Raw genomic sequence first — 259,930 nt, 5'->3', positions numbered from 1 at the left:
TTGAAGAACAGACACCGCCTGACTTCAGTCCATCCTCGAATGCCTCAGAGAGAGCAGGTGAGCACAGGTCAGAAACAGGCAGCATGTGTTAGGAATGGTAAGAACCAGCCTTTTGCATTGGAGAGAAAAAAATGATAAAGCAGCCGAAGAAATGAGGAGGGGGGGAAGACAAATAGTAGAAAGGTAACTGGAAAAGACAGACCCAATGGCGAGGAACTGCCTGTTGCTGATTTAGTTGTCGAGTTTCTATTAACCCCTCAGAAGAAGGTGCAATGACATAGAGGACAACAGAGTAGTTTCTCCATGGAGAAAGAGGGCCGAACTTGGCAGCTACGCCGCTTTCTACGACCCAGCTCTTAAAGCTGGACTCAGACGGGAGACTCATCTTCAGAGTACCAGGAGAGACCCAGGGGCTGTGGGAGGAAAACAACAGTCTGCACCAGATGTTGGGTTGTATCGTGTTGTTTCAGCCACCTTAGGGGACTTATTAATTAAAATGACGGCAATAATCTTCCTTCTCACTCCAGCAACTTGCACATAGGTAGGCACGAAAGCAAAGACCAACCGGGTCAATTGTTACAACATCTGCAGCTTGTCTCTTTGCCGCACCAGAAGGACCCGGGCGGTGGACGCGTGTGGCAGGAGATTCAGAGTCCTCTCCTCGTTGCTGCAGAAAGTCTCCGATCACCTCGAGGCAAAGGCTCATGCCTGCTGCTGCCCCCCAGGCAGAAACACGTTTCTTACTGTATTCTCCCTATTATTTGTCTTGAATTCCCCTTTTCTGGTGCAAAGAGCATGCAAATATTTTGCTTTTGCATTGTAGTGGCTTCATAATGTCTTTACAGGTGTATCCAGAATTTCTGGATGGATGCACAGCTAGTGCCATTAGCTGGCACAGTGTTTTCCTTTGCTTTCTGGTACAGTTGTATTTTTTCCTCATCCAACACTTCAAGCCTCCCAGTTGGAAATTTTATATCACTTCTTTTATAAGAGCGGAACAGTGCCTTTCTTGGCCTCCTCATTATCCAAGTAATTCAAGGACTTGAGCAAGAAAAACAAAACCACAATCAGGTGAACCTGGCTTGGGGGGGGGGGCACGATTACCCGAACCATCCTGTCCCAAGCACCGTGCAAAGCATCGTTTGCCTTCCCCGCACTGGAAAGCAGCTTTGCATTTTCTTCTTTTGCACCTGATGAATCCTCATCAAAAGAGAATAAAATCCACATTAGCACATTTTAAAGTACCTGCAAGCTTCCCACCAGCCTTCAGCTCACACAAAGTTCAATGTTTCACAATAATAAACTCTTCTGGTAGTCAAGCCAGGCGAAAACTTCCAGTATATTCCTAGGGTGTCTGCCACCTGGAAGGAGTCAGCACTTTCTGCCACATTTTCGCATCAAACAAATGAGGTCAAGGAGGATAATAGCTAACATTAGAGACTCGGCGAGCTAGATTCACACGGGGAAGATGATTGCCTTGTACGCATTAGCGGCCTGATCTCTTATAAAATAACATCACATTCTGCATGCTTTCCTGAGCCCCTTCCTCCAGGAGAGATTTCAGAGGGAAGGAAAAAGCTGGAAAAGGTGAGTCAAGTCATTTTGCGAAGTTTGCCTCTTTCAGTTTATTTGTGGCACACAGATAACAGCCTGACTGGTTTATGGGGCTTTTAAATTGTGTGCTCTTGAAGAGTTTCCATGGCATTTCTGAAGTGCAGCTGGTTAGGTGGAAAGCAGTGTTTGCTACCGTTCGGGGTTCTGCTCTCTCAGATATTTTGCAGCCAATGGAAACATGCAAAAAGCCTCAGACAAAAATGAAACAGGAAAAAGAAACAAACAAAAAGAAAAACAATGAATTCCTGAATTTCCAGAAGTAATATTGGCTCATAGAGAGGGAAGTGCAGACAACAGCTTATGCTGCTAAAAAAACAAGTTTGCACTGTTTAGAGTTCAGCGTTTTAGCCAACTGCTAAGAACTATAGAGTAAATCTCAGCATTTCCCAGGGCCCAGATTGCATATTGGACCATATACCCTGAAATGTTTTTATTTAATTTGAGTCCACATTATGCTGCCTACATATGGTGACACACACATTTCATTTTATGTAGCAGATGTTGCTTTGCTATTGAGAATGTAATATACTGAGTACATTATAGTATCATTTGGTTTAGGGTAAATGCAGTGTTTTTTTAAAAAAACTCTGATTAGCCTTAATTTTAAACCCGATTTCCTCAGGAAATGAAACCTATGAGACTGTACACTCTATGCATGCGTGTGCATGTTGTACATCCATTTGCTGGCCCATCACTTTCCCTTTCCATTTTACTTTGCAGGCCAGCCTGAATGCAGTATGCAGACCCAGTTAGGTTGCTCCCACACTGCACAGAGACTTCAGGTAGAAGATCAGGTTCATGATACAAACCTATAAGAGACCAAGACTCATTAGCTCCATGACTCAAAGAACGGTGCATTTTCCCAAGTTTAGTGTAATCCAACCTTCCTGGGCTTTGCAACATCTCAGGGCCTTTCCTGGGGTTTTTGCCCCCAGCAGCTGCCTGTGTCCTGCTGCTCTGCATGGAGACAAAGCCCATCTCGGTCTTCACCAGGGGCTGCTTCAGCAGTTTGAACAACTTCAGCTTCGATGCCCTCTCTGCTAGCTTGCCCCATGTTTCATCAGTGCAGACTGCATTCCTCTTCCAGTGGCAATCGTGTCCGATCGGACAATCTCATGTGTCTGACGGCACACGGGACAACGTGCGGCTACAGCACTGCCCTCCCTCCTGCTGACCACATCCAACACATCCTCCTTCCTTTTCAGGCAGTTCTTTGGGTTTGCTGAGATCTTTGAAGCTGCAGCAGGGCATGGTTGGGACGTATCACACTGGGACAGCCAGGGAACAATTTTTATGCAGCTGTTATTGCTAATAGCTTGCACTTCTTGGACTATTCTCAGCAAAACATCATCAGACGCTTGTCCAGCAGAATAAAGACACCCCGGTGACCTCCATCCGGCTGGCACAGACAGATGAGCGCTCGGTCCATCACAAAGAACCAAACACGGGATGCACCAGGATGGACGCAGGGCTGTCCGCTGCTGCTGACGCACACGCTCAGGGGGCTGGCGCGAGCGTCAAGGCACGCCGGTGCCTGCAGCGCTTCAGCAGCCGGCAGCCGAAATACAGGCGATGGAGGGAAGCGCCGGCTTTCCCATCATTAATGACCCAGCTGGGGACATTATAAATTCAGGCCAGGAAGCAGGACTGGAGGATGCACGGGGCCCATTCCTGTGGCATCTGGCCTCAAGCCTTGCCCGTTCCCCTTGGCTGCACCCGGCGTGGTGCAGCAGACGCCCCGCTCCCCTTGCTGCTCTGCATGCACAAGCTCTGCTCGTTACAGTACTGACTCTGCCAAGAATGGCCATAAACAGCACTTAGTGATGCATAATATATGAAAATGGCTCATGCTGAGCTTTTAGATACAGAAGAGCTTTTTTTTTTTTTTTTTTTTTTTTTGATAGTGTTACAACATTCTCCTGTAGCCATGGAAGCTTCATCGTAAATAATTAAAAGGAAGTTTAAAAGGCCCAATCTGTGCGAATTGAATATTTATGGCCACCAAACCCCTGTCCTTCAGATTTAGGGTCTGGCATAATTAAACCAGCTTATTAAACTATATACCACAGGTCAGCCTGGGGATCAAATCAGAATTGAAATCTCCTGCTAAATATTTAGCGTTTTTAAAGTTCCCAGTGGTAAATACAGAGAGCGCAACAAACTGCAATTTCCGCGACAGCCCGGAGGAGGAGAGCCGAGACACCCACCGCATGAGGTGGGACATGAGGCGTGCAGAGGGGCACCCACGGGTGCCGGGGCAAAAGCGCGAGCGGGGCAAGGCCTCGCGCGGGCTCCGGCGCGGCCGAGGAGCACGCTGCAGCCCTGGCCTTCTCCAAGCAAGGCGGGCGCCTTTCAAGAGCTCAAAGGCCCTTCAGATCTGCTTGCAGTCAGGGGTCTGAAATGCTCCTCTGATGTATTTGCATATTTAAAAATAAGAGGCGGGCGAGAAGATGAAAGGGAAGGTTTCCTTGCGCGGCGAGCCGTGACCTGCAGAGCCGACGTTGCTGGAGAACGCAGGAAGGTGGCACCTAGCAAAGTCTCATTCAAGTTACCAGGAAAGGCGAAAACTATTAATTTTTTATCCCTTTTCTCATTTGTTCTCGGCCTTTTCCTGCCCTTTTCTTTTTCTTGCTCGTTGGCCTCCCTCCCCCAGGAGAAACCTCCCATGTCTGCCAAAGCAAACAGCAGAGAAAGACGGATGCGCGGTGCTCGTGCCCTGGCGGGACGGTGCTGGGCCGTCCTGCATCCCAACCCGCTCCCTTCCCGGGCTGCGAATCTCGGTCGTATTAATCAAGCAAAACCCCACACGGCTGAGCAAGGCTTAAGGGCCGCCCGAAGCTTAACGGGGTCGGTAACGAGCGCTGCATCTGCATCGCCTTCCTTCCAAGCACGCTTTTCCCACCCGGCCCGCGGCCAGGGAGACCCAACGGGGCGAACGTGCTTTTATCGCCGCTCTGCCCTGGCTTTCCGCGTCCGGCGTTCGCCGCCGCCACGACGGGGGCCAGAGGGGCTTAGCGCAGAGTCGTGCGCCTGGCTCGAGCGCCCTGAAACGCCCTCGGGGCTGCCACGGATTATCCCGCGCGCCCGGCGCTCGCTCCTCGCGGACGCCCGCCGGGACCCACCTCGCTCCTCGCCGTAAGCGTTGATGTTTGTGAGTAGCTGGGAAGCGTCGGGTGGGACGGCCGTCGGGATCAGGGAAGGCCACAGACGGTGGAAGTCATTAATTAGTGATACCGGCGCCTGCAGGAAGGGGCGAGGCTGTGCCGAGGGCCGGGCAGGTCCTCGGGGGCTTCGACAAGCGGCCGCGCTGCCACGTACCCGGCGCTCGCCAGCTCCCGCTCCTGCTGATAACCGCAACAGAGCGATAAAAATCCAACCCGAGGAGGACGAATAACAGCCTTTATACCTTGTCCCTGCTAAACTTGGAAAACTGGGAGCGAGCGAGCTGCAGCGGGAGCCCCGAAGCGGCAGGGGCCGAGCCGGAGCGACCCCGGCCAGGCCCCCGCCAAAACCTCCCCGGGGGAAACCTGCTCCTCAGGGAGGAGCAAGGATCAAGAGCGCGAAGGAAGCTAAACTGCTGTTTTCAGTGGCTCAAAGGCTCTCCAGCAGCAGGGAGTTTTTTTTTTTTTTTTTAATTAAATGGTTGTATCCAATTGTATTTGCATCGTGTACCATTCTTATGCCAGGCAATCACTTCGAATCACTGTTCTTCAAATCCTCTGGGGCATTTGCAGCAAACAGAGGGCCCAGGTCAAATAAACCTCCTGGTTTGCTTGGGAATGTGTGTGTCAGTGCTACCACTGCGTTAATGAACCATGTAAATCACAGCCAGTTGTTAAATTACGGGGAGGAGGAGAGTGGGAGGGAAGGCAGAAGGGACTTTATGCCCTTTGTGTGGCGAGCTTTGCTGCTACGAGAAAATCTGTGTCAGTGTTGCAACATGCCAGCTTGGAGGACATAAGTTTCCCATCCAAATGCTGCTTCTTCAGAGACTCTTGCTGTTCCCCAGAGACAAGATTCTGCAGAAATTTGTGAAGTCCAGCTTCAGCGTGCTGTTAAAAGGCATTTACAGAAGCCTAATGTGAATGTAAATATTTTAGCTATTTAAGGAAGAAAAAAAAAGAGAGAGGCAGATTATTTTTCTTCTCCTTTTAGCTTTTGCTGCACTGCTGGGATCAGACTCTTCAGCCAGGAACTGACTCCGAAATGAACAGCAGTGTTTCGTTGTGTGCCAGCCACTCTTCAGTCTGCACGTGCAGAAAGCCCCTTCTCGAGAGGGGTCTCTCAACTCCACATCAACGTGTTTGTATTACTTCAGCATTAAGGAAAAAATAAGGGAGAACTAGGAAAAAAAAGACTGGCTGGAATCAGCCAGAAGAGTCTGGAATCAAATGTGGGGTTTTTTTGTTTTTTTTTTTTGTTTTTTTTTTTTTCTGGCTGTCTCCCTTTCATCATTCCCCACAAATCTTAGTTAAAAGCCTAAAATCCATAGCTAAAATCCTTTCCTCCCTGTACTCCCTTTTCCAAGCCTGCAAGTTGGGATGGCGTGAGAACTGCTACTGTAGCTGCTATTTAACTAGGTTCTCTTCACTAAATTCATCGTGATGTCCCTGCATACACCCCGGACTGGGCTCCTGTTGGCAATGGCATTTTGGTATCTGAGCTCTGTATTTTGACATCATGGGACAAAACAAGTGAAATAAAAAATAAATAGTTCATAATGATGATCCTCTATATTTATTTAAAAAAGCAAATGGGTTATTTCTGAAACTAGCTTTAAGTATTTTAAGCTTAAAATGCTTGTCCTGGGGAAAAAAAAAAAAAAAAAAAAAAACAAAGACCATTTGATTTTTTGCAATTATGCAGATTACTAGCAAAATGCTGTTACACACCACCAGCAGTGCCACTCATGCATCATCCAACATCCATGCTTTTCTGCGGGCAGAAAAGTGGATTTACCCTAAGGAACAGATATGAATACTGCAAGCAGGGAGTCAGTTTGGTTCCCGATCTGGGTTGGTTGAACACAGACATGCTTGAAACGCGCTGGAGAAACGGTGTCTAAAAGTTTGGGGCTGGGCCCGCCGCTGGCGAGAGAGACTTGGCCGTCGCGGTGAATCGTCTCAACGGAGGCGAAGTGAACCAGTCTGCATGTAACTTAGCCGGCCCGATCTGAAAATAAAAATTCTCCCTGCTAAAAAGGAGGAGGAAAATACACTAGGCATATCCAGCAATACTGGGACGGTATTTTCACATCTCTCTGTTCCCAGCGTTAGATCGTTTAGACCCTTTACCGCAGCTGTGGTGGAGACGCGTTTACTTACGCCGGTTTGCACTGGGGTTGCGTCTGGAATCAGCCATCCACAGGGCGAGGAGTGACAAATCTCACGCCCAGGTAACCTGCCACGTGAAAGCAATGAAGCTCACAGGGTGCTTAGGCTGATCTGACCGTCATTTCCTGCAGGGACGTATTTTGCAATTATTAGCACGGATGGAGAGACCCACACGCACGGCGGCGGCAGCCCGACCAGGCTCGGTCTGCTCGGCTCGAACAGCGGAGCCGGCCAGGGGACCCGGGCTCTCCTCAGGCTCGTGGGGGGGACATGGCCAAATGTCCCTGCTCCAGGGTCCCAAAAGGACCGAGGGGCAGTGCTGTGATGGCCTGGGCTCTGCCAGGAGTGAGGCACCAGCAATTCTCCAAATCCTCATCCTTTCGCTGCGACAGCGCCCAGGTGCAACGAGCTGGAGCCTTAGGAAGAAGAGAAAAACCCCGCAGCAGCTGCAAGAGAAAAGGAGCTCCACTCTTTAGTCCCTTGTCTGACTGCCAATGCTGCTCACATACTAGTCTTCTGCAGGAGCAAGTGACCCCCGGTCTGGTGCCCGATATAACCTGTTACTGCATGGGGGCAAGGCAGGTTACTCTAACTGGCCTCGTCAAGATCATCCCTGCTGCAAAGCCCCTATTTGTTCTGCTTAGCTCCGTTCTGACCCCCTTGCTAAGCGAACCCCATCCATTTCCATCCCTTTGAGGGCTTCAGCACTGCCGCAAGTTTTTCTTCCTATTGTGAGGCTGACATTTGCAAATATATGTATTTATACATAATTCCTTCTTTTGCTGATGTGTTTTTCAGCCAAGCTAGAATGAGAAAGATGTACTTTTTTTTTTCTTTTCTCTCTCTCTCTCTTTTTTTTTTAATAGCGAGGTGCTGTCAGTGCCTCAAGCTGCCCATTTTGCTTCTGCAGGAGTCAGGTATTTATGTGCTGAAATAATGAACCATCAGCTGGGTTGCTGCAGAGTGACAGGGACATTCTGCATTTTACAGCCGTTTGTGAAAACGGCCCCCAGTAGGTAAATACAGATTTTCCCAGGAGGAGAAGACCCTATTTGCAATTGATATTTTCAGGGAAACAATGAGCTCTGAGCTGGTACAAATTAGGGAAATGGCATAAGGTGAGATGTTGCTGTGCTGGAAATAACCCACAATCAGCACACTCGAGCCTTATCTAGACGTGGCTCTCTGGGACCAGGAGTTGGAGAAATGTAATAAAAATGTGAATTTCTATTTTCTCTGCACCCGCCTGCTGAGATTAGTGGCTTTGGAGCACCATTATTCAGCCCCCTCTCTGCGATTTGTTTTTTGCATTTTTTGCAGCTTTTGATGCCTAACAGCAAGCCAAAGCCCTGGCCGGCAGCACCCGCTGCCCTGGAGCGTGCCGGGGCAGGCGTACACGCAGCCTCTGCTCCCAGCCGCTAGCATGAACGCCAGGGGTGCAGGAGACCCAAAATTCCCATTTCTGAGTGATTCCAACACTCCACAGCAGAGCAATGAAAGGAAAGTTGCCCCGAACCCTCGGTTACCTGGAAATAGCTTGCTGAAGGGCAGCTACTGCGCTCCTGCCGCACGGGGCGGCTCAGCCCCGCTCGTCGGCGGGAGCGGCATCGGACGCTGGATTTATTCGTACCGAGGATAACGTCTTTGCCTGGTGAGCTCGCTCTAAAAGTGCAGAGCACAGCTGAAGAGCAGCGTAGCAGTTAATAAAACTAGCGGCAATAACCAGGAGACATTTTGAAACGTTTGATAAGAAACAAGTCCTTGCTTCCAGGCTGGCAAGTTTTCCCCTATTTTTTTCCTCATGTTTTGGAAGACTTTAGAGTCGTAAAGATTTTAAATACATTGAAATAACGCTGCTTCAGTCAGCAAACAGGATTAAAACCTAACTCCTGAAAACGAAAGGAAGTCAGATTACTTGTCAAAATTAAATTTGTCTTTGGATGCTGTTACTTACTACATTAAAAAGCTCTGGGGATTAGGAGATAAAAGAGCTAAAATCCAATCTGGAGACAGGCTCAAAGGAAAATGTCAGCCAGCCTGTAATCCTAGCTCTTTTCTTTAATAGGATCCTCCTGAAGTCAAGGGAAGAAGTGAGAATAATTATTTAATTCTATTTTGGACTCTGCCTTCTTTATCTGTCGGTGTGGCTCAGCATCGCTGTTTCGGTAGTAAATCAACTGGTGGCCCAGACTTTGCAGCTCCACAACACTTTGCTTTACTCTCTGTGCAAACTCAACGGCTCGTCTGCTGTTTTGGGGTCATTCACCGCAGCGTTTAATTGCAGCGAAACCACCCTGATGCTGCGGAGCAGGGAACGGTCCGTTAGGACCTGAGCGGCTCGCTGAGGGGACATTCTGCACCATAGCTGATGGCTGACAGTAGAAGTCCTCTCTCCCTCCCTCTCATGGTTATTTTTTAATGTTAATAAATAAAAAATACATATTCTGTTAAATGGCAAATGCCACGGCCACCTCTGTGGTGGTTTTGGCTGCTTTTTGTGCCACAGTGTGGGTGGATTTGCAGGTCACAGGAGCTCCCTGGCAGCTTGGCAAAAGGCTCTTACCTTTAACTCCAGGCTCTGGACTAACCTCCAACAGCAGCAAGCAGCTAGAAAAGCCCAGCTCCTTCCAGCTTCCAAAGACCGAGATGGACAGGGCCTTTTTCTAGCAGATTCTGACTCGTTTTTTGAAGCCCTGCCCCAAATCAGCATGCTGACAGCCTGGGCACCATCGCAATCAATACTGCAGGAGCATCTCCTGCTGCCGGCCCGCTCGGAGCCCTGTTGTACAGCCACCGAGCCCAAATTACAGCCTCTACCCCAAACATCCTAATGCCTAGAAGGCTGTAACCATGGTTGCACAGTTGTCTGCAGGCATGGTTATCCGCACAGACAAGCATGTATTGATTCAGAGGATGATTTAATTTCAGTGTGGTACAAAAAGAAGCCACGAGAAGCCCCATGCTGGCCACTGTGCTGACAGATTCGCGTCAAAGCTGTCTTTAAATCAAGCACCTGATCAAGTTCTTTCGCTATCGTTGTGGATGGGAATTAGCAATCAATGAACATTGATGTGCATTAAGGCTTAATGAAAAGGGGTCTGAGAAACCTCTCAGGAGCAGGACTGGCTGGCACATGCCATGGTTGTGAAACCCAGGAAGATCACATGAGCTGTACTTGCAGGGTCTTTTTTTGATGCCAGCCCTTATGGATATGGGAGTTCAGAGGTGGGCAATAAAACAGATGCTAGGTATGAGAGTGCTACTTTTAATAAGAAAAGGTGAGCAGGCATCTCTAGAGAGCTAGAAAGGTCATGCATTGGAGTGCAGTCGAATATATGTGTTAAACCACAGCTCAGGAATTTTTATCCGGAGACATTGCTCTATCCTAAAACACAATCCAAAAACAGCTGTGAAAAGAATGGATGGAACTTCAGAAAAAAGGGAAAACAAAGGCTTTAACCAATGCCAATGACTCTGGGGCTGGAAATGCACCTTCCCATGTAGAGAGAGCAACTGCACAGCTTGTAAATGATACAGGTGAGAAGTAAATACCAAACACGACAGAGATAACCGATTTTACAGCCCTTTATACACCCTTCTGCTTGGCTATTTTTACTGCCGGTTCAGATGTGTTGGTACTTTAGAGGGGAAGCACAAGGCAAGAAGCTCCCATGGTGTCTCCAGCATCTGCACTGACTCACCATTCCGGTGGCTTTGGTTAGAGCAAAGCTCAGCAGACAGGGAAGACATAATCATGGATGTCCCCATGTGGGTGGGGCTGGTACCCTCCCCACAGGGCTCCCATCCTCAAGGGCACGTAGGATACTCAGAGCAGCTCTTTTTATTTTTACCGATCTTTTTTTCCCTGATAGATGGCTAAAGCAGTACTCTCCTCATCAGCTGCCTGTAGACACTTTGTTACTTCCCAGCAGCTGGCAGTGACAGGTAAGTGCATGCATGGGAGTGGGAGGGACCAAATGTAGGTCTCCAGCAACCCTCTCCTCCTCACTGAACCTTGGGACCTCACATCACCTCTCTTCCAAAATTACAGACTTGTAATTCCCTTTGGGTCTTAAAAACTGGGCAGCAAGGTCACAGCTACTGGACGGGCCGGGCTCTGCAGAGGCTTCCTCCTGGGGATGAAGGGTGTCTGTGCAGCCCCTGCAAGAGCAGCACGTCCGAAGGGACTTCTCTCTTTGCAGTCAAGTGCAACATCTTCAGGTATTTGAGTGATAGGGTATGTTAATTTAAACAAATAGCAAGGAGAATGGGGGAAAAACCTGCAGCAAGGCCAGCCAAGTGAAGGCACTTGAGAGGCTTCTGGGGACTTGGCTTTAATAACACAGGCAAACAGTCTGGGTGACGTGGTCCTGCTGGGATGCCACCGTCATCTGTGCCCATGCCAGCCTTGCCAGCTCAGCAAAGAGGAGGAGGCCCTTCACACCTGACACATTGCCTTTTTTTTTTTTTTTTTTAATTAAACTAGTAGTAGGGAAATACAACGTTTTCTGCAGTAATTCATACCCAGAGCTCTCCTATTTTGTCATTTTAATTAAAGTCGGTCCCAGTTACAGTTTGGATGTTCGCAACCATCAGTGTTAAAGCAAACTCAGGCCTTTGGGACTGGGCCCCTCCTTCACTTTTTACAGGAAAAAAAAAAAACCACACAGAATCCAGACGTTTGAAAAGGACCTTATAACCTACAGAGGACACAGAGCTGGGAGGACCGAGCAGAGGCTCCCCGCCAGCAGCCAGACCCCAGCACCCTGCGGGGAACATCCCAGCTGCCCTCAGCAGCCCCTGCCTACATCCCCATAACTGGGATTTTCCCTAATGCCCAATCTGGATCTTCCTTCCTAGGAGGTTAAATAATTTGCCCGGAGCTGCTTTGATCGTTGTCAGCGTTTTAATCACGAGCTATAAGGCACTCAGCGTTTTTCTTACACCCGTGGCCCCAGGACTCTGTCGTTACCTGGGAATCACATGTTCGGCTTTGAAAAAAAGCCTCAGTTTTTCATCTTTCTGGTGTCAGAACAATGATGGGAAAACACAACCCAAGCATCAGCTACAGACTCAGGAACCCTTCCCCAAAACAAAACAAAACAAAACAAAACAAAAGGAGTGAACTTCTGTTAAAGCTGATCTTTACACACAGTTGTGAGTTTTCCCTGTGCCCGGATCGGTATTTTTGAGCAGCAGCACTGCTGTTTCCCATGGTCGCAGTGCTCCAAACTACCAGGCTGCCAGGGCACGGTTTTGCCACTGCCGTAACCCGAGTTTAGCTCGCGGCAGGTGCTGGAGACACAGGGCCCCGGCCAGCACTTCACCCCCGCAAATCCCGACGGATGCCGCCGGTGCTCCGGCGGGGGCAGGCAGCTCGAGCCCTCTCCTGCCCGGGGAGCCCCGAAGGAGCCCTGCAGATACCAGGGGAAGAACATTCGGCTGGTGCGAGGTAATTAAAGCAATAAAACACGACTAAACAAACACCAAATCTGAGGTTAGCGGCTTGTGCCAGTGCGGGCAGGAGGACGGGGAGGGAAACGAGCCTGCAAGGGGGGAGCAAGAGATGCTGCTGCCAGCTCCAGCTAGCAGAGCACAAGCAGATGGGAGAAACAGGAGGAAGTATTGCAGAATGAGTCAAGGCTGTGATTTTCCACTAGGGAAAGCTTGGGAGGAAGAAAAAAGATCTAGTCAACAAGTCGCTAAGATGACGGAGAGAGCCGTACTCGAACGGTGACCGCAAGCCTGCTACGAGCCCTACACAGAAAGCCCTCGACCTTGCCGCAGCTTTTTGCCGGATCTGCACAAGCAGGATTCCTGTTTCTGTTCCACATCCCTAACAAGGACGGGTTCCTCAGCACGAGGAGGCCAGTTGCTGGTCAGAGGTGGCTGCCCCACATCCCTGAATAGTTCAGGGTACCCTCCCTCTGCTTTTGCCACCTCCAGGAAAGGCTGGCCCATCTCCCCATAACTAGCCCCCAGGCACAGAGCTCACCTTGAGCACCATGCAGTAACACCCTGTGCACCAAGAGGCAGGATGAAGCCCAGATACTGAGACCTCAAAGAAATAGCACCAGTCTCTAAACTCCAAGTTTAGAAAGAAAAATATTCTGGTGACAACCTTTACTGCCAAAAGACTTGCTTTAATCCAGAGGTACAGAAGAACCTAAAACTTTCTGTTTCCAGCCACTCAGACTTACATAACCTTGCTAGTGATGCCCTGCTACTTCATTACCGGCCGTTAAAGGCATTCAGCACACCTGAACACTCAAGCATTGCCATTGCAAGGCTGCAGAAGCTTTCTGTAGTGGAAAGTGGTTTAACCCTGTCCAAGGCTGCCTCCACGCATGGAGATCTGTACAAGGATCTCACGGTGGGAGCGTTGGACTCATGTCCATGTGCACTTATGAACGAGGGCAGCTTGTTGAGCACACCTTCCCGGAGGTTAAGGATGAAGGGAGGCATCGTGCACACCAGCACAGCGTTATGTGAGTGCTGCAGAAACGCTTAGGAATAAATCAGATGCATCGGAGTCCCTGCAGAAAGCCAAATCAATCTCATTTGCACATCTCACCCACAACTCTCAAAGTGCCACTGCTGGGAGAAAGTTCCTCTGATTTTCGTCTTCTGCTGCGTGGAGAGGACAGGGGTGAACCAAAGCTGGCAGCTGAGAGCAGGGACCTGTGCACACCAGGCCCCTTTCCCTACACTGCTCTGTGCCACTCGCACACCCCAGGCTTGCAGCCGCCGGCTCCTTCGGCCATCGGGGCTGGCCGTGCTTGTCCAGGCGCCTCGCGGGGGCTCTGCCCTGGCTGCGCGATGCCCACGCTGCTCGAGCCAAGGGCTCACACTCTTCTGATGGTGAGGTCGATCGAGTGCTAGTAAAACACAGCGAAATTGGAGCGCTCTTGACAGGGATGTGGCAGGAATCAGCGGTCCTGGATAAACCAGCACCGGGGCATCGATCCCTGTAATGCTGCAGCCTTCACGGGTCTCAGAGCACAAAGGAGCCCTGTTTCTGCATATTTCAGTGTTTTTGTATCTTCTGCATTAGCAGCAAGTGACCCCACATCAGCTGCAGTGAAAACAAGTTCTGCAGAGACTCCGGGGATGCTGGGCTCGGGGTATTTTATTGCACAGGGGTCAGTTTTGCATTGCGAATGCCAGCAAGGAAACCTGCCTGTGCTGGGCACGCAGCTCTCGTCCTGGTGCTAAGACATGAGAGCTATAAGCTGGAGCCAACTGGAAACCTAAAATATTAACCGATCTGCCTATTTCTGCTGGCCACGTGGAGGTAATTGCCATGGAGTAAAACAGAAAAGATCCATTTATATCTCTTCAGCAGCTTTTTTTTCCCCCAAAGAAATTACCCTCTCTCCATCAAGTACAGACTGTATAATTTTTAGCCTCGCACGGTACATTTGACTCACTGTTTTTTCCCCTTCTCTCACGCCAAACTCAGCACACCTGCTGGCTATGCCTGCAACAGGAAGGGGGGAAACTGCTAAAGAACGGGAAGAAATGTAAGTCACAAGTTTTTAATCACACACACTGGAGAAGCTACCCGGAGCGATGCAGCTCGCTGGCGGAAACCCGCAGGTGCGAGCTCCTGCGCGCACGGAAGCGATCGTGGGTCAAAGCCGAGATACCCGCTGCCGAATGCACCTTTCTCCGAAGGCATTGCAAAAAAACAAAAAAAAAAAAAATCCAGAGTTTTAAGGTATTTGACCCCTCACATACCTCCCTTCCAGCGGGAAGCCAAAGCGCAGCGGGCTCCGAGCTGCTCCGCCTGCACGAGCGCCGGGCGCCAGCCGGCCTGGCCCCTGGGAGCGTTTCCATGCAACGAGCAAAAAAAGGTGATGTAGTATCACCTCCACGGCCTGGGCTCGCTGCCGCGGAGCGGGAGGCAGCCTCCAAAGCGCCGCCGATCGCCACGGGCCACGCGCACGTCCTCGTTCGCTCTTGGTGAGGGTCTGTTCCTCGGAAAGTCGGGTCGAAGCCGGTGAAGCTGCGCAAGGGAGAGGAGAAGCAGGCTGTGCGCTCTAAATCTGCATTAAATGTTGTTCACTGGAGAGATTTTAAACATTAACGATCATTTCGCACTCGCGTGTGACAAGAGGGAGCGATGCAGAATGTATCACCTGGCTTGTTTTATGCTTAGATACCTAGCACACCAGGCCTAAGAGGACCGCGCTGGAAAATACCACCCTGCACATGCTGTTAAAGCTGTTACGGGTTGTACCAAATTCTTCAATGGTTTTGCACAGTCTGTTAAACCAGTGTAACGAGCAGGAGGATCCTTTACACTAGTCACGACTGTGCAGTTTGAACACTGAACTGGACTGCTATTTATCAGAGCCGGCAGCTCAGGAAGCGAGTTGGAAACAGCAGATCACCTAGTACCTTGCCTCCAAAAATAAAATAAATAAAACCACAGGGAATAACCCAGTCTGTGGTCACCGCTTCTATCATATATCTGCTCTTAACATGCTTTTATCTTTAGCTTATGTTACAGCGGTGCTTCAGAGGTATCTACCCCCATTTCCAACTACATCAACCTCCTAGCAGAGATTCCTAGGTTTTTTTTACTTTCCACTTGCTGCTTTGAACGGTGAAATTTGCTTTCAGGAGGAGGGACGCTGTGAGCGGGAGAGGCGAGTGCCCCGTGCCGTTTACTCCCACCCGCTTGCTCTTCAGGTGGCGAGCGGCACAGCGCGTAGTCTTCTGTGACAAACGGGTTTTCCCCAAGAATCCCACAAAGGACTTGGAAAGGACGTATACGGCTTCATAAAGCACTTTGCTAATGACTTGCTTTGCTGCTGCTAAATCAACTGAGATCATTTAGCATTGTCCTCTTGTAACGCTCCACATTTGGTCTGCGAGGGGAAAAAAATAAATAAAAAAAATATCAAAAGTGCTGACGTTTGCAAAATGCAGCTCAATCTGTATTAGATGATGTTAATTAAAATGACTTGCTGAGTAATGAGCTAAAAAAAACTCAACCCAAACCAAACAAAAACACCAATTCATGGTCTTAATGCAATTAAATCGAGTTAGCCCTGCTCTGCGCTCGGGGCTGAGGGACGTGGGCAGCCCCCAGCACCCCGGCGGCGCAGCATCTCGGGCACCACATCCCCACCACTGGCTTCCTTCACCTGCCTTCAAGGTGCAGCTCATGGGGATCAGTCTGGGCAGCTAAGTCAAGGAATGTTTTAAGAACAAGAAAAAAAAAAAAAAAAAGGCAATGAGAGGAGGGAAGGGAAAAAAAGGAAAAGTGATACCAGGAAATGCGCAGTTCCACCCCCAGAACGGCACCTTTCAGGCTGTTAGATTAATAGCAAGGTGAACGTTTTAAAACTTCAGTGGAGGCACACCGTATCTGAAAACCCTGAATTACCGGATGAAATGTAATCGTGTCTCCAAAGTGGAAAATTTCAGCGGAACAAAGCTCAGAGATGCATTCTCCAAGTACTTTACTGCTTCTGCTCCAAAATTCATGTAAACACCTGCCTTCTTAATAACGGTACTTGACTGAACTGGGGCCTATTTCAGAAAATACAGTAGAAGGCTTCTGTTTTCTAAAGCTCTTATTAAGTGTCACACCAAAATAGGGAAAAACTCACCGGTAAAAGGAACCAGGCTGACAGCACTGGAGAAAAGTGGCCTTTATTCATCTTCTGAACAGGTACATTCAGGCGAGCAGCCATAAAAACCTCTCTGTTTTTCCCAGCCCAACCCTAGAGGACAATATGCAAAGATAAAGGGAATGCTTAGTCTTCCAGGCTTGCCAACAAATCTATACAGCATGTAATAAATAACAATAATGGTCCTTTTTCACTAATTTTCTCTTGAGGCTGTCATCCAAGCTATCAAACTGGGGTTGCAGCAGAGATTTTGAGGGGTGAGCTTGCAGATACAGATCAGCTGGGCTGGGAGGGGGGAGGGAACCATCAACAGTCATTGGTTTTAGCTAATCCTCTCCAGCTGGGGTCTGGCTTTGAAGCAACACTGCAAAACCTGAAGACTGCATATCTGAACTTCTTTACTAAACTGTTATGTGATTTGTCACATGTTGGGTCCAAAACACTCGCATGTCACTGTTTTAATGGAGTTCCTAAATGAAGGCAAGGAAGGGTTAAAATCAAGCAAGAAGATATAACATTTGTTCTTCTCTCTAGTTCTCACCAGCCCTTGCACATCTGGACACACCACAGAGCTCACACACCTCCCAAAATTTTAAATAAATAAGCAATTATGGCACAAGCATTATAGTTGCGCCCTGATGCCCTCCTCATTCTCTCTTTCCCCAGCTGTGTTTCTCATGCACGTGATGGAAGCTAAGGGAGAGCAGACCTGAATCAGCTGAACATGGAGAGGGAAGAGTATCTTGTTTCCTGTGCCCAGGGAGAGACTTCTCCCCTCTCCCACTTGCCTGCAGTATTCCGGTATTAGCAATGCAACATTGCTGTGATGACCATGAAGGAGGAGAAGCCCTGGACTGAGCCAATAAAAAAAATCCTTTCGCTTGCCCCTGCACACATAGCAAAAGAGGGGAGAAATTTCCTACTTAGCCAGGAGCAAAGGAGGCACTGGCAAGAGGGACCAGCACTAAGGACCTGCGATTTTGGCCGTCAGCCTCCAGGCTCTTCAACAGGACCAACTGGTATCAGCATGAGGAGCCTTCCCTTGGCAATGCAGACCCAAATAATTGATAAGGGCTGTCAGAAACAATTCGAATGATGGCAACTGCACCAAGAGGCCTTTCAAGGAGAGGCCCTTATCTGTCCCTGCAAAGTCCCTGGTGCATGGTCCTGTAAATCAGATGATTGGTTACACATGCACATCAGATTTAATTTTCTTAAATAATGTATTGTTTGACAGGATGAGAGCTGAGGAGGTTCTCTGGCTACCCAGGACTGGGCCAATGCTGGGGGCTGCAGGCACAGAACGAAGAATGCTCCAGCAGCCTGGGATGGATGCAACCCCCCCTCCACTGTAACATCTCTGCGCTGAGATGGGAGCGAGTTTGCTCTTCACACCTTGAGTGGGTTGAAACATCTCCCCCACACTTTCACAGCCAGGAAAAATTATCTCCAAAGGAAGACTCTAAGCAAACAAATGGGAATACAAACTATTCATCGCTGTCTGAAAATGACTCTATTTGAGTCTTGTGAAGTGCAGAAAGGGTAAAATACAGAAACGGTCATGTCTAAATACACCTGAGCTGCACCAAAATAGTTCTGCTTTGGGGATATGTGTGCATTTTTAATTATCCATGTTGAGAAAGTGTGTTTGGGTAACTAGAGGAAAGGAGGGAGAGTAAATACAAATCTCTTCTTTTCATAATGAATTTTTGCAGAAACCAAGCCAAGGTTTGTGTAAACCATCACTTCTATATCCAAACTTTGAAGGAATGTTCTACTGTGGAGGCATTTGCTGAAGGGAGATGGAAGTTTCTGACTCATAGGACAACCACAAGAAAAAAAAAATCAGTAGAAAAAATCAGTAGACAGACCCTACAGCTGTACTCTCCTCACTAGTTTTCAATTTTCTCCAAAGGCACCATCACCCTGTTCTCTATCCCTCAAAAGCACTGGGAACCAGCGTCAGGGAGCGTTAGGCATGTAACTACTGGAGTTCCCATTTCTGTTAACCAGCACTATCAGAGGGAAAAAAAAAGATAGTCCTTTGTTGCTTGTAGACTTGGCAGAGCTTCCTTTAGTGAAAAATAAATATAAAAAGTGCCTGTGTCATTAAAAAAAAGCAATAGAGATACAGACAGCAGAGGAGTCTGTTGCCTTCAGAAAACACTTATCAGCATCTTTGTCAGAAGAAAACCTCTTTTCTCTTCCTTGATAAACCACCAAAGATGATGGGATGCAGAAATAAATGAAAGGCCTTAATTAAATACAAACCAAGAGGGACTTGGGGCATTGTATTTTAATTCAGTCCTCTGACAGCACTTCATAAGCCTGAGGACAATGTCTTACAATTTGTGATGCAAACGAACTGCTACAAAGCAGCCTTCACCCCCCCCCCCCCCCAACAAAAAAGATGGGAGAATTGAAAGCTTTGGGGAAAACCTAAAAAAACCCTTCGAGGGGCCAAACAAAACTAGCCTTTTTTAAAAAGAAAGGTGCTGCAGCAAGCGATCTGCCTAGAGACCAAAGGCAAATGTGCAAGGCTTCAAAAGCTGTGAACTCAAGAGAAGACTCAGGCACCCTGGGAGAAAGGGCTCCTAAGGTCTGAAACTGGGCAACATGGTATAAAAATGGGAAGGGAAAGCACCAGGGAAACAGGCTTTTCATGCTCACTTCACAAGATAAAACTCTGCCTGTGGGTGGGTCTGAGAAAAAACAAGTTCCCATGGTTGAACTCTTGTTGGTGCTTGGCACCAAGATGCACCAGGTAACATCAAAGTAGTTCTCTGCACGGGGATCAGGAACTGGGAAAAGGACGGGAACATACGTTATTTCATCCAAGTAGGAGATAGTCACAAAGGAGCACAAATCCTAAGAAAATGATGGGAAATGCCTTCCCGGATAATTTCAGAGCCTTCATAAATCCCACCCAGAATACTGAGCCTACCCAGCCACCTGAAGAATAGGTCTGTTCCATGTAGCCGAGATCATAAAGGCCAGAAGAAAAGGATCAGACACTGTAATACTGAAATCATCTACTACAAACAGGCAGGGGCCAATTAAAACATTAGCATAGCACTATTCCTAAGGTGCTTCCCGAACTATCATTTCAACTCCAATCATCTCCATCACTGTATAGCACAGGAAAAGAACAGAAGAACATTCCCTCTGTGGGCTTTCTTTCTTTTTCTTTCTCCCTTAGTCCTTCCAGAGCAAATAGACAGCTGCATCCAAAGATTTACTGCGTTTAAGCCTCGCGTGAGGGTTTGGAGATGTAGCCCCTAAACGCTGATTTGTATTCAGCATGAGACATTAGCTAGGGGAGCAATCCAAACTCAGAGCTGAAATTCCTGATTTTACAGTAGAAGACTTAAAAGGCTAAAGATACAGTGTCATCAGAGAAAGTTTGAACTCATTCATGAGTTTTTTAGTTGGAGTCCCAAGCTCTCCTTTCAGGTTATGGGAAGATTTATGGGTTTAGAGAAGGGCTGTTCTCAAGACATTTTATCAGAAGCCCAAATCAGAAGAGAACAGCTCTATGGAGACAAATGGAGGTGGCCAGGGACTGGCAGGGACACTGACTTCTGTAGCTGAATGTATTACAATTCATGAGTCCCTGTTAGGGGCTGTGCAAGGCCCTGGAAGCTGGAGATGGGCTAGAGGTGCAGGAGGCTCCTCTGCAAAGCATTTTGGGTTCTTCTCTTTTGTCTCCAGTATTTTGAGCCTTAAAGAAGTAGCTAGAAGCATTTTCAACTGTTCTCCTTCAGCAGCATAGCTGAGAAGGAGAAGCTTTTTCCCCAGGTGAGAGCAGAATCCCCAGCACTCCCAGAAGCTCAGTCATTTCTGCAGGGTCTCCCAGAGCATGAAGCCATCAATGTCAAGATGCCTTCGCAGGATGAGGGTCCAATTCAGACTGATGCCGTAGCAGGGTTCGAGGTCCTTCTGACAAAAGGCTGGTGCAACATGCATCCTCGTGTACAGGCATCTCACATTTCTTCTTCAAATGCTGATGACCTCTCACTCTTGGCACCAGGGGCAGCCCTGGCAGGGCACCATGCAGAGACCAGCTCCTTGGACTCTGGGGTCTGGCTTTCTGGTCCTCTCTGGTGAACAAACTGATAGCTAAGTGCTCTACCATCAATATTAATCAGTTCATTAACAAAGGTGGGTAAAACCAGTCCCAAAGGATAGGGAGAGGGAAGGGGAAAAAAGAGGTGAAAGCAGCAAACCAATCTGACTTCTAGATTTTGAAGCTTTGACTATAAATTTCTTGCCTCCACCCCGGATCAGCCAGAGCAGAGAGAGACGAGATCTGTACAGTTAAACAAATCAATTGATGCATTTTCTCCATGACATTAAAGGGCTGAGTCCTGGGCTAAGTGTAAAAAGGCACAGCCAGAGGATTTTAATAAACCCTTTATTTTAATTCTAAAATACATCTCTTAATTATGATGAAGACTATAAATTCTTTCCCAATGAATGGAGTTCAGCGCACATGGGAAGGAACAGGGCATTCCTCCTCCTTTTTCTTTCCTTTCTTTTCCTCCCCTTAACACAATGGGATTCAAACATTGAATTATCAAATAATACTGGAAGTCATGTCATTTGTCACCCTACAATCCACCCTTTTAAAGGAGCAGGATTTAACCTATCTCTAACTAATTCTTTGCTGCCAGAATGGTTTAATGTTTTTAACTTCTCTCTGCAGGACCATGGGGCTTTGCCTTGAAATTGCTCCCTGTAATTTCAGTGGCTTCATCTTGCTAAATCCAGAAATCTCATCCCCAGGGCTCATCCCCAGTGAAAGATTCAGCCAGTTGGCCCCGAGGACACACAGGTAAAAGTGTCACTCATGCCACCTTCCTTCTGTGGGAAGGCACAACAAGCTGCTGTTGTACCAAGGGGTTTGCACTGGGGGAGCTGCAAGGAGCTGGGACAAACTGGATGAGCCTCTCATCCCTGCTGCCATCTGACAGTGACGGTGCTCGTGCATCCCATTGGCAACCATGGCTAGAAATGGCCCTGAAACCTGCTCAGCATTGGCTCGGCAGAAGATTGGTGGCAGCTCCTGCCCTTGCAGTGGGCCCTGGTTGTTCTGCAGGAATAGAAACATTGCCAAAGCAAAATATACTCCTGGGGGACTGAGCTCTGGGTCCTGCCATGTCCCACAGGAGATGGGAACTGCAGTCAAGCAGGAACAAAAGAATGGAAATACCCTAGGCTAGCTCACCACGGATGAGATCCACCAAAAGGAGGAGCAGATGGGAGCATGTGGCCACAGATGGAGCAGGGGCCGGTGGTGAGACGAGAGCAGCTGTGGGGCATGGAGGAGGCAAGGGCATGTCGTGCAGAGCCATTGCTGGGAAGGTGGCACCACCTGCCTTTGCGGGGACAGCTCTGTTGTGGTGGCATCTCCAGCACTGGGTTCCCAGGTGCACTGAGCATTAATCCCATGCAGCTGGGGGCAAGAAACCTCGAACCTTAAGCTGAGGGCAGAAAAGGATGGAGTTACAGGGCCAGAATTCAGGAGAAAAAATATTTATACAGCACTGTTCATGAAGCTTTACCTACTCGACTGGTAGCCTAATCCATCACAATTTTGTTATATATTGCAAGGGCTGTTTTAACACAGCACAGAGACAGTCAATAAGAACTGGAGAGAAACTCGGCGGTGAGGAAGATCGTTACCCAAGATACAGCTTTGTCGCAACTGAGGCAAACAGAAGGCTCTTTGTTAGCGTATTTACCTTGTTCCACCGTCTTCGCACTTGCTGCATAAACAGAACTGTTCATTTTCCTCCCCCAGCCAGCTCACCTCCTCCACCGGGATATCAGAGCAAACAGCTCAGGGCACCAGGCCATTACGGTATCCTTTTCCAATGAGACCATGAGTAATTTCAAGAGGAAAGACAAAACAAAACAAAAAAAAAACTCAGAATAATCACTGAAAGGTTGTGAACAGGCTGAAGGAAACACACAGGCAGAAAAACACAATCCTGAGAAAATAAGATGGCTAATAGCGCAAATTTCTTAATATTAGCCATATAATTTTGTTGCTATAGTAGGACTGGTGCCGTGCTGCTATTTCTGTAATCCACAGAGGTTAGACCTCTGTGTTAGAATAAATTCACATTCATTTTCCATCTTCATTTGAAAACAACTATTTTTTTAAATAATTAAAAAAAAAGAATCTTCAGAATTTTTTTAGTTTCTGAATACTGTCAGCACCTAAACCTTTTGGCTTGTCCTCACTTGAGCTCAAAGGAGACGTATACATAGGATAAGCTTCTAGGATATCCTGTGATCCTTATCATAGGATAAGTTTGCAAGGCACAAGAAGCAAATGGCTGTCAGCTTTGGTGAAAGCCTTAATTTACTGCGTGTCTCAGAATTAACCTTTTCAAATATTAGTAAACAATGCAAGTCTGAATATTTCTCAAAAGGAAACAAGACACAGGCAGCTGTAAAGTCTCCTACCTTGTTCCAGTTAGATTCCCAGGGGCCAAACATCCAGTTTGGCAAGCCAGCACAAACACACCCCCACACACAAACGCTCCTCAGTAGCAAGCAGTTTATTCGTAAATACTTATGGACAGACCGACCCGATGGTGATCTCGAGAAGGACCACTCCAGTGCTTGTCCCGATCGTCTGCATGGTGAGCGAGAGAGTCGGCAGGCACAATCTTCTGGGGCGTCCCCGAGGAGGCAACGTGGTCCTCTGTTGTGTAGCAGGCTCACTCTCCTTCAAAAAATTCCGGTATTTATGGTTATTCACGGTAGGCGGGAGTCCCGGCACGTGGGGCCAGCGAGTTCAGGGAGTCTAGCCCAACTCCGCCCCGGTTCCATAACCGGGCTATGATACTGCGCTCGCGAGCAGACTTATTTTGGGGGCCAAATTGACTTTGGGGGTCGCTATTTCATTACTCTTCAACTTTGGACCTTCATGTTGACTGCTTCCCGTGGTGATTCTGTGGCTGGAAGCCACCGAATCTCTAAGTAACCAACCGCTGCTCTTTCTCACAGATCTCCAGGACCTTGTTAGTTACTTATTTGTATTCCGCTTAACGCAGCGGTGTTGTTCTAGGCACCAAAAGGTTACAACATGGACCATTCCCACCAAGTATCACGTAGTACGGATACACACCTGGAAACCTTTTCTGAAGCTTTTCATCTGCCATAAACACTGAGAAAACAGAGGTACTTTGCGCAGGGACATTCAGCCAACATCACCTTAGGGTGGCATGTAAAAACGTGATCTCTTCATTGCCAGGTAGCCTATGGGCTTGTACTTCACTGTTTTCTGGCAACATACAAAAAACCTACTGGAATCAAGAGGAATACTCTGGTGGGAGAAAGAGTAATAGAAAATGCTGTTCGAGGGTCATAAATTTCCTAATTAAAATTCTCTTGGAAGACAGCAATTGATGAAGCACAACTTGTTGCTGGTAAGACACAATTGTTTCCCGTAATTAATATATGAGATACCTTTAAGAAAGGCAGAGGTCCCTCAGAGTGGAAGGTGCAATTATTGTTTCATTAAAGATTGATTACATGTGTGGCCAGCCGCTTGAGTAATGACTGCGCTGACATCTGAAATGGGATGATAAATGAGGTTCGGCGCACTGCTGCGCCTTCGTGCGCAGGTGGAGCCATGGATGCTAGTGAGAAACAGCAGCCTCTTTCCAGCCCAAAAGGTCACCTGAAATATTAAAGAGATGAAGATCAACTAACTAGGAATAAGGTCAAAAAGAGTGTTACAGGGACAAGACTGGAATTAATTGAGTGATAATTGTGCTATATTTCTACTGCACATTTTTTATTTTATTTTTCATTACAGAAGAAATCCAGTGAGAGAACCTCACCCAGAAGGAAATAGCAGCTTAGTTTTAACCAGCCACGGTGCAATTGTTTCTGTGTCTGGAGCAGAAAGGAAGGTGCCCATGCTACACTGCAGAAGCCATCAGAGAAAAGTTTGTTGCTGCCATAATGGTGTTATCTGCTCAGAGAAGAGTGACAAACGTAGATTGTCCCTCGCCCTGTGCCCGGCCCCAGCCTGCTCACACACACGGCTCAGTGAACAAAATGTGGCTTGCAAGGCAAATCCAGCCTCTGAGGTGGAAAGTGGTCACCCCAGGGGTTGTAGGTGAGGATTTAGCCCTTGATTTGCTTCCAAAAGCCACCAGCAGCTTTCCCATACCCTCTGACTTCCCTTAAAGAAAACATGGAAGGAAAGCTCTGAAAGCACCTTCGCCTGCAAAGTCTGCATGGCAGGAGTTACAGCAAAAAGGAACAAATATATTTTGAAAGTAAATTCCTTGATTATGTTCCTCATCAGTTTTGCCCTAGTCTACAGCACTAGAGACCCTCTTCTATCAAAGTCAGTTAAACGGTTGCTATTCTCCTAAAACCTAGCAGTAAAACAAAGGCTGCACATATCCATTAAACTTGTTTTTGCTAATGCAGTTCATTTATTGCCAGGTTTTGGATTTGATTCTGATCTCGTTAATGTGGGTTTTATCCTGGTATAATGGCAGAGACCTAGCAAACTCAATCCAGCTGATTTACTCCAGCATGATATAAACACTGAATTTGTTACAAAAGGGACGAGACAATTTCTTTCTGCAAATTTTCTTTTTGCATCAATAAACCTTTACAGATCAATGGCTTGCTAAACAGCCGCTTTATATTACATGCACACAGACATATATTTATCTATATGCAACTTTTGAAACAGTTTGATCCTAGTGTTAGGAAAACTTTCTCCATGAATATGCCCCCAGGATGTTTTCTGTGATCTGCACAGTGCTGCATCTCACTGTGCATGTTGTGCTTTCAGATATTACTTCTCTAAGTTTCGTTCCCAAATAAACAGCAGAGAAATCCTGAGCTGAGGATCTCCAAATCCAGCTGCATTTGGTGTTCAAACCCAAATCACTTAAGAAAAAACAGGGTTTTTCTTTTACGTGGAATTTGGCTGAGCATTTGCTTGTGACAAGAGGAATAATGTTGATAAGGCTGGGACTGAGTTTCTCCACTGTATTTTGTTGGTCACAAAGAGCTTTACTAGGTCTTCTGCTCCACTGTCAGTCATATCCATCTTTTTTAAAAAAACTTTCAGGAAAACATCTCCAGCTTCTTCCCCTTCTTATTTACTTTATATATGAAAAGCTTCAGTACACAGAGCAGTGAAAAGAAACTGAAATCTCTGTCCCACTTCTATTCCCTCCACTCTTCTAACAGTGTCCTATGCACCATAAATGCACATTCCCTCATGCGTGCATTTGGGTTTTATCACCTATATACCGGGGATGATGACTGTGATGGTAAAAAAGTCAAAGCCACAAGGCACGGTCAATGCAAAGTTTAATTTTTTATAAATACTCGTATTTCAAAGAGCTTCTGGAGAAGCTGCTCATGCAATGCAGGCTGGAAGCTGAAGATGACGTGTTGAACTTACCAGTAATTTAACAGTGCCTCTGCTTTCTTAAGATTTCCTTAAGAAATCTCATGGTAGTTTTCTTAAAAGGAGGTGCAGATAACAGGGTAGGGGTAGCATGTATAGAAAAGAGAAAAGGAGAAAACCATGTTTGCCTGTAGGCAAAACACTATGAAGTTAGAAAGATAGAGTAACATTTTGACAACCATCTTCCCATATTAAAAGCTTGTATCCCAGTGACTTTCAAATAAAGTGAAGCAGATGTCTTCAAAAGTATGATCCATGCACCCTAGTGGGCATCAGTACCTTGGTCCTGTGGGCTCTTCAGAGACTCTCCACCTCCAGCTGCTCTGTTTCTCCCTGGATTGCTCTAAAGAGCTGCAAACGCACCAAAACAAATGCATATGTGAAGACAGAAAGCAAAGACTTGTTAGGTTGGGAAGATGTGCTTGATGTGCCTTCGGGGTGACCCGGGGTTAGGTTATGGCTTTCATCTCCTCTTTAAAGCAGCTGCAAGCACAAAGCGCTAATGCTTCCTGGCAATAAGTGGGACTGTAATGAACCTGATTTAAAAAAGACAAAAGAAAAGAAAAGGTCACCACGCCCTTGTCTATTTAACATGGCCCTGCAGAAAGACTCAGTGACTAATTAAATCCGTGGGCTTTGCAGTTAGGAATACTAATCCTTACATCTGCACTGGCCTTAATTATCTACCTCTGTGTGCTTCTTCATGATAGGGAAAAAACAATCCATGTTCAATCTAATTGGCTTAATTTTTATAACTCTGTTCCCCCCTGAGATCCATTTCTGAAACAATTTGGATTGTTCTTTCAATATCCTTTTCTTACATCCTTATGATCATCTCATTCATTTTAATTTGGAAAGAGGCTCCGTGAAAGAAAGAAAAAAAAACAAGCTTCTTTTATATAGCACATGCTGAGAATTTCCTGATGGCAAAACTTCCGGGGCTCTTTCCACAGCAATCCTTTAGCACATCGCATTTTGCTCTGTGTTTGCACCGCAGCCGCGGAAAGTCCGAAGGCGTGCCAGCAAAATCTGACCTCCCGTGTTAAAGCCGAGCTCCTGCTCTCAGGGCACTGAAACGCTCCAGAAATGCTCAGACAAATGCGAGTTTGCCCAGGGTTTTAGTCTTTCACTCTCTGAGTTTGGAATTTCGTTACTAAGACAAAAATAAAAGTGAGAGCTTAGGGATTTCCAGTGTCGACAGAGGCTCTGCACTTGGTGATTTACACAGCCCCAGCCACGCTGTCTCTCCAGAAAGAAAAGTGTTTGAGACCCTATGCTTTCTGACCATCCACCTGGTGCGTGTTCCTGGCTTTCCACATGCTCAGAGCTGCAGACTATCAGGGCAGTAACTCTGTTAATGAGCACCCTTGGGGGCTAGGTCAGGTAACAGACCCATCACATAGAGTTTAGGGCATGTTTATTTACTTTTTTAAACCACATTAACATCAATACTTAACTGCATGCCATAAACTTAGGGAGAGGGACCTGCAAATTCCTAATGACCATTTTGATCTTGTTTTCACGACTAGCTGCATTAAAGCCATCAAAACCAGATCTTTATTTGAGCTATTACAGTCAAAAATAAGTGATGTCACTGTGGCTGCAAGCACTAACACTAACCCAACCTGAGACATGAGAGCGAGGGCACCCCACCAAAAGTGTTGTAGGGCCAGAGCTTACAGAAGGATTTTGGTGCCCAAATCCACTGTCCCCCTTTTTCCAAGCAACTGGTTTCAGGTGTGCTCTTAAACTGGGCTCTGTCCATTCAGCAGGAAAGCAAGCAGCTTCCAAAAGCAATTTATCCCACCTATCTTCAGAGACTGCAGCAAAAAGAAACAAGCAAACTCCAAAACCTGAAGCCTATGCCAGAAAGGGGATAATTCCCTTTAAAATTAATTCCACAAAGTTTCTATACTCCTGCTGCATAGGAGAACACATCTGGGAGTTAAATAGTACAGGCCTTCTGTTAAATAACAGCAGAGGAACAGACTAATTTACTGAACAAGGCCTGTGAGCTGAGAAAGGTTTCTAGGGAAGGATGGAAAAGCAATGGGGAGCTGATGAAGCTGCACAACAGGGAAGGCTGGAGGCAAGCTGATGTGGAGGAGAAACCAGGAGTGTTGGAGCAAAACAAGAGCAGAGCCCCGAATTCCTGCTTCCCTCTGTTGTGCCTCTTAGCTCTTGGGCACTGCAACGGCCAGATTTCCTGTCCCCCAGAAATACATGCTCTGGAAACATGTGTTTCCCACGGACTGAAGCAATGACAAGTTATGCATGCAAGAAGCCTTCAGAAACATATTGGTATATATGGGATATCAGTTCCTTTCCAGGCCTTTGTGGAGAACCTCCAGTGCTGGTGAAGCTGAGCCCTTTATTGCTCTCTTTTTCTGCTGCTTTCCCCTTTCCCCCACCTCTCCTACAACACAGAGCGCGCCCATCACAGAAATATATATAGCTGTTCTAAAAGCAATGAAATAAGTGAGTCAGTAGCATCTGAGTTTGGTAATGAGATAGCTCCTGGAAGCAACGAACTGCGAGAACCACATGCCGTAGCTAAGCTGGAGAATATTAGCCCTGTGCTGGCGGCCTTTCTCCTAAGGAAAATTTCATCCTGTTTTCACAAAGGGAAAAAAACAGCGCTGATCCTCACGGGGCCCAGTGGACATGGGAGTTAACCAGCAGGGAGGAACGGATAACGGCCGCACATCGCAGAGGGACAGCCGAGAGCCTTGCGGTCGGAAGGTCCTCACGCGCCCTTGGCGAGAGGCTCCCTGGGGCTGCTCGGACTCAGGTCATCAGCAACAGAAAACCACCTCCACCACCTGCACCAGCTCTGGCCCTGGAGCTTTAACAGGAAGGAAGTTGTCCCAGAAACCCTGAGGAGATGTTGGAAGAGTCATTTAGTGCCCACCTGGGATAGGTGCCTACAAGTGGAAAGGAAGGGGAAAGGGTAGGTAGTTAGAAATGATTTTTAGCATAGGTTTCTTGATCGTTAGCATACTAATGAAGTTTTTAATAATATGTTAACCTTTCCTCAATTCCTCCACCCTGGAAAATTACACCACTTCTTTGGTTTAGTTAAAAGGGCTGCCTTGGGGCTGTGCAGCTCTTGCAGCTGATCTGATCGCTCCTTCTAGCATAAGAAATAGGTTAGGCTCAAAAACGCTTTCACTTACTGAGGGCACCAGCACCTCCAACCTACTTGCCAGACACTTAAATCCTCCACAGTTCCGAGGACACCTCTCTTCTTAGGGGAAATATGCTTCTTAGATTTATTTTAATGTATTGCTAGTATTTATTTATTGTTTGGTGGGTTTTATTTTTCCATAAGCAAACATGACCAGATAAAAATTCAGTAGGGATAATAGATGCTTTATAGATGCCAAAAAGAAAATATCAGTAGACGCCACACACACAGTGAAGGTGTTAAAGAGCTTCTACTGCCTCTCCTGCTCCTCAGGAAGTACATTTCTTTCCCTCCCTCCTAAACTCTATCTAATGAATGAGGCTGTAGTTTTTCCATACTGTTTTTCACATAGAATATACCAGTTACCAACCAAAGATGTATATTAAGGCAAAGAAAGTCTCTTTTCAGTTTCTGAGAAAATATCTTTGGATAAAACTGTTTATTTTGCTCTTTAAAGCCTTTTATTTCACAAAGGTGGCTCCTGCAGCATTTTCTGAAATACAGTCCGTACCGACAGACAATATAGATGATTGCATATTATTTTTCCTCATTACTACTGTTACCACAAACTCAGAAACATCAGCTGCCTGCAAAACCATTCATAAAAGGCTCAGCTGAAACCTAAACAGTGGACATGACACAGGACTGACGAATTCAACACCAGTCCAGGGCTGGTGGGCCTTGTAGGTGCCCGTAATTTCATTTTTTCTGTGGTGATTTATGACACAAGGTAAAAAGCCTTGCATGGGTTATTCTTGAGCAGGTGCTGGGGTCTGCAAATACCTTTGCACTTTGAGGTGGAAATGAAAGGGAAAAACAACACAACACCATCACCACCAGCAAAAAATTATGAGACGCTGTGTAGCTTTGCAAAAAGAAGGCGTGTGGAAAGTACTCACCAAGTATTTTAGAGTTGTTGGTGACAACAAAAATACTAATGTTATTTTGATTGCCTGTCAACCAGAATTATTCATCCCAGCAGAGCAGAAATTTGCAAGGCTGCGTTTCTTTGGTATTTAGACATATGGGCAGAGGATCCATCGCAGTGATAAATGAACCTCTACAGATTTAGAAAACCATCTAAATACCTCAATCTGGCACTTGCCTTGGGACTTTTTCCTATTCTTGTGGGAGCAGGAAATATTCTGATCTCTGCACGCTGGGTTGCTGGAAAAATCGGCCTTGCAGCTGGTGGGCTTGGAACAGAGCTGTCTGAACATGTCAGGCAGGCTTCTCCCACTGCTGTGGCAGCCAAATGAGGTCACGGACCATTGAGACACACTGTTCTGGATCACAAGAAATAAATTACTGAACAAACTGAATACAAATTGAAGAACCCTCACGAGCAGAGGGTTCCCAAGAAGGACGAGCATCCTGAGGGATGTCCTGAGGGTCTCCCATCTCCCCACCCTTGGCCAATCTCCCTGGCATCAGCAGCTGGGCTGCAGGCAGCTGGGGCTCTGCTGGCTGGGGAAGGGGATGAGAGCATGTCCGGAGCTGCGGGGAGGACAGAACTGTTTGCACATACAGCAACAAGGCAGACGGGGTTGATCTGCACTTGCTGCCATGGGACACAGTCAACAGAGCGTCGACACTTTGCACCAGCTGAAGACAGGTCGAAGACTTCGGTTCTATTGAGTAAAGTCGACAAAGCATCTTTACGCAAGCCACTCTATAAATCATCTATACAGAACCTATAAATATTGCCTGTCAAAGGAAGCAATACTCAATGATTTATTTTTACATTCAAATGAAGAATTTTCTTCAAAGTAGCCCTTTTAGCAGAAAATGGCTTTTTAACAATGCAAACATCTGATGAAGTTTCTCCTTTTGAAAAGTTTCTCATTCAGAAAAGAATGGTTTCTGAAGATTTCTGGAGTTCTGAATGATGAAATTAAACTTGATTGTTCTACCTTAGAGGTTCTCCCTCTTCTCCACACACACACACACACACACACACACACACACACACACACACACACACACAGTAAATATTTTTAAGCCCGTTTTGTTTTACATCATGGATTACGTTAAGACTTCTGCCAAGCAGGACCTATTACAGGGCCTTCATAGCATTATATGATGTGCATATAAGCATTATAAGAAGTGTACAGACAGGTTTCCAAATATAGCGGATGAATTGCAAGAATTCGGCACAGAGAAGGAAAAGGCTGGGACCCGAGACCTGCATTTAGTCCCCTTACCTGCCCCCACCCCCGGCGCCCTCGGCCAGGTCATTTAAACCATGCTCTGCCCATCTGCCATGAGGGGAGGTCAGACTTTATATTCGTGCCTGGTGCAGATTTATTCCCTGCCTTGTGGCCTCTGTCAGTGCCTCCTTGTCCATGCAGGTGCCCTGATTTCAGCTGGAGCCTTTCAGACCTGCTGCAGTAAATGATAATAGTAACTCTATAATGAGCTTCCCACCTCTCCACACCTTAGTTTTATTTTCAGGCTTGATTACTGAACTCATCTCTCATCTAGATAATTTATGTTACTTTTGCCATAAACAAGTGGGCAGTTTAATATCTACAATTGGCCTCTGTGAGAAGGTTGTGTCTATACTTGTAGAGATGGCTTTGAGCTCTGGCTTTCTTTTATTTATTTATTTATTCATTCATTTATTTATTTATTAACCTCTGAATGATATTTTCCAAGCCCTTTCCCTGGTGGTGAGAGATAGTGTGTGTTTGTTATTGATACAATTTCCATTTAAATTGAAGAAGTTCCTCAGCGCAACATGTGTACCTGTTACACAAGATTCTTTCCTCCAGCAAAAGCCAGCAAATTATATGAAGAAGAAAATATACTATGAAGAGGAGGGAGAAGCGAGAAATTAGAAAGACCTAATATGAAATCCAACCGGATATATGTCTGCAATAAAAAAAGTCTAGATCTTAATAGGGCTATGGGTAAAGCTTGGATTACACATCCCGCGTTATGCACTATCTGCTGTTCAGCTGCTGCTTCTCTTGAAAGCTCCTTTCTCCTTGCCAATCCAACTAGCTCTCTAGAAAATTGTAAACAAAACAAAGTCTTCTGCGTTTAAAAAGTGAATAGAAATGCAGCCATGAGAAGGGTGGTTGGATCAGCCCCAGAAAAGCATTTGAAGTGGCTAATGATTCCATGGGACAGATGTCTCAGGTGGATTTCTGCCACATTTCATCTGCTCGCGATGGCTGGGGCAGGACGAGGTGGACACACACATTCCAGCCTCAGTCCCACCATCCCACTAAATAGCAAATACTCACACAAACCCCATGAAGCCCTGAAAAAGGCAGAAATCAGCCTGCAGCTGCTCCGGGAAACGCACTCAGGCGCTGGTGCCGGCAGGTCCAGCTGGCAGGGCTGCAAGGTGCCAGGAGGGACACCAGAAACATAAGTTGCTTTCTAGGCACCGAGGTGCTGAGCTGCATTCCTCAGCCTGGTTGTTTTAGTCCCTCCGAGCAGCCCAGCATCCCAACACTGGACTCTTTTCCGCCATTTGCAGGGTCACGGCTAAGTCTAAACCACAGGTGTGAAGAAATCAGCTCCATATTGTACGTTGGCGGTTGCTATGGGGGAAGAAGTGATTAATTTATCATCCAATCCAAGATCTGGAGAAAGAGAGAGAGAGACAGAAAGACAAGGAAGAAGAAAAAAACAGTGTAATCCTGCCTGAGCTGCACAAGAGCACTGTCTACAGTCCACAACTTCCACAAGAACCTGCACGTAAAACACAATCCACAGCACTTGCACCATTGTGTCCTGATGGGAAGAATATGACATTTGAGAAGGAAGAGGAGGGACATAATGGCATATTTCCTACTAGCTGGGGAAATTGCACGGTGATTTTAATTCCAAAGTTGCTGAACAAATTGCAGATAAAGTTCTACAGGAATAGGTAGTGTCTCGTAGATCGGCGCAACCTGGTTTTCTCCCCTTTCCCTTTAAGTCAAATGGTATTGATCTTCAACAGTGAGTAAAAACATCAAGGGGGAAAACACATTCTTCCTCATTCCTTTCTCCGTAAGCAGGAGAAAAGGAAAACCTTGCACTGTGGTACATGCAACCGCAAGAGGGATGGTATAGCCCAAAACTTCAGCTTGGACACACGTAACTAACAGCAGAATAGCAGAAATCAAACCCACAGCTCAGATTCAGGTAGCCCTGAACTCCAGTGCCAACGGGCTCAGTTTGCAGCCCCATAAAAGCAAACTGCTCTCTTCTAGGTTGTAAAGGCAGTATTTAGCACAAATATTTTTGGCCCAGAGCATCATTGACCTTATTAAGAATACTTGGTTATAAATAGCTGGCTTTCATCCAAGGATCTCAAATTCTTTTAGAAATTTAGAATTTAACTAGACTACACAACACTCAGCAATGGAGATCGCTATGTTTTGCCAGACTTGAAATGAGAAAATCAGCGGAAAAATATAGGGAGTATAGAGAAGTGTGTCATTCACCCCCCTCAGACATACTAAAAAATACATGAACAGTGCAAGGAAGAAAGGAAAGTCAATGCTAGCATGGGATGTAGTGGTACCCCCTCCTCCCAGGGGCAGATCTCACGACTGCTTGTTACTCTGTTCCCTCACCTGACCATGTTCCAGGATCTATATTTGAGCATCACTTTTCTTCTCCAGGCAGACTAGTGTCCATCAGTAGCAATTTAACATCAAGTGGGCAAGCTGCAAAGGACGGAGGCATCTGAAGGTATTCTCCCTAATAAAAAATGATGGATGTATTTTCCAGTGGCTGGAGTTGTTCGAGCTAAAAGATGCCATAAATTATACACAGATGTTTCTGTGTAGCATCTTAAAGGGCAGCCACAGGGAGCATCCGCAGGAGCATCTCCTGGCTGATACAACCCTGCCGCCCCCTCCCCTTACAGTGGGCTTCCTGGAGAAATACAGAGACAAACGGGCCCTGCCGCGTGAAATGAATGCGACAGCAGAAACACTGATAGGAAACAGGTTAACTTGGAGTATAAAATCCGTAAGAACCAGAGATGAAAGAGGCTATTTGGTACTGAACTGCTTTTCCAAAGACATATCTCAGCACCCATCTATTTTCTCGAGAGAGCTACATAAACCAACATTCACATTCGCCGATGATGATGAACTGATTAGCACCTGCCTTGTGCAGCAAAGGCACTTTCTGGGCCACAGTAAAACCAGTCATTCTACTTCACTGGGCAGTTACGCCTTTTCAGGAGAAGTAACTAAATGCAGACCAGAAAATGGCAGAAAAAAATGTATTTATATACAATAAATATTTAATTCTGCTTAGTGTTTCCTCCTGAAGAAACTTACAGCAAGGATTAATTTTACACATTTTGCCTGCTCAGCTAACGCCCTTCAGCAAGGTTAATCTTTGCCCAATGCAAGTTTGAAAATTAAATCCACAGTGGTGTATAAACTTCCTGTGTAGTTTGATTTAATTTCTTTCATTCACCACCAAAATGATATATGCGCTTTGAATTCACAAACGCTTCCTCTCAGAGCAGATAATTCATGAATAGGCGCTCCCCTCCTTCCTTCTCCCTGTTGTGTATCTTAATTAATGCTTCAAGTCTGGCAGCTTTTTGATTTCCATTTCAACAGGGTCTCTGATCAGTCTGCTTGAAAGGAAAAACCTCAAAAAACGGACATTTTTTTCTGGTTGCTGCCCCTACTTTTTTCTGAAACCCAGGCAGGGCCTGAATTTCTTGTTGCATCTTGGCCTCAAAAAGCCCAGCTGTCCCTCCTCAGGGGTAAAACACTGGGATGCATGGCTGAAAAGTCTCAGCTCCACCTCCAAGGTGTCTTTGGCAACCACGCGCACCTCACAATCATTTTGCTTTCCTGTGGTCTATGAAGAAGAACGGCACTTCCACCCTCCTTTTGCAGGTCTGAGATCATGGCTTGGACCGGCTAAAGGACGTGCCCAAGGTCACACTGGCAGTCAGCACCTGCCTCAGAGGGCTTGGGGAAAGGTCTCCTGGGGATGCAACCTGTCCACTGGCTCTACCCCTCCCTGTGCTGGAGAAACAGAGAAGAACAGGAAAATTGCAGAGCTACGGAGCAGCTGAGCAGTCTGGAAAATTTCTGCAATGAGGAACATCTCATTGTCAAATTAACATATTAATAATTAGGCAGAATGAGAACGTTAAGTCCCAACACAGGGACGTGCCGTGACGACGGCACATTTGCTCTCTGCATTCAGCTGCGTCGAGCAGCGATGCCAGGGGCGCCTCTGAGCGTGGCTGCCGGCGTTCTACAAGATGTAATTTTAGCGCTTCAGAGCTCTCTTAGTTATGCATCTCTTAAAAAACAAGCGTGCTGGCTTCTCTCTGAATAAGAAAAGCCACTTCTTCAGGGTTTTCATGTTTTTGATTTCTTTGGGGTATTTGTTTTCGCTCTGGGCTATTTAAGAAAAAACATCAGAAACAAGCATGAGTTGCTAAGTTTTGCTTGCACTGAAGGTAGAAACACACAGAGCCTGTCTGAACTATTGAGCCAGCACTTCTGGAGAAAACCACTTTGCTGCCATGATGCCCAAGGATGGTAAAATCTGCAGCTAAAAGTTACAAGGAATAAATGAAATGGCGACGGGTACCATAAATAAAATTACAACAAATTAATACTTCCCTTCCTGCTTCACATATGAAAAGCAAAACAAGTTTTCAGTGTTGCAACTTGGAGAAAATGAGTGAGAGCCCAGAATCCAGCAGGTCAGTCACATGTACTGAGAAGTTGCTGCCATCGAAGGTCTCCTCGATGGCCAAGGAGTCTCGGGGCAGCCCTCCTACAGCGGCACCAGAATCCCCCCAGGTGGAAGCCCCGAGTGAGGCCAGGGTGGGCCAAGGAAAAATTACCTGAAGGCTTTAGCAATCCAAAGGATTGCTGCATGGTGACTTTGTCAAGTCCACCAAGGACAACCCTGTTGGACCAGGGCTCAGTGCCTGTGACCTTGCAGCAGCAATACCAGTTAGCTGCTAACTGTGGAATAATGTTCTACTGCTCAGAAAAGAGTGATGGAAATCTGCCTAGATGGAAGCAGCACAGCTCCAGTTCATATCCTGATACCTGGTGCTAAGCAGTGAATTCCGGGCAGTTATTCAAGCTTTGCATTTTTCTGCTGTCACTCAAGTAATGAAGCCTCACTTTTGTAGACTGTAATGTCAAAGGTTCCTCCTGGCTGAGCTCAAAACTTGGATTAAATTAGGTACCTTGGAAAGCTCTAAGATGCTGTGATCTCATGTGCCATTGCATCACACAAGGAATGTGGCACTGGTTAAACAGCCGTGGGCAGATGTGGAGAGCATCAGCCCTGTTTGGATTTGAAAGTGATTTTGCCAAGCCTAGTAGGCAATTCATTCTTGCCTGAAGGAAAGATGAAAAGAAAATGGAAAGAAGGAATAAAAGAAGAAGAAGAAGAAGAAGAAAAAAAGGTCTCCTTGCAGTGACACAATGATTTATGGATAAGCATATGATAATATATTGCTTCCCACCTGCTGCCTTTGAGCTACGCAGTCTGGCAGAGCAGAGGGGAAAAATGGAGCAAAACGGGACAATGAAGCAGGAGACCTCAGCAGGCAGCAGGTTGGTGTCAGCTCTGTCTTACCCTGCTCCTGAAGCACCCAAATGTAGCCTGAGGCCACAGGAAATGGGTGATGGTGGCCATGCAAAACGCAGCTTTTCCCTAGAAAGCCCAGCCCTGACAAGAGCTTGGGGTGGGGAGGGGCAGTGACCCAGTGAAGGTGCCAGTAACTCCTAGTGCTGCAACAAGCTACAAAGGTGCTGAGTGTTTCCATCAAAGCTGCGGATAAAGGTCAAGGACATCATCTCTGATCTAACAGATATGTTTTCCGAAGCAGATTCCTCCTGGACCTTCCGAGCAGGAAAAGTATCTCTTCAATAGGTTGCAAGAACATCTGAATTAGCTTCATATGAGCCTTGTACTCCATAATCTTCAGCACTAGCACGGAAAACATCTCCATGTACATGCAAGTATCTGCAGTCCTGTCCTCATGCCTTTCAGCACCTTGCAGAAAAAGGATGTAGTACTGCAAATTAAGAGCAGTACTCTAAAAGTAATCAATACCTATTTGCTTATTCCAAGAGGGAATCAGTATTTGCTTATTCCAACAGTTACAAAAAGGAGGTCTGAAGGACTTTTGAGGCACCCCAAACCTCTGACTAAGTCTGTTCTGGTCAGATCAGCCATACTAAAATAAATAAATAAATAAATAAAAATCTGGACGTTGCATGTCTGGTGGAATCACTCACTGGTGGGAAGAGCAGAGTAGTGAATTGCAGTGGCTTGGTTCTTGCACAAGGTGTTAGAAGAAAGGGGTAAGTTTGTCTTACACTGTTATTTTTTGCTAGAGACTCTGCAGCTTAATTTACAGGTGGTTGTGAACTGCCAGGAGGCATCTCCAGCTCATTTGCTCTTTCTCGTGGCAAGTCATGGAGATTTTTTTTTCTTTTTCCAGGGGCTTTGAATCATATCATTTCAATTCATTTGACTGAGATATTATTAAAAAAAAAATCTGAAACAAAAAACAAAGACACCCTGGATCAAACTAGCCCTAGCTGATGAGAAAAGATGTTGGATGGAAAGCAGCTGAATATTGAAAATAACTCTCTTGCCTTTTACACGTGAAAGCCGTGCTCTACCCAGTGCTTTACATATTCTATTCATGCTAAAACACACTCCTCTCTCCTTCTAGTTATAGCCTCCCACTTTGCCTTGCTGTTTTCCTCTTTCTAGCAGAGCTTTAGCAGCACTAAGGAAGCCCAAGGCTTAGTATATATATATATATATATATATAAAAGACCCTATTCATGGTTTTTCTTCTGTTTTTTTTTTTTTTTTTTTTTTTTTTTTTTTTTTTTTTTTTTTTAATGCCCCAATTCACCTAGACCATTGGCAATAAATCCCCAAGATCTGGGCTCTAAAACGGGTTGTTTTAGCAGCTGCTCCCGCTCAGCTCACTGACACCCACCAAGAGGCTCCACGGCGTCAGACAGGGGCAGGGAGCTGACACACAAGCAAAAAATAATCAGCTAAAGAAGGAACGATTCCCGTTTTACGGACAGGTCGCAGAGCAAATTAACGTTTTCCCCTGGAAAGCAGCCTGGAAGCAAGCCCGTACGTCCTCGCCCCGGCCGCAGCCTCCCCGCGGCTCTCGCCCGCGGCTCGGCGGTGAAACCAGCCGCCCCAGCGCTGCCAGCTGCGGCCCCGCGCGGGTGCCTCGCTCCCGCCCCGCTGGTAAAAGCCCTTCTCGCTCACTTCTGGCCCGATTCCCAGCAGTTTGCCCGAATAAGAGCTTGGTCAAGCCTGAGCCGCAGCTTTGCCCTGCTCGGGCAGCCAGGCCGCGGCGGAGGAAAGCCTGGGGTTCAGGCGGCAGAGCCGTGGCAAGCTCAGCCCCAGCTAGGGATATGCTGTTAGCCCTACCCAGCCCTTGGGGCATGAAGGGGCACCCTCAAGCCCTGGCTACACTCGGGTTTAAACCCCCTGCCCGTACCAGAAAGCAGCTGCGAGCTAACTACCAAATCCATAAAGGTGGGGAACAGCAGCAAGAGGAGCTCCGTGAACCCACCCGGCTGAGAAGGGGCCACGGCACCTCCGGCAACTTATACTGCAATTTTAAGGATTTAGTGGCAGGATAACATTCACCTTCTTCCCAAAGATGAGAAAGAAAGCAAGAAGATGAAATCAACAGCATGCATGAGAGGAGAGGAGTGGATTTTTTTAAAGGTCTCCAAGAAATACAAGTTTTTACTTTCCTCTCAAACAAATTACCCTACAAATCCAGCTGTATGGGGACCAGTCTGCCTCAGACTAGCCCAAAAGTATATTTCTTGTCCCCAGCAGATAGAGAAGATAAATAGATGGTCTCCAGTACCTTACTGTAGCTGGCACACCAGGACCATGGCTCTGTGGGGTGACAGTCTTGAGGTTTGGGCTGGAAACCCCCCACAGGTGATTCCCATGTCTGCTCCTGACTGGTTTTGCTCTGCCCCCTCGTTACTCTGTTCAGCTGTGCAGGGCTGGAATTTTGATGGATCTGGCCTACCTTTTTCCCCACTAGTTTCCATCTTTGGCCTATACACCACCTTTATTTATTTGAGCATGTTTCAACAAGTCGTTGCTCCCTTTCTGCCTCCCTGCTCCAGGACACATTTGGATTATGCACACGCTGGCCCTGCAGCAGCAGCCGAGGCATCGTGCCCCCTCAGCAGCATTTGCTCTTCCCCATGGGATGTCACCTCTGCTGATGTGCAGCTCAGCTGCCACCCAGCATCTTGGGAGCAGATGGAGGAGCAACCCAGGGAAGGCTCAAGCAAAGAAGAAAGGTGAAGTGGGATCTCAAAGCCATTTTTCTTTTTTAAAGCCACAGGCCTTGAAGTCAGGCTTTAGGGAGCAACGGTGCAGCCCTTCACCTTTCCATTTGACTTGGACGTTTTTCAGTCTTTTCTATGAGCCCCAAGCCCCTCCTAGGATCTTGGAAGGCAAATGCAGCAAACTCAGAGGGCTTCTCAAGACTTAATTCTTTGGCCAATGTCCAGAGAAGCTGTGGGAGCTTCTTCCTTGGAGAAACTCAAAGCTGCTCCAGGTTGATCCTTGCCCCCAAGCTCTGCTCTGGGCTGGCTGGGACTGGGCATCTGGCACAGTGTCCCATCCAAGTGGTTGCCCTCTCCTGCTGTCCTGTAGTGGCACTGACACTGATGAAACAGAAGGGCAAGGAAAACCTTGGACTGTGTCACAAATCTGAAACGACTTGGGTGCCTGCATTGGGTTTTGATGATACTTTCTGTTTTCTGTTGTGGATCTTCCAATAATGATCCTCCATATTTCACCTGGTAGACAAAAATCACTATGTTGTCAGTCCAACACCAAACCGTGGACTGTGTGTTATATGAAGAGGTGAAAAATACACCATGCCTTTCATGTTCAGCAGCTCCAGGTATGTTTGAAACCTTGCGCAGGATCTCAGCTAGCAAAACACTTTTTCCTAATGGCATCGAAGCCCCTTTCTGCTCATCTCAGTAGTGATACCCTGAGGCATTTGTGAGAAGTGTTTACTGCAAATGGTAACGCTCTACTGGAAGTCACAACGCGCAAGCATGGAAGAGGTAAGCCTCACCTTGAAGCATCTTCAGGATCAACAGCAAATCTTTCTGCCTAGGTCTAAATAATTCAATCTATTTTTTCCCCTAATTTCTTCTCTTACTTGTGGTTCCTCTGCATTTCTGTGGCCTGTTTGAAGGAGGCTTTGGCTGCAACATCCCCAAATTTCTAAAACTACTCCCATAAGCTAATTATATGCATTGAATAAAAGACATCAGGTACTTACCTGAAGATTTCCCTTAGTTTGAGCTCTGCCACCACTGGCAGTCAAGAAGGAAAAGTGGTGGCTGATGAGAAGCTAGCTTGCCTTGGTGGCTGCAAAGCTGGGCAGCAGCTGCGTGCACTGAGATGGGATGCGAGCACACATGTGCATGTTGATAGAGCATGTACCTGCTGCATTGCAAATCAGGACACAGTTTTAATGTGCTTGCATCTTTCTTTTTTGAACCTGCAAACCAACAGCACCGACCAAATGATCTTTTTAAGAAGCCCGTGAGATCCACAGCAATGCAAACGCAGCAGCGATAGCTGGTGTTCGGCACGCAGATGCGTGCTGTTCGTCACAGCAATTTCCAGAGGAGCCGTCACCTTCTCCCACAGCCTGGGGGTGAAACATGAGGGGGGTGGGGAAAAGAGGGCGAGTAAGGCATCAGCCACTTCACTTTCCCATGCACAGCAGCATCCAGGGACCGCGATCTGAATATGGGGAGTGAGGAGCTCACAGAGGAGCAGGAGAAGCTGTTTTGCTCCTTTTCCCGAGTCCATGGCTGTGCGAGAACATCAGCTCAAGCAGGGCTGCGGTGGCAGGAAGACGCTCCTGGTGCTGCGATGGATGAGGATGGAGAGCAGGTGGCCACACCATCTCCTCGCCCAAGTCCTACCAGCAGCAACACCCATCTCCCATTCCTGTGCTGTTGAGTCCATCTGTGCTTCTCATTGAGGAAAGAAAGATCCCAGGCCTGGAACTCGGAGTTCTCTCTGATGTCCTATTATTGTACAGTATACGTTACTTTTGAGTGCTTTCGCCACTCCTCTGATGAACTCTTCGTGCTCCGTTGAGCAGAAGGGTCGTGGGGAAATCACGCTGCAATCAACTTCAAGAAGACATTCACATCATGTTGGTTTAGGTGGAAACAGTAAACTTGATTTATTGAAAAAAATCTATTACATTTATTCCTTTATTACACAGGTTTAAAATATTTAAAAATAGCTCTTATGGGCATTACACTTAAATTTTATGACATGTTTATTGGACTTTGAAGAAATGTACAATATGTCATTTGACAGTATATTTTAAAAAGGGCCTTACTGTACTAAATTTTTTTTCCATAGGTTTATTTTTCTTATCAACATTTGTTCAAGTCATATATATTAAGGGAGGAGGGAAATAAAATTACACAAAAAGAACGTCTGCAAATACAAGTAGTAATTTTATTGCAATATACCGTAGCTAAGTGGTCTGGGGAAATTGGAACAGTTTTGAACTTCAGTACAATTACAACACTGTGGAAGTCAACAGAGGATTTTTTTTTTCTTAAAGCAAAGAAATAAAAGGAAAAAAGAAAAAAAGCTCCCTTGATGAAAATTCACGGTAACAGAATCACATGACCCAGACGGACTCGCACGTGTGCACGTACATACATCGCGATATGGCTTTGCTGCGGCAGAGGAACGTGCAACCTTTCCTGCCCTTCCCACTATTCCTGCACGAGGCTCTTACCAAGGTGAACCAGAAGCTGAATCCTGATATATATATTACACATTTGTTTTCACTGCTTTGCTGCTGGACTCTGCAGTTTTTAGGGTAGCACCTTTATTTTTTTTCCCTAAGCAGGGGAGGGGGGGGGACCCCCCAGCACACAACGCGACAAGGGAGACAGACGTACGCGGCTCTCGGAGAGAGAAAAGCACCGCGCGGCCTCGCCGCTTCTGCCGCGCTCCTCGCCTACCGCTGCTCTCCGCTTGGGGAGGAGCGGGGGAAAAGACATCGGATATCGGCTTTTATTCACAGTAAACGCGATGTCGTTCCCGTTACGGTGACAGACACCCCGTCCTCGGGCTCAAGCTCGCTGTAATACTCCAGGCCAAATAAAAACCCTGCAATATCTTAATTTTCCAGCCAAGAGATCTAAACAAGGAAATGGCCGGGGAGGGGAGAGAAAAAAAAAAAAAAAAGAAAAGAAAAAGAAAGGGGGGGGGGGGGGGGACTGGCGTCAGCAGGCTGCAATCCAAAAACTGCACGTGAAAAGGCAGCCGTCGTGGGAAGACGCACAGAATTACAGGCTCCGGGCAGCCCGGCCGCGGGAGCCGCGCGCCCGGGCAGGTTCATCCTCACGTCAGTACACGGAACAAGTACATAAATTAGCACCACAAACATTCAGCGACTGAGTACAATCTGGTACGGTTACCACCATATAAAACGCATGAATATCCTTTCAAAAAAAAAAAAAAAAGAAAAGAAAAAAGCACATTTAATACTTCCTATGCAGGCTGTATAAGCTACCATAATACAATCAAGGAAAGCAGCTCTTCTACATAACAAATATGAAGGTGGCATGCATTTATAACCAAAACCGGAGCAGAGGCATGCAGTCCGCGTGGGAAGCGGCTAAAGCGCAGGACATTGGGAGACTGGTCAACGGCAGGGTATTGCCAGTGTTGTATTAAAGGTATTCAAATAGATAGCACCACAAAGAGAAATGTAAAAACAAAGAGCACCTTTTTTTTTTTCCTCCTTTTTTCTTTTTTACACTTACATTAAGAGAGGACAAATGGATTTCCCCTGCCAGCCCAATCTGCCACCAGGAATGGATATATTATTTTTTTTATTTTAGAACTTCTTAAGAATAAGAAGGCAAGAAAAATTAATTTAAACCACGTACGCTGAAGGCAAGCAAGGGTGTGTAAAGGCAGAGACACAAACTGGATCCTGGTTTTGAACGAGGGTTGGGTAGAAATCTCATTAAAAAAGTGATTTTTTTTTAAAAAAAATTATTATTATTGCTTTGGAGCGAATCACTCCAAAGACGCCTGTGGCTCCGGGGCTGGTGCACCACCCCGTCGGGCCCTTCCGCTGGAGGCTTTGGGTGGTGGCGGGGCGAGCACACGCGCTGGGGATGCGGGTGAGAATTGTCGTTTTTAATACGCACAGGGTCACATGCATGTTTTGAAGCCAGAAACACTTAAACATTTAAAATAATATACAATACAAATATTTACTTACAAACATACAAAAATATAAGCACCTTTAACGCACGGGAAGGAGATGCCCAGTGTGACTTTTTGCTATCAAATTCATCGGGTTAATTTTTGTAAAAGATGCAATTAGGCAATTAAATGGAGGCAATGAAAACTCTGGAAATGGCCATTACTTCTGCTTGCTAGACCCAATCCAAATCTCACGGAAGTCAACAAAACGACTGTGACGAGCTTCAGCAGGGTTTGGATTAGAGCCAGGGCTGTCGTGACTTCAACGTCAAGTTGAACGCAGGAGTTTCAAGTTTTTTCTGTTTTCCTTAGAAACAGACAGACAGACAGACAAAAATAACCTATAAACAAGCGCTTGGTGTCGTTTCACGGAAGAAAAAAGTCTTTGCTCTGTTTCCATTTCCGGATACCCAAGGGGAGGCGGCGGAGTCCGTTCGGCGGCTGCGAGCGGGAAGCGGTGGGAGGCAGGGTGCCGCGGCCGGGGGCGCCGGGAGCGGGGCGCGGGGCCGGGCCGCTCTGCCGCGCGTGCTGCGCTCAGGTCATGCGATTCTGCGTCCGGCGCGGGAACGCTTCTCTTGGTCGGCGGTTCGGTACGTGCGGGTGCAGTGGCGCGGGAGAACTCGGGCAAAACGAGGAACAAAACGAAACGAAAAAAAATAACTCATCACTGTCCAGTTTCAGAACGTGCATGTGACAAGGATTTTCTTCTTTTTTTTTTTTAATTATTTTTTAATTCATTGAATGGCGCAATGAGGTTACGAGGTTGCTCATTTGGAGACTAGTTTCAGGTGGCTCTTAGCCCAAGAAGCAAGCTGGTCCCACCTCGAATCCAAATTTCTGTGACGCTTCTCCAAAGTCATTGAACATGATGTCGACTATAGGTACTTGCTCTACTTTGGGTGTGTTGATTTCCAGGATAGTCTTCTGATAGCCTTTCCTTGCCTGATGGGGAGAAGAGGAACTCTGATGACGCCTTTGACACAGCAACAGCAAGTTACTGCTAACTGCTGCTCAACGAGGAATATGGAAGTGATCTCGCCTGGGCACCTTTTGAGCTGATCCACAGGGACCCAGCACCCAAACACAAAACATTCACCCTGCAGATTTAGCAGATATGCTCCCAAGGGTGCACCTGCACCATACCTATGGCACAAAGGCAAGCGGGCTGGATGGATTACTTGGGTTTTATGCACCCCACAAAGACACACGTGGCAAGGTTGGAGTCCCTGTGCTCTCGTACCAGTCATAGCTAGGAAAAATTGAGGACAGCATAAAGATGGGAAGGCTCAGCTAGGAGGAGAGCATGCTATGGGTGAACTTATGTTGAAGGAAGGTGTAAAATAGGGAACCTGATTTGGAGAAATAGAGACAAGTCAAATAAAATGTGGTCCAGAGAGATGAAGTGCCAAGCAATTCACCAGCAACTACAGTCACGATTAATGACTGCTGTGCAGTACGGTTGGTACCCACCCCTATAACTGCAGAGGGACCTCTTGGGACCTCTGAGCAAAACTGGGGAGAAGTTACGGCCTGAGCATGAGTTTTGGAGCAGAAAAAGCGGTTGCTATGCAGATCTAAAGACACAAAGTGTCTTTTCAGCACATCTCAGAGCTGGAACAGGAGACCAGTAAAATTGTGGCTGTGGTAGAGTTGTTTTGCCTCCCCGAGGACACGCATGGGTTGTTGAGCAAATGTGAATGATTTAATTTGAATATATTAGTTTGACTATTATCTGAGCGCTACTGAAAAAGGCCACATTTAAAGTTTGATGGAATTCACAAGGTAATGGTGTCTTTTTATTGTGCCTGGTAGCCATACAGTTACTCCTGAAATATAAATAATTATTAGAGGAGCAGAAGTGCACCCGAGGGCATAGAAAACTGCACAAACAAGTGAATTTATGGAGCAGCTTTTGGCTCTACCTTTCCCTCTGATTTGTGCGTCTCAGAAGAATAGGCTATATCACAGCTACAGAGAAAGGGCTGTAAGATCAGGAAAAACACATCCAAATAATGGCCCAAACATTAGTCCTGAAATTCCTCCAGCGAACACTGCGACAGCCTCAATCATGGCAGGAGCGCAGGTCAGACCAGGACCTCTGCAGCACCACCGCATCGCTCAGCCAGGCTCAATTTATCAAATGCTAGGGCCCAAAATCTTAAATACCCTGCGGTTCAGGAAGGAGGACCTGCCAAAGGAGCAGGAGCACTGCTTCCACCTTCTGTGAGCGCTGGGCTTGCAGGGATGGGGCTGCAGGCAGAGAGGTCTCACTCACGCCAGGTCCATCCCCAAAGGACCGAGGCTCCCGGCCCCTTCACCCTTTGCGTTTTTTTGTGTCCTTTTTCCAGCCTGCCTGGATATCTCTTGCCCTTCTCTATGGGGAAAGGACGGAGGCATGCTCAGTTTGGAAGGGATGCTGAGCGCAGCCCCAGCGCCAAAGCAGCACACCGGGGCCCTGAGCTCATTCAGGCTCCTGCCGCGCTCCCGCACCACTGGCAGTTCCCATCACAGTCCCCTGCTGCTTATTTTCTTGCTATCTTTTATTTGTGACATATTGAGACTGGTTAACAACAGGCTGCGTTACAGCTTCACGTAAGAAGCAACCCTGGCAAATCAACCTAAAGGAGCTGCAGTCCTGTTTCCATGCAAATATCCCTCGTTAGAGAGAACAAGGGAAGAGCAATGTAGGGCACCTCAGCAGAATCACTTAAACTGAAAGTGTTTTCATCAGACACTTCAGTCTTAAAATTTGTGACATGATCTTGCAGCATCCCTGAGACTTAACCAGGAAAAGGGAGGGGGAGGCTTTTTTTGCCTTTTTTTTTCCTGAGGACACATTGCATTATCAGGAGATATGAAGTCCTTGAGGATAAACTTCCCCATGTGGTTTCTGAGTGTTTACAGTAGGGAAATGAATGCTCTTTCCTTCTTGGCAATACCATTAAAAGAATAAGTGATTCTAATTTGATTTTCCTCATTGCTCCTACAGTAAAAAACATGCATCTGCCAGAGCAGAAGTGCTTTAATCTCAGATTATATGGAGTTTTTTTTTCTCCCTGTCAAGCATCTCTATTTTTCAATCCCGTGGGCTTCAATCATTGCAGCTGCAGAGGGTGAGAATTATGCACATTTTGTAGCACCAGGAAGCTGGGTCTCAAAACGCAACTGGCACTTGCTTTGCCAAATGTTCAGCTGCCGAGGGCAGATTTTTTCAGCACTCAGTCCCAATTCAAGCACCAGACAGAGGGAAACAGAAGCTGAGGTTGGACATTGAAAGCTCTGGCCGCTGTTTAGCAGCCAAAGCAAAAGCAAGCAGCAGCCTGGCCTACATGTGCACGGGGAGATGTGGGCTGGAACTTAAAATCTGGTTCTGAACCCAGGGAAAAAAAGTAACGGGGAACAGAGGTACAGAGCTAAAAGCTGCACGTGAACTCCGATGCAGGGCAGGCCGCGGTGGCAGCTGCTCATCTGCACACGGGGTCCGGCTTTGCTCTGGTTTGCTCCTCACCTGCGCGCTGCAACCTGGCAAAGCCAGCACGATCCCACCAGGTGCCTTCCCGGGGGCTGGCGCAGCATCACGCCGCAGAAAATCACAACCAGCCAAACGCCAAACCCTTAAAGCTTTGCCTCCGGCGTTTCCTGAAAGCGCTTACAAAATTACGGTCTAAGCCTGCAAACCTCCCCTAAGGCCAGGCTTCACTGCTCTCCTCTTCCCACGAGGGCGAATGGAGCAAGAGAAAGGATAAGGCAGAACATTCAGAAGCAGCCACTAACTTGAGACAGGGCCCTTCCTTCACAAGGAGCCAGCAAAAACCCAGGCAAAGTCATGTGTATCCCTGGCACAGCGCAAACCTAGCTCTAAACCTCTCCCGGTGGGGGCAACCCTGAAGGCCACCAAATCAGTGGGTGCAGAAACTTTGGCAGCAGGGCTCCCGGCACCGCAGCCCTCTGGCTTGGCCCCCCTGGCCGTGCCTGGCCCAGGGCAGCTCCTCGTGGTGGCCCGCGGCTCCGGGACACTCACCGCGCAGCCGTCGATGGCGGCTCGGATGTAGGGGTTGTTGTCGTAGGACATCTCCTCATCGTTGGAGCCCAGGAAGCGGATGGCCTTGTCGTAGCTGTCCGTGGTGGCGTCGTGCCAGGCTACGGACTGGAAGCAGTTGTAGGTGATGTTCTGGTGGGCCGACGCGCTCAGGAGCCTCAGGAAAGTCATCTGCACTACGCCGATGGGGTTCCCGTCCGAGTCCACGTAGGAGAGCTACAGGAAGGGGGAACACTAGGCAGTGAGGAGAAGTGCAGCCCATCTGGGGAGCTCAGGGGCCCATGGAAGCTCACCCATCCTCATCACCCTGGGCTGGTGCTGCCACTGCACCATGTTGCACAAGGCTACCTCAACCATTGTGCTGCCAGGGCAGGGCTATCGAGGGGCACTTCCTCTCCTTCGCTGGTTATAGTCTGTCTGCGAGTTAAAAAACAAGGCTAAAGCAGGGCAGGTAGAGAAAGGGAAGGGGGGATTTCAACCCTGGTGAAAGGGGAGGGGGTTGCAAAAGGGGGCAGTGCTGAGCTGGAGGTGCATGTCTTGGCTTTAATAAAGCAGATACTGAGCATACTTCTCCAGCTTCTGAACAGGGGAGAATTCACGTTAACAGTTCAGAGCTTTGTTTCTCTGCCTTGTTTGACATGACTGTCCGGCCTCTGCGGGTATCTTGTTCTGCGCACGCTGCGGTATTTTCCCATTCAGCTCTCCTGGGCACCAAGGCACTGCCTTTTAAGCAAACCTTGCAGCTAATCTGCAGAAATCCTGTTCCTGCTGATAAGGGCTCTGCTGCCATGGCTGGGAAAGCTGCGCTCAGCAAAAGGGAAGGGACGTTTGCTATCCTTGGAGCGTGTTAGGGGAAGTCCAGCCACACAGCCACCCTCAAGCGGGGATTTGTGCTGTTCTGCACATCAGACTCCCTCCTCTCCTGAGGAGGAGAGTGGTTTCTACAAATGTATTTCTGCAAAACACAATTTACTGAAATCTCCGGCAGCAACTTAGGAGTCAGGCCTCGTGACAAGGCTGAGAAAGATGGGACTTTACTTCCTACACCACCAAGGAAGTAAACGCGCAACGGGCCAGCTAGATTGCATGTGTAAACTAACTGTACGAGGTGGCATCTCCAGCCATGGCCAAGCTACGAGAGCTGCTGTTCACAACTGTGCTCTCTAGACAGTCGATTTCATTTGAAATGACCAGGAGAAAAATTCAGGCACACAAACAGCGTAGTGTTCTTCGAGGTACCAGAAAAACACGAAGTTGCACTGCGAGCTGCAAACACTAGAAGAGATTCATAACCAGACAATACAATCACAAGTAAAAAAGGTAGTAAAAATAAATAAATATACCAACCAGTTGTCAGGATACCATTGCACTGTCCTCCTGAGAGCTAAATATGACTGAACACGAGAAAGCCACACATGCCAGATGTAGAGAGAGACCAGAGAACCACCAGGACGTAGAAGGAGGGAACACAAAACGCCGCTACTTAGCACACGCTCAGTGACACACGGCCCTGCTGGTCAGCAGGACCCAATTCTCCAGGTATCATTTCAAAGCAGTGTTTGCTTTGGGAGGCTGACTGTTTTTTAAGGGCAGTAGTTGCTCTTTCTTCTGCAGATAGCATGAGGAACTTTCCCTTTGAAACCCCAGCCACTGGGAACCAGTTGTGTGCACAAGGTGTGCTGGTGGGAAAACAGTTTTACAAAAATCAGTCTTTTCCTTTTTTCTGTGTGATAGTATTTGCTTTTGACAGATGCCTTTTGGCAATGAATGAGAATAGGGCTGGATGGGTGGAAGGCCTTGTTAGGGATAACAGCAATTACGTGTGTACATGTGTAACACACAGAGGGAAAGCACGCTGATCCCAAAGAGCGCCGGGTCTGGGCTGTGGGGAGAGGCATCCGGGAGCTTCCCCACGGAGCAACAACAGCGAGATCGGATCCAACCGAAAACTCAACAAACTCGCTTATCCAGGCACATTTATCTCCAATTCATCAACCCCATAGCTCCAAACCAATGACTGCAGCAAAATGAAAGGCACTTTTATGGCTTATGTACTTAAAAAAAAAATAATAACTTAAAAAGGTCTTCTATGTGCTGGTGGCTTTTTTCTTTTTCAAACAGTAAATGCAGGACAGGTAAAAAGCAAGAAAATGGCAACACAGAGAGATGGAACAAAGGGCTCCAGGTAGGACTGAAATTCATATTTAAAAAATGAGCCCTAAAAACTAGGTTGGCAATTCAGCCTGTAAGGTAGCTGACAAACAGACTGAAAAAAGCAGAGAAGACGGAGATGAGGAGGTACTCATAATATTAATTGATGAAGTGCTCCGTAATTAAGCTATGAGCAATTGCCCTCCAAGTTGCTAAGAGGCTGAAGCCTTGGCATTATGGCCTTATTCAATGATGCAGAAACAGCTACAGAAGCCATTGCCTTCTTGTGGGCAGAATCAGAGCATGTGTTTAGCGGCAAAGAAATGCGGCTTAGGAAAAAAACATGGTGTTTTTTAAGGTGGAAGTTTCTGTGTAAGGCAAGAAACCTCTATGCCAGCGGTGGGATAAAGGATCACTACCCGGCCCAGCTCTCAGGGGGGAAACATCAGAACACCTCCATCTTCCATAGGACTCTAGGTTTTGCCCTCTGCATATTCCCTCCTCCTAAATCCTCCTGATTCGACTGAGCTCATTAGCTGCACCCTGCCAATTCTACAGGAACTGATACGCAAGCAGGACATTTCTGTTGCTTAAGGAGACCCAACTCTCATCAGTCATTAGCTCCTCTGAGATCCCTGACCAAAACTTGGCCTCTGCAGGACAGCAATCTATCCACAGCATGACTGTCCTGTTATAGGACCAAATACTAGGGATTTCTTCTTTTTTTTTTTTTCTTTTTAGTGTCTCAGTGTTTTGCTTTCTTGCTGACATCATGCCTTGTTTGACCCCAAGAAAGGTTTTGACCCCCCAAAATCCCTAATTGTGACTAAGTCAAGTTCAAGGCCATCTGGCTTGGAAAATATGTTTGGTTTGAAATCTTCCTTTAAATCAGTGACTTCACCTCTCCCAAGCTAAGGGTGTGGTGGGAGGGGTGTGCGGTTCTGCTGCTAGGACAACCTAACCCATACTGGAGAGGGAAATATTCACCACCTCAGCAGCGACTCTGGGATGGGCTGACCAAGGCGAACAACGAATACGGGCTGCGAATCCGCAGCGCCCTGCTCCAGCCAAAGTGTCACGTAAGAAGTCTCCCTGCTCCTCCCCGGATAAGGATACGCTGCCTGGGGAGCAGCAGCATGGAGACATCCTGTTTGCTCTTGTGGGCCCTGGTACCTGGACTCGCTTAGGAAGCGACAGCCCTGTTGCAGGAGCACAGGGCTACACCTGGCCCAGCTCACCCTGCTGCAAGAGCCTTGCTGGGGCAAAGGCTCCAGATCTGCAATTACACATGAGCATGTGTCAGGCGTTAAATGCAGACAAAAGTTCATCTGCTGCTCCTTTAAAGTCAGGCAGAGTGCTAGGCTGAGAAAGTGTCTGCACGGGTTTTTGTTTGGTTTTCAGGGTTCCACCTTAAACATTTTAACTGCGCCTTGTGATGGTTATTAGTCCAGCATGCAGAGTGCGACAGGTCTGGCCATACCAAAGCAGGTGACGTGCTCTGATTCAGACTAGAGGGCCAAGGTTAGCCACTTACCAAAGACCCCCGCTTGTATTGACTATACCATGTGGAAGGCTGTTCTTTGGGCCAACGAGCCATTTTACTCTGTAAAATATGACATGGGTTAAAGAAAAACAGAAAGCAGCGAGATGCATCTTACCAGTTTACCGCGCTTGAATTCACTGAACCAGGAGCCTGGGTTTTCCTTTGGCCAAGAAGTAATTCTAGCCTAGTTTGTGGACGGCAAGTTGGAAAGGAAAGAGAGAAAAAGAAAGAAAAAAATAGAATTAAAAAAAAAAGTTACATTCAGTTCTGCAAGCAGAGTCTGCATGTCTTATTGAAGTTTGTCCAAATTTCTAAAGAAACATGCTTTCTTAACTTTTATACACCAGCAATAAAACCACTCTGCTGAGCCCTCAGGTCTCAGCAGCCTCTAGATGAGAGCATGCATGGTGTGGCACTGCTTCAGGGCGTTCCACTGCTGCACAGCAATGTGGATGGCTTTGGCACCACCCTCCTTTGCTAAGAGCTAATGATCTATAATCCTAGATACGTTGGATGTAAAACTGTCAGCACAGTCTCTTGGCAGGAAAGAAAGAAAAAAGAAATAAGGAGATAGTAGTAGTAAATGATCCACGATTTTCATGGGAGGGCTGGCTTGGAAAAGCAATGCTGATAACAGAGAAGGCTGCTGTCACTCTAAGTCAAATCCAGATGTTGCAGGGCTGGGAAAGGTGAAGAGATTGAGATTAAGAGAAAGCCTCCGTCTGCCTTCTGCATTTGAGCAGCAGTAAGGTAGGACTAAACAGCGCAGGGACTGCAGCCTCCTCTGCAGGCGATGGACCTGCATACTTGATGGAGCTCGAGCTACCTGGAGCGATGCCGGGAGTGACCTTGACAAGAAACGAGCTGTCAGCGCATCCTTCATGGCAGACCTGTCTAAGCAGCTGAATCATTTTTTTCCAGTCAAAACACCAGGAAGGAGTGTGTTTACAGTCCTCTCCCTTGCTCTTCCCACAAGCTCTCTCACTTCTGTTGTAAATCTCTCCAAAAACAACGGCCGAATATAATATAGGTGTCTGGGGACTGTCCTTTCCTTCCCATGATGTGAACCATAAAGTGAGTCAGTGTGCTTCTGCAGTGCTAAGGATGGACTAAAACAGGATATGTCTTAAACTCTACTGTGGCTTATAATAAAGCCACTCAGCCAATACTTCATGCTAGTGTGGTAGCTGTTCTCACTCCTCTATGTGGAAAAGAGTGGGCTGAACTTTTTTCTCATTTATGACAGCATTGCAAGTGTGTAACACCATTTGCATCTGAGGAACATCACAGCCTGTGGCTGCAGGACTGACTCCATGGTGGACAAGATGGGACTAAACAGCCTCTTACAGAATAAGTACAACAAGAATTTGAGCAACTGTAAGATTATGGGCAGGTTTTGTTTTCTTAGTAGTCAATGTTTTGAGGAGAACCATGGCAATTAAATGCAAAGGAGAAGAAATCTGTCTCCTATTTAAACAGCCCTAACAAAAACTCAAGGAGGATTTATGTTGCCTGTTATTTGTCCTGTGCTGGCACATAGTTGTGGTGAATGAAATTCTCTCAGTAGCCAAATGCCTTGCTCTGGAACGAACAACTTTGCACCTTAACCCAGCTGCAACACAACTACGAAACGAAGAGAGCTCCGACAGGCCCCTTGGTACAAGTTTCCACTTGGCCAGTGCAAGACCTGGTCCCCAGGCATTGTGGAGACCAACTCCACAAAACACAGCAGATGGACGTAGGACAAAAAAATATCAGTATAGACGAGCTAAATGTATCACTATACGTGAACTTCATCAACCTTGTGCATCAGTGGCAAGACAGAGATGAGGCTAGTACCAATCATTTAGGAAACCAAATATCCATAAGAAACATCAGGAAAAATTACAGGAGATAAACATTATCCTTGCTGCCCAAAGACAAAGTAGAGTCGTCAGTGGCACTCATGCAGGCAAACAGCAGAGCAGCAGCCTGGCTACAGGAGGGGTAAAAACGGATGAGTTAAATGAACCTCCGGTGGACCCACAGTTCTGGTGCCAACACAAACTTCTGCCTTTGTAAAGCAATATAAAACATCAAGGTTTTAGCATTTATCGTGCCTGGGAAATCATCAAAGATTTGTTCTGAAACTCCGTTTAAAACCGACTTACTCAAAGAAATGCTCTTTGTATACATATTGCTTATTATTTTAGGAGTCAATTTTATATAACAAAGAAATATTGTGGTTCTTTAATCTTTACTTTGAATTGTTGATTTCATCTGAAATTGACTGTCTGAATATTCGTATTAGGAAACAATCTATTATCACCACAATATTAGGGGGAAAAGATTGTGTGGACTTACTCCTTCAGACTTCTTGTCAGGGAAGATGCAAGTCTCTCCACCAGCTGTGAAATTACAGTAAACTTTGAAAGAGTCCCTGGAACATCCTTGGTTAGGATCAACCCAGTATTCACCTGGATTGGTGAAAAAGGGAAGAGAAAATCAGCACTATGCAGGCAGAATGATGCAAAGGTCAACCACCATCTCACCAGGGACATTTCGTCCCAGTGATTAGCTAATACTACATGTATTCTTGGAGAAACGGTTCTGTTCTGTTTCTAGACAACACTGGCACCTCACAGAACAGCTATTTTGCATCATATGCCCCCATTCTTCTCTACTTACTGCTTCTTTGGTCAGCCACATTTCTCTTGGGGTGCTGAGGCTGAGGAGTGTCCAAATTACTACTTTTATGCTACATGCTTGTATTTACTGTACGGAGACACTACGAAAATCACTGTGCTTTCCCTGTACACCCTCCACCCGAGGACTCACCGTCTGGGAAATCAGGGTGACAGAGCTGCAGGTCCTTGCAGGTACGAGCTGGGTTATGTTGAGTGCCCAAGGGATGCTTCATTTGCTCAATTTCCAGTTTCAAGGAATTCAGTGAGCCAAAAATTTCCTCCATGCCATCTGCATAATCCATGTAGTTGTCAGCATTTCCATCATCCACCAGCTGGCTGGCATCAATGTTTCGCCTAGTCCTCTTGGATGCCTGGATGGGCAGGGGCTGGATGACTTCTCCAGGAGGACCCTGATTTATGAGGAAAGATACAACTTCTTATCACACTGGGAGTTGGGAAGAAACAGCCAAAGAGGCCATCAGCCAACAACGCTGAGAAACAGCATGACAAGATACATGCTAGACAAGTGAAACATCCCTGATGGTACTGATGAACACATCAGCCAAGCTTGAATGCTGGCTCCATGCTCCTTCATCTCCCCATTAGCAACTCTCCCTTCACATCCTGCCTTTCTCCCCAGCATTTCTAAGAGATGCTGCTCCATTGCTCGGATTCACTATCTGCTGCATCTTTATCTAGAAATCCTGTATTTCCTAACATTACAACACCCATTGACTCTGAATCTTATTTCATGGGTTCTACTTACAGGAGGTCCTGGGGGCCCAGGAAGACCCGATTCACCCTTTGGACCTGTTGGACCCTGGATGGCAAAACAGAGGGATAAACATGAGTCACTCAGGAAAAAAAGTTTGTCACTTATATTACATCCCAAACGCTATTCTTTTTAAGAGTCTCTTGCAGCAAAGATTTTCTTCTTGTCCCTTTAGGAACACAAGAGGAGTCTCTTCCCCTCCTCTAATAAAATATATTTCTTGATTATTCTCTTATGCTTGGATAAGAAAATGGTTAGTCAAATATTGGGGTTAAATAGTAAACTTTTGCTTAGGCTTCTCATGGAAAAGGAAGGATTTTTCAATGCACGAAAAAATTAACTCTGCAATTCAATTCAGCATTTTATAAATCAAATTAAAACCCTACAATGAATAAAACACTGGATTCTGCATGGCAACAGACTTCAGGAAGTTGCCCAAGAGGAATTTTTAGCTGCTTGAATAGGACAGCTGTAACACGAAGCTTGCTTTACTGTGGCACTTCTCACTGAATTCTTTGCTTTTTAGCTTGCCACCTCCCGCCTCACAGTCTATTTTTACTATCCTCTGCTTTACAGTAGTAGGCTTTCTTCTAAGGAGTATGCGCTGGATTCCTCCTTATGATCTTTGCTACACTGATGTTGAATAAAGTACAACGTGTGTAACAGAAACCTTTACCAATTACAATTTCTGAATTTAGACAGCCTGAAAAGGCCTCATCTGCTATAGTCGTCTTTAGCTAATTGCCTTAATGCCATCGATGTGGAGGAATAGCAGCAGGTTATGCACTTATTAAGAGATCTTCAGCCCCTTCATTTAACAACGTCTATACTTACTGATGATCCTTTAGCACCTTTGGGACCAGGTGGACCCTACGTAGAGAAGAATACAAAAGAGAGTTAGCATCTTTGTTATCAGATTTTACTGGGCTCAGCAGAGCAGTTCCCATGCCTGTTAGCGAGCACTTCCTCGTGCAAAGGAACGCCAGGGGGACTGTGCTGAGTAGCTGGGAACACTACAGTGCCTCCAGAAGGGCTTCTTTGTAGTTCCCCCAAAATTCAGAGAATTACTTGTCACGTACCGGTAATCCTGGTGGCCCTGGGGGTCCAATTGGTCCAGAAGGACCTGTGATACCCTGAAAAATAAAAGCAGAAAAACATTTATTTGAATGCAGTGATGCTGGCCTTTAACTACACATAATTGACTATTTCATTTGGAGGTCTCCATTCAAATTTGGAGTTGCAACTGGTTTTCAGATGTGCACATGGGTCCAGAGAAGAGTGAGACCAGGGAATCTCATATAGGCACCCAGTTATAAAAATCATCCCCCTAAATGAGTATTTAATGTTAGCATCCCTCCAAGTCTATTCAGCTCTTTTCACATGGCCCTTGGGCATCTACTTTTCCACCAAAATGGGGTCCGAGTGACTCACCTTCTGGAGTGTGAGTCCATATATGAGTATAATATTTCACACACAGAATAAAACACAGTAATGCAGGAGGTATTTCTCAAAAATCAGCGAGACTGTCCTGCTGAGACAGTGATAGACCATCTCTGCTATTATACACCTGCTCAAAGGCAACAAACCCTTATTCACAAGGGTGAATAACAAACATACCCTGTTCAAAGGCACATGTAATGAAGGTCGTATGGAACATTTACCTGCTCTCCTTTGGGGCCTGCTGAGCCCTGGGGTCCTGGGAGACCTCTGTCACCCTTTTCTCCCTGCTCACCTGGTGGTCCAATAAGACCAATTAAACCTGGATGACCCTAAGGGAAAACAGAAGATACTAATTATGATCTCCCTCCAGAGGTGACTAAAAAGCCTAAGCCTCCCATGAAAGTCATTTCTGGATACAAAAGCAAAAAACTAAGCAAGGTAACTATAGTTATCCCTGACACCTGAAAGACCCAGAGCAGTGAAGAGCACAAGATTTTTGCACCAGAAAACACTAAAAATACAGAAACAGAACTGCTGCACTAGAGTATCTGCTCATTTCATGTTAACAAATATTACAGAAACTTCTACAAGGTTGAGAATCATGCCCTCAAGCAAGCCAGGTGCCTGTGCTTTCCTACGTCCTCTGTTAGAGGGTCTCCTGTTCAGGCAGCCAGGATGATTACAACTGCCTGGGACTGCACGAGCCAGCGCAGGGAATGAGGTGATTCAGCTCCACTACGCTGCGTCACTCTCATCAGCACCAGGCGATGACAGGAACGGGGCAGAGCGCCAGCCGGGCAGCAATGCGTGCTCACCTAGCGCACGGTTCAGTTCACCTCTTGGGGCAGACTCCTGGCTGGCCCTCTGCACCTCTCCTCTGAAGAGATGCCCAATACTTCCACAGTCTTCGAGAGAACACACGTGACCTGTAACCCTCCTCAGCCCTGCGCTGCCAGCCGCAGGGCCCCTTTGCAATGACGTGTTTTCCCCACAGCCAGACACGGGGCACCAGGCTCTGCAGAGATTGCGTGCAGCGTTCTCACCTTTTCTCCTTTGGGACCAGAGTCTCCTTTAAGACCAGGCAAACCAGGTGGACCCTTTGGGAGACAGAAGGGGGTAGAATAAATAAATAAGAGAGAGAGAGAGAGAGAGAGAGAGAGAGAATATGAATTTATGTAAGATTTGTACATTTACATTTATTGTAAAAACTCATAGAATTTGACCAGTCTGGACGTACCATTGGGCCTGGAGGACCATCTGGGCCAGGGGAGCCTGGCAGACCTTGTTCACCCTGTAAAACAATGCAATCTGCTCAAACTAATCATCCATAACAGAAGTGCTCCCCAGCTGTGATTATTTCAATCATTCACCCATCCTTATCTGGTCACTCTGGCTGGAAAACACTTGCCTTCATTTCTCATGGAAGGTAAAAGCAAAAGGACTTATGTTCCTTTCATGCTCAAGTCTCTACTGGAAAAGGACTTAGGATCTCATGGAAATGTTATCCAGAGAGTAGATGAGCAGACCCAAAACTCAGATAAATCATGCTGGGAGGTGATTTCCATCATTATGCTAACTCCACTAATACAACTTACCTGCTGTCAGGCACTCAAACACAGAAACTATCGGCTTGCTTGTAAACAGGACATTACACTGGGACAAAGACATCTTCCAAGGCAGATGGGTTATGGTAAAGCCTGGAAAGCCATCCTGGTTCAGCAGCTTTCTCAGACTTTCCTCAGTTTGGCAATACTCACAACTGGACCAGGAATTCCTCGAAGGCCATCAGGGCCGGGTTTCCCTGGAGCACCTTGGGGACCAATTGGGCCTGTCTTCCCAGGAGGTCCTTCCAAACCAGCTTCACCCTAGATGCAAGAGACAATATGGTTTAATGTGCAGTGAGCCATCAAATGCTCCTCTCAGATACAGAGTAGGTGCTGGCAGAACTTCACAGAATGAATGCAGTCACCTGCATAACATTTAAAACTTTCTACTGTTGAATTTCCTTCTGCTTCCTATCCCTTATGTGCCGAGAATAAGCCTCTAAACAGCCTCACTTTTCAGCATTGCTCATTTCTGCCAGTTTGCAGCAGGAACTGTACTTCAGCTGCAGACCCTCTGGATCAGGAGGGTCTTTATTTGTGCCTGCTGGAGCATGCCATCTTACTTGCAACACATTAAAGTGCCAAACATGGTACTTGGTCATTTCAGAAAAAGAAAGGCATCCCCATAATCTTACCAAGCTCTAATTATATCCAAGGAGTTTGTTAAAAGACAAAACACACAGATCTGAAGCTGATGGCCCCAAATCAGGCAACATACAACAAAATCAAATCACTTCCTTTCAAAACACAATGCTACCAGTGTTTTGGCATGCAAAGGATATAGCAGAAGTCCAAATCCATTCAGCCCTTACCTTGGCGCCTTTCTCGCCCTGCCTTCCTTCAGGACCGGCTGGACCAGGGGGACCCTAGAGAAAGCACAAAACAGATACAAAACACAGTTTGATCACCACTGATATGAAACAGTCTAGCGGAATTATCAAAAATGATGCTACAGCCCCAGGGAAGATGACAACGTGGAGACAAATATCTCTGAAAAGCTTTATAAATTAGCTTCTTAATACATTAATCCCTGGGCTCTGCCAGGAAGGCAGGAAAATCAGGAGTACTTAATATTTATGTTTTCACTCAGGTGTTAAAAACAACAACAAAAAAAAAAAACCAAAGAATTTAGTCAACAAATTCCCATCAATTTCCAATGGCTGTGGATGGCATATCACTTGTTTTTTAAAAAACACAACTACTGCTTTTCATTTCCTTTAAACCTAAAAATAACATTACTTGCAAAAACCAATACAACTATACACAGAAAAAATATTTCTAAATTATCAGCTTACCCTTTTTCCTGGTGGTCCAGAGGGGCCTGGCTCTCCTGTGGGACCAGGGGAACCCTAGATGGAGAGTGGAGGAGCACAAGCTGTAAATGTACCATGAGACGCAGAAGGGAAGAGGGAGCACGTAAAACCTAAGCTGAGATCTAGAGTTTGTGCTGAGCTGAGGTGTAGGCGGTCAGTACAACTTCTGACACCTCCTCGGGGGTGCAGGTGGTATCTTGTTTTATCCCTTCCCACAATGTAATACCATAAGGAACAGTAAACTTCAAATTAAAGGCTAGATTTTGTTTTATCTTGACCTAATTTTTCCTTTCAGAAGGTACTACTGAGTAGCCAAGATAGATGGCTGCAACCACGCTTAGGCAGAGAGGAGGGAAGGAGAGGGTTTTAGAGATGTCAGGTGAAGTCAGTGCAGCAGAAGCTGCTGGGAATTAGATACTCTATGTCCTTCTGTGTTAAAGTCCTTGGACTTCAGCACAGAAACTACTGTACAACACAGATTCCGTCCATCGCTTTACTCACAGTCTGCCCGGGTTCACCATCATCACCTTTGTCACCAGGGGGACCATCTTGACCCTAAAAGGGGAGAAGAAAAACAAGTGGGCTTATTTAGGGTATGAATTCAGTTAAGTGGAGTGTCAGCAGTAGCAGGAGCGGTTCTACTTGTTTTCACATCACCAGGCACCATCCCTTCCCATCAGAAATGCCAGCAAACTTCCTGACTCAGGTGTCAAATACTGTGGATAATAAGAGACATTTATACTGCTACTGTCCCAAAGATTTTAGCATGGTCAGAAGTACAATCTTATGGTAGGACTTTCTACTCTTTCCCAAGAAAAGCAAGAGTAAATGCCAGAGGAGCTGCATTGACCAAAGAATAGGTGTACTTCACAAAATCAAGAGAAAAAACTTAAGTGCACTTCTGTGAGATAAACACTTACAGCTGGACCAGGTTCTCCAGGAGGACCAGGGTCACCAGGGAAACCAACTGGACCCTGAAAAGAGATAAAAAGATATCCTCAGATCAGAGATATTGCCTTTGGAGAACTGTAGAGCATCAGGTACCTGCTACCCCAGTAACAACATGAGGAGTCACCTTACAGCACAAAATCCTAAGTCTTCAACCTCAAACAGTCCCAGTTCACATCTCAGCTTTGCATCTTCAGTGTATTTCACCTGATCATAGTTACCAGCTCAGCTCCAGATCTGGACTATGGAAATCTCTGGTCTTAACACTGTGAATTTCATCTAGTTTTTCATAAATATATTGCACAAGTGACAGTGAAATCCTCACAGTTTGGTGTAGATTAGAAGGTTTTGCATTTGCTTGCTACATGATGTGTAACATTTTTCACAGGAAGATCCTCTCAACGCATTTAATGACTAAACCACTTTGCGGCTCTTCTCAGTACTGTCTATTGTGCACTTCAAATGATTTTGAGAACAGCGTTCAGACAATAGGTTCCAACCAACAGTGCAATATCCCAAAAACCCATCGTTAAGAGAGATGACTAACTCCTCTGCTGTTTTGTGCCACCTTTGCTTATCACATAATAAATTTCTTCAACCTGCAAGCATCAAAGGAGCAGGAAAGAAATACTGTACCACTGTCATCTGGTATAAATCAGCATAGCTCTACTGGCTTCAACAGAGCTATGCCAGTTTGCATCATCAGGGATCTGACCCTAAAGGTAAAGAATCCCAAATTCACAGAAATTTCCTCTACACCATTTCAGAAGCCTCACTGATGCAGAGGATCTTGTCAGTGAACAAGCTTAACATAAAGTAAACCTATCATGGGCCCACAGAGATGAGTTTCAAGATAGCATGTAAAAAAGACTAACAATTCAAGTTGAAATATGTTGTACAGGTAAGTCTTTTCCTCATTAGTGCTCTAAAGAAACAGATTAATATCACATATAATTAAGGGGCATAGTTTTCTGTCCGCTAAACTATTCCAGATTTCCACAAATGTCTTTGGAAAGCATCTTCGCACAAGGAAATCTCTGTTAGGCAAGACAAAGCAGCACTGCTTTCACAGGATGAGGTACTTACAGGGCTGCCCTTGGGACCATCATCACCGGGTGGACCTTTGGGGCCAGGTGGACCAGCAGCACCTGAGGGACCTGCTTCACCTTTTTCACCTCTTTCACCTTTAGGACCCTGTAAAGAAAACAGGTGTTTCCATTACCCAGGGAAATAATTTCCCAATCTCCAATTATCTTTTAATCAGTTCTGAAAAAGAACTTCCATTTATATCTTAAAACACGTGGACATGGTTTAGCAATGCCTTCCCACAAAGATTTAATCGCACTCATATTGTTAAATTGTGGGTAGTTTATATTCAGTGACTCTATGTTATAGTATAAATATCCTGTTACATGGCAGCGCCAGCCCCTTGGGTCCACCACCACCATCTCTGCCTGACTCCAGAACTAGGAGACAGCTGGTTCAGTCCCTGCAGTTTCATTCACATCCACACCTTTCTGAAACCCCTTTAACCTTAGGAAAATCACTGAAGAACCGCTCTTCTGTACCAGAAAACAGAGTATTTAAAGTCTACTAAAAGAACAAGGGTCAACCTGCAGCATACTTACCGGGAGGCCAACCTCCCCGGGAAGACCAGGCTCACCAGACTCCCCAGGTTCACCCTGCAGATGGGAAAAGAGGATGAATGCAGCTATGTTGCTATTGCTATAGTACTCCATGGTCACAGTGGAGAGTACTCCCAGCCAGTCCTCATCAGGAGTGTGGGAACAAAAGCTCATGAGAAGACAAACAACAAATCATAAGCCGTTATTAAAGGCTAAAATATTCCACGTAATTCCAGCTACAGCACTGGCACTCATGGCCTAGCACTGACTGACCCGCAGGCCAGTTTCTGAAGGGTGCTGAGTTTCTGCTAATGTGCTAAACACTATCTGTTCCCCCTGAGCTCAGTGGGAGTTGAGAGTCTCAGCAGCACACCAGGCTGACACCACTTCTCTAGGAGATTTCCTTTTGTGCGCTCTTCAGTAGACACTGCATTATTTTCTTTTCCATGTGGGTGCATTTCCATCTTGTTGGTTCATAATAACAAAATACTGCAACATATACATTCTTAAACAAATCTCTTAACTGAGAAGAAAACACTATTGCAAGAATCTCAGGAACAGAATTAAACGTGCTTCAAGCTGGGAGAAGCTGCCTTCTGTAAATACATCTATTTAATTATACACCCAGCGAACACACCAAATGACCATAGTCATGAATTATCCCATCACTGCCTCACTCTCCTGCCCTAACTCTCACCTTGTCACCCCTAAAATAATGCAGGCTTCAAGACAAATCCTCCCAGGGTTCTCTAATGAGACCACCAGCAACTGTGGTGATTAGCACAGTGTGCAATGGCATTTGGTAGGCACTTGTCCACCTCAGCCCTCTTAATGATTCATTCCACATGCGGGAAGTGGGGAGAAAGGAAGGCAATGCTCACATAGTGAGCCAGAGCTACACTGACAAGCAGACCTGGCTTATTTTCCCGGACAGGTTTTCTATTTCCTTTCACCATTTCACATGATCACTGATACACTGATATCTTAACGAAGAACAGCTTTTCATTTACAAACCCCCTGAATGACTTTGATAGCAAACTTTCTGCTGGCTTAAATCAGGGTTTCCCGGATGCTTTACCTTCTCTCCTACTGCACCAGGATTTCCTATTCCCCCAGGAGGACCCTGTGGACCGTCTGCTCCTGGTGGTCCAGAGGGACCTCTGGGTCCAGGTGGGCCTGGTGGACCCTGAAAGAAAAGGGAGACAAATTTAAGACATGTTTTTTGAAGCAATGTTTATATCAGTGATAAAAATGAAAGGAGAAAAACAGCTTACCATCTGCCCAACATCCCCTGTTTCTCCCTTCTCACCAGGTGGTCCAGGCAAACCCTGTGGAGATGTTAGAAGGAATAATTCTTAGCTCATGTGCAACTCTGGCTCTCATTACCCTAAGCACTCTCTCGATGCTGTAAATTACCTGCAAGCCCACTGGGCCGGGGGGACCAGGGAAACCTCTCGGTCCTTCATCACCTTTCTGACCAAAGAGGCCTTGCTGTCCTCTAGGACCTGGCTCTCCATCAGCACCCTACAAGAAAAGGGTCTAACATGGCTTAGCACAGGGATGTGCTACGTGCAAAGCCCCATCCCCACCCACCTTTAGCAGTCAGTGGCTGTGCCAGTCACAAATACCATCTCTTTACTGCATTTCCCAAGGACAGTTTTTAGTAAGTAGTAGTATCACTACTAACAGAGGACAATACTCACAGCTGGGCCTGGCTGACCAATTGGACCCTGTGGTCCTGTAGGACCTGGTGGACCCTGTCAAGAAACAGAAATGCTGCATCACATTTGGGAGCATAGTCCAAAAAAAAATAAATAAAATTCACCTATAAAATGAGAAGCCCTTCCAGCACAATCTCCATTAGACTGGCACAAACTCTCGAAACAGAGGAGTGGGAAGATTGCGTCAAGTCTCCCTGGACACACCAGCCTCCAGCATGACTGGTACCAACAGTATGATAGCACTGCACTGAAAGACAGGTCTAAAGAGTTTCCCTCCAAGACTTGTTTTGAAAAACACTTTCTGGGAAGATGAAAGTCAGAAATATTTCTGGAAAGGAAGAAACCTTCTGCATGTTTCTGTGTAACATAAGTCAGACATGTCAGTTACCTCCAATATCATCTCCTAGGAGGTAAGGCTCAAGGATCAAGTCAAAACCCATGCAGTTTGACTGCTTCCTTCAGTACATTTACAAGAGATTTTGATTTTAGTCATCAGTCATATATCTTTGCTGCAGTAAAGCAATATCATACCACTCAGTTCGCTCTAGGTACTAGACACTTATGTGTAACATCTTTTCTATTCCTCAGAATCTGCTTATGTTGCTTTAACATAAGCAACTAGAAAGAGACTACAGCACACAACGTTAACTGCAAGAGTTGCTAATATTTCACAGATATTGACATAGTAGAAAGATGACATGGAAACATTCTCCTGTGACCTGGAGAAGAAATGCACCTTAGTGCACTCACTCTTTTTTTCACATTGTGTTGGTGTTTGATGAAAAGGTGAGGGGAAAAGTAAGAGGAAGAAATTAAAAATATACAGTTTTTATTTCCAGCAAATAGCACAATGTAACCACATGTTCCTACAGGAAAGCAATTACCAAAGACATGTGTCCCACTTACCTGTTCCCCTTTGTCACCCTTGCTGCCCTTCTGGCCGGGTTCTCCAATCTCACCCTGTCAGGTGTAAAGGTGCAGTTAGTTCATACATCCAGGTGACCACTTACATGTAATGACAATCAAGTCTTGCACATCTGGGTCCTATTCCAAAGATGTTGACTCCCATAAACCTTCCCCCAATCAGTTTTGATAAAGGCCACAGATCTGGCCACTCCAGGAGTAACGAAACCCTTTTGCATCCTAAAACTTTTCTGAGCTGCTGCAAGATGCAGGAAGTATCATTTTGCTAACCTTGTTAGCAATGATGAGTGATACGTCCCAGTTAATGCTTTCTAGGAATCCTCCTGTCCAGAGAGAGTGAAAGAGTGAGGACATGTAATTAATTAGGAAAGGACAGGAACCTTAGGCCTTACACCTTGTGTAAGCCTATGGGAAGGCTAACTGGAATTCAATAAACAGTTTAGTTGACAATGCACATGCAGCACAGTCTGATTCTCTCTCAAATCTGACTCTGCAGATCTAATAGGATTGGAAGCACCGCAAAACATCCTTATATTATGATATACAGCACATTTGACATGATGAAATGCAAGCAGCAGGTCAGCGTGGTGGAGTGGAAGAAACTGTGCAGCATGACCCTAAGAGTAATCCTGCAGAGCAGAGAGACTTTTCTCACCTTGTCTCCATCTTCTCCAGGTGGCCCAACAGGACCTGCTGGCCCTGGGAGTCCAACTGGGCCCTGGATGCCATCCCGACCAGCCGGCCCTTGAGGGCCTTTCTCACCCTGGAGATGTAATGCGCAGACAGGTTACATAGCATTCTCCTCCACCTTCCAATCTGCTCATTAAAACCCATCAACATTCATCAACTAATGACCCCTGATGATATAGTCTTGTATAACAAAACTGTTTTTTAGCAGATATTATTTTATAGGGCTCTCTCTGTGTTCCCTGTCTCAAGCAAGACAAAATTTCTACCTCAGGAGACAAATAAAACACAAATAAATCTAAATGATGAATACCTACATCACAGCTGTAATTTTGCTGCTATAACAATATAATCATGCTCAGTCTGAGCTCTCTGTCATCTCTCTCATCTCTCTCTCACAATGAGGAACAAGACTCCAACTATTTTTTATTCCCACAAGCCAATTCTTACTGATGCCAGTCCTGACTGCATGAACGCTTTCAATGCCTCCTTCCTGCCTACTGCACAGCAGATGGAGATTTCCCAGGAGACCCTGACCCCCCTCCTGAGCCTTCTGGACAAAGGAAAACACATTAAGTGGATAAAACAATCTCTGCTACCTCCTGCTCAAACAATCTACTTGCATTCCTCAAACCTGGAGCCTTCAATCAAATTTGTTTGTTTATAGGAACTGAGCAGTGGATATTTTTCAGTTTCCTAGTACATAATTTAATTGCATCTAAATCCTGGTACTCTCCTCTGAATAATTAGATGCCACATAAATTGCCTATCCATCCATCCAATAACACATCATATAGACACTTGGCAGTACAGATGTTCATAGAGCTGATTCACCAGGAAATTCTTGCCTCTGGACTAGCTGCTAGTGTTTCTAATAATCCTGCAAACACAGAATACAGTAGTTGATAAACACCTTTAATAAAAACAATCAAAGTGTCCTAGTATTGTCTGAAATCACTGATGCCAGCGTTTGCCCATTTTGCTGGATCTAAAGCTGAGCCTGAGTTTGAACCAGGCAACCCGAAAGTCAGTGATATTTCTCTGCAAAACCATTTGGGTGTAAAAGAGGTGCACAGCCTTCCTCCTTGGGACTGCAACGGTGTTGTGCTCCTCAGTCACAAAAATAGTCTCTCCTATCTTCATGTGATGCCTCACACGTACGCCTCGGGACTGAAAGACTTGACAGCCTGCACAGGCTGGTGAACATGCAGGAGAAGGACCATATGGCAGGACTCAGCAACTACCTGCCCGAGTCCTGCTTAAAGCAGCCCCTCCTACGGGTGCTGGTGGGATAACTTGGTACACGTGTGCTGTAGAAGCACACAGCATCCCCAGCCAGAAACATAACCCGCCGTGTCACCTCACGTGGGCTCTTGGCCAGGGACAGAGCTGGGATATGAATTTTATTCCTCACCATCTTTTTCAGAGTGGCTGTTACTTCTGTTGCTTAGCTACAAGTCTAGGGTGGCTTATTCCATTGCATCCATTCTCCCTTCAAAAGTACTGCTCAGATTTGGGCCCAATGGAAATTACCGTGGCTGTTGCTTTACTCCGGTTCTCCTAAGCGCTGATGAGGTTCACTTCACTGCTCAGAGGCCTGTCCTGCGGCCATTTGTCACAACAAGGTCACATAGCCTGTCATGTCACCTCTTCAGAGTCTGTATACCTTCCTATTGCCTGAAGTCATTTTGATCCCTAGGATCATATCCATGCTTTTTGCATCATATCCATCCATTTTTGATAGCATGGATGTCACAAACAGGGTGGTTTAGCAGATAACATTACTTGCCTTGATGGACCCAAAATAAGATGACTCTTCCTTAATTGGATTCTTTTTCCCCCCTCTTTACATACCTACCCCCAGGGTCTGTCTCCACACTCATCTCCCAGCATACAGATACCTATTTGACTCACAGCTGCTAATCTTACACCAGTACTTACCGGGGCTCCCTTTTCACCTGCAGGTCCTGGAGGCCCTTGTGGGCCAGGTCGCCCTGGCAGGCCTATTGGGCCAGCTGAACCCGCGGGACCTCGCTCACCAGGAGAGCCCTATTTAGAGAAGGAAGGAAGCATTAATTGGCATGTAAGGCTTTATACAGCTACAGAAAGAAAGTAACCCAGCAGCAGGACACTGCAAGTGCATCAAGTGCAGACGTCAGTATGTGAGCATGTTTGATGGGGTGACTGCCATGTAATGACTCGGTACCATCAGCCCAAGGGGTCCTATAGATCCTTCTTAATTAAAATCCCTGAAGCAGCTGAGTTCTTCCTGGGATGGTGCAGGGAGCTCAGCTCCTGGGGGCATATTATTAGAGTCTGGAAAAAAACCATGAGCCATTTAACAGCTAATGCAGCAGGGAGGGTTCGATGATGAATATTTTCTTCTAGGAGGGCTGCACTGTGCAAGAATCTCAAGTGGGAACAACTTTCAGAAGGAAAGCTGGTGACTTAGAAGCAAAATGCTCAGCTTCCTCGTTCTTGATGTCCTGAATCATCCCGTTCCCTCAGCCTGTCACACATGTTCACGGCTGACACCACAAAATGATTGACGTGTGTCTTGTAAAATAAAGCAGTATCCAGCAAGCAGCAAGATAGTGCAAAGAGAATAACAGACAAAATACTGAGCTGTGACTAAAGCTCAGTTTTGGCTTGCCAAGCCTGTAAATGTCTTAGGTTGTGCTGAAAGGACAAGGATACTTACTGCTGGACCTGGAGGCCCTGGGGGACCTTCGTTGCCTTTCAGTCCTGGAGCACCCTGGAAGGAAGAAGACAGGAAAACAAAGTCATTTCTGGAGCCGTGTGCTGCATTGCCTGTTCATCCTTCCCACTGGAAAGATCAGAAGAGCCTTTACTTACAATTGGGCCAGGGAGGCCTCTCTCTCCAGGGAAGCCTCGCAAGCCCGGGGGACCATCCTTTCCCGGGAGACCAGCAGGCCCAGGATCACCCTGCAATTACAATGATAAATACCTAAAGATCTGCAAACTCCATAAAGACCCAGCTCCTCTCTCCGGACTCTACTCTGGATGAGATGTTGTTAAACAAGATTTCTTTCCTGAATCTTCCTGCTCCACCTTTGGGAGAGAGGCAGGCATCCAGACTTGCAAGGAAGGTGAATTCAACAGCCTGCTGGCTCCCCATCCCGCAAACCGAATGTGGACTCATCTTCATCTGTCACATGCTGCAGATTGGACTGCAATAGCAGTCACACCAGATGGGGAAACAGCCTACCTTGGTCCCTTCCTTTCCAGTGAGGCCAGGAAGACCTTGTTCACCAGGGGGACCTGGCGGGCCTGGATGTCCCCGCTCACCCATTGGGCCAGTCTCACCAGTCGGACCCTAAAGAAATAGATTAAGAGAAGGTGCAGGAGATCAGCAAACCAAGCAAGTAAGAAGCTGATGAAGTTTATCAGTTTCACCCTTTAAGCTGCAACTGGACAGAAGATGCTTCTTCCCTTAGCTGTCACACTCGGTGTCACTGGGAAGCCTGAGAGGGATGCTTTCTTTAACATATAAAGGGATGTTGGTTTGGAAGCAGGTAAAATGGCACTTAACCTAGAGGCTTTGGGAACGTCTGGAATTCAAGTGTTTGCAAAAATGACAGATATTACTATTACAGTTGTTATGCTCAGGGCTTTTTATATTGAAAGCTTCCTAAGCATAGAACAATCATGCTATTTCTTCCTGATATTGGGCATAAATAATGGATTAGGCTTGTAGTACATGGAAATTATTGACTGCCTCTGTGCTGTACATGGGCACTAATGGTGACAAGTGTCACATAACGCTCTAGACAGAAGGTTCCCAAGTGTCCCATTTTGGAGGGGGACAAAAGCCATATGCAGAAGACCATAACATCCCTGCACACTGATGTCCACTGGGACTGTGGTTATAATTCATGTCACACTGCAGGGTGCCACTTAGTGTAAGCAGAATGATAACATTGTGATCACTCAGCAACCACACATCACACTAACTATGCACAGCAGAGCCAAATAAAATTGCCACAAAACCTAATTTGCACTTGAGAACAGATAGAATCAGGGAATTGCCCCTAATCAGGGAATTTATAAACTGTGGAATTAGCGCTACCATTAAAGAGGACAAGTTAATTACTTTTTAATTAAAGAGTGTACCTCCCCAGCAGTTCAGAAAAGATGACTACCAAAACCCAGTTTTATTCAGTCTAAGACTCTACCTATAAAACTGATGCACGAGGCCTGCAAGCCTGTATTTAGGGGTACAGATACTACTTGTGCAGATACTATTTCCAGATTGCACAGAGTTCATTGTGACTTACAAAAAATAACATAAAAAAAAGCTCAGCTCTGACAGAGCAGAGAATCACTGCATTTCTTCGTAATAAAATGTAACAGCACTGGTGCATCATTCTTATTCTGTCCTGAAGGGCTACATAACCTGCTGGGGCATTCAAGATTGCATTTAACTCTGGTTCCTTATGGTCATTTAGTCAGGGTCTGCGCAGCATCTTCTGTAATGTTAGGTAGGATGGCAAAGGGCCAGAGATGGTCTCCCTCCCTGGTCTCACACCAATTTTACACCAACATTGGTCTGTGAACTTCACAGGCACCACCTTATTTACAGCAGCACTGGCGAGATTTGGCACTGCACCACTGGTCACCCCTCACATTGCAACGTGCCAAGCAGGATGGGGCTGGGGGCTTTTAGGCACTTTGTCCAAGCACCATCCTAAGGCCTGAACAAGCTGGACCTCTGCACAGAGACAGTGGGGCAAACTCTGATCTATCACACAGCAAAGGAGGCTCTGAGTTTTTAACTCTGTGGCCAGGAATTTCCAAAACAGCACGCTTTGATGCAACTTCACGTCCCCTGGAGCAGGAGCCTCTGCTCTGGGCAATCTGTCATCCCATAGCTCCCAGCTAAGCCAGTCCCCGGGGTCCCCAGCCCAGGGTGTCGTGCTGGCAAGGCTCAGACATGGAGCAGCCATTTCTTACCTGAGGGCCTACAACACCAGGAGGGCCTGGAGGGCCTGTCTTGCCTTGGAAACCCTGTTGGAAAAAGGAAAAAGACAAACAGATGACACTTCTCACAAGCAGTCAAATGAGGGTCACAGACTGCTCCTGGACTGCTCCTCCTCTGAGGAGAGTATTGACTATGAAAGGATGGACACCCAAAGGCAGAAGAAAGAAGAAATTAAACAGAAGATGGAAGATCTCTATCTGTGTATTTACAAGGGGGTGGAAGGGAAAAGCAATGATCAAAGTCTTCCAGCTCCAGTGAGGACTCTGGGAGCAGCACTCCCTGGGGCAGGGGGGCCTTCTGATGGGGACCAGATCCTCAGCTCAGCTATTCTGATGGAGCTACTGTGGCTGCCTGAAGGAACGGCCATATGTACAAAAGACTTGCTACACCTCTGAAACCTACAGAAGAAATGGCCATTAAAAAGTCAGAATGCGCACATTTCTAATGCTAAGCAATTCTTAACAACAACTTCCCCTCTCCTACTCCCAGTTCTGGTTTAATTGTTATTTTATGCTTCACTCCTCAGGAGCTCTGAGGCTGGGTGACCATCTTTCATTTTTCGCGTAGGCAGCACCAGACCCTAGTTCTGCATGCAACCATGTCAGCTTGGGGTTTTGAGTGAAGTTTTATTTCCTTCATCAACATCTGTTGATAAAATGTGTTTCTCTTTGGATCACCAAATGATGATGAATAATGAAGTCTGCAAATCTGAGACCCATGACAGCTTCTTAAAACAACCTTAAAGGGTGACAGTAATAAACTGTCACCACAGCAATTGTTTAGTTCTAAACTACCCTTTAAAAAGCACATAATTATCATTCTTACTATAACATGTTGACATGCTTGAGAAATGTCATTTAGAACTTAAAGGCTAATTTTCTCATTGCCACAAAAGATGATCAGCTAAATCCCAAGCCAATGGTACTGTGTCATGCTAAAAGCTAAAAAACTATTCAACATTGTTATAGCTGTCTGCAAATAAAATATCCCACAGTTGATGGGGAAATGGCAAAAAGTCTGTGTGAAATGAAAGTACAATTTAGACTCTATATTTAGAAAAATATTTCAACTACTTCTATGCTGGACTTAAACTCCTTTTTAATCCTGTCTGACTTTTCCTTTTATTTTTTTCCTTTCTTTTACACTCCAAGTTAATAAGTCTAATAAGGCCAAATATTTAGGCATTCTTCAGCATGCCCTATATTTGCTAATCCAAAAGCAAAATAAAGGGAACCACACAAGACACAGATTTCAAGTCTAGGTTTTTGTGCATGAAGGTACAGAGTGCACTAACAAGGTTACCAATGTGGAAATAATATTTAATTTGTTTTTGTGCTTATCTCCTCCCCTTTTGACATGGCGTAAGGAAAGAGGACAAAAAAAAGGAGGAGAGAAACGGGAAATTATCTTAAGCTATACAGCATTGGCCATCTGCTTTAAAAGTCATCCTGGGCATTAAAGTTGGTAGCCTCATGGGCAGACTAAACCAAAAGATTTCCAACAGCCACAAGCTGGAGCTACAGCACGGGCCAGCACGCCGGCACCCGGCCGCAAACCCAGGGCCGCTGCTCCCTCTGCGCGCACGTCCGCGCATGCTCCGGGCAGCCGGGCCAAAGGGATCTCTGCAAGCTTCTTCCAAAGCTTGGAAGAACAAAAGTTTGCTTTCTGGAAGTATTTGAATAGGTAAGTCATTACCAGAATGACTAAAGCAAGCCATTGGGGGATACTTTCAGACCCAAAATAATTGAAAGCGTGTTCATATACACGCTCACTTGGAGTCGGATCAGTCTCAAGTGAGTCCAGTCTCAAGCGCTGAAAGCAGCAGAAGCAAGTGAAGACTTTTCTTCTTTTTCTAATTTGAATTTAGCTGTCCCTAATGCTATAGATAACTCAATGAAGGAAGACTAAATGTCACAATCAGACTTTGGCAGGTGAATGCTCTTCTCTTCACCTTTAAGCTAATCCCGACCTGAGGATTCTTTGCTTGAAAATACCACAAGTATCACCAAAAAGTCAGTCTTATGGAGCGTAAATAAATATCTGGGGTTGCATTGAGCAGTATTTGCATTGCCTTGCTTAGCAAATGCCAGGCAAGTTAATTAAATTTTTCTGTGATAAGTTAAGGGGAAAAATGCATAATGTGCAAAGCCTTTTTAATGCTCATTTGCTAGGAAAGGCAGTGGGGAAAAATGCAAAGCTGAGCAGAGAAAGTTGTCGTGGTATTTTTCCCCTGTAAAATAAACACAGAACAAAGCCTATCTGCTAACATGCAGCATGCAGTGTTGGGGAGAGCAAAATATCAACAGCAGCAAATGAGTTGGATTGTAATCAGTTGAGGAAAAAACAAAAATCCACCAAAACACAACACAGAAGGATACTAATCACTGCATGCACATGAATACATGGCACAATGATTATTTTTGCTTAGGGTATCTTTTAAGAAAAAAAAAAAAAAAAAAAAAGACGACGATGCAGAAAACAGATCACCAGAGATGTACAACAGCTGTATTATCATACCTTTCACATGCCTCATCATTCTCCTTTGGTGAGAAACAATGATTACATCTGTGCAACAAAATCTTTTAAAATTGACAAAGCAGTATGCGCACAATACAGTAAGGTACCTAAAACAGCCAGGAGCTGCTCCTTGCATTGGAGACACGTTCAGCAAGTGATTATTGCTGGAGGGGAGCTCAGGCCAAACTTTGCGATGCCACCACGAGTAGCTTCAGCTAAAAGGCGGCAGCAGCAGGGATGCTGTTCCTACTGGTGTGTTAAGCAGTGGCTGATACTCAAGCAGTAACCAGTATGGACAGAAAAGCTAGAGCAAAACCATTGCATCATTGCTCTCAGCCAGGAATTGCTTTCATTTTGAAACAGGTACTGTTAAAACCAGGCTGTAACTCTCTCTTGCTTTGCAAGAGTACTTGGCATTGACCACGTGAAGAGTCAGAAAGAGGGGAAAAAAGCATTTATTTCTCCCCACTACAGCTTCCACAGAAAGTAAAGCTGGAGAAGGAAGCTGCCCCTGACCTAAGCAGCTGTGGCTGAAAGTGGAGAGCTTCGGCTATAAAGGAGGGAGCCCTTTTCAAGGAGAAATCTCTGCTGTCACAGACCTATAGTTAAGTTACATCACTGGAACAGAGAGATGTAAAACCCGCACATTTCCAATGGAAGGAACAAGCAAGAAAATACGGATTTAGCCATATCACACTGAAGAGCAGCTCAGAGCCCCCCCCCAGAGGGCTAAGGGGAGAGCGCTTCGGGGAGCCCATGGGGCTGCAGAGATCGACCGGGGCTGCATGGGAGTCGCCCCAGCTGCTCTCCACTTCCTAAAAGCACCTGCTGCACTAACTGCAGGCTCGTGCTGGTGTGTTGACATGGTCTCAACCCCAGCCAACTTCCTCTCACTTAGGGAGGACCGCAGTGGAGCTGGCTGACCGCAGCGCCGGCACAGCAGAAACCCAACCACCTTTGATACTGGTCACCAGTCTCACTACATCTCTGCTTTTTTTTTTCTCTGTGCATGGTACACTGTGACTTCACAGTCTACTAACAGGACAGAGGGAGAGAAGTTGGTTCACGGCCTTCACATAAACTATCATTAGACCGACTTGTCCTGCCCAAAAGAGGGTTGCTTCCCATAGACCATCCCATGCAGCTGAAGAGACATAGACCTTTGGAGAAAAACAACATGTGGCGACACCTCCTCAGCTGCACAGAAAGATTTAGAAAAACCAACTGGCAAGACAAGACTCAGGACTAATGATCTATCCAAGATTTTTGGCTACTTACAGTTTCTCCTCTCTGTCCGGGGTGACCAGGCAATCCATCCTTTCCAGGAGGACCCTAGAGAAGAAAAACAGGGTGAGAAGACCCATGAGCATGACTTAGCAGTTAACCTGTGATGAGGACTGAATCAAATCTGCTTGCATACTTGTATTAATTCCTATTCATTTTATAGCAAAATGGGGGTTCTCAAAACCCCCAAAGACACAGCCCTTTCCCACAAATCTCTCAAAGGAAGATTTATCTTACAGATCCAGAGATGCAGAGAGCTGTCCACCACAGGGAAAGAAATCACTCTGAAAAGATTTCTGAGGTCCCCCATCAGTGTATAGTAATTGCAGAGACAGAAGTGTTACTCTGGTGTGCGGTCCTCCCAGTACACAGAGGGGAAAAACAAAGATCCTGGTGATGCTGAATCATTACGAAATGAACGTTTATAATCAGCCACAATGTACTTGGCTGTTTAAAATCTTAGACTGTTGAGTTACGATGTCTCAGTATTGCCTTTTATTGGGTACGTCGCCACTTGTCAGAGAAGCAGCTAAGACCTAGTTGGCACAGGCAATCACAGCTGGATGGAAAATACTTAATGTATTTCTTTGCATGTTCTGGAAAGAGAGTTACTTACAGGGGGGCCTTTTGGTCCAGGAAATCCAGTTGGTCCTTGAGGCCCTGGTGGTCCCTGGGATACAAAACAAGCCAGAAGACACAGTTAAAAAGCCTACACACTTTACTATGAAATACCACTGCTGTTTGAACAGTAGATGAGCACTGAGATACAGAAAGCCAGTTTCCTCTCTGCCCCCCAAAATGTCACTGAAGTGCAAGCTACAGCTGCATAGGGCCATCCCTGGAAAAAAAGAATGCCTGAAGAAATAAGAACCATTGGGTACATTTACCTGAGTGCCTGTCTAGTTGGAAAAAGCTCTACAAATGTTAAGCAAGTTTTTGACCTCTTTTACCTTTCCCTCCAATGCTATGAAAAACAGGTCTTCTCCCATCACACCTGGGAGCTACCAGCCCCTGTCTCAAGCAGAAATAAAAGGAGAGTGCCTTGTGATTTCGGGACCACGGCTTCTGAGAGCAGCATGAGCAGGGGCACGATGTTGCTCTGTAAGCTCTGGCTCCCCGGCGTGCTTACGCCCCTCGGACGGTGGCTTCCGAAAGCACCGTCAGCGGCAGCTCCCCGTCCCCTAATGTCACAACCAGCAGAGCATAAAGCTGGAGGCCGATCTCATATTTCCTGCCTGGGCAATTTTGTAGAAAATCTTCAAGCAAAATAACAACAACAAAAACCTTGCAGAAACTGAGGCTAAAATCATGAAAATCCCAGTTATGTCCTAAGTAGCCTGGAGAAAGGAATAAGGGATCCTGGAGGTCCACCTGTCCCAGGAAACCAGGGCTCTGGCCAAACAGCCAGAGCACACGGGTGGCTCTTCCTCTGCCACCATGAGGTTTGCATGGGGCATCCTCCATCAAAGCCCTGTCTGACCCTGCCTAGGAAGAGGCCTGAGGGTTGCTGATGGCTTTTGATACCTCTATCCACAAGAGCAAATTTCACTTCGGTTTATAAACAGGTTTTTACTTTTTTCTGCCTGATGTGTGCATACCCCTCCCTATTTCGTGGAGGTATTTGGCAGGATGCTTGCTGCAAAACATCTCATTTCCCTCTCAGCACCATAAACCAGCCATGCACCATGTCCAATTAATGGACTTTTTAAAATTAATTTCTGTTGTAGCCCTACTGGATTGTCTTACCCTTTCGCCAGGCGGACCAGGGGGGCCGTCACCACCAGAGTTGCCCTTTTACAAATTAAAAAATTGGAAAAAAAAAAAGGCATTAAAAATACATATCACCAATTCAGCTGCTTTGCACAAAGACTTTAAATGCCACCAACCACAGCGCAACAACACACCCCACCGATTCCCCCTGCCCCTCTCTATTAATAATTCTGTATCAGGAGCAATATCCAGTGACAAACGAGCAGCTGCTCATTCCCCCCCAACACCGCTTAATAAAAATACAGGAAAGATAATGTCGGTGAGCTCAGGATATTTCCACCGGATAACGGTCTCCTTCTGTGAGATAAATACCTTGGCTTTGCTGCAGCATTTATCAAAAATTCATGCCGACACAAAGCCGAGACATTTATTTTTAAAGCGGGCAGTGCTGCTGCGACAATGTTTCATTACAAAAGCTTCGCTTCCATCAGGCTAAGCAATTGAGGTTCGCTTAATCGGTTTATCTAGTGGGTTCTGGTGGGACGGAGAGCTTCGCCACGCCTGACCCGCACGCTCCTGCTTGGCTTGGAGAACGCCGCCTATTGCGTTTCCCGGCGAATCCTCGGCGAACGCATTGCACGGAAAGCGGGTTTGGCTACGGGTGGGCGAGGAGCGAGGCCCCGCGGGGAACGGGGCTCCTCCGCAGATGGGTCCCTACCAGCCGCGGTGCTGCAAGCCCAGGTGCCCCAGCGGCTCGAGCTGCTCCCGGCGGGCCCGAGCCCGGGCAGGCGCTGCATCTCCTGCTGGACCACGGGCCAACACGCTCGTAGGACCCACGCGTGCAATTTCTGAGGCTTTTGGCTGGTTAACGAAGACTAGCAGGGTTCAGCTTTCAAAATGCAGTATTTTTCTCCAGAGGAGAAGGGAAATGGAGGGCAATAAACTGGATGATCTTGTACATCACTGCGTTTTAGGAGACAATTCCTCTTCTAACTGCTGCCAAAGGCTCTAAAACCTTACCTTCGGGCCAGGCTTCCCAGTGCTTCCCCTAGGGCCTCTTTCCCCACGTGGACCCTTAAAAAGACACAAAAGGAGACGTTTCAGCCCTTCTTACCAGCCACAGCACCCCATTGCTATTTTAAAACATCAATTAGGCAAAACGCTTGGGTGCCTGACGAGCATTCGATGCAAGTCGTCCCACCAGAAGGAGCGGCACGACCAGAGCCTTTGCCGCCGGGGAGCCCGACCAGCCCAAATCACCACATCCCCTGTGCTCCGCTTCAACTGCTGAAGACCAGCTAAAGGACCACATCTTACCCAGTCAGGGTGGGAATCAGATCGTTCTTCTTTCACCCGAGTAATGGCCTTAACAAGCTTTGAAAACACACTGGGAAAGAAGGGGGGGGGGAACGAGAAAAAATAAAAGAGCATCTTTACCGTTGGACCGCGCTGCCCCCTTGGACCCGGTTTGCCAGGTGTCCCCTGGAACGAGAAAGAAACACGGGTGAGTTTGGAGCAAGCAGCACCGCAGCCCGGCTGGAGCTCCTCCACAGGCTGGGCTCGTGGCAGGCGAGCTCGCAGCCGAGCCCACCGCACACCCGCCGGCCCCCCAAACCTCTTCGGTTCTCGTTTGCAACGAAAGGCCGTTCCTTTCGCTCTGGGCTCCCGATACCCGTATTTATTTTCAGTTACGGCGTGATGTCACACAAAACGTTAAAAAGCCAGCAAACACACCAAAGCCAGCCAAAAGCTCTTCCCCGCTGCCACCCCAAAATCCGCTCGCTCCCTTCTTCCGACTGATCGCCTTTGTCCCCCTCCTCGAGCGCCCGCCGTGCAGAAAGCCGGCGGGTCCCCGCGCGGGAAGCGGGGCAGGCCGGGTCGCACAGGCGCACGCACCGGGTCCCGGCGCACGACACCAGACCGGCGGTGCTAAACACTTAGGGAACGGCAGCAGGAGGGCTGGAGCCTTAACCCGAGCGATTATTTTACGCGACGCAAGCCCGTCAAGCAGCCCCACGCGTTTACGGATCTTTCGCCATCTTTGTGAACTTTGTGCGAAATAAGTAATTTAAGACGTTGTTGTGCAGCAGCGACAAACCAGCCGGCTGATGCGATCTGGCAGATGCGCTCGGCTCCCCGTAACGGGCGCCCGTGATTAATTCCGACAGAAAGACGACAAAGACGGCTGGCGCCCAAACCCAGCACTACGCTGAGCTCCATTAGCGTGTACCTAGAAGGGAAGTAACGGCCCAGATCTCGCTCCCTGAAAACACTATTTTAGCTAGTATCAAGTTATCAAATAAATAAGTAAATACCACCGGGTTTCACTTTCTCCCTTTGGACCAACAGTCCACTATTTTTACCAATCCCCTGCTAAAAAGAGAGAGTCGCTTTCCTTCTATGCAAGGAACAAGGAGGCTTAAAATACCGCTTGCCACTTTCTGCCCCAAATCCATCATCTCTAAATCTTGCCTTCTCACATTTGGCACTCATTAACCAGGCAAACATACAACAGGAGCTGGAAAACTTTAGAATCAACTTTATTCCAAGCTACTAAAATTAGCCTTGCTGAATGCTCCTTGTTCCATGTCTCCACTTAATAAACATTGCTGGCATACTTTTAAAAGTTAATTATAAAAATCATTATAAAATACTCCATCTGGTCTTCCTGAAACTATGCGAGGCTAAATGCAGATCAGGTGTAGTGGAGGGCAGCCTGCCTGCAGGTAGCCCCATACAATCCTTCCCTGCTTTTTCAATTCTATTTTTAAGCAAAGTTTTACTCTCCTTATTGCTATCATTAATCATGCATGCAGCATGGTATACAGTTGCTAAGAATTTATATAGTGCTGTAAACACACACACGCCTATATTTTTCAGGCTGGGATATGAAAGGAAAGGCATCTAAATTCAGATTGTTTTCTAGGCACCCAAATAAGTGGCCTGGATTTCAGTAGCTCCATGCACCCTCCGGGCTTTGTCAGACAAGGAGGGCAGGAAGATCTATTATTCTGCGCTAATGGGAGAGGCTTATTAGCTCTAAAAATAAAACCACTATATTCACAGCTCAAGTATTGATTTTCTGATCAGGTTTCGAAAACGTCCAAGAGAGCTCACCCACGACCATCCAAGAAAGAGCATCCAGACGCGCCAGCCCTGGCGGCCGGAGGCGAATCCCTAGGGATAACAGAGACCAGCCGGCCATGGGCTCACGTAGCGTGGGTCCAACCCAACTCCGAGCTCGCCTCCGTTTCTGCAGTTTAGGTCTCAGTCAGGATAACCCACGTAGGGAGGGCAGCTCATCACAGCACTTCAACTACGTGTTGATGTGCCACTGCCCTCCTTGAAAAGTGAGATTTTCTTCTTGAACGATGAAGAGGCTCCCGCTTCTTCAGCAGAGGAAGCTCAATGTCTTCCTCAACAGGGATAGACTTACATCACGTTTGCTGGGCTGATGTGCTGGTCGCACATCAGTTTTCAGTGCATTCAACCCGAACCACTGAGAAACGCTGCCTCTCTCTACAGCTCCTCGGAGCTCCCAGAACGGAGCTGCAGAAAATAACATGAAAACGAAACCTGCGGCCAGCAAACCGCTTGGTCAAACCCATCCCGGTATTTAAAACAAGCTGCAGGTTTCGTCAAAGACCCCAAAGGTCGTCTTTGCTTCCTTCTTCACTTTACCGGCCCCCGCATAGGGCCGGGCAGTCGGAAGCCGCCTGGCCCGGTCTGGCGGTCCCGGGCTCTGCAGGGCTCCGGCTGCACTGCCACCAGGACCGAGCCTCGAGAGAGCTGCCCACTCTGCTCTTGCTGCCTTCGTTTTCCACCTCATTTTGAAGAAAAAACGACTTGGGAAGCCTTTTTGTGTTGCTGGAGTAATGAGCTGGAAAGCTTATTTTTATGATTGTCATCAGCTAAGAAATTAGAAAAACCTGTGATTCATATGATGTTGGACGAAAAAATAAACTGTATTGGACATTGTAAAAGTAACACCTTGAAAAGGAAAAGACAAACAGAAATGATTTTCGGATGTTTTAGCTGCCAATTGGGTTACCCTGCATTGCACTAGAGAATCAAATCTTACAAATGTTCTTTCTTGACTATATGTAGACATGCTCATAAAATAGCAAATTTACTCCTCTCAGGAGAGGCAGGGCATAATTTGTCAAGTCTAACTCAACAAGGGCTAAAGTTAAATCTCAGCTGATAGTTTCCATTTCATTTGGGGTCGTGAGATCCTAGCTCTGTCTCTTGCTCTGTGTATAGCTGCTCTTGACTTATTTCGAATCAGATGCTTGGGAGAAAAAAAGGGCACGCCAGAAGAGCAAGTGACAATTTGCATTTTTGCTACTCCTAAAGGTTTTTCAAACAGGGCTGCTGCTAATAATAGTGGATTTGTCAACGAAAGTGCTTTCCCCCTCCCACACTCACGTGTGCACCAACACCGCTGGCACAAGCTGCGCAACTATGTGTAAAATGGCATAAACAGCCCAAATATTTGAGACGTAAAATTTCAAACCACCGTAAAATAAACAAATGTATTTGCAGCCGACAGGGCTACAAGTTGGCTGGCAAAGCTCCCTTCCCCTGCTCCTTGCACACGCGGTCTCCCTTGCTGCTCCTCATTTAGGGCGGGGGGGGGGGAAGCAAACTGATGCATTTTGCTCTGTTTTATCACTGCTTTGGTTCTTTTTAGCAGCAGTGTCTCAGCAAAGCTGTGCTCTGCCCATCACACGTGCAGCCACCTCAGGCTGGACTTGGTCAAGCTTCAACCAACCTTCAGGGCTTTTAACCTTAGAAACAAGCAGCTATTTGGCCAGAGTTGCAAGGGCACATCCGGCACGAAACGCGTCCTCCTCCCCTCGAAAGGGCTGGTGTTGCTGGGCTGAAAGGTGCATCGGGCACAACCGCCAGCAAACTTCACACTGCAGTTCACAAGAAGATGGAAGCGCCCCGGGGAAGAAAAGGCAGGGGCAGGGAAAGCCCTCAAAGATGCAAACCAAATTTCAGTGGCACAATATTAATGCAGTGCTGATTTATATTTTCTGTGCTCCCACCAAACACGTCTGTTAAAAGTCATTTGTATTTAAATGAGAATAAAAAGGAAACTAACTCTACCCACCCTCCTCACCCACACAACCTTTTTCTCCCTATGACAGGAGCTGGTGCAAAGAATGACTTTGTGTTTGCCCTCTGAACTGCCTAACTCAAGCTCTCCCGCCACAAAATAAAACCCACCAGCGCATGTAGACCACCCCTCAATACCTTCATCGTTACTCGGGAGTGAACACTGACCAAGTGGGTGAGGGGGAGAGGCAGAGACAAGCCTGGAGGGTGAAGCTCCCACACTTTAAGGATGTTTAACAGAGGTCAAGATTTAGAATAGCTCAGCTTATTAAAAGAGGAACATGTAAGAGCAGCTCAGGAGTTCCACCAGTCCAACAGACCAAGCTGTGGCCTCAGAAATTGCCCATATTCTCCACACTATTTTTATTTGCCTTTTTTCCAGAGCAGATTTTTGTATGCTTCCCATCTCTTTGGGGAAGAAACATCTTTCTCCTGGGACCACACCACCACCAACAGGTCACACCACCACCTGAGATCGACACCGGGCACGGGAAAGAGGGGCTGAGAGCATCAGCCTCAGGTTAGATTAAAGACGTTTCTTGCCGCTTCTGAACAGCTTTGCCCATCTCTAATAATTACTGTTAATTAAAAAGCTCTTCATGCCCTAAGCAATGTCTGACAGTGAGGGAAGGATTCAGATTCAGAGAAAACTCCTAAAATATCTTAAGGGAAAAATATCCAGAGCTTAATTGGAAAGCTGCTGTCTGTGGAGCTAACTGTGCTATTACTGAAATCCATCTCTCTCAACAGGTGAAGTCAGGAGCCTCTGACTACCTTGGGCTCTTGCTGAAAAGCCCATCGCAGAAACCACCCACAGGAACAGCCCAAGCATCGCCTGAGATGAAGCACTCGGGTTTGCTGCTCGCTGTCAGGAACCAGCCAGAGGAGATGGGACCTGCCAAAGGATGCTCTGGCCCCGCGTGGAGAAGCTGGACAAGCACATGCCAGGGAGGGCTCTGGGCATCCCGGCGCAGGGGAACGGACTGGCAGCCTCCATGGAAGCAACCACCTTGCTTTGGAGATGAAACTCAGCAAAACGGCTAGACCAAGCGGCTCCTTACCCGTGCACCCTTCTCTCCATTGGCTCCTGGAAATCCTGGGAACCCGATTGAACCCTTGGGGGAACAAAAAAAGAGAGAGAACAGTTCAACAAATGGGAATGGCCAGCTCTGTCCCTCCACATCAGGCGTTCACTGGCCTTGAATAACCTGCTGACGTCTACAACTCTGAACTTTTTTTTTCAAACATTCCTCTATTAAAAACAAAACCAAAGACAGTCCTGAAATGACCTCAGAGCCTAACTTTCATCCAAAAATAGCAAAAAATAAAAATAAAAATAAAAAAAAAGATAAAAAGGGATCCATGCCTCATTAGAGGCCATTGCACAAGTCCCAAGCTTGTAATTGTGTTAGATGCCTAAAGAACAGGAAAGCTTTTGTTTTCAGCTCCTAAGTCACTTTTTTGCTCATGAAAATTTAACTCCTGGCTTTTCCTTTCTGATTTAAGTTCCTAGAGAATAGCTACTGCTGCTTTTAAAATTTGAATTAGCAAAAGCAATGTAGAAAAAAAAAACAGATATAAAATGCAAATTAAAAACTAAAACATCAACACCACAACCAGGAAACAATCTCTCACAGTTAATTATGTCTCCAGTGTTAAACAAGCCTGTTTTTTCAAGCAATGAACATGAATAATGAAATATGATTTTTTAAAAAAAATGTTAACAAAAACATAAGTTCCCCAAGCCTCCAGGGCACGTAAAAGCCAGGCTGCAGCTTGAGCCTATGTAGTGGAATTCTCGGTTTTAATTTAAAAAGAACATTTGAAAATAGCCCAGATGAAGGTGGGCATGTAGATAAGATATAAAGAGTATTTGCAAATTTGAAAATGGCAGTTTTATTTTTATTTCAGGGAGCCCCAATTCATCAGCCATTCTCCTTAATTAATTAGTTGACAGTAGCTCAGCGCTTTGAAGATACAAAGCATAATCCAGGGAGAAGTATCACTATTAGCAGGACGCAAGCTCCCACGGAGTCTGTTTACACGTCCTGCCAAGGCTGTTCTGCAGAGCCCTCACGGGATCGAGCCTGCACACCTCACCTTCACCGTCCCCAGCCACGGGCTCCTCTTCCCGGCACGTTACAGGAGCTGATGTGGCTCAGAACCAGTCACTGAAGCAACGCGGCCCATTCCCACCAGCTAAGGACTGGGAGCTATTTTTACCCATTTATGGGGAGAGGAGGGACAGCGCTGCATGAAATGCTGAGAACACTGCATGCCCAATAGCTCCAAAAGGGAGGAGGGCAAAGGCTTTACTTTCCATTGCCTTGGATTTTATAAGCCATTCATGCCCGTGTAAAGTGACGTGGTGATGGTAGAGATCGCCACGCAGGAGCAGAAGAGTCAAGCCCCTGCTCATTTCCTCCTACAACATGTCCCTCCTGCTTTAGGCTTGAACAAACCTCAGGGCACTCCGGCCTGAAAGTAGTTGCCATTCCACGTTATTCCCATTAGCTGAGGTCTGAGCCCCCTGCACAACATTGCAAGCAGGGCTCGGACAGCACCCAACAGTCTTGTCCGCACACACCACACCTCTCCGGGGTGAATACGTTAGAGTTACCTTTGGGCCTTGTCTTCCAGGGTAACCTGGTAATCCTGGAACGCCAAGCTTTCCCTGTAACACAAATAAAAGCACGTTAGCAGAGGGAAAGGTGCCTTGTGAGCAGCTTCAAACTTGCACCAGGAAAAAGGGAAGATGCTAGGTGCAGAGAAGCTGAGACCAAAGCAGATATTATGTGGGTGAAACAAAGTTGATGGGGGCATTGCAATCATTCTTTTCTCTCCTGGAAGCTCTGCGGGCTTGACACAGAATGAGCATTGCTGGGGAGCATGGTTGGTTTTTTTGACATCATTTTTTTTTCTCCTCAACTTGATGCACGTAGAAATTAGACTGCAGTTTCTGATATTCATAATTTTTCCATTTCTTTTCCCCGGGTCTTTTTTTTTTTTTTTTTTTTTTTTCCAAAACCATACATGCAAGCAGATAACCTTGAAGAAACCACAGTTGAATACACAGTCCACTGCAGTACAACTGCCTCCTCTGGTCTTTTCTTTTGAACAGTTCACACTAGCCTTCATGCAAAGCACTCCTAGCCCCCCTTCATCCTTTCTGCCCTAAAACTGATCCCCGGCTTCTGCACATTGGACACTGCCCTGACCACACACCTGAGCCTGTCCAAGGAGAAACAGGTTTTGGTATAAAACAGAACTGGGCTACTCCATCCTAAAGACTCACCTTTTCTCCAGCAGGACCAAGAGGACCAGGATCTCCATTGGGACCAGAGCGACCTTTGGGGCCTTCAGGACCATCCTCGCCTCTTGGGCCAGGAGGACCAATTTCACCCTGTTAATGAAAAGACAGGCACTGATGAAGAAGGTCTATTTGGGATCTCACATCTTCCACTGTGCAAAAGAGCCAATAGACACAGAAATGCATGTTTGGCTCTATTCAGTTACTCCCTGGAGCTGTTAATACAAGTCTAAGAGAAAGTAGGTCTTTACCAAGGGGCTCAGATGAGACTGTCATTGAGTAAATTGCAGACCTTATTAGATCACCAAGCTTTCATTCACACAGCCTGGCTGTTATCTCCAAGAACAGCAAACAGTCTTCTCCTATACCCCAATTATCCCATCTACTCACAGCACATCTCCACCAAAACAGCCTTCATTAGTTCTAATTGCACTGCACCCCTTTACCCACTTGCTGCTTCCCAAATCATAGTTTTATGTGCAAGTAAGCCCTGAGAAGTGTTTAATTGAGGACTGAACTGGGCAACTTGAGACTAAAGATAGGGCTCAGGCTTTTGTGCTGAAAATCATTAAGAAACCTGAGAGCAGATAGGATTGAGCTATTAGCATGAATTGTTATGACACTGCAGACTTCAGAACACAAAACAATAGTTGTCACTTTGTCATGCAGGGTAAGAAGAGATGTTTCTATGCTGCGAACACAGGCAGCCTTCTCACTCACAGGATGCTGGATGGCCTCAGATTTATCTGCGAGGCTCTCAAGTACCCCTTGTCCTTTCATAGCTCAGTATATATATCATCATAAAATACAAAGAGCTTGTTGGTGGGAAGCAGGAGTTGAGAGCTTTGTTTGAAATAGCTTATGCATATCTGCATTTGGCAAGGACAAAGGCTGCCTCCCTGAGATGCTGCCCTTGGTCATAGCAGCCTGATTTCTTCCTTAGAAAGGAGTGGGAGATTTCCCAGGGTCACCCTAGGACAGCTCCAAGGTGGCATATAGAATATGAACAAGGGAACTGTTCAGTTACACATTTAAATATCAGGAGAAATGGAAGATTCGATTTATACTTTACAAGCCCTCACACAAGGCATTCATTTTTGCTTTAAACACTGGGATGAACAACTGTAAGGCTCTCTTGATCAGTGGGAACGATGGAGTGGGCTCCAGACTGAACGCTCAGGGGCGAGACACCAAGCCACAAGCAACGCAATCGTTCAGAAAGTGGGGATGAGAACAACCCCTTCTCCCCACGGGCTGGGCGCACAGGATGAACAGACATGCTGCAAAGTCACAGGTCTGCACCGAAGCATTACTTCGGTTTTCTGGCAGTCTGTTTCTTCCAACGACTTTAAAAGCTTTTGAGACCAGACAGAGTGCTCTGTTGATAAAACTATGAGTCTACTATAAAACTGCATCCCTGGCAGCTTTCTTAGCATTACTCGAGTTTCTATTAAAGTGTGTTCCTTGTAACTTTACACTTGGCATTGATGGTATGGAAGCACTTTAGGCTCTGCAAATAAAGAGACCTACTAGACCCCAGATGCAATATTATGGGGAAAAGAGATACTGGAAATAAATAAATGATACAGCTGGATCTTGCAGGATTCTCAGCAGTCAAAGCAGCAAAACAGGGTCCTCTATTACTACTCAGATTTATTTTACTTTCTAAGTGAGACTAAAAACTTTAGGGATAACTTTTGCTTCATGTGAACGTGAAAGTCCTACTCCTAGACATTGGACATGCCAGAGGGAGTCAGAGAAGAATCTAACTTGCTGTTCTCCCCAGGTGTTTTTCCCAAGGAAATACAAGAGCTTGAAAGGCAAAGCAAGAACCGTGCAGCTGCAGGATTTTGATTTTGCTCACCCCCAGGACTGGGTGAAGGAAAATCATTTGGATGGGTCTATGGGTTGGAAAAACGAGCATATGCCTCTCGTGTATCTTCTCCTCCTCACTAGGAGCTGCGTTACACCAAGAGGAACCTATACCTTGCGGCTCAGCAGCTGAAAGCCTTACAAATGCTTTTCCCTCCCTGCTAGGGTCAGCCTCCTGCTGGGTTATTGCAGACTTTTCTTTTTTGCCCCTCCTCTTCCCCAAGCACCATCCGGGCCACGCACAGTTCAGCCAGCCCCGAGGTCCAGCCACAGCCGCCCTGCCACACATGCCTTTCTGCAATGGTTCCCAACCATCTCCAGGTGGGTGCCTGCTCCTGTGCATCTGCCCCACTTTTGCCACACTTGCAGCCCTAGAATACAGCTGGAAGCAGCTGCACTTCTGTTGGACTCTTGTCCTCACCCTTTTCCTGACTGCTACTTTATAATCAGTATGAGATCACATCAGTCCTCAAACTCTTACCCGGTCTCCCTTGATGCCCATATCACCTTTGAAGCCAGGGAAACCATCTTCACCCTAAATAACAGACAGAAAAACAGACAAGTTGTATAGTTTTTTTTTTTTTTTTAAGGCTTCTCTGGCCTCACTGTATGGTCCCTACACAGGGAGGATAAGGTTAAGTCCACACACTGCCCATCATACCACCAGCTTCTGTAAGTCTTTGGCATACATGAGCAGGCATAAAGAAGTGTGCAAAAACTCAAAGGTGAGAATAATGTCATCATGCTGCACAGCCAGGTCCCCAGAGGGATCACAAGCATGTATTCCCTCACATCCCTCGCTGGCTGCAAGTCAAGATCACAAATATGGCTTGATGTGAATAACAACACCTTGTCAGGATTGGGAACCAATTATTTCTGAAGTACAACTGGCTTTATTTTCATGGAGAATGTTTTACACCATGCTTCTAGGCAACCTCTAGGACAGTGGCAATATTTCTTTCAGCCTGAAGGTTTAATTGCAGAACTCAAATCAATAATGTATTTCATCCTACAGTAAATCCCTCATAGGCAATGAAGACACAGAAACACCTTTTGAGTCTGGAAGGTCTCTGCCAGGATTCCCTAGCAAAAACTGCCAGCTTTGCTGCCAAACTGTTATGCAGCAAGAATGAAAGAACATGGATTTCTTTAGGACTGGAAAGGGGTGAGAATTTTCCCCATTTCCCACTCTTCCTCTAGAAAAAACCACCACATTTTTGATATATGCACATATAGAGTGTGTCGACTTTCTTACTGACTTAGATCTCACAAGCTGCTCTATTGACTGCACCGGGTAGCATATTCCATAGGCTGTACACAGGTCCAAACCTGCTTGCTCTTATCCAGCTGTAGCACACCACACCAACCCTTCATCTCTGTGGAATCATGCCCAGAACATCAAAGCTACAAATTCTGTCTGGAGGAAATTGCCACGAAGCCGGGCTCGAAGCTGGCCTCAGCAAACAGACCAAGACCCAAGCAGGCCACTGAAACTCGATTACTCCCAGGTCAGAGCTGAGATATGCTGGCAGAACATCATGGCTGGCATTCGTCCAGCGCCTGCTCCAAAACCAGAGGTGACCAGTCCCCAAGGCTCTCAGTCAAAGTGCTCATCTAAGAGATCACACCCCACGTACGAGAAAATTTCTCAGGTGGGCACCCTGCGAGACTGGTCTGCAAAAATGCTCAGAACCTGTAGAAAGCCAAGCCAAACATAGTGTTAACTCACCTTTTCACCTTTGGTACCTTTCAGTCCACGAACACCATCTGCTCCCTTGCAGGAGACAAAAAGAGACGTTACAAGGGTACATGCAAGCTTAATATTTGAGAATCATTAATAATAGTGATTTTTGCTTCCTACTATGTTGACAGCGACATCAGTACAAGTTATGTTCCTAAATGTATTGCTAATCAAATGTCAGCTGCTGATTACTGGCTTTTGGTTTGTCAGTGTCTGATACTCAAAAACTTCTACTGACTTGACTGGGCAGATGGGTGGTCTTTGTCCAAGCCCTGTATAATTCCTGGAATCAAATTTCCAGGCATAAAACTCATGACGAAAAGTGTGTCTTCTGCATGTACTTTCCAAAAACATTTCCACACAGGCCTTGCCTGCATGTTGAGCTCACTTGAGAATTAAGAGAAAACCAGTGCAAGAGTTGTACACAGACACTTGGAAGGTGAATTCATTTCAAAAACACAGAGCACAACCCCAGAGGTTCCCGTGCCAGTCTGCAGCAGTCAGCAGCACTGCTCTGACACCCACAAAGGTTAAGCTTGGCTCCTTTTACCACGGTTCTCGCCTCTGTACGTGCACTTTCGTTGTTGTTGTTTTTATGAGTTCTTCTCTCTGGGCAAATCTGGGAGCTCCTTAGGTCAATGACTAGACCTGGATTTCTCTTTTCCTGCCTGACGGGACAGAGCTGGACCACTTGCAGCAAAAGTAAATACATCGAAGGCTGCTTTTGTAGCATCCACGCAGCTTTCCTTCGCCCTGCAAGGCCGGGCAGCCCCACGCGGATCCAGCCCGCTCGCCCTGCTGCCACGGACGCCTGCCTGCAGAAGAAGTCCTCGCGGCAGCCTGCCCAGAGCCCTCTCATGGCAAAAGCCTGTTAATGACCCTCTTCTGCTGAAACAACTCAGCTGAATCCTGCAGGCTCAAAACCAGAGCAGGTCTTCAGAAAACCAGAATCCAAGGCAGCATTACGTGTAACCTGCGGTTGCCTCTGTCTCGAGCGACATGGCACGGTGATACTATTAAGCACGCTGCTGCTTAATCAGCTCCCAGAGGCTGAGATCATCAGTTGTAAACGGGCAAGGTAAAGAGGATGTAATTTTCCAGAAGATACTGCTACTCTCAGGATTCAAGAGACGCAGTCAAGTACTATCCAGCACTAACCTCCTCCCTGGAGTTGTCTTGTCGCCTTGTTCGTTATTATGCTGCGCTCAGCACCCAAGTCATTATGTCTAACAGAAAAGCTGCTGACGCCGAGAACCCCGGTACCCTGGTGAAGACTCAGGGCGAGAAGGGAGCCGAGGGACAGACAGGAGGAGAAAACTGCAGCCAAACTAAGGCTGAAGCTGGATCGGGAAGCTGTGCACAAGAGCAAAACTGTCACTTATTTATGCAGAAAATGGTAACTGCATTAATTCAGGTCACTCCCCATTTCTTGAACTACTGTTTCTCCAGCGGGGGGATGAAAAGGAATTTAGCACTTCCAATGCAAGGAGAAAGGAGGGGAAGCAACACAGAAAGACGGCCTAGAAGAACTGGGAGAGAGGAAACTGCTAAACAGGATCAAACTGGGCTCCATCTGGGCCAGCTCTTCTCTCTGAGACAAGGACCAGGGCTTCTCCAGGGCTCCTGGTGGAGAAGCTGCAGTCACTGCTTAAAGATCCACCTGCCCAGGGGAGCCCTGTCTCCTGAGCTACCACAGCTTACAAATGATGTGCTACACCAGGATTTCTACTCCCTGCTGAATTTTACCTGATCACAAACTAAACAAGGAGATGCTGAATAAAACTGTAAAGAGAAGAGAAGAGGGCTTTAAAAACCCAGCAAAGAGATAAACGTGCCTGGAGCAAGCTGAGCAGAGATTCACAGGCCTCGCGGAGGTGTTTGTGCAAACGTGAAGTCTGACCAAAACACGGGGTCTCGCGCAGGACAGGCCTGGCCCGACAGAGCTGGGCACATCGAGAGGCTGCAGACTGTCAGCGTGCAACTGAGTCAGCACTAGTGCACGGTGAGATCGAGACATCGAAGACCTGGTTGCTCGCTGCTGCTTGTGGAGGCTGCGGGCTCCAAACGCTATTGGGAATTAGGAAAATGCTGAACAGCCACGTTCTGCCAGAGGTATATGAATTGCCCTACAGATGGCAGGGGCTATACACAAAGGAGCGCGCTGAGTGTCGCTGCAGCTAGCCGTCAGCCTCAGGGCGGAATCGCTTCTGGAGGCAATGCAATAAGATTTTTCTTCTTCTTCTTCTTCTTCTTTTTTTTTTTAAGGAATAATATTTTGCTCTGAGTATTTTAACATTTTTTCCTCCCTTTGGCATGTAAATAAAAAGTATAATTATAAAGTACATCAAAATTTTTGCAGCAGGACAGAATTCTGGTAAGCGAGGCAAGATCTAAAAATTATTTATAGCTGCAAGTCTGAAGAGACGCATTTTTCTCAGAACTAGAGATTCATTCGCTTACTAGAACACTGCTTGTAGGAAACAAAACCTTTTCTGTAAGCACTATGGATTTGGTGCATGACACACTTTCTGTAGATCACTATAATGTGGAACAGTTCCACTTTAGTGGTAAACACAAGAGCAAATCATTCCCCAATGGACCACTGCATTTCAATCTCCATCATTGTAAGAAACGAGCTGAAAGCCTGCTTTGGCTAAATACATCTAGCTTAAAGTTTGAAGGCAGAACAGCAAATGGGTTTTTGCTTTTTAAAAAATATTCAAGGGATTTAACAGGGTTTAATTTCACCTGTAATCTGTGTTTGCATACACTAGCACAGGTCCCTGCAGATTCACTGCACCTTTGGGATGCAGGATGCAACTGCAGCTGAACTAATATACCCTGATGGAGCATAATAGCCGTAGCAGAGTGGAGAAAAAATACCCTTGCCTTCTTATCAGTGCGTAAGTACTGCAGACAGCAGCAGCAAGCCAGAGAAGAGGAATTCAATCTAGTGAGAAAACACATTGCTGAGACTCACAAGCTTCGCATAACAAGATTTTGGATCAGGAGGATGAAAAGCTTGCTTTGTTTTAGTAATAGGCTATTTTGTTTCATTAACAGGCTTGTTAAAGTCTTCACATTCTGGCTGAGATTTACGTTGGTTGTAAACTGAAAATGATTGGAATGGGATTGAGCCATACTCAGGAAGAATTAAAAGAGAAATCTCTCCAAAGTGCTGAATGAGGCTACAAGGTGTTACTGGAGAGCAGAGGACTTAAAATCTTCGTGGCCTGTGAGAAGACGTGAGACTGAGACTTCATCAAGCAGTAAAGATGATGGAGTAAAGTCATGGAGGTAGCTGTAAGCAATCTGTTAGGGCATTTATGTTCCTACTAGTAATACCTCTTTTTCAGGTAAATACATCTAGATTTACCAAGGACTGCTGCTGTTTCCTTCAGACATGACTCACATCTCCACAGGTTTCCCCATGACCCTTTTCTAAGTGGCAGGTAATGCACTCAGTGATGGGGACTTTGGATTATCCCCTGAAACCGCACTCTCCTGTCACCCTCTCATCATTTCCACAGCCACAGAACCAGAGCATGCAATACCCTTTTCACCAGGGCACGAAGGTGGGATCCTTCTTTAGATTTGCTTGGAAAGACCTACAGGATTCTGTTCATCTCCAGCACAAGCTGGAGAACTCAAGTCAGACAAGCAATGCACAGGACAGCATCTCTGCTTCCCCTTCTTACCTTGACTCCACGAGGTCCTGGGTAACCAATGGGGCCCTGAGGTCCTGGTGGACCCTGGGGTTAAAAAAAATACCAAAAAAGAGAAACACATTAAATCAATGAGAAGGTGCAGTAATAAGGAGAACATGTGGGGAACAAATATCTCAGTCATCTGCCTACCTCAAAACAGACAGAAATGGCAGAGGCCATCCGAAAATCGGTCAAAAAAAAAAATACAGAGAGCTACAGGAATGGCGCTTAGAGGAGCTGCACACATCTGAGCAAAACAAAGATCTACAGAACAGAAAAGGAGAAAGAGACAAGACAGCCAAACAGAGCGGCAACTTATTAGAAAGGAGACTTACACGTAAGACCAATGTATTAAAAACAAAATAAGAAAAAAAGGGTGGAAAGGGGAAAAAAGGGACGGAAAGGGGAAAAAAGGGCAAAGAAAAGGTATCTGAGAAAGGAAGAACACATCCATCTGCTCTCCCTCACTTCCCAAACAGTTCTGGTTTCACAGCAACACAGCAGCCCTCTTTGGGTGCAATACAAGGGCTTACGACGACGATCACGAACAGGAGTCGCAGCTTGAGGCAGGAACCTCTGGGTGATATCTCCTTTAGCCTCAGCTTTGGGGGGAGAGGAGAGGAGATGCTCATAAAGCTCCTTTCTGGCAGCCAAACGCTATGAATCATCACTGGCACCACTAGCAGTGTTGGACTTGGTGCCAGATACCTGCCCTGCAAAGTCTCCATAACTTCCCAGTCCCCTTGCTGTCACACTGGCTTAGGACTCTGCAAGATAGATCACCTTCTTCACTGAATTTTGGTTGGGTTTTATTTTGCTCAATTAGCAAACTAAGTAAACACTCTTCCGTTTCTTTCAGCCTGAGCTGGACAACATTTTCCAGCCTGACAGCCAGACGGAGCTGACGGATCTATACTTCTTGTGGTCCACTGGAGTCTCAGACCTCGTGCTAGTGTCAATTGGAACAAATTTAGCAGCACAAACACTGCTCTGAGATCATAATTGCTCAAGTAATAACTCATGAGGAAAGTTATGGACTGGATCTGGACTTTTACCCTGACACCTGCTGACTCCCTGACGTTTGCTAAATGTCTCCCAGCACAGGGAGCGCCTGCACAACTGCTTATTGGCTTTTAATATTCTACAGACGCGAACATTTGAATTCCTGGCCTTGCATGATGCCAGCCGGACAAATGGCCCCAATCAAGGCTGCAGCCATCATTTCCTGCACTGTACAGTACCCAAGCAAGGCTAGAGTGAACTTCAATCAAACCGGACTGCGCTCTAATAAAAGACTTTTGACAAATGTAATGTTTTTCAACCGAATGGGACACAGTGGGAATGCAGATGGTAAATCTCCCAGACAGACTGACGACCGTATAATTCAAGGACTCTAGCCTCGAGTAATATTCTCAAATATATTGTTAAAGAGGGACTTTGACTGGGGTGGGGAAGTAGAAGAAAGACCACAAATACAAAAAGAGTAATTTTCTACATTCCCTGGGGCCACAAAAGATATTTATTTGTGTCTAATTAAGAAAAGGCTTTGCTTCACAGTTTCGGTTTTCACATCAGTTGAGCTATTCAGTGCTGCTTGCCAGGAAAGTAGGGAAAAGTAATGTTTTGCTAGATTTCTGGGGCAACTGCAGTACTACTGGAAAAATTGTTAGTGCCCCTTCATTCCTCCTGTGACCAAAACACCAAAGAGCAAACTCTCTGGCAGAATCATTAGAAACATCTCAGAATGAAACTGTTAACAAAGATCTGATGGCTAAATAAGCTGCCAGTCTTACAATATCCACCCTTCCATGTAGCTTTTTCCGGATTCTCACAAGCACTGGAAGAACATCATGCTATTTCTACATACTTCTTTCCCACACCTCGCAGAACTAATTGAGGAAAGAACAGCAAAATCACCAAGGGAGAGACACAAGCAGATGACCTGGGCTCAGCTTTCAGAATTGTTGCAGTGGGCTTTGCTTCTTGCTGCCTCCCGTGAACCATATCTTCTGACTGCTCAGCCACCCTTGGGCTCCAGGAACATTTGTCTCCATCCAGTTAACTTGACCTTCTCAGCATGTGTCTGTGCTGTCAACCAGTCTTAGCTTTTGTAGCATTCCTGTGTCAGCTAGGAGCGTGAAACTACTCGACACAGCTCTGCCAGCAGATGTCCTTATGCTGGCAAACATCTTTTTGACAGTATTGTTTATTTTATTTTGGGAAGAACTATAAGCTTCAACAGAAAAATCTCTTTCACTAATACAAGCAGCAGCTCCAGCTGCTAATAGCAAACTCCCTTAACGTAGACACATTCTCTCTCCTCTTCAGAGCTGACTGCAGCACTTTCATGCCTCTGTGGCAATGAACATATACCTTCAATTTCAAGGCTAACGTAAAATTCTTATTTCTTATTTTGATACTTAACAGTAATAAGAAGCTTCTTGACACCTACCTGACTCCCCTTCTCTCCAGGAGGACCTTCCTTGCCAGGATGACCCTATTAATAAGAGACAACAGAAGAGGGAAATGGGTTTAGTGTGTGCCTGATGCTTCAGAAACCAGCAAGTTCAATCAGCCAGCTATGACTTGTTTGCAAGAGAGCAGTTACTCTACAGGAAGCATTTACTGATACAAATAGCCCCACTGAAGTCAGCTTGCAGGAGTAAGCTTTCACCCAAAGAAAGAGGACTATACTTTGGCCCTTGGTGGTATTCTACTTTATTATTCTGTGCTTTCTTTTTCTTCATCACCTTTCAACAAAGAAGCAGAAACCACTTTGCAAATATTAATTCATGAATTAGAACACCTCAGCGAGTTCAGCAGTGAGCAGCATATAAATTTTGCAGATGGAAATCCAAGATAAAAGTAACACCTTGTGTTAGAAAACTTGTGAAGGTCACAAGATGCCCAGATTGGTCAGAGCCCTTCATTAATTTACTAATTCCTAGAGTCAGTTGCGAGATCTCATGACAAAAGCTCCATTAACCCGCATCCGTGTTACACGCTGGCCGGCTGGGTGCCTGCCAGCATTCTTCCTGGGATTTGATGCTGAATAACCCAGCATCCAAGAGTTTCCAACACATTCTTATCCACAGCCTTTTGAAGCCTTTTGTTGGGATTTCAAACTGTAGAAAATAAATGTGCAAATTGCTTCAAATATAGCTGGAAGAATTAGTGAGAAACTGTGGAAATCTATGGAAGCAACCTTCCATGTTGATTTTCCTGCTACAGGAACCAAATGATGCTAAGATGAAACATGACTTTTTAGTTGTTAATATTCGTATGAAGGCATTAAACCCTCAGCTAAGTCACTCCCTGTGCACTCATGTCCTCCTTTTTTAAAGGAGATGAGAGCACATCCAGGTACTCTACAGCCACTGAGAACTTTGGTGCTCAAGAGTTTCTTTACATATGAACTCTCCTCAATACACAAATGACTTTCTAGCAACCAGACAAGCAAAATCGTAGATTATTTTCCATGATCAGTCTTTAAAAATGGAAGGTCAAACAAACCGGATTTTATACAGCAGGTTTGATTTAAAAGAAGGAAAATGACACCTGTCGTTTATACACTTTCAAAATGCACAAGAAAATGCAATCTGAATTCATCCTACAGTACCCGTGAATTTAAATGGCACCAACAGCCTTAGTGCATGAAACAGGCCACAGTTGTGTCTGTCTTCAGTTCCTGATACCCATCTGCACTCCAGGGGAGGTAAAATGCAAGTACAACAACATTTCGGAAGCACTCATCCACCACTCATTATATCATCGCCCTTTTCAAAATGCTCATCTCCATTATCATTACTGAGATCAAAAAATGATGAGTGACTTGGTCAGCTTGTGCAGTGCAGTGCTTCAGGCCTTTAGGGATTTTCTGATATCTTCCAAGGCTAATTTCTATAAAGAGACCATGGGCATGCTTTTGCCCTTAGAAAGAGCAACCCACATACTTGCAAATGGACAAACTATTATTTGCAAACCGTGTGGCTGTCCAGTGACAAAGAACCTGTGCCTGTGCACACCTATCTGTGCTCAGCTTGTAGGTCATACACAACCCTCAGTCTGCATAAAAACAGACTTGGCATCTTCTATAACTGATGTTCCCTGGAGGCTGCTGTAAGAATTTCACATTGAAAGCTACAGCCTTGAAGATGTGCTGGACTTTGCTTTAGCTGCTCTGTTGACTCAGCTAACAATTCTATGAATGTTCTAAAAGCCCTCTATAGGGATGATAATCCCAGGGTGGAAAACGTAATTTTTTTTGCCATGCTTTGCATTTACATTAGAGGAATGCAACTATTTTACATTTGTCGCTCTCAAAAGCAGGTGTCTCTGAGGTATGTAAAAATGAGATCAATTTTAAAGGCTAGAAATTTTCAAGACCAACTTCTAGGGCAAGGAGTAAATGATGTTTAAAGTAGGATTAAGAGGAAGCAGCAAGAATACAACATTAGCATGCAATTTCAACCTGTTCTTATCACTGTTCTGCAGCAGGGCCCAGAGGCCCTTAGTGAGATCAGGACCACACTGTGCTAAGGCTGAGGTATGCACACAGGCATAGACACAGACAGGAGAGACCGTCCTTACCTCGGTGAGCTTCTGACCTACATAAAAAAGAGAGAGAAACAGAGGGAGAGGAAAGAGAGGCCCAAAGAAATGATGAGAAGTACCTCATGTAACGCATAACAAAGCTTGGAATAGGGCCAAGGCTTCTCAAGTTCAAACCCTTCAGAACAGCTGAAATGTGGGCAGACTTTGCTGGTCTGACCTTGCTGGCTCGCACACTTAACCAGCCCACGGCATGCCCAAGGCAGACGGGCGCAGCAGCCGCACAGGATCAAGCCTGTAGCAGCTGTGCCAAGCAGAGACTCAGAAGCAGACTACTTACCGGAGGACCATCTGCACCAGGCATGCCAGGAAGACCAGGTTTGCCCAGCGGCCCCTAAAAACAAACAGAAAATCATCAACAGCAATGGTGCGAGCCCCCAGAGCACCAGAGGAAGGTGGCACTTCACACACAGTTCCTTCTTTTCTTACTCATGATGCTGCAGAGAGAGGTGTGTCTTTTGGAAAGTTGCAGTGATTTGTAGGGAAAGTGATTATTTCTGCGAGCAGAGTCGTTCTAGCAGCCTGGGAGACTTCAGGGTTAGTGCTAGGACCTCACAGAGACAGACGCAAAATAGCCATGAGAGCTCAGCAAGAAAAGCCTAGGCATGAAGCTGCAAAAGCAAACGTATCCCAAGGCTGGAAGCAAGCTGCTGCCCTGCTGCGCATTTGTAGAAGTCAAAGTTGGAGGATACCAAAGCATGGGCTCACTGGACCAAAAAAATGCCTGTTCTTTGATGACAAATGGCAGGAAGATTAACTGGCAAAGGAAACAAAATTAGCAGAGTGGAGCTGCCCCCATTGACTGCGCCTTGCTGCTTTAAGGCTGTTAAGTGATTACCCTTTTAATTAATCAAATCCCTGATTTCTCACACTGTCAAGGAGTGCTGCTACTGCTGCAAGTGTGTGACTCAGCATTAAAATCCGAGAGCCCTTTATCTGTTAGAATTGCTAATGCACTCTGTTTGCTCTTCCCTTGGATAGCTGCTGATCAATAATGTCATTATACTGCACGCTGCCAACACAAGCAGGGGAATTCTCCCCGTACACATGTTGGTACATATGATATATCCCTAGTCAACAAGAGCTGTACAAACACACTCAGAGAATTACTGCTCTGTCAGCTCAGTAGGCAAAAACGTTGCCCTTGTTTAAACCTGATGGTCACACTATGGCCTGGGTAGAACTGAGGACAGCAGTTATTCTGTATGAACAGCAATGGAAAAATCAGTGAAAGCTGGCACAGGCTGGGAGCTGGGAGAAGGCAGGGGGAGGAGGTCTTGGTTGAGTGCTCCAAATCCACAAGCTCTTCCCCATTACCATCTCATTCAGACTTATAGGCATTTAGCCCACAGAATGAGACAATTTTCAGACCTCTCCTAATGTTTTACCATGGGCTGCCTTCAAAATGTTTCTCTTAACATGGGAAATGAATGCAAATATTATGAATTAGAGGTAAACTCTGTTTTCTTGTCTATCTTCTGTCTGGATTGAGACACATTAGACTTTCATAGACACGGCTGCAAACAGATGTTGCATATGGGGCAAAGGAGCAGCTGAAGTAGCAAATGCATATTAATGGCAACAGTTGATTTAAGTCAGAGCTGCAGCATTTAAACGTACTTTCTCTCCTGGGGGACCGATCGGGCCTTGTGGACCTGGAAGACCCTGTGAACAGAAAAAAAACTAGGGTCATTAAGGAACAAGTTATTCATTCCAAATGCATTTTGGCAGTGCCTCAGCTGAGCATCGTTCTGTTGCTTGCAACGGCTTGAGATTTCCTCAGCTCCATTCATTCTCAAAATGCTTGAGAAAGACAGTAAAATTTCATTTTTGTATGGCATGTCTTATCCGGAGAGCTGCACTTCTTAGCAGTGTGCAGCCAGGTTCAACTCCAAGATGGAGAATGGAGACAGCCTGTGGAATGGAGACAGCCTGAGGAACAAGACTTGCTCAGAGTCCTACAGAAGGCTGACAATGACACACAGACAACTGTATTACCCATCTAGCTCCAAAGCAACTGGACTGTGGGATGCTAAATATTGGACACAAGCCACGAGATGGGGCTCAGAGCTCGGACTGGGATTTTACGCTGGATTATGGCAGCAAGAGCCAGGTGAGAACCAGGGGGACCTAAAACTGGGATTGATTTCATGTGTAAAGCATGTGAGATTTCGAGCCAGTTGCACATAATCAAGCCGGTTCCTGACAAATCTCCCTACTGCTGCTCCCTTCTCCACTGTGGCAACAAAGCTTGTTCAAAATCAGTATCAAATTCCTTTTTCCCATCAATCAAAGAAGAGTTCTCATCTTACCTGAGCACCTGGATTACCCTGTTGTCCTGGGGGACCCGGCTCACCTTGAGGACCCTGTCAGTAAACAAGAAAAGAGCTGAGAGCAGGAAAGCCTGGAGTGGAGATGGTGCTAAAGCCCTCCTTGGGCATTAGCATGCGCTAACGGCCAGACACCGGCTCGGAAAGGAGCCCTTCCCTCTCCACAACACCTCTCGCGGCACCGCGAAGCCATCTCCAATGCGCTGCCCATGGGCAGCGTCGCTGACCGAGTTCTCCTGGGAAGGGGAAACAGCTTTCTGACTTCTCTACGCAGTGGTATAGGGAGGGGTGAAGTTATTTCAGCTCACACTCACTTCTGCACATGGACATGCAGCCCAAAAGAGCTGAGCAGGGCTTTAACGCTACCTGGCTTTGCACTGGCTCTTCTGCAGGGAGTCCATTTCATCCTATTAGCACAAAGTATGAGGCATATAAAGATTTTTTTTTCTTTAGTTAAACTACTATATTTTGATATTCATTAAAACAACACACATCTTGATGAAAATGTTTGCTCTTCATGGGGAAATAATGTGCACTTCCATCAGAAATTATAATAAATTAACATCCGTTTCTAGTCGGAAGATATTCTCTATGGTTTTCACAGGCTCTGATATGAATCTAGACTTAAAAGCAATTAGCAAACCTAATTTAGAAGAGTACATTTTACACTTCACACACGCTCTCTATATATCTGGACCGTCTGTAAAATTAGCAGTGAAAACTTACCACATTCCCCTTGGGACCAGTTTGTCCATCCATACCAGCCACACCCTGAAAAAGGATTTAAAAAGTAGCATTACAAAAATATGCGACTATTTTGCACCACAAAAGCAGGGAAATTACAATAAAAATAATAAAACATCAGGAGGTGCTTTAGATGGGATGGAAACAGAACAATTTTCTCAAGGTGCTTGGTAAAGCAGCCAAATCCAAGAATCCAATGCAGGTTTATACTTTAAAAAGTCATTTCAGAGTTTTCCCCACTGGTTTAACCTGCCTGCAAAGAAGAATCAGCGCCAGATCGTGCAAATCCTGTCTAAGTACTGCAGCCTGATTGCTTCCGACAGCGAACAGGCTTAGCAGCAAATGAGAATGAACAACTGGACAAAAGATCTCACTCAGAAATTGAACGTTTTGTTCAACAAGACAGGGGGTGAAGCCAATGAGGCTGCACTGACTGATGCCAAAGCGAGGATCTGACCGACATTGTTTTCAGCAGCATTACAGACGAAGCAGAGCCCCTACGGCCGGCTGAGGTTTCGTCAAAAAGAAAAATATCGTGTCCCCCCAGAACATTCCCCTTTCCATCTGCGAACAAAACGCAGCTTGTACCTGGGGACCAAGAAAAACAATCAGGTTCATACACTCCCTGAGCATCTTTGTTAGGGATGTAACACCATACACAGGTCAGCTGGAAATCTCTAACTAGGGCTTCGACATTTACTGGTTTACTCTGGGGAGAAGGCAAGTTATCTGGGCTTCATGCAAACCAGACCAATTTGGAGCAGATTATTAAGCGGCCCTAAGTTTCAGCAGGATGAAGACCTGGGGGCGAGGTCTCCATCAACTGGTCCACAAGGGAAGAGCAGCCTCACCAATGGAAAGCCAGCCCCCCCTTAGGTCTAGCAGAAGCCTGGGCTTTGGATTTTAAATTCTGGGGTTTCCATCAGCTGTAACGATCTACAGAGAGGGCCCTTACACCAACATTTCCCCACCTAGCAGCGTATAGCAGATCAAGTGACTGTGTCTTCACAGTTCCTGAATAAAATACTGCACGTTCCTTCATTGGCTTTCACCTGAAATCCAAACAAACCGCTCTAAACCATCAGGCAAAAGTAAACAGCAAAGCCACTGTGTTAACAACTCCCATTCTTCCCTTTCAGCTAGACTAATTTTCACTCAGGTGGACCAGATCTTGAGTTGTAGCAAATGGATGTGATGTCACTGAAAACAAGGGAGAATATGGCCTTTCAGTCTTTTTTCTTTTTTTCTTTTTTGAACGCTGCTTCTGTTCATGGCATATATAAAGTTATCCAGTTGTATTATATGCTGGAATAACTGAATTTGGACAGGGTATTTTTCAGGGAAAACCTCAGCTTAGCAGTCTGAGGAGATCCAAGGAGGACAGCAGGCCCAGGGAGGGGGCTCAGACACCTACCGGTGGCCCTGGAGGACCCGGTGGTCCTTTCGGTCCCAGCAGTCCTCGGGGTCCCTGTTGGAGGAAGCAAACGGGGTGAGCATTTCCAGTGCTTACGGATGCGTTCCTCCTCACAGCAGCACATGTGGATGGGGACGCATCCCTGTGTGCACTGCTGAGCACCACTCAACGCCTACGAAAGCAGGGAGGATTGACCAATGCATTGGGCTTGCACTGACAGCTGCCTTCTTATTTCAGAAACTAGTAAGAGAAACCCCTGTGTGCACACATCCTTGAAATACCTTTTATAAAGATAAATATAGACAGAGGCATTTATTCTTTGGATTGGAAGAAGGTCCACTTAAATCATTTTTTTTTTTTTTAACTAACTTGGTCATAATCCTCAATTACCCTATAATGCATACAATGATGCAAAATACTTTGCAGCCAAGTCGTTCTAGCTAGATAGTATTACAAGGAATGAACTGCTACCACTAATGGATCGTTAGGGTTAGCATTTCAAAATCCTTCCAGGTTTAATTGTTATCATTGACAATCTATTTAACTTGGCAAGGCTGGAAAGATTTGCAGTATGCAGCTAGAAGTATATTTTTAAAGGCATTCAGTTCTTCAGCAATAGCTAGCCAATACTCCTGGTATCATGGTGTTGTCTTTCCATTTCTAGTTTTCTCCCCAGGTTGAACATAGCATCATCTTCAGGGAAAACGAGAAGATTGCAGTATTATACTCAATAAGCAGAGATGTGGCAGGAGAATTGCATTAGTTTGAGAAAGTTCCACAGCTCACGCTTTGATTTACTCCAAAAGCTTTGCAAATTGCATCCTGGTAGCTCCTCTCTTCTGAACCTTCAGATAGGTTTGTAGGAAAAGGAGGAAGCTCTTGCGTGCCTGTCAGACTTGGAGGCAGACCTGAAAGCTTCTCTTTCAAAAACAGGCCCTTTATTACAATTTTAGGGACTAAAGTAGTACTCAGGATGTTTACAGGGATGATGCTCATTCACTGTCATGGAGGAAAACTGTTCTTGATTAATGAGTAGTTTTTATCTGCCTACCCAAATATTTTATGTTCCTTTTACGATTCACAGAGGATAGAAGAATTAAAATGAAATGTTTTAAGATAAAATACAAAACAGTAAGAAAGCGCCTGATGCTGCAAAAGCGTAAGAATGAGGATGTTTGCAGCACAAACCAGATATATCCCAAGGTGGCCTGTCCCAGCCACCCACATCCTTCAAAGGTGAAAGCCTTGCATACCAAGCCCTGCCAGAGCATCTCCTGTGGCTGATGCTTGTATAAACCAGCTATGAGAATTGATAGAAAATGGAGCAAGCGGCAGAGGAACAAATTCTGAAGTCCCACCACTAGTTTCAGTTGCCATTAAATTTGATAAGGTCCATTTTTGGCTCAGAGCAGAAAAAAAGGCAAGCATCCAGATTTGGGTGTGTATTTTTATAACCGAAAGTTTCCTGTAATGCAATTTAATCCTTTCCTCTGGGCATCATAGACATTTTTTCTTGTGCTGCTGATATAAAAATAAACTTTCCTGCATGTATTATCGTTTGAGTTCCTCTTTTGTGACCGTATTACCTGAGCACATAAATGCTTTTAAGAAGTTAATAACCCAGAAGTTATTGCTTAGACATGTGCTAAAGGAGATAGCTGGGTTGATTAATCTTTCTCAGAAGTTAATCAGACATTTCATCTATAATTTAGTTTCAGTGAGTCTGTAAATGCCAACCCTTCCCTTTCTTATAGGAAGTGTATCCACTATTTCTCATCAATTACTCTCAGGCCACCATGCTGTGACTCAAAACAACAAAGTAAGACATTTTAAAAGCAAAGATGATGATAAATGATATATAGTTAATGTTCTCTTTATTACAAAGGAAGCATATTTTGGACATAGTAAGCAGTTAATTTTAGCAAAGCTATAATTGTACTACTCTCAGAAATCTACAGACTGTTAGAAACAAAGTTTATCATTCCCCAAAAAGTCAAAAAGACTTGGTATTTGGTGCTAAAAGAGCTTTCAAATTGACAACCCAACTGCTTCTTTTCAGTCATTTACTCCCTAGAAACATTTCCTTGGATTTTTTAAAAGAGATTTCTGTTCAATGACATTAGCATCTCCTTTTAGCCTTATTGATCACAGGAATTTGATTCATTGCTAACCTTGGTTTAGCTGCTCTAGTGTTAGCAATATATATAGTTGCAGGCCAAAATATCGATAAATTTGCAGATTTATGAAGTTTTATGCACTGTGAATAGAATATTGACCCCACTGATGTCAATGCAAAAGTCCCCTTGTATTCAATCCTGCTAGGATTTCATCCTGAGATTTAAATAGGACCATTCACACTGCACAAAGCTTACGTGTGCAAGTAAAGGAGATTCACGGCTAATTGCTCACATTACCAGTGCAATGCACTTCAGCAGCAGAACCATTCCTCACTGGAGTTTGCTGTGAACATTCATGGAAACCTTACTTCATATATGCTTAATATGCACACTTGCTACCCCATCCTACTTACCTGAATCCTGAAAAACGTGTTAGGAAGAAGGACGCATACAGGACAAATATGAGACTAATCTAAGCTAAGTTTTACATGTAAAGTTCTGGGGTTCAAATTTCAAACACTAGCTATTGAGTAAACAATATTAATGACAATTTTGCTCATTAAAAAAAATAGTATCAGAAAGCATGGTGCCTCACTGGCAGCCATCTTAGCAAAAATATGTAAAACCACTGGTAAGGCAAAGATTTTCTCAAAACTGTTTATTTGAATCTTCAGGCAATAAAAGTTCACTCCCTGCAGGACATCAGGGGGCTTATTTAGCACAAGAGCTGCCTCATAGGACCTCTTAAACACCACTAGCTTTATCAAGACCTTGACTAAAGTAATGCTGCTGTGCATTAAGCTAAGTTAGGAGATACTTACAGGTTCTCCAGGCAGCCCTCTAGGTCCAACTTCTCCATCATCTCCCTGTTTGGCAGCAAAGATGGAGAAAGAAGCAGCAAAAGAGAGTAAACCTGTTATATTTCAGTCACATCACAGGTGTTTCCTTCTCGTTAAATAATAATCACACAGAAAACCAGCTTCCCTGGAGTAATAAAAGGGTAGCCGTGCATAAGGAAGACATCGTAAGCCTTGAGAATAATACTGTGCGTGAAGAATTTACTGAGGATTAGAAATGCTGTAAAGATGCTTCATAATTCATGTCAATGCGTATAAAGATGGATTTTGCTAATAGACGAGATATTGTAGGAACAATTCAAGGCGTGCGAGTCAATAACCTCCGGATTTAGTACCCAACTGAATGGGAAGCCAGCATGGAAGCACCATCCTGGCAATGTGGTTTAGCCAAATTAACCTACTGGCTCCTCAGATCAACGAGAGGCATCAGAGGGGTAATTCTTAGCCCCTCCACTCCCACCTCCTGCTGATGCATCACTGGGCCCCAGGGAGTATAAGACTGTGCTTCCTCCAAGTCACTTTTAAATCGTCTAAAACATGAGGCTCCCCCAGGGACACTGTATCACAGCCTGGGATGCTCCCTCCTAGGAAATCAATCCCAGCAGTCAAGCTCTTGCAAACTCTCCCTTTCTGCTGATAAAATTATTTCTCTTATTCCAACGTCATGCCCTACGAGTTTCTCCCCCCCCCCCATCCCTCAAAGGTTTCTCTTTCTCCTAAGGATTAACTTTCTCCACAAACTCACTGCACCATTGAAAGATACGACCTGGGGCTTTTCATCTTCAAAGCATTTTACATCCACAACTAATTAGTCCTCACAATTTCGTGGTGAGAAAGGTGTTATTATCTGCGCTTTACAGAGGAAACAAACAGCCAGAGGTGCAAAAGGAACATTGCGGAAGAGGATTAGAGCCTGGGAAATCTATACTCAGTCCTCCGATCAAGTCACACATTTCTCAGAGCTATGTATTCAGCATTTTCAATCTTTCCTCTTAAACCAGCCTTTCTAGCCCTGTAATCACTTAGTTTGTGCTTTGCTAAAGGCCTTCCAATTATTGACTAAACACTGTTAAAGGAGAACTGAACAATTTAATCTTTAATTCTCACATCTGTCTGCAATTTCTATTCCCTTAGTCTTACTGCAATTTGCTGTATCTTAGAAAACAAGAAGTGATAGTCTGCGCACCTAGATGATGAACATATTTCTCATTTTGGTTTAACAAAAGCAGAGTTTTATCACCAAAAAAACTTCAAAGAACACGTTCTAGTTTTAACTTCTTTTCCCATCTCCCTAGTCTACTTCCCCCCTGTTACTTACCTTTTACCATTGCAGAAGGAAGAAAAAATAAGAGAGGGTAATGAAAAGGGGAAAAACTAGACCCAAATATTTTGAAGTTTTGTCTAGTTATTTGTGCGTGGAGGGGAAAAAAAAAAGAAGAAGTTTTGAGTCAAAAACTTCAACTAGCTCTCCATTTTATCAACGCAATGAGCCCTGTCCCAGGCTCACCTTCAGCTCAAGGTAGAATTTGCTTGATTTAGTCCATACAAACAGAAAACACTACCAGAGCTACTCGAACGCCACGGAGCCGCAGCCACGTGCGATGTGGCCACTCGCCACGTCCCCAGGACACGCAGATGAGGTGCGGCCGTTTCGGATTATCTGCGTTTTGTGTTAGATGATGTGCCAGCGCTTGCCTGCTTTCCCTTTTACACCACGTGTCTGGCTGATATTGCATCTGCTTCTTGTTTACAGGATTTAGTTAGGAATTCAAAGGGCTGCCGAATCCAGAGGCAAACTTACCCTCTCGCCATCCTCTCCGGGTGCTCCCGGGGGTCCGTGGGGGCCAGGCTCACCCTATAGAGCAAAGCCAGAAGAAGCCTCAGAGAAGCTGGACTCACTCTCCTCCCCCACACAGCAATGCAAAACATCAGATAACTTTGAGAAACCTAGCAATAGACTTGACTTTTCTGTCTGCACCACATACTGGAGATATTCATATAATCCTGCTTCCCTGTAAAACCCTCTGAAGCAGTAAAGCCCTCTCCCTGGCTGTGGAGCCCGCAGTACCGGTTGAGGGCTGTGCGCACTCCTGTGCACGGGGTAACGTCTTGCACAGTTCACCTTCATCAAGGGCTAGAGCTTCCCCCCACTCCACAGAGGTGCAGAACAAACACAAGATTTGCTTGTGACACCTCTTTAGGGGCCTGGAAACCAAGCAGATGCTGCACCTCCTTCAGGAGAGGGACTCTAGCTCTGCGGGCAGTTATTACTTTTACCCAAAGCATACTACATCATTTCTGGTTGATTAAGTATCTCTCTTAAGCACCATCTTCCCTTTCTAGTATAGCTTGTAATCACTACACAATCTCTGCTGTTCAAATACTCCCCTGCTTCATAAAGTAACAGCTGCACTCTCTAGGGAGAGGAGGCAGAAACCGTCTGCCAAAATAACTGGCTTCTTACGTTTCTTCCATTGTTTAATTATAAAGAAAAGAATCCAATTAAAATTGGGCAATTCCCATCAACAACTACACTGTCTAAAAGCAAGTTTTGCCTCCTGCTTTATCTTTTAGTTTGCATTTTATTAAAGTAATCATCTTCTGCCTCTCTAGTTTCACGCAGTCCCGGAAGGATTTTGCAGCATCCCTGGATATGAATGCTGGGATCGGGAGTGTTTCGGGGACACCCTGCACACTGGTACAGGCCACTCTCATCCTAATTGTCATGTCACGTTCTGGCTCTTCCTCGACAATAGCTGCCCTCCTCCGGTGCCACCCAGCCACATCCTACTGCCAAGGCTTCCTTGCAGACTGCAGCCAGAAGACAACTGAAGGATAACTTACTCTGTTTCCCTTCTCACCAGGCAAACCAGCCAAGCCATCAAACCCTCGGTCACCCTGAAAGAAAAACCAGCTTAGTTCACATTTCCACTTGCTGTTGAATATTTTTCCAATTTGTTTTCTCGCTGTATCAAGGAGGGATCGATTTTCTCCCTCAGATGTTCAAGCTTCACCTCTCATCAGACCAGCGGTGATTTCAATGTTATAGATTAAAAAAAAGAAAAAGCTCAAATAAAAATCATTTTAGCTCCTCACTCTCCCACCAGCTCCTACATTTTAAAAAGTTTTTTCTGTGTGGATTTTGGAGCTTCCGTGAGTGATTTTTCCATGGTATAATACATCTCCCCTCTGGACAGTTACTTCTAGTCAACTTCTTTGTTATTTTTTTAATTCCATGAAACTACAAATCATGGATCTACTAGTAGCAAATTGCACATCAGTATTTCCATGCCTGCTGACAGGTCTCCAGACCTGAGCTTTATTACATGGCATCCCACCTCTATGGCCAAGACATTCCTTTTCACCTTCCTGGATACTCCATGGAAACAAACATATAAGCAAATATATTCCAGAAAGCATCTTAAAGAAATCAAGGTCTGAAGACAGAGCTATTTTTGACCTAAAAGGGAATGGCATTGACTGGTAACTTTGGTGACTTAACCAGGATGCTAAAGAGCATAGAAAAAAGAGCAACTACATATTATTCTGCAAAGAGCTGCGTGCTCTGCCTGACCCCAACCTGAGCAGGCACAAGCCAGCTGTGAGACAGGGACATATACGGGATATATAACCCCAAACCACTGATACTACAAAAGCAGACCAAGTCTCTAATGCATACCTATTTTCTTGCACATTGCCAGTAGCTTCTGCTACTACCTGCTGCTGTAAATACCATCCTGGGCCAGAGAGACCCTTTGACCATTTGTATGGGGAGCCCAACGCCAAGCCCAAAATAGCAAGCTCTGCTAAAAGGCCAGGCATGTTATTTTGTGCTTGGCATTGTATTAAGAAAATCATATAGCCTTATGCAGGCAGAGTGCAGGCAGCGCTTGCCAGTACCTGCCTGCAAATGACTGCGCAAACGTCCCCAAAGGGCGCCAGTCTCCGGTCGGGAGCAAACGCAGAGCCCACGGCCCCACTCAGACCCACGATGCTCCCAAAGACTCAGCTCCAGGCTGTTGGGATTTGTCCTGTACGGAGCCGAGGGGAGGCCTGACAGCACCGCTTACTGCTTGATATTGTGATGGAGGAGAAAAATCCACGTGCAGGACTAAGAGCAGGTTTGGCCTTGCTGAGCCAGGAACAGCAACAAATTCAGGCATGAAGAAGAAGGAAAAAAAGCAGAATTCAGGCAGTCCTGAGAGCAGGAAAACTGCAAAAGCCTGGCTTCCTCAACATTTCTCTCTAGAGGCCATGAGCCCATGTGCAGTCTCTGGTACAAAGTGAATTTAGAGTGAAACGTGGGAAGCTGGAGTCACCTGCCTCTGCCTGTCAGCTCCCACAAACGTGACAAGAGGAGAGTCTGCCAGCTGCGGGTGACACTGTCTCATAACAGCCAGCGCAGAAGGCAGCAGCACCACTCAGTAAATAAAAAAGTCCCATTTCCTCTGTAGAAGAGGGTAAGCCCTTGACAAAAGCAATACCATAACACTACTGGTCAGTGCAAAGAGTGCCAGGGCCTAATTCATCCTACTGCCTTTATCTGTTAACGAGGAAAATAAAGTTGGTCTGAAGGATAAATCTAGCTAAGGTGCAAAGCATTTCGGCAGGCTGACCAAGACGTACACGTGGTAACTGACAGCTCTTTCATGTTTGTCAAGTTGTAGAGAATTGCTGTTGCTCTTCTCACAGTGAATTTAGTCTTCATTTCCAGCGCTTTTCATTACTGTTTTCCCTTCTTCCCCTGCATCCACTCCTTCGAGGGCAGTCGACGCTCATTAAAGTACTTGACTGGATAAATGATTTGCAGTCTCCTGCCTCTGTATCAAAACCCCCCATCTATTCCAGCTTTAAATATCTACATAATAAAGTATTTAAACCTTCTAATACATGATTCCCCGAGCAAACTTTCTCTGCATTCAATTTCAGTCGAACAGTTCCCTGTCCTGCTTGATAATACCAGCAGATCACAGCTGAATGAAGGGATTTGGTCTCAAATATAAATACATGGCATTAGAATTCCCCATCACGTCTTCTGCATTTCCTCACCCAGTTAATAGGTGTTTTTTTGGTAGTTATATTTTAGGACATGTTCAACTGCTCATTCATGTTTGTTTTTCTTAATTGAGATTCCAAAGTATTTGTTCTACAACTGCAACCAAGGGAGCATATTTATACTTAAGAGGATAAAGCAACTTAAAAAACTTGCATCAAAAAAAAAGAAAAGATTGCTATCCTGCCTTCTAGCCATGTGTCTAATTTCCTTCTTTCAAATATAACTCCGGTGATTTAATAGGAGTTGCTGGACCTTTACAGCAACCTCCTTCAAATAAGATGGGCTCTGTCTGCCAAGGGTCCTTCAGTTTACCTTTGCTAATAAGTGGATGCAAATTCCAAGAGCACATAAAGTTGTGACACTACCTTTGGTCCTGTCTGGCCTGGCATTCCCCGGGCACCATCGCTGCCGGCTCGTCCCTGCAGAAGAGAAAAGCAAAGTCAAATACAAAGGGTGAAACAAGCCCACAGAGACATCTACTCGTTCACCTGTGACTGAGTGAATTTTAAGGTGGAGCTCACTGGCTGAGGAGTAGTTTCCCTTAGCAAAGGGGAAAAACGATGATCTGTTTTTGAATCAGCATCCCTAATTCAGCCTGGCACACTAATGAGGGATGTGAAGACAAATGGTAGTGAAGCTGGTTCAGAACATTGGATGCTGGGACATCATGATTAATTTTGATGGAGAAAAACATGAATAAAATATCTTCTAGTACATTTTAAGATATGTTAATGATGATGATCACAAACCAAAATAAGATACAAGTTTGCTAATAAACCAGAAGTGGATTAGACAAAATACTTTATAGTTGCTTGCTCTGGCAAGCAGAATTATGAAAAGCCAGAGCGCTACATAAAACAAAAATCAGCACGTGTGCAATGGATATGTCGACAGAGTGAGTGAACACAATTCCTACCAAATCCAGAAAATATCCAAGGGACTGGATCCTCCCCACGTACCACTGAGATTTGGAGACTGTCCAAACAAGCCCTGAGCATATATGCCGCTATAACTTGAATGTTGCAGAGAAAAAAAGGTGAGGAAGACAGACTGGAAAGCGTGGACTTGCAATTCTTCCCATCTTGCCTTGTCTCCATACCTTCTGGTCTCTAGATTTCCTCACTGTTTGTGTCTGCCTGGATGGACAGCCAGTTCCTGGATAAACTACCAGCTGGCCAAAGGCCCACTCTTGTGCAATGCTCTCAGCGCTCGCTCTCTCCCTCAAAAATTGTTTGGCAGCAGTATCAAGCTAATGCAGTCATCAGCGCGACTCCCGGGACACTCACCCTGCGGCCTGGTTTTCCTGCTGGGCCTGGAGGGCCTTGGATGCCTCGCGGACCCTGCAATGCATTAAGGAGTGAAACAGAAATACCATCATCCAAAAGCAGGACAGACGTACCAAATCCCTGCTGGCCAGGGGAGAGGCCATGGCTGTCTCAGTTCAGGCAGTGCTGGAGTTGTGGGGGTCATTGGGACTACAAAAATGCAACAAAAATCCCTTAAACTGAACCCATGGTTCAAAATACACAGGAAGGGCCTAACATTGAACATCTACGGACAGGAATCACGTGCTATTGTCCGGAAGCAAACCTTTGCTCTGCGGAAAGCTCTGTATTGTCATAGACTCAATGTGGAGCAGACAAATCCCATCCCTTGCTATTTGGAAATGGGAATTTTACCTAAATGGAGGCTTTACAGCTTGGGAGTGCAATTCCCTGAGCACTAATGCCCCAAGTTCCACCCCAGAATGTTTTTAAGGGCCACCAATACCTGACCTTTTTCCCCAGACATGTTTGGTTTAGAGGAGCTGCCGGTGATGCCGATAAACCAAGAGGCTTGTGCTGGTCAAGACACGGGCACTGCTCTGATCTGCCTCGCTCTGCCCTGTGCAGCTGGAGCATGGTGTAGCCAAGGACTCGCCTCCCCCTTGGCCACTTGTGCTCATCTAAAAGAGGTAACTAAGGGTTTCCTCACTCCTCTGTGGATGTCTTTACTGAAAAGGAGTATAACCTGCAGTAGAATTTTACACCGTTTGCTTAAAATTATGCCTCCAATCTGCATTCGGATACGTAAAGGGATATTTATATGCAAAACAGATGTTTCCACACCTTCCTAATTTCAACTGGCATTTAGAGATTCTGAATCGCTCCTTCACAACAGCCTCTAGGAGAGGACTGTCTGCTCAGCAGCTCCGTTTCCCCCCCGAGTCCCTCGGTCCCCCCAATTTGCCCATACACACCTGCGGTCCCATTTCTCCTGCTTCGCCTTTTAGTCCTCCACTGCCTGGGGGTCCCTTTGGAAAGACAGCACGGTTTAATCAGGCTTTGCCACAGTGAAGGCAGAGGAAAGACTCAGTGTTAAGGAAGACACATTTGTACAGGTAACCAACAGAGTTTGTTGAGCCATCACAGACCCCTGTGCAACAGATGCTCTGGTTAACTGGTCCTTTCCAGCACCACGGCAGGTTTGTGCATGGCTTATATCTGCCAGCAACTTTAATTCAAAGAGATAAATAAAACAGGGAAACATAACCAACGCGCCTGCGCTATGAGATACATTGCACACTACTCTCTATAGACATGGGTTGGTGTCTCCACACAGAGCCGTGTGTCTCAGAGAGACAGGCTGAAACAAGAAATCAGGACCCCAAAGCACAGGTGCTGGTCAGGTTCCTGCTTCATCTGCTCCATCTTTCCTTGCTTGTTTACTTACCACAGGGCCTGGTCGTCCCGTCAGACCCATTGGGCCTGCTGGTCCTCTCAGCGCCAGCTGCAACAGAAAGAGAAATATCGCTTAGTTGGTCTCTGCGCTTCATCACTGCAATAAAACAAAGTTACCTGGTCACACACATCACAGAATCCCCGGCAGGAACTCCACCACCATGGCCAAAAAGATCCCTCCCTGCTCCAGGCAGGGCCAGGTCTCCTCCGGCAGGCCCCAGGCCTACCCGCCAAAACGGTGGCCTCGGTGCTAGACAAGCCGTGCCTTCTCTGCACGCCGCGGGAGCCAGCAATCCTTGAAGCAATTTCCATAACCTCAAGGAACGCACCCAAGAACAGGCATCGTACGACACAACCGACATCCCCCCGCACACGCGAACACGCCAAGCCTCTGCCTGGCCCGTGCATGTCTCGGAAAGAGGCACGGATCTGCGCTCCGCGTGCCCGTCTGCACCCTCGGCCCGTGCGGCCGCTCCGCGCCGAGCGGCACCTGGGCCACGCTCGCCCCGACGGCAAAACCTCTCCACCGGTAGACGTGTACGAACGCACGGTGGCCCGGATCCTGGGCAGACGGGCCGTGGAATTACACGCATTTAATCCAGGCGGGAATCTGGCCCTGTCAGTCAGATTGCTTCCTTCATCATTGTGTATAAACAAAATAAAAAGGTCGCGTTTAGCGATAAATTATTGAAGCTAAATGACAAAACTTTGTATGGAGAGGCTATGGGAGTTTCTTCCCATATCTTTATGATCCTGAGAGTTCAGTTTAGGAGTTTTCTTTTTTTTTTTTTTTTTTTTTTTGGTAACTATTTAATATTCCTACAAACATAACAGCAATTCTACTTACAGCGAGGGGGGGTTTAGCTCAATAATTAAGTTATGTAGCCAGCATCAAGTCAATAATTTTCATAGTGTGTAATGGGGTTGTCCGCATTTTATAACATCACTTGGACAATTTGTTCCATCGTGACAATTCAATATTTTAAAAGACTTGTAATTATCTGTGTACTCCAGTAATTAAAATCTACCTGTGGCTGCACTTGGAATGGCATAAATATTGCACAAATGCTAAATCATGTGGCATCTTTTTACAACCCGCCATTAAAAATGAGTTGCTCTGAAATACCGCCCGCTGGGACATATGTCCATGATGGTGTCTACAGAAAATAAAATTTTAAGGGAATAAATCAACCTAATAATAACAGAAAAAAAAAAAACAAACACACAAGAAGAAATCTCTCTCCTCTGCAGCACTCCTTTTCCTTTCCCATCACATCCAAAAAATTCCCCACAAAAAACTATCTCCCTTTCAGCTTTGTTAGAGATTTCAGCTGAAACTGTCTGATGATGGGTTGAAATTTGTCCAAAAACATTTTTTTTTCCTTATTGGAAATATTCAACTTTTCATCCGTTGCCCGAGTCACCTGGGATTTGTTGGCTTTTTATGTTTTTTCCAATATTAAACTGAAAAACTGAAAAACTAGAGAAAAAGGAATTTATTTTGAGTGAGGGAGGGGGTTTTGCTTTGTTTTTCAAAAGGGTCACAATTTTCAATGGTCAGAAAAAGAACAAGGATAGAGAGTCTGAGAAAGTAGATGCTTCTCATGAAATTTTTATTCAGTCAAAAATCCAATTTCCCTGCAAAATAAATACTGATGGAAAAATTGTAGGCAGTCTTAATTTTAAGACTGACAAAGTAATGCTAGAATCATAATCCACCAATATTCTTCTCATAGGAAGTTTAATGGCTGGGAAAATGCAGTGGCTAGTGGCATCAGAGCCCTGCACTCTGCCTGAAAATGTTTAAAATTGAACTCTTGTGTAAAAAGGGAGTTGGATGGAAACCAGAATAACCCAGCCAAGCCAAAATCTTCATTACAAACCCAGAAGGGGCATCTGCCACCCGGCCAGGTGGCGATCCTGAAGGTCTGTGTCCCTCTGTGTACTGCCTCCTGAAGCCATTCCGCACCTGCAGATCTTACATTTTCACCTTCTCTGCAAGACTGTGCTCAGAGCAATAATTTGGTCCCTCCTGGATACGACTGAGGCAAATACTGCAGAAATGCACTTGCAGGGTCCCTAGATATCTCCTTTTGCTGTAATTGTGCCTGTTGCACTTCTGCTTTTAAAATCTCCAAGGTCAAACGTGGTCCCACACAAGTGCTCATGGAAAGGAAGTTTCAAAGTTGTATTGGCTAGAAACTAAATTTTCTTCTGAACAGGTAAGTATGGAGCCTTGCAACACTAACACACGTGTGGTCAGAGAAGAGGAATTGTATTAGCAGTGTGTGGCTGATCTCATTTCACCAGCGAGGCCTAAATAATAAACACTATCAAGGAATATTTTATCCTCAATCAATACAGTCTTCTGAGAAAAAAAAATTGCAAGGATATTCATCAAATATTTCCAAATAAATACATTAAAGGAAATTACAGACTGCCTGCAGAGATTCATGGAGCTGAGAACAGCTAGCTTCTGTGACATATATTCAATTATCGAGTAAGATTTACTGAAAAAAAATGAGAGAAAGAAAGCATATACCACACGGTTTCTCAGAACTGAGGGCTACCTCTGCTGAAGCCATCAGCCAAAGACATGATCCATGGACTGCAGGCCATCCAAAACCACGGCTGAGGGTCTGGCCTGTTGCTGGCCATTAGTAAAAGACTGAGTCATACAAACGTTATCATCTCAAGCCATAGCAGCCGTTCACCTCCAGCCAAGGCTGAGAGGCTGTTATGACCTACCAGTACCATACCACTGCACTGGGGATACTGCAGGTTCAGTCACCTCCTCCGATGCATTTATTCTACTCTTCCTCCTCCTCTAAAGGCATCTGTTGCCAGAGACACCCTCACTTACCCTTGCCTGCTGCAGGATAGCTTGGGCTTGGGCCTCCTGTGCTGAAACGAGAGGTCCTTTAGAGCCAGCATCTCCTCCTCCACTAAAGCGGAACTGGTAGAAACAAGATGAACAAGAGAGGTTACACCAGGCTGCTGCCTCTTCCCCTTTACATCAGCTTGACTCCTCAATATCTCTCTTTAGCATGACTGACCCAAACCCATTACTGTTCTTCCAGACTGTCATTAACCCTCATGTGCTCTCAGACCACCTAGCTCACATGCACACACTGATGGTCTTCCAGGAAGTACCTCCACAGCAAATTCTGCACATTCAAAGTAATACAGTACAGACAGCTTGTAGGCTTGGAACTGTAAAGAGCTCATGCAGCAGAGCTCAAAATTTTACAACTAAGACCTGATATTCTTCTTCCAGATGCTACTGGCCAGAAGACCTCTTGCAGACAAGGTTGTATGAGGTTATTTGGCTGTAGCTGCCTGTTTGCTATGGGACAAGGGCTGCATCTCTCAGATGTGCAGTATGCTTCAAAGAACAGAATTTGGCCTGTTGTTCACACCAGGATCCTTCAGTACATCAGGCATTTCTTGAAAGTAAACAAACTTTTTACTTGTCTGAACTTGAAAGGGAAAGACTTTTTCTTATGCTTCTTCCACTCCCAAGAGCTACAAGCCTACTTTCTGAGACACACACTCTTCTCCTGCCTTAACTCCACGCATCTTTGGGGTTTTGCAAGAGGAACTGCCTGGACTGCAGTACCTGCTTGGGAGGCTCTTTCACCTCAGTTTCACCTCTCTATTTTGGTTGGTTGGCGTTAGGTATACGACCACACAGACTTGGCAAATGAATTCAGAAAGAAACAACTTATAGGCCTACCGTTGGTTACCATAAGGACCAACAAATGTATTGTAATGGCCAGCTAAGCTCCGTGTTGAGGACTTGGCCCAGGCTGTCCTAGGCACTCTGCCAGTAACCTACACATGTATCACCCTACCATTTGGAGCCTGGACAAGTGTACTGTGGTTTTTCATTAAAGACTCCTTCCCTTTAGTACCTTAACCAGTTATTTTCAGCAGCTGGTTTCCTTACAGTTTTCTCACATCAAAGCAGAGACAAATTTAATCATTCCTTTAGGTCCCAGAACCAAGAAGGCTGACTCAGTACTTGCTAACTTCACACAGAGGAAAAAGACAATGCAAATTAACCATTGGTCATGAAAATAGACCAGTTAACTCAGGTGCTTACTATTTTGGCACCCGTTTTGAAGAGCCTTTAGAAGTTCTGCCTACAAACTGGGCCCTTGGAGGTGTCTTCAGTTATTTCCTCATGTTCACCCTTCAACACCATGCCCAAACTGAACTACTTAAACTTATTCATTGCTCAATTTTAGCCTACCTGCCCTGCGCTTTTGACTGGTGAAGATGTCCCAGTGCTTTGCAAAACATAAATTTACAAGGAGAATCATCTGGATCTTTTACACCAAGGAAAACATGTCATGAGGAGATGAGAGGATTTCTACAAGAACTGTCACTAAGCAGTAGCAAAGTGCAGGAGCTCAAGTCATTTAAATGTTTTTTTTTTTTTTTTTTTTTTTTTTTTTGGCTACACTTACAGGCAACATAAGCATTGTCCCTGGTGGTCCGGGTAAACCATCTGCTCCTGGAAGACCCGGGCGGCCTGGTGGTCCCTATAAGGAAGACAAATAAAAATAAGCTTCTATAAAGTCCTCTGAGTCATGTCCATATGTAAGTTGTTACGGTTGCAAAGGCATGTGTCACATTACAAAGGACTCCTTGTCTTGACAAATACATATCAAGTCTGTAAACACACATGGTTTTCCTAATTCCCTCTTCTTACATTCTCGCCCCCCAAATTTTCATAGTCTGCAATATACAATGAACCATGAAAGCAATGTTCCAGACCAATAGAATAGATGTTTAGTTGGATCTGTTAAAACCTGTTAAAAAAAAAAGTATATGAAACTTCATAACTCAGGTCAGAGAAACATGGAAAGATAAATACATTTATATGCATGTTCAGTCATCTGCATCATTCCATTTTTCTCTCTTCTGTCTTTTTCTGTCCTATGAGGCTACTTCTATCTACAACAGAGCACTCCTGGCAGCAGCAGTAAATCAGCAAAGCTCTGAGGATTTCAATGGAGCTATGCTGATTAACGTCAGCTGAGTGTCTTTAACTTGCACTAAAGAAACAAGTATGCAATAAAAGATCTATTGATGAACCCATAAATAATCAAATATGGCCAATTTTTCTAAGACGGCCCACAGATCGCTTGCACTCACAATTATGTACTTGGCAAAAAGTTTAATTTAATCCAAATTTGCATATCCATCCAACAATACTACATGCACATGAGGATGACATCCAACTACTCAACGTGCATGCATAATCGCAATTATAATACCAGCTTGGAGAGCTGAAGGAATGACAGACTTGATCTTATTCCAGGGAGGCCAAGGAGAGCCCTAGTGCTCATTTCATGGTAAAGTAACCAGAATTACCTGGGAGATAGCTCTAGGCTGAGGACTTCAGCACTCTTGTATTTAGTAAATATCGATAATACATTCATTTTTGGAGATCCAAAGCTCTTGGAAGGGCAAGCAACAAATGTTTGTATTAGTTTTCATTCCTTTGAATCTGCCTAAAGCCCTCCAGCCCATACACCAAATAGAAGTAAAAATAAAATCCTGTCACAAATCGAAGACCAATATGCACACGCAAGAGAAGAGACAGTCCTTGAACCAGGGAAGTAGCACGCTCACCAAACAAGGCAAAGGGAGGCAGAAAAGGTGGGAGAGAGAGCGGAAAAAAAGGAAAAGGTACAAAGTCCCTAAATCAAAATGTTTGGAAAAAACAGTTATTTTATCCCCACAGTTTTCCAGCCAGATTCAGGTGCTCACTGGGGCTATTTTTGGAAATGGACTGCCTAAAATCCTTTCCCGAGACCTGCCCTGCTTTGAGATGAGGCTCTCAAGCCATGTGGGAACCAAAAGCCGATATTCTTTCCCCACGTCTCATCTCAACCTTCCTGCTCCCCATCTCTTTAATGGCAGCTGGGCTCAACTTTAGCTCACGTTTCTCCCTCTTCTTCCATTCCCTCTACATCATAGTCTACTTAATGTTTCTGTCTTTACCTCCTCCTTAAAAAGGAACCCAAAACATTCAAGCCAAAGTTTCAGGCACCAGACTGGAGTCCAGATCCAGGGAGGGGAGTGGATGGGACTGGGAGATGTTACTCCACCCTGCCCTAGACAAACATCACGCCCGCTAGGCTATGCCTGCGACTCGCACCATAATTACAGGGCTGAAGAGCATTGCAGACAGCAAGCCACGGTCTGCGCTGCACTGCATCCAGCCCAGAATAACAACCCTGCTTCCAAAGCTGCAGCAAACAGCACTGCAGCCACTGATTTATCACCAAAAACCCAGCAGTTCCCTTTGCGCAGGAGGGAGCCTGCAAAACAGACCAGCCTATCCATTTTTCAAGACAGGCTCATGATGCTACATTCATGCTGTTTACTTAGTCTCTCCAACACTGGGTCCCTCCCGCAGATCGGTACAGAGGGCAGTCCCATCTGTTGGATCAGAAGCACAATAAATAATTTAGGCCAGACTCATCTTATGTAATAAACCTTCCTTCCTCTCCCTCCTCTTCTGTAACGCCAGTCCCATATATGATGGATCAGGAAGGAGCTTGTTTATCTCTGTGTGCTCTGCCTAACAAATGTCGGTGAAAGGTTTTTATACATAAATGCTTAGTTTTGTTTCAGTTTGGGCATGTGAGGTCTTATTTTGGAGGGTGCAGGAGTAGAGGAGGCAATGGAAAGGAGAAAACAACAAGACCATAAAGCATTCCTTCAATTTAAATGCAGACTGGTTTCCTGAAGCTTTTGAATGCCTTTAAGAACCGTAACACAGCAGACGCTCAGTTGGTGTAAATGAGCATCACTCTAATTATGTAAATAGAGATTTGCTGATACATAGCAGCCAAGGATGGAGGACTTTAATTTTTACTTGGTGCAGTGCTCCAGAATGCCATGCTGAGTGCAAACATTAATGTAATACTGCAAGGAAATGTTTCAATGGCAATCTCAGTTTGCTAGCACTCTAGCTGCTGAAAAGGGAGACAGTGACAGACACTCAAGACACTTCAGCGTACAGCATGGTACCCAGCAACAGAGACATCGATTCACTTAACAGCCCACATTTTTGAGCCTCCAAATTTGCTTGAAGTCTCTCTCAAGGATTATACTTCTGCCATTTTCAGGTCTGGCCAGAGCATTATATGAGAAAACATTTTCTCACAGTATTTTCGAGTCTTCCAGGTAAGGGACCACCGGGAGCCTCATGGAAAAAAGGGCACCCTGAAAACTTTAAATATTTCAGAACCACAAGAAGAACTTTAAAGCCATCGATTACATTTCTGAAATGCAAAACTGACCTCAGTAGGAACAAGTCCACTGGGAAGTGATGTCTGCAATGGGCTTGGAAAATAAAACTGCTGCTTTGAGAAAGGCCCTCACTCAGAGCCTAAGGCAAACTCATCAGACAGCTCAGCAAAACACCAAAGATTTCCCAACACAGAATGGAGTTAAAGAGCTCTGGTTTGTCCAACTACTGCAGATCATCTTGCACAAAAGAGCATATTTTCCCTCTTCCTTCATTCGAGTTTGGTGTTCCCATGAAATAGCACTCTGCTCTCCTAAGTGCCGTATCTCCTACTTCCCACTACTCAAAAAAACCTGCCTAAGCCATCCTAAGCTGCCCTCAGATCATTTCTCCGAAACCTCCCACAAGCAGGCTGCTATGCAGCTTTGCTGGTGACGCAAGCACTTTTTAGCATTGTAAAATAACTAGGATAAACGAATAAACTGACATGATGAATAGAACAGAGCTAAACAAGCGTTGGCCGATATTAACATAGCTGAATATTGTCGGTACATTAACTCAGTGCACCTGCCTGATTGCAAATAAAAAGTCTCTCCATCAAATGCAGGCATATGAGATGCTCCTCATTGTACACATGTAAGTGCCATGTAAATTCATGAGCTATATACAGCTTAATAATAATAATAAACAAATTAAAAAGCAGCTGCTTTAATTGGAAAGGAGAATTTTAATACAGTTGCAGCTTCTAGGTCCACAAGTTCATCACTTTTCTATGTGCAATATGTTGCATTCTGTTGTACTACATTCTGCTCTGGACAGAACATTTAGAAAAGCAGGATGTGCTGTCTGCACTAGAATGCAAACCATACTTTCATTTCAGGGTGTGCAGCAAAAACATCACGGACAGTACGCCTGCTGCTGACTGGCTTTGTGTGGCCATTCAAAAAGAGCCTGGCGAGCAAACATCTGCATTTGCGTGGACAAACGGCAGAAGTAGGAGCACCCCAGCCATCAGGGTCAGCATCCATCCTGCTGTACAAGAGAATTCTTAGGAGTAGAGGAAGTTCTAGTGCATCAAGGGGAGTAAAAGAGAAAGCTAGGCAACACGTAAGTCTCATACAAGATTGCCTGAACATGAAGGCAAATGAACACCCGCATAGCACCCGATGAAGCCAGATGGTCACTTCGACTAATCCTAATGCCAGATCTGTGAATGCAAAAGACTGCTGGGACCTAGCCCAGCTGAACTACAAAGGGTCCCCTCTGAAGTCCAGCACCCACAGATGCAAAGCCCTCTCTCAGTCCTTCTGTCAGACTGATGCAGGAGGAATCAGCACCACAGTGTCTCGGAGGGTTAACCAACGAGAGCATCAACCCCCGCTCTAGCAAGCAAGGCTGAGCCCGTAGTTGCGTATTGACTTTCTCAGCCTTCCAGTGCACCGATCGATGGAGCACAGTCAGGGCCTCTAGTTCTCAATCATGTCACAACCACAAGAAATGTTATTACTGTTCCATCAAAAAACAATAAATACACTAGGAGCGTAAATGAGGTGGGGGCCTTTACAGAAGCGCTTCAGAGGGGTCAGCGGAGTGCAGTGGTCAGGGAACTACATCCAAGTCCCCCAGGAACCAACAGAACAACAAGGAAGCTTAATTCAAAAAATAAGCACTCAAATTAGGGTCATTGCCACAGGAATACTCCAACACCCAAGTAATCTCCTTAAGCACACCTTAAAGCCACAATAGATACTTCCTAGTGCAGGCTACCAACGGTTACGTTTCTCTCAGTAGCAGGGAGCTAAATAAGGAAGGTTTGGAGCCAGCTGGTTACTCCATCCTCTAGCTGAGAAGAAAGCTGAGATTGCAGCCTCCACCCTGGCTCCATGCTCAGGGGCTGCCTCCAGGGAAGGTAGCCAAATCCCCAGGTTGGATTCCCAAATCCCAGCCCACCAGGGTGCTGCTTCCAGAAGGCACCACGCTACACAGTGTCCATTTCACAGCTCTCGCTTTTAACTTAGGAGACGCTGCAGTGGAGAACCATCTTGATGGGTGGGTAAGGAGCAAAGACAAGTTCAGCCCTTGAGGAGTCAACAGCTCAGTAGCATACAGGACAGAAGAGAGGCAAACAAGGGTGTTTTTTCTGACTGTTTCCAAGCATTTAGAGGTAGAGAAAAAGAATAGTTGGATTTAAAAGCTGACAGAAGAAGAGAGTAGCTTAAGAAAAGGCCTCTGCAAGTGAGGACACAGTGTATGAGGCAAATGCAACAGTGGCTCAGCCTTCATTTAATACTCATGCACTAGAGCAAGCTGAGACCACCTTAGCCAGGGAACAATATCTGTCTGCATAAAGTCTGTCTAATCAATGTTTTCATATTTTGGTATATCTTTTAATGTGTTGTAATGTATAAATGTGCTTAGTCATCCCCAGAGGCAGCTCAGCTGGTGTTCTGGTGCCAGCAGCCAAGCCAGGAATAAGAAGAAATAAAACCCAGGGGATTCGATGCACATCCGATGGCAACCGCAGAGGAAGCCACTGCAAACCTCTCCCATTGCTTTGGTATTCAAAGTAACGCTAAGGTGAGATTTTTTTTTGTAGTGCTGAGATCTTGTGCAGATTCTCTGCAAAGGAGTAAATTCTCCCTTAAACTTATTCTAGGTCTCAGGTTATGCAATTAAAACAGAAAAGAAAGCTTAAAAAAAGAGATAAACAACAAGGCCACAACATAAATCCTTATTAGGAGTCAAAGCAATTAGCTGTACTAAGACAGACATCAAAATAGCACAACAAAACTCTCCCCCTTTCACCATTTCCAGTTTAGACCTCATTCAAACTTGCTCATTCCAGCCCAAACTGAGGAAAATCAGAAAACTTCCTGCCAGAAGAAATGCTGATGGCCCAGATCTCTCCTTCGTCCTGCCTGGAAGCCATGGCATAATGCACCCAGGAGGAAAAGGGACACAATTTCCCTCTGGAAACCAACTCTGCACATCTATTAAACCAACAGAAGATGCTGTTCCGCACTGGTGCCTGCTGCAGGTATCAGGCTGCATTATCAGCCAGAAAAAAACATGTTCAGGACCTTAACAACCAGATTAGGAAAATGTTTTCTCATAAATGCTCCGATCCTCATGAATGTATTTTGCATTTGCCAGATAACAGTATCGACAGAAAGAGGCACGCGCAGTTCAGGCAGATCTATGATCTAGCATCAGTGCTGCTCACCTCGCTTAGTGGTTTCACAGAAGAAACTCTGAAAAAATAGACCTCCAACTAGCCTACTTTCAAAAAACCCTGTTTGTAAGGATGCTTTTAGCCCTTTTTGCTAATGGGACTGTTAGGATGCTGCAGACCACAACAACGAGCCACAAGCAGAGGCTGTTGTTAGGGCTGGTTTTATTTTTAGGCAAACTTTTAGTGCCCACTGAAACTGCTCACAACAGCATTTCTCCGAGCCAGCCGCCATCCTGGCTGCTCTCCCTGGCAGGAGCTGCTGATCTGCTCCTGTCCAACCTGCCCATGAGCCTGGGGTGATGCCCCTCGAGGGTGGTCCCACCTCAGCCACATCTGCCCACTGCTCACCTCCATGGGCACCTGAGCTGCAAGGGAGGTGTGCCCGCATTTGAGCCGTTTGGTTCCTGGAGCTAATGCAGCCCTAGCCACAGAGTAATTTTCTCAATGTGATGATACCCTAGGGTGCCCCTACATGCCTCGTTATCTCTTTTTACCTCCTTGCTATGGGACCCTTATCTTGACCTGAGCTGAAATAAGCCTTCTCCTCCCTGCCGAGGTGAGGAAGGAGGTGAGCTTCCCAGTGAGGTGTTGTTCTTCCAGACACTATCCTGGACCTGAGCTTCTGGGAATCCCAAAGCCTGGACAAAACAGCAATACGCTAGCAGCTATTTTGAAGTCCGTTTGACTGTGCTGAATGTAACGAAGTAGAAGGTACTGAAACAGAGTCAAGCACCTCCTTTTTATTCACACCAACCCGCCGAAATCAATAAATTCATTTGTGCGAGATGAACGTTTCTGGGACAGGTTCCCTGCCACCGCATGCACAGAAGAGAAGGTGGCACAGGCCCCACGCAGTGCTGCCCCGAGCGGAGGGCTAGCGCACCCCGACCGGCCCACCGCGCTGGCATTCGGGTAGCTCGCCCTGGAGAAACACCTCAACCTACTGCGTGGAGAAGGGCAGCTCCTGTTTTCTTTCTCAAGTCAGGGAAAGTCCCAACTTAAGCCTAAGATTGGGCCATCACTTGTAGCTCTTAAATGAAAAAAGCAAGAGAAACATTTCCTAACGAGACTCTTCTCGCCCTTGCTCCCTAAAACTTTTTCTTATAGCACAGCAGCGATTTATGTGCTCTGTCAACTGAAACCAGATTCTTTCAAAGGGACTACTTGTATCCCTCCAGCTTTAGACTTGCACTCAGTTGCTCTAACAGCAGGGGCTGATCCCATTTTAGCCTTTAAATAAAACCAGAGCCCATCTGTGGTATGGTGAATCTTCCACTAGATGTCAGGCCAAAATTACCACTCTGCACGTGGCCGGGAACAGTGCACAGCCTGGGGGAGTCAGGTTTGCCTCTGCAAAGCCAGTTGTACATGGGTAGCCTTTTCACTCCTTGACTGCCTTCCACTGGGAGAAGAAATGGACTTTGAACGTGGGTGAGTGGCTCATATACAAAAGCAAATGGTCATTTCAGAGACTCAGGTCCAGGGGTGGGGTGGAAGTGGCTTTTTTTGGATTGCAGCTCACTTACTGAATCGAGCTTCTAGTTCAACAGCTCCCAAAACAGGGGTCATTCATGATCCCAAGCGAGGTCTCAGCAATAAACAGATATTCAAGTCTGACAGAGGTGCTGTGCCAAACTATAGGATTTGAAGTCACAGTCCACAACTGCTTGGGAATAGCTACCTTCAATATAGACATCAGTGTACAAAGCATCAGCTACCAAGGATAAAATTGATCTAAAGTAACATCAAAATCAGACACACAGAACTAAGTTACTGCACTGCTAAAGAACATAAATCAGTCTCTAGTGACTGCTGGTATAGACCAATAATCCATGAACTAAAAAGGTGAGATACTGCATAAGAGCAACCTTCCCAGTGAGAGCAGTCTAGGAGAGAAAAAGGATAAAAAGGAAGATGGACAACAGCGATGGCAGTGTGCTTCTGCCACCCTGGAGGCTGTGCTGGATGCTACCACAACTAAACCATCTGCTGCAGGCCTCATGATGCAGATGGAAGGAAGAGTCAAAATCAAAGCTGAACGTCACTTTACTATGCTAATAGATACTGTGTGCACTTGGTCATGTTTCCCCAGTGCCACGGCCCAGGTCCTGCACTGTAATGACTGGCCACTCCATGCCAACACAAAACACAGAGTGTTTGCCAGCATTATTCTTGTTTTTAACCTGCAGAAAACTGTTTATTTGCCTTATGGGGCCATTGCTGAACCAGTTGTCCCAGATACAAAGCCCTTAGCCCTAGCCCAAGCTCCTCTAGGAGCAACAGCTCCTCTACCTAATTTTGAGGAAATAAGACTAGGGACTCAGGGGATTGCTATCAAACCCCTTGTAGGACCTGCAGCATTTTAAGACTCTGATGATATACAACAATCCCATTTTGCGTACACAGAATGACACAAAACTTCAGTCAAAGAGGAGAAATACATGGATACTCACTCTCTCCCCAGGGTCACCCATTTGGCCCACAGGTCCAGTTGGTCCTGGAGGTCCTGGAAGGCCCTAGCACAGAAAAGAGAAAAAAACAGCTACTAAAGAAGAATATCTTACCATTTGTAATTTATTTGCATAAAAAACAAGAAAAGAATTAGAGCTGTCTGTTTATTTTTACTCCAGAAAATTGACTCCTAAGGGCTTTAATGCACACACACGTCATATGGAAGCGATAGAGCCCCGAGAGCAGCTGCATGCCGAGCATCCACACTCACGCAGAGGTATATATGTGTGCACACTCAACACTGCAGAGCTATGTGCATCCTTTGGAGTACGGTGTAAATAAAGTGCAACTTACTGCCGGGCCTTCGGGACCAGGTGGGCCTTCGACAAGCATACCCTAGAAAAGAGGTAGAAAGACCAGAGATTAGCAAGCCGCATTCTCAAAGTCACCTCAACCACAGGGCTCAAAAGCCAGTGCCTCCATTTGTCCTTAAAAATCTCACACCTTGCTCCTAATGGATGTCAGGGCATCCCAGAGCTGAACAGCTGCTTTCTCTTGAGAACATCTACCACGTCTCCATAGCCAGAGGCACAAATGGCACTGCCCACCGAAAAGCCAAACACCACATCCTTGACTCGTGCAGGGCATGGCAAAAGAACCCTTTCTCTGAGCACCACATCTACCTCTGCCCCAGCGCAGGGTTGGCTTTCCAGCTCTGACCCTCCCCCCTCAGCTCCAGGGCAGGAAAACGGAAAACACCGGGGCACTGGCAAACCTTAATCATGCCAGAGTGGGAGAAGAGCTCTTCTTTCAGAACAAGTTGTCTCTAGATCCAAGCAGCTTAAAGAAAAAAGTTAATAATCAAATTGCACGGTGTTTTTGAAATGACTAGCAGGCTGCACGCTGTGATTTACACTCTATGCACCTATGAAATCATTGTGTGGGCAAAATGGTAGAATAATGTTATTTCATTCTTCCTAATCTAAATATTTTGTCATAACTTTAAAACAGATATATACTCAGTAGAATTGAACTTTTTTTCTTCCTCCCCATATGTACGTAAGAGAGAGGAAATAAACCCTCCCATAAGCCTAGCAAATACCTTCAAGGAAGGAATCAGGATGATCTGTTGTGAAAAATCCCACAGTGAGTGCTGCCCTTTTCTCTCTGGAACCTGTGACCATGCACCCAGCAGGGCAGCTAGTTCAAGCCAAGGCAGGTTCAGCTTGCCAGTTCATCTATAGCAAACGGGGACATTTCTCCTTTGGAATGAAACCAGCCTACACAATTCGGCAAAGACTGAGGCCGCTCACTGAGGGGAAGCCTGGAGGAAGTGAGCCCAAGGATATGATCTTGGGCCGCCTTTGGCTGATCTCCTGGGCTCAGGCTGTGGCTCTAAGCCACTAAAAGGGTCAGCTGAGGCCACAGCAGCCACCACAGCAGACGGGACCGAGCCGAACCTGAAACGTCTAGAGGAACCCAGGGATTCCTGCCGCTGAAGTCCGCAGCCTGTAACCCAAGAAAAGCAAAAATACAGCAAAACATACTGTCTTGTGTGGTCTTTTTCACCGGTAAAGGATTTAGCTCATAGCCTTCACCCCATGTCCATTTTAACAGCAATTTCACACTCTGCTATGGAACTACTCTGCTCTCTTCTGAGGGTAAATTTAGCATAAATCTTAGGAGGCATTCCCTTACCCTGCACTAAAGCCTCACTCCCTAAAGGAAGGTAATTGTTGGTGAAGGCTGCCCAGAAGAGGTAAGGTCTGAAGGAGGTGGTTTTGCCAGGCATGACCTCTCCTAAGCCCTAGGTCCTTTTTGGAGGAGCAAAGAGGATCTTGCAGAGCCCCCAGGAGCAGATGAAACCTCTTCCCCATAGACACCCCAGGAGACATTCTTGCTGAGACCAACGATGGCAATGCTTTAGCGTGGCTGGCTCAGAAATGGACACCAGAGCCAGCCCTTCGCCTCCACTGAGCTAAAAAAACATCTCCAGGCTACTGCAGAGCACTATGGCCCATACACACTGCCCTGGGTTTTTATGGGCTCAGCCTAGCTTTGCCACCACCAGAGCAGGCGCGGACCGTGGCTCTAATTCCCACGGCCGGCTGCCAGAAGAAGGGACATCGGTCTGCAAGGAGGAAGAGCTTGGCCTAATTAGCCAACTCAGGATGCAAACAGCCTTGGCATCTTCCCATATTTATCTGTTGGTTTACGTTGAGCTCCAGTGTTAGGGACATCTGGAGATTCTCCTCAGCAAGAAATCTCAGCTGTTTACATTATCGCTCATCAACACGAGCAACAGGAAACACAGGAGGCACCAGGACCAGAGGGGCAGTGAGGGGGAAAGCCGTGGAGGAGCAGCAGCTCGGACGTGGTGAGCAAACTGCCGACTTGGGACTATCCAGGGGGGAGAAGCGCTGACACTTCCACCCAGACCCCGCCACGGGCAAGACAGCCCAGGCAAATGATCTTTTGAAGGACAAATGTCCTTGGCGATAAGCTTCACCCCAAACTCCTCCCCAGAGCTAAGGCAGCCGTGAGCATCACCCTCGGAAGAGCGAAGGCTTCGACGGGGCAGGGGCAGCCCGGCACCCGGCTGCACCGCGGCTCAGCCCTCGCCCCGCCGTCTCCGAGCGCCTCCGGCACGCTCCAGCCTGTGCTGCCCTGCCGCCTCCAGCGAGCGTCAGCACAGCGTAAGGATTGAAAGACGGATGGTTGGAGCGAAAGGAGGGAAAAACCCAGCAGAATCCAACTGCTGCGGTCGGTTTTTACTCCCTTCTCTCTGCTGCAGCTCTGATCGAGAAAAGATAAAGAGCGCAGCAAATCTGAGCAGCTCTCAGCCGAGCAGGAACCGAGCGGAGGGAGCAACGGCGGCATTTGGTCTTGTTTACTTTCTGGCAAAAGCTATATATGCTCCAGTGTTTTGAAACAGCGAAGGCAGCCAAATTCTTTCTGGATGATTAAACTTAACTATTTTGTTCGCTTTGTAACTTTTCAAATCGGTGCTGGGCGAGGGCAGGCCGAGTCGAAGCAGCTTTGTTCGCGTCTCCCTCCCCGCGCAGCCCCTTCCGCGCCTCGGTTAAGCAAACCGCTCGCGGCTCTGCCTTTGTTTGCAGAACGAGAGCGAGACCCCGAAAGGAAGCGAAGGAAGGAAGGGTCGGAAATGCTTTTATAAGGCACCGGCGCAGGCTTTTAAAACGCCGCTGCTGCATCTCCTCTCCCCCCTCCCCAACCACTGGCAAAAGTATTGGGCAAGAAGGGAAGGGAGAAGGAATTAAAAGAAAAAATAATGGGCTCCGGCTGATGGGAAGTGCTGTCGGCTCTCTGGGCGCCGTGCTGGCACTCCGCCAATCAAAATTAGGTTAATTGAGTTGCTGGTGTGCAGCGAGCGTGCGCTTGGCCTTCGGGGACCCGGGGGACGGGGCTGGACGGTGGTAATTGGAAGGACCCAAATGTCCGCGCTTCCAGCCCAGGGAGGCGGCGGACACAGAGGTTTAACTTGGCATCCTGAAACACTGCAACGGACAGGAAAAAGCGTCTGAGAAACATTGACCTCTTGCTCCTGCTTCATCCTGCTCGGTGGGTGCCTTTCGAGCAAACACCTGCCGCTGTTAAGCCCAGGAGGGCAGCTCAGCAGTGTGGGGTGACAGCTTCATCTGAGGCTGCTTTGCACCTCACCAGCCACCTCACCACTGCTGGCTGAGCTCTGGCTGCAGCCTTGCTGCTCAGAGGTGACAAGCAACAGCTCTTCCCTATGACTCTCTGAAATATCAGGCCAAGTATCTTTGCCCAGCATGACAGAAGCCAGGCAGAAATCATCCAGCTTGGTCCTCACCTACAGGCTTACTCAGTTAGGTACCTATGTTTTTGCAGAAAAACAGCTCCAAAAACAGGCTGGGGTAAATGGTGTGGGCAGAGGAGTAGAGACAGAGTGCTGGTTCTGGCTCCTGGAGCAACACAGGGTTTCTCCAAAAACGCAAGCTTGATGGGAATGGGAGCAGGCAAAAAACCAAACCTCTCTGCTCCCACAGCTATGTGCAGGGAAAACCCTCTTATCTGCACAGAGATGAGCCCATTAGTTGCACATTTAAAGCTGAACCTAAGACATAAGTTGAGATTAGGATACGACCTGGCCATCAACTGTGGGTGCCTGGGAGAGCAAGTTCACAGCACACCCATGCACACATCAAAGCCACTGAAGAGCTGAGAAATTCTCTGTCCATTGCTTCAATTTTAAATAGCCTAAGCTTTGCTTTGACAAATGTGAAGTTTCATGGGAAATTTTGCAGTTCCTGCCTAATTTACTTTGCTTCTTGAAGTTCAAAAAATAATTATTTTATATTAAAAGATTTTTAAATAACCAAGTAATTGTTCCATGGGAAATCCTTCATGCAGCTGTTCCACTGAGAGTATCAAATCATGCAGAGCACACACCCCTTGTACCTTGGCCTTGGAAAAAGAAGGTTGTCCTTACCGGTTCAATAATTGCAGGTTCTCCCTTCTGTCCTTTCTCACCCCGTGGGCCACCAATCTATAGGACACAAAAAAAAAAAAAAAAAAAAAAAAACAAAAAAAAAAAAAAAACAACAAAAAAAAAACAGTCAAAGAGGGCATCACCTGCCCCATCAACTGGAGCCTGAGCAGGAACCTTGGGCAAAATTAGGCAACCAGAGGACTGTCAATATTTGCATAGAAAAGAAATAGACCATCTCTTCCTAGTTTGGGCATGGACTTCTCTCTTGCACAAACATCCATTTCAGGTGGATGAATCCATTACAATTTCCTATAGTATAACTGTGGGAAGACAAACGTTTTTAGCAAAGTTTAGGTATGATCCTGTTCGGAGGCTGGAAAACATACCCCTTCGTAGATGGTGTCCTGGTTGGCAGGCATTCCTGGCCCGATATCAGGAGAGACCGTCCTGTCATAGTAGTTATCATAGTAATTCCCATCATATTCTTTTATTGTTTCTTCAGTGAAATCTTTATCCAGGTCGTCTCCTCCTTGACCAGCCTGAAAACCGAAATAACAACATGTCAATCTGCAAACTTCTCTGGGCTATACATGCTGAGAAATTTAAGGGGAAAATTACGCTTTTTTGGCCAAGTAGAAACTCTTTAGAATAACGGTTGAAAATAAGAAGTACAATAAAAGTTAAAGTTTGGAGTTTAAAGGTTTCCAGTGACCCTTAAGGGACTTCTCCAGTGTCAGGAAAGAAGAACAGGAAGATGGCCACATCTAAGTGTACAACCTGGTGTTCCCCAGGAATTCTCCATCTGCCCATGAAATACACTGCAAGGGTCACACTCTGAGGAAAACAAAACCCAGCCCACAGCAAGAACTTACAGCAGGAGCACCTCACAAGCATTAGGTATGTCTAAAGAAACATGAAGTTTCAGACTCCAGGCCCCAATTTATCTCTCACAGCCTGAATATCAGAGTCACTAGATTATAACTATAAAAAGCCACATGTCCAGGCCCATATTTTAAATCCCTATCAAAATGCAATGTGTCACTATTATGAGTATCAGGTTACAGAAGAAACTTTGGAAAAATCCAAGTTTGCTTATATGAAGAACTCCTGTTTGTTTAGTCTGGGATCCAGGTTGCAATTGTGCTTGTCCTAAGAGCAGGAGCAGAAGTTTTTGCAAATCTGATGCAATAACCCCCAAGTCCTTTCTGAATCTTCAAAGCAACAGATGTATTGTTCACAGACAAGGACGTCTAGATAAATACCAGAATTTCCTTGCTTCTGTCCAGGTCTGCATGTGATAATAACACCCCTGCACATTTTGCAGCCTCATAAGCCAACTGTCCTTTGGCATCCTTCAGTCTGAAGAGCAATATAAAGAAGAATATGTGCCAATAATCATTTTGTTTTCCTTCTTTCCCATCCAGGTAATGATCAAAACAATCTATAAATTGAACTATTTCCAGTGCTTCCAAGAAAAATTATCTCCTCACTACTAAGAATCCAAAATGACTGTTAAATGCCATCACCACTTCCAGATCTTGTTTCTATGCCAGAACTGCTCAGAATCCATAAGCGTGAGCATCTGTATTTAATATGTGAGAGGTTTTAAAATGAAAATACACCAAATACTAAGGGAGTCACCCCACCACCACCTCGCCTTTTTTACTTCTGCAAAAATCAAGGGTTCTTAGCAGAAACTATAGTTCAGTAATTGCTATAAGAATATCTTTTCTTCCTTTAAATATGCAAATGCTGCTATACTAGAAAATCTTTCAGTAATAAGAGAGAGAGTCCTAGAAAACCCCCTGTGGCTATAAACATTCAGAGATTTAGCCACTCTTGTGTTACTTCCTATCCCTGCCCACTTGGTCACCTGATTAATGGGGAAAAATTCATGACAAATCACACTGTCTCGTATTTTTCTGGATCAGAGAATTGAAAAACTGGAGAGAGAAGTATAATCCAAAAGGGCAACACAAAATTTCACAGCCTTGGCCCTGCGACAGAATAGTCCTTTCTCAACACCCTGCAGCTCTCTCTCCCTTCTTCTATTTGCTATACTATTGCCAACTTCTCAAAGCCACTTGGAAAATGATTTTGACTGATTTATAGCATATAGTGAATTGTCCATTTATAGCAAACAGTAGGAAGCCCTAAAAGAAAGTTTCCTTGCCAGGAATTCACATAAAAAACTCTAGCTACTATTCTAGATGAGGACAAAAGTTGATTACAGGTTCTTTTATCAGTTTCTGACACCTTTCGTAAGTGGACTCTAAGCCTTTGGAAAAACAGTCATAGATAGCATGTCCTTGAATAGACTAGACCTGCTTCTAGATCAATTTTGTGAGGTAGCAGAAGTTTGCAGCTTATATTTATAGATATTTTTTTTTCCGAACAAGAACTTGGTGGCAACACTCAACTAAAAATTACTTAGAAAAGTTAGCTTTATTTTTCCTTTATTCCATGTAAATGGATTTTGTACTATCATACTTCTCTTATCCTTTTCAAAAATCTGTTACTTATGTTTGCATTCTGAAGCCTTAAAATCTGTATATCTTTTTATAAAGCTTTTGGAGATAACATAGCAAACTTTCAAATAGCTTTTAACATTCACTTCAAAATGCTTGTTTGAATATTTTGCTTATTATCTCTAAATCAGCTTGCATGTAAAGACACAGTATAACTAGACAGAGGAGAGGTTCTGCATGCTGAGATTTGTGGCACTTGGTGGTGGTGGTGAGAAACCCCAAAGAACAATCTCTCAAAAATGCTGCTAGGAAACCCGGATTAGAAAATAGCCCAGAAGAAAAACAAGAGGTCAAAAAATGACCATGCAAAACACCGCAGTTCTCCTTTGTTGTTAACAATCTCATTTAAATCACCTTTTAGTCTTCCCTTTTGAGAAACTGAGGCAGGTATGGTACATACATCTGGACGAGAAAAGCAAACTACTTGACGAATAGCAGGCAATGAATAAAATATATTTTTCCCCAGTCGCTAGTGTTCATGCGAGCATTGCTGCGTGACGAATCTGTGCAATGCCAGAATTGCTTCGCTGGCATTTATCACGCAGTTACCGGCCACAGCGAAATCCCACTCCGGGGAGAGCTCATTGACTACACCTACCTCCAGAACCTAACACACAGGCTCCAAGAAGTTTCATTTTTGTCACACTCAATTCCCTTATAATCCCCACTGCAGGAGCTACAGCCTTCCCAAGAACACCGCCAAGTCACCTTCAGCCGGAGCAGGCAGGTCCTGCTCTCTCCACAGGTTGGACACTAGGAATCACCGCGTGCACCAGACCAGGATTATCCCATTCGATCCCATAACCTGCCTCCTTCAACAACCTCCGGGCATGACCCCGCCTGGCAGGTAAGGGGATACGGCAGATCTTGGCTTCACCTCTCCCATACTGCAGATTTGCACCTTCACGCTAAGGCTGCCCAGCACGGCTCTGCTGTTTAAGGGCTCAGGCTGCCTTTCCTTGGCTGCAGGCCAAGGGACTATTCCAAACGACGCCGTACTCGCTCAGGGCAACGAGCATCGTTCCCTTGCCTAAACTAGACGAAGAACTTTTGAAATGATGATTCCTTTTTAACTAGCTGAACCACTTCAGCAGTCTATATCTCTTACCAAAATCCTACTTCTAATAACAGGTATTAGGCAGGCAATTATGGGCACAAGACTCCGGATCCTCACTGCCAAAACGCTCATAAGCTGTTTGGTCTGCTGCAGGATTAAAGGATTCAGTTCCCCTAAAAAGTCAAGTCTGCAGGCAGTGCCGTTAGCTTCTGCTTCCAGGTGTAAATCTTGAAATCCGTATGCTCTTGGGCAGTCCTGCCACAGGCTGTCACTATCTGGGAGTCTTTGCTACACCCTGCTGCATTAGCTTTCGCCTCGTTGCATGGGAAGGTCCTGCTGGCAGGACCAGCTACGTCCATTTTCCTGCTTATCTGCTCCTACTTGATCAACTGGAACAACTCGCCATCCCAAGAACAGTCCTACGACCTTCCTCGTTTCACTGCCAGCTCCATCTAATTTACTCAAGGCAGACAATTTGCTCGCTCGCTCTCTCACCTTTGAGATGATTTGCTGAAAGCAGGCTGAGTTTTCACATAGGAAGGCTTTGCAGCATATTGCCTTACCTAAACTTTATTCTTCTTCAATTTCCTTGTCCTAACAGCTAAAGTGGCCTTTGAGCCTCTTATTCCCCTTTCAATTTTTTTTTTTAAGTCACCATATCCAATCTTTAATTCCTCCCTATTACGAAGTTTTAGCCTGGCCAAAGATTTCTGGCTCTTTTTCAGGAAGCAGAAAAGTTTCTCATCCATTAGTTCTCTTAGGTTGGTGCTTGCTTCCTCAACACACTGGAGTGTTTGCTTTTTCTTCTCTGTGCATCATTTTGGACAGTCCAACCTCCTCCTCCACTGCAGTTTTTATCCCCACTTGACTGGACTCATCTTTGCCTTGCCATCAACCCTCAGCTGGGGCTGGCTCCCTTCCTTGCTCCAGCTGTTCAGTTCTTTGGTTGGACACTTTCCATGTGTCCACCTTCCACTTAACTCAAGCTTTCAGGCTCAACTCCAGTTGCTCTGGCCAGCTTTTACTGTCTCTTCTGCTGTCCTTCATTGTCTCTCAGAAAGGTTTGATTTTTGACAGTCCCATAACTAAATTATCATCATTATTATTCAAGTAGGAACCACAAAACTGTTAAGCCTGAACAAACCTCTCAGGAAATATTATCCCACTATTGACTCAACTTGCCGATGATCCTGGGCAATGAAAAAGACACCTTGTCCAGTATAAAGTTATTTCCTTGCATGCTGAGATACACAAACATGCAGGTGCATGGAAACTTACTTCAGTCTGATCTGAGGATGCTACCAATGTTCATGTATTTGAGTACCGATATTAAAAAGCAAAACCTGGGCTAGTTTAAATGGTAGAATATTCACAATGTGACTTCGTTGAAACATATTAAGTGTGGGTGACTAAAAACGTAATTGCTCCACAGAACATCAACTGGGGGAACCGGAATGATATCATCTTTTAGCAGATCTGTGCACAAAAGGAAGTATCCGTCTACAAGAAATTTTAATACTTTGAAATAGAGAGTTTTTTTCTGAATGGTGAAAAATTTAAAAAGAAGCTACAATCCAAAAAAAATCCAAATGCTATGCAGTGAGAGCAGCAAAGAATACTGATGTTCTCTATCAAATCAACATTGTAAGGATTTGTATCAATAGATCTGAAATAAAATTCTTTCACTTAAGATTTTTACGCTAACCCCCATTTTTTATTTCTGTTGAAGCAGCACTCCTCATAGGAAATGCTGATATCAATAAGAATAGGTTTTTCCAGTAGGATAATCCTGAACCAAATTCTACATATCTGTATTCCACACCCTGATATATCTGGAGAGATAATATTTTACAAGAAACTCCCTATTCCAACAACTGCCCAAATCTCTTAAAGCTTTACCATATGGACTATCACATCTGCCTTCTCTGAGGGCTCTGAAATACCAGAACTGACAAAAAAAAATCAAGTTGAATGAAAAAGCATTCATTAAAAATTACATCGGTCTCGTTGTAGGTGATGACTGTACTAGTGGGGAGCTCAGCTTCAACAGCATTTTCCGTAAGTCCACCCTGGGGATCTAGTTCTTCGTTGTAGTTGATATCCTCATAAGGCAGAGGTGTAAAGTACTCTTCGTTGATGGTTTCATAGTTGTACTCATCCACGAGGGGGTCATCCACGGTATGATCCTCCTTCGTCTGCTTGCCAGGGTCCCCTCCATCAGGTGATTGCGTGGGGTCAGGGTAGTCCTATCGCAGGAAGGATTGAAATGTCAGAATCAGAGAAAATAAATGGATATCTGCACCATCCCCCCCATTTATTGCTCTATAAAGTGCAATGTATTATCCACATTTCTGCAAGGACTCCACACTGGTACCTGCTTGGTTTCAGGTCCCTCTCCAGCAGCCGCTTCAGCAGTAGCAGGTTTGGTGGTGGGTGCTTCTGGCTTTACAGCTTCATCCACATCTTCGTAGTAGGGATATTCATAGTAATAAGTATCGGTCTCTCCCTCCCCGTCAGTGTACTGCAAAGAGACCACAAGAAGCGGGAGATGAACAGGCAGCACCCCAGGGCGTTCCTCACCCCCCTCTTTCCAGACTTCGTGTCAGCTGGGCTACGCTGCAGTGCAGAGCCGTACACCAATATATTTCCCTTCCTTTTCTTCATCAGCTTCTGCGATACCTTCGCCCGCAGCCTGGCGAGGGCTTTTGGCTGCTTTGAAAACTACTGTGATTTGAGATCACCAATAACGACTCAAAGTTCTCCCTCAACGGAGAGGGAACGAACCCGCCCCCGAAGGAATTTAGTCGCCCCGGTAACACAATAAAAAAGAAAAATTGTGATTCTTTTTAACCACAAATTGTTGAGACCTTCTGGGTCACACCTCAGTCGTTCAGAGAGAGGATCAAAAAACTCGGATCGCGCAGCCGCCCCGAGAAGCGGCGCTGCTGCCTTCGCTCGTGCGACCGCAATAACGGCGTCGCGGGCGTTCGGCGGAGGGCCGCAGATACGAGCCCAGCCGAAAGCAAGCGCGCCTGCAAATCAGACAGGGAGAGCAGCCAAGATTTTCAGAAGCGCCTGAGGATGCCAGACAGTTTAGTTCCCGTGAGTGAGCTTGAGACCCCTTAAAAAAAAAAAAAGTGCAAGTTTTAGATGATGGATGCAAGGAGTCTTCTGGAAATCAGCCCCATTCAGACATTTCTAATTAGCACCAAAAATAAAAAGGTACTCTATATCTGTAAGGAATAGAGGAAATGTAAGGAAAAGGATCTTTGGCTAAAATCTAATACGGTGCAGCAGTACAGCACAACAATTTACACAGGAGAACATATCACCCTGGAACGTTTCTGTCTGAATAAAATTTAAATAGCAACTGCCTAGGCAAATAGGTATGGCAGGAGGGAATCCTATTTTTTCCAAATAGTAATAATAAAAAAAAGAATTTCTTAATCTTTTAGATGTGTAATAGTAAAAATCAAAATTTAGAAGCAGGTGCTAGCTTTGTAGGCAGTTTCATCAGCCAGGGAAAGTCGGTATTGCAGCTGCAGCTCAGTCTCTTCCATGAGGTTTTGAGCTCCAAGAAACTATTCGTTTCAGCTGCTGGGAACGAGGAGCACAGAAAAACCCCGACGGCAAAAACACAGGCGGCAGCAGAGCTGAGATCCGAACCCACGAGCCCTAAAAACGAGCGCTGCGTTGCCTCCGTCTCGCGGAGGAAGGGAAAAAAATATTGGGGTCAGCAGAGCAGAAAAGGGGGCGAGGGGAGGATGCAACGTTTCCCATCGATCTCGTTACCCGAACGATGCTGCAAGCGCAAGGGGAAAACGGACACCGGGACGGGCAGACGACTCGCGGACGAGCGGTGGGAAAGCCGGAGAGAAGCTCGCCGGCGCCGAGAGCGGCCTTCGTCCCCACCCCTCCGCGTCCCTCCTGCTTACGTATTCGTCCTGGTTGGGGTCCTGGGACTGGGGCGAGTCCGGGATGGCGGTGTCGCAGTCGGGGCTGTAGTGCTCGCAGTAATCGTGGGCTGCTCTGGGGTCCGCCACGATCAGGAGCTGCTGGATGTCGCCCTGCAAGGAGAGGAAAGCGCCGGCGTAAGGGGGACGCCGAAGGCGGCCGCGGGAACCCCCCGCCTCGCCCTCCCCGCCCGTGGCGGCTAGTCTCGTTAAAGAAATCTCCTTTTCTTTTACAAATCTTGCCTCACCTCAGTCTTCCACCCGCGGCAGAGCGCCAAAGGTAGAAACAAGTTAGAGATACGCCTGATAAGCGGGAAAAGAGGGAAGAACTGGAAGCGGACTATTGAAAACCAGATGCACAGCAAGTTTATTAAGCACCGTGACTGCCCACGGATCACTTGATACATAGCAAACTAAGCACAGTATAGCTGAAGCCCAAAGGTCAGCTCAAAATTGCTATGTAGCTTTCTGAAAAACCCTAGCACTGCTCAACCTTTATGCCAAAAAACAGTTTATCCAGTAGATAGTTACATTAAAAAAAAAAAAGAGAGACTTTACTACTTGGATTATTACAGCTGATACTTTAATTGGGGGAAAAAGTCTCATTTAATAATAGAAAAATATTGCTAAGGCATCAGGGAAAGAAAAGGAGCATTACAGCAAAACTGGGAGGATGACTCGGGCATGTAATAGGAACCAGAAGCTCAGAATGGAGTCTGGCCAAAATGTCTAAAAGCCCCATGGAAAACCAAAGTATATTTTTGAAACAACAGGCCAGACCTGCTTTTGTGCATGCAGGCTGCGCCCACTCCATCTGTGGGAGCAGCCAGGCCCAGGGAGGAATTCAGCCCTCCAAGGGATCGGCACATGATGCCGAATGAACACACACCACCGCCACCCACCACCACCCACTTCACCAAAAAAAAGCAGTTTACTTTGCTGGCAGAAATCCATAGAGAAGAAAGGCTTGCCAGGAACCACTGGACTCAGACCCATCCTGCCCTGCTCCATGTTATTGCATCCATTTCTCTGCATCTGTTCTCTGCTCTCAAAAGCTATGCAAGTTATCTTAAAATTGAGCATTGGTTTAAGCTTATTAGTCATAATTTCCTGTGACTAATCTTTTCAAAATTAACAAAATTGTCTGCAAACAGGTTTTCAATTACTGTTTTAGATCAGAAAAGGGCATTCATCCTCCTCTTCCTTTCTTCTTGCTTATTTTAGGGAGATCAGTTTTGTCATTATTGTCACGTGTTCTTTGCAGTCCTACCACTGAAAATGAGGATGCAATGTCAGAAAAACGGTCAAAAAATACCAAGCATTTTTCTCCCCAAACTTTTGCCACAGTACGACTGACAGTGAAACGTGCAGAGGAAACTGAGTTGCGGTGTGCCCACAGCGACTCGCGCAGTGGCAGACAGAGATTTGGGGGAAGCTGAGGGGTTGCTCACTCCACATAACATCATTCCCGTGTGTGCTGGAGGGACAAGGTCCTCCAAGGACAACTGAGGGCACCCAAGACAGGCTGCTCTGTTGGAGTCCTCTCCAGAAAAGGGTGCCTGCCCAGGTTGCTTACCTGGCTAAGATTATTTGCTTAAGTTAATGATGTGAATATCTGTTTAGATCCTACTTCCCAATACAGGGTCTCAACCGGTTCTGTCCCTTCACTGCCAGCTGAATTATGTCATTGACATCCTGCTCTCAGCTTGGTGGTTGTAACTCAGCTTCCATAAAGCTTTGTGGAGTATCCTGCAGTCTTGGGATAAGTTGAAATAAAACAGCCACAAAAGTAGACCTGATATTGTCTCCAAGAGGCAAGGAAGGAAGGCTGAAAGCTTTTTCTTCCTGATAAGCATGGATTTACACCTCAAGGAGAGCTGATAGTCTGTATCCTATAAGTGACCAGAACTAAAATTCTGTTTCCTTGACGAACAGATAAAGCAAAGAAAGGCATGATGGCTAAACATAGTGCAAAAGGTTAATCAGAAAAGAATTTTTTAAAGCTGAATTTGCTTTTAGTCTCAACTGACTGCAGCCCCTGAGCTACGTATGGGAAGAAATCCTGGTTCAATCCTCAACAGCTTTTGTGCAGCAGAACAGGAGCCGAGTCCTCCTGCAAGGGGACATCCTGGCAGCTGGAAGGAAAACTGCCTGCAAGTCCAGGAGCCGCAGCCTAGGACCATGGCTGAAAACCTGAGCACTGCTCCATACATCAAGCGATAATGTCGGCCCTGCCATCACCACCAGACTGATTGGTGAGAGGAAGAACAACAGAAGTCTCCTGTGAGCCCTGGGTTCAGTCTAAGAAAATCAGTATGTAACGAGGTAAAGTTAGTACACTAAGGGTGCCAGAGGAAAGTGCGAGCTGCATCAAACAGCTCCTTTGGAGCTCTCTGTGCTCCACAAATGTCACTCAACACGCCTGCTCTTTTCCAATTTCCTTTTCAAACCCTATCAATCATCCCGCCCAGCCAAGCTCATCCTTTTCTTGTTGCTCCATTGGCAATGTGCAAGCACATAAAACCAGAAGGAAAACCAACACACCAGATTTTGGAGGAATGAGTGCCTAGGAATCATCTGAGCTCACGTGCACTGAGATAGGTTGAGCAGCTTAACGGCAGGGGAAGTAGGACAGACTCAAGGGGTTGCTAGACCATTCATCCTTGTTTCATTAACAGCAACTGCCAGGCATTGGTGGATGCTCTGTGTTAACACTTACGAAAGGAAGACAGGAATAAAACCTTGTTAGCAAGATTCCTAGTCTACTGACCTCATCCTTCAGTGCAAAACAATAAAATGGGCTAATTTAGCCTCTAATAAAAAGCCCCACTATCTGAACTTCACAAAAGATAGCAGAGCTTTGCGTGTCAAGATCCCCCATTTCTTTGATTTAAAAAGCTGACTTTAAATAAAGCAAGCTGTGCTGGGAGGTTTGCAAGCCTTTTGTGTCCTCTCAAGTGTGTTGCCACTAATAAATATTGCCAAGAGATAGCTGCCCCCCAGCCGTAGTGCGGACTGACAAAAGCAGCAGCCAGCTCCGCTCCCTTTGCGCTCTCCACGCTGAAGTGCCCATTTGTTTCACCGTTCGGGTTACGCAGGATACCCAAACCTCTCTCCTTTCTATTTCAGCGACTGCTTTATTCAACAAGAGCACTGATAACGAAGATACCATTAAGTTAACTCCCCCTTACAAGCACCCCAGCTACAGATTTTCCACAAAGCCTTTGTAAGGCATATAACATAAAATTGTACTAACAGAGTGGTTTAAAGACTTTACCAGCCAAGTAATTTAGGTTAAGACCTATTTTCAAACAAAGTTCTCGAGCCAGGGAGGAAGTCGGTAAGTGGACTGGTATTGCTTTGAAAGAGAAATAGCAACAAGGCATATGCCACCACCACCCATCCATGCAGACTGCGTGGCAAGTCTGTCTTTTGGCACATCAAGGAGCAGGTTGTGCCTGGGCACACAGAAAGCTCAAGGAAGTGCCCCAGGCCTGCTGCGGTGCACGCCTGGAGCACAGCTAGCAGGCCAGCTGGTGGGACACTGCCAAGAGCCCATACCCATTAAACAGGCTCCCAGGATGCGCGAGCGAGTCCCACGCAAAGCTGCAAAGGGCGGCAGGCAGCAGCATCAAGGCACCTAAGCAAGATCTGCTCCCCATTGGTGCCCAACTCGTGTCACTGGTGTAAAGCCCGAGACACCTCTATTTTTTGACAGCCTCCTGCTAGTACAAAGTTGGCCCTAAATGCCACGGAGTTCCTTTATAAAGGAACTTTAAAAGCAACTTTATAAATGTTCTCCTGGAGCATTATCCCGAGAACCACGAAAAGCGATTGCAGCAATCGGCGTGGTGGCCGTTAGGGCAGCGGAAAGGGCCAGCTCACCGCGCTGCCTGGCGGGAGCAGCGCAGAAACGGCGGCTCGGGCTTCGGTTCGGACGTGCGGCCTCCCAGAGAGTCTGCCTGTGAGCGCCAGCTGGAACCGCAGCCTCCCTGGGGTGCCTTTTTTTTCCCCTCTCCTGGGACAAAGCTATAGCCCAAACCGGAATATTTCACACATAATGCTTCAGTAACTGGAATAGTTCACAACACGCAAAAGACAATTGCAGTCTCCTACTTTGACAAAAATTTGAAGTGGAAGAAAGGTCATTTTTGTCTGAAAATAACTTATATTTCATCCACTAGAAGATCTAGTTTTAAAAAGTGAAATAAATCACATTTTGACCTTTATTTATAGAAATTTCAGTGAAAGGGAAGAGGCAGAACGGCACATTTACGAAAACGATGGTGAATTGTGAGGCTTTTATTTGCTCCACCAAACAGATGTAAGTGCTAACTGTCACGACCACTAAGAATTTGTTTGACATTTATGGTAAAGCCATTTATGCCGGATGACTCATTTGCTTTATGGATAAAGTTCCATCAAGCCAGTTTAATTCAACTCCCCACAGTCAGCTCCCAGACAAGACTGGAAAAGCTTTTCTGGAGCATTTTTTAACACTTATTCTATATGTGTGCAAAAATGTCACATCACTTCCAATGACATCAACTTCAGTAACTTGGAGAAACTGCTGTGGTTCAACAAAACAAACAGCTGGCGAGGATAATCGGAGTGACTTCATCTGGCATCGGCAGCAGCTCCATAAATACTGGAATTCTTCGGGGCCCTCAGCGCAATGCACTAATAATTAACTGGACTGTTGTTTCAGTGCCTTACAACAGGAGTCTTACAGACTCTCAATATCAATAAAAATAAATATTGCTGGATGTGCTTTTTTAAAAAAGAAATTCCCACATTTAAACCGAATAACCACAGGCCCAGTACATGTACAACTAACAAAAATCACAAATATTATCAGAAGCAATTAGGATGCTGCAGTGTTTTCTTTCACGACATAAAAATTCTCTGGTTCCCTAAATGCAAACCAAGTCAGGTGACTAAAAGAGCAGCAGCAGTTCAATGCAAGTCTATGATGAAGTGAAAGTTTTGAAATCCCAGCCACCAAAGTCTCCAAAAAACGTAATCCCTGTCTCAGAGAGGGCCTGCCAGCCCTCAGATGTTCCACTTGATAAAACATGTCATTAGCACTTGCCTGTGGATGGAGACTCTCTGCTAAGGAAATAGCACTGTCCTGATCCAGGCTCTGAACGACTCCTTGTCTGCACAGGGGAATTAAGGTGATATTGGGGAAGTCGGGGAAGAGAGCAGAGAAGCAAGGGGCAACCCAAAGCCTACTGTGTCCACAGCTTTGCCAGCGCAGCAAGCACCTCATTTAGTCAAAGGTATGATACCTCCTCGGTCAGCGCATCCTTAATTATATTAGCATCATCCAAGAGTCCTTCATTTAAAACCAGCTGTTCCAGAAGAGAAACCAAACTCGAGCAATAGGGGCCAGACAAAGCCTCACCCGTGGACCTTGCCACCTCCAACAGCCTCGAGAGCTCTGCGTACCTGCTTCCCTAGCCATTCTTGCTGCCAGTGCAGGAGGCCAGCTCACCAACAGCTGCTCAACATCAGGCTGATGGACTAGGACCTAAATGACATCCTTTGAGCTTCCAAATAATATTCAGTACAAAATTGGAAGCCAATAGTTGGAGGGCTGGCTCCAAAAAAAGGTCTTGACACACAAGCAGTCATGAGTCAGCTACAAATACTTGGTGGTTTGGACAAATACAACCCGGATGTTTGCATTTTCATCCCAAGCCAAGGGGGGCTGCAAAAACGGATGGAGCTGCTTTACCCTGAGATCTCTGCTATTTCCCCGCTTGGGCTCAAGTTACCACAAGAAGGGCTCCCTCCTGGCTTTTAGCACTCAGATAGGAACTTCTTCTGATTCCCTTTTCAAAAAAAAGCCCGTTTCACTGTGCAAAGAGATAGAAGTCTCCCTAAAACCAAATATGGCCTCAACTATGACCTTCTGCATGAGCTGACAACAGCTTCTCATTCTTATTGCATCTGCACTTGCGAGAGGAGTCACCCTCAGCAACCCCACCCTCCTGACACATCTCGCCTAACTCTGCACCCCTATCTCAAAGCTAACATCAGAAGTGGTGATGGGTTACACAAAAACCATAACAATTATTCAGGCAGCCTGTACACCACAGAATCACTAAGGTTGAAAGGGACCACTGGAGATCATCTAGTCCAACCTCCCTGCTCAAGCAGGGTCACCTAGAACATGTTAGACAGGATTGCATCCACCCTTCCAATGACCAAAGGAGTAAGAAGAAAATAAGCCCATGGGTCAAAAGGTACTTAACCTCTTTAGCTATTTTTAACCTTTGTATTTTGTAACCCCAAGAAACAGCACAGTTTCACACTAAGGCCATATTAATTTCTCCTTGGTCCTGGCTGTCTCCAGTGGAGAAAGGCAACGCTCACCATGCTGCGGGAAGATGCCCTAAAAAGCGCTGCAGCCCTCTCACCCAGGCCACGTCTCCATGCCGGACCCCCGCCATCCTCACCCCAACCTCCCCTGAGCTTTCTTCCCTCAGGACCTCCCAAACGATGCTCCAAGCTGGCCTCGACGCCTACCCTTGCTGCGACAGACCGCAGAACGGCAGGTCAGGCAACACCATGCTGCGCCTCCCCCATCCGCAACAGCTGCACGCATTAGGTCAGCCCTCTGCACGGCTGTATTTCTGAGAAAAGGGGCTTCCTGAAGCCAGGGGCTCCGTTTCTTATACGTTTGCAGAGTCCGAGCATGTTACAGCTCCAACTGCAACAGGTCCAACGCAATAACGCTGCAATACAAAGTACAAGCAGTTTAGCAACCGACTCCTTACTGGAATAAAAGACGAGCAATTCTCTTCGACGAGAACAAAAGCCAGATGGCTCTTCTAATTTTGGAAAGCTCCTCCCGGGCTCTGCCAACACCCGAACACCCGTCAAGACCTCAAGCTATTAACAGAGGGGGAGACACTAATTTCTGGGCAGCTACTTCTGCCCCCTGCTCCAGCCTCGGATCTCACAGCTGCAGCAGGTAGCGAAGGACGTTCCCCAGCTAGAGCCGCAGGCACGGCCCCGGGCACCCTCCTCGGCCGACGGCGCGAACGCCAAGCCAGAGCTCATGCCAAAGCCCATCCTCGTTGAAACGACAGCGCGGGGCTAATTCCCAAAGACAATATACACAAAGTTTTAATCAGCAGTATGGATTATTTACACAACAGTGCTTTACAGGCGGGCGGACAGACCCATCCGCCATGCCAGAGAATTTCCTATTTGTAATGGATGAAGGATTTTCTCCCCTTTCCAAATGGCTGAGTTTGTCAAATCTATTAATCATTCCTAATTACACAGGCATAATTCATGCAACTTTCCATAGAATCCTAATCGCGTCCTGGCCGCGCACAGAGCCTCTTTTCTCTTCCCAGTCCCACGCGATGTCTCTACCTGCAGCCTTAAAGCCGCCCGTGCCCTCTGCTACCCGCCTCACGGTGCTCATTTGCTGCCCAGACGCCACGGAGAAGGGACAGGGAAGGGGAGGCGAGAGCCCGCGCCGGGCTCCGAGCCCCCGGCACCGCTTCATCCCTGGTCAGCGCGAAAGCTGCAGCCTTTAGCGCAACGGTTTTGTCTTCTTGGGCCACGTCCCGAGAAGAAGACTTCTTCTGGGCCCGCAGGACGATTCAGAGCTCTGAAAAGACGAGACTCGGTCTCCAGCTTCCTCGCGACGGTTCCCCTTTCGGACGCGAGCGGCTCCGCTCCCCGCCGCTGCCAAAGCCGCCTCATCCCCAGGCACACCGCCTAATCGAAACTTTCATCCTTTCAGGAGAGATGTCTAATCACCAGTTTAAAGAACCTGGAGAGCTCCGGGGCTGTTTTATGTTTTGATGCGATTGTATTTAACCCCATTGAACCTCGAACCTCGGCAGCGCTGCAGTGGTGGAGGCAGCGGGGCCTCCCGCCGCGTCTGCCTGCGGCGGGCGACCCGTCTCTCCCTGCTCAAAGCTGGTGTCTGGACCTGGGAGAACAGCTTCTACTCAAAAACCTACCAAATGGGTGGAAGGACCCAGATAAAGCAGGTGAACAACCCGTCCTTCAAGGAATTTAAGAGGGAACAGAGCAGAGAGGGGGAAAAAAAAAAAAATAAGAACTAGGGCAGCGTGGAAAAGGGGTAGCATCGGCAGAAGGACAGCAAGCATCGAGTCTATCAAGTAGCTATTGCAACGTTATTAGCAGAGCAGCGCGTTTGGCCAGAGCTGCTCACCAATTTTGCTTTTCTCCAGCAAATAACAACAGGAGATACAGGCTGCAGGGAAAAGAAAAAGGGGCAAAAGGAGAAGGAAAAAAAGAGGAGGAAAAAGAGAAAAGGTGAAGAGAGGGGAAAAGAGGTAGGAAAAGGGGAAAAGAAAGGGGGGAAGAAAAGAGCTGAGAGGAGACGCGGTCAACACACCAGACACCGGACTGCAGACACCTGCGGTTTAAGCCTCGGCCCGCGGCGTGCCAGCGGCAGAGGCGCCGGCCCGTGCCTTCCTCCCCCGGGACGGCGCCGGGCCAGGAGCCGGCGGCCATCCCACGCGCTTACCGGGGGACACGGCCCGCTTCGCCCCGACTCGCGCCCGCCGCCGCGCAAGGCTGGCCAACGCGTCTCCCCGCTCCTAGGGCTGCTCGCGCGCGGGAGCCCGACCCGCCCAGGGTGAGAAACGGCTCCTCGCTTGCTGCTCGTCTTCGCCTCTGCTTTCCTGCCCCGCTCGCAGCGCCCGGGGCATCGCCCTCGCACGCTCCAGCCCTTTGCAACGGAGCATTTGCAAGCTTCTTCTCCCTAAAGATCTCTTCAACCGCAAACTCTCTTCTGCCCTGCTAGCCCTGACCCTCTCAAACCTCCGGCCTTTCACCGGGCCGGCGCTCCGCTATCGATCCGTCTGCATTCCTCCCCTCCGAGCGAGCGCAAACGTCCCGCGGGAAGGTACGGCCAGAGCAAACAGCAGCCAAGGAGCAGGGACTGCAGGAAAGGAAAAGGCAGCCAAGACGACTAAAAATAATAAAGCAAATATGAAGAACTGCTAAAACCCTCAAGACCACCGATACTCTTGAATCAACAGCCGCAGCGCTCAGATGCTCACTTCTTTTGGCTCTTTTTATATATTTGTGTCTTTGAAACAAACCATAACTTATTTGCTGGAATTTTTGCTTGTGAAACTATCGGTTAGGGACGCGGAAAGCGTTGCCGCTATCGAACGGCTTCCTCGAGCTCTGCAGCCCCGGCCTGGAAGAAGGGGAGAAGGCTGCACAGCTAGGTTTGACAAAAGCCTGCTTTATATTCCCTCCTCTACCGCCTGGCCAAGTGCTGTGGTAACACATGCAAAACTAATATGAGAGGTTTCTACAGCTATTTCAAAGAGGAGAAAATAATAGCACAGAGTTCAGTCTTTTTAAAGGCAAAGAAAGAACCAACCATAGAAAAAGAAAGCCCTGACAGAACTCCACCCCAATAAAAAGGGGATATTACACTCACATTTCATTTTCCTATTGTAAAGTCAGTCTTTATATTTGCAAAATGAGCATTTTTGAACTTTTTTGTAAACTATGTTCTGGGCAGATATCTGAAACCCCTCAGCAGATTAGAAACATATGGGAAGAACATGGAATCCAAACCACACATTTTTATTAAACTGCATGGCTTCTAGTTCAAATTTCATCACATTGAAGTAAATATTTTCTCCCTAAAGGAGCAGCTGCATGTTAGGTTACTCATAATAGATGCTCTCATATATGTACACATTTGTATAGATGCATCCAGGTGCCCATACATGCATGTCATATCCTTGCTGATAAACTAATATAGAGGACAAGGTGAGGCCACATGACTGAAGTTGATTTTGCATTTTTTTTTCCAAAAACAACCTGCCTGTGCATACACACACACACAATTTGAGGAAAAAAAAAATGCTAAAGCAGCAGAGACTACAAACTTTCAGAAACACCAGACTTGGTCACTTAAGCATCTTTATCACTTTGTACATGCATGTTAGCATATGATCTTTAATTACCCAACAGCATAAAACTTTTCCACAGCATTTCTACCTCATTCAGTTCACAAGTGACTTTTTCCCATACATAAAGTCAAGTTTCCCTTTGCACTCCCTCCACACACCTCTAACTGCTTTGCTCTGCAGCCACAGTAACTGCATACATTTTGCATGCTTAAGCTCATATACGCTGCATGCCTCAGTGCGTAGATTTAAACACAGTATCCTATAGAAGCAGATATTAAGCAGAGTTACCTTGGACAAGCTCTTCAACCAATAGGGGTTTTCAATAAATTAAAAGGCCTTCTTGGGGGTGCCTTCACAAGAACAACCTGACCACTGATCACCTCCCGCAGTGCGGTTAACATTGCTCTTTACTAAGGACATCCCACCCACAGGCTCCAAAGAAAATTCACCAAATTGCGCTGTTGCATAGGGCAGCCACCTGCATAAACCTATCCATATGCAAACAAATAATTCCCATTCCTCAGGAAAACATTTAGATTTAAGAACTTTTAGAAGGCTCTAACTTCCTAATGAATTAGCTTCCAATTCAGGCACAGGGCAAGCACCCTGCTAAAGCCCAATGTGTTCCTAACAGCTTTTCCAAAGCAAGGGCTTAACCCTTATCACAGGCCTCTTCCTGCAAAAGCTCTGACATCAAACACAACTATTGCTGGCTGTTTGCAGAGCACCTGGGTATTTCCTCTGGAGCACAGTACACATTTCTCACTGGGACACCAGGTGCTCCTGCATCCAAGGGGACAGCCCCTGCTCCGGCACCAGCACGCGTGCTGCAGGTGGGTGGCCAGGGTGGGAAGACAACCCCAGCCTGGCCAAGCCGCAGAGGGCTGTGCTCTCAGGCTAGCCAGAGGCACTGAGGACAGGCACACAGCTGAGGCTACCCAGCAAGCAACCTTCCTGTCTCACCAGGCATGTTTATGGGGATACCACCACTCTCCACCAGCCTCAAACCCCTTCCCCAAGGTGCTGACCCAAGCCAGATCCAAGCCAATGTAAAGCATTTCCCACAACAGTCACCCCAGCTAAATCTTGTAAATACTATTAGTGTTTATCACCTGAAGTAGACACAAAGCCAAGCTGCAAAATCTGCTTCTGGTCCCCACAGGTGCTTCATTTCAGCCCCAGCAGTGCAAGAAACCAAACATCTCAGTATCACAACTTCAAGCAGATCTTCAGGTTGAAAGGTGCACAACAGCACCCATGTCCTGTGAGAAGCAGCCAGAACCTGAGGAGCTGCTGCTCAAGATCTGTACCTGCCTGCTGTAGGCTCTCCTGGCCACCTGGGGACTACCATCAGCTGACATGCTTGTCTTGAGAAATCATCTGCACATCTCTTACAGCAAGTAAGATGTTCTCTCCAAAGAGATTAGTCTGAGTCCCTTGGCTTCCTGAAACCAAGTCACTGAAGCCCCAAGAGTTTCTTCCAGGAATGGGATGGAAAACTGCAATCTAATCTACATAGTCCATGCTACAAGCCAGGTTTGGCTGAAAGAATACCCTTGCTGGAAAATTCCTGAGTTGCTACCTGGGCAAAAGCATTCTCTCTTTCAGGGGACGGGGTTAAAAAAAAGCCCCAAAATAACAACAACCACCACCACCACCTAAAAAAACCCCACCTGGCTGCAGAGACCTCTTTCAGGGTGACTTTTTGAGTTTTCTTTAGCTGCTCTAAAACTCCCATGAACATGATAAAGAGCCTGGCTTGACTGAAAAGTAGGAAACTTGATTCTGAGAAGAGATGGAACAAAGGAGAAGTAGGTTCAGACTCTGCATACAAGGCCAGCTTGGCAGAAGGACACAGCACACATGCCAAGTCACAGGGAATGTGCAGGAGGTTAAGGTCAGACCTAGTGTAGGACCTTAGCAGACCTGCTACTCGTAAGCTTCTTGTGCGAGATTTTAAGTAGTGTTGCCTCCCATCACTTAGGCATAACCAGTTCTTGCATTTTTGCCAGCATGAAGAACCACAGGGAAGCTAAGTAGCTCTCCTTAAAACGTTCCTATCTAGAGAAAATACTTGGCATGACGTGCATGCTAAAGGGAAGCGCATTCACTGAAGAAACAACCCAGCCTCCTGGCCACTTATGCCAGTTATTTCTAGCAATATTAATCACGTTTATGTACAGCAGAAACCACATTGAGAGTTATTTAATATGAAGATTTAAACTCTAACATATGAAGAGTATTCTCCTCTAATGAACCATTAGGACAGCAATACATTTTTTGGCTGGTTTCCCCGGAAAGCCAGCCATGTGTGATCTCTTTGTGCAGCTACAGGTGTGTGTGTCTCTCTCAATTACTTCTGAATCTGATAGCTGATTTCAATCAAATTTGACAGAGGAAAAAGGCTCAAGATAATTAAATCCCTATAAATGTCATGGAAACAGGCAGCCAGGTAAAAGAAAAGCACCATACAAGTTCACTGTCTGAAGGGAGGCTTTGCAGGGTGAGTTCACATTTTATCATACCGACAAGCGTCCGCAGCAAGAAGACATCTCATTAACGTTCCAACCGTAGGACAGGCTTTAAGCAATCATGAGACAAATTAGAAGGAATCTAGACTTGACTAATTCCAGCATTCATGGAAACACTTTTTAACCTCAAGGCATCTCTGAGATCTGGAGCTGAAGCACCACAAAATAAGTGGTTCTTACTACACGTCTGTCTATACATAGCAAATACCCTCTCCTCCTCAATTTTCCAGACAAGAACGGAGGAGAAAATCAAGTGTCTCTACGCCCCAGCTAGCTAGCAACCAGAGATCTCTTCTGGCAGCTCTCAGAGGAACCCCACACAACAGCATAGCCAAAAAATCATCACCACATGCTGGCCATGGTCACAACTGACATTACATCCAGGTGACCTTGAATGGGCCATTGCTCAAAGAGCAGTTTATCCATCTGCACAGCAGACTTCTAATTATTACTGGCTTTCCAGCAAGCACACTAAGATCAAACCCTTGAAATTGTTTTTCCTATATAGCCACACAGCAACTTGCTGCTCTGTGATTTCTGCCTTCAAACTCTTCATTTGGTAACCTAAAATCAGCACTTATATCATATTCCACACAGACAAATTACAGCGCTGATCTCTAAAAATAAAGGTCCCACAATCACCATGTGCTCTGTTGTCACTGTCTGAACCCTTAGCCTTAATATAAACTTTTACTAGGGCCAGAGTTACTTCTTTTTTTCAGATTACAAATATTTAGCTAATGCATATGGTATCCTCTAAAGGCCCCTTTTAAACTCTGCTCAGAAACTGTATTGTTGAGTTTATAGTTTTTTGACTTTCTTTTAAATCGACCTATCCACCCTTAATTTATAACATTAATAACGTCTGCTAAGAGTAAATTTATCACAACAGATTAATCAAACAATATAAAATATCTTTCTAACAATCATCTGCATAGATTTCAAATAAAGCTTTTTTCTTTAAAAGCTATTAACTATTCAGAACAGTTTACGAAATAATGAGTGTGAATGATTGTGCACAAAACTGTGCAACAGCTCCCTCTGATTGTTTTCAAACAGGCGCTGATTAGGCTCCAAGCTGTTCCCGCGGTGCGCTCGCTCCCTAATTGGGGCACCGAGTCAGATTACTCCTGCGAACGCTTGCAAGCAATAAATCAGATTCTTTCAAAAATCTCTCTTAATATTTGCTCAAAAAGCACATTTCCACAGGTGCCCTTAAGCAGAGCAAATCAGGAGCCACCTGGCAAAGGGCTCTCAAAACCGCAGACCCCTCCAGACCAGCAAGAAAAGAAACCTCCACGCAAAGGGAAAACAAACCTTCCCCCGATGCCAGCGGGGCCAAGGCAAACGTGCAGAATTAGCTTTCGGCATTTTGTTTTATAACGGAACTGAATCTGAGCAAACGCACGTGTAGTAACACACTGCAAAACTCCAGCAGGGACAGACCAGTAGCTTTTATTTCGGGGAGCTTAAGCTGGAGCTGGGCACCATGGATGCATGCCGTTACAGCAACGGCAAGCGCCGGATCCCATCGACCAGCCTTCCAGCGACGCCGACCATCAGGAGAAGCAGAGGCGTTACCAGCACCGGATGAAGCTTAGCCTCGCATCAGCAGTCCCAGCAAGAAACAAGAGCTTTGCCCATCTCTGCACATCCAGCCCCAGCTCCTCAGCTGCGGGGGAAAAACAGCGAAGGATGCGCAGCGGCGAGGAACCGGGCGGCCGTGCCGCGCCGCCACCCGGCCCTGCTGAGCTCTCCCGGCTCGGCGCTAACCGCTTTGTTCGTGCCCCGAGCGCAGGGTCCCACCGGACCGGCTGCGAGGCAGCGTTGCCTGGACAACACCAGCGCAAACTGCATCCCTACAAAACTCGTATTCAGGCCCGCTTAAAAACTATGTTAACTGATAGCCTGCACATTGTGGGAGGCATTTACATAAAGGGAGGACAGTTTCAGGCTGACCTTCTACTGTCCAGCATGGAAATTAAAAAGAAAAAGGAAAGAAAAAAAAAAAAATAAAAGCCCAGCCCCGGCCTCTGAGAAATGAATGGGACAAAATGAATGGATGTCATTGTCTATCATGATCTGCCAGCCTTTAACTAGCAGTTAATAAAGCCGAGAGGGAGAGAAGAGAAGATGAAACAATGAGCAGTTTTGAAATAACGCCCTCATTTTTGCGTCCAGTATAGTCCAGATAATACTCCACTGCCTTGGCAAATCATACAGCAAAGCCTCAAAGGAACTGGATTTTAAGAGTACTTTTGGCAAGATAGGAAGTCTCTTGCATGCACTCAAAAAAAAAAAAAAAAAAGCGTGTTTCTTCACCCATTCTCAAACCTAAGAGACGTTGATTCCATATGCCCACAAAGCCAGCTTCTGAGACAAAAAGATCATCAGAGCCACTGAATCCGATCAATGGCTCAACATGAGGCACATAACTTCGCCCTGCATGATGTCCAGGCACATGTGTGATTGAACCTTTGCACACTCTGCTGTGCGTTTATCCAGAGAGCTGCTACGAGCATCTGAAGGGCAGCAAACGCATCTCAGCCACTGGCAACACGCTCCTGTGAATAATTATTTTAGGCAATGATTCTCTTCAAGACTACTAACAGATTTGTTTTATTCCAGGCTGGGTTTTACTTCCTTTCCTGCTCTTCCATCACTAACTTTTCCCTGTTTATTGTTTTATCTGCGTCAGTTCCCCTCCTTCATTTCTGCAGGTGAACTCCCTAGGACCCTCTGCACCTCCCTTTAATCCGATCCCTGGTACGGGTGTCCGATTAGATGCTGGGTAACAGTTTCCCACTCCAGCTTCTTGCTGTCACACAAGCAGGGAGCAGTTTGCACTTCCGGATCTGTGGAAGATAACCAATGCTAAGGGGAATTCTTAAAATTCTCTCTCTGCTCTTATCCAGTGTCTCAGTACCCTGAGCACCACAGATGAGGGTTCAAGACACACAGGTGCACAAGTAAAAGCACATACTGACCCTAAAAACAAAAGGCTATGAAGAGATTTTTTTCCAAAGGCAGCATTTCAACAGAAACGGTGCTTGACTGCATCCTTTGCAAGTGTCCTTCATTCCCAGCACCGTTACTATCACAAGCCCCAGCAGCTCTAGCCCAGACGCAACGCTCCCCCCTTTCCACTGTCACCTCCACTAAGAACCCCATGAAGAAAAATCAAGTCCTTTGCTTTCCTCACACCCCCCACTGCTCTGCCCAGAGCATCGAGCAGCCCCTGGCAACCCTGCTTCTGACCTGCTTCTCCGTACCCTCATTTCAGCTGCTCCCCAGGTTTCACTTGCAGGAGGTCAGGCCCATTGGAGCAGGGACCAAGACCCTCAACATGAGCTGCTCTGTGTTACAGCTGGCATTCCCCATCTGCAGCAATCTGCTGAGGGAATCAGTTCTGGACAGTACAATTTTATCCAGGCTATGCTCTTATTATGAAATGAAGAAATTGCAGGGTTTTCACTGGAGAGATGCAGCCTTGAGGAGAGAGCAGTCTCTAAAAACTCAGTGTAAGCCCAAATTACAGAGACTAAGGCTGCCAAAGGCTGTCCAGCCTTCAGCTTTCTTCTTGTGGTCATGCAGGCCTGACCGCATACTCAAGTTTCTTATTTTCTTTACCATTCCATTTACTGCTGCATTTCCTCCATTCAACTTAATCTCCTTATGTCACTGCGTTACCAAGTGCTGATTGCTCTGCTCCAAGTTTCCCTTCTTCATCCAAATCAAATAATCCACTAATAACCAAAGGGCTGCCTTTTTCCTATAGAAGTTACTTTTCAATGACATGTGTGAACCATAAGGGATAGTTTAAAAACAGATTCTCCCTCATTACAAGCTGCGGTGCAGTACATCATGGCGTTGCTCCTTTGTGTCTTCCTTCTTTGCACTGAACATTGCCATTTCCTGGCTCTGCTCTCACATTGATTTATTTCCCTTTAGTCTATGGAAAATTAGGAAGGAGATCAGATTCTGCTAGCTGCACCGCCCACGCAAAGCTGGCTATGCGAGTGTACTGTAAGCGGGACTCTCACACAGTGGAAAATATGTAGTAAAGTGAAGCTGTTGGCCTAAGCTACACATTTGAAAATTTGCTGTTGGTGCTGCACTGAGCCAGACTGGAGGCTGTTACTTAGTGTCTCAGCCCTGTGCAAACAGGGTAACAGCATCTGCTTGGAAGGTGTTGATCCCAGTGACCAGAAGGCTGTGGGATTCATTCCCACACCTGGCTATGATGGAAAGGGGAGAAGCAAATGGAAAGAGAAGACCTAGGAAAGGCATTGAACAAAGCTCAAGAGACCCTAGAGGAGCCACCAGACTTTTTAATATGTTCTTGTCCAGGCAAATAAAGGAAACAGGAGTCTGTGCTTTGCTGACTGCCTCTAGATGTGGAAGGAAAATCTTCAACCTACCCAAAGTCTCCAGCAAATATCCACGATAGTCAAAGTGCACCTTTAATGTAGCAGACCATGTTTTGCAACTGTTAGACAATTTACACTCTAACTACAATGGTAGGAAAAACCAGGTGCAGTCCAGTGTTGCTTTTTTTGTGGATTTCCAGTCCTCCTGCCTCTCCAAACGCTTCCCAAGCTCCAGGCAAGCTCTCAGACAGCTCTAAAGCCAGTGGCTCATTTTGGAAAGTCTCAGCCTCCCCCAGCCTGGGCTCACTTCCATCTCCAAAGGGTGGCTCTTGGCTTCTAGCAGCACATTAGGCTCCACAGCTTCCTGTTCCCATCCCCAAAAGGCTGGGGCTTTTTCAAGCAGAGCAGGTCTCCCCCCAGCTCAGCAACCCAGCCCCCAAGCAGAAGTTTTCTGTACATGCTGTGCAGGCCTGAAGCATGAAAGGCCTCCATCACAGGGCAAGCATCCACCTGCAGTCTGCCCTGGCATCCAGTAACAGCATCTTAGAAAGGAGGAGGGAAATTATACCTAAGATACTTGAGGTGTATATTTGCATAAAGGTCCCTAAGCTGCACACTCTTGGCTTTGTCCCCAGTTTTGTCTCATAGCTGGATTAACCTGGAAGCTGAGCCGCAGGTTTGAGCCCTGCCGAATGGCTTTCTGTCCACTTGGTGCCACAACCCCAAGATCCACCCCGAGTTTTTAACCTCAGCCCTGCAGACTGAAGGGGCTCAGGATCAAGGGTTTTGTATATACAGAGGCTTTTAATCACTACTTGGAATGTTTTTTTGCCCCAGGAGGTAAATACAAAACCCAGGTTTTATGGATTAAAGAGAATGGGGGAAAATAGGCCTGGCTGCCAAAGTTGTCTCAGGATACAAAGTGGGATTACATGCTTAGCCATGGGGATATCTGCTGACACACTTGGAATTTAACTTAACACCAAATTTTGGTTGCAAAAGAATTTTCCTGTATTTGGCAGGCAACAGTCACCAAACCATGGAGCACTGAGCAGGATGCATCTGCTAGGACCACCAGAGAAGGACCTTTTGTGTAGGTTCCTTCTGTTATTCGCCACCATTTCTGCAAATCTGGCCAGTACTGTTCAGGAAAGAGCTGCAAATGGTTAGTTGAGCTATCATGCACATGGACACACATCCCTCATTCATACTCCCTTCTTCTCAGAAACTAGATTGCCTGTCTTTTGCCAATGTTTGCACACCTCATGTTCGTACTCCAAACTACTTCCGTGATTATGTTTCAACAGCACTAGTGTCCAGGAAAGCTGTTTTTACTCCTGCAAGAGAACCTCCGTGCAGGGCTCTCATCTCAAATTCAACTCAAGTCTTGCATTTAAGCACAAAATCCTGCTTAGCTCCCATAACAAAACTAATTGGGCACTACCCAAGCTTTTCATCCCAAAAGACCTGGGTTTGCACACTCTATGGCCTAAAAAGCAGATATGAAGCTCACCCTAGAAATGTGATTATATGAACAAAACTCATTAAGAAACAGGAAATAAGCAGTGTGACCGGCATGGCTAGCAGTAGCTAAGCATCATAGCTCAGTCCAATATTCTGAGTAGCAAAGCCGTAAGAGGATAAACAATTTGCAGATAAATTTGTGTTAGGCAAAGCCCCAGGAAAACCTTGCCATGTTTGTAGACATTCCAGAGAAGAGAACAGCGAACAAATGTAATATTCACCACAAATTCTCTCCTCTGCACACACATTTCGCTTCAGTGGCCAGAGCACTGTTTGTTCAAACAGACTTGACCTCCTGAACCATGGCCAGTATGCGGCTACGTGTGCAGAACAATGAGTCCACGGTTACAGACTTTTTTCTGTGTTCTTGGAGGGAACAGAAAATAGACACAAATACACAAACTCCATCCAATATTCTGCACAACTCATTAGGAATACCCTCTTCCAGCTTGTGTCCCCAGGGTGATGTATTTATTGTGAACATATACATTCGATCCTGCTCAATGCTGTCAAAGTAGTACACCTGCACACTAGGGATGTCTGGAGAGGGCTAGGATTTTCCTCTGGGCTTTGGCAAGCAGCCCAGACTGCCTCAAAAAAATAAAAGCCTCACCATGTGCTTCATTTGTTCATAGCTAAACGACAAGGGAATGAGTTGAACACAAAGTCAACTAGTAGAAGCTTCTAGATAGGACAGGTTTCTCTATACTGGGCCACATCCCGAGGTTTACTCTGTCCTTAGTGCAATGAGAGCATACGTGCACGAAAAGATGGCTTAAAGATGCAGACTTCAGCGTCCTGCAAAGGCAGGACAATAAGAAATCCTGGAGTCTTAGGGAAATACCAGAGCAGTAACAGCTTAATAAGGACAGAAACCCACCTCCCTGTCTGAGCAGCTTGTCAGAGTTCGATACTCACCACTTTTGCAACAACCCTTCTCCAGCTTTACTGTAAAGTAAGAAAGAGGACATGTTCCCATCCAGACTTCTACTCCAGAAATGCACTTTTTTGCAAATAATTTGTGACCTTCCACATGGATCAAGCTTCCCAAATTAGCAGGAAAAGGGAAACATACACTGCCCGAGTCCACTGACACACTATTGCTCTTACCACTCTCAATAATTGCTTTTACATCCTGCACAGTGATGCTGCCAATGAAGTCCAGCTGGAAACTTCTCAATAGCAGTAGTATTTGGCTTTTTCCCTCCTTGTTCAAACCAAGGAAAATCTTTTCAAAATTTCCCAAACATGCCCACATTTGCTCCCCTCTTCAGTATTTTTCTACCATACACTAGGTCCCTTTACAGTGCCTCTTCTGCTCCCAATGCCCCCTCCCAGTGGACATACATGTCCAAAATACTGCTGTAAGCTTTGGCATGATGTCATGGGAGAGGAGCAGGTTTCCGGCATTACATCACCCTGTCTGGGCTTAGCAAGCGGCGTCTTCACCTCAGAGTTTCCATGGAACAAACTGAGGCTTCTTCCTAACTCGTTCTTCCTCCCTCCCCATTCTTTAACAGGGAAAAGCAAATTACAAATGAACCCATAAGCTTGAGGAGTAATGGCACTGCACATAACAGCATCCATCAAATAACGAGCCTGCCTACATCCCTATCTGCCAACATCTAAATACAAAGCTCTGCCAGATAAGTGTCAGGAGCAAACATCCAGAATTTGCTCCCCAAACCTCATAATCCCTTTGGCCAGCAGTCATTCTGAAGGATGAGGTTTGCCTTCCAGAAGCCGCTCCATTCTCCTTGTTAGCACCTTGCACTAGTTATCCTGGGAGACTTACTCAGCAGGAGGAATCCCCAGGCCAGAAAAAGCTGGGCAGCAGGGCTTGCCTGTCCCTCTCTAGGATGGCCTTCACCCTGGCAAGGAGGCTGCCATGCAGCATCCTGAGAGGATGGTGGTGACCGAGCCCTGCATCTTCCCTGCTTTACATTTCTTGAACTCCTTCCAGCTGACCACCTCTACCTCCTGTTCTGCATTCCCATAGGCACCATCCAAAGTGGTAAAAAATCAAAACTAATTGGTATACAGGCCTTAGACTTAAGATCTAAAGGTCTCTGGTTCAAGCCCAGGCTTTAGCAAGGGGGGGGGTCCTTGTTGCTGTCTGTTGCTGTCTAACATGCTGTAGGTGACCTTGCTTGAGCAGGGTGGTTGGACTAGATGATCTCCAGAGGTCCCTTCCAACCTTACCGATTCTATGATCCTATGATCACTAGCAAGGCAATCACCAGGCTCTGAACCTCCTATCTGAACCCTAACAGTAAACATCTGGGATGATTTTATTTCTCACTTTGGTAGCTCCCAAATTCAAGGCAGACAGCTGCTAATGCGACCGCTACCCAGAAGCATGCAAAAGGCAGTCCCATGGACTGCCCCAGTCCATGGCAGCTACACCAACTGCTCGCACAAGACATTACCACTGGATTTTAATGACTAATTGCCTCATGCTCTCAGCATTTGTTATGCTTTAAGTCATCAGGACAGAGCCTTCAAGCAATTGCTCCAGTCTGAATAGCTTTTTCCATTTACAGGCAACTACCATCTTGTTTCTGCACTCAACCAGCAAGCAGTGCATGCTTGCAAATTGCATCTCACTGCCTACTACCTCACTGCTGTTAGATACCCCCAGCATTCAACATGTCCAATCCAAGAAAGTTTACGTTAAAAACCAATAAGCTAAGCTGCATGTACATCCACAGCTATTTCAAAGTCCTGCACAGACATACAAATTTGGAGCAAAGTATTAATTAGAAGCTTCTTACACAAGATGACACCTAAGGGACTAAAACCCTTCTCAGATCAACAGAGCACACCAGCAGTGTTCACAGGCACTAAGACCAGGAGGGGCGGCCAAGCACACCGTTATTATGTACGGAGCACCCTCCTGAGCACCAAGTACCAGTCTGATCCTGCTTTTCTTCCCTGGTCTTTCTAAGCAGGTTCCTCCATTTATACCCTTTACTGAAGAAAGGAATTATAAAGCAGCTTGGATATTTAATACCCCCTTAGCTCTTTATCTGAAGATCAGTACGGCTTTAGTAAGCCATTACACCTTTGTTAATTTTAAGTAATAGCACGCACCATCATACTGATGGCAAAGATAGAGAGGAGGGAAATCACAGCTAACACAGATGTCTGATTTGTCTTGAAAAATAAATTTGGACTCACAGAAGGCAGAGCCAGAAGGGAGAAGCAGGCCCCAGCAGTAGGAGACATTCCTTGCCTCAAAGCTAACGATCAAAGGCATCAATCCCAAGATGAAACTCATCCTGTCAAGGCCCACATGGATATTACTGTAAGACTGGGGCTTGACTTGAGACAAACTGCAAGAAGCAGTAATAAAACCATACAGCTTCTTAGGCCTGATGCGTAACTTGGCCATATTAGAAGACAAATGATGCACTGCATAACAGTTAAGGCTCAGTAAAAGCATTTTTATGGTCTGTTTGGACAATAAAGCATCTCTCTGCTTGCATTATATGCAACCATATGCCAAAAGGCATTCAATACCAGCAAACTGCAGTGGTTATCTGCACATGCCCAGCATAAAGCTTCTTCAATTTATGAAATGGAATTTGTCACTGAAAAATAAAGATTTACACATTACTAATGATTACCAAATACAAATATTTAGTGTATCCATCATTATGGACGACCTTGACCCCGTCACAAATTTCGCCTGGTGTCCAGGTGTCTAATCTGTCAACTACCAAGTAAATCTAAATGAAAACCACAGCTCAAGCCGAGAAGCATATGCAAACAATTAATATGTTTCCACCCAAATCTTTACTTTCTCTTACTGGAATCTGATTGATTATGGGCTCCTCCCTTTAGGTCATATGAAATATCACCTTAGGATTCATATTAAATTACCTGGAGCACAGACTGCAATCTCTGCAAGCAGTTTTGCAGCATTCCAACTGTATGTAGTTCAGTTCCCCTCTGTACAGTCACGCATTTGCGCACACTGATAAAACCAGATGACATCTCTAGGCAGCCATGTAAGATTATCCCATATGCAAGACCTTGCCAGCTGAAGCTAAGTAACACATTTGTGTTTTGATTAGACTGACTGCATTGCTTGGACTTTGGCACAGAAGTCTCATCATTAATTGCAAACCCATCCAGGGGCATAATCTTCAACAGTTGCAGACATTTTCTAGGCAGCATTGCTATTCCGAATGAGCCTAGTTCTGTGATTTAATCCATTTGTCTCAAGTGCACCATTTCACTAGAGAGGATCCCTTTGAAAAAACAAAAGCTGAAGAAATAACGAGAAAAACAGCAACTAGATTGGGAATTATTAGGAGACTGCAGAAGGCTACAGACATCTTCAATAAAGAGCCCTAATACCGACTCAGAATGTTTTATTTTCCATCATCTCACACTATAGTATATACTAGTGGTGTAAAACATCAACTCCTTGCACTCCCTGAAAGGCTCTACAGCAGAAAAGGTGAAATCAGATTTGGCAGGGCCAGGAAAGCAAGCAGCCAGAACTGTAAATTAGCTTCTTTCAGCAGTCTGCCGAGGTAGTGAAAAAAATATACCGGAGCACATGTCTGTGGTGCATCTTGACAGAAAAATTCAGGTTAGTACAACTGATTAATAAGTAAAAATGCTTTCTGAAGGTTGACAAAAAACTTAATACAAGACCTCAGCCCACTTCCTTTCTCCTGCTCTGGAACAGGCCCAGATGTTGCCAAACACAACAGGTTCAGCCTTACACTCATGAGTAGCCTTATTGAGCTCAGCAGAGCAATTAAAATGCTTACGGTTTGAGGAGATTGAGGAACTTATTGCTCCTCCTGTAAACAAGCAAATGTTCTAGTGTGCTCCATACCTCGTCATCACTCTGTTTATATTTGCACAAGAGGCTCCTGCAAACAGGAACACCAAAGACACCCTGCACTCCTCACCGTGGAAAGCCTGGATCTAGATGTGAATCAGGGGGACTCATAGCTGAGGCTCCCGTGGTACATCTGCCCTCTGTGAGCTGAGAAAGTCTGCAAATTTTGCAAATATCAGTGCAGCCTTCTCAGCAGTCCAGTGTACTACTCTGTGGCTATCCCCCTGCAAGATCAGATACAGACTGTGTAACACATTAACAGCAGCTCTGCCTACAAAGGGGAACCCCAAATCTCTTCACCCTCAAAATGATGAAAAATGCTACAGAAACCCGAGTTTCATTTGTACACATTTTGGTAAAGCAAAAGCTATCGACCCAATCCCATAACCTCAGAAGTGTACAGGAAAAAATCATGCACAGAAGCATTAAAAATAAGAGCACTCCCCAGAACTAGAAACACCAAAACCAAGAGCATGGGAAGGGAGAAAATCAACACAGTAGTGAAATGAAATTCAGGATTATCCACCTCAGTGATAATTGGTTTTTAAGTGTAAACAAGGCACAAGATTAAAAGGGAGCTGGCATTTCAATCCAAGAGCAACACAGCACCTGAACAGCACCTATGTCACAGCTAAGGGCATTGAAGCTTCTGTTCTGCTTTGTCTTGTCACATCTTGAAACTTTCAACAGCCCTAAAAGCACCTCTGGCATCTTGCCCAGACTTGCTGGCTTACCCAGCACATTCTGCCTTCCCTCCACTTCTGATGTCTTGATTTCACTAGTGGTCTCCTAAACTGCAAAGTGGGAAAGGAATGAAAAGCACCCTCCTCCTAAGCATCATCCTAAATGCGGCAGTGCACCCTGGTCTCATCCCAGGAGAGGGGCCCGGCATGCACAGATACTTCTGTCCATCCTTCAGTTTTACTGCTTTGACAGAACAGCATATACAACGGTCTGAGACCTCCTGCTCTGCACCTTGTTTGGCAGGATCAAAAACGACACTTGGTGTTACAGTACCAAGTGCAGTAAGATACAGTCAAGATATTCAGCTGGACAAAATAGGCTCCTCCCTACTTCCAAAATTGGCTTCTTCCTACTGGGGAAGCCAACTAGAAAGAGCATCAACCTTAAGCAGCAATATACACACGCACTGGCTTTCCCACTCTTGGGAAAAGCATCTTCATTTATCTCAGGGCAAATACCAGACCCTGCTCCAAAACAACATATTTCTAGATGGCCAAAGCACCACTTACCTTGTGGGACAGACCTGCAAAATTTTAAACAAATTAAGCAAAAATAGTTAAAAGCAAGTAGTTTTTACCAGGGTCCTCAGCAACTTCACCAAGGCCCACAGAACAGTTTTAACAAGGCCCATTCTAGTTCTGACAGCCAGCCAGGAGCTGAACAGCACTCTCACAGGTGCTGCTGCCTCACACAGCAGTCTTCCTGATAGATTAGGAAAAAAGAAAATACAGTAGTTCCTGCAGAAATATAAAAGATATGGCATATCTGGGACTGTACATTCGAAAACTCCTCTGCAAAGGGGGGTTTCACTTAATCCAGTCCACAGTGACATTTACCTGCCACAAATGTTACATAGCATTTTCAATTTATAAAGATCCTCCAGCTGCAGGTTTGGGGATTTTTTTTCACCACTACTTCTGAGTTTGAAGCTCAGCACCCAACCTTACTACCAAGTCATGATTTGGACTTAATTTCACCCCACATGCTAAACCAGAATGACTTTTCCAGTTTAGAGTGGGCCAAACTGCTTTTCTAAAGGACCACCGCTATGGTAAGTCAGAAACGCACCGGAAGGTGTCATTCTGCATGGTCTTGGAATACCCAATGCATTGGTCAGACAGAGCTGCATGCTGTTCAGCTAAACGTATTGAGGCTTTGGTCATAAGGGGTAATATTCCAGCCTAGCTCCTCAGCCTGAGGGGAAGGAGCAAGCTCTGGTGAGATCGTGGCCACCCACTGAACCCAACCATGCAAGATGCAAGAGCATCTTCTGAGAGCAATCGCACACGAAAGCTACAAAGCACAGGAAGGACCCACAGCCATGGTTGATAGGTAAAACTCCGTAGAAGGGCCACTACCTTTTAAGATGTTATAAAACACAGCAAAAGAAACAGTTAATCTCTTTTAAAAAAAGATATATTCACATGTCTTCTGACTTCCTTCCAGTGTTGCTAAAACCACATGAACACTGCTTACTACAGCCTGGACACAGAGAGAAAGTGTTTATCTTGCACCATGGGCTGTTTCTTTTCTCTTTTGCTCTCTGCAAATGGCTCTTTTCTGCCTCACGTCGTCCTCTCATTCACAGCACGAAGCCAGCCATCGCTTCCCAAACCCAGCACGAGAGCCTGTCCTGACGCTTTTTCATATTTGTAAACTTCTGTTTTGAACAGTTCAGCACAAAACTTACTTGTCTAACCTAGGCTCTCGGCTTGGCCCCTTTTCAAATCTACTCGGCATTCCCAGAGCCATACAGAGAGATCCACACAGCCTCCGAACTAATTGAATTTTAATGAGAGGAAGTCATTTTTCCACTGGAAGAATGTTGTGCTAGAGAAATATTTTGAAACTTCTCTAACCTTTCCTGCCAGACTGTCTGCAACAGAGTACAAGCAAGGAAGTCACCATCTGTGCGCTCAACTGATGAACGCAGCAGAGCTTTGCTTGTGACCCCAGCCAGACCTGGAGTTTAAATAATTAGAACTTTCAAAACAAAAAAGTTCCATGTTTTATTTGGTTTCAGTCCTGACAATGGTTCAGATAAGCAGAACATGAATCCCTGTAACTTAGGGCTCTTGCTGATCAGTGTTGAACAAAGACCGTCTAAGCCCTCCAAAGCCTTCTACCCCACTCTGGGTTAACTTGGTTACTTTAGCTTCCAGCAAAAGGAACATAATATCCAGGCAACTCCATGGCTAATGAAAACACTGGGGAACATCTTAGCAAACTGAGGTATTCAGGACAGATACCTACAGGACTGTAGCAGCTTCATCTCATTGTGGCTGAAAATTCAGAGTCCAGAAATTAACAGCTTTCTAGGAATACCTAACTTTACAGACTATTTATATCCCTTTCCCATTCTTCTGAGCTCATATTTTTTCCATAGTTTCTGCTTACACTTGCAAATTTTAGAGAAAAGGAAGAATCCAAAGGAAATTAAGTCTCCCAGATATGAATTAGGAGGTAAGGTTATAGCTGCCTTCAGGAAACCTATTAATTACATTCAGCTTAAAGCTCAGGCATTCAAGTATGCTGGAAACCCTCTGTCTGATGTAGAAGGCAAAAGAGGACAGGACAAAGACCAGAGCTGGAAAGGCTGTTTAATATAAGTACTGATGTTATACAACACATGAGAAAATACAGGAATTGTCCACCACGCCAAGCTTCTCTGGAAGTACCTGCGATGACCTGATAGTTGCCTTGTGTTCAGAGCTGACATCAGGGCAAAGGTCTCCAGTGAAGAGGAACAGCAGCCATTTTTCACCATCTCCCAAGAGCTACAAGTCCCATCAACTTGTGCTCATCAGGGATGAGATCATTTTCAGCATGGAAGCTACTGTCCAACTACTTAGGAAGGGTTAACAGTGAAGTTGGGAGTACACTGACATCCTTGAACATGTGTTCCCCTGTCAGACCTCAAACCAGATGAGCACTAAAAACCAGTGTGTGAACATCTCAAGCTTTAGAGGCAATTATGGAAGCTGTGTTATTGCAGCTACTGCACCTACATCAGAATACTGGCATAGCCCTGTGCACCCCATGCCCTCCAGCAAGGCACATATCGTTACCACCTCATTAGAAACAGTACAGCAATGCAGAGCTGTGCCTGCAAGCATTTTCAGGGGACAACGCAAGAGCTGGAGGGGGTTGTGCCTTCCCTTTCCAAAGCACTGCAAAATGAAATAGTCTCCAAGTTGGAGCCACCTTATCCAATTTGAATGCAATATCAACTTTTTTTTTTTTTTTAAGACAATCCTCTAGATCTCTAGGTCCAGTGGCCTCCCAGAAAAGCTGACTGCTTTACATAACAGCTCTATTTAAAATATCACATCCAGTGTGATTACAGAAGTTTTTGGCACAATGTCCAACATTTGTGAAAGAGACTCCAGTGTCCATTAAACCCAGCTTTTACTTTCTGTTTTAATTGTTAAACTTCCCATGGAATGACTGTTAATGCAGTTAGGGATCCAGTTCTAACTTCCTAACTGGGATTCTGGCAGCAACATTCAGTCAATGCATTCTTGCTGTTTACAGCAGGCCAGCTCTCAGATGCTGGTAGCGTTAAACAGGCTGGAACTCTACTTCCGAGCAACAGCACAATACAGATGAGAGCTGGCTTCACTGTGGCTCTAATTATCCCCCACTGTTTTAAGATGTTCCCCATTCCTTTGCTGCATTCATCAGCTAGGCCCATGAGCTACACACAGCTCTTTCCTTCCAAGCAAAGACAATAAATGACATGCAGAAGTCGATATGTCTTAGTTTACACTCCTTTTTACTGGCTCTGATTTCAGTGAAGTGATTCTAGCTTTCAAGAAATACCAGGGTCAATATTCTTGCACAAAAGCCTCAGAAATGCAGATCACTGAAACAGGCTGCTAGTCAAATTCATACAAACTAGCCACTATACTACAGGAGCAACTTCTACTGGATTCCCTCTCTGTAAATAATCCTGCATCTCTGCTTAAGAGGAGCTCACAAGAACATCTCGCCCATCAAGATTTTGGGTTCCTTTTAAGAAAGCAGCAACTGTGTAGGAGGTGACAAGGCTGCCATGAAAGCTGTTGAGGAGACTGCTCTTACACCACAGCGCAAGAAATCAATAATCACCATCCAACACACAGAAAGAGAGCTAATTCTCATAGCCCTCAGCAAGCTGTGATTTGCAAGGGAGCTCTTTCCTCAGTCTCTGCTTACTGCCCCTGAAATATGATCTAAATTACAACGCAAGGATGAAAAAATCCTGCTACATCCAAGGGTGGAACCCTTCCCACACTAAACAAGCCAGTAGTCTGGAAACTACAGACATGCAAAGTTCTGGCACTGCAGCTCATCTAACACACCAACAAGGGCATGAAACCAAAGAGAATCAGGAGAGCACATTCCAGCAGATGATCTGGCCCACTGTTTTGATCACTGTTACAGAAAGTTTCTACCTAGTCAAAACACTCAAACTGACAAAACTAATTGTATCTTAGTTCTACTACACAAAAACACAGGAAGAGTCTCAAAAACAAGCTAACAACTTACCAGCCAGCAGCCAGCTCATCTCCTCTTTGGAACATTTCTAGTTGCTTATTGTCATGCCTTACCTCAAAGACTTCTTCATCCAGTATCCTTGTTCCAAATACGATGATGCCATTGACATCAATGATGGGGTGGTCACTTCGGTCCAAGAACTTGGTTATCTTCTTTTTACAATCCAAAATTAAGGTGACATTTTTCTTTTGCACACTGATGGCTACTCTGTGCCACCTAGAAGAAAGCAGCCCCACAGACAAATTAAACAGAGCTTTGGGCACTCAAGAACAAGCCAGTTTTATAATGACGACTCATGAAATTATGATCCTGTAAACCTTCACACCAGTCATCTTCAAAAGGATGAAAAAAATCACCCTTGGACAAATCCTAATAGTGTTATTTGAAACAAAAACTGCTACAGTTGAGTTGGCAGATGATGCCATTCACCTCCTGTCCCTCCAGAACAGGTAAGGGATATGCACTCTGGTTTCAACAAGAGGTACATGGAAAACTCAAGGTTACTAACTATCCCTCTTTCATCCTCATGTCCTGCAAAGTATTTAATATGGACACGGCACAGCACACTAATTTAGGCCCTTTGCAACAAAGGTCAGTGTTCCTATCCCCCATAAATTTCAAGTAACCTGCACTGACTAGTATGAGAGTCAGTTTTCCCTATCTGCAGTACTATCTGGCAAAGTAAAAGTTCACAAATGGAAGACTTGGCAGCAGTAAATGGTGTGTATATGCATTAATATATAACTTCTATTTTACACAATGTTCAACAAATGCTGGTATTGATATATACAACGTACTGTTTTTCCCTTTGTGCACAAAGTTTCACTTACTTGCCATCTGCTAGGTTAATGCCTCTAAAGAGAGGATAGTCTTCTGGGCCTGGCTTTCCTGTATGGTCTTCATACAGGAATACAGGAGATCTACCCATCTCCACACCAATTTGCTGGATCCCTTGCTCATTGTAAATTGAGATCAAGAAGGACTGACCTCCTTTCTTCGCTTTTACAGTGGTTAGAATGGAGAAGTCCTCTGGGAATGGGGAAGCTGGAGTGGAAAAGCAGAGAGGTTAGTCAGGTTCTTTTTGAAAATGCTTGCCTATTGAACAGTTGTCTAATTGCCCAGGGGGAGACCGTTGGCAACTAGTTACTCCTACAGATACGTGCACATTAGCAACCCTAAATTTGAATGGGGCAGCATTTCGGCTGCCATCTGAAGATCTGGCTTTCCCCTCAAACTGTGATACAGGGTTGTGATATGATGCAACCCAAAGCACATTGCACCAGCAAGGTCAATGAAAGGCAGCATCTTGAGAGTTACTTGCTCTAACAGCATCTTAAATAATGATCAGAAAGTCTTTTCTCCAGCCCATATGTGCAATCTAACAGAGCCAACAGCCTTTCCCATTTAAACTAAAGGACAGCAAGAGGTCTAATTTTCTGGGATGACGGAGCTCCAGTGAAAAAAGTAGAGGTCCTAAAAGTGGTCAATCTGTTATTTGCACCAAACACCCTTCCTTGGTGCATCCTGGCACTTTTCAGGAGACCCAGCAAAAACTATTTCACACATCAAGAGGTTTCCAAATTGACATGTCAGAAGGACACAGGGAATATCCTATGCCTGTTACACATTCACAATATTGAAGTGGTTTAAGGGAACAGGGGAGTTCATCACATTTTGTCTGTTTGAGACCAGAGCAGAGCATTCTGTGGCTGTTTCACTGGGTTGGTTCAAATAAACAAACAAACAAACAAAAAAAAAGACAGAAAGCAGAAATAAATCTGGTAGAGACATTAGTTTGTCTGCATTTTTAAAAGCAGCTAGCAAAAACTCTCCCTAGCCTGTCAGACACAGTTGTCTAATCCTTCAAAGAAAGCAACTGATTTCAGGTGATTCCCACAGGTATTTTTGCAAGGTTGAAGGATTAAAACAGTTCAGGGTATATACTGTCAGTACAGAGCCAATACACTTCACAGGGGAAAGGGTCTATTCCCAGCAAGTCCAGATCAACTCATCTGCAGTTAAGTCAATGTACACATTACCAAGTTACACACACTCTGCATGGGATACAGCTCCTCAGTTTGTGTTCTCTCTGCTATTCTAACAGAAATAATACAGATGGGAGAGAGGAGCCCAAAGTGAAAAATCTGCATGCATACCCCAAACAGGAGGTCTTAAAAACACCAGAAGTGTTAGCAGAGGAGCTTGTTTGATCAAATTATTATTAGAGATGGGACCTACACAGCATAATCTCTTCACATGCCGCATTTCAGTGGAGAGACTTGCAGGGTATCTTTCCTTTAAGTTTTAGGCTTTCAAAACAAAAGTTGCATTGTACCACTGAGTATCTGGATGGGAAATCGTAAACCAAGGCACTGCACAGTAAAGTGGGGCAGTCCTGTCCGGGGCAGCGCAGCAGTGCAACGCGCATGTGGCGCGACTCTACGTGTGTGGCAGCTGGCTGCACGCGGGGAAGGGAACACAATGGATCATTTTTAGACTGCAAATTCATAGCCATATAAACCACAAATATGTCAAGCTCTGTGGCCAGAAGCTTCAAATAGACTTCCTGCTCCCCTTCAGGCTTTTCTTAGATGGTACCCTAGCAGGCTGCATAAGAGATTTTGACCCAGGGAGAAGGCAGAGAACAAGTGGGAAATTCTGACCACAGCAAAGCAAGGAAGGTCATAAGCAAGAGGTCACAAGATCACCTTCTCCACTGCTCTCTAGGAGCTTGCTGTAGCTTTTATTAACCATTGCTTATTTTGAATGTGTTTAGATACTACCTTTAATTGAAAGCCGTGTCAGAAAGGGCACATTTAGAAACAGATAGCAACAACTGTCCCACATAGGGGAAACACTGCAGGACACAGAATACCTACAAAGACATCACATTTACCTCAACTTAATATCCCTTAAACACTAGGATAAAAGCATTCAGCATTATTCTGAATAGAGGACTTGCAGTCAGTAATTAAGAGCCATGATTATGGGCCAGTTTCCCTAGGACACAGACCTAGATATTTGGCAAAGGAAGACGTGATTATTGTGCCTCCCTGTAAGACGAGCTGAGCTTTATCTCCCTCCTGCTGTATACAAATTCTCCTGTAGCTCTGAATCAAGACCATATGCCTTCCTGGTTCCAATTACAGACTACAGTTTTGTGTCTTTTATGTAAAATAGTTCATGTCCAAAATTTCATTATGAATCCACAATACAGTACCTTTCAACTTGGACAAGCTGCCAACTCATTAAAAAGCTGCTTTTAATTTTTTTCATTATTAAAATGTCTCCATGGTGATGCAAGTTGCTCAACCCAAATAACCATAATGGATGAATTATAGCTGACATTACTCTGTTATTGCTCCGCTATCCTGGCAAAACAACAATGCCTTTACTGTCAGAGTTAGAAATGACCCAGGCTATTGAATGATGTATGAAAACCCATCCATATAGACAGCAATAAATACATCACAATAAATATATGAAGCACAGAAACCAACCCAAATTCCCTTAAAGGCAGAGATATCCACTAACAACAGGTTTGGGATTATGCCCTTATATTGAATTCCACTTCTTTAGATGAGCTCACACAGAGATGTTGCACAGCCATCTCTTCACTGAGGGGAACAGCACCAATGCTGAATTTGGCTCAACATAACTCTACCCCATTGCCAAGTCCTTTCAGGACTGCTGTGTGCAACATCCTGCAAGGCAAAGGGTTAATATCCCAGATCTGCAGAGCTGTAGCCACAGGAGACTACTCCACAAGCTATCACCAAGGAGAGCCAGGATGGGCACAGATAAAACACTGATCCCTCTGCCACACTCAGCTTTCCATGCTGAAGCCATTACCTTCCCATGAGCACATTACGTCTTCGGTGTGCTCTGAGAGTTAGTTGTCTGGGAAGAATTAAAACCCATATACCACTCTGGTAGCTTGACTTGCTGGAAGGGAACAGTGACCCCGGGAATGTGTTTGAACTCTGGACCTCTGCCTTCCTTCATCTTCCATGCTTTCACTGCACTGCCCTCAGGAACAAGGGGGTGGGAGGGATTGAGGGGGGTCTCCCTCCACACACACACCACAATTCACCATCAGTTCACAGCACCAGCCCAGCTCAAACCAGGAGAGTCAGGTTGAGCTGCTTCTTTAAACACTGTGACCAGAAATGGAAGGCTCCAGGGCAGTCTGAGTCTTCAGAATAAGGACACTCCTAATGCTGATCTTGCAGGTGTAACCAAATGGGGCCTGTTGCTGATCTAGGAAAGCTGTAACAGCTTGAAAGCTGTAACAGCTTAAAAGAAAAAAAAAAATAGAATGAATTCCCTGATACTGTAGTGAGCTGATCCAGGTCCTGATACCAATACAAAGCAGATCTATTGTGCAAGACAATTTTCAAAGGACAGCTATTCAAAGGTCTCAACGTTCTGGCCTTGGTTTCATCTGAGAAAACGTTCAATTTTGGAATGGCTCGTTTTCCTCAGAGATAACTATTCAAGCTATAATAAAGATTTCTTGGCTCTTAAATATACATTCAGACACCCACAAGCAGCACAGAATATGAAGTCTGTTAAAAGAATGCAAATGACATTTTGCTGGCTGCCGTTGAAAACTTTGCCTTTGCTTTTGCTAGAAGAGTACAGTTTTGATAGGAAGCAAAATTTAGGCAGCAAGGAGAGAGCATCTCAGCAGATTCTCACTTTTGTGGGCTTGAAAAACGACAGGCTTTTATATGCATGTGCATATATGCATATCTCTACCATGCTTTGTTGGCTGTAGCTACAGAAGCAGAATGCAAAGCCCATAAAATTACCATCTTAGAAAAACACCAACTTCTAATTACAGCACAAAATATTATGTACAGTGTATATTTGCCTAGGGTGCTCTATAGCAGAAAAAGTTGTGTTACTACCCACCCATCTGCTGATGTGAAGTCACTAAAACCACATCTCCCCTAGTACAGGGCACTACAATTACTGTGTTATCTTTATCTCCACTCATTCATTTGGTGGTATGAGCTGAAGTCACATCTAGCTATGGAAATATACTGAGACAACATCTATGGATCTGATGGAAAGCACTGCGGGTGCTTTGCTCTGGTCTTTGCTTCCTGTTTCCTTAGCAAGCAGCAGACCAGGATCAATCACTTTGGAAGTCTCAGCAGGAAGACAGACATGCTTCAACCTCTACATGGTTAGCCAGACTATGGAATGATTTAATGATTCATCTAGTGATTCCCTGATGACACCAAGGAAACACCATCCAGCGCTCTCTCAAGAAAAATGAGAATGCAAAACAAGAACTTGAAGAGGATCCATAAAGTGGGACAAAAATCAAGAAATCTACTGTAATACTGACCTCTTAGGACCAAGATCAAGCTCGGTACACTGACACGTTAACCTTTACCAGAAACAGCATTAGCCATTCACACCAAATAGCCAGAAAACTATCTATTACTTCTATATTTGGTGGTCTTGGTGTTGTTTACTAGTGTCCACAAAGGTCCCTAGCCAAGATTTCACAGCAGTTAACACGACTACTGGAAAGCTCTTCCCCAGATCTGGTCTGAATCTGTATTCCGAACTGGAGATGTTTCTTCAAACACTCGTACACCAAAATTGAATATTCCCTATATCCACTGGTGCAGTCCACAGGGAGTTGAAGGCATGAACTGGTGGAAAAGGTGCAGTTGGACAAATGACAGTCATTGTCAGAATCTATCCTGTCCCAGCCAGGGATCCCAATAAAAACAGGGATAAAGGGTCCATTGTGGAATTCACTTTGTAACCCTTAGCTGTTCTGCTTTGCCTGCTAACTGTACCATGGAAGACCTCCAGCCTTCAAGCCAAGGCAGGCTGCACCACTGTCTCCACCACAGCCACTCTCCCCTTACTGTCCACTCTCAGTTATTACACAAGATACACGGGAAGGATATTCCTGGTGCTCATGAGCATGAGGTATTAAATATAGTTTGCCTGCTTACTGTCCCAACAACATAAGTCTTAAAACAACCTTAATGACAGTCTTCAGTGAAGGAAATGTAGGACTAGAAGATGGAAGTGCATCCACAGCACAGCCTGAGCCCTCGTTTAGGCCACTGACTGGGTCTGATACAGCATGCTAATCAAAAGCATTGGTAGCAGCACACCACATTACCTCCAATTTAGCTAATGATTTTGTAACATTTAATTTCTTACAAACACCAGAGGGGGGAGAGAGTGTGTATGCCACTTGCTTTAAGTCATCTGCAGCTTTGCAACTGAGTTACACAGTGCCCTTCTGCCTGCTGTTCAGTAAAGTTCAGCAAAGGTGTGTTTTTTGCTGCAAGGAGGAGCATGTTGCCATATATCATGCCTGTCCCTGAAAGACATGAGGAACCCTCTCATACAAGCAGGTCAGATTCATACCTGACACTCAGGCTCCCAGAGTCCAGACACAGGATTTTCCACAAACCTATGAAGTCCTACAATACCTACTTCCCAGTATCCCTAAACTTCCCATGTAAAACAGGGATACAGCAGCACTCCTGTACTCCTCTAGAAGGAAATCTTTCAAAGGTTTTTGTTCAAGATTATGAAGCCTTTGGACAGTGAATAATTTCACTTTTTTAAAAAAATAAACATTTTGCTTTACAGCAGGGGTTGTCCCTTGGCATGAAACATTAAATTTTCCCAATACATCCTCAGTGAGGAATAAAATGGATAGTGGCCAACATGCTCTTTAAGGGCTTTGTGAACTTCCTGCATCTTAGTGGCGTTCTGCAATGAATCCCTGATTTGCAATACAGGCATTTCTTCAAACAACAACTTCTCGGGACGTCTGCTCTTGTGGGGCAGTATTTTTACACGGTGATTATTTGTATTATGAGACACCACAACCACAGAGTAAAACCCTACTGTGCTTGGCACAACAGATATGGAGCAGAACACGGTCCACGTTCCTCTGCATCATCCAAGTGTCTTCCCAGCTGGATCTCACCATATGTTAACAGGACAGTAAAAGCTTTTTAATATGGGAGGTAGCAGATGTAGGCAGAGGCTACCTCCTCAGTGAAACCTGCCTCCGTGTTCAAATGTAATAATGAAAGAGCAGCTATTGCAATACTGTTTGATGCCTGGAAGTTTGCATTCCTTCCCCCCCCCCCCAAACAACAGAATCACTCCTTTGCCAAGGGAGCAAGTGCGCACACAGAAAGTGAAGGAAGTACACTATGCCCCATATACAGCTGGAGAATCCTAGAACAGAACCAGGTATTTGCATATGCTAGAGCCAAATAAGATAGCACAGACTCACCAGGATACAGCTGCTTTGTTGGTGCACTAAGCTGAGCCTCTTTTGTTACTCGATAAGCAACATCTGCTTCTTTTGAAGATCTTCTGCTTGTGCAAAACCCTGTTGTTTTTGTTATACCATCAGGTAAATTATGGAAATCTAATACCTTCAAGAGATCTGCAGGCTCAGCTGTAAAGAAAAGAGAAAACAAGAATTAGCAGGCAAGTGTATTGGCATTTGCTAAGATCCAAATCATCAGCCCATATCACACAAATCATTCATCACAATTTTAAAAACAGATGAAATGTTTAATACATCTGCAAGCATAACATTAATAGCAGCCTCAAAGCTAGAGCACTACTGGTCAAAGACACTAATTCAATACAGAGAGGAACAGTTTGTTAGCTGTCTGCACTAGGAGAGAAGGGAGAATATACTATCTTATTAGTAATAGTAGCTGTATATTTTCTGGATGCCTTCACCCAGTCTCCATCATTCAAGTACATCCTAAGGATTAAGCATCAGATAGGAAAATCACGATCTCAGAGCAAGGCTGTAAATCAAGGCATTACCATTATACTGATATAAATATTTTTATTCTTTTTTCTTAAGTTGGTTGACCCTAAAAATTGTTTTGAGGCAAATACCTGAGTAAGTTTCCTTACAGGATTACAACATTCTCATACCAAAGAAAACTGCCCACAAAGTCGCACCAGCTGAGAACAGGTAAGTCCACAGCTATGCCTCAGGGTAGAAACAAATTATGGTAGAGAAGGGCAATGCTGCAAGTTCAAAGGAGACTGCTCCCACCACCTGCAGGCTGGCTCAGAGAGCCATCCCAAGCTGGAAACAGGGGACTTCCACAAAAACAAGTGCCTGCCCCTAGCTGTTGGAAATCAAGGCAGAGAGGAGCTTCAGCTGCGCACACCGTGGCCACCACTCTCACCCTCCCCTTGGGAGGCACACATGAGGGTTTGGTGCACAGCACCTAACCCCTGCAGGGACAACTGCATTGCCCTCGCCAAGGCTGGCAGCATCCGAGCACCTCCCACAACCCACAAGCCTAGGTTTGTCCCATGCAGTAACTTGCCCTCCTCACCTGGTATTCCCTCGATGACATGCCAGGATTTCTGCACAACCACTCATGCCTGCCAGTGTTCACCTGGGGTTACCCACAACACAAACATCACAGAACAGTGGAAGATCCAGTAACACTCATTTTCAGAAGTGCCTTGTTGCTGGTTCTGTGGCCTAATGCAGCCTGCCACTTCAGCTAGGAACCCGAGGCAGACCGTGGGGGTTTGGCACCTGCAGGCCTTCAGCAGAGGATGCCTCAAAGCAAGCTGCAGGAGCATTTTGACTAATGACACTGAGGAAAAGGTTCATTCCTCAGCACCCCTTCTCAACCACATCCCATTAGGATTAGGGACTGATGAACATTTGTGGGAGCAAAAGCCTCGTAAACCAGCTATTAGAAGAACACTTCTCATGCCAGTGCTCCCTGCACTAGCTAATTTGGGGCTGGTTTACCTCCAGATGTTTAAGTCTCTAGAAGACCAATTACAATGTGCATGTTGCATCTCATTAGCTTCCTAATCTGGCCTTACTCATGTCAGGAAAGAAGGTGCCTCTAAAAGAGGAGTAACCAGATCTGACATTAAACACAAATTATTCTGAATTTTGACCTAATACTTGGAGCAAAGCTCCAAAGAGATGAACCATCCAACTCAGCAAAAGCCTAGCAGTGCCCAAAGCAAGTATCTGCACATCAGCTTCATTCAGCCTTGCCTGGACAATCTCACAACTGTATTCTTTTACCACATAATCCATTATTTTCCCTGAAGAGTTTTATTACTTGGATCCTCAAGGACAGCCACATATTAGGTAGTCCAACATCTGTAACGATAACCAAAACAAGTGCCCTGTCTGGCTAGCCTTCAGCTCTCAGCATTCAAGCTGTCTTGCCAAGGGTATGATCCTGTATCCAACTCATAGAAAACCACAAACAGCCCATCCACCTACATGGTGTATTGCATCACCTTCATGTCAAAAAAAAAAAAAAAAAAACACCACATCTCCAAAAGGCAGAAAAATAAAGAAAAAAAATTAAGAAACTACCTTGTGCTGGGACAAAGCACATTACAAGAAACACCAGAAAGGAAGAAAAGGAAGAAGTTTTACAAGGGAGGGTTCCCAAGGGACCATGCCATACACAAGGGGCAGCATCAAAGCAGAAAGGCTACAGCATGCACATTAGCACTTGAACACAAACACCCCAGCACTGAGAAGAAACATGAATAGATTTTCTTTTTAATATAGTAGTTTGTGGTTACCAAGATCTGCCTAATACTTGCATGGAAAAATCATGTATATTGTTAAATGGTATGAGAAGTTTCCAGTCCAGAGAATCTGGGCCCCTGATGAGAGATTACAAACACATGGCAAATCCAAGTCAACACTGCAGATAAACCAGCTGAGAAAGCCCGGCCCAAGCAGCATGCAGCTGTAACACATCCCCATCTCTCATTCTTGAGAAACAGTCTATGGATAACATTTAGTCAAAGCTGCCCTCAGAGGCACTAGGAAGATCTAAGCTGTAACTGTTTCACTTCATGCAAAAAAAAAAACCCTGCATGTGTATAGCCCAGGCTGACTTTAAGCAAGTAAGAGTTATTATAATAAAACACCATCTCTTCTTTCCAGGCACCTCTCTGGGCTCCAAGAGATTCGTATCAGCCTGTTCCTAGCTGCCTCCAAATTTATTTAAGAAAGAGAGGGGAAAAGGAAAAGAGGAAGGGGGAGGGGATCTGAATTCCAGACTCCTGACATCAGCCTGCTGCTTCTGAAGCAAAGACTGATAGGGGAATTCGGAGACTTGCTTGCAGGACTGAACATAAGCCATTCCTGGGGAAGAGTCCACTACAACAGGGCTGAGAGATCTGCAGAGAACAGGACTGAAATACCCGCAGAAGAATCAATCATCCAAAAGCCTATCTGCTGTCATTACAACAGCCACGCAAACATCTCCTTTAGCAAGGGAACCTCAGCCCACAGGGCCACACAGTCATCTTGCAGGAGAGAAATGTATAGTATCGAACAAGTGAGATTATTCCTATTGTGATGATCTGACAGCTAACAAATTACACAACTTGAGAGGAAGGAAATTCAACATAATATACAGATTTTGTCAGCTCTATACATTTAATGGAATTCTACCACATTCAAGTCATAAGACAGTTGCTTGCCAAAATCCCTTGCAGCAATTGGAGTAAGGTGACAGGCCTTCAACAGAGCTGGACCTCCTCCAGAACTGACAAACCTGAGAGTAGCTAGCAGTCTCAGCTCTGCAGCCTCCAGCTGTAGCCCCATTTCAATGCCCTGTACATCACTTCTCATTTGTAAAGGATGACTCAGCTACCTGGCTACCTCCCCATGGTGCTGCAAGCCTCCAAACATAACATGCAGCCCTCTACACTATCTTAACAAGTACAGAATTGACACCACTCTGGACACAGCACTAACAGTGCTAAACAGACTGTAAACTACACTGGTAGACAGTAGGAGAGGAAACCACCACTGGTCAGATGCACGCAAGCTTGTCTCACCTCTGCTCACTTCTAGAAATCAGAGGAGAGGAAAAGAGCCAGCTTTTGCCCTACAGATTGCTCATATCGCATTTACTCACCAAAAGCACTGGTCTGAATAGGACTTAAGCAGCATGGAAGTCTTCAGTTAGTGCTTTCCAAAAAGATGAGCTTCATAAAGCAGTAACTCTTATTTATGCTCAGCTAACTAGTTCATTCTCCTTTGATTTTTCAGCCAAATCTAAACTCAGCAACCTCCCCCGTTAGGGACTACAATGGAATTGGACAGGGAAGGACAGACCAGACTGACCAGAAAACTACCTACAAGGTATTTCTTAAACTTACACCAGGTTTGGCCTTCATCCTAGAAACGAATTAGCTGTTGCTTTATAAAAGCTTTTTTTAGCTTAGTATTTCACAAATATTACTATGCAACATTACACACAGGATCATTCTTTCAATCAAGATGCACAGGCTGCCCAAAGAGACCAACAGCTCCACTTTCACCCTAGTGCATTGGAGAAGGGTGGTGATATAGCTGGCACATGGAAATAGTGGCCAACCACAACAGTCAAGGCCAACCACAATTGATCTGACAGGTTTGGGGGGGAAAGAAGGTGAACGCCTCGGTTCACATTAATTGGTGCTACAGGCCTCTCTGCTTCACCTCCTCAAAGGAGCAGCCACAGCAGAGGGCAAAGAGGGCAAGAGACACTTGCACCTCGCAGCCAGAGTCCAAGGATGCAACGGTCCCTGCTGCCAGTACGTGAGCTGGGCAGCTGCAGAAGCAGGATGCAGAGTTAGTCTCATAAAATAACAAGCCCTGGTGCACTGGACCCTACCCTACATCCAGCAGACTGGAACAAGGGCTGTTTTGTGCCAGATGCTGTCCCAAAAGCTTCTGTGCCCAAAAGGTGCATTAAGCCCTTGAACAAGACAGAGGGAACATTATTCCCATTTTAATGAGGCAAAGTAGACAAATGACTTGCTGATGAACCCCACAGTGGCAAAAACAGGAGTTAAATCCCCAGTTCCTCAGCATCTGACCAGGACTTTAACCACAAGGCCAATCTTCCTGTGTTAATCAGGTTCCTAATTAACTACCTGATAAAACCTGGGAGAGAGGCAGTCAGTATTAACTTTATAGCTCCAGGCTGCAGACTGGCCAATAGCCACCTTTCTCCCCCTCCTTCCCTGCCCACTTTCTTACACATTAACATTAAAGCAAATGAAGCCACATGCACTGAAACAGCTCCCAGCTGGCCTGGGCACAGGCACCAGGCAGGATAGGGCCCTCAAGCCTTGCCTGCTCCTCCCAGCAGCTCCCAAGTTGACTCCTTGCAAGCAGGACAGATCATTGGGAACCCAGGAGGTAGTCGCCTTCCTAGACCACCAGAAATGCAGGAGCCTAGTGGAACTGGTACTATCAAAACACAGCTCCAGGTGAACTTAAAGCTCTGAGGCCACATGGAGAAACATGGCATACACAGCACCAGCCAGAGGTCATTAGTCTAAGCCACATATGTGCCTGTAATCATCAATTTTAACACGCAGAGCAAAGCTCTTGAATGAACCCCAAAGCCTTTTTGCCAAGCGTCAGGATACATAAGTTGCTTATACATTACTGGCGGGTATCTGCATTTCCAGTGTCTGAAACATTACTAAGCCGCAAGTAACAAGCCTCTCAACAATTCTCCTCCATCATTTTTCTGATCATTTAATTAAATCCCTATCCCCAAGGAAATCTGTAATATTTAAGCTTACCATTGAACTGAAGGTTGAAGTTATTGCAGCCTTGCAGTACTAGTGACAGATATTTCCAGTGACCTTCCTCCTTCCACAGGTGATGACATTTATTGGTATTTGCCCTCCCCTGGCCCAGCCCTACCTATCAGGGCATACTGAGCAGCCCCAACAAATCAGGCTTTCAGAACAGGATTCTAAGCTACAAAATTCAAGTGCATTTCTTCTAATCATATAAGGTTTTAACAAATCTGTTATTAAAGTTGTACCTTCCAGTGTTTCAGAATGTGATGTTCAAGCTTTCCAAGATGTCACTCAGGCACTCAGGAAGTTTTTTTTTTTAAAAAAAAAAAAAAAAAAAAAAACTAAGCAATTAGGTGACTCCAGGAGCAGAGACTTTCAGAACAAGAAAGCAAAAAGCCCAACAAGCTATCCTGGGACTGCTCATGCAAATCCAGTAAATTGGCAGTGCTGCTTTGCATCTCAAAACAGTGCATATTTAGCACAAGGGTAGACAAGGATTCAAGGGCAGCCCATTACCCAAAGCAATCTGCTGCCTGAGATGCCAGGCACCCCAAGGCTGAGTAACCCAGCATGTGTTTGGTAGGAGAAATGCCATTTCTAGTACAGAGGGCACATCTGGAAAACCTACCCCAGTTCTTAATGGCTTACTGTTGCATTCATTTGATTGCTAGTGAAAGGCTCTGGCTTGACATCCCTGGAGATCAAAGCCAGTTCTTTGAGAACATTTGCAGTAATGAGAGCAGCAAACAAGCTCCTACCCCATGCCCAGCTAATTCCTTCCTCTACTGGCCTGGAAAGAGCATGTACCTACCAGTCAACAAGGACAGTCTACTTTCCCTTCAGGCCGGGGCCCTCATTGCAATGAGGGCTGTAACCAGAGCAGTTTGAAAACTCCAAACTAGCCCGCACCAAGATCAACCTTTTCCCATTTACAGACCTATATTTTCTAATGGTACTGCAGTGAATTTTGTAGCAAGAGGTGGAATACTGCTGAAAACAGGCTTCCTATTGCCTACCCCGTTAAAAGGATCACACTCAAGGATCTCAATGGATCAGGAGCTAGAAAGGTAGAGTGTTTTAATGTACCAAAATTGCACATGTACCACTAGCACTATCTAGCACAACACACACTGCCATCCACGAGCCAAGATGACAGCTATGCTGCCAGTCAACCAGCAACGTTACAGCTGTATCCAAAACTGGCCTTAAGAGGTCATAGAAAGCCTTCCTCTCTTCCTGAAAACCAATGCCATTCCAATGTACTTCTGTAACTAATTCCTAGTATTTAAAAGATATTCAAGGAAATTCTACTCTTCCACCTCTTTTTCTGAAAATACCCTTCACAGTAAAATATTCTATCAGCATCTTGAAACACACTCTTACTCTGCACAGACCTATTTGTGTAGTCAGTAATGGAAACATTTGGAGGGTCTAGAGAAGAGGTCACCATCATGCAATAGAAAATCTTTCTTCTATAGTTGATTTCATACCAGCTGAAGGGCATCCAAAGACCTCCAGGATTTCATGACACAGCACTCAGTCATGCTATAGCTTATGTGTAATTATTGCCAAAGATTTGAGGTCATAGGGTGGAAAATGAGTAAGCATTAGTGTTCCCACTCATTCTAGGCCCACACTGCAAACTTTCCCATCATTTAATACATAACCCAAAGTCTGGGTATTTGCATCAAAGCATCACATCACTAACAAACCAGCCAACCTAAAACAAACTTTCCATCTTAGCCCATAGCAAGCAGTAACAGTAAACAAGGAAAAAAGGATTATTTCAAAAGCACCATCTCCTTAAATACCTGAAGTCCCACAGAAAGAAGCAGCATTCTAGAAAAAAAAACTTATATGATGTACTGCAGTTAACCTGCCCACAAATATCATGGATTAGTGAACTGGCTTAAATTAGCTTGTTTCCTCAGCATGTAGATTAACTGTATCCAAACTGTCTAGCTTGAAGCTAGCTCAGTTGCACCCACCCTATTGTCCCAGCTCCTCAGTCAGCAAGCAACTGGACCCAGGAGTCCTGGCCCTCTGCTCCAAGCCGTTGCTAATACAGCACATCGAGTAGAAGTGTTTCCACGCACAGCATTCACCTGAGAAAAGCTGCCTTTGCTCTCCCTGCCTCATTAACTCTCCATCTCGTCTTAACCAGAAAGAGGGACTCATTTCAAGGCCAAAAGGGGAATCACTGTGACCATCTAGTCCAAATAGTTGCAAAACAGATCATATTTAACAGCTGAAGGACAGGCAACTCATCTTTCTATGTGTGCTACCTCTTGCAGAGAATTCAGAAAAAAATTAAGATGAAATCTGAAAATGAAGGGTTATCTCCCAGTCTCAGCTACATCAAGGTAAATTCAGACCTCGAAGCATAAGAGTTGCTCCAGGTTTGTCAACACCACCAAGACTGACGAGAGTCCCAAACAGGAGCAGACACAGCTCCTGTACCCAGCCAAGCAGCTAGCATGACCTTGGACAAGACAACTCAGTGGACATAAAAAGCAGCTCCACTGGCTTTAATAAGGCAGGACCCATTTGTACCAGAGAATCTAGCCCTTGGCATTCCCATTTCTCATTTTTGCCATCCTTAAGCCAGAAAATCACCAGCTTGCAGCATTAAGACACTTGCATCTGTCACCCAAGAACCTGCAAAGTTTTACTAAGCTTCTTAATTAGCCAAAATACAATATATCCTGCACAAACAGCAGTAAGCAGAGCACCATCCTGTCTCACTCACCACATTCTCCCCCAAACAGAAGAGGAAGATTCTGCAAGGCTGCCTAAATACAGAGGGAAAACGTTCCCAGGAAGAGATGGAGATGTTATTGTCTACTTCTAGAGGAAAAGGTGATCTCCAGCGGAAGAACAAAAAGCCTCCAAGCTGGGAAAGGTCAGCCGAGGGTGTGTTTGTGCAGCAGCATCGTGGCGACTAGGAGGCAGGAACAGCCAGCTGTGACTCAGCAGACACACAGCGCTTTAATCCCAATCCGGGAAACCCAGCCAAGCGCTGGATCCCTCCAAAAGGGCGCTGAGCCCCGCTCTGCTGCGGGCAGCAGTGCTCTCTGCCCCTCCGCCCACGCTCCTTCCTCGCCACCGTCTCAGCAGGACCACGCCGGGACAGCTGCCCCGCCACGCGCAGGGGGTTCACGCTGAAATTCCTGAGCACTGACAGCACTACTGTCAGGGCAACGCGCCGGATGCTTTCCGCCCTGCGTGGAGACCAGCTAGGGAAAACAAGCAGTTCCAAACAGTGGCAAAGGAATAGACCTTTCCCTTCACATCTTTACCAGCTTCTGATTTTAAGAAAGAACACTTTTCCATTATTAATTTCCTTTAACACTAATTGAACACCAAATTCTTCCCTAGCCTTCACCAGGCAGCTGCCCTTACCAGTAGTCAGAGCAAGAGGACCAAACTCAAGCCAGCAGCAAGGAGTGCTGCAGAGCATGCCCACTCATCCTGCAGCTGGGGTTTCTCTGGCAAGCTGCTCGGGTTTTCATGTCTTAGACCACTGCAGGAATTATTTGAACATCAAGAGGTAAATGCTCCTGCACAGATCAAAACTGGATGCTGCCTCATAGCTACTCCTATGTCTCTACATACTTCTATGGAGCCCATAGGCTCTAATTCACACTCATGAGATTTCAACAGTCCCCACTTCTTATCTAAATGGTTTTCACCCACAGTTGCACTCCTTGGATTACTAAATCAAGATGACAGAGGCCAAGTCAAAGCATAGACAAAATAATAATGGAAAATCCCAGCTGCCATCCTTCAACCATCTTCTGGATAGACCTTCAGCATCCCAATAAAACAGTGATATATTTGGACAAAGAGGAAAGGTACTTTAAGAAGGAGAATCAAGGAATGTGAACTGCAAAATTGAAGCTGTAGAAGTTTGTTCCCTAGGAAGTGGCATAATACAGCAAAAAAAGCAAACTACAAAAGGGTCAGACACTCATCTGGCACACATCAGCTTGGTTCCATTAACTGCAGAGCTGTCATTTCACATTGGTCCAGATAGCTGAATATTTCACCAATGACTCATGTTGTTCCCCCCCCCCCCCTCTTAAGGCCCAAATAGTCCCAACTGAACAAAGAAAACCATTATACTATACAGTGTCAGACTCAAAAGCATATGCATAAACCCAAAAGGGAGAGGAACAAACCCAGGACTGACATACTGGAGCAGCTCTGCAAGAACATACTAAATTCCAAGGATCAAATAATCTTTGTTTCCTTGAGCATAAATCATTTTTTGAAAATAATCAATTATTTGGGTTCCTAACAAAGCAGTGGTGTTAGCAGCCAATATCAAGCAAAGAGCAGGCCTTCCCTCCACCAAATGCAAATAAACCACACAAAAAGTCTTAGCTACAAATGCCACCCAGAACCTGACTTAAAGACACAACACAGAAAAATAGTAAACATAAGACATCTGGGGAAATCCCATCCCCATTCAAGTCAAGGAGCAAATATGTCATTTATTTGAAATAACTGAGGATTTCAGATTCTCCCACCAGTAGGAAAAAGGTGCTGCAAGACTGCCTCCACAAGCCTAGGACAGCCCGATGAAGGAAGAGGGGTGCTAAGAGGATCAGACACGAGGCTGAGCTTTCTTCTGGTGTCAGTACAGCTCTGGCCAGGGAGATTCCTGCCGCGTGCCAGCGTGGGAGCCATGCCACGCTGCTCAGCCTGAACGCCTCCGTGCCCGGCCAGGAGCAAAGCGAGAAGGCGGGCAGTGACGCATCGGTCCCTGGGAAGCTAGGGACAGCCTGCTTGCACGTGCCAAGAGCATGCAGAAGAAGGGAGATCCCAGAAGCAACTTCTGATCCCTTCAATAAGCTGCAGATCCCCATTCCCACAAATCTCAAGAAAAGGTGATTAGTGCAAATCCAGCGCGCAACAGGGAAAGGGCTGCTTGGCCCAGCAATGGGCAAGAGACCAGTGGCTCCCACAGCACCAGTCACAGCTATGTCAGAGGGTGAAAAGCCAGTAGCACACAGCATCCCTGCCCCTGCTCTTCAGCAGCCTCTCCCAGCCCTGCACAAACCAATGGGATCTGCACTGGCAGTTTTCTCCAAAGAGGAGGCCATGACCCAACCTCCTTCCAAACCCACCAACTGTAGCAAACCATTGGATCAACCCATAAGAAAAGCACAAAGCCTTTTAAGGCAGAGCACAGCAGCAAGCCCTGCTAAATCCCTCCACCCCTCTCTGGGTCACGTCAGTGCTCAGTGCGACTGTTCAGTGTCCAAGGATTTTTTACAGGCTCGTCCTGACAGCAGGGTCAAAGATATAGGTGAATCACCAGCTTCGCCATCCCTGTCGTTGCCTCTGCTCACATACTGCAGCAGCAGAGGAGATGCCTTGCATACCATTCAGCCCACGGCCTGTCCCAACACTGCTCCGGCCAGGAGCCACCCTGGCTGACGCACCTCCCTACCCGACTGAGCAGGGCTGAGGGGGGGGCCTTTCCAATTCCCCCATCAGTTGAATCACATATTTCTAGGTCACTTTGACATTTTAGGAAGTTTTCCAATAGAAGCTTGATTGCTAGCAAATATCTTGCCCTTTAAAAAAAACATGAGGGTGAATGGGGTCTAAAGTTTCCGGCATTAAAACTACAAGCTCATGCAATCAGATCTGCAAAAAGAAACAGTGACAATGCATGTCTCCATTTTTCTGGAGTGATTAGTTAAGAGGTCTTAAAGAGCTCAACTTTAGGAGCAGTTTCTGAAAGCTAGCCATAAAGGGATGGAGGTCTGGTGCAAACAACAGGCACTGTCCTTCCCCCCTCAAAAAATCTCTAGTTCCTTTAGTCAAAAGGAAAAAGGACAAACCACACCCACTTTTTTCTAATCCTTGCAAGGTCTCTGGATCACCTCAGCCCTGAGGGGGCACATACAGAAGTACCAGGCAAGAGAAAAATCACATTCAAGTTCTACCGTTCTTCCTGAGCAAAACCTTGCAATATCCTCTTGGAAACCAGAGCTGCATAGGTATAGCATTTGATGCTTTCCAGATCAAAAAGAGTCTGATGCAGGAGTTGTCCTACCTGCCCACAGCACTAGCCTTTTCTGGAGGAGGCAAGGAGGAACCACTGCACTCCCACAACCACAGGAACACATTTCCTCCTCTGCCAGAACAGCACCATGGGCTGGGCCTTACTGCCCACAGACACCATCTCTCCCACACCAAGCCACCTCGATGCAGGAAAGCATTCAGCTTGAGCACAGGCCCCTATGTGCAGGGCAGACTGCTTTGGAGCCTGGAGCAGACACCTCTGAGGTCCTGGCCTCCATGCCAGGGACCAACATTGCTCAAGAACCTAAGCCACCTTTGGGACCCTTGTCAGGTCAAGGCAACCCAACCAAGGTACTGATTTCACAGCAGACAAATGACAGCTTTAAGCAAAATAGTTTATTGCTTTTATAAGCAATCATTTTCTGACTTGGGGCTTATAGAACATCCGCCTTTCCCAGGTTCATTGACCTGCATCTAAGCTAGCCACGGTCCACACAAACTCCTGCAACTCTCCAGAGCAAACTCACTATACAGGAGCTTTTGAAGAGGGGAAGGAAGGTTCAACACTTCGGATTTGCTCTAAGCAGCATCATGTTTTTTCAGACAATCTGGCAATTGTACAGCATTTGCATTTAGGTATAGACAAGTGACAGGAGACATTCTTGGGGTGAGCTGATCAGGCCACATTTTAAACATTTGCTGATGCCAAGAGAAATGGGATCACCCGTGGCCTGGCAAGTGCAGGACAGCTACGTTCCCTCCCAGCACCTTCTCACCACACCCAGGGAAGAAGGGAGATGTTGAAGAGCTTATATGGCAGCAGGTTTTCAGGTAACCATGGCTAGAGTTGCCTTGTTACGAGGACATAAGGGACTAAGATAGAAGATGCTGTCTGTCCTATTAACTAAGCCAATACAGTCTGGAAAAACCTGCCAACATGGAAAAGCTTTGGGGAAACATAAGCTATTCTACAATAATACCCTCTTTACAGCCTTCCTCTAACCATGCCCAGCCCTTTTATTTCTTCTATGGTATTGCAAGTGGATTGCCCAACTATGAGCTTAATTAAACACATTATTACAAGCACCCACGTAATTAGAATCATTTCCACCACAGTAAACATTGCAGCTCCAGTTGGGCTGGCAATCAGCATTACATCCTTAGCTCACTGCTTTAGCCACCTTAAAGAGAATACCACAAAACCACCAAGGAGCTGACTGCAGGGCACTATCCTACACCACACAGGTAGCCCAGCTGGACCACTGCCAGGACAAGGTCATTTAGGAGCTTAAAAACTTGTTTTCATGCACCATGGGTTTTTAGTTGTCCATAAAGTTAATAGGACTAGGCATAAGTAACTGCAGCAATTTTAAAAACATATTATTGAATATTTAGGAAAACACACTGAACTACTTCCAACACTACGGGATATTTAAATATTTTGAAACAAATGTAAAACTACTCCTTCCTTTCAGATGTTTAAATCAATAGCTCTCAACATTTTATATCTGTATTTGATTTTCCTTCAAAAATGTAGCCAGAAGGCAAATCTCAAACTGATACCTGCTTGACTTCATGAAAAGGTTTCTAAGGTTTGTTCTCCAAAGTTTTTTCAGACATGCTAGCTCCTTTGGGAGTTTTATATAATCCATGCCTTTACAAGTGATGCTTTGCAGAGGGAGAAGGAATAGGGCAAGAAAGATGCAGGCCTGAATTAATGACCCAAACTCAGCCAGCCACAGCCAAGAGTTTCATCAATACACAATAAACTCCACCAAAACTAGAACTGTGATGCCCTCAAGGGAAGTTTGCAAGCAGGAAGAGAGAAGTGCACCAAATCAATTACTCCTCAATGATTCTCAGTTCTAATCCATATTTGTTCAGCAGATCTTACTCCTGATAAGGTGCTTAAATGTATTTGTTACCATCAATAGCAAGAGAACACTATTTTACTTTAGGCTAATCCAGTTTCTTTATATACCAGCTGGAATAATACACAAGCAGCTGCTGTCTAAGCATGCACAAAAAAGGCTCATCCAAATACAACACTCCAGTTCCCAACTCCTTTCCAACTTCTTGCCCCATTATAGACAGGCCAGGAGTATGCAGTGTATTCCTCTACTGCCCAAGTGAAGAAATGGCACATGGGGAGGGGCTGCAGTGAAAATACTTTGAAAATAGCAGAATTCCTCCACACCCACTCGCAAACTCCACCATCCGGACCAGCAGCACTGCCTCTTCTCTGACAGCAAGAAGCCTTGGCTCGGACCTGCAGTCCAGCAGCAAACAGTGGAAGGGAGGTTATCATCATCAACTGAGCACATCAAGCAGCATTAGGGTAATATCAAGAAACTCACATTCAGCCTTGACTGACCTTCGTGATCGCTGACCCTTGGTCCTTCGGAGAGAAAGCCAACTGATTAACCCACCCTTCTGCTTAGGGCAGAGAGGCTGTGTCTCCATTACAAATAACCATCATGACCCAAATACAGGCTAATTACCCAGCCCCAGCTCCCTCTCAACTCCTACATGTGATGGGAGACATGCAGAGAAAAAGCCAGGATCAGAAATCTCAATTCAGCTTCAGGAGCCAGTTTTGAAGACACGACAGATTTTTGTTAACTGTGGCAAAACTCCTGCAATATCATGGCTTTACCTGTACAAAACCCACAACTACCATTACGGCATTTTGTCAGCAATGACCAAGACACAGCAGAACAACGAACTGATTTAAGAACTTGGGTCACTGTTCAGTGCTTGGCTATATTCTCCTCCCACTCCCTTAGATATTTTATAGAAAATGGGTTAAAATTTTAAAATGCAATTCTTACATTGATTATTTGTGGAAATACCTACCGCACTTTAGTAGTTCAAGAGCTGTTGCAGGTCTACTATACAAGAAAAGGGAAACTCAACCCAAAGACAGCATCTAAGTCAAAATATGCTACTGTAAAAGCTAACAAGAAATATCCTAGATACCCATCCAAAAGCTTTCTCAGGACTCAGACCAACACTGGCCCAGACAAATATTTACACAGTTATTCACATGGGCTTGCTTTAAATAAAGAGCCTTTTGTTATTACTACTCTGGCATCAGCCATCTAATTAGAGGCCAATGATAGTTATAAAACTCACTGCAAGTTTTCCAGCAGTATTGATAGGAGTGCTACTTTAGTCATGAGTAATACCAGAGCTGTGGTCGCTCTCCCCATTTGCTTGGTGAAACTAGGAAGGGACTATCAGAAAAGGATCATCTTCCTGCAGACACAAGGGGATAGAGAAGCAATGGCTTTTGCCATTGAGCATCTGGCTCACTGTGTGCTGCAGAAATGAAAAGATGACAGGCAAAGATAAAAGGTCCCCTGGCAAAAATGCCTGCAAACATTAGATTCTGAGTTCTAACATCAATACTATGCTACAACACTGAATAAGTCACCTCTGCCATGCTAAGCTTTTCTGAAGGACTGGTATTTTCCTGAAAGCATACAGACTACCCAGCAAAACTGACTCAATTCTGAAGTCCCACCATAACTTAGCCATAACATATTTGAGAGTATAAGTAATCTGCTTAGCCCAGAAAACAGACAAATGAATGCCAATATACTTATGGCCACATTTAATAAAAGTAATGTTTCAGGTAAGGCAGTTTCCTCCAAAGATGAGAAAAAACATTCCTAGCACTGTAGTACAAAGCAACCAAGAGTCAAGCCACTTCTGCCCATGTTTCAGATCCCACCAATGGAGATCACACTAGGGCTTCACACATGATCTCTGCCATTATTCAGATTGCCTCTCTGATGCCAGAAAAGAACAGCAGCAAGAGTAATGCCACTTTGAGCTCCCCTCACCTTTGATGCTTTAAAGGAAAGCAAGGCAGAGGGACCAGTGACAACAGAGCACTTGTAGCAAGGGCAGAGGCTCAGCTGGGTCAAGCATCCCACCACCTCCCTAGGCATCCTCCCTGGCATTTATTCAACTGGGCTTTGCTCAGTAGCTGGAAAGGTCCTTGATCCAGGTCCATCAGGATTTCGCCACACAGGCCCTTTTTATTATGGCTTTATTCAGACTTAGGCATCCTGCTCTCACCAAACCCACTGACCTGGGCAAATAGTCAAGTTCAGCACCTAAGTTCTTTCATGGCCCTGGGCCTCTGGAAATGACCTTCTCCTATTGACTTGCTTCAGTCAAACCAGCCTTGAAGCCCTGTTACCATCCCAGCTGTGCTTTCCTAAAACTTTCCAACTCTAAGACTTCTAAGCAAGAAAGGGAGGAAGAGACAATATTCCCACCAGCGCCTTACTCAGAGCATGCAGGAAGCGACAACTGACATAGCATTCCTGGGCACAACCTTTTCTTTGCACTTGCAGCTCAAAGGGTTTGATTCCTTCCCTCTCGCTCCCCCACACTGTCACATCATTCCATTAGCTGATAACTGGCAATGGATGGCTGAAGTATGCAATCACTTGCCAAATATCTTTTTCTTCCTCCTCTTTCAGTTTTATTGTGCTCCTGAGGCCTTTAGAGCTGGGATTCAAGCTACTGACAGACAATCCATCAGAGGGCTACGGAGAAAAAACAGAAATGAAGCTATCTGGGACCATAAAGCTAAGTTGGAACAGCAAGAAAGGAAATTTCTCACTCCTCTTGATCTTTCTACCCCCAGGATAGAGATGACGAAAGGAAAGGCCTCAAGAAGTTAAGCATTTTCTTTGAAAGCTGCTACCTTCACAGTAACAGGCAGTACACAGACTGCACCTCGTGATGGGTTGCACTGCAAAATGCAAGTCTGCACAGGATCTTCTTGGGAAGCCTGGTGGAGAAGCAAGCTCTCTATTAGCAACCAGCAAGAACACAGGTCACTGTGTCCAGTGCAACAAAGCAAGAGTGCAATTAGTGCTCCCTTCTGCTGAAAGAGAAGATAATAAATAGCAGGTAACCTTCCCATGAACCAGTCCCAAGGCACCAAAGTCAAACACTTGCATGGGTTAAACTGTCTGAAAGCCCAGACTCCAAAGTAATTTGTTCAAAAGAGAATGTGGTTAACACTGAAGATGGAAACTTGCTAGCAAAAGCTCATGTCTAAGTGAATCACTGATCACAGTGGGTACCAAAAGCCAGAGCTTGCAGCTAGTGCAATTTAGCTAAACCAATAGCAGAATCACAACCATGTTTGTGGAGATAAGTAAATAAAGTTTCACTGACATTAGTATACAAAGAATCTAGACTAAGTTTTGCAGCTGAAAAGATACTTCACTCATCTCTTTCCAATGAACAAAAAGCAGCTGAAGATTATTATGCAGTATTTAACCAGCATGATGACTGGTGCTGTATAAAGGATTTCGATAAGAAAAGGACTTTGTATTTGAATAGCTGCATCTGCAGGACATCTTTTCTTAAGTTTTAAGCAAAAAGTGCTTTGCTTCAGATTCTAGGAGAGGTAAATTCCAGTCTCCAGTGTATTTTCAGTTGCCTGGAACTGGTTTATGGCATGACCCTTTAATCATAGTTGGGGGTTTAAAGAGCTCAATCACAGCTTTGATCTGTCAGGCCTGCAATATTTGCAGACTGCTATAATGATGCTTTTCCTATCCTAATACATATATTCTCCAAGTCCTTTCGAAAGATACTTCTGGCATCTTAACTGCTAGCCAGCAAGTTTGATGACACTGAAAAAAGAGCTTGGCACACAGACAAGATATTTAGCATTGCAACAGAGCAAGCACCACCACAGGCAAAGACAGCCAGGTCCTGGCAGCAGCAGAATGCTGAGCCTTTTAAGCAAACTGCCAACCTCTGGTCCTGACAGGCAGCTGGGCAGATTTTCATTCCCAGGGAGAAATAAAGCACCAAACAGAGCAACATCAAGGGTGGCACAAACACTGAGGCTTGGCAAAGGAATCCAGGGGGATTAACATCTTTCACAGTTCTGTGGAGCAACGTGGACCACCCCCTTGCACATTCAACAACAATTCCTACCACATTTTCTCTGCCTTTTAAATAATGGTCAACAGGCAGAGAGAGGGCAGCATAAAAAGCTCTTATCCCCACTAAAGCAGCTTTCCCACCCAAATTGCCAGTGAACTTGATCTTCAGCTCATAATACCTACAATGCATAAACCAAATATAGATTTGGGGGAATTAGTGGTATAAACAAGTAACATGTAGATAGATGCATAAGGACTCTAGAAACAGAAGATTAATCTAGATCTGAGCTATTTCAGAGCTTCCACCAAGCGTAAGATACAACAGTAAATACAAAAAGGATGTCTTAGTGCTGCTTTAAGAAAAAAGATCAAAGGTGAAGAACACTCAGGCTCATTGTCAATAGCAGCACAATGCCATTTTAATCAGACTCAGACTTTCCGCATTGTTTGAAAATAAAATAGATTAGGATAGCTAAAGGATTAATTTCACTGCAGGGCCATTCTGCTGATGTTTCTCAACATCAAGTGGTGCCAAATTTGGAAAGGAATTCATATGTTGGCCACTAGAAGTAGGCTGTTTTGATCTTTGCTACCACTGAAAGACAAATTCTGCATCAGATGACAAATGAGTTCTCTGAAGGGAGACAACTGAACTCCAGCTTTGTAAATAAAGCACCTTAGCAGAGCTAAGGTTTTACAGAAAAGTCTAACACAGCCCATATGTTTCTCACAATTCTTCCAGGTCCTTATTCTCACTGAGGAGCAGAGCATTACACTGCTTTCAAACAATCCCAATATGTTCAGTGGCAACCTACTTAAGAAGGTAAGGCAATAAGACTGGCAGAATCTGTCCCTAAGAGATAGGTAATCAAAAAAATAAATTTGTATAAGAGAACACAGCAAAACAAGCATTCATTTGCATGAGGCTGAGAGGTGTAGTCAGCGTGTAAAGAAGCACACTCAAACAAGCTCTAATATAGCAACTTAAACACCTACAGCAGAGTCACAGCCCCAGGCTCCAGGTGTGAATATACAGCCAGCTTCTTAGACTAAGCTACCCACGATCCTAATGGGTTTCAGATCATCAGTCCAGGATACCTAGATTGAAGGTACATCTGTTACTTTATCCATATCTCAACTACAACATAAGCATATAGCCTATCTTGCAACCTTTCTAAAGGGTGCAAAACACAGGAGGCGAAGTAAAAAGTAGCTCTGAGATCAACACCCTGACATATAGGCCCCATTTTATACATTTTTTTTTCTGTATTGTAACGATTTACCTTCACACAGTCCTCATTATTTGATTTAAATACCCAAACTTTCTTCCTTTTCTATAACCAGGATAGTAATACAAGCAACTCTGAGCAAGGTTGTAGGAGCCATCAGCAACAAATAGAGAGCTCTCATGCACAGCTCTAAACATTTGAGCATACTGACTTGACCAACCAACTCTTCCCCTTAATTACCTGTGTTAGACATTAGATGTTAATTAAACACATGCTTTATAAGCCTTAAGACAGAATTTTCTTCTGCCACTGCTATCTACTCCCAAATGTCATAACCTCCCCCAGTCCACACAAACCTGCTTCAACTCAAGGCATTCAGGAACACCCTTTGTAAGGTGTCAGTGCTCCTAGAAGAGCATGACTGACATGCCATACTCTTAAAAACTGTTAAAGGTCTATTGCCCTTTAACAAGACTCCAGGCTGGTTCAAACAGACAAGCTCATAAGGCAGGAATCTGCTAGCATGCACAGTCTGTGTGCAAAGCAGCTGCCGGACACCTTAACACATGTAACCCAACAAAGCCCAGCTGGGCAGGCCCAAGAGCAGCAGGTCTCACATGCACGCCGATCTGTGTGGAAGTTTTACTCCTTGCCAATTCATAAATCAAGATCTGGCAAGAATACTTCTGCTTTTCAGAGCAGAATACACTGGAGAACACTACAATAGCACTTGTTCCCATTTCTTCCCTACTCTGTCCCTTATTCATCATGAATGTCACATCCCAGAGGAGCTAAGAGCAAACCCAAGTGACCTGTCTCCCCATGGGTCCACCACTCATTTCCTCCCTCATCCCCTCCCTCCACCTTTCCAGGCAGGGTAGGGGAAAAGCCCCAACCCAGCACTGCTCAGGGCAAAGAGCCATCTGTGGCAAGCTCCCTACTCACTGCTGGCTCTTTCTCCTGGAGAAGCTGCACATCAAGTCCCACCTGGAGGATTATTGTGATCTTAAAGCACTTTGATTAAACAGCATGACTTCACTATTCCCCCACCCAGCCGCTCTAAGCATATATTTGCACACAAATAAAAGGACCATCCAGGCAAGAGCCCTTCCAGAGGGGATGCTATGAAAGACCATTTGACTCCTCAGAGGTGCACTTGGAAATATTACCAGTCCAAGCTGCATGCACACCATGGCAGTCATGGATAACAACCCCAAACCATAGCATAACCTACTCAAGGGTTAAAGGTGGGGAGAAAGAGGCAGTAGCTTTGGCAAGAAATGAAGCCAGGTCTGCAGCAAGACCTTATGTTGTTTGACAGGACAAGGAGCAGTACATGAGAAGGAGCCAGGGACAATAAAGGCAGGCAGGTGCTTCAGGGATGCTCAACTCAACTTGTAAGGTGGTTGCCGAAAGCCAAGCTGGACATGTTTTCATAGATAAGGCTGTGCCCATGTGAAGGCCAGACTTTTGATCATTAGCAAAAGATTAATGAGATAGAGAAGGTGAGAGAACAGCTTTATATAAGCACATATTTACGTATGTATATATCTGAGGCTGCCACCAGGCAGATCCTCATGTGGTATATCTCAGCACTGAAACCCAAACAGAAGTGTGCTATTTATTGCAGGGAACAATCTCTCCCACACATGGAGAAGCCACAGCCTCAGCAGATCATCAGCACATGAGAGAAAATTACCAGGTCCTTCTGTTTGGACATGAGCCTTAAAAAGCAGTGAGATATGACAAGTTAAGTTGCCACTGAGTAGGAATATTTCAAATTCAATGACAGTGATATTAAAATACCCATGGAGGCAAGTATCTGAGGGAGTTGCACAAACAGCTGCCTGAAACAAAAGTAGATGATGAAGGGGTGATGGAAGCACAGTCCCATCCCAGAGGGATCTCAAAGCAGAAAGGACTTGGGAAAATTTGGAGCCTTCTGATTAAAGTTCCTCCCAACTCAATCCAAAAAGGCAGTTGTGAGCCAGCATGACTGTGTATACAGAGATAGAAAGAGAACAGAAACTTTTCAAAGATATGCTTGCTGGAGTAAAAGGAGAAGGGGAAAGGGGGAAAAAAAGATCCAAGCATGATCAAAATCCAATTAAAGGAACAAAAATAAGTGACAGCTACAGAAAGGCAGGGGCTATTTTCATACAGAGTATGTGGCACATTTGCAGAACCACAACACTCAGAATGCAGGGGGAAAAAAGAGGTCCTTTGTAAGAGGAAAAGCAGAACCCATAGGGTAGCTTAGAGGTATTACTGTACCTAACGCAAAAGGGAGAGACAACAGAGGGCAGGGGGAGAGGGGCTGTTTATTTTTCTGGGTATGGTACACAGGAGGCATTGCACAGATAATGTTGGGAGCAACTGGAAAAACTGGCCACTACAAAAGACAGAGTATCAGACCCAGATAACAGGTCTGAGAGGCCTGGAGACCACAAGGTTAAAAATGGATGAACCCTAAATTAGCCATAGTTAGAAATTCTGATAACAGCTATTTCCCTGCAGTAAATGGCAAAACTCCTGCAATCTACTTAGATTTTACTGCAGGGTATCATCTGAAAGTAGGAACAACGGTCTGAGAGGCACACAGAATTATTAGAACAATTAAAAACCCTTACAAGAACAGGCATTCTTTCTACACGAAGTCAAAAGGTAGGGTGAAAACTAAGCACTGAAAATATATGCACAGTATCACTCTTAGATATCTGCATGAAGCCTCTCAGCTCTGCTTCTGACCAGTGCCTGCAGCAAATAACAAGCAATTCCCTGGAGCTCCCCACAGTTCCCAGAATCAGGACAAGCACAACGCAAACACAGCAAGGGAATGAAATGCCCAATAGCAACCAAGAACTGTGTTCTCCGTCGCTGGGATTACTGCTTAGATTCCTATGGTACTCAAGGCTTGTCAGGCTGAGTTTCCAGCAGTGCAGGGAGCTCAAACCCTCCCCGTTCAGAGCGCTGCTGGGCTGAAATTCAGTCCTTCGTTGCACCTTATGCAGGCACCCTGTCCATTTTGGGTATTTTCCCTATATCCAGTGGGTATTTCCAGAATTCTCATTCCAAGTCTGAAAACAACCCAAGATTCAGTGCAGGAAAAGCATCTTCCAGATGAGAAAGAACAAAGGCTATATCTACAGCTTATCAAGTACAATATTAACAATATCAGTGCAATATTAGCAATGTCAGGTCCACACAGAGCTACCACAGCCCCTGCACTGCTGAAACACAGACAAGCAGTCACTGCAGTTCAAGCCTGGTAGTAATTAATTTCAGAGTTTGACATTTGAAATAAATGAACAAACATGCTTCCACCATCTGGAAAAGTGCATGCTGACACTTCCAATCATTTATGCATCCATTCATGTATGTGCATAATGTTTGGTATTTTACATATACACAGACATCAGAAGCATGACACATCAAGGCATCAATCCATGCAGATAGGTATAGCAGCCCAGCACCAATGAGTGCTGAATAGCAAAAGCAGCCAAATGAGGTTAAAAAAAAGAATTTGGAAAACTGTAGACAAGGCAAATGCCAAGAAGAGTTATCAATGTACTTTAAGAAAACTGAATTATGCATAGTGTGCGCTTGATGGTCTCTCCATCACTGAAATAAGCTACATTACTGTAGTTGTAATACATTGCACTAGACTATATACAATAGCTTAAAGGCAACCTGGGTACATTTTACATGCTGACACTTATTATTCAAAGCAACACACTCTCCATAGCTACAGAAAAACAAATTTCATCCTCACAAAAGTGCAAAGAGGTCATTTGCAGTATGTTCTTCTTCCCTTCAACTAACTCCTTTATAAACATGCTAAGATACCTTTTCCACAGAGTAAAGAGGAGGAAGGAGCCATCCACTTTACCATTAAAATAGACATCCTAGAAAAATGTACTGTCAGCTGCACACAGGGCTAAACCCAGAGAGTTTGAAGCTTCTTTGCCCCTTGCCAGAGCCCATCTTGACTCCTCTTGTCCACTGCAGGCAAAAGCTTCCAGGATAGCTGCATTCAGAGAACTTCCAGCTGCAAGTCTATAGCTACATACATGCCTAATGCAATAATTCTGTATTAAACACAGGATACTACATGGCCAAATTCCCCACTATTAAGTCAAATCAGCCATAAACCCAAAGCTGTACACAATGGCAGCATGCACTGTCAGTCCTCCTCATTCCTGCCTTGCACTCTTGCCATTTGGCTTAAAAGTTAACTGCAAACACCAAAAACCATACTGCAACCCTCAGTACAAAGGAAAAGGGCTTTCACTTCTCACATCCAGCCCTCCCAAACCTCAGTGGCACATTCCTCCTAGTGGCAGCTGCCTCCTTGCAGTTTACAAGAGGAACCTTACACAGAAGCCAACAGGATTGTATCAGTTCCCTCCTTTCATCCACTCTGAGAAACTTAGTACACACGACATTTTCAAACAAAACAGAGCCACTTTGCTTCTGAGCACTGCAGGATGCTCTTGCAGATGTGCCAACATCAGTGCCACTCCCTCCAAAACTGCTGATCCGTCATCCAGCAGCACAGACGACTGAGGCTTGTCCAGAATGGGCGACTTTGCCTCCTGAGATCCCCAGTGATTACTTCTTACTGTGCTTTGCTTCCTAGAAGAATTTTCCACATGCCTGATTTAATCCTCTGTCAACTGACATTATACAGACATGACATACCTGGCTGCATTAACAACCTCTCTACTGTCACTCATTGCTCAGTAAAACAGAGCTAAATCAGGTCTGTTCCCCAAGTACATTACTCAGTGGCACGTCTGCAGCTTTGGGTGCTCAGCATAGGCTCATTTTGCAGAATGGTGAAAGCCAGCATTTCCAAAAGCCCCTGAAGGAGCTATGCACTAGAGCTCACTTGATAATCTACAAAAGCTAGGCACCTACAGGCTTCCAGGCCTGCAAGCTTCAGCCTAGGTCTACAGCACAGGGGCAGGGGAAGCTTGCAAGTACAAACCAGGGAGCCTTCCTGCAAGAACAGGAGTCTGGAGGTCCTCTAAGAGAAACTGAATATTCACTTTCCACTATGCCCCAGCCCTCAAGTGTGGGGGGAGAGACAGACATGGTCCACAGAGGAAGCCAGTACTCTTTTCCTGAAGAGTTATCAGCACAGCACAGATTTTCTGGTCCTTCATACCCCAAGTTAGCAATATACAGCTGAAGTGCTCTGTCCCAAAGGAGGTTGAAGCAATTCCTGTTTCATGCTAAAGTGGAAGTCTTCAAGGGCAAAACAGATCCCTTTAGAACAGGATGAAGAGGCTCAAGCAAATCACAGAACACACCCCACTTCAGGAGGCTGCTGTATTTCATTAGGATGAGGATATTCTCCAGGTCTATAGCTTTATAAAAGCTCTCCCTCTCATCTCCCACATATTTTCAGTCCTACCATCAACTGAAAGGCTTCCCGTGAAATACCCCCAGGGCTGCACATTTCACTACTCAAAAATGATTAAGTTGACCCCACCTCACAGCTACAAGGGCAGGTGTATTCAGCCCCAAATCCCACCCACATACCTTGAGGCCACAAAAACTAGAGTTAAAAAAGAAAAATCACCACCCACCCTAAGGAACAGGAGATATTTCAGCATCATCCATAAAATCTTATCCCCATGCCCCAAAAGGGCCAGCACCACTCTGGCAGCCGAGGCGAGCTATTTGCAGGACCACAGAAATTCTGCTCATTTTAACAGAGCAGCTGTACATTACTGGGGATGCCCCAAAGCAAGGGCATCACCAGCTCCCCAGGCAGAGGATTTGCAGGATTAGGGCAGGGCTGTAACCAGCCCGCAAATACATGAGGCCCAGCACAAGTCCCACAAGCACCAGCTCTCCATGTCCATCCCAGCTTCCGCAGCATTAGCCCACTTGTGCAGTGAATGTCTCCCAGCACAGTACAACCAAGCCACAGCAGCCTAGGCCCAGGGTGACTGATTACAGTAGGTAGTCATCGACAGGTTTCAACTTTTGCTCAAAAATACTGGCTAAAAAATGAAACATTTTCCTTTTTATTTTATATACATTTCTGACAAGGAAAAGTATCCAAATGTTCCAGGAAAAAGACTCACTTTTCAAGAGTATATTAGAATACAGGTGAAAAAATCCAGTTTTCTGGTAGATATATTTGATAAGCTATATTCAACCAAGCTATTATCCTTTTCAAGGCAGATTTTCCAATTTTTTCCAAAGACTCCCATTGAAGATCCCTCCCCAGAAGTTCTTACAAGCATTTCTGGGAATTCAAAAGATGTCACTCATTAAAGTGTTCATGAAAATACCCTTGCCAGCACACACTTTAGCAAGGTCTCAGTTACTCTAAGTCTGCAGAACTAGCTTCTAGCACAAGCTGAACATTTTGGAGCACCTCTAAAGTTCAGTGGAATTTAAGTGCCTTTGAACAATGAACCCAAAAGGTCTTCGCAGACATTTCCAGGCCCAAAATAAGCTCCAGTTTTTGTTCTAGTTCATGTTTCATAAAGTCTTAGTCAGCTCTAGTTTTAGCCAAGCCTACTCCCCACTGCCAATAGAAATCACATCAAGTTTTCCTCAGCTGAAGCACCACCAATATGAAAAATGCTCCATAAATTGGCAAAAAATGCAAGTCTACAGACAGTAGAAGGCAGCAGATCAAGAGCTGTGGTAGGGAAGAAATGAAGAGTGGTTTTGTATTTTAGGCCCCACTGTGCAAAGCCTAAATCCCCAAAGCTGATGGGAGTCAGTGCTCCAGTCCCTAAAACCCCAAGGCTCAATGCAGACAGAGAACCAGAATGCCATCTCTGGCCAGCTGTGAACCAAGACCAAGCCCCACATGCCCAACAGCCAGCCCAAAGCCCCAGCCTGCACACAGGGAAGACCTGTGCCTCTGCGCAAACCACAAATCCCCCAGAACAGAGAGCCACAGCAGCTGTTGAAAACCTGATCCAAGAGCAGGTCACACCAGTAGGGACATGCACCCAAGGACACAAGTGCCCAGCCAGCACCTTGCAGAATCAGACTCTGCTTTGGAAAAGCACCTGTGCTTGGATGAGACAAGAGAGCAAAAAGCAGCCCCAGTCTCAAAGATCATTGTAAGCCTCTTACACTGCAGAAGACTTAACCCTCCAACTCAACCCTCAGGAAGGAAAGAAGCAGGAGAGAGGGTGGGACAAAAGCTGGCACAGGGGTGAAGTCTGCTTCTTTCTTCCGATAGTCTTACCAGACAATAGCCTCCAGCACAAAAACTCTGCTGCTTCCTGATATAGCTCTTTAATTACAGGAGCACTGGGAAACCTGATGTTTCCAGAGCAGATATGGCCCTTACTGTTCTTCTGCATCCTGCTGGGAATCAGAACTGAAGTTAAAAAAAAAAAAAAACCCCAAGCCAGCTTGAAGCACTGGGGTCTGCTTGCTCCTCCCAGTCCCATCTCCTAAGGTCAGGAGGGAAAGCAGCCAACAGTTGCAGAACGACAGCTTGTTTTAATTTAGACATTTGAGCAGCACAGAGACTTTCTCCCCAAACATACACGACGTGATAATATGCCTCTCCCGATCCCTGCAAGCCCTTGAGAGAGAACATTCCTAGCAGCTTTCCTACGTGAACACGGGCTGCCGGGTGCCAGAGCACCAGCGACAAGGATCAAAGTTGCTTCCTCCTCCCACCCTCCATATCGCTTTTGGATCACACAATGGGCAGAATCTTAGTAATCTGCCCTTTTACAAAAAGCAGAAAACTCAAAGGACCAAGAGCAAAGTAACATGGGCCTCACTAGGAAAAGCATCTCCAAACCCACTGCTCCAGGCCATCAGTCTTTATCCTTCCAGGAACTGCTTGCTTTCCAAGACAGACACTGAGCTCTAGGACAGACACATGCTCTGGGACCAGGGCACATGCAGGGTGCCTGTCAGAGAAATGCTGATGGGCATATCAGAGCAAGGTCCTGCCCACAGCACACTCCCCTCCCACGCAGCAGACTGAAGAGCATACAGCTGCAAGCCCATGGCAGCTCTGAGTGTCTCAAAGCAGGGAGGAAGCCCTGCAAACCTGGCACAGTGCTTGTACATGAGCTACAAGCCCCTGACACCTGCCTTACTACATCTTTAGGAGAGCACTGCATCATCAGCAAAAGAGTCCAGTTTCCCATCACTTCACATCAAACAGAATTTGTGCTGAATTTTCAGTCACTTTGGACAAAAGTTATCCTAGCAAACTGAATTGACATTTTTGAAAGTGACCTTGCATTAAGTGGGGAAGAAAAAAAATAAGTAAAAATTTCTATTAAAGGTTTTGATTGGGGGAATAAATCAAGATTCTAACGTTTTGGGAAAGTGTTTTACATTGGAAGATTATTTTGCAACAGAAATCCATTGGCTGGAAACTAGAAGTGTACACAACTGTTCAGCCTCAAGATTCACATTCCACCAATATGCCAGAGTGGTACTAGTCAGTACACATGGGTCTCTGGCTGTGGCAGCCCATCGACTCAGACACACCGAGGCAGGAGGCTGCACATGCTTCCCTTCCAGGGAAGGCAAAGCAATCAACCAAAGTGCTGATGATCCCAAAGGAGGGTGTTTCAGCCATGTAAAAAGGCAACTCATGTGTACAGGAATTACCCACAATTTAAAGAAACTTTGTTCAATTAAGAGCACTAATAACTTCTGAACAGGCTTCTGTTTTCCAGCCTCCTGGCCACCACTGCTGTTCTACTGAAATTGCCCCAGCAGTCTCAATGAAAGGAAAATCCTGGCCAGTTCCCCGTCGCACTTGGCATTAACCCATCCACAGCTTACTGCTCCCCCTTTAACACATACTACCCACAAGCCATATATCTATTTTCAGTGTTGCCAATGTAGTTAACCAACTGCCAGTGACTTATAGGATGAAGCTTTGGGGGCAGGAAATTAAAAAAGCTTAATTTATAACTCACATTTACTAGGGCCAAGGCAGAGGTGGAAGCAAGCTAAGCTGGGCCACGCAAAGGAACCCTGCATACCTCCAGGCATCCTGCCAACAGGCACATCAGCACCTGCCCACCACTCTGCTCTGGTGCACCTCCCTCACACCCAAGAGGTGCCCCCAAGATGGTGCTGGGACTCTGCTGGCTTCTGTTGCTTAAGGTAGCCAAATCTTCTTGCCAGCATTTCAACAGACAATACTACTACTCCAGTATAGCATCTTCACAACACTACAAGCCTTACTTACCCTGTAGCAGGGCACATAACATCCAAGTGTTGAAGGAAAGCAGCCTTGAGTATTAAGAGCCTCCACACTAATTTGGAGGAAGCCTTCTTCCTGCATATCAGTGAGCTTGTAAGGAAGTCAAGAGCTTACTAACCCTTGAAGCTCAAGATATTTGCTGCGGAAAGCAGCAACAGTAGTAGTCCAGCAAAGACCCAGAATCTCAGCACACTGCTTGGATCAGTGGTGCAAAGCTTATCTCGGCACCTAGCTTAGGAGCCTCTGGCAACTACAACTGCCAAATCCCAGCTCTGGGCCCTTGCTAACTCTCAGGTGCTTGAACATTTCAGCTCAAATTTACCCTTTTAGCTCCCTTAAGCACAGTGACACAGAGCTGTTTGGCACCAGCTGAAGCACCTGACGTGGAAGCTCCCCTTTTCCATTTCTTCTCCAAAGAATGACACTTGTATTCAGTGACTCATCTCTTGACCTTTCTATTCACTTTTAGCAGTGCACACTGGAAATAAGGGCATACAAACAATACATTCATTATTCCACTGGTGAAATGCAGTCCTCAGACCAAATCTGTAACCTAGAGCAGAATAGCACTATCAGGCGCTATCTTCATACTCCAGTACTGGGCACATCTAGGACAAGCCCTATCAAAACCACCCAAAATCACTGCTTCCAACTTTGTCTGAGGGGTGCAGCTGAAGGAACTTGTGTCCTACTGCCAAAGTCACTGTGTAAAACTCCCCGCCAGATCCTGGGAAACTGGCAGTGTGACCTCCAGGAATTCAGCTGCAATGAATTCTTACTTAAATATTGTCTTGGAAACAAAGGAGTGGAGGGGAGAGTGGGAGGAACAACAGGGAAAAAGCCAGTAAGGCTTTCCATGATAAAGCACGTGCAGCTCAGTTAACGCATAGCTCTTTGCTGTATATCCACACAAAAAATAGAAGCACCAGCCAACATGTAAATGAAACTCAAATCTAGCCACTAAAACTGCCCAACAGTCCCTTCACGTAAAGGCTCCAACAGGCCCCTTGGTGACCTATTCCAAGGTTCCCCCATTAACTTCTTGCAGCATTTCAAGCAGAGCTGCAGCCTCTTCCCCATCCTTTGCAACTTTTAACAGTGATGTGCAGAAAAGCAAGAAAAGAGGGCTTTAAACAGCTTGCTTAAAAGCAGATCCAGGAATGGATCAAATTATTACTTTACTCTGAAAGAATTAACATCTCCCTGGCTGCAGATGCACAGCTTGATCCAGGCAGGGACAGCATTCAGGGTCACCCCAAGCCAACAGCAAGATTTACATGCATTTAGCTTGGCAGATAGTTCAAATTTCCAGCAAGCTGCAGCAAGCTCTAAGGACAGCAGAAGATCCACACACAAATGCATCTATTCACCTTGGGAAAACAGGGTGTGCCTAGCTCCTTTGGGTAAAAGGCAGACTGTTCAGACCAACAGAAAGTTATCACAACAGCTGGACTAAGGTTTGGCCTTCAAACCTTTCTCCAGAGAACCTAGTGCAGCAGGGCTTAACACTACTAGCAATACAGCATCAGGCATGGGAGGAGTCTCAAGACGACATGCCAAATCCATATGGATGAATGCACTTAGCCCAAAAATCCTGTAGAAGAGCAAAGCATTTAAGTATAAAATGCATTTGGTATATTGGTAGAACAACTGGATGTCATGAGCCCAAAGCCAGCTGAAAGTCATGCTGACATCATCTTTCTTGACCTCCTTTTCCTGGATTACAGCACAGCTCTAGAATGTAAAACCCAGTGGGGGGGGGGGGGGGGAAAGGGATGTTCAGCTTCAGTATCCAGTACCCCACTTTGATTTGCATCACTCCAGCTTCCAAAAGATTATTTCCAATAAACTGAAGCATGTGTGGCTACTGGCTTCAAACTTCATTTATAGATTCAAAACTATGGTGTTGACACTACTTTGTAACAGCATAGTGGTCTGTTTTATGCTCCATAGTCTGAACTGGAACACAAGTTTGTCCAAAGCTACATACAAAATCCAAATAACCTTTTGCATTTGCAACATTTAAGGCACTAGTGGGGTTAGAAAAAAGTACTATCCTATGGAGGAAAAGCATTTTTAAGATAGAAGTCTCTTAAAACATAACCACTAAAAGCCTGAGGCACAGAGTTCAGAAGAGGCTCTTAAAATGCTTCATTGCTTCATAACAAATACACCTTGTCAGCATATCAGCATTCAGTAGTACACATGTTGCAGCTGTGCCTCAAGGGCAAGCATGGGGTTCTGCATAGTGAGAGGAGCAAGTCTGAGGGCAGAGGAGCACAGTGATTTGCCCAAGGCCTCCAAGTCTTGGGCAGCAGCACTAGGGAATGAACAGTGGTGCAGCTCATTCCAGGTGTTCAATCCCCAAACTATCCATTTTTCACTCCAGCTCATTATACAATCTAAAAGTAAATCTCCAGAATTGTAAGTGTTAATACCATTTTCCTGGTTTCAAAAAAGACAACATCTTTCAACATTGTGGAAGCTTCCAGATGATGCTAAGCAGCCTTTTGGCTTCTGGACAAGAAGTCCAGACTCAGACCAACGAACCTCAAAAATGCCTTGTGCAGCTCCATTTTAGTTCTGAAGATGTTCCAGACATGTCCAGAGAAGCCAGCATCACTTGGATGGTTCACTCAGTGCTCAGCTTCTTCTCAAGGGGCCTGAAACTTAGGCAGTAACCAAGTGGCTAATTGTACCACTGGCTGCCAATCAAAGTATTTTTTCCATACAACACTTAATTTTAACAAATTTTCTAGTCTTGCATGCCTCTTGGCTTTTTTGGTTTTGGTCACTTTACATTTTAGGTTTTTGCTTCACACAAAGGTTTCTACTTAGAGAGGTATTTTTTCTTTTCTTTCTTTTTTTTTTTTTGTTTGTTAAAGAAAAGCTGCCAGCTTGCAGACTCAGCACATGCTCCACTCTAGTTAGTAAGAATAAAAGCTTTGATACACAGCAAAGCAAGGCTGCAACTGGAGAACATAGTCCCAGGAACCTCTCTCAAGCAAGCCAGGAAGGCAGATGAAAGGGCTAGCACTACACTGATCAACTGCTGAAAGTAGAAGTGGGTAGCTTAGAGAATCCAGCAGGCAAAAAAGCCTCGAGAGCCTGACAATTGCCCCCTGCTCACCTTGAAGATGCATGCTACAGTCCACCAGTAAAGCTGCTAAGAGCATTCCTATGAGCTTTGCTGATGCCCAGCCACAGGGAGATATAGGTGGGCTCTAATAATGCAACCTGCCTCTGAAAAAAAGCCCCTGGACTTCAACAGGTGCAGAAGGCTTCAGTTCAACATCAAAATACAAGTATTTCAGACTGATCCTGCACACCCTACACTCAGAAGTCACCTGGAAAGAATTTCTGCACCTGTGCTCCTTACTAAAGCCTCCGCCACTCATCTTTCTTTCCAGGTCTCCTTCATCCTGGACACAAGATCCGTCTTGCCTATAGCCTTCCTACAGCCAGCATGCCACTGACCTAAGCTGTGCATAGGTCTTGCCCTTTACGAGTAACACTCTTTAAGAGACTTTTTTGAAAGACCTTTATACTCTAAAAACTCCTGAAAACCTCACCACCTAATTAGCAAAGAATAGAAGTCTACCAGTATCTTCAAACTCATATTCCTCACAGCTCTGTACAATAGTTGCTCTCTGAAGGGGGTCATAACCAGAGAGAAATCCAAATAATGGCAATAATGGAAAAGATCTAAAGAAAGGACACCAAACAACCCTGATCAAGGGACATTACCAAGTACAGAAAAGCCTCTGCACATCTCAGCAAACCAAGTTTAGAAAGAAACACCAGTGAGAAGTGGTGCCTTTTATTGCATGGGACCTCCCTAGGGACTCCCCCACCATGCCAGTTGCAAGGAGCCAGGAGGGAAACCCCACAAGGGGATCATAGCTGCCAGGTCCCAGCATGACACATGCTATGAGTGATGGTCCCTAACAGCCATCACTTACCTCCATACAGACCTACCAGGGGCAGCTGTCAAACACAAGAAAGGGAGGCAATTCACCTTATAACCCCATCCAGGATTTCCAAGTAGCCTCCTCACTTCTTAATTTTTATCTCAAATTCATCAAGGCTAAACTGGGGCTTTAAGAGCTTCATGAAAGGCCCTGTGTGCTTATGCAGATGGCACAAGTGTAATCAATAAAGCTCGATTTGCATACTTCAGTTTGATCTGAGTACTACCACTCAGATCAAACAAGACAATCACACTAAATCCGGGACAGAGGACTACACAGCTAAAAGCTAGCAAAGGCATACATATATAGAGCAGGGAAACCAGCAGAGATTATCAATTCTCTTTAAAAACAGGAATTATCATTTACCAAAGTCTAGGTATTCAAAAGTTACAATCAGGTTTTCAGTAAAACCCACATGATGTTAAGTCTTTCTCTAAAAGAATTCATTTCATATAAAGATAGCTGCTTTGAGAAGATTCCTGCCAAATAATTAAGCTAGAGCATACAGGAACAGGCATGTAGATATGCAGGAAAGTACCAAATTCATATCTGTAACACAGCAGGGATTTCCCCCATCTCAGGGGCTGTTATGCTTCAGAATTCACACCAAGGCAAAGCATGAACTCCAAATGCAATCGTTACTGCCAAATGATCCCAGACCTTGAGGCCTATACCCCAAATTGCTTTATATGCAGACAGGTTCTTATCTCTTTAATGTAAGTAACAGTCAGCAGGCCAAAAAAACAAGAGGCTCTTAATTCAACTGTTGGGAAGGTCCTTAAGCCCAAGCAGCACCTGCTGTAACATGCACACCATCTGAGCACAATCAAGCAGGAGTCCCACTGCAGTACCTTTCCATCTGCAACATGCTCACTGAAATCCCACAGCCTTGGGCTCAGCTCTCCACTTCCTCATCCTCACTTTCTCCAGGTGTATCCACAGGCAATTACCACAAGCATCCGTAGCAAAACCACGAATCACTGCAGTGAGGCCTAATTTGAACACTCACCTGCCTCACGTTCATCACCTCTCCATTGGCCTCTATTCTCTTCTCCCACCACCCCATACACTTCTCCGCACAATAGCGAGAAAGATTGTAGGTCTGCTAGGCCAGAAAGCACCTAATCCTCAACCTGCCTATGTGGAAGTGGTTACTGCACTATTGCTCAATGAGTTTCTTAAATTAAGGCTCTGTTTACACAAGAAAATTTGCCATCTTCCACCTACTCTGGGAAGGATCACGCAGCATCTCACACTGCAAAGCATCCCCGGCACCATGCCTGCTCACAAATCACAACCGCTTTGCTAGTGGTCATGACCCAAGCCAAGTAATCCCCTTCCAGCCAATAACCACAATATCACAGCTTTTCACAAAAGGAGATCTTGAACTCAATGAGAAAACAAGAGCAGCATCCTTAAAGCTTTTTCATCTATGCTATGCTACTGGCTCCACTACTGGCATGCTCTCCAGAGTTCCAGCCAAGAGCACAGGGATTACTTAAAACTAAGGATCTTGGTAAATATGCATTATTTCTGTTGTGGAAAGAGATCAAGGTCTTAAAACAGACTCAGCTTCTTTACAGACACTTGCTGATTCTTTATCTTTTATAACCAGAACCAATTTCCACTGAAGCCAGCAGACAACTTTCCGTCAACATGAAAGACCTGGATCATGCCCTATGAACACAGATATTCCATTCTCTAACATTCAACTTCTGCTCCAAGAAATATATTCGGAGTTCAGACAGATTAGAACAATTGCATCAGGAGAGCAATGAGGCAGGAAGCAGGTAGAAGAAGCAGGTAGAAGAATCAGGGCATTAGACAACATGTAGAAAAAGCACTTGTGAAAAAATTAGATAATTTGCTCTCCCTCTGCAGAAAAAGCTCTGGCTGGCAAGCAGTTTGAATTTTCCTACAAATTTATTTCTGAAGTCCAGGCACAAAACTCAGATTACCTAAAATACCTCTATAAATAGTACTTCACACAAATGCCTCTGCGTTAGTGACATGCCACAGCAGCACCGTCTGCCTCTTCACATCTGTTGCCACGCTGTGTCTCCCTTTAAACACTATCTGTGATTCAAAGCAGTTGTCAAAAAGCATACTCTAACTGAAACCAGGCTTCAGGACAGATGGTCCTAGGGCAGGTACTGTGCACCAAAGCACAGTGGGAGAGGCAGCAAGAGGACAGAGCTGCATCTTCAGTGCTAGAGGAAACCAGCCAGGCATACGATGGCAAGTGACATTAGGCACCTACAGGCCCTTGGGTATCTGGGCTTTGGCACTGGATAGTGGCTGAGAATTTCCTGTCAACACCCCTGAGAAAAGAAAAACTGCTTCAAAATTAAAAGTATTATCCTGAGTATCACTCACAGCACAGATGCTGATAAATAACACCCAGAACAAGCTATGTTGGGAATCACCTTTAGATTACGCCCCAGTAACAAAGACAGTGTAGTTAAGATGATCAGTCAGGAGACAGAATTGGAACAATTCATAATAGGTATCTAAAGCTTAAAAAGCATCCTGTAGTTTTCAAACTTTTCTGTGACATCAGATAAGGGGGCATTAACCACCCAAGCCAGCATAGCACAGACCCATGCCCCAAGCTGGGATCTGCCCAAGGCCTGGCTTTCCCATGTGCACACACTCACCCAGACCTCCAACTCCACACCTGGGTCACTTCTCACAGCACAGGGCAAGGAGAGCTTGGGAAACAGGAGCCAGTCACCCAAAGGTCCTCACTGAGGGATGTTAGCACATCCCTTGCAACACTACATGACTTCAAGCAGTCATGAAAAAATGACTGATGAGTTATTCAACATTTTAAAGAGAACAAACCTGTAAAGGAAAGTCCATCTCCTTAAACTACAAAATTCAGGGCAGAGGGCAGTACCCACTTAAAGCAAGGATGCACACCCCCTTTATAGACCTTTCCTATTTGTTCTAGAGCAGCCTTTGTGCCCACAAGCTCTCACATTAAGGTCCATACAGTTTTATTTACTGATTGCCCTTAGTTTTAAATAGGTTTTATCCGAGAACACCCAATATTGGATATCTAAGATAGTGATACCCTCCAAGAGGTAATCTTCAGACTAGGAAGAGATGAGATCTCAGTAGTCAGAATTCAAAGCCAGCAGGTAGAGGTTCCACACTGTTCTGCCTCTTTGCACAAAAATCAGTAATTATTCAACAGGGTTCTCCCAAGAATCACCACTTGAAGACTTGGAATGAAATGAGATTTCTCCAGTCCTCAAACTAGGCAGTGGCAGTAATGCTTTGAACTAGAGGCAAAGTCTCCAATAGCATTAGTGGGAGACTGCCCAAGAGCTGGCCGAACCAACTCTACAATCACAGTTCAGAAACAGCGGCTCCTGCATCCAGTAATTCTGTACAACAGCTGGGAAGAGACCAGCAAGCAGCCTTCAAAAAGCTGCCTCTACAAGGGAATGGTTTGAAAAGATTTGTCATCCTGCCCCTAGTTTACAGAGAAGAATAATACATTACTTAAGTTGAAAGCCTCTAGTCCATCCTCTGGATGAGGCATGTATAACAGCTGGGTTTAAGTTCAAAGTCCTGTTCCAAAGAGGCAATACACTGACAGCATAATCCAGGTTTCACACTAGAGATGAGATCCATCACCAATTCCAAACTTATAAAGTCATATTTCTTCTTGTAAAACAGTATCAAGCTTTTCAATTGGCAAAATATTAAACAAAGCTAGCTGGCTGCATATTAAGAATTTAAGCCCATTCTAAATGACTGGGGAACAGCCAAGGAGAGAAGCAACAGATGGCAACAAGATACTTCATAATTTCCAATATTTTTCTTTTAAAGCACATGCCCCATATTCTTATAACACTTTGCCACTAAAGAAAATACTGCTTCCAGAAGTTTTCACACAAACTCTTTTTTAAGAAATCTGTATTAAAACTGAATAGATACTCCAACTTTGTGGGTTAGATTTCAGTGGGACATCTGTCAAAAGTGTGGAAAGTATGGGTTAGAGGGGCAGGGTTCAGCAATGTTTCAGTTCACATAACTTTTGACATTGTGATTTCTCTGACATTCGGGAAGCCCTTGTGCTAGATTTCTTCCCCCTCTTTGAGGGGACTTGATTGATGCATTTCTGAAGATGATTCAGTATTTCACCTCACTCCATACAGAGACTGAATAAAATGAAACTGAAACAGAAACAATTTGAGCTGATAGAGAGCTTGGAAGAATTAAAGAGCTATAGAGGGTATCAGTCAATGTCATCAGCTGTCCAAATCTAACTCCTCCCTCATCTAAATTATTTGATAGCCTATTAGCAGACTCATTAGGATAATTCAAATCCTTTCACTGCAAGAGTCACTACGCAGCTGCAAGTTGGCTCTGCAGCTCTCCAGCCTCCCACCCTGTCACTGGGTCCAGCTAGACAGATCACCGCTTCCCAGAGCGGCAGCCACAGTGGGATCCAGAAGTCACAGAAAAGTTACCCATAAGTTTAAAGAGCTACGTCTTACACTGAAGCTGTTCAAAGAATATACCCTGACGGTGTGCTTAAGGGTGCTCTGAAACCATTGAAATATTAGCAGCACAACCACAGAAGACAGAAAAATCTATTTCCTTCAAAACAGTGGAGAACAGTAATTCAACTTCCAGCATCTAAACAAAGCACCAGTGACCTGATGCTATTGGCCACATAAAAAGGGAAAACAAGTTAATATTGCTTCAGTATTATTCTAATCAGAACTGCTCTAAATAATAATCCAATACTTTTGCAATACAGTCTATGATAACTGAATACCACTAGTTTTTTCCTGGCAATGATTTGCTAGAAGCATTTTATATTGGAGTACTTATTTTCCATCTTGCTCAGAACTTGCAAACTGTTTGAAGCATTCCTCATACTACCGTTACTTTCTTCCCCAAAGCCATTTTAAGAGCCTAGAAATGACAATAATCGAGAATCGCACAACTACATAAATCCCACACAAACAACCCGGCAGACACCACTGGCTGAGCTTCCAGGACACAAAAGAGAACATCCAAAACTTGCACGAATTTGAGCATGAATACTGAATCCCAGGCAGATCAGCTATTCAGGGTATTTTTAGCTCAGTTTTCCAAAACTCAATCTACTTAACTTTCCAGATTTCAGAATCAGCTCAGCCAACAAGCCACTTATTGAGTTGTGTTACAAGAAAAATCTCAGAGCAACGATGCCTAAGTGTCTCCTACAACCTCAGAAAAGATTCCAAAAACACTTTTGCAGCAAATCCACAAGTATCCATCTGTCCTGCTCTGGTATTTCACAGTTCACCACGGGAGTGCAGACATTGGGAAAGCAGAACTCCCCAAAACGCACAGGGTAACCAAAGCATCCAGCTAGCAAAATAAAGTGCTTAGTCCCTCTTCTGCACGATTTTTAAAGTGACATTTCAGGGGGGGTTGTTACTGTTCTGCATATCTAGGACTGTTTTGCACCTAATATTTCACAGCGCTTCCTCTTGCCATTCTCAACAGCAGTAATTTCACGGAGAAACCCTGCAAACGTGGGTTAGAGAAGCACAGTGGGTACAGAGAGCGTGTGCCTTGGGGTCCGGAGCAGAAGAGTCTGCAAAGCTTTTGTGCACCGCGATCTGCCGGCTTTGAAGTGAGGAGCGGAGAGCAGATTCCTTCTCCACAAAAGTTTCCTGTCCTCAAGGAGGAGGAGGAACTATGCAAGAACAGTTTTCCAGTTAAATATACACATGCACAACTAGAAACTTTAGAAACAAATACTGACTTCTGCTCCAGAAAAATGAGCACAGCAACAGGCAGATCTGTTTAAGATAAGGGAAAAAAAGTATTGCTCTAAGTTTTTTTCCCCCCTTTTACGGGCCCCCTGACAAATGGCATTCAGAGACTTGTGCAGCTAAAGTTTTTCTTCTTTTTTGGAATGCATTGAGTGAGGAAGGACAAATGTTTTGCAAAGCACAAAAGCCAGCTCCTTCTCGCCGTCCGCGCCGAATTTCCAAAAAGGCTCCAGCTCCCCCGGCGCTTCCCCCGTGCGCGGAGGTCGCTCGCGTTTCCCACGCGATCGCGCTGCGAGCCGGCTCCGCGGCCGCTTACCTGCGGCGCCCAGGGACGCGGCGCCCAGCAGGAGCAGCGCTGCGGGCACCGGCCAGCTCCGTATCCAGCTTCGCCTTTTCCACCGTGTGTGCGTATCCATGGTCCACAAAAAAAGGGGCACCAGCTCGGGACAACTCGTCAAGCGGGAAAAAAAAATGAAAGAAAAAAAAATAAAAAGCGAAGAAAAGCCGCTCAGACCCCCCCGCCTCCCCCCCCCCGGAGAGCAGCCGCTTTATAAAGCCATGGGGCTGTCGGGGGGCTCCGCCGCACTCGGCCCTTCCCTTGCTTGCTACGGGAGCGAAAACTTTCTTTCTCTCTCTCCCCCTCTCTCCTTTTTTCTTTTAAAGCCAAGGCGAGAGTTTGTCAATCTCGGAGCCGCGCAGCAAATCAGGGCCGGGCGGCGCGGCCCCCTGCGCGGCCCGGCGCCGCCCGCCCCCCCGGCGCCGCCCGGCCCCCCGGCCCGGCCCCCCCGGCAAGTTTGAACGGCCGCTGCCGGCCGGCCGCGGCCCGCCGACTTGTCCCCGCCCGCCACTAGCTCCCCCCCAAACACACAAATAGCCCCCAAACATGGAAGTCTCTGCTCCCCCCCACCCTTTTCCTTCTAGCTTCAAAGAGAAAGGGGGTCAGGATGCTTTCGGAAGGGGATAGGGTGGCAGATGCCACTTTGGAATTGGAAAAAGGAGGTTGCAAATGCAAAGGGTAAAAGTGCAGCCAGGAAAGTGTAGAAAGGGAAGGAGTCATCCCCCGCCAGGTTAGCTCAACAGTTGTGGAGGGGAAACGCTTCCCCGGCGAGCAGCTGAGGACGACAGTCCACTTCTGCAACTGCTGCCTCTGGCTGCGCACATCAGCTTGCACACTTGGTCTAGCCAAGGCGCTCCTCCACTCCCATGGCTCTTCCTTTCACCAAGCTACCCAACACTGCTCGTCTTCACACACTAATGACAGCTGATCAGCACACTATGGTAGCAAACATCAATTCCCAAAGTTTTTTTTTTTTTTTCTTTTTAAACAATTCTGGTATTGTATAGCATATTGTATTGCACTACAGTACAGTACCAAGAAAACTGTTTCCTGCAGCATTGCTGGCTCTCAGGCCCTAAGGAAGTAGACCCTCAATACTGCACTATTAGGTGGCGTGCAACACTGACAAACCCCAAATCAGATCAGGGTGCTTGGCAGGGAGCAGCAGCCTAATGCAACTCTCCACCTCCCTAAATTTAACTAAAACCCTTTGGAGTCTTACTAGTATCAATATTTTCAGTGCCATTGAAGATCTGAGGTCACTCATCGCCGGCAGGCAACAGGTGAGAAGTCTCTTGAATTTAGCATCTGCAGTCACACTAGTTATCAAGGAGCAGTAACTACCTACAGACTCTGAACCCAACCCAGTGGGCTCCCATTCTGCACCATGTCAAAACATCCCAGCCCTCCCGCTTCCTCAGAGCGGCACCCTCATGGCCTTCTTTGTCTACAAAGAAAATAGCCAGTGCTGTCAGCCCAGCTCTTGCTGTACTGAAACCTTGCTGATACATGTATTTGGTCATTCATTGCTGCAGGTATCTGGGCAGCAATCACTGCCCATTCCTGCTTATAACATACCAGGCAGAAGGCAGTGTATGAGCTAGGGATTAGGGCATTTGCCTGGGAGGCAGGACTGTCCAGTTCTTAACATGTGCTCGTGGACCTATCACTCAGCCTTTCTGCTTTGGATTATCTAGAAGAATAATATTCCGTATAATAGCTGAAGTTCGGCACGGCCTCTGTTTTCCCGGCATAAATCTCATTGACCTACTGGAATGAGTTTCTTGGATAGGTAATTGATATCAGTAGCATGTCAAAATCCATGAGCACAGGAGCCCAAATCTCACCATATCTCTGGAAGGAAGCAAGGGGGAATAGTGTTCCCAATCAACTCAGTTTGTAGTCTAATGAAGAGGCTAATGGCGCAGTGGAGAAAAGCTATAGCAAATATCCCCTGCTCACCTGCAAAACTGTTGAGATGGTTTCCCCTACTAGCAGCCTGTCCATGAAACTAGGGAGGCTAGGACTTTAGCCACACAAGAGACGTGAGATTCTTTCATGCAGAGAGACAGGCAAAATATATTGGTTGTAATCTTTTGAGTCATGAGCTGGGGAGAACAAGATGCTCCAAATGTTTGCATCTGCTAGAACCATGTGCTTGGCAGGTACAACACTAGTGACACTCCCAGACAAATCACCCAGATGAAAGTGCCTTCCCTGATCCGCCTTTCATGAGCAACCAGATGACTAGAGGTTGGCGAGACAAATTAAGTGATGCTTCTTACCTAGGAGGAGCCTGGAGGCAAGTTCTTTCAACATAAATAACACCTGGGCATCCAAACCTCACTGCAGGGCACTCAGCAGATGCAACCCAGCAATGAAAGTGCTCTCCATCTCTATAACACTTCCTACACAAAAATACTCTGTTACTCACAGGTTCACGGCTGCCTCTAGTATGGAGCAGAGCAGTCACCCCACAGCTCAAGCACTGTGACAGAGGGAGATGTTACTCCTTCCCAGTAATGTTTTACTGTGATAGGTAGGTTACATAGCAGTAACTTGATTCATGATATTTCTATGCATGCCCAATTTCTTGCTCACAGGCTTAGCCACTTTTGAGAGGCATGACCAGCCCGAACAGTGACAGAGGTGGTGTCTGATTTCAGTCTCTGTAAAGCAAATGCCAGGATCTTGTTAGTCTTCCATCCCAGATTTTGCTGGTATTTGGTTATACAAACAGCCCATTGTTGTGAAATGAGACCCTTTTTGTCTTCTCCAGCTGCAAATGAAAACCCCACTAACACTTGAACATCATCTGCAACTCAAATGTTGAAGTTCTCTGCCTTTTCAAGAGCATACAGCAATAGCAAGGGGGGAATAGCTAAAGCAATGAAAGCACTGCAGACAAGGAAAAGCAGGGCAGTAGTAAAACATGCTAACACACCACCCATATTCTAAGAGTTCCCACTGCCTGACTCAGGAAGCAAGCCAGAAATAGCCAAACTTGGACCTTCATCTGATGCAAAGCAACTTTGCTTTACAGTAGTTGAGAAACTAGCTGGAAAAAAAAGCTTTTTGCAGAACAGTAATAGTTTAGCTTCCAGTTACTTTCCAGGTGATTTAGAAGCTTGCACAGACCTGTTTGCCCCTCCTCAATAACAGAAATAAGCGTGCAATGGCAAACTGAAAAATTCCTGCAGTCTCCTGCCAAGTTTGAGAAGCCAGCCTCTGAAGCAGAGCAGACCAGATCACCTGGTGGTGCAAGCTGCAAGTAGATTTACTCTAGTTGGATTGGTTCATGCCAGCTCTGAACCCCTCCAGCAGCCAGTTGGAGTGACAATTGACTATCCAGAAGACTAGATTGTAGCTATGGCAGATGGCCAAATCTTTTAGGAAGAGCAGTTACTTATGAAAGTATTTATGACTGAAAGCATCTTGAGTTCAGCTAGCTGTTGTTTACAAGGTGGAAGACATTTGTAAGCCCCCAAACTCAGGATACATGGGTAGAAAATTTGATAGACATTTATACTGTGAAATCAGTCCAACATGAGCATTCAGTGAAAAAATAGACATTATTCTGTAGTTTGAAAATAACTATTGGAATAATCAAAAGTAGGAACACCACTAGGCATTACTGATGACCAATTATGCCCTATGAAACAGGAGATGAGAACAGATTGAAAATGGGACTTCTTAAAACTGCCTGAGCTGCTGCATAACTAATCAGGAAAAACTATTCCAGTCAGGAATGTCTTTAAATACTTCTTATAGAGAACAATATCCAAGAACAGTTTCACCCTTTCAATCTTATGCCTGCTTTTACTTTCTTTGCAGACAGACACAGCTGCACCCCTAGTCCTCGCTCAGCCCTTATGAATTCTCTTATACTGAAGTCATATTCCTAATTTATGACCTCACACATGTTGCCATGGCAATGATTGCGCTCATTTATTCAACTTATGACTTAAAACATAATGAGAATTTGGTGCTACTAAAAGGCTTTGGATTAAGAGCCTCGGAAACTAAAGCCATCATTTACCCAAAGAGGAGGCACCATTCAGAAGAGCTTTATGCTCTGACAACATTTATGGATATATTAATAAAGTCACATGAATTTTCTTTTTTTGCTCTAAGAAGCTCCTGTAGCCACTTCCCAACAACAGGGCACAGACATGACCATCATCTCTATACCAGATCCACATGCTCCTGGCCTGGTTAAAAGCTGCGGGGTAGCAGCAAATTCCTCAGCACTTTAAACCTCTGAAAATATTCTCTCAAAGATCAAGCCATCTTTTATACTACACCTTAATGGGTAACATTAACAACACTTACTGCAGTACTAAAGGACATGACACAAGGAAACACAAGAGCCAATAATATTATGTTTTAGTTAAACCTTAAGCTGGCTGGTGACATGACAAATATGGCTCCCAAATATGGGAAACAAAACTTTTGCAAGGGTAATAAGTAACAATAAAAATAACACCCCACTTCTGTAGTTAACACTCGTTTTGGCTTTGCAGACCAATTTCTTTACAAAACGGTTAGGGCTGCAAGAGTCTAGGAGCCAGACAGCCAATTCCTCCAGATTGTGTCTGCTCTGGTGGAAATTTAAGGCTGATATTTGCCATGGGGTGGCACCAGGACAAACCCCAGAGGAAAAGAGAGCATAGTGCAGCCAGCACAAGGTGGGGCTTGTTTTTCCATAGGTTTAAATGTTTCTCATAGAGAAAGAGGTTTGTTTAATAGAGGAAATATCTTTACAACGAGAACAGACTTTCCACTCCTCCTCTTTTTCCAGTGTTGCTGCCTTCTCTTTAGTTTAATGCTAATGACTCCAGTGCTTGTGTGCGTTCAGACTGTGCTGGTGCAACGCAGCAGAAAGGCACAAATTGTATCAGGACACCTACTGAGGAGCACGAACTCAGTTCACCTTCTTGGATGAAAAGGCAAGAGGCAGATCCCTCTCTTCACTCCCAACTCCAGCCTGGAAGACCCATAGGAGAGCTGCCATTCCCCCTCCCATGCTGCATTTCACTTTGTGCCCTGCAGTCAGATGTCCCCAGCTAAGCCCAATACAATCTGTCTAGACTTCAAGAAGATAACCCTTGGTGCTGCAGCAAGTGTCACACTAAACCAAAGCTGCACATTATCGTAAAAAACTGACTTACTCTACAATCTTCATGAGGGTCAAAAATGAAGATGTTCAAGTTGGTTGACTAAACTCTCATTGAGCACAATGAAGGTTTTGTTGAATACAGACCACAGAGCTTAAGCTCAAGCTTTTCCCTCATAATCATGTCTGAAGATTAAAGGTGAGCCCAAACCACAAGATTTATGTGCAAGTCTGAAATCCCCCAGTGACATTTGTGTTAAGGCATCACATTGAGGTGCTCCTTTGGTAGGAAATTTTCATCTAGAGGACAGTGGTGTTTATTATCCTCAAGCCTTGCCACAGGAAAGACTTAATATCTTACCCAGGGATGAAAGCAAATGGGCAGCACTCAAACAGATGACAGCTTACACTTTGCCTGTTAACAGTGATCACATTTACTTAAACCACCACATGGCAGAACCACAGCACATTTCCCAGCAACTGTTAGTTTCTTTCACATGGTTATTCCAAGAAGGTGGATGAGCATTTCGGCTGGTGGAGCCTAGTTTTGAGAACTGAGGTTGTTCTCTCCCTGCTGCCTTAGATTTCCTCAAATAACGATCAGGACAGAGGTCAGCTGTGGTTATGCCCAGCAGTCTTCCCTCATTACCTGCCTCTCATGTCTTCGCTATGCCTTTCTTGCCAAATAGTCTATGCACAGTTACTTGATATTAATAAAGACTAGTTTCAGTGGCTTCTAAAGATGAGTAAGCTTTAGTGTCATATCAAGGAAAAGCCAACATTTCATTTTCCCTTCCACAATTAGCTAAAATTAGATTGTAGGCTGAGCTTTTTTCCCCCCAAAAGGAGAAACATACAGGAATCCTACCCAGAAAAACCCTGAACATGAAATATAAATTGCTAGAAATCTTGAGTTAGACTGAATACATTGTCAGAAACTGTAAATATTAATCTGTAGAATGTGGAATAACTATCACAAGCATGGCTTTATTTTAAGATCTAGTCAGCTATGGAAGATCTATTAGACTTCCCAAAGGAAGTGATGAAAAACCCTGTTGCTTGAGCCATTTCAGATTAGTCTGGACAAAGCTATAGGCTGCTGGGAACAATCCTGCTCTAACACAAGAGTATTAGATGACCAGAGAGATCTTTTCCACTGATGGTTTCTGCAGTTCAGTAATCCTGAAAAAATGTGGGTGAATTTCACAATAAAGCATGGTCACAGCACTGACAGACAAGCCTGCTGTTCCTGGCTCTGCTCCCACCAGCAAGCTGGCTGGCTAGACCCTTTCTCCTGCCTCAGGCCTGTCTCCACTGGGATGTGTACTCAAAATCATCATTAATCATTTGTTCTACCCAAGTGGAGTAGCTGATTAAAGCAGCCAGGTACTTCTTGGTTGCTCCAGTTGACAGTCCTTTCATCCTCTAAAACCTCATCAAAAGAAATTAGTTCAAAACTACAGATTTCATTTTTGAGCAGTTTTCATCCATTTTTTTCTCTTCTCTAATATTTCTGTCAGTTCACCATGTAACAACTTCTGGGCTGCTGTTTCCATTTATAATTCTGTTGCATTAACAGCTACACTGGAAACAACACATTCTGTAGATTCCCTTTTGCTTTTGCAAGATTACAGGTTAATTCCACTGGGTGCTTCTGGAGAGATAAAACCCATAATTTTGTCGTCTCTTCCTTTGTTGAAGTAGTGGTTTAGAAATTATGGTAATACAAGGATGCTATGAACAGCCATCCATCAAAAAGCAATTCAGACAACAGGCCACATAGTCTTGGTATGTCTAAGCTACTTTCTAAATAGAGAAGGGAAACAAGATGTCAGGCAAAGTAGTCATTTTTGTGGATGAATCATTCAAAGAATTCAGTCCAACTACCTAGTGGTCACTGACATGACTAATCTTTACTTCTGTCTGTTCAGTATTTCCAGTAAGTCACCTTCTCAGACGCATCAGCACCTTGCCACAAGTCCCCACGGTAACTTGCTTCCTTTCCACCACTAGGGATGAGTTTTCCAGTTTGGGGAACTCTTCGGTAAATCAGTCAGAACATCCCAAGGTGCAGATCTCAGCTAGAACAAGGTGCTAGATCCCTAACATTTAACAGTCTCAGACATAGTGCTCGTATGTCCCAGATTAAATACTGATACATCATTTCTGACCATCCCATGATATGCTAGTGCTGGTCACCACAGCAAGTTAATGCTTTTCAGCAAGCAGCTCTCACCTACAACAGCCTGAAAGCCTAAACCTCAAAGTTCAGCCACTCTTGCCACCCCTCATAGCCCTGGGAAGCTGTACTGAGCTCATTAGAGGTTCTGCAGATCTGTAAACAAAGTTATCCCCAGATATCTAATGCACATAGTCAACTCCTAAACATTAAGACAGGTAACTGCACAATTAACATTGAGAAAAATGAAGTAGGCATAGAGATTTATGTGGTCCTGACAAGAATTTTCTAAATGGCTGGCAATCACAATAGGAATCTGGCAGTACACTTCAGAGACAGGAAGGCCTAGGAGAAAAGGCTGGAAGACAGAGCTCAGTCCTGCCCCTTCCCCAAGACCAGAGATTTATTCTCCTGTTTTCAATTCTATTCAGCTTTGCAGAGATGGAAATCAAAAGCACTGGGCTGCGAGAGACCTCAGTCCAAACCCTCTTCTAGAGCAAAGGCACTTACTCCAGACCATCTCAGCAGCAACCCACTACAACAGGGCAAAGCCTTCCTGGGAGGGCAGAACACTTTATAGCTCGTATCAACCTGAAGCCACACAGCTGGAACATGTAGAGTGCCTTTACCCTGCTCCTGCCCCAGTGCCTTTTATCTACCCTACAACCTTGTTTCCCTCGGACAAGACTTTCTCCATGGCTTTGGGTTTATAAATCATGAGGTCAGAGGTGATCATATTTCAGAGGCCATAGGGCTTTATTGAATCAAGTCATTTGAACTACAGTATCTCTTTAGCAAACCAAACCTCTTGGCTTGTACTACAGCAAAACAAGCTCAGAAAAGTGCCATCTGCATGCAAAGGTGTTATGCTTGAAGAGTCAGGTATAACCACGTCCTCACAGCACCACTGAGACCATGAAGAGCTGAAGAGACAGCTGCAGTCCAGGCACTTTCCACTGGGTCCAGGTCTTATTTGGGAGCCCCTTATGCCTTTCCTGGCAGCGTGAAGAAACCTTAAACTGCTACCAGAGCCTTCTCACAGCGAGAGATACTGGGGCCAAATATGACACTAAAAAAAGTGAGCAATTTGTCTCCCCCTCAAATCCCTGGCTTCAGCAACAGAATCACATAAATTACCTCCATCAGATGCTCAGCTGAGTTTGATTGATTGATGCAGCTCCATTGAAGACAATGAAGTTTCTCTCATCTATGCTTGCAGCACCTCTGCCCCCCATACCTTCCTTTAAACCAACTGCTTGACCATGGAAATTACTATTAATAATACCAAGGTGACATTAAATCTTATTGCCAACTGAACTTGCATTCCACTACATTTGCTAAGTCTCAAGGAAATTTTTTTCCAGAAATGCCTTTTCATTCAGACAGCAGTTTTTACTCATACAGAGCTCTTACGTAGGCCTTCACAAATATTTACTAATCAATTCTATTGGCAACACTAAGTATCCAGATGCGTAAGTGGGCCTCCAGATGGTGGGAAGACTGACTTTACACAATGTCAAACTTCAGATTAAATATCCTGGGACTTTTTTCCCCTCCCAGACCTATGCTTTGTTAAACAGGCCACTCCCTTTAACTGTATCTTGCCATAGATTCCACTTTTAAGAATGTACTTATTTAGAGAAGATGACAGAAGAGTCTTCAAATGGAGAATTAAATTCACAAAGGTCACCAGAAAATGTGACTAATCCATTAGGCTGTTAAACATCTCAACATGCAGGGGTTAATCAATGCTAGCCCAGTGTCTCATCCCTCTTTCTGCTAAATAAAGCATTGAAAACAAACTCTGCCTACTGATGTTCTGGAAAAGAAGATAAATGAATACAAGGCTTGAGAAGGTTCACTCTGCAGAGCTCTCTGTTACCATGAAGCCTGACTACAGTCAGTCTGACCAGATGTTATTTCCATCCCTGTGAGGATACAGATTAGGTGAAGGTTGGCTGGCCCTATGCCAGTTTACACAACCTGAAGTACGGGACTCCTATTCCTTAACCTGGGTTAGCAGGACCATCTTGCACAGGCAAAGCAGGAGAGTCACTATTCCCTTGAGGTTTGTGTGCATACTCTAGCCCTCTATTTATAGCTATGATTTGTGCTTTTACAAGACGGTAATTTCACACTGGTTATAAATCTTCCCCTGAAAACTGGTATTTGTAGGTCAGCAAGGAGAGGAAGCCAGCAACCAGAACTGCTGAACTTCTGCAGAAACTGTACAATTGCGCCACAAACACCAAAATGCAATTAGGAGGAATCAAAGGACCTTGAGTCGTACTTCATGCTGGAATGTAACATGTTTGTTCCATGAGCAGCAGCAGCTGCTGCCTACACACTGACAAGGTTTGGGATTTGGAAAGAGGGTGACACCATTTGCTTACCCAGTGGATACAGCTTACTGCAATGATATGCCAGCCAAGTTTAGACTGGCAAGTCAAATCACTGAAATTATGTCATGGAAGTGTTTATTCTTTTTGTTTTTCATTTCTTATATCTTTGCAATTGCACTATCCCTCAAAAGGGAATAGAGGCTCAGCAAAAGGATATTATTTTTTGGCATTCAAAGATATCAGGAGGAAGCTAATAATAGCTTGACCACCCTACAATATTGGAAAGCCCACAAATATGAATGCAAACTTGCCTTTTGGAACCTTTGTATCCACCTACTCTGAGGCAGCCTTGCAGAAATCCAGGTCTCCAGAATAGACATGTTAAAAGTTACTGCAAATTGTGTCAACTGCCAGTGCTTTTAAGAGCAGATAGAGCAAAAGATGAGACCCCTGACCTACAGGATCTCACACACTTTTCCCCTGTCAATACCTCCAACCAATATCTAAAATAACCTCTTATAGCTACATCCATGCTTGCATTCATTATGCCCATGTTGCATCATAGAAGCAAAGCAGCTTTTATTCCAAATAACTAACTTTGCACATAAACAGTAGATTGTAATTAGGAAAGAGGTCCTCAATTTTTAGAAAACGGCCTGATCATCATTAAGTTGTATTCAAACACAGAGACCCTCCAGTTTCCAAGTAACTTCACTTTTCTTTGCAACAGTTTTGCCTGCCTCTAATTAGCAACAAATGACTTGCAGGATGTTTGCTGCCTGGCTAAGCACCCAAAAAACACTTGCTGTTTTTCAAAGGCTCTTTTTTTTTTTTTTTTTTTTTTGAATACCTTCAGCCAGAAATGGCAAGGTTCACAGGAGAACTCCTTAGTGAATTTGCAAGCTACTTTCCCTCTCTGTTCTCCAGTGTCAGTACAACTTGACACTCCAGGGAAGCATCATATTGATAAAGAAGCCAATTACAAGGCAAAGAGTTGGTCCAAAACAGTAAAACATTCAAAAAACTTTAAAATCAAGCATCCTCTTAAAAACCCTGTCTGGTCTGCACTCAATCCTATGAACTTTCTTGGCTTCAGTGGGGTTTTTCATGTGAAAAATCCCAGGTGCTGGGGCCTACATTTTGGGTAAGGACCATCATCCTTGGGAAGCTAGAATTGCATCCTTGCATGCTGGCTCCATCAGCCTTTCCTGCACGTTTCAGGTGTTCAGCAGCAGGCAGCTGAGGTCCCCTTTCCTATAGGGAGTGCTGGGGGATCTCTGCTGGACAGGCCCCAGTGGATGGCAGAGTTGGGATCTCACTCAGCAACCCAGTCAGACCCTCACTAGAAAAAGAGGCAGCAAATGTGGAAAGCAGATGTGCCTGAGCAGAGGAAATCAGGTTTGCAGAAGACAAGCGAAGGAAATGGAGAAGCCTGCGGGAACAGCACCTGCCCCACAAAAGCAAGTTGCATGCTTTCCATGAAACAGCCTTTCCGTGGAGGCAGGCACATCAGCCCACCAGTCCCCCCCAGCACTGCACTAATTTGTCTTAGCATAAGCAGGAAGCAGTCTAGCCTTTAAGGGATGCTGAGAGACATTAACAGAGACTAGGCTCAGGGCTTCCAGCAGCAAGACATGCACATCTCCCACCTGAATTGATAGTTTGCCATAACAGTCAAAGGAGAAAACCTTTCAGGTCACTGGCATGGGGAAGAAGAGTTACTTTTGCAGCCTCTTTACTGAGCAATTAATCAGTCACTAAACAAGCTCAACAGCAGTCCCTGAATTGGCTGCAAAACTGCTATTTTGAGAAAAACACTGAATTTTGAATATTTGTTTCGCAGCCTAGCTCTGTCTACCTGATTTGGAACAGATTTAAACCTGTCCTCCTCCTTCCCAGCTGTGGAAGATAAATGATAAATTTCCACAAGTTTTAGTCCCAGAGAATTAGAACTTGCCAACTGCAAAGCAAACATATCAAAACCTTTCTTGATCAGCTCTGAATAATATCCTGTAAATCTTCCACTTTTGTGACTTTTCACCTGATTTACTCCAAGGCAGGACATAGGAGAAAGTCAGAGTGGCTTTTTTTCAGGTCTGAAGAGCTCTGGCTTTTTTCTATGTATTAATTTGAGGGCACAGGAGCATATAGGTCAGGGGTGTGTAGCAGGGTACTGAAAATGGTTCAGTTGCATCATATAAAGCTTGGATGTTTTTTGGCATGCTGCACAGCAGCTGAACTGTGTGCTGATGCGAGGAACATCCCAGATGTGCTAGCTGAATTATTTTCTAATAAAACTCTATGCTGGCCTCTTCAGTGCCTGCACTTTTGCATCCCCAAATGAATTGCTGTAAATGTCTCTGGATATCTGTATCTCTCAGGCTTATAGTTTAAGCATGGACCATTGAGCAATATCCTCAAACAAGCTGGAAATGTTTATGAAATTATCAGTCTAGAAGCCACTGTAAAATGATTCTCCTCACACAAATCCCTTTGGTGTAAATAGAGGCAGACAAGCACAGTTTGCTGCTTTACATTCTTGCTACAGTTCAACTCCTCAGACACTTAAAGGCAGAAATGCCAGGCTCCCAGCAGCCCCATCTGAACATCCAAGAGCAAACCCCTGATCCTAGGGGGGGGGGGGGGGGGGAGAGTGGGTTCACTGTTATATTTGCTTCCTGTGGTTCATCCTGTCACATGCTACACCAACCCTGTGACATGGGCAAAAAAAATCTGGCTGGTGGCCATTTCATTTACTGCTAAGCACTTTTCCTCTGTGTTATGTTGCAGCATCTGATATGCAAAGTCTGATAAGCTGTATACATATATCTTCCTTATCCTGCTCTGGTTTTTCTTGTACTGAAGTCCCAGGCATACTACAGCACAGAGGAATCACATCTTGCAATACATAACTTGACCTTTAGGGACACTGAGCATCTCAGTTCACTAAGAATGTTAAACATATGGCAGCACTGGTAGCATTTAATAGCAGGACTGAGATCAACATCTGCTTGTAAAAAAAAGTCAGCTAAGTGGAACAACAATAAATTGCCATGCAGATCCTCTCAGAGAGTGAGAAAGATGAGCAACTCCTGCACAAATCTGAACTTTGCCACACAGAGCGGAGGCAGCATTTTCCCCAACAGCAGTATCACCAAAACTGCAGTCAAGATTGAGAAGAGTCTGGAACATTTGCACAAAAACCCAGACACAGGAGATTGGAGTAAGTGCTGCAGACAACCACTCTGAAAAAGCAGCGTGCAATGACAGCACTGACGTTTAAGAGAAGCTCTGGCTGGGGCACGGAGCAGCTCACCAAGTAACCCAGGCACCTCGCAAACCTCACCTCCAGGAACCAGCTACATCCGTGCAGCACAGCTACAGCCCCAAAGAGCCCTCTCCCTCCTGCTCATTGATTTATCACCTTGCAGGCAGTCAGGTTGGAAGCACAGACTCCCACATTCATCAATCTTCTCTGTTCAAAGGCATTTTTCTTACGAGCTCTTGTTCTGGCCGCAGCATTTGGAAAGAGGCACATTTGAGCCATTGCTGTACTCACCCTGTGGGTCTCCCCACAGCAAGGACCTACCCTCCCACAGCAATGCTTCAGCTGCCAATGCCACCCCAGGCAGGAACAGGAACATCCCCATGATTTCTTTCATGCACAGCAGAGGTTACACAAAAAAAGCACACTTTCATCGCTGTCTTTAAGTCAAACAGCAATCAACTGTACAGGGTTACTCATTCCCCTTACTGGCTATGCTATGATATGGAGTTAACGTTATTAGTTTAAACAGGGGCTCCCTTGTTTCCTGGATGCTGTCCTGGCATCGATAGCCCCGGGGATACGGAAAACCTGCAGCCCTCACTCTGCTTTCTTTTAATGCACAGTGATGTGAAGAGCAGGTAATCTAGGGGCTCTGTTAAAAAGCAGAGCGGGTACAAGCTCCCATTTTCTATGGCTTGACAATTCTACGAACATCCTTGTCAGAACACGCTGCTCGGAGGCTTTCAAATGGCTCATTCTAGACACTGAATATCCCTCTAGGACACTCATTTGTTTCTTCCAGATAGCAAAAGGTATTGCTGCATTCTCCCTTCTTTCCCGGGTCCAACCACCACAGTGACTGCAAAAGCTTTTTTGGAAGCGTTAGAAGAGGAAACTGCTGAGAAATTGATTCCAACTTGTACTTCAGAGGAGCAGCCATCAGTCACCAGTTTATGAACATACCCGGTAGCAGTGATACAAAATTGTACCAGCTATCATTGCCACAGGGCTAGGAATAAATAAGATTTAAAAAAAAAAAAAAAAAACAGTCAGGCTTTTGCCTGCTCACATTACTGTTTTTTCTTTCCAGCCCAGTGCATTTACCAGCATACACCAGAGGTGGAAAGAAAAATCCTAGTATTCAAGAGACAAGACCACTGCTACACTTGCAAAAGGTGGGAAGTAGTAGACAGTACCATCAGACAGGTATTTTTCTCCAAAACACAATCACATTTTGCAAATTTTCAAGTTCAAATTACATCTGCTCAGGTGAACAAGCATGCAGGAATGTGCACACAGGTGTGAGCAAACACAAGTTTGTTTTTTGCATATGTTTTAAGCATATGAGAATTTTCAGGATATTTAACAAGGCTAAGTGAAAATAAGTATCTTACAGAAGAACAACACCTTATATGAGCCACCTCCTCCTTCTAAAAGCTAAATTACTTCTGGCTTTACAGTTTTAATCATTTATTCTGTCAAGAGGTTTGAAAACAGTATAGTTGCAGCTGACAGCACACACTGCGTGAAGAACCATGTTCAAGGCTGAATCCCACTCTATGGGATACAGGTCATAATCTTAGCTGCTGGCTTCCAATATTAGCCAAGCTATTGCATTTCCCATACATACCATGGCTTGATTTTGATACAAAAAGAGGAGATTTCTTGCCAAACACATCTTGTAGCTAGAAGACATCATAATGAGTCTAACAGACCTTTAAAGCATAAGATATCATATGGAAAAGCTACAATCCACAAGACTATTGGACAAGTCTTACTTTTTCCCCTTGTTAGACCTGAGATGGACACAGGGAACAGCTGGGATGTTGTTGTTTTTAAGAGCAACGATTTTAATGAAATGTGAAATTTATGAGCTGGTCAGCCTCAGGAATAATTAAGTTAGTTCAGGGACCCTCTGGGGTCCAGAAGCTCTCAGTAATGGAAAATCAGCTGTCTTGCTATAGAATCTATAGGCTGCAAGGAAGAATGCTGTAACCCAGTGGGTAGCCCAGGGACCAGTGTGCTGCAATTGGCATCATGATACAGAAGTGAAATCACAGTTGTGACCTGGAATAACAAACTCCCAGGCACTTCTACTACAACAGATGGCTTTGTCATTCCCTTCCCCCCTGCCTTTGCTTTTATTTTCTTAACTACCTTCAAGTCCTCCAATGACGTTAGCCTGGAATTTTGTGAATTAAAGCTGCAGCAGGAGCAGAGTCATATTTCAGTTCAAAGAATGTAAATCAGCTAGCAAAATTGCATGTGTGAAGGCACTTGCAAGCAGGCAGGGAAGAAGCTGGAAGAGCCAGCAATAGAAAAGGCCAGAGTCTCCATTCAGCTCAGAGGAACACAGAAAGAGCAAGAATAACACTTTCCCTTTGTATTCCTTTTTTAGTGGCTAGTTTTGCCCATTTGTCACACAGGCAAGTGAACTGCAATATTCAGTACCTGGGTACGAGTCTAAGAGAGCCCTTGTGATGCCCAGAGTCACAGGACACCACTGTAGCTCTCCAAGGCTGTGCGGTAGCACGAGCAGGACAGGAGACAAGGTACCACTCCCTTGCCATCACCAGTCCACTGCCTGCCAGCAGAGACCAGCCCTCCCTCACCACAGTGCTCCAGACACTAATTTTCAGAAGAATAATGTCCCATGAATTAGTGCAAAGGCCACAGCTGAGTACTACCCTGGACAGGTATACGTATAAAGCACCAGAAGCTCCCCAAGTACTCCTCCAGAGCAAAGTAACAGCAAAATACACAATATTTTGCAGGAGCAGCTAACACCAATGTCATGCTCAGGCTCTGGAAACCAAGACTTCTCCCAGAACCCTAATCCAAAGCAGTAATTTAAGCCAAGGCAAGTGAAACAGCAGCTCATGGACCAGATCATCCCCAGAAGTGCTGCAGCCACCAAGCCAAGCAAAGCAAGGGATTGCTGCAGCCATGCTGGGTCCAGGCCAGGTCTGGCTGCGTTTCCCTGGCACACTGCCACGCTGCTCAGGTGCAGCTGCAGATGGAGACCTCAACACTAGCCTGGGAATAAAGGTGACCCTCAAGCAAGGAGGGTTTGGCCAACCTGCAGTCTCCTGCAAGCGCTACCTCTGACAGCTACCAGGCTGCAGGGCTGCCTGAAGCAGGGCAAACTCCCTCGCTGAGTAAACACGAACGATCCAAGAGCAATACTGCTGCTCTCGCCATCGCAGGAGAACAGAGAGGCTTTCCTCCTCCTCCTCCCTCAGAAAAGGTCCCCAAAACCTTTAAGAAATAAATCACATGGTACCTTTCAGAAAGCTTAATAACTGGCATTAGTAAGGAGCTGCCAAGCCACTCTTATTTTTGAGACAGAAAACAGTCTTCTCAGAAATCCCAGTGTAGTAAATTGATCCCAGGAGAGAGCAGACTGAGCTTTTGCTACTGTAAATAGACTTCATTATTCTGGAGCATTTTGGGGCCAAAAGACTGTCCCAACATATTGGAAAGTGTAAGTAAGTGTCTCAGTTCCCTCCAGAAGAGGAACATTAAACAAGCAAAGCAGGACAGATTGATTCGTTCTTCCATTTAGCTGGCAGAGCGTAAAGAGCAATTTTTGTTGCTGTTTTCAGTTGTTTCTCCTACTGGGGTGTGAAATCCCCCCCCCCCCCCCCAAGCAATGGAAAGCATTGGTACCAAGACCCCCAAGGGCCAGGTCCATATTCACAGCAGCTCTAAACTGGTGCAACTCCAGAAGTCAAAAGGAGCAGGACACAAACCACTGACCTGCGCTCAAGAGCCACGCCATCGTATTTTGCTCTCAGCTACAGACACCATTGCCTCTTTTGGCTAGACACTGCAAGGTGACACTTATGCAAGCTGTGATGGCTATAAATAACTTTTCAAAGCCATGCTTATTTTACTCCTTTTTTAAAATTATGAGGTACACATGCCTCCTGCCTTACAGCTGGGTGATGGCACATGCTTTCCATCCTATGCAAAAAATGATTTCAGAAACAAAGACATTTTTGTTCTATTAAATTTCACAAAACTTACAGCACAATCAGTATCCTGATGTCTTGGCTCTTTAACAAATGCATTGGTCCAGTTTCTTCTGTGCAGTAAATGTGCATTTAGGAGCCTGCTTGCTTCATTGAGAGGACCAGCTTAGTCTCCAGAACCAACTTTTGTCTTTTTTCCTCCTTTATCTTAAAGTACAGCATGGAGATGCCAAGTGACTTACAGAAAGCTCACATAATACTGGAAGAGATTAAAGAATTATTTCAGCATGAAATCAGAGTAAGCAGCAATGCAAAATTGGTAACTACTAATGATGATTGACTGTGAGGCTGTTCAGTAGGAAAGCTTGACTTCAGGAGCCACAAGGCTGTAAGCAATCTATAAAGTTAATGAGGAAGGGAATACACATCACAAGAGCAGACAAGCCTGGCTGGGTAAGGGGAGCTGTGCCTAGCATAAACTGCGTGTTGTCACTTCAGATATGCTTCTGCATTCCAGCCTGAAACTAAAGTCCTTGTCCAAAAACATGATAGCCTAATGAGAGAAGTGAAACTCCATATTACCATTTTACAAAGAACTGAGGGCAAAGAGAAGCTCAAAGGCAAAGGCCAACACTGAATCTGAAGAGGATTTTGGAGCAAGAGCAGCCTTTCCTCCTTTTCCTTGCTGCCAGACAAGGCAAAACGCCTTGCTCTCCCCACTAGCTCATGCAGAGACCTGCTTTCCTGCAGCAGCATCCAGCAGAGACCAATGCTTGAAGCCTTCCCACCTCAGCTTTGATAAAATTGCCCCCATGTAGCACTGTGTGGGCACCAACAGGCCACCTTTGCCTGGGCACAAAGCCAGGCTCTGCATGCAGAAAAGCCAAGTAATTGTCCAGTTTCCGTAAGTTTAATGGAGGGGGCCAAACCCCAGCAGGACGAGCTCACTGTGCAGTCGCTTTAGCAAGGAAATGGGCCCTTTTAGCACCTCAGCAGAAGCAACTTCTACAAGTGCAGGTAAAGGCTGCCACAAGGCCTCCTGACAGGCAACAGCTGCATCTGGTACTGAAGAGCTCACTGAGCCATTTGGCAGTGCTAAATAAAGTGCTTTTGGTTACATACTTCCCACCAGCTTCACATTTTCTTCTACTTCTCAATTAAATTCTCCAGGCTTTTAGCACCTTTTTCAATGGCCTGTTTGTCAAGTGATGTCAAAGCCAAGCAGTGTCATCCTATTTCCTTTTTCTGTTCTTGTGTTCAACACACAGCAATACCACCTCCAGCCGGCACCCACTGATTTCCCCATGCTACCTCAGGGACCCGGACAACTCCAGAAAGGTCAGAAATCCTCCACGCCATCTTTTCCCACATCATTCCCCCAAATCTGCTTTGACTTGCTGTCTGCAAAAGGGTGCCAGGTGAGGCCAGTCAAGTAGGAGAGATTAGTTTCTGCTGGGTTTCCTTTGGTTGAGGAGAAAAAGTTGTCCCAGATGTTGCATATAATACTAAAACACATAGGTGAAAAAAAGTAGAGAAGATTACACCCAGGATTTTTGTACTGGTGTGCCAATAATGTGAGTACTGCACTGGTGCATCTGGATGTGCATTTATAAGCAAAAGTGGCATGAACTAGTGAGGGCTTCTCACCTGCACATAAAAATATCTGGCAAGCCTTTAGAGAGAAACTTGCAACTTTCAGCTTTCCAGGCTGCAAAACTCAGCTCCATTTCAAGGAGAGGCCAGCAATTATCGCTAATAGCCAGAACTGATTTATGATGAACTAGGAACACAAGACACTCAAGAGGAGAGCAAACCTGTCCTTCAAGCGGTCCTCAGCACCAACATAGCTGCCCCACAACATCTCAAGGTTTTGGATCTCCCAACCTTCCTCCTCACTAATTCAGAATTACACTCTTCAGTTGTTCATAAAGATATTTGTTTCGAGTGACACTGCAAGAGGATGAATTGTACTAGAACTTAAGGAATTTTCCAGCTTCAATCATGTTAGAGCTACTAAATCCTTCTCTGCAAATAATTAGACAAAGTAATTCTGGATTATCTCTAATTAATGAGGAAGAAGGCATGGTGCCTCTGGTCCCCAGCATGCTGTTCTGTGGTTATGTCACAAATGATTTTTTTTTTTCTTTAAATCATCTAGGCTGGAAAGTTGCCTCCTCTCCTTATGAATATCACCCTACTGCTCCTCAAAAATTCGGTCCAGACATGAGGAACTTGCACAGGCTTTCCTGAAGTTAAACAAAGGCTGGGGTTTCAAGTTTTGAACCTTTCTGGGCCCTGTCCATGCACAGGCACTGCACATCACAGGCTAATTAAAAATCTGATTTTGCCACCAGCAGTCAATGGGAATTTTCCCATTGACAAAGGTATAATCATTTTCCCATTGGCTTCAGAGGGAATCATGCATAGCTCAGTGGTTTCCCTTCTCAAAGATTCCAGCCAGCTGTCATTTGGTTTCAATTTAACTGGATTCACACCCCTTGACTTCAATGTAGCTTTGAATTTCAGGTTCAAGTGAATCAAAGCTGTGAGCAATTAATACTACAAACTAAGATATTTTGCTTTTTTTCCCTATCAGCATTAAGGATAGATAAAAACTCAGTCACCAGAAAGTGCATTCATTTATCTGTAAGACTGGTGTTCATTCACAGGAATACTTCTTGCCCTGTAATTGCATCCTGCTTGAGTAGAATTTTAAGTCTTCCAGCTAAAATAGTTGCTCTCTGAGGAAGATCAAGAAATGCACCTCTCAAAGTCAGTGCAGCCTGCGGAGTGTCCTCTGCCCCTTTGGGGTTACAAGGTCTTTGAAGTCTTTTAGTTTTATACTTCCACATCCTGTGTGTAATACCATACCAACCTACTGCTCAGGTACTACCATAATACAAACACTCTCCATCTGTCTCCCGAAACCAACGCCTCTGTGGCATACCAGGAATATATACATAATAATTTCCCCCCCACACACACTAACTTCCCCTCTCTTGCTCTTCACACAGATATATGCAGCAGTACATCTGTAATTTCAAGATCACCCAGGCACAGACTTGGCCTGATTCAAACTATAATATTCAACCAGCTGTTTCCTTAGCACTATTTAAGAATTTTAGCCTGTCATTACCCATAACATTCAACTTAGCCTGCACCAAAAATACACAAGTTCTTAGATGAGCACATAAAGAATACATGAAATCGCCACGAGAAATAAAATATTTCTTTTTCTCTTTGTTTCTGGGCTTGGAGACCTTCTCAGCCAGACCTACCAGTAGCTTGCAGCTGCCTTTGCACCAGGAGTTAGTCCCCAGAGCTTTCCCAGGCTCAGCCAAGGAGAGGAGAACATTTTGGGGAGGAAAATTCCCAGAAGACTATTTCCTACCCTCAGTGCTTACAGAGGAACAACCTCTTGAAGGTGCTTCCCAGGGTCAGTAAACACTAGAAAAGACCTTCAACCCTGCAGGAACAGAGCCCAGAGCAAGTCATTACCTGGTACCTCTGTTCTCCAACTTGGTCCTCCCAGACTATCCCAGCTTTACACTAAGGAGTGAAAAGAAAAGAGTATTGCCTATGGGCTCCTAATAAAGCCCAGCCCTGCCTTCTTCAATCAACCTAAACCTGGCTCAGCTGGTAGCTCAGCTGTTAATAATGTGCAGTCTAAATCTGCTTTTTCTCCTAAGCTCAGCTATTCAAAGCTGTTTCTTGTAAACCTTCCTTTCTATTCTCCAACCCTTCTCTCTCTTAGCAGAGTTAAAACATTTGCTGGCTGTAAGGCTGTAGCAGGATTTGCCCAGTGGCTCTGTGCAGGCCCTCACCTCTGCTGTTGGGGTGGAATAGTGTGCTGCAGGGTTTGCTCTGGTTGCCCTGGGTCAGGCGAGCAGGCTGCACCACTGTGGCTGCATGTTCCCTGGGTGCAATATGAAAGGGATTGGTCCCACAAGGGAGATGATGCCCTGGGAGTGAGAGCAGAGATATTAACTGCTGTTGTCGTGGTTATCTTCTGCACGAGGGATGCACCTTCTACAGACATAAGTTCCCTCTGCAGCATGAACGAATGCAGCTTTTGTTTTTGCTTCCAATAAATTGATGATAATTTTTCCTTTCCAATATCATATGTATAATTCACCGTATCATGACATACCAGGACATCAAACCCGTGGCTGCTACTAAGTTGCAACTCTGCAGGCTCAAGAAGCATCTGTTCTTTTGCATTACGCTTTGCTTCCCAAGAGGAAGGTTTTTAGCATTCAGCCATTTCGCTCTGTGTCATTAAGCCCCTACTACATCGTGGCCCAAAGATGGCTGCAAGTCACAAACCAAAAAAATCCTTTTATGCAGCTGGCTTATAGTACTCATAAAGCACCTAAATGCTGGAGGAAAAGCACTGTTATAAATCAATACTGAGCTGGAGATTTCTGTGATGATTACAAAATGAGTCCCAGGTTAATGAATAAAACCATATACACGCTGCAATGAACCAACAGATTGTAGACTTTGCGTTTTTCCATTTCTTTTTACAACTATATGATGTCCCTTGGCATCAGAGCTCAGATGAGAACAGAAACCAGAGATATGGATAGATTGGGACAATTTATTTATGTCCTGCCCTAATGGATATTTGCCCATATGTAATGTGATAACATCTGCACAGATCTGCAGTTTTTGTGGGCCACTCCTGTTTACTGAGTATTTGGCAAGTTTTACCCATCAACCCGATGAATACAGGGATTTATTGACCATTCTGACCCCACCTCACTTCATTACACGATCACCTCTTCATACAAAGCTGCTCACTGAGGGTATGGGGTTATTATTGCTGTTTTATCCTGGACACGTGTCCTCCTGCAATGAGAGGGCCCAAAGGCTGGGCTAGCAGCAGCGATCTCAACGGGCAAAAGATAGCTCTCCTAAGCTGGGTTAGGCCAAATTTTTTCCTTGCACTTGCCTTGATTCCAGGCTGATTTTTCTGGGTCAGTGTTAGGAAACCAGAAGCAACGCCTTGTCCCAGAGTGCCATAAAAGTAAGGAAAACATGAGCCTTGGCAAAGAGTCCACTCTCTCTTCCTTCTGTTTGCCTTCTCCCTACCTGAAATACAATCTTTTACCTAAGGGTGTGTACTTCAGTGTTTAGTTTGTCTGGGGCTGGTGGTCCCCTTCCCGCGATGTGGGAAGCATGACCCTCATGCCGCACACACTGCATGTGAGAGCATGGAGAACAGCCCTGCGCACCAGCTGCACAAGTCACACTTCCGAGCTGGCTCCAGTTTACAGCCAGGCTCCATATGCCCGTTCATTCTCTTCATCTTCAACCTATTTGTGTCAGTCAGGTGCTGTAATCATCGGCCGATCAAAGCCATGACCCCCTGCTCAGTGGCTCCATCTGAAATTTCCTACCACCACAATCGAATTGCAACTACCTGCTGCTCCCTCTGGGATAATAAATGAGAGAAGAGAGACTATATGTCAGTCTAGCAGTAAACAAATACAATTATTTATGTCCTCCAATGGGCAAAAAGGTATCTTGCAGGAACAGCACTAAAATTTATTAACTGGCAACCAGAAATAATCATGTGTAAGAAACAACTCTTCATGTTCTGTCCCATACAGAAGAAGGGCTGAAATCTTGGTTTCCAGCAATTTTATTTGTGAAGCTGCACCCCTAGGAAAATAGATGGCCACACAGACACAACGCCTTACCTTTCTTCTTAACCGTTTCACCAGTCATGGAGGGGGTGGACTGCATTTACTTTTGGAGACATGTCATAAGACTTCAGAGGGACAGTGCAGGTCCTGGTCACAAAGTGACCATCACTGAAGAGTGGAGAGGAACACAAAAGCCTTGCTTCCCTGGATACCTCAGGCTTTAAATATTTTATGGATCTGCACTGAATAAATCCCACCTGTAAGAGATGAAGGGAACATCCATCAGTACACACACGGAGAGAGTGTCAGAGGTCTGATCCCATCACAGAGCGAGGCTCAGCCCATGAAGGTGCATCATCAGCTATTCACTGGTCTGGTGCTCGTTTCCTGTAAAAGCATCCATTACACCTTCCCATTATTCTGGCAAATGCTAGGCAGAGTATTTGTTTTCTGGTACCCAAGCCCCGTGGATAGATGTGCTTCTTTTCACAAGCTGATGTTTATATTTGTTTCACTCCGTGATGTTTGGAGCTGAATTCACTGTGTCTCTCCAACACAATTCTGTATTTTTAATTTATTAAGAAAAAGAATGAGGAGAAAATAGCTCTCAAAGGAGAGGTAGAAACTTTAATTTAGCAGCCAAAGGCTTGGCTGCGCCAGCTGGAAATTCCTGGAGTGATGAACATGAGGTAATTCTGACGTAGGTGAGATGTGAAGGTGGAGCATGTCCTCAGAGAAGGTTCAGAGGCTTACTGGCATCTGAGTCTGGACATCCCAGTCTTCAGCAACCACAACAAGTGCTGGGATAGTCGGCCTTCACACGCCCTTCAATCTCCCCAAATAGCCCCCGTCTGACAGACATTTGGCTCTGTTTCCCACTGGAGCTCAGCTCTGCAGCCTAGAAAGCCCAGAAGTTACCCTGGAAGAGGGAGAGCAGTGTGAAAGCTGCCGTCCTGCAGGTCACTGTTGCAAGGGTGTGCATGAGTCTTCTGCCTAGCCTGGTCTCAGGGCTGGAACATGACAATCGCTCATTCACTCTTCACTTTCAGTGGGAAGTAGGAGATGCTGGAGATCCCGCTATGGACCACGCTCAAGAGTGATTATTATTTGTTTTGTAGCAGCACACGCAAGAGAGCAGCCTTTTAGTTAAAAATTTAGATCTGGATTTCATTCTTAGCTCTGCAGCACATTCTTTTCTTGACCCTTGTCAAGCTGCTTCAATTGCTCTGGGCTTGGGCTCGTTGACTGTAAATGGGTGAATGTTTCCTTTCTACCACTCCTTCTCTTGCTTGTCTAATTCACACCAAATTTTGGTCCAGCAGCTCTCTGGCTGTGCATGTGCAGCACTGTGGTGTCCATAAAAATCCTCCAATTTGCCTTAATAAAGAAGATGAACAGATGAATCACCTACAGATGAAGATTTTCACTTGTTAAAGCAGCTTGGCTTGATTAGTCCAGCAAAACAGGAGCATAGGAGATACGGCTGGAGAGCCCTTTAAAGGGTTGTGGGGCACGTACTGTGTGAGGAGAAGAGCTATTTAAGGTCTGAGGCAATACTGGCAGAAAAAGTAAATGGTATAGCTGGTATTGCTTCTATATGGTCCTCCTGGACACTGAACACAGTAGCTCTAGGATGACCTCAGGGACTCATCCTGGCATTGCTTACAATGCAGCATCACAGTCTTTGCTGCTGTCTAAAATATGACTGGTATAGACATCTGGTGAAAGGAAAGAAGAAGCAAATGCCTCATAGGAATGGTAGGAAAAGCTGGCACTCTGAGGAAGGGACAACATTAGGGGCAGGGAAACATTTTGCTTTTATTAACTGAGATTACTCTCGAAGGAGCAGAGACTTTCGACTTGTAGGGATGCACCACTCTTGAGCTTGGGGGAAGTGAGGCTTAAATATTAAGCAGCTCTCTTGGAGAGACCACTTTCACTATAAACACCCACCTCTCCAAAACCCTTTGCCCATTTCACATCTCTGCTTGGAAGAGGAGGCTACCACCAGAGCTGCGGTTTGGCTGTCCTTTCCTCAGCAACGATGAGATTTTCATTTTACACTTTAGCAAGCAAGCCCCATTCCTGCTCATTCCACTTTGAGAGCAGCTAAATAAAAAGAAGCTTAAGTGATGATAGTTGCTGCTGGTAAATAGAGGAGGCCACACTGTTGCAGCAGCCATGGTATTTATAAATTGAGCCGTATCTCATACAGAAATAGACCCTGGCTTCCTCAGATTTGCTCCTTCGTGGTTATTATAGGACCACTTCTTTCAGCAGGAGGATTTCTTGTAAAACCTAGGTAGAATTTACCTGCTAGAAGGCCCAAATGCACCTGACGGGATTCTCGTACCTTTAAATTCAGGCTGCAATAAGGACTAGCCAGTGGGCTGCCCACTGGCACGCATAACACAAGATCCAGATTCCTCTGAGCAGGCACAAAAAATACAAACTCCGGTGCTGCTGAGCGTGGAGGGGGCCCCGGCTCAGAAACAAAGGCCACGCATCTGCAACTGTCTTTTTCTCTGAGTAGAGTCAACTGAAAACCCACAGCTCTTTCCTCCAGGCTTGGTCCAGAAAACACTGAAAACAGTGAGAGTCAGTCCTCTGGCTTTGCACTGCTTTGGAGCAGGTCCTCGGTTTGAAACAGAGAATGCAGCTGGCCCAGTCTAGGCTGCAGTTTTGTAAGCTGACAGGGGGAGAAGTGTCCAATTCTCAAGGAAATCAAAAAAAAAAAAAAAAAAAAAAAAAAAAAAAGTAAAGCTTAAACAATGGCTTTGGGACCGGGCTCTGGTTTTTGTCTCCAAGAATACCTACTGGCTTGCACAGCAATCTGGCTGGCTTCCTTTGCTGCATAGCACACAGCTTGGAAGATGACAGCAGCGATAACATGGGATTCCTCAGCAGATACCAAATGCCAGCTCGACAGCAGCTCCATCCCTTGTGACAGCTCACAGAGTGAGTGGGACAAATGCAAATCACATCTAGTTTTGTGGCTGCAACTCTTGGCACAGTCTGCCAGCCCGAGTTGGCATCGTGCACTAATCTATTGAGCAAAGTGCTTCAGACAGCGGTAGATCAGGACTCAGCATGGGAGAATCATTTTCAAAACAAGTTGTGTGTTACATTATTCTCGCTTGCTCATGACCAGCTTAAGAAAAAAAAAGCTGCCTGAAATCAGATATGACAAAGCAGCACCAGTTCTCCTCAAATACTTTTATTTGTATTGCTTCTGGAAGTGTCATTTCTTCTTGGCCTAGATGCTAAAATATAAAGTCAGCTAGAGCTGATGTAAGCTCCGTCAGAGGACTGCGCGCCTGGGAAAACATTACCTGTCACACGATCTGCAGTGGTGATGAAATGGTTGGCTCCAGCTGCAGCTCATCCCAGGTGTCTCAGAGTGGGAATTCCTGCCTGAGGTTTGAGATCACCGAGACTCAGAAGTAGAGGTCGTCCTGCCATCTCCACAGTGCTCAGTGCCGCAGGGTTGGATGCTGACTGGGAAGGAAGGATGCTCGTTTCCTTCAGGTTTTTTGTTTGCTTTTTAAGCATTTTTCAAAGGTGCGTTGTTCACCTCTTTGCATTTCATACATCCAACCAAACAAATCATTAATGGGGGGAACTACCCAGATGTCAAGCAAATAGTAAGAAGCAATCGTTGCCCTCAGCAGACATACTTCCTAGGCGGCCCAGACACAGGGTCAGAACAGAAACGGACACGAAGAGCAATGAGCCTCCACTGAAGCACGGAGCTGATCAGTGGCAGGCGCCCCGAATACTGATCCGAGTCCCGAGGTGCTAGTCTGCTGGCTGTGAACACGTGCTGATGTGAAGAATTCATTTCCTACAAAATATGGGAAGGAAAGCAGGAAAATGATCTACCCCAGGCATAACACATGCGAGCAGCTAAGCTGGAGTTTAGTCTTGGGTCAGCCTAGGAACCAGATTCCCCATAAGTGGGTTCCTGTAGCTGGTGCCCTGGGGCCCTGAGGAGGCCCCACGTGCAATATGCCAGCCGTGGTTGCAACATGCTCCTTTGCACCACTCGCTGCTGGAGCAGAAAGGGCCATTACATCTCTCGACCCTAGAAAGGCAGTGGCAGCTAATTCATTCCCGCGCAAAGGCTTTGGCACAAACAGCATACGGATGGTGCTGTAAAAATCCATCCTCTGCTCTATAACCCATGTCACTGCCAGAGCTAATTGCCTATCAATATGCCAGGTTTTTATAAGGCAATTCATTCGTCTGCACTTGAAGGAGCACCCTGTGGAAAGAGAGAATAGTAGAGCTGCTTTATTGTTTTCTAGCTTATTTTAAGCCTTTCCTGAATCAGTGTTTGCTTGTTTTACTGGTATTTTTAAACTGTCCCTTGACCCCTGTGTCATTCTGGTACGATATCGAGTATCGGAGGAAGACTGCTAAAAGTTGAAGGCAGATGAGAAATGTGGCTCTTCAGTGTCTGAGGGACAAGTACTGAAGCAAACTGAGGCAAAACAGAAAAGAAGCAACTGTGTTTCTTCAGAGGAAAAAACAGATTTAATATGTGCTCAAGTGCAACAGTACAAGCAAGTGGTGCTAGATTCTGATTCTGATTAATAATTGGCTAGAGATAATCTTAAATTATTGGGGATTAGGGAAAGAATCCTCCAACACTGAAATTTTGGAAGGAAAAAATCTGTCTCTAAGCCAAAAAGCTCAAGCAACAAAATAAGAAAGCAAAATTGATGTGGACAGAGTCTCAGCTCTATGATAGTGATACTGAAATCAGTGGCTTATGCTGGCAGCACATCCAGCTTGGAAAAGCTATGGGCTGATGTCCCTAGAGCTTAATCAAGGTGGGAAAGGTCCCTAGATCACTCCAGCGAGCAGGCATTTCTCGATCTGCCTGGTTCCCCCCCTCCCCAGCCACGTAGGTGCACACCCGGCTAGGGTCCTGCAAGACTCGCCTGCTGCATGCAGCCTGCTCTGAGCCATGCTGCCTTACAAACCCAGATTTAAATTCTCCAAGCAGTTCTGAGTGTCTGATATCCCTCGGGAATCTGTTCCAAGGTTTAATTATACTCACTGTAAGAAATGGCCTATTTTCAGCTTTTATTTTTGGTATATATTTCAGGGTGGCACAGTGAAGAGGAAGAGCTAATACTGAAAAAGTGCTTTGAAGATCATTAGGGATGTAGGGCCAATTTCTTCCCTCTTATATGAAAATAGCTCCCTGAGTAATATTTAAGAGTTGTGCTCAGATCTCTGAGAGCAGAACTGACTTTGATTCTGTTTGCAAACAATAATCTCTGGAAATCCATGTGCTTCTTCACACCAAGAACCTGTACTACTATTTCCCCACTGGAGAAAAGCAGTGTTTGCACCTCTACATGAATGAATCAGCATGTGAATGCAATTCTGCAAAAACACCTTAGTGTGCATGCTCATAAATACCTCTGCAATGACAACTCCAGCAGTGACAGGTAGTTTTCCAATTTCAGTTTTTCTAGAGATTATAATCAGTAATCAGTAGGAAAATTGGCTCCCAAAATTGTCTGCACACTCCCTAAGAATTTTGATTCATCCACTTCGTCTATAAATTTCTTCAAAGATGCAGAGATACCTCAGTATGCTTAGTCCTTTTTCTGTCCTATGAAAACTCAATTAGTTAAGAGGGAAATTCCTCTATTTGCTTTTATTTCTTAAGCATATCCAATTGTAAAGTTACTAACAATAGGGTTTCATTATTTCATTAACGTACCTCTGATGGTGGCTAATAATTGTGCATATGACTACATGTATTCAAGTTTAAGAAGAGATCCCACTTATATTGCTTTACTTTGCTTTTGATATTAAAGACATATGCTTTTGAACATGCAATAAATGTCTTATTAGAAAAGAAGGACTAGATTTAGTAGCATAGTTTTTATTCATTTTTTTTTAATGCTAGCCAATTATTGAAAACGTACTTGCTGAAACTTAGCAAATCTGAAAGGAGTCTGTATCTGCAGTACAGCTAATCCTCAATACATATATTTAAGTGTGCTGACTTACATTCAGGGATGATATAAATCTGCAATTTTGGTACCAAAATAGGCTTTTTTCATCGCTGGCATTCGGTGCCAGACCCAGCACCCCCAAGTGCCACCCACAGGCAGTGCCTGCCTCGAGTGAGCTCCCCGGGGCTTGCCAGGTTTCCCTGCACACTGCACACCATGCTATGGCTCGTGCACAGGGGAGAAGGTAGCCAGAATAAATGAAGCAGCAGCTTTTGTGCAGGGTAGGGGAGAACACGACCTGCTGTTTGCCGCAGGCTAGCTGCTGGGCAAATCACGCTGCTATTTCACCATCCTTCTGAGCCAGGTTTCCCTGACATGGCTGTTCTCTGGTGCACACCAGCCACAGTCTCCCACCCAATGGGCATATAAACTCCTTTCTCGATTTTCTCCTCCCTGATGCCTGTGATTGAGACCAAAATGGGACTAACTAGTCAACTTGCAGTGAAGTCACCTTGTAGCAGTCAGTGGCGGTCAGTGCTGAGCTCCCCTGCTGCACCAGCGCATCCTTTGCTGCTTGGACATGTGAAAACCAGCCAGGGCGATGGCTCTCTGGAGTCATTTCTCCCTTCGGAGCCCAGTGCTGCAGAGTAGGCTGTGCCTAAAATTCCTGCAGCGTGCAAAGGTTTATGTTGGCCTCTCCAACATGAGCTGCAAGGGCCAAGGCAAACAAAGGGGGAGAAGTGATTCTAATTATTTGATGCATTAAGGGCAGTGACATTTCCAGAAAAAACACAGGGGGTGAGATGAGGTTTTTTTCTTTAGTGTGTTACAGCACACTTTCTTTCTTTCTTCCCCCCCCCCTCATTTCTGATACAAAGTATCACTTGTAAGCGCTGACAATAGTGAGGAAAAAAACAGCAAAGGTAGCTGAGGTGTCAGTGGCGTGGATGTCACCTCTCAGAAGAGAGGGAACCCAACACGTTGACAAAGGAAACACTGGTCCACAGTGCTGGAGGGAAACATGCCCTTAAATCTGAGAGCTTTGAAGAGCACTGGCACAAAGCTCTCCATTTATTGTGCATCAGCAGAATTCAGTTAATCTGGAAATTTCCCAGCTATAAGGATAGATTTTTACCTGAAGCAGTGCTGTTAGCCCCAGCTCCCTGGTGGGTCATGTGCAAATGTGTCTGGACCCTTCTTTCTGCTTTCCCTTGCAAACTGGGAATGGCCATTGCACCCCACTGGGGCCTGCCAGGGTGCTCCTCCCTGGCAAGGCCGGCTCTTCCTTGGGATTCCCCGCAGATCCCAGCAGAGATCTCTGCTTAAGTGGTTCTTCCAGTTACCCTATTAATGAGACTTTTAATTAGTAGCTTATTGTTTAATTAGTCGCCTATTAGCATAAGCCCTACTTTCAGTAGCAAAATGCAGCTCTGGCTGAGTTTAGCTTGGTCACTTCCCAGAAGCAGCATGCTGCTGCTTTCCTACTTAGGCGGGACAACCATCAAGCTGGGGACAAATGTGGTTTGGACCTACCAAGCCATGCAGTGGAGCTCATAGCACTGTCGTGAACAGAAGTTACCCGGTCGACGGCAAGAGGCAGTGCCCCGTGCAAGCTGCGTGGCAGCAGACCTGCAAAGAGGCAGGCTACGCCAGTGAATGGCGACTGAGAAGGGATCCCCATGCTGGCTGTGACCCTTGGGCACGTCTGCTCACTTTCTGGCCCATATTTCCCCTCACAAGTTTGTGATACAGACGAGTGATGTCTCTAAGATCTAAATTCAGCAGCTGCTCATGTAGGGAAAATGCATCTTTTGTTGCAACTCCAATGATCTCATTCATGTGCAACATCTTTCCGGGTCAGTAACGTGATTTCAGCAGTGGCCGTTTGCAAGGCCAAGCACCAGAGCAGGGCCTCTGAGCTGTTCGCTTCAGAGGCCACCAGGCTGCTTGGCCGGGGCGCTCGGCAGAGCGAGCCCACGCAGAGCCCCGGCAGGTACCCGCCTGTCCGGGGCCATCACTCCTCCTCCCACGACAGCCTGTCAGAAAATATCCATAACGGGAAGTGGCACTCGATGCCTCCGCTACCTTGAAACACCCTGCTTCCACTTAATTTGCATCACCCAAGTGGAGCTAATGTTGTAGCAATTACTTAGCAAAAAAGCTACTATTAAAAGGCTCATTAATGGGATAACTGGAAAAACTGCTTAACCATAGAGGTCTCTCTCTTTGATGTCGCAACTGTAGAAGAAACAGTCTTTTTTCTAGAAGAAAAGTAGTCTGGAAGTACCCAGCCTTGTGCCTTACTGGATGGGTACCAAGGAGGGAAGGGACTTGGTGGTGGGATTTGCCAGATGAGGTTTGGGAGCCCCTGTATGAGCTGACAATTCAGGAACGAATCAAAGGCAGCTATCAAATTCAATTACAATCTGGAGTGGCGAGCTTAATGCAAATCCTTAATGCTGTAACTTGGCTCCTGGTTGTTAATATCAGCATAAACTGCCTTAGGCTGGGGTAGATAATATTGATTCAAGTTAAGAGCGATGCTGGTTTTAGCTCTATGGCAAATGACATTAGCCAGTGAAGTGGGCACCAGCTGCTGTAGAGAAGGGTGAGGTTCACCGTGTACTGTGCACTGAAAATTGGGGAAATGGGGCACAATGTAAAGAAAATGTAGAGCAGTTCTGGGAACAGGAAGGGAAAAAAAAAGTTGTACATTAAGTTCTGTTTAAAAGAGGAGCCTGCTGGTTCTTGCCGTTGGGAAATTTGGGGACTGGCCAGCTGGCCAGAGGCCCTCAAGGATGACCCGAACGAGTCCTCTTGCTGCAGTCCCACGTGCAAAGTGAATATAAGCAAAGGCGACATGTCGAACAAGCAAAAGAGGAGTACAAGGAGCATGTGAAGTGCTGTTAGGGACACAGCTGGCAAACCACCCAGCCATGGAGGCCGACACATCTCATTTTCCATGCAAAAGGGCCAGAATCCGCTGGCCAAACAGCCCTGCCTGCAAAGAGCTGGGCGCTGACTAGAAAATAGGCCCAAGGTTCATGAGAAGGCCAAGTTTCTGGCGCACTCTTTGGCATGGGTCTTCAAGCAGTGCCTCAGTGGAGCCAGGAACATGTATTACTGCAGCTGGAGCAGAGAAGACAAATCCTAGTTGTCCCACAGATTGCATAAATGCGGGGATGTAGAAGCATACTCTTGCACGTGAGTTTTCTTGAGAGTTGTTCCACTTTCTTCTACATCTATTTCGGCCACAAGACCCTGTTTTGAGATTTTTCAAGCTTTGGTAGCTAGGCAGAGCATGAGATGTGCAGAAAGGAAAAAGACTTGTCAGGAAAAAGAGAAAATGGATATTTCTCACCATCCCCAAATGACTTCTTCCAGGTTCTTCAGTTAGGTTCGGTAGCTTTTTTATTCATTTATGGGGCTTAAGATTGCTTCCTCTTTCCTGAAAATCGTTTGCTCCATCCTCAGTTCAAAGAACAGTAGAAGTGGTGTTCACGTCTCTCACTGGTAGTGGAGGGAAGGCATGTGTTGGCTCCAAGCTGTAAATGTGCTGCCTGCAAACCAATAACTTGCATCTAAACCCAGATGTTGCAGAGCAGCAGGCAGGTGAGAAGTTCAAGCACCAGCTGGAATACGAGGCTTGATCCAAGGGGTAACAGCACAAAGAGGTGTAAAGAGAGGGAGGCAGAGGTGTAAAGAGGATATCAGAGGTAGAGTAAGAGAAGCAACAGGCAAGTACTCCTGCGATAAAGGAGGAGGTTCAACTATAGACTGCGGTGGAACAGGGACACACAACCGTAGAGCAATCTGGGTCTCATTCAGTATTAATTCAGCCCTGGAAGCAGGAAAAGCATGTCAGGAAAATGAAGGAAGCTTCTTGACACATGCCCCAGAGGGAAGGTCTGCGTGCTGGGTGGGTGCGAGTGTGCAGCTCCCTCACACACCTAGTGTGGGTGAGGGCTCAGCACAGGCAGCTTCGCTCTGCCAGCTGCTCAGGACCGCAGCAGCCAGCTCAGGAATGTGACAGGCCCTGGCTGTCCCCAGAGCATTCAGTCGGGATTTGCTATGCTTTTTGCACGTTTGGCTGCTGTGATCAGAAAGTCCTCCTCCTGCCTATGGGTAGGACACTCAAATCTCATCTGCAAAGATCATGGTATTTTGCTGGCAAGCCTTCCCCTAAGCTTTGCACCTGCACTTCTAGACATGCCAAACCCCGAGTGCCTTAGGATTTGTTATTTTATTTAAGGAACCTACAGAGTCACCAAACCCCCTTTTCATCTGCAGGGTCTGGTGTCTAAATTAGCCGGATTCTGCATCTGTCCGAATGCAATGTGTGCTTAGATGAAGTTGTGTCTGGGCTGGGGCTCCCCATTTCTGCTCACTGCGAAATGAGGAACATAACAAAATGTCCTGTGGTGATGGAGACCACCCAAACAGTTTGCCACTGTGCTGGCTCCCGTATTTCTCCAGCAGCCACCGCTGCTGGCCCAGCTGCCCACTGTGGGCAGAGCTTCAAATCTTAACATCATGAATAATAGTGTTAGCCCCCAAAATAGCTGGAACACCCTTGCATTGCTACCCATGTGCCTCTTGCAAGAGGAAAGAGAAATGAGAACAAAGCATACAAAGACCTAAATCAGGATAACCTGATTATAGTGATGGGTCCAAATCATGCCAAACCAGAGAGTGATGAAAAATGTGGTGGCACCATGACTCAGGACATGGTCTGAAGTGCTGTAGATTTGACCTAGCTTCCCCAAAGCTGGAGAGACCATGAACAGTTCCTGCCTTTTTCTCTCCATGCTTACAGGGGTCACCTTGTTTCCCAATGTGAGTAAGTAGCCTGAAATTCTCCTACACTCACCTGAAGGATGGCAAAACCTGCAGAGTACCCAGTGTGCCCAGGTACTGCCTCCATAAGTTTGGAGGGCAAAGTGCTGCAGGAAGTCTGCCCCGTCGGGATAGGCAGTGAAGCCAAAACCCTTAGCTCAGTTGGTTAGAGCATGCTGCTAATAGTGCCAAGGTTGAGGGTTTGATCCCTGTATGAGCCCCTTGTTTGAGGGCTGGACTAGATGATCTCCAGAGGTCCAACCTTACCAACTCTATGATTCTATGACATTCCTTAGTGACAAGTTCCAGGGAACACAGTCAGGATCCCCTCACAAAGTCATCATTTTGGGGACAGGCTGAGGAGGCTGGATATCAGTTTTAGCTTTACACATAGTGACTGGATGCAAGATTTCTGCCTCCACTGCTTCTAAACTCGGTGTGAGCGAGGGTGGAGTGAGATTAGATGCAAGACTCCACTTCTGGACCCACTTTTTAGGTGCATGATCCAGGATAAACCTAAAGAAAGTGTGAAGGAAGGGCTAGCTCAGGCTTGATCTGTTCTGCTCCAGACTTTCTTATAATAGCGTGGCTCTTTGCATTTTGTAGAATAACACTGTATGCCTGAACCCTTCTTAGAGTCTCCTGAAGAAGAGGCTGCACAAGCCGCTGCTCACACGGACAGCACTGAACAGAAGCTGTCTACAGAAATGAATGCTGGCTGTTGGGAGAGAACAACTCCAGTCAACTGCAATGAGTTTAAAGGACTTTGGGTTAGGCCCAAAGTAAATAAAATAAATTGCGTGTATAAAATCAGACATGCAGATTGAGAGGCAGCTTTGGAAAGCCCAGCTCTCTTAGGGCACTCCAAGAAGAAAACATGAAGTTTGTATTTCATTGCCACTGCTTCACTCTTTCTCCTCCATAAGTTATTGATTCACCAAAATTTTCTGAATGCAGTTAATAGCATTTTTAAGTGTTTATATTTTCAGTACTTATGTTTATTAAGGAAAGGCTTCTTTTTAATATCAGCCTTTTGCTTTCAGCTGGCAACAGCTCCCAGAAGCTTGTAGTGATTCTGATCAGATGGCTAAATCTTTCCACAGATCATGCCAAATTAACATCTCTGATGTAGAAGTGGCTGTAGATAAACATATGCACATCTAGGAAAAACAAACGCTAAAAAAAAAAAGATACACATAGCTGTCAGTGCAGCAAGAGTGCCCCTCTCTACTCCTTTGAGGGTCTGTGCAAAGGGCACGTGATCCAAAGCATGTCCAAGGATCCTGCCTACTCTTTTGCACGGCCCTTGGGTAACCGGTTCCTGAGCACAGCCATCGTTTTGGGGTTTCCTCCACGCAGCCTGCCTATCAGCAGAGCAGATGCATCAGGGCTACAGAACAAGGAGTCTGCTTGCACCTAGTGCCATGCCAGCATAGTGTGGACACAAGAGATGAAGGGAGCAGGGAGTAGACGAGGGAGAGCAGCAGGGAGGACTCCTGGCCCAGTGCCAAGCGCCCGTGGTGATGCTGCGGGGCCAAGAAGGGGAGGAAGCCATGCAACGTGAAGGGAGGCTGGAAAAAGGGGGGGGGGCATCAATAAACTGCATCTCCATGAAGGCTGATATCATGCTCCTGCTTTCAGAGGTAATAAATAAGAGGAAAGTTCCCAGAGCAGCAGTTAAACCAAAGAGAATTGGCAAACAGGCTTTCTTTAACATCTGCTACATTTAAAAACATATGTCTCTGAAATATAATCATTGCACTGGACTCGCTGAAGGTCTTGTCTGGTCCCTGCTCAGTGAAGGGAGTGGGGAACTGCTGTGCAGTGTGGGATGGAGGTCATCCAGCTGCAGTGGACTACCCTTTGTGTGTGCAGCAGTGCAGCGAAGGTGACTCCAATGGAGAAGGTCTCTTGGAGTTTACAGGAGCAGCATCCCTTGCCCGAGGTGAAGGCAAATGGAAATGAGGTGTTAGTCACTGGCATACCTTGCTAAGAAAACATACCTTGATTAAATTTGGTTATTCCCTTGTTTATGGTCTCTCCAAGAGCCATTTGTGCCTCTTTCAAGCATCTACTTTCATCTTGTTATCCCCAAACCCTCTGTTTGATTTGGGGACTCATGGTGAGGGTCATCAAAAATGCTGCTGTCTGCTGAACCAAGGCAGTCATGTCTTCAGTGTTGCTGTGTGCCAAGCCAGACACAGAGGACTGCAGGGTGAAAAACGAGTCTTAGAACTTACTCACCTGTCTAAGAGCCTTATCCATCCTCTTCTCACACTGACTCTGCTGCTCAGCTACCCAGGTAATGATAAAAATCAGGCACAGTTGGGGAATGTTACTCATCCAAAGCCTGGAGCCCCTAGCAGGCTGTACCATGACTGTGAAAGGCCTGAAGAAGGCTAATTTTTTGCATGGAAAGCAGCAGCAATTCAGAGAGGAGACCAATTTCAGATGTAGATGAATCAAGGGTGTTGCTGAAGATGCTCGCTCCGCTCTTATACATTCTAGAAGGAAAAACTTCTTGCTCTTAGGATATAGATAGTGCTGCACCCACATTACCAAACCTTCCTCACTCTGCTAAACCCATGCATAACTGTATGTGCTGCCCTGAAGATGCTCCTATGATGTGCAGGATGCATCTCTGTGAACACGCACAGATGGGACTGCCAGCACTGCTTCCATGCCACATAACCAGAACTGAGTTTGCAGGTAAATCACACGTATACAAGAAGGTCTCAGTTTCCATGTGGCATCCGTCAGCCCAAAGGGTACCACAGTCACAGGCTTCAAAGCAAACTCCATGTCCTTTTTACTTCTTAACAACATATGGTACAGAGTAGAGACAAATTCCACAGGCTAGGTTGCCATCTGGGCTCCATCCATCTGTACTGAAGTATTTAGCTGCAGCTGATGAAACATGAGGGCTGGAGTTGAATTTTCCAATATCTCATAAATGTTTAGCAAAACTATCCACTCAAGTGTTGTGCATTTGATAAAGTGGGTTTTTTTTTTCATTGTTATGTTTTGTATTCAGAATAGTGCTTAGCAAAACATAGCAAGTTCTGCTTTCAGTTATTCTGGATTTCTAGAGGCCATACCCCACATCTTGTGGAAGTATGAGGAGAATATGGTCTGTAATTTTAATTGAAATTTAAAATGCCTGTAATTGAAAGTGGGCTTTCTGTCTGGTTGGTAAGATAAGCTATTGGCAGATGTTTGCAAATTCCTCATTATAAATGCAAACAAAACACAGCTTTTGCACTCAGAAATTTGCCAGAGGATGCAGAAGAAAGCAATAAAGCCCTGTTAGGTGATTCACAGGGCATCCTCCCAGGAGAATGTAAAAAACATATTTACCATCTGGTGCAATCAATTGTCTTCCAAAATCAGCAAAATCCACCCCTTTTTCCTCAGAAACATCTTTATGAGCAAGGGAATAGAACATCCTTGGTGGCATCCGGAATGGTGCTGAATAGCATCAGAGTACCAAATCTCTCCTTATCCCTCCCAACTGTGCTTCTAAGCTACACAAATTGTGTAAATGTTACCTCTTCTTTGTCCTGTGATGAAGAAAAGGGCTTATCCCATAGTTACAGGAAAAAAAAAAAAAAAAAAGCGGGGCTCGGTTATCTGAGCTTTATTTCCAGTTACTCTGTGGACTGTTTGCCTGTTTGCCTTTTCTGGGGCAGATATCAGGTGCTTCCATTTCACCGGCACAGACAGGCAAATTCCCAGTGAATTCCTTCAGGTTGCTTGATTTTGGCCACTGACTTCACTTACTGCAGAAAGAGCTATAACCTATAAATAAATGAGGTATCTCCCTGGCTAAGAGACAAAAACCGTTGCATAAGTGGTTACTGCACTGGATATGCCCAGCCATTAAGGTCAGGCAAGTGCGCAGGGAGCACGAAAGGTAACCGCGAGCCGCTGCTGGTTTCACCTGAGCCACGGCGAGAGCAGGCAGCAGCTGGTATGTACAAGCAGATGTTCTGCCAAGGAACATGTCAGGGCAGTTCCCAAAGGGACATGCATTTTTGCAGGGCTTTAATGATCCTGATTCATCTAGACAGGATGCCCTTAGCTGTAGAGAAAGCTTCACTGCATCCACCAAAGCTGGGCCAAATTCATGCTGAAAGTGAGCGGAGGCAGAGCTATCTCAGAGACTATGGTCTGGATGAAGAAGTAAATCTCTGACAAGATGATTTCATGGAGTAGTTTGGAGTCTATTGGTTCCAGAGATTAATTTTCCAAAGGCAACAGGTCACCTGGAGAACTCTCTTCAGGTGGGATTCCCACAGGAATTTCAGGAAGTCTTTGTTTCTCAAGACCACCAGATCTATTTGTTTTTGTGTTTGCTATGTTTTATCTCCTTTTTGCCAGTCACCAGGTACCCCTAGCTACAGATCACAATGTTACGGGTACTACAGTTCAGAGGTATGGGTGGATGGGGGAGCGCCAGGCACACCTTGGTGCTGCCGAGGTCGCGGTTCCTTGATCCATGTACCCTTCAGACAGGGGAATTGAGGTGCTTTGCCTGGCTGCAGTTCTGGTCCCCAGGAGTGAAGGGTAAGTGATGAAGAGTCAAGCTGGCTGAGGAGCCGCACCAAGCACTTTGTCAAGAAGAGTCTTGCTGAAATGCACAGTGTGGTTAAAGGAGCCCGTTGCAGAAGGAAGGCAAAGTGCTGTTCAATGAGCTGGGAATGGCTAGCCATAAAAAACATATTAAGGTACTACAGCTCTCTTTACACATAGCCCTTTTCCTCCCTGAACCAGCCCATGCACTTTCAAAGCATCCAGACAACATTCCTTTGCCTCATGAATGGATGAGATAGTCTTTTCCAGAGACCGTCTGCAGCCCAGATGCATTCAAGGGACAACTGGGCTCCTCTTTCCAGGAGATCCTTTGATCTCTCCCTGAAAACGGACATAGCATTATTATTTTTTTTCCAATATGCATTGCCATCTATGGGAGATGTGAAAGATATAGGACATTTGGTTATCATAATACAGTGGTTTCAATTAGCTGAACCCCCTCTCTCCTTTTCAAATCAACAGGCCTGCCTATCAGAGATACCGTGGTGGCATCTGGGGCACATCTTTTGACTCTGAAGCTGGAGAGGTTCTTGTGAGCCTCCTCTTCCCTTTCTGGGCTGAGATAGTTCATGGAAAACATGCTGTTTTAATATATCCTGAATTAAAAAGTCATTCAATCAAAGGCCTGATCGGTATGGATGCCAGGACCTCTTGTGCAAGGAGGCCAGAGGAGGGTCACAGAAAATAGTGTTGTGTTGGGGTTTTTTTCCTTTTTCCTTTCTTTTTTCCTCACTACTGGTTCCACAGTGAGCAAGCTGGACATGTGGAGAGAAATCACTTCATATTGGAGGACTTGTCCTGGTCTTGTGAAACATCACAGTGCAGGAACAGCAGAGCAGGAGCTGTACCACAGTCCCACCCTGCTAGGTTTCCACCACACCTCAGAGCAGCTCTTTGCACCTAGCGCAGCCACTGTCGAGGAGGCTCCCACACCTCCTGCTGCATTTGGTCGCTTAATGATTCTCTTTAGTGCATAAATTTTCTACCAGAATCCACGTTTCTTTTTCTTGTGTTTGACTTGGCATTTAGAAATTTCCCTCTGCTGCCCAAGCCCACCGCTCCCTGCTGAGCAAACACTCGTATCAGCTATCCACAGGGCAATTTCCTCTCTGAATACAGCGCTTTGGAAACGGAGGCCAAACTGCCGTGGACCAGCCTCCAGATGTGTCCCTTCCTTGCTCTTCTATTCTCTTCAGCTCAATAGAGCTCAAGAGCTGAAACAAACCCCTTTGATTCCAGTTTCAGTTAATTTTTTACTTTTAAGAAAAGCAACAGTGGAGGTAGATGCAGGGAGGAGTGTTGTTTGCCCCTGGGGATGCACTTTCAGTATCCCACATCCCCTGGGAGAGGGGAGGGGAGATAGGGCAACATGCTACAGGGAAGAAAGAGCCGGTGGAGTGAGGAGATCCTGGATTTGTGTTTGCTCTGCAACACCTACATGATGCAACCACAACCATTCCACAAGCACATTTTTAGACTGTGAGTCAAGTTGCATGGAGGTTTTGCAATCATCCCAGAAGCATGCTTGATTTATAGTTACTTTCCACCAGAACACATGGAAGGACACTCCAGCTCTGTTAATAAAATCTAGAAACAGAGGCATTATATGGTATGGGATTCTCACAACATAAATTAAACTGGGAGTCCATTTCTTATGCCTTTTGCTTTCTGGAAATTAGAAGAAATGGTGCACATCACGTTTTCCTTGTTACTTCAGTCAAGATACCTAAGATTCCAATTAGCACTTGAAACAAAATTGGAGTTAGATTGATCCAGCCCCTACATTTAACTCCAGGCTGCTCAGAATGCAAATTGCATTTATTGCGATGTCTCTCTGAATGAAAACATGTGACTTTTGTTTTAATTACAAAAATTCTGTCTTTATTTCCAGGGATAAAAGGTGGTGACCCATTAAAAGCAATGCTTTATGCTTGTAACCAGAGAGTAAAACACAACAGGACCTGCCCATCTCTGCTCTGGATGTAATTAAAGAAGTTAATGAAATTTTAGAAAAAAATGAAACATGGCCCTAGCATATTGTCCATTCCCTCTGACTTTAATTAAAGAGATCCTAATGGGAAATGAACAGGATTTGTGCAGTCATCTGCTTATTGTACTACCTAGAAAATTGCTGCAGTCCCTCCAGTGGCTAGTGATGGTTAGCTGGAGAGGAGAAATAGGACACCAAGCCCTCCTCAGATAGCTAGAGCAGGAGCAGGAAACAGGAATATGGGACATGCAGCCTCCCTCATTTGCAGCACAGATTTTTGGAAAGCTGGTGTAGACACGAGCAAAGGTCCAGGCAGAGCCAGGCCATGATCTAAACTTCAGGAATTAATTGCTGCACCTCCTCGTCCTTGAAGCCCGAATCGCTCCTTGCCATGCCCTCCGTTATCCGTCCTTTAATAGAGCCCGGGCCTCAGGGATGTTTCATGTTTTACTAGAGCAGCAGAGCCAGTCGAATACCGCAGAAAAATTAATTCTAGAGACTGTGTGTTAATTAGAAATTGTTAATTAGGGTCAATGGAGTCACCCTCCCCCTTTATACTCTCTTTTCAGTAACTCGTGAGAGTCTTCATGTGACTGCTAGAGGATAAAAGTTGTCAGCATTGCAGATGAGATCAAAGTCTATTGCATAAGCAGGAAAATAAAGGTGTAGCATCAGAATGAACTGCTTGCACTGGATAATTTGACATTCATTCAAGGGGGGCACTGTACTATAGCTTCCCATTAACCTTTATATTTTGTTTTGCTTTGAAAATAATAATCCTGGAGACAGAGAAGCCTGACAAAACAGAAAAAGTGGAGACTTGCTGAGTAAAGGCTCTTTCCAGATATGATGAGCTGGATCACAACCAGAAACTGGTAGGAAAATAAAGACCAAATTATTAAGGACAAACTCTGAAAAACTTGACATAAAATGTAAGTTAAAGGCTGTGAGAAAGATTTCTTTGCCATGAAGAAAACTGCTGAACTGGGCTGGCAGGAAAACAAGAAATGTCCGTGACCACAAAAAGTCATGGTTCTGACATTTGCTCTTGATCTGCCCGGCAGTGAGGACCGAACCTTTCATTTTTGCAAGCGAGCGCAAGAGTAAATGGGCAGCTCAGCTCAGAGCGTCGGCAGCTCCACAGCCGGGGACCGAAAGGGCCTGGTGTCCCCGCTTTATCTCCAAGCCGAGTATCTCCAAGAGGAGACAGTGAAGCAGAAGAACTCCATGGCGCTGAGAGCAGTTGGACCCAGCACAGATCCGTGCTCCCAGTATGTCAGAAAATTTCCAGTCAGCTTTTCTGCTGAATCACGACTTTCAGAACGGCTGCGTACCCAGCCCCGAGGGTGGCTGAGTCCTATCCATCGCGGTAAAGGAAGGCTTTTTGTAACATTTAAACTCAGAGTTTTCCTTCTGCACAAAAGAAACAACCATTTTAGTTTTGGGCTCAGAATAAGGGTTTGCATACGAGGCTGTAAAATCAATGCTGATTTTGTTTTTTTGGCAAAGTTTAAATTATTGGAAAATAAGCAAATTTTGTTTTGAATACCTCCTCCTCCCCAACTGGAATATATTTGCCTGAGTTTGAACAAAACATTCAGGGTTCATTCCAAGCTTCTAAAAGATTTTGCTTTTTAACTAAAATTCCCAACCTAGCAGTTTTGATATTTTCAACATACATATATATACGCCTGCTGGATCAACAGAAACATACATCTAAAGCTTGTTTTTAACAACTATCCCTTTCAAAATAACCTTTAATGTTTACATTTCCCTAATTGACAAAGGAGGTGGATTCAAAGGACAAGTTTTCAAAGCATTCTAAAGCCTCTGAACCCCTGTTTTCCAATCGAAAGAGCTTTCTGAGAAAATGTCACCTACCTCTAGTAACAATTCAAACAAAAAGCTAGAAAAAACAATCTAATGGGTGTGTGTGCTGCATATAATCATCTCCATGCACAGGATGTGCGGGGAATGTTTTCGTAGCTGGGGAAATAGATGGCTGTGTTCTAGGAAATAATCTCCTCAAGGCAAAGACTCTATGGAGCACAAGAGAGTGCAGGGTTTTCTGACGTGGCTCATATCGACTTGAAAGTTGAATAAGAATGAAAGATTGTGCTTTAATGGACTAGTAAGTTCTTAAGCAACAACCTAGGGCACCTCAAAAGGAGAGGGAAACACCATATCCTTCAACTCCCAGCGAAAGATGTAAAGGAAGAGAAAGAGATGATGTGTTTATAGAAACATCCCCAAGCCTGGACTATTTCCAGCATATTACTTGGTGTGATGGAATGTATTAAATAGCTTTTTGAAAATGTATGTTGAAACATGCAGCTCCATATGTCCTGTGTCATCGGCTTCGTGATATACCGCACGGCCGGGATCCTGGGTCCAAAAGCAGCTGCAGACTGGGAACACGCCAGACACCCAGCCAGTGCTGGCCCTCCCGGCGGGGGCCACATGCATTTGGGCATCAGCACCATTTTGGTCATAAAGATCCATCTCTAGGGAAGTTCAAATTCAAAATCAGCTCTAGCACGTGCTAGTGTCCAGGTCATCAGTGCTGCACAGATGGGAATTGCTTGCTGCCTTGAGCTCATGCTCAGGGAAAACCTGCAGCTCGTCACCTTTGCTCTAATCCTGCTCCAATGGGGCATAATTAAGGCTTTTTCTTAAAAAGAAAAAAAAAAAAAAAAAAAAAAAAAAGGAATGCAAGCTAAACACCTAAGGTTAAGACAAAGCAAGCCCTGAAGGCATCTGTGCCAGCAGTAGAGGGGCACCAGAGATTTGGCTCCAGCCAGTTGCAGTCTGGAGTGCAGGCAGAGCAGGGAGCAGAGCACTCCCACTGCGCTGAGGTTCTCCACCTTCTAGTGCGGCCCAGACATATTCCTGCTCCCAGGAATTACATGAGGGCAGCTGCAGGCTGTGTCCCACGGGCCTGTGCACCTTGGGGACCAAGGACGGGGTTGCAGGCAGAGGATATTAAGTAACGATTCCCTTTGCCTTTGTGGCCTCTCTGTCTCATTGCTTCCAGGTACGAGTAGGGTCAGCTGAGGCCAGACAAGTGGTGTTGTTTAACAGCTCAACAGCTGGCATCGGACGAGTAGACAGGGCAATTGAGAGTCAAAGCGGAGTCCCGGGGAGGATGTGTCTGTCTGTGTCACTGCTCACCCTGCCACGCTCCAGGCAACCTCAGCACAGGGTTATTCTTTCTTCCACCACTTCACACTTTGTCTCCAAGTCCCCTGAAGTCACAGTGCCTTCCAAATCCAATGAAACAACTAGTCTTATCAGCCTCTCCCAAATTTCTCCACGGCCCAGAAGCATGTGGGCTGGATCACAGCCCTGGCTGCTCTGGGGAAAGGGGCCACCTCACCAGACGGTCAGGCTTTCATCCCCAATCCTGGGGCAAACTTGAACCTGGGGCCACCGCTGTCCCTTCCTGTTCTTTCAGCAGCAGCTTCATGTTGAGATTCCACTGCTAAAGCCAAGGAATTGCTTTTCCAAGCAGCAAGATAAAAATCCCTTCTGGACTTACAACATCTTAAGTTATCTGTGGCTGCTTTGGAACTAGGAGCAACTTCAAAAAGATGGAATTACAGTGTGCTCTTACAAGTTGTTTTGCTGCTTTTTCACGGCAGAAATAAATCCCTTTGTTCTGTCAGATAAAAATGTACACAAAAAGCCAGTCTCTCACATAAACGCTATGCCTGATCATTTCTTAAAGTAAATAAATAAAAAGGTGCTAAGAAAATAAATTGAGTTTTCTAAAGACTCATAGCAACATACTCATCACACATTCTCGGTTTCAGTTAGCCAATAGTTCAGGGTCACGTCCAGTTAGGGCATGGTCCTCAGCTAGGGCTGTAGATAGGTGTCTGAGCCAGTGTGAATGGAGCTTGATTTTTAACTCCTCAGTCTTGGATTTGAGGGTTGATTTCCCAGCTTGAGTCTTGCTTCTGCACGGGAGGACTGATCCAGACCCAGTGCCCAGAGTGGACTACTAGGTGTCCAGTGAGAAGGTTTGTAGGAAGTTGCACAAAAGTCAGAGGTAGCGACATTAAAATTGCTAGGAATTTTCCATCATAAACTTTTGTGCCTAATTTTGTATGGAATTCTGGGTGACCAATTCCCTCCAGATCCCGGTGAAAAGCACAGTCCTGGTACCCTGTAAGAAGAAGCAGTCCTAAGTTCTAACAGCTCTACTCACTTTGAGGCCAGCAGCAGAACCGTTCAAGGGTTAATGGCTTCTTTAACTTCTATCAGCCAGATTGCAACTCAATTTTATATTTCATCTCTATTCACAGAACTCCTATTGATGTCAATATCCTGTTGGTGTTTTTTTTTTTTTTTTCCTTTTGATGTTTGATTTTATCCTGCTGGCTGCGTGCATGTACACAGAGGCTGATCATAGTATATGACATTTATTTTAACAAGAGAGGAGAGGGAATGGGATGTTTTGTCTCTCCCAACATCCCTTGCTTTGCAAGACAACGTAACTGTCATAAAATCTCAGGCACTTCACATCCAGAGTATGTGGTTTCTGGGCTGACAATAACGTAGCTGTTAATTGCTGAGAATGAAACCTCCTCGGACTGCTGAGGGACTGGACGTACTGAAACCGTTGCGTGAGCTAAGGAGGTCTGGGGGTTCAGTGAACTGCTGCTGGGATACAGGAAACATTCCCATCCAGTGGCAATTAATAGTGGCTGAACACACTGCTACCATCTGTTGATATGGCAGATATTTATGGCTGAGAGATTACCGTTGCAGACTGCCACGTTTCTTGGCAGTCTCCACTCAGCAGGGCTCTGGAGGCTGAAATACTACTCCTCCAACAGCAGGATGGTCATCCAGGTTAAGGCTGCGACTTAGAGCCGTTTGCGATCCAGACTTTGTTTTGATGGATGCTCCTTGGACGAGGATGAGGAGTTTGCTACGTGCTATTTCTACAGATCCTACACAAAGTCCGCTGTTGACAAAGTAACACCTTTTTCCTGTGGCGTAGGCACAGCAAAATACTCTAAAAATCTTTCACAGGATTGGTATTGTTGTTGGCATCACTGAATGGCAAGAGCAGTATCCAAGCAGAAAAAATAGACCATGCAAAACTTTCCTAATTTTGTCAAATTTCTTGATACAAACTTTGCCAGCTTCAGAGTTTGGAATCCAAAATCTGGGTCCAGCTTTTCTTTGGCAGTCAGTTCTTCAACTTAGAATGGGCTGACACAACAAGTGAATGAAGTCGCATATTGAAGTCTGAGAAAATTTGGACTCTAATCAGAATCCACAAGTTCAGCCCTTCTCTCTGCAGATGATTTCTTCTGATGAGGCATGCCTGCTCTGACTCTTCTGTAGCTCTGCAGGGGGAGAAGGACTGGTGTCTGGAAGGACAGATGTTAGCGCATATTATGGGAGTATCACGCATTCCTACTAACACACTACTAGTTAAAAACTTGTGCAATCAATGGATGTTTGTTCTAGTCCTATTGGAGGGACCCTCTCAGTGGTAGCTAAACTAATAATGGTTTAACAATGTGCAACTGCTCCGTTTATGGTAAAAATGCTGACCACATAGTATACGATGGTTTTCCATGCACGGTACCTCACCAGGAAAAAATGCAGAACCCATGAAGAATAACCGAAGTCTGCAGTTTTCCCAGTCAACCAAATCATTTTCCTCAGTAGCTAGAATGTTTCTGATGTGGCATTTCCTACCGCCCTGCTCGCGGGCCAGGAGCTGCAGAAACACAGCTCAGGACCTTCTTACACAGTCACATGAATTTTAGCACTGAGAAGACTCCAGCTCTTGAGGGCTTTCCCCATTCACTGCTTAACACAGGCAGATAGGAAATTGTCTTTGAGGCAGAAGTGGGGGATATAACCACAGTCCTTCCAGTAGCAGACTGGAAAACAGATCTGCTGTCTTCTTAGTCCTGTCGCAGCTTGTTTTTGTAAATTACTAGTGTCATAATTCAATATATTGGGCCTAGCAATAAAATCTCCTCCTTGATAAAATCACATGCTAAAATCAATAAGTGAAAATGTCTAAAAGGCTTTGGGATCGCCCAATACAAGACAATGCATATAAATAATTAACAAAGCACTGTAAGATCAGGCCTTTTTCTCTCTTAATCAGCAAAGAACACATTTTCTTTCTATACTCGGCTGATATAAAGGAAAATATGACTCTTTAAATAATAAAAATAATATTTGCAATGGGTAATATGAAAAATTGCTATGCAAATCTGCCAGCCATGAGGAAAACATTTTACCGACCTCTTTCCATATTATGGGTTTTAATTAATGTGATATATAGACAAACATGTATTTTATTCCCAGAATGGGAGTTGTAATTTCCTGAGGCTTGGAAATCCAGATGGTTTTGAGTTTAAAGTATATAAGGATTTGTTTTTAAAGAGTATTTCAGTAAAGGCTGGGAGAAGGTCTTTTTATTTAATCTAAAGTTTGATTCGTATGCTTTCAGATGAAATTCAGAGCTTTTGACTTCTGATCAAATGTTTGCTGGGAGCAGGGATACTGAAGGCCTGAAATATCCAGACAGCCACAGGGCAATAGCTGTGGGAAGCCCCATCTGCCTGTGAAATGAGCTGTCATCCAAGGAAACAGGATGATCCTGTGCTAGAAGAAGGCTGGGATGCTGATGGGGCAATAGGGAATACGGACATCAGCCCTTCAAAGTGAGACTCCTCCTGTGCACACAGATCCAAAAATGAACTTTCCTTTGTGGTTCAGGTTGCCCAGCCACCATCCTGGTGCACTGGGAGGATTCCCATACTGATTTTCAACAATTCCCTTGCGATGACACAGTTGGAGAGAGTTCCTGTGGTTAGTCATACCCACAGGGCGTAATAAGGACCCATTGATTGTTTTCCCTTGGGTTCCTCTGCCCTGTAGGAGTTGGAATAGTGACGCACGTCTTTAGTACATCAAAACCCATCATAATGCGCCCATGAATGGAGAAATCATTAAGTAGTCAGCAACATCTCTAGTTTAGAGATCAGTGTGCACTGAGTCATTAGATGTTCCGATCTGGATGCAAACCACTTTGCTGTATCTCTAGCTCTTTTTTCCCCACCCACTTTTTGCAAGCTTGTGTTTCTCATTAACTTTTTCAAGTCCCACCACCTCCACAAGCTGTCATGAAGTATTATTCCAGATGTACAATACCATCTTCTTCTTACTCCTGGTTACACATTCATGGGATGTAGCCTTTTGTAAAAAGAAAGAGTCTTTAAGCATAAAAAACAGAGGATTTTAAAAGGCATGGAAGCCCTCATTTTTTCTTAATCTGCATCCTTTTAATGTTACTGATCATAGGAGCAATTGCAAATCAGCTCTTCTGCTAGGACAAAAAAAAAAACACCTCTGATTTTTTCATTTGAGACCTATTAGGAATTAATTAAAACTTAATTATGTCTCAGTTGCTTTCTTCCTTTTCCTTTGCATTTTCCCATGCTTTCCTTTTCCCTTGGTTCATTTGTATCAGAGAGCCCTTAGTGGTCATCTGGAAATCTGCTTTGCAGAGCAAGCTGTCCTTCTCCCAGCAGCTCAGTGACTTGCAGAATCAGGCTCTTCTGCAGGAGAAACAGATTTCAGCAGAGCTAATTCTGTGCCCAGATAGTCCAGAACCTGTTTTCTCTAGATCTCTGCAAAATATCACTGTTTGTTCTTCCTGGAATCTGAGTAGTTTCAGCTCATCTTCCCCTGCAAAAGTAACCCTAAGTATTGCCTGTGTCTCACTTGAAAGGCCAATAATTGTAGACTCTTTAAATCGAGTTGCATCTGACAGTGAGTTCTTATTGCTGCAAGACTTTGTAACCAAATATGCATTTGTATCAGGAATGTTAAAAACACTTTAGCTGATTGTCAGACAAGCACCAGCAGGCAGAAACTGCAGACTCTACTTCTGGTCTGTTTGACAGGTTTAAATAACAGGACTATGATTGCTTTTCAAATCAAGCTGAGTACCAGCAATAATTGCAGTGGAGTATATGTGTATCCAATACCTCCACTGATCAAGGTGGGTTTTGTGTATCAGAGGTTTTTAACAGCTACCTGAAACATGGCTGATCAGGCTCCTGATGCATTTCTACAGGCAGAGTAAATTGCTTTTAGTTTGAGTCTGTTTGTGCTATTAGAAAATTTGTCCTGTCGGCAGCAGCTTGTAGCCCAGCAGCAGACTTGCTGTAATCTTAGGCTGCTGCCAGCATGGCAATGGAAAGACTCAGTTGCCACATCTTGTCCCCTGAGGCAATCATTCTTTCATGACAGAGTTTCCTTTTAAAGGTTTGGTGGATACTAGGTAAGAAAACTCTGCAGGTTGTTGGTGGTTCTGGACTCAAGACTGGATATTTTAAACTATACAAATGTTCTGAAAGCAAGAAGAGTAGCTCCCATAGCTGTAACAACCGCAAGCCTTCAAAAGCCATGAGATGGCTCCAAATACTCCATTTAATATCAGTCTTGTTTCACTGCCCTCCTCACCTCACTCTTTAAAAGTCTCATTAAGAATTAGAACTTCCTATTTCTACAGCAAAGAAAGCTGATATTCCTCCATAGCCAGATATGTCCAGGGCTCGGGCCACCAGGGAACACCAAACATCCTGAGACTGCTGATAAAATGGAGAGCTGGCTGTGGGAGCTGTGCTTCAACCATCAGAAACAGCAGATCTTTTTTGGAAAAGATGCAAATCCCTCCATACCTCGGTCCTCAAAATCAGGATATAAAAATACCATAGGATGTCTAGGATGTCTATTTTAATCAAGAGCTCATTCTTCCTCCGCCTTGTAAGCACCACAGCTGAAATTATCTTCCAAACACAGAAGCTTTATAAAATTGCAGGGAGAAGCCACCACTGTATTATCATCTTCCTCATAAGAGTCTGGTTAAAAACACATCACAGGTCCATGCAGGCTTCAGTGCTGTGGGGCACAAAAGCTTTCAGATACAGTCACCAGTTCAAAGGGTCCTAAATTAGGAACAAGTTGCGATGCTGTGGTTTTCGATCTCTGTTTTTGCAGGTCCTTACCGAACTGAATCAACAAGAGGCACTGACAGAAACTGAGATTTGGGCTCGGATCTTCTGTTCAGGAAAATCAAGGTAGCTTCACAGAAATCAGTTTGTTAACATCCACTGCATGTGGTGGGACATCCTAGCTGAAGCAGATGATTTCCTAACCTACAGCGTTTTGCAAAGCCAGAGTTCAGGAACAACTGAAATGCCAGAGGCTCAAGTTCCCCTGCTCTATTAGTTATTTCAGATTTCACAGAGGAAAGAACTACCTGGGGTTTATAACCAGTTGCCTCCTGGTCTGTAGTGCAGAAATTAGCCTCTTGTGATTCAAGATGAGGTACCAAGACACATCTTTGTTACAAACAAGGTCTGAGAAGTACCAAAACTGTGAGCAGAGCATGTTCACAGAGATTAAAGCCCAAAAGCCAAAAAACATGGCAGTAGCCAAATGTCCCATCCAGTGACAAGACAGTAGCTTGGAAATGGGTCCAAGTCCTTTTTCTACCCAAACCATGCAGAGGAGGAACCTCAGTCAGTGTTTCCTTGGGCTGATTCCCTGGCTCCTACACTACACACACAGGCATCTAAGCCCAGACATGTCCATCATCCTGTTTTTCACAAAATACATCAACAAGGATGTGGTCGCTTCTTTGTGGACCAAAAACTAAAATTTGGAACATCAAAAGCTACCAAAAATGGAACCGTCATTCTACATCCAGCTCAGCAGCCGAAACAGAGGGGGACTGGAAGATTTGATGGTGTCTGGGCAAAGAATCAGACGAATTTTAAAGTTTTCTGAGCTAGTCTGCACTAGCTCAGAAAACTGTCACATTTTACCTCTGGGGGACACCCAGCTCCTGAAACTTTGGAGTGGATATAAGAAGAAACTATAAAGCATCTGCTGCATGGGAAACAATCAGGCTTACAGATGTGTTTGTGGTGTCTGTTTGTGCAAGTGCCCATGCCCTGAAGTTGCTTCCTGCTCCCTAGAAGTGTCAAAGTAAAACAGGATGGTAAACAGCTCTATTTCTGCTTCTATTTCTAGCCAATGTCAGCTTGCTTCTGCTTATGTTCAGCTCTGAAGCCTCAGACCATGAGCTAATTTGGCTTCTCAGAGTAGAGTCAGAAGCCAAACAGAAAGGGTGAAAAAAAAAGGCAAAAATATAGAGCAAACAAATTCCCCATTTTCCAAGGCAAAGGGCTGTGATGGCACCAGCTCTCTTTCCATTTAGTCCCTTAGCAACATAATGCTCACATTTTCTG

The 259,930-nt window shown here is 45.4% G+C and overlaps 1 protein-coding gene across 2 annotated transcripts; it reads right to left on the bottom strand.

Moving 5' to 3' along the window:
• Positions 1–41,747: 41,747 nt before the first annotated feature.
• COL5A1 (collagen type V alpha 1 chain) lies at positions 41,748–210,012 on the bottom strand. 2 transcript variants are annotated; one of them, XM_062591272.1, is made up of 66 exons: positions 209,682–210,012; positions 171,861–172,028; positions 165,397–165,610; positions 164,620–164,782; positions 136,045–136,176; positions 134,484–134,630; positions 134,107–134,355; positions 128,911–129,063; positions 128,525–128,581; positions 124,402–124,443; positions 124,050–124,112; positions 115,567–115,641; positions 113,958–114,050; positions 111,087–111,143; positions 110,614–110,667; positions 109,661–109,714; positions 108,740–108,793; positions 106,163–106,216; positions 105,120–105,173; positions 103,283–103,327; positions 100,345–100,398; positions 98,913–98,957; positions 98,169–98,222; positions 97,477–97,521; positions 96,137–96,190; positions 93,698–93,742; positions 91,237–91,290; positions 87,527–87,571; positions 86,279–86,332; positions 83,911–84,018; positions 83,236–83,289; positions 81,677–81,730; positions 76,929–76,973; positions 76,512–76,565; positions 75,528–75,572; positions 74,398–74,451; positions 73,776–73,829; positions 69,953–70,006; positions 68,208–68,315; positions 67,835–67,924; positions 67,680–67,733; positions 66,920–67,027; positions 64,947–65,054; positions 64,274–64,327; positions 63,350–63,403; positions 63,063–63,170; positions 62,921–62,974; positions 62,725–62,832; positions 61,650–61,703; positions 61,108–61,215; positions 59,994–60,047; positions 59,575–59,628; positions 59,056–59,109; positions 58,573–58,626; positions 57,914–58,021; positions 57,394–57,447; positions 57,200–57,253; positions 56,378–56,485; positions 55,796–55,849; positions 55,551–55,586; positions 54,711–54,764; positions 54,096–54,354; positions 53,622–53,734; positions 51,394–51,462; positions 47,567–47,800; positions 41,748–44,487 (listed from the first exon to the last, which is right to left on the bottom strand). In XM_062591272.1, the coding sequence occupies exons 1-66, from the start codon at positions 209,779–209,781 to the stop codon at positions 44,341–44,343; spliced, it is 5,514 nt and encodes a 1,837-aa protein (XP_062447256.1). In that variant the 5' UTR covers positions 209,782–210,012; the 3' UTR covers positions 41,748–44,340. The 2 variants fall into 2 exon arrangements, with proteins under 2 accessions (XP_062447256.1, XP_062447257.1); XM_062591273.1 differs by lacking the exon at positions 51,394–51,462 and adding an exon at positions 51,270–51,338.
• Between the last annotated feature and the right edge of the window lie 49,918 nt (positions 210,013–259,930).

Source organism: Rhea pennata, chromosome 18 (assembly GCF_028389875.1).
Source record: "Rhea pennata isolate bPtePen1 chromosome 18, bPtePen1.pri, whole genome shotgun sequence".
In the NCBI taxonomy this organism is placed as follows: Eukaryota; Metazoa; Chordata; class Aves; order Rheiformes; family Rheidae; genus Rhea; species Rhea pennata.
Note: the sequence above shows the minus strand (reverse complement) of the source record. Positions and strands in the feature narration are given on the sequence as shown.

Coding starts and splice junctions, on each gene's coding strand:
- COL5A1 (XM_062591272.1), bottom strand. CDS start 209,781: ATGGATACGCACACACGGTGGAAAAGGCGAAGCTGGATACGGAGCTGG. Junction 67,925..68,207: donor CTGGAAAGGAAGGGACCAAG/GTAGGCTGTTTC, acceptor TTGTAATTGCAG/GGTGATCCTGGGCCTGCTGG. Junction 53,735..54,095: donor TCACCCTGATTTCCCAGACG/GTGAGTCCTCGG, acceptor TCACCAATCCAG/GTGAATACTGGGTTGATCCT.